The sequence below is a fragment of the Leptidea sinapis genome, chromosome 36 (assembly GCF_905404315.1).
Source record: "Leptidea sinapis chromosome 36, ilLepSina1.1, whole genome shotgun sequence".
Taxonomy (NCBI): Eukaryota; Metazoa; Arthropoda; class Insecta; order Lepidoptera; family Pieridae; genus Leptidea; species Leptidea sinapis.
The window spans coordinates 3,526,037-3,760,279 of NC_066300.1; the positions used below are offsets into that span (position 1 = coordinate 3,526,037).

Below are 234,243 nucleotides of genomic sequence, written 5' to 3' on the forward strand. Positions count from 1 at the left end.
GACAGCAGATGAGGCAAATGCTTGCCGGCTTAAACGAGACTCCCTTAGAGATTCAAAAATTATATATAAATAAAAATAAATATAAGTCATCGTTAAAAAAGTACTTTTTACAAAATCCTTCATTAATATAATTTTATCTGCGGTAAGCTAACTAGACAACTAATTTGTAATTACTAACATTTAGTTGATAATTATTTGTTATTTTGCATTTTATTGGTTTCTATACTACTTTGTTTAAAATAACATCTTGTAATAACTGTATTAATTGAAAATAATTGTTCTTTTCTTTTTAAATATTATGTAATTTAATTTTAAGCGGCTTCACACACAGATAAGCTTCCTAAAGTTTAAGTGTGTGTTATTATATTGTAAGCTATAACTATATTGTATTTTAAATAAATATTATAAAAAAAAAGTGCTCAGCGTCAAGAAGAGCGCCGGCAAATAACAAACAAAAAAAAATAAAACACACACATAAAAATACCAAAAATTTTACTGAATCTCTAATAACTTGGATATTTGATGTAACTAAACACACATTCTTGCTTGATTTCTTTAGTTGCGGCGCGTTCAATCAATCAGTCAATTATTATTTTTTTGAATAAGGTAAGTAGAGTTAGATAAAAAGAATGCTATTATTAACAATATTTAATTTATATTTTCCATGAATGTTCACAAAATGTCGAGAATCATGTAGGTTAGATGCGGGTGTAGTATTTTTCCTACTTCATAGCGTCCACGCAGACGTCGTTGCGGGTATCAGCTAGTATTTAGATATCTTGGGATACATTTTACGCAGGGATTTCTAATAGAATAGTTAGCTTATACTGCGACTAAGGGCTGCGACATATTAGAGCATACTCCCAATTGTAAAATTTCTAGTGAATTCAGGTTCAAATCGAACAGAAAAAAAATAGAAAATGTTTAAGCAGGATAAAAATAGTTAAAATAGTTCTAGTACAATTTAAATTTAAAGACGGAAGAGAATCACTTTGAAAATAGAACAGGACCGGGCTATATAAGCCGTACTAAGCGTGGCCTACGGCAGTTCTAGTTCAGACTCGAAAGTAAAAAGGGAAAGAATGAAGAGAAGAAGTAGTAGTGAAAAAAAACCGGCAACCTATTGACCCGTCGTGATGCGGATGTCCATTGGCGGTTGCTTCACCTTCTTTCTTGCCCATTTGTCCCCTCTGATATTAAAAAAAACTTTCTATAGGTGGAAGAATTTTTTAAATCGTTTAACTATATTTTTGAGTGTATTTTCCACAAACTTAAAAAGTTAAAATATCTCATTACAATAGTAGTTTACATAAATATTAACTCCCTGATAAAACGGATGTTATTACTGATTTATTTTTTTTATTTCGGGCGTTTAAAAGCCGAATAAAATTAGAAAAGGCTTATTAACGACAAAACTATAAAGCCAAATGTAACCTTCGATCTTTTACATTCGAGGAACTTATGAAAATCAAACGGGATTAATATTATTATATAAGGTGTATATTTCCAACTATACATTAGTAGTAACAGGTAGTTGTCTATTATGTAGACCTCAACGATATTCCTGGAAAAAAGCCCACCAGAACCGACTCTAAAACAATTTTCGCCAACGCGAACAATACAAAATAATACAAAAAATTTGCATAGCTTATTTGATACTTCCTTACAATGGAACGCGTTATAAAATGTAACTTTTACAAAATATCAGAATAAGGCAGTATACCGCATTGTACATTTTGTATAGACGAGGTTCAGTTTTTGCAAAAGATCTGGTTTAGAACAAAAGAGCGGCGAGTGTTACCTGCGCTCAAAATGACGTCTTTGTTGCGCGGGATTAAGTCGATATTGTTATTTGTTATCTGTGGCTCGTTCACCCCCGCGCCCCGCCCCCTGCCCCCCGCTACATAGCAATGGCGGTTGGCGCTCTTCCGAGAAAGCATTGGCGGATCACGGCCAAATCCATAGCGGCGCCGAATAAAAATTATTATAGAACAGCCCCGAAATTGTTATAATATTCATAAACAATCTGACCCATACCATTTGCAGATAAGTTGGGAGAAGATAGAGACCTAGAATCCTGCTAGATTCTGGCCGTGTCTTCGGCCTCTGCGCAGATTCGGTTTTCTGTTTTTGAGGTAAGTAAAATACATTTACGTTTTAAGGCCCTGAAACAGGGCCCATATGTCGGGCCCCAAACGACTAAAAACCTCCCATATGCTGGTAGCTTGAAAGCTTTTCCAACGACATAGGAGATGGGCCATGGAGGCAGTAACTAGGTCTCCTCATGTAGGTACCTAGAAAATACATACCAGCGTATCGACGACCAGACAGCACGATGACCAATTATGATTTGTTGATGTGTGCAGTTAGCTAGTCAATTATAATTGAAAATACTAAGCTAATGCCAAGCGTGGCTGACTATTTACGACTTGTCAATCAAAAATCGAAATCGGTTAAAGTAACGATAGATTCGCTTTCCTTTTCTTCTTGCTGTATCTCCGTAGAGTTTATCCATTAGCTAGTATATTGTCTATGGATCTCCCCAAAGGAATAAAAAAAAAATTGCCCAGACTAGTCATAAGGTCGGGGCAATTTTTTTGAGGGTTTCAATATTTTCATGATTCTTTCTTTATAGTCTAACCCCCTTATTCATAATAGTCTGCTAAGTTAAGGCATTGCTAATTCCCACTCTGTCTTCTTCTATAACCTAAGTCACAATGAGAAAAAACACTCCTTAGCGGCTGTTTAAAGTTAGCGGATCATTATAATAAGGGGTTAATATACATACATTACAGTGAAATGTGTGTCGTTGTGCAAAAATATTTATTAAAATAAATTAACAATAATTTTATACTTGACTTGCTGACCCAGCAAACGTTGCGTTGTTTTGCCATATTAATAGTGGTCGACCGTTTTTTCTCCGACTTTGCAAATCAGACTACCACGAAAAAGTCTTTTCATTCTTCAGGTTAACATATTTAGCCTTTGACACTCAAAAATAACGTGGCTTTCTATTGGTATAAGAATTTTCAAAATCGCTTCAGTAGGTCCAGAGATTACCCGCTACAACCTTACAAACTTTACTTCTTCATAATATTAGTATAGATGTACTCAGGTTACCAAAGCCAAAAAGAATATGGTATTAGAATATAATACTTATATATGTCTGTGTGTTCGTGCACGCCATCTCTAAAACAGCTTTGCCGCTTACTGAATTACATATTTTTAAAACCTTATCTAGTTATAGCTAGGTGTATGTTAGTAATCTTAACTTAATCACTTAATCCTAATATTACATGAATGAAACGTAGAAAATAAGTTTTATATTAGTTAGTTGCTTTTATTAGTTACTAGCTGACCCGGAAGACTTCGTACTGCCTCAATGCCTCAGTAAAAGACTTAAATTTTTGTATAAAATAAACTTAAAACAAACAAAAGGAATCTTTTTTTAAGTGTTATTACCCGTGTTTTATTTTAATTTTTACCTCCTAAGAAAGTTAGAAAGATATAAAAATTCTAATTAGTTATTCATTTTAAACTATTATTTTTATTTCATTTCTGAACGACGCACGGGGGACTCAATAAAGGAAATCAAAATTGTTGTTTTTATTTAATTCCGAGTATTTTCATATTTATTCAACGTTTTAACCCTTCTCTGGACTTCCACAAACAATTCAAGACTAAAATTAGCCAAATCAGTCCAGCCGTTCTCGAGTTTTAGCGAGACTAACGAACAGCAATTCATTTTTATATATATAGATTATCAAAGAGTATGTAAATACTACGTAATGTTATTATTTTGGTTAGGATTATGGGCCCCTCTTTGGGTGACGGCATCCTAATCATTGACATAATATGTCATAGACAACCGTAATTTTGATAGAGTATGTGTCTGTGAATTTTGAATTGCCCGACATGCTTAAAAATAATGCTTTTTTGTTTTTCAATCAAAGTTTTTGTGAATAAACATGTGCGTCTCGGGACGCATCGAAACTAATCTAAGTTGAACTCTTTAATAATGAAATTGTTGTAACTTGAGAAAAAGCTTAGGTTATTACAACTATGATAATGTTAGGAAATGTTATTTATTAATTAAATCTTTTATTGATTATAAAATATATTTTATTCTTAGTTATAATTCTTGTATATGTACACAAAAATTTTGTGTATGTACATAATTAGCATCAAATTTCATTCTATAAAAGTATCAATTAGTAACAGTGGGAGAGGATGAGCCTACCGCTGCGTGAGAGAAAAGGAAGCCAGACAGACTGGCGCCGTAACGCGTTACGTTACGAAGCGGTTTAACCTCCCATAAGAAGTTATCACTTCTAAAAGTGTATATAAGTAGTTATATTTTGTACGTTGTAGATGTCTATTCATGTTTTCGAACGAATAGTTGAACGCAAGCAATATGGTTTCGCAGACGTCGGCTCTGATAAGACTACAGAGAGTGCTGTGTCTGCTAACTCGGTACTCGGAAGCCGGTACCGCTGGCCTGCAAAGTACCGAGCCCGCAGGATGTTTGGTCTAGCGTCACGTGTGGAGTCCGGACCACCGGACAATCTCATTATAAAGTATTTTGATAGTGAAACTGATAAAGAATTGTTTGTGCAAACGTTATATAAATATCTAGTTATATTTGCAAGAGAAAATATTTCACACTTGATCGTGAGTGAGCCTTACATCGTTCCTAGGGCTATACACTGAACTATAACACACACATGCATAATAATATCACACACTAGTGCATAATAGAATCATCCCTACAAAGTTAATTTAGTACCTAACTGCAAATTATTTGAGACATAGCATATTCAATTTAACCGTGTAATATGTAGTTTTTTTTTTGTAAACAATGAGGTTTTATACCGCTGTAAATCCATTTTCATTTTGAAAAAAACTGTGTCTATAATTAAGACGAAAAAACATTCATTATTATCAAATTATTTATAATTTTCGACAATTTGTTACAAAGTATATGCATTTTGTCACTTAAATATAATTTTGAAGTAGACTGTATGTAATTATTGACTTACATTTACACTTACTTACATTTACACACTCATAATTTTCTTTTATATTTGTTTTCTTCTCGTAAGTATGTTGAAAAAGTGCGTATGAAACTCGTGAGCAACTTGAACTTGACATTCGGCTGTTTTACGTCCTACGAATTCGGTTTTCAAATGCACTATACAATATGTCGTAGATTCTATTTTTTACGTTTGAACAAAATGAATCAAACTTCTAATTCCGATATTCTCGCACACATTCGCTTTTTGAATTCGGGTTCCAAGCTCACTATACAATAATATGTTGTAGATTCATGTTCTAGATTCTTTCCGTTTGAAAAAAAAGCGAACCAAATTGTCCAAACGCGATATTCTCGTGCAATTTTTATGTTCCACCGCTCATTCACGAAATCCCTATTCAGTTTTCCAATTTGCAAAATCGTATCAGAAAACGTTCATTGTTGAGATTTGAATTTCAGTTTTAGTTTCATCATTGAACAAGTCATGATATTCAACATAATTATACAAAGATTTACTTAGCTTGTACTTGTATCAATTGAACTTATATTATAACTAGCTGCCCCGACAGTCGTTGTTCTGTAGATAATAAAAAAATAAAATTAATTAAAACAGAAATTGCCAATAATATTTCAAACACCAAGAATTATTTCGTAAAATGCTCCCTGTAACAACATTATAACAATAATGAAATTGTTTCACAGCTGAACTGTCAAACCGTGCGTCACTAAATTCTTTCATAGAAAATATGTCCATACAAAACTAATATTGAAAATAAAATTAATTATGGGTCCCAAATCGAAATAAAAACTATCCTATCTCTCAAGTTGGACCGAACTGCACTCCATGAAGTAATCCCCATTAATATCCGTTCATTAGTTTAGGAGTCCGTCGCGGACAAACAACGTGTCACGTAATTTATATATATTAAGATGTAACACATACCTTGGTACACAACATAGTTCCGTTGTATTTATAATAAAACCACGGGTGTGCATATCATATAGGCAAGTAGGCAGTGTCTACCTCATTACAAACCTAAATAAATATAGCACTAGTGTTAAAGTTAAACGAGCAGGACGTTCAGCTGATGGCAATTGATACGCCCTGTCCATAACAATGCAATGCCGCGCAGGAAAACCCAAAAATTCTGAGCGGCACTACAATTGCGTTCGTCACCTTAAGATATAAGATGTTAAGTCTCATTTGCCCAGTAATTTCACTAGCTTTTCGACACCCTTCAGACCGAAACACAGCAATGCCTAAACATTACTGCTTCAAGGCAGAAATAGGCACCGTTGCGGTACTCCTAATCTTGCCAGCATCCTGTGCAAAGGAGCCTCCCACTGGTAGATTAACTACGACTATTTAGATCCACAGTCCCTAACCTTACTAGAAAACCAATGCACGCCCCTGAATAAAACATAATATAATAGTTGCAATAAATTAAAATTATGAGAATACGAATAATTAACTAACTCTTCAACAATTTTGCCATTGAAAATAAAGTAAGTGATGGAGATCATAATTAAACGCCAGCTCTTGGTATGTACCTAGAAAGTCACTCGCCTACGCCTCGGGCTGCAACCCACAACAATTTATCTCACTTGTATCATAACATACTATTGATTGTTAGTTAGTTACGGATAAAATTTCTAAACAGCAATCAAATCTTTCAATGGACATATATTTTTACTGATAAATAATCATAAATACTTATTACCTAAAAAAACTTACATATTATATAATAATATCTTTATCTTAGTATAATTAAATAGCTATCATAATCTTTAATTAGGTACTTACATGCAGTAAAATCGTAACTAAGTAAAAACTGCACTTCGTAAACCAATACTGAAGCCAAAAACTAGTTTATATTCTATAAACTACTTTTGTCTGGGTGTCTTTATGTTTGTCCGCAGCAGTTTCAAAATTTTGCATACATATTTTTTTTATTTTAAGTTGACTGAAAAACGGCAATTAATTAAGCATAATCAAGTCTACATAATATATAAATATTTGCATATATAATACAAACAGCGTGAATAAATAGACTTACTGTAGGTAAGGTTCCGTTACCCATGACGAAGATGTACTTCACTACCTTTCTCACCAGATCTGATCGATAATAATATTTTCATTCGTTTAATCTATTATTTGTTTGGTTATAGCAAGGTTATAGCTTAACTTTTTATTGGTAAGATTACTTCACGTTCCGAAGGTCATTTGTAGGTAGGTATTTTGTGTTTTCCCCAACAGTTCTACTTTACTAAATGATACTTTCTCTAACAATAAATGCTTCTTTTGCTATTAAGCAGTCCCCTCTATTAAAGAGATTTTTTTTAGGGAAAATCAGGACAAACGAGCGTACGGGTGTTAAGTGATCACCAGAGGAATCACAGGAGCGTTGCCGGCCTTTAAGGAAGGTTTACGCTCTTATTTTGAAGGTACCCATGTCGTATCGTCCCGGAAACACCGCACAAGGATTTTACACACAGCTTTGTAGTAATTGGAAAAAAGCTCCTTGAAAACCGCACTGTGGAGGACCGCCATACGGCCAGAAGGTGGGGATGATATCCTATTATTTATGGCGTGTCGTGCGAAGGTGGAATCCGGCGGCAGGAATCAGGTGAAACAGCTCTTCGGAACACTCCCCGTGATAAATGCGGTAGAAGACTCACAATGAAGCGACGTCTCTACGCAACGCCAAGTGATCCAGCCGTTCACAGAGCACTGGGTCCTCAGAGATTTTAAGTAGGTAACTCTTATATTTTCTGCGTAAAAAAATCATAGCCCAACCTTTTAGGGACTCAAGGCGGCTTCTATCATTTCAAAGACCGAGTAAGACGTGGAGAAAATTTTCATTTTATTATTCACGATTACTAGGCTCTCTACCATCTGCTTGCGTAGGGTCCTAGAATACTTCGGTCACATCGCCAGAAGGGATGAAGACAACCTGGAGAGACTGATGGTAACAGGGAAGGTGGAGGGAAGAAGACCAAGAGGAAGGAGCCCCATGCGATGGACCGATCAGATTCGCACTGCTCTTGAAACCACTGTCCACGACGCTTTACACTCTGCTTCCGACAGGGGCAGATGGCGGCAAATAATACGCAAAAAAGTACTCTGTCGAGATATTCACGACCCTCAGCACTGAGGAAACCGACGCGAGGAGGAGATTCACGATTAAAATTGTGTTAAAATAGTAGGACAAATAGTCATCATCACCATTGGGTGATGATGACTTGATTGCACTAAGAGTGATTGCACTCTTGGAACACCACAGAAATCACAGAACCGGAGCCATAGTGACGGCACCCCGGTCATAGCAGTTTAAAAAAACCAGAATGATAATTCGATGCTGCGATTGTTTCTCCGTGGAAAAAAGTTATTCATGAGATGAATTTTACTCCTGCGGGATCATACCCGGACTTACCACCAGCAACAACACTGTAGATAGAGTGTGAGAGTAAAACACTTGGTAGTACGTAGTGTGGTTTATTTAGCTCAATAAAATGATTTTTTGTGTTGTTTTTCTTGGTGTCCCGTAACGTAGGCTTTCAAGGTTAAATGATGCTCAGTAATTGTATGTGATAATCTGTAGTCTGGCAACTGGCGACCGACACTCGACAGCAGATGTCCTGCGCAGCTGCGCACGAGCCAACATGGCGGACACCTTTCGCGCCTTTTTTACTCTTTGTTCAAACGTCAAAGATTGATTCGTTCAGAAAGTGGCCCACATCTGCGACGACGCAAATTTTCCTTTTGTATACCTGAACCAATATTATTATCAATCAATAATTATGTCACATTATCAATAATCGCTTCTGGTAATCAAGAAGGAAGATGTATAGGTACATTATACAACTTTGTAATCTAATAAATAATCAGTTATCGAACATAGATGCATTCATAAAAGAATTGATAACCTCTGTATTTTTTAATATCTTAGCTTAATATACAAACAACCTATTTTGATCATAGCAAATAGCCAGGTTTTCCCAGTTTCCTGGATTTCCCTCCCCACAAACCTCATGTATTTGTTTTTAAGCATAATAAAGTTTTATCCCCCAACACGTAGATAGGGTTGTAGAAATAAGTTTTCTGATACCTACATATATAAGACTTTATTGTAAATTGCTTTAATAAGTAGATTTAAGTAATTTTGTATATATATTTTAATATCAAATATAGAAATTTGGAATTTGATTTTTTTTTAAACAACCTATTTGTAATAATTATTGTTAATAATTTAATTTACTCAGATAGGATGTATAACTTCTGTTACACCTGTAACAAATATCTGTGGATTTTTAAAGAAAATTCTTGATGAAATCAAAGAAAAATTTTAACGTTAACTAATTTTGCTATCGTTAAAATTGGAATGTATTAATTCATTTAGTACTGATTTCTAGGTTCTTAGACTACAATAATTTTGAATAGCGACCGATACGACAGTATGGAGTTGAACATAACGTTAACGTTAATGTGACCTAGTTACACCATAGAAATCTTAATAATAAGGTTTATTATTAAGATTTCTATGGGTTACACAGTGTAGGTAACCCTGCTCGATTCCAGGCTGTATGAAATTCATCATACTTAATTCCGGTTTGTGAGCTTCCTCTAACAAAATTTAAAGTACTTATTATGATAAAACTTCTGACCAAAGGTGACCCTAAAGCTCATAAAAAAAACTGATTTTAACTAATTACCGTAATAATACAATTTCTATTAAATTTTACGTAAATTATGCACCAGCCCCAGATTTTAAATCCAGCTTGACCTCTCTGGCCACAACCTCCTTTAAAATCTAGCATATAAACTGTGTGGAGGAATTTATGTGCCTCCAAGTAATCGTCCTCCTCTACAAGTACTTATGTTCTTGTACTGTTATATATTCTTTGGTGGAGGCTCCATAACACTAAATAAAAAAAAAGTGTGTGTGTGTGTACTTATTACTGCACGCAAGAAGTTATAATTCTTTGGCCTATAGACCAGGGTTGATAATATTTGAAACCAAAAAAAATAATAGTAGGATGAAACCCATTGGTAAAGGACGAGAATATAACAAAAAAATATAAAACCAAAAACTTGGTTTATTGAATTTTTCACATAAACTTTGAGGTTATGTGAAAAAAGTGTAAATACACAAGTTGTAGATCTCTTTATTACCTACAACTTTGCCAATTAACTTTTTGGCATAGAATCGAGATAAACCTAAAACACCCCCCCTTTTCCACTTCCCGACCTCAGATCACCCGTAATTTATTTTTCCCTTAATTTTTGTTATATTCTCGTCCTTTTCCAATGGGTTTCATCCTACTATTATTTTGTTTCACTTTTTATCATTTTCAAAGGCTTCGGCACTGGTCTACAACAAAGCAAGAATCTTTAAAATTATTTATTCCTCGTGCTTATTCTACGTTTGTAGAAAATATTGTAAAAATCTTGTAACAAAGGCTTGATAATTAATTATTAAATAACGAATACGGCTGTATGGGCTTGAACCCTTTGCCTATCCTAATAATGGACGAAGAACCAAAAAAAGAATAACGAATGTCGCAAACGTCACAAACATTTGGTAACCAATTTCAATGCACGCGCATCTTAAAATTTCCCTCTCATAATTTTTTCATATCGCGCCTAAAGAAGTATATCTTTAAAATATATTTCTTCATTTTTGCTAATAGCTTGACGAGACCTAATTTATTTAAATTGTTTACAAGTAGGTTAGCTTTAATAAGAATATGTAGGTGCGAGGTACAGGGTGACCACTCCCCAGTGACCAGCTGGCGTACATCTGCCGTGCACCTCACCGCCCTGCAAGACTGCACCAGATTGAACGACATCTGATCGCCGCACTTTTTTGTTCATACATTATCATGTATACGTTAAAACAACTTTGAAGTAATCAATAACAATATTAAGAGGAAACATTTGTCACTGAGGCCTTTTTAGGGTTCCGTAGCCAAACGGCAAAAAACGGGACCCTTATAGATTCGTCATGTTTGTCTGTCTGTCCGTCTATACTGTTGAAACTTGATAATTCTGTGAACCGCATTAAGATTTTTACACAAAAATAGAAAACAAAAACAGTAAAGTTTGGCGGATCCCCATATGAAACTCTTAGAACTTACTACAAAGCGGTGACATGTGTGTGTCCCCCCCCCCTTGATCTTCTAAAATAAGAGAATGATAAAACTTAAACTAAAAACTAAAAATATGTTGTACATTACCATGCAAACTTCCACCGAAAATTGGTTTGAACGAAATCTAGTAAGTAAGTAGTTTTTTAAATATGTCATAAATCCTTATAACGAACTACAAGAACTTTTATATTATGTTACTTGCTGCTACGGAACCCTTCATGGGCTAGTCCGACTTGCTCTTGGCCGCTTTTTTTTTTTCTAGAATAGTTAATTCTAAACAACACACCGTCGCGCTAACACGAGCGAGAAAAGCATCAGTGCTTTAATAGACTGCAGCGCAGACTAAAAATTGTGAGTTAAATAGACAAATAAAACGGAAAACAAAATTTTAACACTTTAAAACATAACAAATTGTTTAGATATTTTGCAAGAGCGACATCTCAGTTCAATTTCCTAATATGCAATTATTGGGGTTGAGCAGGTTATCAACTGTAAAGTAGATCCTGTAGATGAAGCCACAACCTGAGAGTTGAACAAAGCATACAAGATTTCAACGATACGTCACTCAAACGGTTGACTCATTTGGAAAAAGCGCTAGCACGGAACGCGAGAGGTCGCGGGTTCGAGTCCCGTATCATTCATAGAAAATTGTTTTCAGTATTATTTGTGTAATTAATAATAATAATCCCAGAAGTGAGGGTTATCACTTTAAAACATTCCTTACAAATTGTGAGTAAAATACTCAAAAATAAGGGATTTGTTCTTAACACTTTCAATGAAAGGAAATATTTGGTAGCGCATTCTTTTAATTATTTATTAGTACTTTTTTTTGTTGCAGGATTTGTATGCTAGACCTCTGTTTGCGGTTTGTGTCACTAAGCATTTTAGAAGTACTCTAGCACTTACAAAACCAAGCAAAATCAAAACAGAGAGATATATTTTTTTTTCGAGAGGTCCACCTCCATTTTCCAAAATACATTTACGTATTGAAGAATGTCGGGCTCGGGTGTAAACACCTCCTACCGACTAAAAACCTCCTCTGTGCTGATAGCGCAAAAGGCTTTTGCAGCGAAGCCGGGCGGGGTCCTTGGAGGCCGAAAATGTAGCTCACAGGCGCGGGGCGTCTCGGAAGGAGACTCGAACCTCGGACCGCCTGCTCACTAGGCTGGATGGAGAGAAGATCGCTAACGATCTAATAAAACTGCTAGTTCAATGGACTCTAGGTTTGAAGAGACTTCGATATTCGAGAGAGATACAGATAATTATTATATAGATCAAAAAGAATGTAAATACTACGTAATAAGAGGCGGGATTGCCTAAGTATGTTTAAACTATGAAACTATGAAGTAATTGAAATTATGAAACGTGAAAAGATTTGACATAAGTTTGAAATAGTAGTAATATTCCTAGCAGGGGCGTGCATTCGTTTTCTAGCAAAGTAGGCACTGTGGTGCTAACTAGTCGTAGTTGAGCTTTGGAATAAGTACAAATATATACAATAAGTACAATAAGTAAAAAAATAACGACATAAGCAAACAATGATTACCCTAGGACTCTAGTATCTAGCCTAAGGAAAAATTTTATGAGTGGGTGTTCAATAGAAGTTTGGTTATAAAATAACTGAACCAAATTAAACTAAAGTAACTTTAACACAAGTGCCATAATTATTTCGTTTCATAACGTGGTAGGCACTGCCCAATTGCCTATATGATATGCACGCCCCTGATTCCTAGATGCCACCGCTCGATTCTGCATTCTGCATTTAATACAAAATTGAAGTTTTATATTTACTTTTCAATCATCATTATCATTTCATCCGGAAGACGCCCACTGATGAACAAAGGCCTTCCGCAAAGATCGCCATGACAATCGGTCCTGCGCTTACTTTAGTTATTAATATCAGTTATTACTTACTTTGCAATACAAATTGGTATTTATTGATACCTATACTTTGAAGTTAGAGTTTGTTTTTATTAAAAAAATGCCATGTTTATGTGTAAGTACATATTTAAAAAAATACATTTTAAAAGATTAAAAAGCGTGTAATTTGTAACTGTAAATTTACATAGCGATCTGGAATCTTGACCGGATGTCTTCACTGCCCTAACGGCCCTCTGTCCGTCGAGCTATGTGCAGTGGACAGGAGTCAGGACTGCCACTTCAGTTTCACAACAACCAACCGGCTTTGCCCGATGAGTTTCGTTCTCCAACGAATCTCCTTTGATGCAATCGCGCAGTGAAACTCTGAGAACGCGCTAGCCCTCTCCATTGCCCTCAGAGCGACCTTGGGCTTACTTATAAGGCCCAAAGTAAGCGAACCCGTCTGCATTCATATATTTATCAGCTTGGTTGTAGATAGTCTCTCAAAGAAAAATTTAAAGAAATAAATATTTAGACTGTTCATTGTCAGCACATTTATAAAATTTTAATATACGTTCACAAAAATCGTAACCTTTTTGCTCTTAATGGTGATTTTCATTATTATAACACTAGAAATAAGGGATTGCATGTAACCAATTCTTATATATTATGACAAACATAATAGCTTTAAGGGTAAATGTGTACACTTTGTGCTATAAAAAATGGCTCTGTCGTAAATCCTACTACTCGACAACCGAATATCTAAGTGATCCGACAGCCTGGGACTAAATTATGATTATTTTATAGCAATAGCTGTGGAATGAATTTCCTTGTGCGGTGTTTCCGGGATGATACGACGTGGGTACCTTCAAAAAAACCGAGTACACCTTCCTTAAAGGCTGGCAACGCTCCTGTTATTCCTCAGGTGTTGCAAGAGAAAGTGGGCGGCGGTGATCTCTTAACACCAGGTGACCCGTACGCTAGTTTGTCCTCCTTTTCCATAAAAAAATTGCAATGACAGTTCAATATTGTATATTTTATTAAAAGACCCCAAAATATTAATGCTGGGAGAGTTTCTTGCGCCGCTTCTTCTCTCGCAGAGCGCCATTTGTTTCCGAAGCGATAGTTGCATATAGTATATTAGAAATGACGTCAAAAATAATTCAAAAGAAAAATAAATTCATGAAGCGTCGTTAGCGTAAGAGGTAGCATCGTAGACTCTCACCACGGGCCCCCGGTTCAATTCTCACCAGCCACATTCCAATGTGTTTTTGGTTTTTAAATCCATATGTATGGTATGGTATGGTATAGGGGCTCCTGTTTCCGCTATAAAACCACTAGCATGGGTCCATTTTGCGTGCAGTTATGGCCAGTTACTCCAACCAGCCCAGCTCCTTCCTCAGTTCAGAACATTCCTGGGGTGTTCGCAGACTTCCTGGAGGGACATCGTATTGGTTAAGGTTTTTGCCCGTTGGTTGGCCACCCCCGCACATACCAGGACTTCAAATTTAGCCAACGATTGATAAAATTAAAAAGTCTTTATCGCTACGATCATTAAACAACGACGTAGCTTATTTCATAACGAACTCGCGTTTTATTCAAATAATTTATAAATACTGATAAGTTTAAGTCTGTTTTATATAATTGTGAAATGATGCATGTTTTAATTATAATATAATATTATTGATTTCTTACGTTTAATTCAATTTGTAGATATTCTGATAATGTTTGCATTCATTTTAATTAAATATGTTTCTGTCTATGTTTTTGAAATGTGTGTAACACCTATAATTAAGCCAACACTTAGAATTATTTTTTTATTATAATAATATTATTATACTTTTGTTAGTGTTTGTCTTGTTAAATAAATAAATAAATAAACTTTTCAACACAATTTGTGAGTTTACAGCGATCTCAAGCCGAAATTAAAGCAAAAACAGATTCATTTATTTTACTGATTCTATAAACAATATATTTTTGAGTACTTGGTATTGTCACATCAATATTTTCTTCATTCAAGTCTAAAGTTAGGGGTCGAAGTACTTTTAAAGTGACGGTCTTTAAGTATAAGTACTTTGTTGACATGGCCGTGTATCTACTCAAGTAACAAAGTCATACCGACGTGCATTCGATACTTGCTTGTTATCAGTCTTAAGTTGTTAAGTTATAACTTAACAGGCGTTGAGTTACGAATAGAAGTGCTAAGGCCCTGTGACATTTTCGGCCTTACAAATAAACTTGGTATAAAGTTATAACTGATGATAAACAAAGAAAATGCAAAATGTTTACAATATCTTTGACAACACTGTCAATACAATGATAATTCTGAAGTTTTCCGAATGACAAGCTGCCTTGCAAATAAACGCGGGAAACGTTATACGTCCGAACAAACCATTCGTAAGCAAAATGTCTATTTGTAAATTTTTTACATATTCTTGGTTTTAAATACGTAGTTATAACTTTATGCCAATTTTATTTGTGAGTATTGTTTGTGTTGTATGAAGAAAGTAAGCCTATTTGATAAAGTAACTGGAACACAATATGCTAATAACCGTTAAACATTTAATAAGAAAATCATAATATAATGTAGCCTATTTATAAATCCTATTTAATTTATAAATAAATGATGATTAACGCTCATAGCTGTTCTCAAAAACTTATTTTTAACCGACTTCAAAATGGAGGAAGTTATCAATTCGATCGGTATTTTTTATGTATGTACACCGATTACTCTGAGATTTATGATCCAATTTACGATTTTTTTAGTTCGATGCAGAATAGATGCCATTTGGTCACATAAAAATTTGACATAGTTTGGCCCAGTAGTTTTCATTTAATGAACATTTTTTATGAAATTTTTTGTTTACCTCGATGATATAATTGTTTTTTGTGTACGTTTTCTAAAAATATATATTATAATTATTAACTGACACTAAAAAGTAAAAAAAAACTACGCTTAAAAAAACCGTCTTCAAATACTGAAAACTATCAAATAACGAAAAATTTTATTTAATACACCTTTACCTTTAATATTAATGAAATACTATTATTTGTATGTGAAACATATTGATAGCTTGAAGTCGGTGCCAAGACAAATGTAATAGTAAGTAGGTACCTTCACTCGCCACGCGTGACTTTGAGCGAGATAGCTTCGTCTAGAACAAAACGACCAAAGCGGACAGACAAGCGTGGCTAGACAACCTTAATAATTACAGTAAGTAAGCTGATTATATTATTAAGATTTATTTTGTTTAGGGCTTGGCACCGACTTAAAACCTATCACTAGGTAGCACATATAAATAATAGCATAAGCGAAAAATTCAATGGCTGACCCCACGTCAAACGCCGTAACAGCGTCCTAAAGCAAAGCTTACCAATAAAAAAGTAATGGTAAATGTTTGATGGTCTCAGCATGGTGTTATTCATATATAATATAGATTTCTCCGATCTAGTCAAGCAATAACGGCAGATGTCTACTGTGCGGAACTCTGAACAATGACAGCAACACTAGTAGTGAAACAGCCCCGACTCATGAATCGATCTTCACCATTATTGCTCTATGATAACGCAAGACCTCATACAGCACGAGAAACTATTTTAACTCTATAGGTACTGCAATTATAAACCATTCGTCACCCTCCGTTTTCGCCAAACCTTGCTTTGACTTGATTTGGACAATTATTTACGTGATAAAAGGCAGTACAAAATGCTTTCACACAGTTTGTCCAACCTAAATCACCTCAGTACTATCACAAAGGCATAAATAACCTTCCTATCATCCATCTAGGCTGCAATGTATGGCAATTATTCTGATTAAATAAATATGTTAAATAAAAAAAGGGATTTAAATTTTTCAATACATCTCGGCAATTTCGTACTTATCTGGTACAATAATATAATTATCAAAACGTTAAATCCACTTAAGATCCTGCAGGGACGATCTTATTGTGTTCGCCAAGAGTGAGATAATCGCGTAGAGGTGGTAAGTAGCGGAAACCGGTCGACGTGCGCGGTGGTGAGTGGTGATGGTAGGTTGTGGGTGGTAGTAGTAGCCGTGCAGTGCAGACCGGTCTCGAAGAGGAGCGACCGTTACTCGACCGCGCCGACTTGCTACAGAGTACGTACAAACGGACTGGCTGACATCTCGGCTCTGTACTTCGTTGTGTTCAACTGTTCACAGACTCACAAGCCACAGTTCACTGTAGTGTCCCGTAACATCGAAAGCCGTTCGCAGTGTGACAAACGTTAAATCTGATTTACAACAAGTTCAAATTCAAATATTTTTATTCATAATCACTTATTGAACGCCAAAAACTAGCACCCATTCAAAATAGCCTGCCTGAGACAGGCGCAAGAAACTCAGAGGGCTTTTTTTATGAGGGTTTTCATTCCCAGTCTGTGGTATCATTAAGAAAATCGTTTATGGTTTAACCTTTCCCACACAAGTGTTTTCTAACAATTGTTTTAAATTTCGTAACACATTTGTTATGTACATTTTCTGGGATCATATTGTAGAATCATATACATCGCCCAATAAACACTTACTAACTCGACTTAACCGAGTAGTAGTAGGCATAATAAGTTTATCTTCCTCGTGTTAACATTATTCGACATTATTAGTGCAAAGTGCACGACCACATTGACTATGGGACCAAGCTGTGAAACACTTTATATAATCTTACGACCGATTTATATTTCTATATCAATATTTCTATCTATACGAAATCCTTAGTTATCAATTCACGATTAAACTTTTAATCGATTTCCCGGTAACGGCATAAATAACGGACCGGAATGTTTTATGCTTTCTTCTTTCATTCCAGCAATGGAATGACGCTTTGGTATTTGCATGAATATGACAGAAAGGCCTAAGTAAGACGTTTTTGTGTTATGAATTTAATAATGAAGATTTTTTTTAAAATTAGAAACTGGTAGGCGATATCCCACAAGCACACAGCCAGCCCGAGTATATCCTACATAGTATTATGAGTCCCGTTCCAGGGTCTTCAATACGTAAATGTTTTTCCTCCGCCCCAAAAGAAAAATTGTCGGAATGTAACGTAACCCGTAACTATCAACTATAAAAGTTCAAATTGTAAATTCAATAAGAAATTTTTTTTTTTTGGACATTGATAATTGTCATTTCCGTGACCTACGTGATAAAACTGATTTTGATTTGATTTGATCAACTTTTGTTGTTCGTTGATGTTAATACTAGTAACGACCTGCTCGATCTTCATGTGTCTCCTGTCCGTGTTCGTATGCCTGGTCAAAAAACAAGCGTGCAATTCACACGTGTTAGAAATGAAACATTCAAAAATTTTGGCTTCAAGATAATGAGACGAATGTAAAATTTCGGGGATAGGGAGAGGAGGAGTAATTATTGTCTCACTCTCACTCTCTCGCCGGCTGAATCCTATAAATTAATTGTTTGTGTCTCTATCGCCTTGCTTTTTCGTTTCATAGAATTTCAAATCACAGCGATTCTAAAGAAGTTTCACGTCAATAAAAACATTCATTTTCACACAACTATGATCCATCGATCGTACCAACCTAACTAGGTTATCATATGCAATGGTAGTTGAAACTAATTTAAAGTAAGCTCGTTTGTCCTCCTATTCCAAAAAAAAAACTTAGAAAAAATGCTCCAATTACTTAGTTCTAAGCCGATATTTTTAGACCTAGGGGATATATTTACCAGTGGGAGGCTCCTTTGCACAGGATGCTGGCTAGATTATGGGTACCACAACGGCGCCTATTTCTGCCTTGAAGCAGTAATGATTAAGCATTATTGTGTTTCGATCGGAAGGGCGCCGTAGCTAGTGAAATTACTGGGCAAATGAGACTTAACATCTTATGTCTCAAGGTGACGGGCGCACTAGTAGTGCTACTCTGAATTTTTGGGTTTCTCAAGAACCCTGAGCGGCATTATATTGTAATGGGCAGGACGTATTAATTACCATCAGCTAAATTTCGTCTGCTCGTCTCATCCCTTACTGTCATAAAAAAAAAGTAAACAAACCAATTTGTTCAAAATGACCATTTTTGACACGTTCTAGTGAACCTTATTTACAATACTCACAATACATGTTCAGTATTATGAGTTTCAATGTAACTATGAGAAATGTTTGAACTAGAACTCATTGATTTTAAGCTTTTCTCATCAAGACTTTCCTACGATATATTATGAGGGTGTATCTATACCGGCTTAAAGTACTCATGAAATTAAAATATTGATTGTAATAGTTGCATGAACTCCGGTGCTAGAGTACGCGATAAAACTTAAAAGTTTAATTTATGTTAACTATCGACCACTATTTACAATATCTTTATTAGAGTTAACACATAATAATTATAAATTAAGATTTTATGGGCAGAACCGCAGACCTAACAAGCAAAACAGACGGAGCATGTCTTATACTTACGCGCTTAATATGATCACGCGCTTAGGCGCGGCGCTGTGCTTCACATTCATTCATATTCAAAATCAAATCCGCTTAGTAAGTATATTTTTTTATTTGAATTAAGTCAAAGGTATAAAATTATCATAATGAAAAACAATACTTACTTAATCTGTGTAAAATATATTTTATAAAATGTTGCATACAAAAATGATTATCTTCTATTACATTTGATCTTTTTACTTTAATGTGGTTGATTTTATTGATTTATTAATAATTTTTTGACCTTTGTAATTTGAAATAAACAAAATTTTCGAAGTAGGTGTTACTTTGCGGAAATCCATAATTATCCAAATGATTTGAGTTTTCTTTAGTGTTAATTCCGCCAATATTGTCTTCAAACAATAATGACTTATGACTCTGACTGACTGACGAGACTGTCTCGTGCCAGATTTCTGCGAGTCAACACGTCCTGAGGATGCCTCGTGTAGAGGCGAAACACGTGTCGAATTGTTTAAAGACAATTATTGGCGGAATTAACACTAAAGAAAACTCAAATCATTTGGATTGAAATAAACAAACAATAAGTAAAAACTAAATTAATAAACGTTATTATCGCAGTTGTCTGTAATATTTTATTGTATACACACTTTCTTTTGCATTCCTTTAAATTTGTCTATGAGTGAAGATCTAGTAAATACGTACTAAATAAAGCCTTACAATCATGTATGTTGTCATGTTTTCAAAGGAGATCATTCAAAACGAATCAAATTTTGAAAGCGCCGGCCAAAAAAAGATAACTAATTATTTCCACAGAGGGTAGTATTCTAAACATTTTTTACTGTGCCAACAAAGTTCTACGACTGTTACTTGCGCTGATATTAAAGTTCGAAACTATGGATTTTTTTCTTGGTAAAACGTCACCAAAAAATGGAAAACTGTATTAATAATTCTGCTGGAGGTCTTGTAGCTTCTTCTTCATTTTGGGCAAAACACATATACCTACCATAATATGCACATGGTATGTGTGCGTATATAAATACATTGTCGTACCTGACATTATATAATTATATTATTTAAAATTGATATAATAATTGTAACTAGTTCTATAGATTGATGAGGTATGTTTGTGGCCTTAATTCGTTCATGTATTACGTAAATAATTAGTCTATTAATATTGTATTTTGTATTAAATATAATTAATAAAAAAGAATCTATCGGCCAAGTTACAAAAAAAAACATTCATTTGTTAATAAACTCTTCTTGTAATTTTTTTAATATTATGCCTGTATTAACAGTAACTAACAAGAAATATATGCCTGTGTCACTTCGATAACTTGGCAAGCTCCGTCTAAGATATCCAAGTCCTCGAAGTTGCGGCACAAAGTTCTAATAAATCATATTTGAAAGCAAACGTATCCAACAATAAGTCAGCTCTGTACTTTCACGAAATCAATAACAGAGTATTATATCATAAACGTAACAGAGAAGCTCATTGTTACAGCCTGCTCTGTGTACCTGACTAGGACGGCTTCGAAGCTTCTCGGAATTATACTCTTTGTGTTGTTTCCGGCGCACTATTGTGCCCTGTACTTTCCCTAAAGACAATTTTGTGAATAGAAAAATAACTAAGCATTTGTATTGGTAATTATTGTTAATATTTAACGCCAGCCCCTCATATTATCTATGTGGGTTTTTTGAAACTTCCTTAGAAATACTTTGAGCTTTATCTATTTTTTAAAGAACATTATTTACTTACAATACATTATTTAAGTACCTATAGGTAAATGTATGTTTTTACAATCAAGTCTCGGATTATATTCAGATACTAGCTGACCCGGCAAACGTTGTTTTGCCATATAAAGTATAATTCACGCGATAGTTTTATAAGTAATAAAATATTGCCTATATTATGGCCTGTACATCATTTTGTTCTATTGTCAATAGTTTTTGCAGCGCACGCAAAAATAGGTTTTCGATTTTACACCTTGTGTTACAAAATAGCAATTTTATTACGGATCACTAATTTTGAAAAAAAAAACATAGCCTATAGCCTTCCTCGATAAATGGACTACCCAACACTGAAAGAATCATTCAAATCGGACCAGTAGTACCAGAGATTAGCGCGTTCAAACAAACAAACAAACAAACAAACACTGCAGCTTTATAATAATATATTAGTATATAGATTATTACTAATAGCCTGAACATGTGAACTGATTTGATACCTGGGTGAAACTGAAAATTTTTAGAAAATGAAAAACGGAATAATGCAGAATAATAAGTAATATCTGTTCCTCTCTACACATCGTCGCATTCGATGGAACCACTGAGAAAAGCAGTGGGCCCATTCTTCCTCAGGAGTCTCTTCTATGGTATTTTCATACAGTTTCACCTTACTCTTACTCACTTATTTGCTTTAATTTTATTTTATGGTTGAGGTTAAATAGTTCTACCCGTGTATTTATCTAATGTCGCCATTTTAGGTCCACGTTGTATTTTAAAAGAGTGCAAAAACAATTATATTTCTTTTGCCGTTCCTTACCTAAGACCGCTGAAAGTTTGAACACTGATCAATGGTTTCGGAACGCATACGGAACAAAGATGCAAACATTGATTTACGGCCGTTTTCAATAACCTATCTATCCTTAGTTTAACTTACGGATACATGGCTGTCATCGTTTAATGACAAGATCTTATCTATCTATAGTTATTTCCAATAAAGTTATAGTCCAATGCTATCTGTCAATAGATTATTGAAATGTAAGTAAGCGTAAAAGGATAGATTTGTCTACCTCTAGTAAATTAGGTTATTGAAAACGGCCGTATGTCAAACAGAGCAAAAATTAAGACTGTATTACTATTTAAAGATATATATTTTATAATTATATATAAAAATAGTTTATCATATAAACATCTGATTACTGAACTTGTTTACTATCTTATTAATTTACGAGAATAGATTAGTATCTATTTAACATTCAAAAGGAATCGATTAAGAAATCTAAATGATTTTAATGATTTGAAATTTGTTTTCGTCATGGCTTCCCATAAAATATATGTTGTGGGTAATTTATTAAAAGTACATCAAAGCTTAGATCAGTTATACATCTAGATAGACTGTGACAGCTGTGAAATGTCGAAAACAATTGAGGTTGACAGTTAACCTCTATTTTGAACAATGCATGCACACTAGGACAATGTAATATACAGAACTACGTAAGACGTAGATTGTCAAGCACACTAAAGTAATAAAAATGGCCTGTTTTCATCGGTTGTCTAGCAGGAAGAGGCTCTATCGAGACGTACGTATTATCTAACCATTAAAGATTAAATTAAATCATATAGACGTGTAATATGAGTGTAACGCTGAAGCAACAATGAGAACGGGGCTCACTTGATAGCACGGTAGTTCTGGGTATGTTTCAACTCCTACTTATAAGTATAAATAGTCTAGCTCAACTCAATCTATTTACATAAATATGAATCTAAATTCTAAACGATATTAATAGTCCATTGAGTTAAAAGAAAAACCTACGGATAGAAAATAGGCAGGTTTTCCCAATTTCCAGGATTTCCCCCACAAACCTCATGTATTAGTTTTTTAAGCATAATAAAGTTTTATCCCTCAACACGTAGATAAAGTTGTAGAAATAAGTTTTCTGATACCTACATATATAAGGCTTAATTGTAAATTGCTTTAATAAGTAGATTATTAGTAATTTTGTATATATTATTATAGAATAAAAAATTTTTTTTAAGAAAAACCTACTGTGTGGTCTAACAATACTGAAGCCAAAAAAGTAATTTTTAGAATTTTTCTGTTCGTCTGTATGTATGTTTGTGCAAAACGTAAAAAACAACTGAATAAATTTAATAAAATTTTGCATGTTATTTAACAAGAGTTTTGAACTTTGTTGTATTTTTAATGCTAATACTAATAATAAAACCGAAAGAACAGCTGATTCGAGTTTGTAGTCGAACTGTGTAGTAACAGTAATATAGTAACTAAATACATTAAACGAAAATATTCGATGCTTGAAAACATTCAAAAGAATTTGTGAATCAAGTACAAACTGAGATATAATTGAGGTAAGGGGATCCTTTTGAAAGCGCACCTGGATATAACAGGAAACGTAAAAAATATATCTTTTATTCCACACGGTTATGGTCGGGTTATTTAAGTATTTTATAGTTTTTTAAATAAGTATAACGTACTTTTAACGATGGTAAGAATGTATTTTCATAGACTTGTGTTATTTAAAAATTATCTATCTGATAAAACATTTAATTTTGTAAATCTATTCACAATAATTTTGGAAGAAGACGTGTTTATAAGTACTTTTGAATTCGTAACATTTTTTATAAAATTTTACCAGTGGGAGGCTCCTTTGCACGGGCTGCCGGCTAGATTATGGGTACCACAACGGCGCCTATTTCTGCCGTGAGTGTAAGCATTGCTGTGTTTCGGTCTGAAGGGAGCTGTAGCTAGTGAAATTACTGGGCAAATGAGACTTAACATGTTATGACACAAGGTGACGAGCGCAGCTATAGTGCCGCTCATAATTTGTGGGGATTTTCAAGAATCCTGAGCGGCACTGCATTGTAATGGGCAGGGTGTATCAATTACCATCAGCTGAACGTCCTGCTCGTCTCGTCCCTTATTTGCATATAAAAATGAAAAAATTGTACTTATTAGTAAATTAGTAATTGTATTCAAAGTAAACAATAATATTTTATTCTGTTTAACTTCATACCTTTCATACATTATGTAATGTAAAAGGATGAAATTGGTGTTAATAAATAGCTTATATTCAAAAAGCATTCTCATTGTGAATCAGGGTCAATAAAATAGTAGAGTCGTGAGTTGATCGTACAAGAAACTTAACACACTTTCTTTTAAATCAAATAGAGTATTTTACAGTGACGTATAATTATACATAAAAAAAATTGTTTGTAAGGTGCTGCATCGAATATATAAATTGTGTTCAAAGATTTAAATATTTCATGAATTAAAAAAAAGCACAAACTGTGTACATATAAATTATCGAATATTGGATGCATCAACCCTTACACCTTGAATTTTTTGTTAGTGTAAGGATCAGTCATCGTCCACTCCGCACATATATTATGTGGAAAGGAGACGACCCGGCACACGACGCCTTCGCCAACCCGGTTGAGAGAGTTTGGTTTCCCCGATGTAAGACAGGCCATAGTCACAATACAGCTTATAATAGTTGAGACTAGTTAAGTAAGAAGACAACCGGGTCTCTAAAAAATGGGTGTCTTATTATTTAACTAGTCTCAAGAATTGTTATATGTTCTTGTGTGGATTGTAAATAGTATTGACTAGTTGCTGCCCGCAACGTTGTTCGCGTGGACGCTATAGAGAAGCAAAAATATATATGCCTGCATCTAGCATGACAATATGCATCTGTTATGTTTTGTTGTTCCGACCTTTGGTTAAAGTTGCAAAAATTTAATTTTATTCAGCAGTTCGCCCGCCGCCGGACCGCACCATAGTATCGGATAGGGATTGCTTATACCTAACTAATTCTAGTAGGCTTTATATAAGATACATAATAGCTTTAAGGGTAAATTAATTGAGTAATCAATATATTGACTTGAGACATAAGATTTTAAGTCTCGTTTGCCCAGTAATTTCACTAGCTACGGCGCCCTTCACCCCGAAACTCAATAATGTTTACACATTACTGCTTTACGGCAGAAATAGTATATAATAAAATAAATCGTGTCCTAAATATATATCCTATGACATTACATCTATGCAGAAAAGCTTTAAATAATTGGCTAACTTGTCTTGCTTATGATGAAGTGGAAAATCTTCTCATCAGACTGACATGATAAACACACGCATTGCATAGATGGACCCAATCAAAGGTCCAATTCAAACCCACACACACACACATACACACACACACAATTAATTGTAAATTGTAAAATTTGGTTTTTAATCATTTCTGTTTATTTATATATTGTTTACTAAATAAAATGTATCTGCTAAGGAAGTTGCGAGATATTCCCAATACAAGTGTCCTAAGACAACTTACTGGGAAGTCTCAACCACTAAAAATGTGTATGTAATCTTTGAAATAAACGAAATTTATTATTTTATTATTTATTTATTAAATAGGCGCCGTTGTGGTACCAATAGTCTAGCCGGCATCCTGTGCAAACTGGTAAAACGTTGATCAAAGAAAAGAAAATATGATAATTCTAATGTTAATGAAATATCCATTGGTCCGAAGGTCACACCACAAGACCTTCAGCTTCCCTACTCCCTAGCCCTATTGTGTGTTCCTGGTCACAATATGTTATAACGAGCTATGTATATAGGTACTATGAAGTATAAACACAGCGCCCCCTTCGCGTGCCAGACACATTGGAAATTGAACTTTCATAGACAATATTAATTTATCGGGTATTTTGTTTACATTTTACTGATACTTAACAATTAATTACTGCTAAATGTGACGTTGCTCATATTTATACTTATCTATTAATTTAAATTAAACAATACTTTAATTTAAAATCACAAGCTTAATTCTAAGGTTGCGATAGATCATATTAAGTGGGTATGATTTCATTTTCATCGGATTCAATTTAAGAAATTTCAATTTCGTTACAATTTTGCATATTGAATATTAGTATTACTATAATGTTTACACTGCTATAATACTTAATTACTAAGTATATATAAAATCTTAATCTTTATATATATAATTCTTGTGTGCGTGTGTATGTCACTGAACTCCTCCTAGACGGCTGGACCGATTTTATTGAAACTTTCTGTGTGTCTTCAGGTGGATTCGAGAATGGTTTAGATTTACAATTGAACTACCTCCTGAACGGCTGGACCGATTTTGATGGGATCTTTTGTGTGTTCCAGTGAATTTGAGATTGATGTGTGTCTTCGGGTGGATTCAAGAATGGTTTAGATTCCCAATTAAACTACCTCCTATACGGCTGGATCGATTTTGATGACTTTTTGTTTGTTTCAGTGAATTTGAGATTGGTTTAGATTCTCAATTACGTCCATATAATATAATTCTCCTGCTCATGTGTATGTTAGTGAACTCCTCCTAACGGCTGGACAGATTTTTCAAATTTAAGACGTGTGTACAGGACAACGTCTGTTGGGTCCACTAGTAACATATAACATATGTTGATGTCGTTTTGTTAAGAAATTTTTATCTACCTTCATTTTTTGTAATTGTCCACTTTGTTTGTTTTGCATGCTTAGTCATAGAAACCTAAAGTAATATTACCTATATTGTATATTTATGTAAAATTCTCATGTAAGTGATTTTATGTTGAATCTTATGAGAATAAAAATGTCTTTAAACCACCACACCATCATAAACACCCACACCAGTATGTTTTATGTACAATGTAATCACGTCAGTTTTTTTATTTTAACTTTTAGCCCTAGACTACTCAACGGAACTATCTGTATTAAGTTTTTAGAAGTCATTTTCAAAGTGTATATACTCTATAGGATGTAATAATACCAAAAAATTAAAGAGAAATAACTGTGATACGCGATTCTATCGCATTATATTTATGCAGACGAAGTGGCGGACTAAAGCTAGTATTATTTTCGATAATTTGAAGCTACCGCCGCTTAGAGGCTTCTATTTCAAATCAAATCAAAATCACTTTATTCATGTAGCGGAAATACCAGTTATGGATGTTTTCTTTTGTTTTTATATTTACCGTCAATTCGAAAACGTTTGAGCTATAATGAGAAGAAGTGGCAAGAAACTCAGTGCCACTCTTTGATATCAACACTTACAGCTTCATCTTTTTACAAATCATTTCAATTAAATTATATGTAAATTAAATATATGTAATAAATAAATTATAAATTTCGGTCAACGGATCAGCCTTGCTATCCAACGCGGTAATGCTGCCAGTATTCTTGGTACGCTTCCCCGTAATGATAGTTTTAATTTTAATGTAATCATAGTATTGTAAAGATAGTTATAAGATTTGTTTTTAATGTAAAGTGATGCAACAAAAATACTCAAACGTCAAATACTCAATGTCAAGTAATAAAAAGGTAAATGTTTAAAATGAATACGTTAATATTTAATTAACACTTCGCAGATTGCCTGTCAACACGTGTGATAATTGATACGCCCTGCCCATTACAATGCAGTGCCGTTCAGGATTCTTGAAAAAACCAAAAATTCTGAGCGGCACTATAATTCAAATTCAAAAACACTTTATTCATGTAGGTCACGGAAATGACATTTATGAATGTCAAAAAATAAATAAAAATATTGTTTCTTATTGAATTTACCGCTACTTCGTAAAGGGTTGAGCTAATGAGAAGAAGTAGCAAGAAACTCATTGCCACTCTTTTAAGTCAAGATGTACATTTTAATTGTCTTACAAATCATTTCAATTACAACATATGCAAATTGACGCAACAAAAATACTCAAATGTCAAAAACTGAAAGGCCCACACGAGTAAGTCAAAAAAAGAAAATTAATACTTATAAACACAAGAGTTATTGAGTATAGTAGATGCATCAATCCACACATACCGTAAATAAATAGAGGCATTATGTGAGCATTTCATAAAATAAAATATATGATAACTTTAACTTTAAAGGAAATAATAATAATAAAAAACACATCAAGCAGACCTCCCGGTAACAAGATGATCCAGCTACCAATTACGCTCGTCACCTTGAGACATAAGATGTTAAGTCTCATTTGGCCAGTAATTTCTCTAGCTACGGCGCCCTTCAGACCGAAACACAATAATGCTTACACATAATGTGTTAACTGTATTTAGTATTATTCCAATGGAGTACATAAACATTAGAGAAATTAATCAAATCGACAGACATATTTGATCACAATATGCGTTAAATGGTAACATTCTTCGTAATATTAGCGTGAAGCTGTAGCAATGGTAAAGGTACGGGATTGGTAAATAGATCTCGTCTGCGGGATCAAAGCGTCAAGGACAGATGTGTTCAGTACTCGGTGTATGTGTAATTGTGTAGTTCGGGGTATGTAGTGTGCGTAGAGGAAATCTCATTGAATCTGCGACTGGAAGATGTCGGATTGTGTGGGGCGCACCTGGCACCTGGCCTATTGTACCGAGGCACGCACACAGGCAGACACACAAACCGATCAATCATGTATCACATGCAGACAGAGCGTGATAACTCGTTCAACATATTTTGTAGTAATTCTTGTGAAAACATTATAATAGCCGGATCAGTGGGAGGCTCCTTTGCACAGAATGCCGGCTAGATTATGGGTACTACAACGGCGCCTATTTCTGCCGAGTGTTTTGGCCTGAAGGGTGCCGTAGCTAGTGAAATTACTGGGCAAATGAGACTTAATGCCGCTCAGAATTTTTAGGTTTTTCAAGAATCCTGAACGTCCGGTTCGTCTCGTCCCTTATATTCATAAAAAAAAGTACGAGTGGATGAGCATGACAAATTATTATTAGTACTGTGGTTAAGTGGGCAGAAAAAAATTAGGTCATTACATTTTAAAGATTACGTCCAAAAAAATAAAAAATAAATTTAGGGCCCAGCCTTAACATTTAAGGGGATGAAAAATACATAGTAGCCGATTCTCAGACCTACTGAATACGCATATAAAATTTGGTAAAAATCAGTAAAGCCGTTTCGGAGGAGTAAGGTAACTAACATTGTGACACGAGAATTTTATATAGGGGAATGTGGGGGGAAACCGGATAGCGGGTAAACCCGGACAGTTGGTATTTTAATACTCCACGTAAAGCTGTCACATTTTGGCTTGTGGAACAATACTTGCGATCGCTTACTCAGTGCGGTTGCAAATGGCGGCGATGGTAAAGCTGCAACGCATGCGTCTATGAATTAAAATTTAAAATGAAGGTAATTCATCTATTTTTTCCATTTCTTTTACGAATAATCATTTTGTTCAGCCATGTACTATATTATGCAGCAATTTTTTTAAAGAACTTATGCTCAATAGGCTTTAAAAAATCGTAACTATTATTGGTGTAAATAAAAACGTAAAGTGATAGTTATTAAAATTTCAAACATGATACCTGTGGGGTACAAGCGGACGGGGTGATTTCGGCTATCCGGTTTCACCCTGCTCGACTTACACATAAGTATTGTGTACCTACATTTTATTTTCCATTACTTTTAATATTCTTTTTCTTTTTAGAGAGCCTCAACATCCAAGTGGTTGGATGCCTCAACATATTTTCTCAAAATGGATGCGTCACTTTATTGGTTCTGTTAAGCCAACTAAAGATGATCCTGTGTTTCTAGTCTTAGATGGACACGTTACTTACACTAAGAACATGGGAGCTATTGAGTTAGCTCGTGCTGATGGTGTTATAATGCTGTGCTTGCCACCTCACTGCACGCATCGTTTATGTTACATCGCCGATGTTGGTTTTATCATGCCTTTGAGCACGTTTTACAGTTGTGACTCAATTTCAAATAGCAAATTTCTTTGAAACAGCTTATAAACGTGCTGGCACGATGCAAAATGCAGCTTCTGCGTTTTCCAAAAACGTAATATGCCCCACATTTTCACGGATGCAGATTTTGCACCATCACAGTCAACAGAAATACCACTAAGATCAACCACAGATAAAACTACCCAGGATCCACTGCCTCGAGAAAGAACGCTGTCCCCGTCAACAGGAACATCTACAGATGGACAAACACTTTCAGCTACCACAGGTCTCTTACTTTTTCTAGGGATATTATGCCAATTCCTCACATTACAAAAAGCAAAAGGCTATCGACGTGACGAGGGGAAACCGCTGTTTTCACTGAATCGCCATATATAAATCAATTGGTGGAAAAGGCGACGCCATCGATTAATAAGATATCAGCTAAAGGTAAAGCTTGCGGTAAGTAGTCGGGTGAGGAAAACTGCCAAGAAGATTCCCAGTGTATAGTGTGCGGCGAAAACTACAGCATAACTAAGTCCAGAGATGAATGGTACCAATGTACAGCCTGTCTTAAATGGGCTCACGAAGGTTGTATTAATTGTTCTCAGCAGGAATTATTATTTTTTGTTTTCAGGAATTGCGAATAATTTGAATATTTTATATTATTGATGGTATCTGTATTCGCCCCTTTAATATAAATGACCTATCCGGTTTGGCCCATAGGTATGGGGTGTAATTGGAAATATTTTTTTTTTATAAATCTGTTGTATTTCCTATCCATTAAGATTGATGTCAATTTTTTGTATATTTAAGTATTGTTAACTATATACTTAAAGACTTATGATGTTAAAAAAATAAATAAATAATATAGATACAAATTTATGGCGTCTTTGTCTTAACTATCCGGTGTCCCCCCACATTCCCCTATAAAATTTACTATATTCATTAGTTATTTTCTTCGAAAATTATGGAAAGGGGGGAAAGTGCGATTCCACAATTCGGTTGTAATGAAGCCCTCGACTTGTACTATCTTACTTACATATTACACTCTCATACCTACAAATTGAATCCTTTTTTTTCCCATTTATTTCATAAAACACATTTATTACAGACATAAATGAACCTTAAAGATTCTTCTTGATGTTAATACCATCAATTAATAATTTAATTAAAATGTTAAATATTTTGCCTCACAGGTGGCTCCAAATTTATTTTTCATATTTGTAAAGCTTTTACTGTCTTAGAAAACTTCGATCATTTCCTGCCATTTCCCTTTTTATTACAATAATTAAATGCTATGATAAGACAATGGTAGATTATAGGTAGATAAAAATAGATGTACATATTTAGATATAGACACCAACACATCCTGTGTGGTAGACCATAAAAGATCGGGGCGGCCGCATGCTGTTAATGCTAGTAAAACCAGAATTCCGAATACCTTTATAGAAAGTATTGGAAACAAAAAATTTTCACGCGAGAAATCAAAAACAAAAAAAAAAAAACATCTTCAAAGTGTAATCTCGTAGCTTAAGTTTTGCAAGTAGTCGGGAATGCGCAACATGGTCACTATCCTGCGTCAGTCACGGCTTGGTAGGGGACTGACAGTATCTTGTTAAGGAGTCTCAAAAATTTATATTAATGAAAAAAAAAAAGTGAAGACTTTAGCCAAAGTGTATCAAGAGACTGACTTGACTCTTAGTAAAACGCTTCTTAACAATGTAAGTACCTTTTGACTTTCCAGCAAGACTCTTTGACGAAACACGAAGGTTCTCCCTAATTGTATTGTAATTCTATCCTAAGGTTGGCTAAAATCAATCTTCCAGAGTTTTATTACATTACGTCATAATACAATAAATGTTTTATATTTATTATAGAAATTATGACAGACTAGGAATAAGTAACAATCATCTTATAACATTTCTTGTACTCGTTTATTTAGATTTCTATGACTAAATCACTACCACGGTACCACCGCTTCGGTAACAAAATATGGTCCTTTGGCAGACCCTCAACGTGTAATATTACCTATTATTGAGAGAACAATAATTTTTAAACTTACGGACCTGCGCATTGTAATTTGACCGCGGCTGATTTTAAGCAGGTCTGTAAGTTACTTTAAGGCCCATTTTGCATCGTTTCCCGGAGATTATACGGCTATTCTCCCATAGTTTCAAGATCTAGTCTTTTTGTTCGTATTTTATTAAATTGAAACTTATATTCCTTTCCTCAAATTTTTTCGCATGTCGCATTACAGCTGGCCACGGAGTATAATTTCGTCTACTGTTTTCACGCCAGATTTAAACTCCCATAAAGGCGCGTGGGTTTGTACACTTCGAACCCCAAACACACTTGGTGACCTGAAAAGGGTTTTTTTATAAGGTGCATTATTACTACACAATTGCTTTTTTTTGTTTCCTCGAATTAAACCGAAAAATACCTTACTATTCATAAATTTAAGAATATCTTTTTATTTTCGTACTTAATATTTATGGTGTAAACATTATCCGTCGCGGCTCCGTCTAAGCATTAGTGGTGTTGCCGGAACCAGTATGTTCGCAGTTCGAGTACCAGATTCAGTGAGAGCCGTCAGCCGACAATACAAGGGCAGGATAAAGATTTAGCCGGAGTCGGGCATTATACCTGCGAACAAATACTGCCAGATTAAGCAAGCATCGCTGTGTGTGTTATGCCTGCCTGGTACCTACCGTCAACGTATATCTACCTTATGTTATACGAGTAGGTACCCAGCTAACAACTTCGGCGGTACTTCTGAGTGATTGAAATCTTTTGTGAATCAAATGTATTTTACGCATCAGTACATTTTCTTTGAATATATAATCGTGTGCACTCATGCTACAACACTAATATTATGCACGGACTAGTAAAAAAATAAGGACTCCGCGCCGTGATTTTAGCAAGTGAAGCACCTTTATGCTAGTGTGTGTGTATACGGGTGTACCACAATTTTTTCTCCCTTAAATAATCATATATCCACAAATAGTTTTATTGCATTGTTTTTACACTTGTTCACACCGCATTTTTAAAATATTTTATTGCGACGCAAACTGATCTGTCACATACGATGGCAAATCTCATAATGGCGGCCGATCGGCTTGTATTAGTGAAGGTGTATGCATGGGGCTATGTATTTAGACGTTTACCGGCTTGTTTTGGTGCCTCACTGTTATGTAAGGTTACACGGAGTCCTTCTTATTTTCCTCGTCCGTGATATTATGTATATGCTTTGACAACATGATCCCAGAAAATGTACAAAACAAATGTGTTAACAAATTCAAAAGAATTTTCAAAAACGTTTGTGTGGTGAATGTAACTAGTGGGAGGCTCCTTTGCACAGTATGCCGGCTAGTTTATAGGTACCACAACGGCGCATATTTCTGTCGTGAAGCAGAAATGTATAAACATTACTGTGTGACGGCCTGAAGGGCGCCGTAGTTAGTGAAATTATTGGGCAAATGAGACTTGACATCTTATATCTCAAGGTGATGAGCGCAATTATTGTAGTGCCGCTCAGAATTTTTGGGTTTTTCAAGAATCCTGAGCGGCACTGCATTGTAATGGGCAATGCGTATCAATTACTACCTGCTGAACGTCCTGCTCGTCTCGTCCCTTATTTTCATAAAAAAAACATAAATGACTATCTTAATGATACCACAGATTGAAAATTAAGCAACAACCATCAGGCTATTAAATAATAAATTTTATTGTAGGAACCTTATTATATTGTAACAAGACTTAATTTAAAAACAAAACTAGCCCGCTGTGTTCCTTGCACCCGTTCTTCTCAGGTCTGAGGCTATTCCGAATGAGTGGTACTTTTTCACGTTTAATTGGCTTTAAATCCTATTTCGAATAAAAAAAATTGAATAAGAACTAAAGCAATGGATAGGTGCAGGTTCTGTTTGGAATGCATTGGCACGGCTGTATCGATGTTAAGCTAAATCCTTTATGACTTATGTAAGTATATTAAAGTATCATAATAAAGTAATAGAAATGTATTAACAGCTAAATCTTAGCGGATTAACTGTCGCCAGGAAATAGGGTCTATCCCAAGAATCTATATTGTAGTAATAAATGTATGGCCGGTTTTTTCCTTCGTTTATGCTGCGAAAACTACTCAGCCGATCAGAATAATTCTTAAAAAAAACTCTTCTTCTTTTAAAAGTACCATTAGATGCAGCGTGTTTCGGAGAAGATTTAAGTATATAATATGTTGGTGGTTACTTATTTAGAACCTATTTCTTTTTACCTAGAAATGCCTATAAATTCGCAATACAACTAATTCAATCCATGACATTTTATAACATATAACTAGCTGACCCGACAGACGTTGTTCTGTATACTTAAAATTAATAATAAAATACTATTTTTTTATGAATTTGACAGTAATATCTCAAAACATCAAGAATTATTTCATATAATATACTCCCTGTTGTAATAATGAAATTGTTTCACAGCAGAACTGTCAAACGTACGTCAATAAATTCTCTCATAGAAAACAAATACTGGAAATAAAAATAATTACGGGTCCCAAATCGAAATAAAAACTATCACATCTCTCAAGTTGGACTAAACTGCACTCCATGAAGTAATCCCCATTTAAATCCGTTCATTAGTTTAAGAGTCCATGGCGGACAAACAACGTGTCACGTAATTTATATATAATATTAATTAATGATGATAATTCATACAATGAGCGGGCGCGGGGTATTGTCGGGTCAGCACTTGTCTTGTGAAAACAAATTTGTAACAATACTGGTGAAATGTATTAAATTTAATTATATTTTGTGATTTAAAAAATAATTGACCAAAGCCAAAAACTTACTTAAAAGTATTTTCTGGTGCCAAAGATACTTCGAAAAGTGTACTAGATAAAGTAAGATTTCAACGCATAGCTGCTCGAATTATCGGGGACGCAGTGTTCTGTGAATCGCTAGATTACTAGGCGTTGCGTAGGGACGTCGCTTCATTGTGTGTTTTCGACCGCATTTATCACGGGGAGTATTCTGAAGAGCTGTTTGATTGTGGCGTTCCTCCACAGTTGTCAAGGAACTTTCGTGGAGCTGTGGAATGAGCTTCCTTCTGCGGTGTTTCCAGGACGATAGGACATGGGTACCTTCAAAAAAAACGCGTACATTTTTTTTAAAGGGTCGGCAACACTCTTGCGAATCCTCTGGTATTGCAGGACTTCTTACAATAATAATTTAATGATTTCTTAGTTACAATTGTCCATTTTGGTAAAACCAGGATGGTCTAAAAGTGATTAATTAAATTAAATTAAAAAAATATATATCTTTAAGGCATTCCTGGGTCTGCCAAAATGATCAAAATCAACAGCTAGAAATAATAAACATAATATTGTAAAAATCTTAAATCAATATCTTAAGAAGGAACAGGCATCGCTGGTTCATTTTTTAGCTCAGAACAACCTAAGTACTCGTCACCATCTAAGCGCGAGTGTTTTATTTCAAGGTTGTTAGCTTGAGTATGATTATTGATCACGAGAGGAGGGTGATCGTTGGACGTTACATAAGAGGCAGCACCTGACTGCAGTGATCGGTGACCCTGAGGGCTGCTCCCGCGGCCTTGGAGCCGCCTCCCGCCGCGCACCCCGGCTCCTGCACCCCGCGAGTACAAAGCGCGCTCGATCCGTTAAACCCGTCCTCGCTCAGTCCGGAAACGCTCCCCTCAATTCTCCCTGAGAGCTCTGCGTCTCTGCGTCACAGTTCATACATAAGCAGTTTGTAGCCCATTACTCTACCGCTATGAATATCTATCAGTAGTAGCCCTTTTTTGTTTTAGTTCAAGTCACTTACTTGAGTGATTTTGCGGAAGTTCCATGCCCTTTTTTATGCGGTGTCCCATGTCATATTAATTGTCTTTCAGTAGAAAAGGCAAATGTCGCACACAATGTCGTGATCATTATACTCATATCCCAACTAGGTTACAATATATATTGTTTTTTAAATAGTTTTAACATAGTGTACCTATTGTGAAAAGAGTATTACACTTATAGTTTCAATTATCTTAGATAACTCTCTACAATCAATTAAGAAAATATACTAATCGTGTATCGATGCTATATCTTAGACAGAGGCCATCACCGACCAAAATCGATGGGAACTCTACAACCAATTTCTCATATTAGTAAAATCTCCGTTGATTGAGTTTTCATAGTTCGTATCATGATACGTTAAGTTTACACCTTAATTTGATTAAACAATTGGATTTTCGAGGCATTATAGCCATTTACGTTACTTTAAGTTTTTACAGATATGCTGAACATAATAGTAATGTATGAGTCACCATATTCTATTACAAGGATGTTAAGCGACATAATATTAAATATATTTAGAATAACATATTATTTTTATTTCTAAAGATTACATATGTTTATTATTGACTAAATCACTCTAAACTCAGACCCTTCGCAAGGAGAATAATAAAAAGAGTGTGTATACTCATGTACACGTGTTAGAAGTTATACTTCATTGGCGTATGGAAAAATAAATCAAATTTTAACAAATAGTTAAGATCAAACATAGTATAAACACTCGGCATTTAAGGTTAATATAGACAAGTATAGATTTTTTTTATTTATACATAAAATTTGTTAATGAAACAAAACGAAAAACATATATTTTTTTGATCATAATGTAATAATTTTTAATTAACGATGTAAATAAATTATACATACCGACTTAACCTCAAATCTATAAATGCACTCAAAACAGTTTATTCAAATCGGTTTTATCACTAATATTCAATATATATAGATGTACCTACTAATAAATTATTAGTAAATACTATCGCCGTCGTAAATGAAATTGATTAAATAAAACACCAAAATAAATTTTATTTATTTACACTGTTTAATTAATGTACTGTTACGAAACACGTGTTCTAAACATAAAAATAGTAGAATAATGTACAATTTGAACGTAGTTATCGATTTTCATGCCACCTAGAACTAACTCCACGATGTAGAATTCAGGTGTCGGTGTGCGCGCGCATCGTAAAAATTCACTCTCATCATTTTTCTCCATCGTGCCAAAAGAAGTATAACTTCAAAAAATAAAATTATTTAACATTATTGTTAGTCAATGACATAATAGTTAAGTTGTATGACCATATAAACCAGCCGAGTACACGTGTTCATTGAGCTGCTGTTATCTCTGCACTGTGACCAACCGACACATCGCACAGCGCGTCTTGTGCGAACATCGACGGTTACCAAATCCTTTATAGGTTTCTGATTGAGCTCGCATTTACCAGTTACCATTTAGCAGACTATTGTAATACTTTGGCAACTTGGGGTCCCGCTGATTGTCTGTGTCTGGTTTGTATTTGTGGGTTTCTTATTGATTCGTTACATATTTTAAGAGTTATTGTTCGGAATCAGTTGTGAACGCGACTGCCCTCGTATTTGAATATTGCCAAAGTTAAGTGATCTCGTCGGTAGAACTTCTGGCTCAAGGACGATGATATCGCTAAAAATATACGATTGACTGATCCAAAACTACAAAAAGTATGAAAACGGCTGAAAGGCGTAAAGGCATCTCTGCAACTTCCCGCTAATTCAATATCTATACGCTTCAAATTGTATTTATGACGATTTTGAGCTCTTTAAGCTCAATACGTCTTTCTACTCAATACTCTTACGCTCTCCGTACGTCTGTATAAATGCTTGACCAAACTTAGATTTTGAATACAATTCGGACCGATTCAGACGAGTAGATTTTGAGAAATCTCAAAACAATTCCTCAAAATAAGACTATTTTTATTACTGTGACTTAAAACTTTTTTTAGTATTATACGACGACCTGTATAGCCGAGTGGTTAGCAATCCTACCTACTGAACTAGAGGTCCCGGGTTCGAATACCGGTAGGTGCAAGCATTTGTATGTTGAATATGGATGTTTGTTTCCGGTCTTGTTGATTGTATTTATGTATGTTTAAGTAAGTCAATTGTATTAAATACATCGTTGTCTTGCAACCCATAACACAGGCTATATATGCTTAATTTGGGGCAAGATAATTTGTGTAAAAAGTGTGTCAATATTATCAATATTATTATTATTAAAATGCCCCAGTCAATTAGGTAATTAAGTACAATGATCTGACCTGGGTGACCCCTACGTTCGTTTGTCCTTCTTTTCCATAAAAAAAAATATTATAACCGTCCAAAACGTACCGAGTACGTCGCCGGACCAATTGATGCCAGGCGCCCGACCGGACCGTCCGATGGTCTGGCTGTAGTAAAGTAATAATAATAATGTTAAGTGATCACCGCCGCCCACTTTCTCTTGCAACACCAAAGGAATCACGGTAATAATAACCATTGCACAATGCATCATACTATGGTCAGACTATGGTCCGTTATCAGACCACGTCCGATGGTTTCTAATCCGATTATGTGTTTAGATTATCACACTTGATGGTTCGTGGTATAGTCCGGTGATGTGGTGCGAGGCGCCCACCGAAAGTCAAAGTTTTTATTTACATAAACATGTTATATTGATGTTACATAAATATTATAACGTACATGTTTGCCACATTTATGACGTGCAAATTTTATAAAATACATTTCAAAATCATTAGTAACAATAATATCAATTTAACAAAGATTATTAGCAGTATTATAATACTCCGAATAATCTTATCATCATATGTCTCAAAGTTAATTACTCTCTATAATTTGAGACATCTTATGTCTTGAGCAATTACTGCGATGCCGTTTAGAATTCTGGGTTCATTCAAGAATCCAGAATTTAGCAAAATAATACTGTTACCTTTGTAACTTACATAGTTAGCTAGTACTTACCAATCTATATTTATTATTTTATTGCAAAATACAAGAACTTTAAAGTTTTCCTAGTTTAGACATAAAAGTGCGTTGTCTCATTTTTAGTAACAATGGTGATTAGTAATTTACTAGAAACTGATAAGAACAATTTAATCTTTCATGTACGCACTGTGAAATAGTTAATCCTCTGAGATTTATTGTGTGCTTATTTTCTCGCTCAGCATTCGCTTATCGATTATTATAAACAAAACAAAATTCACAGAATGCTTGTCGGTTTAAATATTTGTGTTCAGGTTGGTAATAGTAGGTACCTACACGAAGCTATTGGGGCGGCATTCAAAGCGCACATAGCCGCGCCACATTGTGAGGACAGCTTTTGTGAGTTGAGTAATGCTAGAAGTATGTGGGTACTGGCCACTGTCGGTGGTAGATCTGTATTTACACTATTTCACTTGTAGGTACACATTATGAGGAGTCTTCTAGACACAAAATAAGCGGGAAGAGTAGTTAGTACCATGAAAATATATAATCCAGGTAAGAGCAGACTATTATGTCTACATTATTAGGTAACCAACTACCTATAATGGCTTTAATTGATGACTTGATGAGATATTATTATCTTAACTACTAAATACTTACTTAGGAAATATATATAAATATATAATATATTTTGATGACCTGTATAGCCGAGTGGTTAGCGATCCTACCTACTAAGCTAGAGGTCCCGGGTTCGAATCGCGGTAGGTGCAAGCATTTATATGATGGATATGGATGTTTGTTTCCGTGTCATGGATGTTTAAATGTTTTTATGTATGTTTATATGAATTTATGTATGTTTAAGTAAGTATATTGTATTAAATATGTTATCATTGTCTTGTAACCCATAACACAGGCTATATATGCTCAACTTGGGGCAAGATAATTTGTGTAATAAGTATGTCAATATTATTATTATATTATAAGGCTGGAAACGCATCTTTGGAGTTTTGCGTTACGGATATCCGATATATTATATTACCTAGGCGAGCCTCTTGCCGGTTTTCCCCCTCTTATATAAAAAAAAATATAGAAGCTGATATTGGTACAAAAATACAAATTCTATGTATTAATATTTATCGGTATGCTTACTTAATACTTTTATGGTTGAGAAATAGTGTTTACCGGTGACGATACAAGATTGACAGGTACCTATTTTAAGCAAAATGTACGTAGCTCATTATACGATACGATCACTGACCTGTATAAATACCACTGGTGGGTCTTCCGCATAGGTCCTTACGGGCCTCGGGGTAACTGTTCGGGGCGATGGCCCCTTTCAGTAGTATAAACGCCGCCTGCAACTACAGACGGGGCACTGGGTGGGACCGGTTGGTCCGTGGTGTCATGTCCGGTGGTATCTTGCTACAGTGCGATCAAGCCCGCGTAGTGTCGCGAGCGATCTGCGGACTGCAGCCGATTTGTAGGTCCGTGGTTAGCTTGCGCCCGCCGCTCAGCGAGGTCGAGCCCGCCGGTAGTGTACCGGTGAGCGCCCATCAGCCAGCGGCGAGGAAGCAGTCGTGTCCTAGGAGACTAGGTCACGTGGTAGTCCTCTTCTGTCCGGCGGTCGTCGATGGTATGGCGCGATGCCACGCAAATGCGGGGATCGCGCTACATCGGCGCGCGCGAACATCGAGGTGCTCAGGCGACGAACGAAGTCGTCCAGGCTCTCCATGCGCAGGTCTCTGGAGATGACCTGATTTCGTACGAAGCGTGGTGCTCCGGAGATGGTGCGGAGCGTCAGCGACTGCTGCACTCGCAGCGACTTGCGACCCGTCTCGCTTGTCAGCGCAAACCAGGCGGGGGCAGCGTAGGTGAGTCGCGTGCGAACGTACGCCTTGTATACGCACAACTTCGTACGGAGAGGCAGGTGGGACGCCAGCACGGGTCGGAGAACGTTCCGTGCGGCGCGCGTCTGGGCAACCACGTTCTTAACATGGGGCCGCATCGAGAGTGTCCTGTCGATGGTCACGCCGAGGTATTTGGCCTTCGGGGACCATACGACGGTCTCGCCCATGAGTGACACCGGGGGCGGCAATAGGCGCGCCCGCCCGATGGAAATCGCCTGAGTCTTCGCCACATTGACCTTGAGTCTCCAGTCCTTCAGCCAGGTGGGAATCGCGTCCAGTGCTCGCTGCATCTTCAGCGCTGCATGCGGGGCATTCAGCGAGGTGGTAATGAACGCCGCGTCGTCAGCATACAGCGCTAAAATGACGCCGTCGGCGACTGGAATGTCGTCCGTGTATCTGCTGTAGCAGACGGGCGACAGGCAGCTTCCCTGGGGCACACCAGCTCGGATGGGGCGCTCCGTGGACAGAGCGTCTTCAACCGCCACTTGAAAACGTCTGTCTTCCAAAAAGGTGGCCACAGACTTAACTACTCGGCGGGGAGTAGTAGACGTGGACAGCTTGTACACGAGGCCGGCGTGCCAGATGCGATCGAACGCCTTCTCCATATCGAGGAATACTGCAACAGACTGCTCTCGCTTGTTGTAAGCGGTAGCGAGATGGTGCAGTACTCTCGTCACTTGTAAAGTGGTGGAGTGTTCGGCACGGAAACCGAACTGTTCGTCGCGTGGCTGAAGATGCGGCGTGATGTGCAGCAACAGTAGCTTCTCGAAGACTTTCGAGGTGGTGGATAGAAGAGTGATGGGACGGTAACTCCCAGGCAGCATGATGTTCTTGCCTTGCTTGTGAATCAGGATGACTCGGCCGAGCTTCCACGATGATGGAAAGTGCCCGGTACGGAGGATTCCGTTGAAGAGCCACGTCAGCGTCGCGATTGCTCGCGGAGGTAGGTGACGCAGGGCTTCGTTGGTGACTCGATCAGGGCCGGGTGCTTTGCGCAGTCTAGTTCGCCGAATCATGCTTTGGACTTGTCCGGGGGAGAACACGACGGGGTCTTCTGTCGGTACTATCGGCGACTCGAAGTAGTTCTTCACATGTCGCTCGATGGTCTCTACGTGCTGCACATCTGCGGTCGGGTTGGGTGTAAACTGCGTCTCCAGGTAGTCCGCAAATATCTCCGCTCGATCCTCAGCTCGGTAACGTGGGGTTCCGTCACTGGCCATGAGGGGTCTAATCGGGGAGGGCTTCCCGGAGAGTTGGCGGCAGAGGCGGTGCATGCCAGACCAGTCGTCACCGGCTCGCTCAATGGCGGAGTGCCAGGATTCGTCTGCAACTGTCTCCAGTGCGTCTGAGATCTTGGCAGCCAGAGCGTTCAGCCGCGTCTTCATGGTCGGGCACCGCAGGTTTTGCCATTGCCTTCGCAGCTTCCTCTTCTCCTCGATCATCGCTTGTATGTAGGCAGGGAGCTGGGGTTGTCTACGAGTAGATGCAGCGTCGAGTCTGGACTCTCGAAGTGCATTGGACGCTGTTGCGCTGAGGTCCGTGGCGAGTCGATCAACGTCTGCAGGGCTCTCTACTCTAAAGGATGGCGAATGTTCGGCCATGTGTTCGGCGAAGATTCGCCAGTCCTGGCGATGCTTCGGAGAAGGCAGCGATGTCGTCATCGGGGTTGTCTTCAGCGTCAAGAGGACTGCACCGCACTGCAGCCTACCGAGCGCAGTACGAAATCGTCCAAGCCCACCGTGGTCGCCGCCCCCGCAGGGGGGACGAAGGCGAAGCGAATGACGCCGCTGGACCCGCGACTCACCAAAGTTATCAGCACATTGAATAATGTGCTGATGGCCATCCAGGAGCAGCGTGACCCTATTCCGCTGATCCTGGGTTGCATCACGGAGCTCTGCACCTTTTATGGCTGAGCTCCGCATCGTGTTTTGGAACGCCGACGGGCTTTCATCACAAAAAGCCCGTCTCTTCAAGACTTTGCTTTCTCAGCGTCGAGTGGACATCGGCCTGATCAGCGAGACTCACCTCAGACCGGTAGACAAGTTGAAGGTCTCCGGATACTACGTCTACCGGGAGGACCACGCCTCGCCGATCGGGACTGCTTACAGGGGATTAGCAGTCTTGGTCCGTCGGAACGTCATTCACCAACTGCTGCCAGTACCTCAACTGCAGACGTCGTACGCCCTAGGCGTGGAGATCTGCATCGAACATCAGCCCACCCGTGTGTTCGCTTTCTATAAGCCGCCGCAGAACCGACTCGCAGTGGCTGATGTCCACACCTTGTTGGACTCGCTGCTGCCCACGATTGTCGCGGGCGACTTCAACGCGAAACACACGGCGTGGAACTCCAATATCGTGAGCCCAGATGGCAGACGCCTCCTGGACGACGCAGATCGCCACGGTTACCAGGTGCTAGGACCAGAGGTCCCGACGCACTACCCGTACTGTGCAGCCCACATGCCAGACGTCCTTGACATAGCCGTCACGTGCGGCCTAGCTGCCGCACCGTCGTTAGACGTTCTGGATGACCACCTCATCTCCGACCACCAAATACCACTCGACAGGCTGTTCCATATATTTGACAGCAATTTTTTTGCCTATTTGAAGCGCCACTCGCGAGCGTCCAGAGAACTAATTTTGACGTATAATACAAATGCCTGCGGAGGACCGTACAATACCCTCAACTATTTTTGCATTTTGAATTAATTTCGTTCGTTTTCCGTGTTCAATATATCAATACTTCAAGAATCAAGGTAATAAAGTCAAAATTTTATTTTGGAAATAGTTTCCCACAATCTATAAATCGATGTTTGCCATCACTAGTTTTAGTGCCGCAGACTCTCGCTACATGGCCAACAGCGCCAAAATGGCGAATATCAAACAGGCAAAACAGGATACGATACATAGCTCTTGCTAATGTGCCAAGGTTCGAACACTACATACCTTTTCCTAATATTTAAATAAAACTGAATACATAGTATAAATACATTTTGCGTACTCAGGGGGAGGTTGCTTATTCACCTGTATGTACCTAATAACTATGTTGAAAGGTCGTATCTAGATTTTAATATAATTAGGATAATATTTATCATTTTCTCGTTTGGAAGTTGGTCGAATCAGTTCTTATGTGTTGGAGTTTAAGCCGTATACACGTCTCACAACTATTAGGCCTAGCACGCATTGCGAATTCAAATCCGCGCAGGTTTAAATCAGTTTGTACTCAGTTCTCACTTCTCAGCCGAGACGCATGTGAGTGGACAAATGACGACACTAATACTGGTGTACGAAAAAATTTAAAAAGTACTTTTTTACTAAAAATGCGGACGGAAATGAAGACGGTTAAATACCAATTTTTATTTTAAACTGTCAGATTTTGTTACGCCCATACTACTTATACGACTTGTGTCGACGACAAAATAATGTAATGAAATTAAATTAGGAAGATTAATAGTAATGTATCAATCTATCTAAATAATATATTCTGTATAACTTTATAAATTTTGTCAGACTTTTAAGGACGCGTTTACGAATCCGACAAAATTAAGATATTTTTCGGTAGAGTTTGTGATGAAATGAAACTAAATCTAACAAAACTAAAAATTGCCACACACAGATTACTTCTTTATCTCCAATTAGCGGGAAATATTTGCTTTAAAATTTTGATATTTTATGTCGTAAAAACGATTATCCGTTACCTCTTCACACAAAATTGACGAAATGGGGCTTCATTCAGGATCAGTTTTCTGCTACTATTTACATAATTTTGTCTTTTAAAAATTACGTAAGGATAACAGATATAATAATTTCAAAAAAACGGGAAATAAATTAATGAATATGTTATAAATAATCTCGGGAAAAAATAAACATGAATCGTCTAAAATCATATATTTTTCTAATAAGCATGAGCTTTAAAGTGTGGTATTAAGGGTCATTTTATATTGTCCCTCCGTACGCATTGCACAGAGAGATCTATCGAAACAACGTCAGTCCGCGCTCGGCCGCCGTCGTGGGTAGACACTGTGTCGGTTGTAAGCAGCAGCTCGTACTCGGAAAGATCGCTGTACTAACATGAATATTTTTTATAAGCTCTACAATACTGTCTTTGATACTTTACATATTTTGAACGGAGTCAGATTTTCAAAAAATTATGTTTCTGTATTTTTTTTAAGAATTAGTGATTTATTTTCATCTCTAAATATAAGGTCTATATTAAATCGAAATCCAAGATGGCGCCTATGAAATATACCAACTTCTCTTCATGGGTGTCATTTTCATGGTTTGCGGGGTCAACAATAAAGAATATCGGGTCAAAATCGAAATCCAAGATGGCGCCTATGAATTTTACCAACTTCTCTTCATGGGTGTCATTTTTATCGTTTTCGGGGTCAACAATAACGAATACCGGGTCAAAATCGAAATCCAAGATGGCGCCTATGAATTTTACCAACTTCTCTTCATGGGTGTCATTTTCATGGTTTGCGGGGTCAACAATAACGAATATCGGGTCAAAATCGAAATCCAAGATGGCGCCTATGAAATGTACCAACTTCTCTTCATGGGTGTCATTTTCATGGTTTTCGGGGTCAACAATAACGAATACCGGGTCAATATCGATATCCAAGATGGCGCCTATGAAATTCACCAACTTCTCTTCATGGGTGTCATTTTCATGGTTTTCGGGGTCAAAATCTAATTTCAAGATGGCGCCTACGAAATTCACCAACTTCTCATCATGGGTGTCATTTTCATGGTTTTTTTGGTCAACAATAACGAATATCGGGTCAAAATCGAAATCCATGATGGCGCCTATGAAATCTACAAAATTTTCTTCATGGGTGTCATTTATTTATTTTTTTGCGCGGCGGCCATCTTGTATTTCAAAAATGATCCCAAAATCGTTCTCTGCACCCTCGAGAACCTCGGATACGATACCCATATTGTGGAATCAATTTTTTTGCGCAGCGGCCATCTTGTATTTCAAAAATGACAAAATCGTTCTCTGCACCCTCGAGAACCTCGGATACGATACCCATATTGTTGAAATCATAATTTTGTGCGGCAGCCATCTTGGATTTCAAAAATGATCCCAAAATCGTTCTCTGCACCCTCGAGAACCTCGGATACGATACCCATATTGTTGAAATCATAATTTTGTGCGGCAGCCATCTTGGAAATAAAAAAAACTGCGTTTACTACACACGACGTTATGCGACCGAATTGCCATCTAGTTCTAATATTTAACTACTAAACGAATACATCAAACAATTATCAAAAATACATAGGTATCAAAAAAAACAAAATTCAAACTTGCTAAAGTATCAAATTCATTTCATTCCCGCAACTAACTTTAAGTACGTGTATGTGTTTGAGCGGTGTCAGTGTAGTGGTACGATTCGATACCTCTCCGTTTTGAGAACGCGTCCTTAAGACTCAATTACGGTTTGACCGATTTTGATGAGAACTGGTATATATATATATATATTTAGAATATGTGATCTAGCAAATAATAGGCAATATATTTTGACCTTAGTACGTCTATATGTTATATTTTTTGCGGTCTACCAACACTTGGTAAAAGCAAAGCCTTTAAGAAGTAGCTGCAAAAAATATGGTTACTCTATTCAACAGCCTTATGTTCTTAATATGTATAGTTTTACGGCCTTACAAATAAAATTGGCATATAGTTATAACTAAGCATAAACCAAGAATATGTAAAATGTTTACAAATAGACATTTTGCTTACGAATAGTTTGTTCAGATGTATAACGTTTCTCGAATTTTTTTGCAAGGCAGCTTGTCATTAGGAAAACTTCAGAATTATCATTGCATTGACAGTGTTGTCAACAATAATGTAAGCATTTTGCATTTTCTTTGTTTATCGTCAGTTATAACTTTATACCAAGTTTATTTGTAAGGCCGTTCGAATTTTAAAGTATACTTTTACGTAAATAAAATAAAATTTATTCATTTGCATAGATTGTGGTTACTAAGTTACTCTAACGACTAAGCTAGAAGTTAGCCTCAAAAGAGTGATGATTGTAGTACCTAGCTGCATCAATCCACATACACTGTATGTAAAGGTATGCAAGCATTTTATCGATTACCTGTTGACATAAAAATAAAATAACTATACAAATATAATTTGAAGATGTGGGATGAGGACCGACACTTCTAGGGTTACGTCCCAGCGCTCTTCCAGCTGAGCCAATCGTACATGTCAATTGTCATAATTTTAAAATCTATTTCCAAGGGGGTCACCCCTTGATCCCATACAGTATATATGTATAACTATAATGAAATATTTTAAATTTTGGAATGGATTCTTTCAAAATTAAATATGTGCATGTGTGTCTTCTCATCATCAAGTCATTTATATAATCATTAGTTTGAAGACAGAAGGCGAAGGGCACGCCAACCTTTTATAAGCGATACTGTCAAGCCCATGTAAAAAAAACCGCACCGCGGATTGTTTGCGGAAAAATATTCGCGCGGATTTTTTTCCGCAAGTGCGTGCAGCTTCATACAATTTCATGTCACAGAATTTTGCGGTAGAAATCGCGCGAATTAAATTCGCAGTGTGTGCTAACAGCTACCTAGGTGGGTACCTAACTACCTATTTGAAGTTTTAATTCGACTTTTATTGTGAAGTGTCATTCAATCAATATGAGAACTCCATCCAGTTTTTAGGATATTGTAGATTTGCTTGGCCTTCATAAAATACATATATTAATAGGAAGGTACACTTATGCACCTTTTGTAGGTTTGGTACAATTATTCTCCTAAAAACTAACCTGTTTTTTTGCATTTAAATAAACTATTATTTAACTCATGGAATGGAGAGGCACCAGTGCAGGTTACGTGACGTGCTATCAGAAAATTAGAATATCATCCCCACCATCTGGATGTGTTGTTCCTCCACAGACCGCAGTATCTAAAGTGCAGTTTTTAATGAACTTTCCTTGTACGTGGAAGTACAACCAAGCTGTGCTTCCTTGTTCAGTTTCCGGGAAGATACGGCATGGGTTGGTATCTACAAGCACGTACACAGTCTAAAATGCTGGCAACGCTCCTGTGATTCCACTGGTGTTGCAAGAGAATGTGGGCAGCGGTGATCACTTAACATCAAGTGATCCGTACGCTCGTTTGTCCTCCTCTTTCCTTTCATATAAAAATTGGCCTTTAAGTAAATAAGTAATATTACCATAAAAATCAATATATATTTATCCCTAAGTGCACCTCTTTTCAGTGGTGACAACCCTGTCCTTGTTGACCCGTAGTACGGTGACCAGGCGGTCACCATGCATTGTTATGCAGGTATCTCTTGGCAAAACGCCGACCAATGTCGAATAAAGTGACTTCTATAGTTCTCTTGAGAAGTTTGCAGAAAGGGGGAAAAAATGAACCATATTCAAAATTCCCAAAAAAAAAATATATCGACAATTTTGAACCACACAACATCCGTATGTATGAGCAGCAACTTCAGTAGTGTTTCATAAAATGTATTTCCAAATTCATGTTGAACAAAAACGTTACAAAATGTCGCTAAGAATCATGTTATTAGAAATTGGGAAGTGTGAAATAATACAAGCACAGATGTGTCGCCACATTTATTATAATTTTACTAGAAAAATTGAATAAAAAATATTGTTATTTCATCAACATGTTACTTTAGAAATGAATAATATACAATATGGTAGCAAATGAGCCCGAGGCCTTACATTTACTTTATGCTTATTATTACAATATTATGTCGTTTCTGCTGTCGTGTCGTGCGGAAACCGAACGCGACTGCATTGCTATTTATTTATTAATTGATAATTAAGTGAATTATTAATGACACATTCCCAGAACATTTTAACTCTATTGTAAAACAACAATAATTTCGTAATCAATGTGTTAAGGGTTCAATACAAAACAAAATTGCGATTGAAACCTTTTAAGATTAAAATTTAGTAGAATCACAAGTCATCATTACAAACACAAATTGGGAATGATACATACACCTTTAGACAGTGTGCTAAGTAAATACCAAAATATATAACTGAACGCAGTCGTTCAGTCGCGACCAGTTTGTGAACGACACTATTGCGTGTTTATTATTGATGAATGCGGCGCCGTCCACGAGGGTCGTGACGTCATTTCTGATGAGGTATTTCGCATATTACGACTGTACAGATTGCTACATTACTTCATGTGTATTGTGTCCAAGATGATTTCGAAACACAATTACTTGCACACTGAGCTTAGAAAAAGATTTAGAAAAAGTCATTGACAAAATGTACCAAACTCCATCTCTACAATTAACATTAGGCTCTCAGTCACCACCACTAAACTACTCCAGTAACATTTTCAACGAGGCGAAACATGACTTATTTGAAACAAATTCCACCGCGGTCCCTCGGTGCGTGTGTTCTGTATGCTGGCATGACGTGGACGTGAACGTGAACGGCGCGCGTCAGTCTCACTGCTGTACTTAATCTAATCTTCTTCCTCCCCACTCTCAGACTCTGCAATACAATGTGCCTACGTATATTATCTGATGTATACAAAAAATCACTATATTGGTATTTAAACAAACGAATCGAAGTCCTTAGTTAATGTTAAAAATTAAAAAGTGAAATATCATTAACAATTCAAATGTTTCAACACATTTTGAGCTTACATGTTTGTTATTGCTAAAGTTAGTTGATGCAAACCAGCCTAAAATGCCATTCCCTACAGGGGATGGGGTAATATTTTTAGATTATCACCAACTGTGAGCAAAATCTGGACTACATTTCTACATTTGATAATTGATATTACTGTTTGTACGAGTTTTGGACGATGCGGGAATCCGCGCAGGTTAGATTTTAACAATATGTAATTCGTTCGTGCTCAACGAGTCAGCTAGTCATTCAAAAATTTTGGTTACTAATTTAACTAGTATAATTATTGATGCCAGAAGTAAGGGATATCACGTTAAAAATAGCAAATTGTTTTAATATGTAATTCAATAGGTTGGCTACGTACCCTCCTCGGCGCTCTGCAGCCACTCGACAAACTTCTTCATCTGCTCGAGGAACATCAGCTTCCCCTTAGAGGAGTTGGGGTCGCGGTACCAACGCAAGATCACCTCCTCCGAGAGAACGTTGCTCTTGTACAGCATCACCACCAGCTTGCTAAACGCGCGCATGAAGTTCATGTTCTCGTAGCAGTACTCCTGGACCTACAAACACAATAATGGGCTAGTTGCGTGCTTTTGAGACACTGGTAAAACATGTGTATATATATATGCATGGTTGTTGATATTCACTTTATCTTTTTACATTTTCTAAAAGCTTTTAGTTTATGTAAAAATACGTCACTGTCATGGCGTTTCAACCTAACGCCGGCCGTGAAAAACGATCAGTGTCCGTGTTAATAGAGAATAAAATATAGAAAAAATACATAACATTTTTATCAGATAAGTACCACGAAAATCTCACGGGTTTATCTCGGTACAGAGAGCCATTTATTTCAAGTAACTTATTGTTTTTCAGGAAGTGTCCTTTGTGACCCATAATTATTTTTATTGTCAATATTTGTTTTGTTTGGACATATTTTCTATGAGAGAATTTAGTGACGCACGGTTTGACAGATCCGCTGTGAAACAATTTCATTAGAACAACAGGGAGCATTTCTACGAAACAATTCTGTTTTGAAATATTAGTGGCAATTTCTTATAAAACAGTATTTTTTTATTATCTGCGGAACAACGTCTGTCGGGGCAGCTAGTACAACTATAAAAAACGCCAACCAAATTATATATGTTCCAAATAATAACCAAAAAGCAGACAAAAACATAATATTTTAGACACCAAGAAATTCAGAACATAAATATGAGTATCGATGTCAGAGATGAACGACGAAAGCAGTGTATTAAATGAAATTAAATTCTAGAAAGATGTTCTTGACATATTTTCTATGATACGGGATTCAGTGTGCCGCGAAAAATCCACCCAGCATTTTAAACATGTTAAATGTTTGGAAATTTAAGACTATTTGCTTTGTTAAGTTCTGACTATTAGGCTAAATTTTAAGCTAATTTTACTATACTACTTCACATTCGGAGTTCAAAAGTGAATATTCAACAACTATGATTTTTGTAGGACTCATTTGTAAGTGAAAGATGTTTAGCGAAAGTATGGGCTCTTCCATAAATCAGCATTCACATTAACTATCACTGTGTACTGTGGCACTGTTTCCACACAGAAGTGAGTGTGTTGTATTCACTCCTGTTCTACTTGAGTGCATGTCACAAGCTGGTGTTCACCAAGAACCATTCTGTCTAATGCAATATACATTGTTAATATCAAACATTGCACAATTATCTATACAGGGTGTTAAAAAAATCCTGTACTATATCTTTAGGCGTGCGTTGGTATTAAGTATTGAGTACATATAAATATCGATTTTCAGGAAATAATCTCATTAAAAAAGAAGAATATAACATATACGTAGTTATAAAAGTTTGGACTAATTTATCCCCACACACCCATTTCATTCATAAACCTGCGAAGGCCGCGCGGGTGGCGACAAACAACCATGGACTGACTTTAGGACGATGATCTTAGTTTACTGGTAGATTAAATAAGTCAGGGGTTTTCAAGATATTTTAAAACATTTAAAATAAAATGTGTATTTAATTTGAAATTATTTTTAGTCGTGTCTACTCGCATTCTACTTCATATCTATGTCAATTATCATACAGAATAAGGTTAAGAAATATTAATCCTCACTCATAAACAAAATCATGCAGCCGCCTAATATATAATATTAATAAGGGCTGAATATTCAGTGAATAGAATTCAATATGTATCAATAACTCACTTTAGTGAGCAGCGCGATCTCGGCCTTGGCGGTCTGCGTGAAGGCGGCCAGCAGCGGAGTGTATTGCCGCAGGTGTTTGGCCGCCTGCTCCGCCAGGAGCTCCTCCTTCTTGTTCCACTCGCCGCGCGCCATCACGCACTGCCATATCTGTAAGCACACGCGACTGTATCCACTCCTGCCCCGTCTCACCATCTCACTGCAGACCAGTACTGCATTCATCAGATTGCCACATCGTCAACGCGAGCGCACGAGCCGGTGCCAGTCCGCCGCCGCTCGAAATACTCTCGCAGCGGGGACGTAGCGTCAGCCGCGCGGGCACTACGACTCGTCATCGAGTATCATCATGTGCGAGTGCGAGTGGTGTGTGTGTGAGGAGTACGCGACACTCACGATGGCCACCACCTCGTAGTCGGGGATGTCGTGGCGCGCCGCCATGTCGCGCAGGTCGGGCACGATGTCCCGCGCGGGCCGCTCCGCCAGCTCGTCGGTGAGCGCGCGCGTGAGGTCGCGGCGCGCCTCCTGCGAGGCCTGCGCGCGGTGCAGCCGCACCACCTCGCCAAGCCCGCGCGCGCCGAACATGGCCGCCAGCGACTCCTCGCTGCGCCGGTTCAGCGGCAGGAATTCCAGCAGCCTGCGTCGCGACAAAACAAAACTACATCACTCAATGAGACAAACACTATAATAGTTATTTATGCAACTGTTGTATAATAAGGGGTATTAAAACACGAATGTGGATTTATCACACGAGGCGAGAGTGATAATAGTATCACATGAGTGTTTTAATACCTAATTATCAACAGTTGCATACAAGACTTTATTTACACACAGAATATGAATCCTCGAAAAGATTCTGAAACATTTAGCTCACTGCTAACATTAAAACACTAGTCCTAGTAGTAACCTAATATAGAATGAAACAATTTTTTATTTTTTCATTCTATATTAGGTTACTACTAGGACTAGTTTAATTAAACTTCACTCGAATATAATGTTCTTTTGCAGCGTTTAAAATGAATCGCTCATTATTTGTAAACTAAACAATAAAAATATCGAAGAAAAATGGCGGGGATTCGAATAACCTACTTTTTTTTACGGCGCGCGACGTTCTGGTTGAGTGGAACGCGCCTAACTAAAATGTTCTTTTTTTGAAATTCATACAGATACCACGCATCGAGCTATAAGAATGTGGCTGTCTGTTGAAACTCTTTGCGCATGAAGGGATTGAAAAAAAACATAGGGAGTGTTTTTATGAAATTCAGTACAAAATTACAACATTCGTTTGGATGATGTAATGGTTATTAGAACATTGGGTGTTTTAATGTTGGCAATAAGCTCACTGTTTCAGAATCTTTAATAGAGGATTTAAAGCATGGGTGTAGATAAAGTTCTTAAACTACTTTTGCTTATAAAATTAATTACATTTATTTTGTATTTCTTCTATTTATTTATTAAAGGTATTTCTCGAATAATAGGTAATAATTTAATTACAACACAATAATTAAATAAATACAATTGTACTTTGCAATAATAAGAGTTCATTCCTTATTGTAGCAACAAAATGTAGCAATATTTATGACTGCGCCACCAATAAAGTGGCGAGGCAGTACACATCGCGCTCTCTGTACCCCAAACAGTCTGACATCATTCGCTGCACAAAATAATATCACATCATTTGTTGTTTGGGTATGTAGGATTCTTAATTATTGTAAATAAGTGGGCTTAATAATGTAATAACTGGTGTATTAGTCACCTGCCCTCCAGTTGTCCTTTCTTAAGCGCGGTGACGAGCGAGGCGACGCCGCGTTCCTGCTTGATGGTCACAAACACCTCCAGCACAAACTCCAGTGCCACGTTCTCCTTCAGCAAGTGCTCATTGACCAGCACCAGCAGTACAGACGGCGGCACACATCCGTTGCCTGCACCACAACCACTATACTTAATTTATAAATACAAATCAATTCCCTATGTAATATATTCCTTCATTTGACACATTACTGATGTAAGATGTTTATAGCTGGATAGTTTTCTATACAATAATAGCTAACCTTTCTTTTAATAATAATTGTGATAAATTAATGGCAAACAAATAAGTTTTTACGTTATTTCTACTGTTCAATGGTTAAATACTGACTGACATTGCAAAAAATAATTTGCATCACTGAAGAAACAATTATTATAAATAATATATTCCTCTCATAAATTTAAAAAAAATCATATTGCATATGAAGTACAAAAAAAAAACTAAAAAGAATGTCGCCACAGATGCCACATCCATGACTGGAGTGCACCAACCATGAAGCCAGACACCTGTGGCACATGCTGTAGCAACACTTCGACACCAAAACGATTAAGAATCATCAGTTTTGGCTCTAATGTGTGCAGTGCAATAAACATGATAAACAATATTATCATTTTGGTATACCATCACTATGACAAAAAGAAAGATTTTAATCAATTTAATAGAAAATAAACATTAGTGAAGAAAATAAGGAGAGTATGGAATTATTTATTGTAGTAATAATAATTAACTTAAGGTAGTGACTAAAATTCGGGACCAACTTTGTCAGGACAGGTGCATGGAATAATTAATTATTCCAGAGAGCTAATTTTATTTGAAAGGTGTTTTTCAACAGACTTATATTCCATTTTGTAGGTAAATATGTTGTTTACTTTACCATAGCTACAAATTTGGATTTAATTGGATTTTTTTTTAATTTAAATAGCATGGCTTTGCGATTTTATGCAATTTTAAATAAAATACTTTTACACAAGAGCAAGCTGGTGAGGTGGTGACTAAACAAGCAAAATTAAATAAAGCTTTGCAGACACCTATTATTACCAAGGAAAGCCCAATTTAGCTTTCAGTTGGCTTTTGAAACCTTTCCTTACTCAAATTTAATGTTATTTGCAGACCAGCCCATCAGATCAAATGCTTATGAAAATGGAGGGTGATAATCCACACACTTGAAAGGGATTCCAACCATATAGATTATAGACTGAGGCATGCCCATGTCTGGAACCTCCATGAAAAATTCAATACCTAGTTGTTAAAAGCTACCTATCAGTGGAATGTCATTTGAGTCCTGGAGTGACTGCATGAAGTGAAGTGAAACATTGATCTTATTTGACAGCAGAAATACTTACAGATCCAAAGTGCAGTCATTCTCGCCAATTTGATGCGTTGTTCTGGGTCAAAACCTTTTATGTACACCAGCACCTGCAACACCACACATTTTACCAATAATAATGTCTCTCATGACATGTAACTTAAGTACATGTCATAAATATTAAGGTCCACAATATTTCTAGTATATTATGATTTTTTCATATTAGTTGTACCTATTATTATTATGATTTGGAGATTTAGATGCACTTAAATCCTAGGATTGATTGTGCTCCCTTCTTGCGCTAGCACGCCTGGCCTCAACCAGAAAGTTAAGGAGGAGATTGTTGTACCTATGTACATATGTTTATTAGACTATAAAGATGTTGCACTCACTATTGTGTTCCTCTGGTATTACAAGAGTTTGTGCTGTGGTGATCACATACCATAAGCTGACCTGTATGTTTGTTTGTCCTCAATTACAAAAATAAGCCAATGCTTAATGCTTTTTTTTTCATACTTGGTTAAGTTTAAGGGCTCTAATACATGTTTCAACACAATCTCCTTGACTTTTACAATTTTTATTGACACTGTCCTAATATTGAGGCACAAAAATAATTATATCTGATGATAGTAAAACATGTTATTTTGTTACAATTACCTTTTTCATTTCCTCCTCAAACATTTTTTCAAGATATTTGTATCGGCGCATCAACTTCACGAATACCTGTAGAATGAACCTTTAATATTTAAGACTGTTTTAATCAGATATTGAAAAAATCACTGTAATAATCTAATAGACACCATATACAAGAGAAGCTCCCCAACCAAATCCTCATATCATTTAAAGTTTTATTATTAGTACAATTATCATTCAAAAAACAAGGAAAATATTCATCAATTATAATGAAATAATAAATACTAGTTGGTTAAAAAACAAGGGGATAAAATTTACCTGCTCAAAGTTTCGCATGGAGTCCATATCCTCACTGGCATTGAATATGCATGTATTGGTTTTAGGTGATTCCCCATCCATCGACACGGAACCGCCGGGAACTGCACACATACACAAATGTCAAATACAAACATAGACAGACAAATATGTAGTAATGGCTGTATTATAGATCAGTATAAAAACGAACGAGATGGAGTTCTCATCAGAGGTCAGGACTCTAGCCAGTTGTTTCATCATGTTTTTTTATAATTGGATTAATGTGAGCTATTTATATCACCATGAGATGTGAGTTTGATTTTTTGGAGTAGTTTTTCAAATTTCATAACTACGACCTGCTTGCAGGAAATTGCAATTTCTCTGGTACATAATAAGTTAAGATTTGCCACACCTAAGTCGGCGACATTTTCTGCCGTGAAGCAGTAATGTGTAAGTATTATTGTGTTTCGGTCTGAAGGGCAAATGAGACTTAGAGCGGAACTGAATTGTAGCGGGCAGGCTGTATCAAGTACCATCAGCTGAACATCCTGCTAGTCTTGTCCCTAATTGTTATTAAAAAAAGATCTTTTCGCGTTAGGACCACAGCAGTTCTAACAGAACCTGCAACCTATTAAAGTTTTCTTCTTGTTTCTCTTATATCAGTCTGGTTGTGTGTGTGTTGTTGTGTGGTTGAGTACGTACGTAGCAGCCCCCCGGCGATAAGCACGTCGAAGATGACCTCGCCATAGCGGCGATAGTCAAGCTTGGAGCCGGCCGCGTCTAGGAACTTGTAGGCCGCGTCCAGGTCTCCTGCGGCGCGCTCCAGCCCCTGGACCAGTGCGTCGCGGAACCCGTTAGGGTCGTACTTCTCTTTCTCATCTGAAACAAACATAACAATATGACATCATAGCTCTCTGTTGAAATAATACGAGACAATAATTTAAAATTGTAGCATCTAGTAGATATTTTATTAAGCCCATCTTTTTAGTATCCACTTTAGTATAATTTTAATTAATTTTCATCAAAAATTTGAAAGAGAAATATTTAATATAATACAATATAAAGATATAAAGGAAAATAATAGTAATAAAACAAAAATATACTATATGAATCCTATAAAAGCAAAAGCAGCAATATCCATTAATTTTTAAATTTGACATTTTGCTGCCGCTTAACTGTTTATTTAATTGTTACCTAGATTTCTAAGTCACGTCGCTTCAAAAGTAGCAACATCCCATATTAAAATAGCCACGAAAAACACTGTTGATTGCAAACCAAGCAAAATCCACGTTTGTCAAATGCATACATAGCAATATCCTAATTGGCCAATCACAGCCCCTCATGTATCACGAATTAGTATGGCGTCTATTGTTTTGGAAGCTAGAGACCTCTCCGTGTTATCTTGTATTTTTAAATATTTTTTTAAGTTCTAGTGGAAAATTCGTGGAAAACTTTAATCATGGATTGTTCTCCTGTAGCTGTAGATAATCGTATAGCTCGAAAACGTATTGCACATCCCGAAAATTGGAAAAGGAATGTGGCCAAAGTTGAAAGGTTTGTATACATGTCATTAGTATGATCACATCATTTTGATACATTTATTTTGTTGGTATTTATTTAGAGTTATTTGGTTGCTTGTATGTTTATTTAAATTACGTTTCTTTTTTCTCTAAATGTGCTAAAGAAATTTAAGCTGCTTTTTTACAACTGCGGTAATAAAGCTGTTTTATGATTATAAGATAAAAAGATTTTTTTTTGTAAGTTTCTTTGTTAATGTGTGTTTCCAAAGCGGCTCAAAAGCTTTTAAGCCAGTTGTCTATAGTTGTTTTACATCGATGAAACTTTTATATCAACTTTGACTCCCTTTCAACTATTGCTTTGTTTTAGGTATTCACCGAAAACATTTGCTGTCAGACCGTTATGTAATCATAATAAAAAATTTGAGTGCAAAAATCTAAAAATGTTCGATGTTAAATCATTTTTTGAAGGATTTTATAAATTTAAGGATAAAACTAATCAAGATGCTTTCTTATTGAAACACTGCTCAGTAAAGTCGATTCAACGTCATCGTCCAAAAAATAACAAGCACAAGCCAAAATCTTTTCAAATTAGCTACTTCATGTACAGCCTCTCTTCAAAGAAGCGAGTGCCTGTTTGTCAAACATTCTTTTTGAAAGTGCTACAAATTACTAAGTACCGGGTCCAAACGGTAATGAAAGAATATTTTGAAAATGGAGTTTTACTCACTGAAAAAAGGGGTGGAGATCGCGTTTCCCAGAAAAATGCTCGAAAGAAACAGAAAATTCTTTCCCTAAAGCGTCAAACCAAATTGCATCAGCTATTTATCATAGACTACAAAATACTGATTTAATTGGTATCAAGACAGTTCGCTTGATAGCCGATGGTTGCGCTGGACAGAACAAAAATACAACAGTTGTGGGAATGTGTGCGAAGTGGCTTTCTGAAGCCCCCTCCCATATAAAAAGTGTGGAGCTTATATTTCCTGTAGTGGGTCACTCATTTATACCCCCTGACAGGGTGTTTGCTAGGATTGAAAAATAAATTAGAAAAAGGGAGATAATCGCTAATCCAGAAGAATATCACGAAATAATTAAAGAATGCGCAACACTTATAACTTTAGGAAATCACTGTAAAGTATTTGATTGGAAAGATGCAGCTGCGGATGTTTTTAAGCCTGTAGGCAAATGGCATTTCAAATTTAAAAGCTACAAACGTTATGAACTAAAACGTTCAAAGAAGGAAGGAAATATTTTGATTAAAGGAAACATACATTACAAACATGACGATAGTACTTTCAAAAATGTAAACCTGCCAGGTGTGCTTACATCTAGTCTCAATCCGAGGGAAATTTTTGCAACCAATAGTGTCAGCGTAGCAAAAGCAACAGATGTCCGCAAATTATTAACTAATCACTATGGCAACAATTGGGAATCTATTGAGCGCTTGAGTTTTTATGTTAATTTGGTGTCTCATAATCAGTCCAGTGAAGAAAGTGACACCCAAGGAGGCACACACAATATGTCTGACATGATTTGTGAACCGCAAGAAACATTCACAGATTTGTATGTTTAATAATTATTATCTATAGGTACAATTCCATAAATATTGTGGCTAAAGTTACCTTAATTTGATTAAATACAAATAGTATTCTGATTTATTATTTTTATTTATTTGAAACATCTTTTTCAACTTCTTTCAACTAGGCATGAAAAATGTTAGTTAGTAAACTACTTCATGCAAACATGGTAAGTACAGGATTCCGCAAAAAGTATCAAAAATGTTTGTTCCTCAATATCTGTATTCAATATGGCGTCATAATTTAGAAGTTAGGAACAAACACAGCAACATCCGTTGAAGTGAGATTCAAATACAGCAATTATCAAATGTCAAATTCAAATACAGCAAAATCCATTTATGTTTTGCTTTTTTTTAATTAATCGTTTTAATTATTTGTTGTTTTGAATTGTATTAACAAAATATTAACATCTATTAATCATAATGTAAATTTGTTTCCATGAAAATGCAACTGTACGTGTCTTAATAAAGTTTTTTTCGATTTACCAGTAACTGTCAAAAAAGGATATTGCTTGTTTTGCTTTTATATGATTCATATCTCACTTTTTCTAGACAACTTTAATTAAAGTTTGGTTCAAATTTCCTATTTTTTCCTGGTTAACATTAACATTATATTTATTCAGAATATCAAAATTTTTACCAGCATTTATTTAAATCAGGTCTGTTTAGCTGTTTGACAACCACTTATGTAAACAGACAGTCATTACTATGGCATCAATGACATATTGAATTAATATATGTTCCAGGTGTTGGTTAATAATGTATGTTAAGATATTTGTCATACAGGCGACATTTGCGCGACAAAATATGGCGCTTGTTTTTATCTATACAAGGTCGAGCGGCCGCCGCGCCGTGATTCACAAACTAGCAAAAGCCTCATTCTAAACATGCAGCTTCTGGCTCTGGAACATTCTTAGAACAATAGCAAGATTGGAATATATCACCTACAAGGAGTCCACCTGTTTTGTACTATTGTGTAATGAGAAGTCTTGCTTATAATAATTATACAAACTTAATAAAAAATAATAGTTTAAGTCATTATCAAGGAAATCTCTTAATTTGCATATTTATATCGTAATATATTATCTGCCTTAAAATTGTTACAATGGCTCTGGGAAGAGAATTCATATAAATTGAAAATAATTATGTTATCCACTCTATAAATGGTAGATAAAAAAAGCATCATAACATTTGTATTTAATTAAATTAATATTATAATATTAATTCACTAAAACAATAAATCTAGCTAGATAAAGGAAAATAAATAATTAATGACACCAAAACTATGCTAAGGTCCTATCAAACCTACCCCCAAAACTTATTGCTGCAGTTATAGATGAAATCTGTTGTTAGTTTACGGGCCAAAATTTTGAGGAAACAAAAATAAGTTATTTTAGATTAAATAATTTAATAGTTTTTGCCTCCTCTCATTCGGAACTTACTACATTGAAAAACAAAGTCACCTAATGGGTCTGACTTTGATCTATCAAAAACAGGACAAGACATGTAAATAACAATGAGAAAGAATATCCACATCAATACAATTATCTACAGCAAGTAACATCAGGGAAGATCAAGGCCAAAAAATTATTTTATTAAATATGAAATGCATGAAAAAAATACTGGATAAACTTTAGCTCAAGCCCTCCACCCTAAAACCTCTTATATGGATGGTCCATATTGGAAAGTTTAGACAAATAAATTGGTACTAGTATAAAAAATACTTGGAAAAAAGTACTAGGCACCCAAATACTTTTAAAAAGTGAAGATAACCATAAAAAGTTGGGCTATGTGTGTATTTGATGTATAGTGCCAACGAGCCGGGGTGAGGAGTATGATGAGTATTAATAAAACTGAGAAACAGATAGGAGAAAATAAAAAACTATAATATAATACTAAATATATTACTATGTTGGAATTTATATCATTACAATTACTGTGTGGTTTATATAATATTATGCTATATCCAACAATACAACAGCTTATCTGAAAGATAGGGAGTATTTGAAAATTTAAGTGGAGGGAACCGTTAGGAATGATCTACCTGAGCATACATAATATCATAATCACATTGAGGATGTACTGAAAAAGGTTCGAGGTAAGAGAACAAAGAAGCTGTGTGCCAAATGGGAGTCAGGGAAGTGCATCAGGTCAGTGACCTCACAGGTGCTAAATTATTAACATTAAACTTAATTAAATTACTATCATTAACTTAAATTACTGGGTAGACTTCAAGCAATGGTTTAAAGAAAAGTTCCAATGTATAAAATTGACCTACCTACCAAGTTTGATTACAAGCAGAACTGGACTGAAAGCAGAACTGAATTTCAGCGTCAAATAATGATTCAAATGACAAAAACCACTATAGCCTATTAGGTTTAAACTCAAAACTTTTAAAATGCTTGTATTTAATTTAAATGTATTTGTATAGGCGAGCTATACTTAAGTCTGGAACCACGTGCATAAATCCTAAGCTACTTCACGCTGATAATAATTGACTTACCTCTTTTTCTGGTCTTGATCCGTTGACCCGATAATACTGGTTTTTCTACCTTCTGACTCATACAATATATTGCTGAAACATTACACGTGGCATTAGTGGAGGAGCTTATGGGGTCCGTTAGCTGATAGAATGAGAGCCGCGAGGTCATCGACCCACAATCACCAAACTAACTTTTAACATTACATGATTAATAACATTATTTTAATTGGGTTCATCATGGCGACGCCTTCATAAAAAGAGACAGGCGTCGTCAAATAAAATCACGGCGAAATAATTAGAACCTTCACTAATGACTCGGCAAGGTCTTTTACGATTAACGAAAATATGTTAAATACAAGATACTAACAAATTACTGATATAACAGTTATTAGCTACTTAACTCTATGATACTTACATATTAACAGGTTATGTAGGAGCCTTTTAACTCCTTTTGCGAGTTCTCGTGGACTGCGCCTGTTCAGAAAAGAATGAAACGCCGCGACGTTCTCTGTTCTAGACTAGAGAGTAGAGACGTGTATGGACTATGGAGTCACCGGATATCCGGTATTATATATTAGAACAAGGAATATTGATACAAAAGCAAAAAAAATGCTTTAAATACTTGTTATTTGATTAAAAATTAACGATTTCCAAGAAAACAAAAGTTAAAACAAAGTTTTACCAGAAAATTACATCAAATTTGACATAAATACAATGTTTTGAATTGAAAACAGTGCACAATACAGAATTTCACCAATAAGAAAAAATACGAATACAAAATTTTTTATAAGCAATAATTTAATATTAAAATTTAATGAATAGAACACAACAATTTGATCAGTTCTTTATTAATTATTTAAAATATCACAATTTGAAAGGAGAACATATGACTAAAAATTATCCTAGACTAACATGCCATAGAGCAGTTTAATATTTTTATTGGCCCTCGACTGTAGAGAAAAGCTTATTTGCCCCACATGTTTTTATTAGTAAAACTGTAAAAACCGAACCTGTCTCTCAATATTATATCAAAATTACTAAAAATATATCATTTTTATATATATCTGAAATATAAAAAAATATTATAACAAGTCCACATGCTTTCTTTTCTTATAATTTTATTTAAAGACATGCTTTTTGTTTCAGTCACCTACGAATCTAGGACAATAGGGTGTATGCACGTTACTCAATGACGTTTTATCAACGTTTTAAACACATTAAAACATACGTACGTCATACAAAATCAAAGCCGAAATATGGCACATGCCACAAATGACACCATAATAAGCTTCGTCTGATATATCTACACATTTCTGCGTTTACAACAATGATATTTAAAAGTATCGATAGGTTACCTAGACAACATTCGGTGTTTATAAATGATACACTAACGCACACATGAATAATAATTTAACATTGCAATAGCACACTACATTACAATTACTTGTCAAAGAAGGATAGTAAATGCAATTATCGCAAGCGAAAAAGAGATAAATCTAATTTGCTAATTGCTTCGTATATGAATAGATAAATACAGAATCATCCATCAGATATGATATTTTACCGTACACCGTGATTTATGCCTTAAATACGATTCATTCATGAGTTCATGTAGTATAAGTTTTAAAGTAGTAATACTGCATTGAAATTAGGTCCATAAAGTGTCATTGATTTAAAAAAAAAAATTACAGTATATAGCCACATTGATGATATCAATTATTTGTACATAAAATAATGAAAAACATACAGACATAACAAAACAAAACCGAAATTTATTTACAGTAAGGGTCCTGTAAGGTAATTTTTACAATTTTACTAACGACGGCTCCCAAAAAACAATTTCGTTCATAAAATTTTGTTAGAGCATCGGCACGGAAAGCCGGAGGTCGTTGGTTCGAGTCCCGCATCGTTCATAAAATTTTGTATTTCAAATTTTATTTGTGAATTAATCCTAGAAGTGGGGGTTATCACTTTAAAAGCATAACATATTGTTTAGATTTACAAGAGCGACATCTCAAGTAAATTTCCTAATATGCAAATATTGGGGTTGAGCAGGTTATCAACTGTAAAGTAGATCCTGTAGATGAAGCCACAACCTGAGAGTTGAACAAAGCAATCAAGATTTTATAGCGAGGCGTTACTCGAACGGTTAGCTCAGTTGGTTAGAGCACCGGCACGGAACGCCGGAGGTCGTGGGTTCGAGTCCCGCATCGTTCATAAAATTTTGTTTTTCAAATTTTATTAGTGTATTATCCTAGAAGTGAGGGTTATCGCTTTAAAAACATAACATTATTTAGATATATTGATGTACCTATTTAATTTATATATTTTTTTTTCACAAAGTACTTGTCTGACGTAATGGACTTGTTGTTCTCACTCTTTGCCTCAGGTCGAAATGACGTCAGTCACACACAATTGATTTAATATGAATAACGCTATGCTGGGCCATGTTTTTGTAGCGTTTTCCTTTGCTGAGGTAACCTGTCACTTTTAGGGGATTTTTAAATTTTATAATACTTATAAATTGTTATGTCGGCAATATAAGGTCAACTTGACAAATTTTCCTAAATTAGGTGCATAAATTGTTGTGTACTAAGCTATATAAGAAACTGTAGCTATTATATTTCCCACGCGAACTCGTTAATTTTCCAGGATAAAATTTATCCAAGATGTTGACCGGCAATATCAAAATGCCAAATTTGATTAAATTATCAAAGTTAATGTGCACTGAGCAATATAAGTTATTATTTATTTATTATAAATCTTTAATTATCTTGGATTTAAAGTATTTAAAGTGTTGACCGGCAATTTAAGGTATCAACATGGTAAATTTTACTAAATAAGGGGCATAAGTTGTTGTGTACTACTTTATATAAGTTACAATAGTTTTTAACTTACCAACAGGAACTCTTTAATTTTTTTAGCTTTAAAGTATCTAAGATGTTGACCGGCAATATAAGGTATTCATCTGCCAAATTTTATTGAATAATGTGCATAAGTTGTTGTGTACTAGGTACGCTGTATAAGGAACTAGAGGTTTTTAACTGTCCCACTGGAACTCTTTAATTCTCCGGGATGAAAAGTATTTAAGATGTTGACTAATCATATACAGTATCATCATGCAAAATTTGAATTAAATCGGACCAATAGTTTCAGAGATTAGCCCGTACAAACAGACAAACAGACAGAGAACATAAAAAATCTATATATTTGGTAGGTCTGAGAATGGGTCGTCATCTATTTTTTATACCCCAAAAACTTTAATTATTGATTTTTTTTTATTACTTTATATGGGAATACAACGTTTGCTGGGTCAGCTAATAAAATACTGTTTTTTATGTTATTGTCAATAATTTTTCATAACATCAATAATTATTTCGTAACCTATGCTCCCTGTTGTTATAATGAAATTGTTTCACAGCAGAACTGTCAAATCACTAAATTCTCTCATAGAAAATATGTCAAATATGTAATTACATTTCATTAATTTAATTGTTTCTTTAACAAATAGATATTCCTTAATTTTGCTACCGATGATAGGTAACCTTCTTAATTGTTTTCAGTCGTATTTTATAATTCATTCTGCATACTTTTATGGCGCAAGTCGTCAATTTTAAATGTCTTTTAAATGTCACACCCACTCTTGGTCCGTGTGGCCACTAAGCGGGCGGGGCAAGCTTAACTGCCAACAGTGAGCTGATATTTTCTACAGCATTAGAACGCTCGAACGCTCTATCAAGACAGTTAATTAATCAAAGAATGCAAATAGTCTGGCTTACCAGCTATCGTCAGGGTGTCGATATGCGCATCGGAAAAATTCACTCTGTTAATTTTTCCCTAACGCGCCAAAGGTACTTGTACTATTATATATTCGTTGCCAAGGGTAGCTTTACTTTAGGACAATAATTAACAAAATTGATTCATAACAAATTGTATCCCGTGCTATTTAAATAAACAAAAACGAGAGGCGGACACAATTGCATCCCGTGCTATTTAATAAACAAAAAACATATATTTCTAGTGACATTGACATTTTATTTTATAAAATAACCTAAAATAAACTATAGTATTTTAAAATTAGTAGGTATACAATTAGAAGTTTAGTATACAAATTCATAATTATTGTGTTGATAATTTACCAACTAATAAACAAAATACTATTAGTCTTTGTAATCTTTTACTATTCTAATTATACGTTGTGATTATAAATGAAGACACAATCTTATACATTGTACATAAAAAATAATATATTTAAACAATAATTTATTATTATTGAAACAATGGCAAACTCTATTTTGGCGAAGGTATAACACGTCTTAGTGACAATATCAAAAATTGCTTTAAATCTGAATTATCTAATTGAATATGATAGTATAAATAATCTGAATGTTTTCTGTTTTAATTAAAACTATATTTTATGTGTTGAATTTCAGTTTTCATCAATACGTTTACTGCCTTCTGTTACATATTTGCAATGTAAACGCACAACAACATCTAAACATTGGAATCCCAAATTTAAAAAACTTCGTAAAGAGAAATACTTTAAAATAGATTTACCAGACTTTAATGAGGATCCAAGTAAAATACCAGAAGAAAAAGTACGCCAAAAAATGAAAGAGCGTGGAGTGCTACCCCCACGACCATGGATGGAGCGCCCATTCTACATATCAGCCACAGGTTTGGCAACAAATCTATGTTATGTGAAGCCTCTAGCCCAGATAACTTAGTAATATATGATTTTATTTCACCTAGTATAATTCCATACTCATATTATTATATATATCCACTAAGGTAGGCCCATTGGAGTTGGAATTTTCATTCAAAAGAGCCAGATTCAGTAGAATTTTAGTTTTTAGTAGCTGCCTTCAACTAAATAATTTATAAGTTATTTGAAGCTATTTGTATTAACTTTTATTATATTGTTTTCATAATCTTTCTTGGATTAAAAATATGAGGACTAAATTTTGATTTTTGTGGTTTAATATAATAATATCATTACTAATTAAAATCTGAAACAGTGGATACACACACTTGAGAGCATAGAAATCACACCCCTATATTTTTACTTTTAATGTAAATATTTTTTAACACATTCACTGCCAACAAAATAATAGCTTTCAACCTACCTAAGGCGTATTTTGATTACATTTTTGTAAATAAATAAATATGAATGTTTGTAAATATAGATAAATGTATACTCATTTTCGTAAGTCAACTATATTGCCAGAGATGCCGCAGAAAAAAAATTACTCGACTCAAATGCCGGCAATTTACTGACTACTACAAAATTAAAGGGGACATTGCTCGGAACCGAGTGGGAGGCGCCACTAGTATAGTCCCGTCTTACTGGGATCCGAGTGGTGAGCAAGGAATGTGCGAATATACAAATACAAATATTTTATTTTGTCTCAAAAGAAAACATATTATACAGAAAGCCATGTACAAGTTACTACAAAGTTACATACTGATAATACCTACTACACAACATTATACATCACAACCATTAGGTACATGTGTTAATTAAGTTTTGGTTAGTGTTAAAACAATCAGTCACAAATAATCGGAACTGTAAGTTTCCCATACTATAAGTTATCAAACCAGTGAAGGTTGTATGTCTAATTGAATAATCAAAACTATAAGTCTCACATGGTATAAAAATTATTGTTATTATTATAGTACCTTATTATATATGTGTTTTCACCCAATTTTAATATTGAAGTACAATGTTTTCAGTCATCTATATCATAGTTGTTATTTTTAGGTGCAAATATTTATTGCATAAAATGTGTAACGAAATATCTTGACATGTTTATTTAGATATTTTGATAATTAATATATTTAACCAATAATATAGATGTACTTGATATTAGTATCTTCTCTCTAATATATAAAATTCTCGTGTCACGGTGTGCGGGACCGAACTCCTCCGAAACGGCTTGACCGATTCTCATGAAATTTTGAGTGCATATTGGGTAGGTCTGAGAATCGGACATCATCTATTTTTCATCCCCCTAAATGTTAAGGGTGATCCACACGATTTTTTTTTTAATTTTTTTGATATTATTTTTTAAATTTTTTGATTATGAGTCAGCATTAAAATATACTAGTTTACTATAAATATGATTATGCAATTGATTACAGGAGGAGTGTTTGAGGCTTATGTGCCACCCGAGGGGGATGGGAAAGCTTCCCTCGTATCGACAGCTAGAGCGAAGCAGGCTGTACAGTTACTAGAAAAGAAATCAAAGTCTATGATGGCTATACGAAAAATTAAATCATTTGAAGAAGACTTTGATACAAAAGAATTTGGCAACATTGCAAAGGATATTTATATAAAGGCTCATGAGTGCTTGACAACTAGAGACAATCGTGCTCTCAGGACTTTTGTGACAGAAAAGGCGTATCAGGAGTTCTTGCATAACACACATGGAAAGACAATACGATGGAAGTTCCTGGAGTCATTAGAACCACCTAGAATTGTACATGCCAGGTTTACAGATGTAATTAGCAAAGAGAATATATTTGGTCAGGTAATTATTAAATAAAACCAGGTATTTTTTTAGTATAATAAGTATTTAGTTAACTATAAAAAAATCAATATTATATATGGTACCTGCAATCTGTTTAATTCAGATATTGTATACAATACCTAGGCAATGTATGAAATATAATGAATACACACTTTACCTATATGTAATAAATACAATTATACCTAGGGATTGAATAGATTACCTGCTGTTCCACCAGCAATGTAAATTGATTTTAGTCATATTTATCAATGTAAGCCTACCTATAAAATATTTGGCAAATGAAACATTTCTAATTAATAAAAATCAACTGTATTAAAATGACAAATTAGTGTTCTCCTTAAAAGTATTTATTATGAAAAGTACCTTTGTTTTACTTACAGTAAAATCAGAATAAAATTAATGTGAAACTTAAAATTCTTATAGTTTGAAACATAGTGTAATTTGTTTAAATAAATGATTAGTATAAAAAACTTAAGAAACAAAACAATTCTGTAAAAATAATAAAATATGACATTGACGACATGGGTACCTTCAAAAAAAGCGCGTACATCTTCCTTAAATGCCAGCAACACTCCTGTGATTCCTCTGGTGTTGCAAGAGATTGTGGGCGGCGGTGAACACTTAACAACAGGTGACAAAAAATAAGTAGGTCTACTGCCAAATCAAAATGTTAAATACGTAGAATTATTTATTCTTACATGAGGAACTATTATAACATTATGTGCACTTACATAAGCTTACTTTTAAGATAAGAACACTTTTTACCATCACAGTATTTTTTGCAACTACATTTGACAAATTTTTAACTTGTCCTTGTGGATTGCTAAGTTGCAACTCTATGGTAAGTATATAAGTGTCCTTTCTAGACTAGGGATGTCTAATTTTTTATTGCTTCTGATAAAGGGGTTCCATTTGAACATCAAACACAGGTTTTGAACTCTTGAATTCTAAAATTGCAGCATAGCCTCACTTTCATAACCTGAGTACATAATATTATGATACATTGGCAGGTCATTGAATGTGTTGAAGAATCTATGTAGTTAAGAATATTAATTTGGCACTTTTTCTTACTAATTATTCTTAATGGTTTTTAACTTAAAATTTGTAGCTCATATGTTTAGGTTACTAATTGTATAACCATATTATAGCTTTGCAACCCAGACTATTCCAATAAGTTTTACTTTCAAGAGAACGAAGAAGTAATAATTAAGAACTGCCTGAAAACTACATCTGCACATCAAATGTTGACACATATATGGAAATCAATGGAATATGCCAAATATCCCAGTATCCATTCCATTCAGTAAAAGTCAATTTTTTTAAATGAAAATAAGGGACAAGAGGAGCAGGACGTTTAACTGATGGTAATTGATACACCCTGCTCATTATAATGCAGTGCCGCTCAGGATTATTGAAAAACCCAAAAATTCTGAGTGGAATTCAACTGCGCTCGTCACCTTGAGACATAAGTTATCAAGTCTCATTTGCCTAGTAATTTCACTAGCTACGGCGCCCATCAGACCGAAACACAGTAATGCTTACACATAACTGCTTCACGGCAGAAATAGCCACCGTTGTGGTACCCATAAGGCCTATAGCAGACGACGGACTATCCGTGAGGCACTTTTTGGTCTGTGATAATAAAACATTAGAATTATATGCAGCAATTCAGATGACGGGCAAAAAGTCTGCGCCGCACCGCGCCGTACAAAAAGTGCGCCAAAAACATATAACGGTCGCGTCTATACGCGCTAACGCAGACAACTCACGACGCTCACTTTAGTCTGTCGTCTGCACTTGCTACTAGATTGACGTAACCGAAACTGTACGTTCTGTGCGCCGAGTCTGTGAAATATCTGCCAAAGATATTTTGCGTGCAATGCAGATTTTTATGTGCCGTAGACTCGATAGCACAAAAAGTGTCATCTGCGATAGGCCTAGCCGACAGACAGTGCGAAGGAGCCTCCCACTGGTTAAAAATACTATGAATTATTATGTTTTGTATAATATAATGACAGGTCACAGTGAGGTTCCACTCGCGCCAGCAGCTGGCCGTGTACTCGCGGTTCGGACGGCTCGTTCATGGCAGCGAGATCCTTGCCAAGGATGTGCTGGAGTATGTGGTCTTCGAGAAGCACCTCTCCAACCTTTACGGCACATGGCGCGTTCACGACAAGATAGTGCCCGAGTGGGCGCCTCCCCGCGACCCCTCGCGCCTCACCACGCGCCGACCGGACCCTAGCGACGACGAAGACGTGACCGCTGACGTTACCGCAACCCCGCCCGCTAGCGTGAAACCCGAACTAGCCAATCAGTAAAGTAGGAAATAAATTGTTAGAAGTGTGTTGTGTTTTTATTATATGGCAGTATTGTTCTATTTCTAATAATTACTACTCATTGAAGGAGTATTATTAGAAACTTGCAAGAGTAACACAAAATTATGAGTGCTATTGATATGTGTTCCTGGTCTTTACTTTGGTCGGCTTTTACATCGTTTACTTTGGTCAATTGCTGCTCGAAACTATTCTTTGTATCAGCGCTGTGATTTATAATATTCATGCTGCATCTCCTACTGCAGCAGCAGCACAAGTAATTATGATCAATAGAAGGACTCAGGAGTACCTAATTGCATTATTTATTTAAGTAGGCGTTATTTTTCTTCGGAAATCCGTAATTGTCCAAATGTTGTGAGTTTTCTTCAGTGTTAATTCCGCCAAGACGCCTTTAAACAATGCATCCCCAGGAGAAAAGCTAATGTAATGCCTGAGGCAGTCAAGACAAACAGCTGTTCGACATAAGACCTGTGTTAGATTCGCTACAAGATAACAATTCGACGTCCTAACTGTATTGAAATTACCTAGTCATTTATAATGTCTAATACTTCTTTGGGATACTCCCCGTTATAATAGCTATAGCAGGCACACAATGAATCCTACGCGACGGTCAACTAGCGCCAGGTGTACCAGAGATGACAGAATTAGATATTCCATATGTGGCCGGACCTGCACCAACTAAAGTGCTAGAAGTGGGTCCACTTATGACCACCAGTATCTTCGAAAACACTTTGGGTTTGCCAATTACACCTAGTATTCCTGTACGAGGCAAAAAGTGAAATGTTGAAGAGTGGTGATACGACAGCTGTATTTTTTTGTGGTTAACGCGTAAACTTCTTCTGCTTGTTAATTTGAATATGCATCATTCTCACCGGAGGCAGAAATGTCTAGAAGATATGTGTTTCTTTTGGCATTGGTCAACTGAGGAATATAATTAGAGATGAAATGGATATCTGGTATCCGGCCGGATACCCGATAGTAATTCGGTATCCGGACTCTGGATAGTAAAATTCATAAAAATTTTCACTATTTTACACAAGACAAATCATACCACAATAAGTTATGGACACCGATAAGTGCACGTCATAATGTTTGTTTTATTAATTAGTTTAGTACCTACTCAAAATTATTAAGTGGCAAATTGTGGTAAATGAATACCAAATTAATCGCATTTGTTGGTAAGACGCGACCCCGCTTCACTTCATATACCAGACCAGCTTCTTAAAATAAGCCTTTCGCTGTAAGCACGACTGCCAGGTGCTGAAAGATAAATTTTATCTCATTACTCGAAATTAATATAAATTAATTGCAAACAATTGTAAGGGTCGTGATTGCGATCGATTCGAGATGTATTTAAGAAAAAGTAATTCTCCTGATCTACGGTAGCCGGCCATACCACTTTCCATTTCATCTCTAAATTAATATTATAATAACAAAGTCCAATGCACGACATCCTATAATGATTTATCATAGAGCTAAAAGGAGACTTGTTATCAAAAAGATACTGTAATTCAGTGTCAGTTGCCTTTGCATTCTGACTCATAATGATTATCATTATTTCAGGCGGAAGACGTCCACCGCTGGACTAAGGCCTCTCCCAAAAATCGCCATGACGATCGGTCCTGCGCTGCCCTCATCCAACGTATTCCGGCGATCTTGACTAGATCGTCGGTCCATCTTGTGGGGGGCCTACCAACACTACGTCTTCCGGTACGTGGTCGCGTTTCAAGGATTTTACTGCCCCAACGGCCATCTGTCCATCGAACTATATGCCCTATCCACTGCCACTTCAGTTTCGCTATCATTTGGGCTATGTCGGTAGCGATTCTCCTACGGATCTCCTCATTTCTTAATTATATCAACTAGCAAATATTTAACACTAGTCAGATTATGACACTTTGAAATAAAACAAAACAATTAAATAATTATTAATTTATTTTAAACAATAGTGATTTGGACCACTTCATTTACAAAATATACTCTCAATAGCCAGTACATGCTAGTAGCCATTTACAATGACAACAATATAATAACTAAATGTGCTTTAATACTCCCGCTTGTATCTCTCTAATATCTATCACAATCTCTCAAAAAATATATACCTATTGTATATGTACAGTTACATTCTTATATATTAAAACGAAAAATTCTTGTACATAATATATTATATTTTAGTATCTATCTATAGCGTATAATTAGGACTTATAAAAAAACAATATTCATAGGTATAAATTATTTTGCAAGTTTTCACCGATATTGAACCCAGAGTGAGAATCTAAATAAGAAGTAGAAATAGTGAGAGAAACGCGTTTAAATATGTTGCCTCACAGGTGCCTCATAGATCACCAGTGAATAAATTGCTAATAGGTGAAACAACGTATAATAGGGTGTATTGCAGTATATTTATTATTATTCACCAGTGGGAGGCTCCTTTGCACAGGATGCCGACTATATTATGGGTACCACAACGGCGCCTATTTCTGCCGTGAAGCAGTAATGTGTAAACATTACTGTGTTTCGGTCTGAAGGGCGCGCCGTAGCTAGTGAAATTACTGGGCAAATGAGACTTAACTTTCAAGTTAACTTATGTTTCAAGGTGACGAGCGCAGTTGTAGTGGCGCGCAGAATTTTTGGGTTTTATCAAGAATCCTGAGCGGCACTGCATTGTAATGGGCAGGGCGCATCATTGTTGATAACTGTTTTGTAAACTGCTGTTTATTTTTTAATAAAATAAATGGCAATAACTTTTTGACTATGAGATTCTTTATTTATTCGTATCGCCATTATTTTTAACACCAATAAAAGACCCTCAAGGAGTGTTGAAATAACATGTACCAATGTATGTATTTATAGGCAACAGTGGTCACGCAAGGAATTACAACTTATAACATTTCTATTACATACTTATTTAGAACTTTACTTATAAGATTTAAGGAAATTTAGTTTATAACTCACAAATTACTGTGTATTAACGTTATTCACCGCAACAAGGGCAGATTGTATAGATTTTTTATATGATATAATAATTATGTGTTATACAAGATACTATTTACATCATAACAAAATGTTTTCATACAAGGAAGCCCTTTATTTACACTAATTGTAATTAATTATACAAAACATTTGATGAACATTAAACTGACTTACTTACAAATACAATAAATAACATTTTAAATGCAACTTTACAACAATAATACTATATTATACATGTTTACGGGTCACGGGTACGATAAAACCCCATTGAGCTTTTTTTAGTAATAATATTGTCAAGTGGGGCGAAACATTCGGCCAACTGAAGACTACCTACCTACTACTACCTAGATGTCAATTGGTTGAGGTATTTACATTATATAAAAATAAACTCATCATAAAATACAGCAGTGATTAATGTCAGTTGCCTGATGATTAATTAGAGTAGGTGAGATATTTATGAGGTTGTTAACTGTACTTGATGGAGTCTACAATAACTAGCAACATTTGACATACAGCGAATCGTTGTTCCGGAGTCTATTCAATACTGAATACTGTTCATTATTTTCTTGTTCGGTCATAGATGCTGTCTCGATTGCTGGATGTTCACGGCTGTCCTGGCTGACAGCGCACTCATGACAGTTGACACTGACAGGACGTCTGACAGCTGTCGGCGTGTATATCACAGAGGAGGTCGCGACACGAGCGAGCGGCCGGTGTCGTTCACACGAGTGTGGGTGGCTTGGGCGGCAGCGGGGGAGGCGCACGAGGCGGAGCCCCCAGTCGTTGTCGCTGTGTCTCACGGAGGTTGTCCAGGAAATCTGTATATTACAAATAAAAATAAATTAGATATAAATAAAATAGGCCGCCATTGTTCATAGCCGTTTTATTATATTGTTATGCTTATTTACTCAACTATCTATAATTCGGATGGTGATTTAATTCAAATTCATATGGAATTTGGAAATGTATGGGTTCCGTAGAGTAAATGAGTGACATTAAATATAAGACCTGGCGAGAACAGTTTGTAAAAGAACAGATGTAAATCTGTGTTATTAAATATAAGACCTGGCGAAAACTGTTCTTATATGAGATCAAGGGTATGAATTTGTAGTAAAAATTTATGAACGATACGGGTCTCGAACCCGCGACCTTTTCGGTTTCCTCCGAGCGCTCTTACCAACCGAGCCAACCGTTCGATTACCTCATGGATCGTAAATCGTAAACAAGACGTGTTCAACTGTCACATACTAAGTACTTTATAAATAACAAAAAATTACTTAGACTTTAAAAAATAATGACGAATCCATGGGTGTTCAAATGTATTAATGGTAATGTCGTGAAGGTCTCACAATGACCGTGTGTACCGGCTGGGTGATGGTGCAGGTCAGGTCCCGGTCGTAGCGCGGCCCTCACTCGCCCCGCCCCCGCCCCCGCCCCCGCAGACCCCGCCGAGCTCGCAGACGTTCGGTCCAGGCTCTGACACACGACACACATTGTTATTAAAATATCACTTTTATGCTAGTGTGTGAGCGGTTACGAGGTGGATACCTAACTGGGATCAGTTACACAATTTTTTCTCCCTTAGATAATAATGTTATATCCACAAATAGTTTTATACTATTGTTTTTACACTTTTTCACAACGCACAACGGCATTTTTAAAATATTTTATTGCGACGCAAACTAATCTCTCACAGACGATGGCAAATCTGCTAATGGGAGCCGATCGGCTTGTATTAGTGTGTGTGCGTGGGGCTATATATTTACACGTTTACCGGCTTGTTTTGGTGCCTCTCTGTTATGTAAGGTGACACGGAGTCCTTATTTTTTTACTCGTCCGTGTATTAAGTGAAACTTCTTTAGAATCGTTGTGATTTCAAACTCGATGAAATGAAATAATAAGTCCATAGAGATTTGTATCGTGCAGATTTTTTTTAAATCCAAGATGGTCACCGCGCAAAATTATGATTTCAGCATTATGGATATCGTATCCAAAGTTCTCGAGGGTGCTGAGAACAAATTTGGGATCATTTTTAAAATCCAAGATGGCCGCAGCCCGAATTTATGATTTCATCAATATCGATATTCAATCCGAGATTCTTGAGGGTGCAGACAACGAATTTGGGATCATTTTTTAAATCCAGTGTCTATATGTGACACGAAAAAGTGTCACGAAAATATGGGACATTTTTATCCAAGAAGAAGGAGAGGGAGATAGAGTGAGAAAGGGCGAACGAAGCATGAAGCACATGGCACCGCTAGTAAGTAGAACAACTTCTACTAGAGTTATATTGTACAGGTTCAGCGCGCGAATGCGAAAACGTAGAACATCTTCCACAATAGGTTTGTATCGTTAGCGTGGCCGCAAGTAAGTAGAACATGTAATAATTTCTAATATTGACAAAAAACATTTGGTTTAGAGAACAGATTAGGCTAATTGATATAAAAGAGATTAAAAAATTAGTTTTCCAAAGAGGTTTCAATTCTGACATGTGTACTTTGTATGCACGCCATCTTTTTTTATCAAACTATTAAACTATGATCCACTGACCAGTGCGTCGTCGTCTCCCTCGCTCTCGGCGGCCCCCGCCCCCCCCGCCAGGTCCCCCCCGTCCCCCCCCGGCCCTGGCCCACACAGCACAGCGCGCCACTCTCCTTCCAGCTCCACGATCTGTAGCCGGGCTCCGTCCAGCTCCTGCGCACACATTCATGATCATTCATCACCGATATTTGAACACAGTATCAATTCTTTATACGCTGATGATATGAAACTTTCTATAGAAATACAAAGACGTGCTAAGCACAGCATTGTGTCGCAGTGTGTCGGGGTGCAGCGGGCGCACGGGCCCGGCTGCGGGCGCCGCAGCGGGCTCGTACCGCGTCAGTAGCGGCCGCAGCACGTGCCGCAGATGTCGCTCGGAGCGCGCGTTAAAGACGTGCTAAGCACAGCATCGTACCTGCAGCAGTGTGTCGGGGTGCAGCGGGCGCACGGGCCCGGCTGCGGGCGCCACAGCGGGCTCGTACCGCGTCAGTAGCGGCCGCAGCACGTGCCGCAGATGTCGCTCGGAGCGCGCGTTAAAGACGTGCTAAGCACAGCATCGTACCTGCAGCAGTGTGTCGGGGTGCAGCGGGCGCACGGGCCCGGCTGCGGGCGCCGCAGCGGGCGCGTACCGCGTCAGTAGCGGCCGCAGCACGTGCCGCAGATGTCGCTCGGAGCGCGCGTTAAAGACGTGCTAAGCACAGCATCGTACCTGCAGCAGTGTGTCGGGGTGCAGCGGGCGCACGGGCCCGGCTGCGGGCGCCACAGCGGGCTCGTACCGCGTCAGTAGCGGCCGCAGCACGTGCCGCAGATGTCGCTCGGAGCGCGCGTTAAAGACGTGCTAAGCACAGCATCGTACCTGCAGCAGTGTGTCGGGGTGCAGCGGGCGCACGGGCCCGGCTGCGGGCGCCACAGCGGGCTCGTACCGCGTCAGTAGCGGCCGCAGCACGTGCCGCAGATGTCGCTCGGAGCGCGCGTTAAAGACGTGCTAAGCACAGCATCGTACCTGCAGCAGTGTGTCGGGGTGCAGCGGGCGCACGGGCCCGGCTGCGGGCGCCGCAGCGGGCGCGTACCGCGTCAGTAGCGGCCGCAGCACGTGCCGCAGATGTCGCTCGGAGCGCGCGTTAAAGACGTGCTAAGCACAGCATCGTACCTGCAGCAGTGTGTCGGGGTGCAGCGGGCGCACGGGCCCGGCTGCGGGCGCCGCAGCGGGCGCGTACCGCGTCAGTAGCGGCCGCAGCACGTGCCGCAGATGTCGCTCGGAGCGCGCGTTAAAGACGTGCTAAGCACAGCATCGTACCTGCAGCAGTGTGTCGGGGTGCAGCGGGCGCACGGGCCCGGCTGCGGGCGCCGCAGCGGGCGCGTACCGCGTCAGTAGCGGCCGCAGCACGTGCCGCAGATGTCGCTCGGAGCGCGCGTTAAAGACGTGCTAAGCACAGCATCGTACCTGCAGCAGTGTGTCGGGGTGCAGCGGGCGCACGGGCCCGGCTGCGGGCGCCGCAGCGGGCGCGTACCGCGTCAGTAGCGGCCGCAGCACGTGCCGCAGATGTCGCTCGGAGCGCGCGTTAAAGACGTGCTAAGCACAGCATCGTACCTGCAGCAGTGTGTCGGGGTGCAGCGGGCGCACGGGCCCGGCTGCGGGCGCCGCAGCGGGCGCGTACCGCGTCAGTAGCGGCCGCAGCACGTGCCGCAGATGTCGCTCGGAGCGCGCGTTAAAGACGTGCTAAGCACAGCATCGTACCTGCAGCAGTGTGTCGGGGTGCAGCGGGCGCACGGGCCCGGCTGCGGGCGCCGCAGCGGGCGCGTACCGCGTCAGTAGCGGCCGCAGCACGTGCCGCAGATGTCGCTCGGAGCGCGCGTTAAAGACGTGCTAAGCACAGCATCGTACCTGCAGCAGTGTGTCGGGGTGCAGCGGGCGCACGGGCCCGGCTGCGGGCGCCGCAGCGGGCGCGTACCGCGTCAGTAGCGGCCGCAGCACGTGCCGCAGATGTCGCTCGGAGCGCGCGTTAAAGACGTGCTAAGCACAGCATCGTACCTGCAGCAGTGTGTCGGGGTGCAGCGGGCGCACGGGCCCGGCTGCGGGCGCCGCAGCGGGCGCGTACCGCGTCAGTAGCGGCCGCAGCACGTGCCGCAGCCGTCGCTCGGAGCGCGCGTTAAAGACGTGCTAAGCACAGCATCGTACCTGCAGCAGTGTGTCGGGGTGCAGCGGGCGCACGGGCCCGGCTGCGGGCGCCGCAGCGGGCGCGTACCGCGTCAGTAGCGGCCGCAGCACGTGCCGCAGATGTCGCTCGGAGCGCGCGTTAAAGACGTGCTAAGCACAGCATCGTACCTGCAGCAGTGTGTCGGGGTGCAGCGGGCGCACGGGCCCGGCTGCGGGCGCCGCAGCGGGCGCGTACCGCGTCAGTAGCGGCCGCAGCACGTGCCGCAGCCGTCGCTCGGAGCGCGCGTTAAAGACGTGCTAAGCACAGCATCGTACCTGCAGCAGTGTGTCGGGGTGCAGCGGGCGCACGGGCCCGGCTGCGGGCGCCGCAGCGGGCGCGTACCGCGTCAGTAGCGGCCGCAGCACGTGCCGCACATGTCGCTCGGAGCGCGCGTTAAAGACGTGCTAAGCACAGCATCGTACCTGCAGCAGTGTGTCGGGGTGCAGCGGGCGCACGGGCCCGGCTGCGGGCGCCGCAGCGGGCGCGTACCGCGTCAGTAGCGGCCGCAGCACGTGCCGCAGCCGTCGCTCGGAGCGCGCGTTAAAGACGTGCTAAGCACAGCATCGTACCTGCAGCAGTGTGTCGGGGTGCAGCGGGCGCACGGGCCCGGCTGCGGGCGCCGCAGCGGGCGCGTACCGCGTCAGTAGCGGCCGCAGCACGTGCCGCAGATGTCGCTCGGAGCGCGCGTTAAAGACGTGCTAAGCACAGCATCGTACCTGCAGCAGTGTGTCGGGGTGCAGCGGGCGCACGGGCCCGGCTGCGGGCGCCGCAGCGGGCGCGTACCGCGTCAGTAGCGGCCGCAGCACGTGCCGCACATGTCGCTCGGAGCGCGCGTTAAAGACGTGCTAAGCACAGCATCGTACCTGCAGCAGTGTGTCGGGGTGCAGCGGGCGCACGGGCCCGGCTGCGGGCGCCGCAGCGGGCGCGTACCGCGTCAGTAGCGGCCGCAGCACGTGCCGCAGATGTCGCTCGGAGCGCGCGTTAAAGACGTGCTAAGCACAGCATCGTACCTGCAGCAGTGTGTCGGGGTGCAGCGGGCGCACGGGCCCGGCTGCGGGCGCCGCAGCGGGCGCGTACCGCGTCAGTAGCGGCCGCAGCACGTGCCGCACATGTCGCTCGGAGCGCGCGTTAAAGACGTGCTAAGCACAGCATCGTACCTGCAGCAGTGTGTCGGGGTGCAGCGGGCGCACGGGCCCGGCTGCGGGCGCCGCAGCGGGCGCGTACCGCGTCAGTAGCGGCCGCAGCACGTGCCGCAGATGTCGCTCGGAGCGCGCGTTAAAGACGTGCTAAGCACAGCATCGTACCTGCAGCAGTGTGTCGGGGTGCAGCGGGCGCACGGGCCCGGCTGCGGGCGCCGCAGCGGACGCGTACCGCGTCAGTAGCGGCCGCAGCACGTGCCGCACATGTCGCTCGGAGCGCGCGTTAAAGACGTGCTAAGCACAGCATCGTACCTGCAGCAGTGTGTCGGGGTGCAGCGGGCGCACGGGCCCGGCTGCGGGCGCCGCAGCGGGCGCGTACCGCGTCAGTAGCGGCCGCAGCACGTGCCGCAGATGTCGCTCGGAGCGCGCGTTAAAGACGTGCTAAGCACAGCATCGTACCTGCAGCAGTGTGTCGGGGTGCAGCGGGCGCACGGGCCCGGCTGCGGGCGCCGCAGCGGGCGCGTACCGCGTCAGTAGCGGCCGCAGCACGTGCCGCACATGTCGCTCGGAGCGCGCGTTAAAGACGTGCTAAGCACAGCATCGTACCTGCAGCAGTGTGTCGGGGTGCAGCGGGCGCACGGGCCCGGCTGCGGGCGCCGCAGCGGGCGCGTACCGCGTCAGTAGCGGCCGCAGCACGTGCCGCAGATGTCGCTCGGAGCGCGCGTTAAAGACGTGCTAAGCACAGCATCGTACCTGCAGCAGTGTGTCGGGGTGCAGCGGGCGCACGGGCCCGGCTGCGGGCGCCGCAGCGGACGCGTACCGCGTCAGTAGCGGCCGCAGCACGTGCCGCACATGTCGCTCGGAGCGCGCGTTAAAGACGTGCTAAGCACAGCATCGTACCTGCAGCAGTGTGTCGGGGTGCAGCGGGCGCACGGGCCCGGCTGCGGGCGCCGCAGCGGGCGCGTACCGCGTCAGTAGCGGCCGCAGCACGTGCCGCACATGTCGCTCGGAGCGCGCGTTAAAGACGTGCTAAGCACAGCATCGTACCTGCAGCAGTGTGTCGGGGTGCAGCGGGCGCACGGGCCCGGCTGCGGGCGCCGCAGCGGGCGCGTACCGCGTCAGTAGCGGCCGCAGCACGTGCCGCAGATGTCGCTCGGAGCGCGCGTTAAAGACGTGCTAAGCACAGCATCGTACCTGCAGCAGTGTGTCGGGGTGCAGCGGGCGCACGGGCCCGGCTGCGGGCGCCGCAGCGGGCGCGTACCGCGTCAGTAGCGGCCGCAGCACGTGCCGCAGCCGTCGCTCGGAGCGCGCGTTAAAGACGTGCTAAGCACAGCATCGTACCTGCAGCAGTGTGTCGGGGTGCAGCGGGCGCACGGGCCCGGCTGCGGGCGCCGCAGCGGGCGCGTACCGCGTCAGTAGCGGCCGCAGCACGTGCCGCAGATGTCGCTCGGAGCGCGCGTTAAAGACGTGCTAAGCACAGCATCGTACCTGCAGCAGTGTGTCGGGGTGCAGCGGGCGCACGGGCCCGGCTGCGGGCGCCGCAGCGGGCGCGTACCGCGTCAGTAGCGGCCGCAGCACGTGCCGCAGCCGTCGCTCGGGTCGGGCCCGCACGGCCACACAGCGCGAGCCCAGCGCCACCCTCACGACGCAGCGCCGCTCCACGACGGCGCAGCGCCCGCCCAGCGCCGACGACGGCCCGTCCAGCTGCACCTCGCGGGACTCGCCCTCCTGCACACACAATACTGTTCTTGTAGGGTCTTTGTTTGTGCCATTTTTGCATCAGCTTTCTCAAATTGGTGGGTGATCGACTGGATAATAGTGTTCGAAATAACTAATTGTCTATACACAATTGACATTTTCTCTGTTCGTGACTAACTTTGTTAGAAATATACCTGCTTCCTTTTATTGATATCGATCGACATAATTGGAAGTTGTCTGTCAGTTGTAAATGAAAAGGACATAGCCAATTTCTCTATAGACGTCGTCGGCATAGTTATCGAATTTAATGTACACGAATGATTTTTCGTTTTTTATATTCGTGAATATTGGCTTTTTAAATTGCTATAAATAAAAAACTCAAAGAACTTGTCATTCCAACAGACTAGACGCAAACGATACTTATTGTATACATTTAGTAACACATTAAGATTGTTCAATTAGTATTGTTTTTCGCACTAGAATAATAGATGGCGCTAGGCTCTACTTGGGTCGCGTTGACATTGGTTAATACGTAATATAGGATATGAGCAAGTTTTTCTTTTATTGAGCTATTACAATACTTGGAATTTGGAGTTACATATGCACTGTACTTGAGTGTAAATAAAGTGGTTAGTTACAGTAATGGTGAGTGTTCTTATTTGTGCTTGATCCCGAACAAACGAATTTGTACAAAGATGTTTGTTTTTCAAAACTAGCAAGTTCAGAGAGGTTAAAAATTACGTATTCCCATTATTTATTACAGCATGCATTTACAATGTATGTGTACTTGGAATGTACCATTGAAGATGGGTTGCAATAAGCACAAAAATATAACATAGCTAGTAATATGTAATTATGTACCACGTGTTCACCACCAATTATTACTAAAAAGAATAATAGTTTAAAAAATACGCATTTATAGAAAATCCCACTAAGAAATAGAAAATAAATCTTAATAAATTTGAATTAAAAATAATGTAAAAAAATGATTTTATTGTAAAAAAAAAACGCGGGTGCATGGTATAAATAAATATTTTATGAACAGATATGAGTAGAAGGGTTATTTTGATAATATCCTGAAAATCATCCCACGCTTTTTTTTATAATAAAATCATTTTTGTTACACTATTTTTAATTCAAATTTATTTTCTATTTTTTAGTGGGATTTTCTATAAAAGCGCATTTTTCTAGTTTTTTTTAACTACAATTATTTTTATATTAATTGTCACCAGTCCTTTATAAGTATGCCAAATTTCTGGGTCAAAAGGGGATCAAAATCATGTTCATGTTTCCGTCACATACTAACATACGTATGAAGCTAATAAAAGCGTATTAATAATAAGGCATCTTAAACCTTTTAGTTGTAAGTGAGAGTATTAGAGATGGGTTCTCCTATATTCAGAACTCCTCCTCCTCTCGCCCTTTTCCTCATTTCTGAAGGTCGTGACTCCCCCGCTGCATCAGTTTCTCCCGTACGATTCCCCTCCATCTGCTGCGATCCTTAGCCTTATGAAGGGCATCATGGAAGTTGATGTTTAGAGCAGATCGTATTTGGTCCGACCATCTCGTGGGACTGCGTCCTCTGGGACTCTATATCTATATACTCAGAACTAGTCTGTTTGTTTTTATTGTGTGTGTGCTCCGGGAGAGCCTGCAGTTAGTGATGAGGGAGTGGGTTCAGTCGGCGAGCGGGGCGGGCTCACCTGGTCGGGTAGCAGCACCACGTAGGTGTGGACCGGCAGCTTGCGGCGCTGTAGCAGGCGGTCCACCAGGCGCCGCACTGACACGCCCTGCTCCACGCCCACCACCGACGTGGCGCCGTCCGGCAGCACCACGCGGCACAGGCTGCACCCCGCCGCCACCTGCGGCACCTGCGGGACCTGCGCCTGCACCATACACACACATTAACACAGTCTCATTCGACAATATTTTTATGATACCTAGAGCAGGACAAACGAGCGTTACGAGCCACCTGTTAACCGCCCATACTCATTTACATCACCGGATAAATGACAGGTTGAGCATGTTAGATACTCAAACTAGATTACCAAACATTTTTTTAAGCTAAAGTTTATAGTTTTATAGTGTTTTAGTTTAAGTCCCCCCCCCCCTCCCCCCTTATTCATAATAGACTTCTAACTTAAAGCATTGCTAATTCTCCCTCTGTCCTCTTCTATTGACCTAAGTCAGAATGAAAAATAACACTCTGTAGCAGCTGTTTTAAGTTAGCGGACCATTATGATTAAGGGGGTTAGAATATACTAGCGTATAAAAGGCCTTATCGGGCGGATAATATGTGGCCAAATTTGTACCAAAATTTAAGTACGATGCGAACTCAAACCCGCGCCTCTAGCGTTCCGTTCAAGCGCTTTAATCAACTGAGCCAACCATTCGAGTGACGCATTTACCGTCAATCTTGGTATGTCTCGTTCAACCCTCAGTTTCTGGGATCATTTTATATAGGCATATACATCGTATGTAACTAGCAAATTCTTTTTATTCCTTAAAATATAAAATCACCTCAATCAAAACTACAGGTTTTATCGCGAAAATGCGCTAACAGCGTTCGAAAACGCCGAAAAGAGGAGTCTGTGGAGAACTGGAAACAATATTTGGAAAATTGGTTCAGACGCATGAAGTTTTGGCTGAAGATCGGTGGAGAGCTCTTAGAAAGGATTTAATAATTATATTTGATCCTTCAATCTTAGTTTTAAGCTCTCTTTGTGTACACACTTTCGACGGCTATTGACAAGCAAATAAAAATAACGCAATTTATTTTCTATTTAGACAGAATAAAGCACGCCTCGTGTCTGTATAATTATTTACAATAAACGAGATAGTCATTGTAAGTAAAACATTAAATATTCACTTACGGAATACACTCTGTTTTATCTTACTTCAAACAAAACTTTATAACAGTGTTGTAAAAGTGTCAAATGATTAACAAAAAAAATATTTAGTGCACTATAGATACTGTTCGATTAACAGATTAAAACTCCTTCACATTAATATTATTTCAAAACGAACACCTATCTGTGCCCATTTGTGTGAGTTTGTACTGATAAATTTTTTTGGCACAAAATATAAGTTCAAAAATAAAAAGAAGAACACATTAAATACGATTCAACGTATCCTCGTTTTGTCCAGTTTCCCGGCAGGAAATATGTCACCGACGGCTCGTGTGACCCGGGAAACTGTCCGCGTTTTTCAGTGTTCTGGATGAATATTTAGAGATTTTCTATCGAAGACTCCATAAAAGTGGTAGACCAGGCCCCATGAGAGCCAATAAATAGCTGAATGGTTAGTGACCCTGACTACTAAGCTAGAGATTCCGAGTTCCAATCCCTGTAAGTACAATCATTTATAATATGATTAATATGGATGTTTGTTTCCGAGTTATGGATGTTTAGATGTATTTATGAATATTTAAGTAAGTGTATTGTATTAAATATATCTTTGTCTTGTACCCATAGTACAGGCTATGCCTAGTTTGGGGTAAGATAATTTGTGTAAAAGTGCGTCAATACTATATTATTATTAATACAAGCACACAATTCGAAACAAGTTAAACTCTAACATCACTTGAAGAGAGCAACGAACATTCGATATCTTAATGTGCTCCGCCATGGCAACGAGTTCCAGGTTTCAAAAGCCCAAAACGAATACATACAACTAATCTTCCGACATGTTCAGCGATCTACCCATCGTTTACTTCATTAGCAAACATCACATTTTCAAATGTCAAAAATTTGCAAATCACCTGCAATCGTCATGTACGATATCGAATATGTTGAAAAACAGAAGGAATTAATTGGAGACTGTGTTTGGCGAGCAAGTCTTTTCCTTTGAAATTATTAACAAAAATCAATTCAGAATCTACTGTCTGGAAACTGAGAGGGTCAGGACTTTAAAGGCCGCTCCGTTGATTCCTCTGGTGTTACAAGAGAATGTGTGCGGCGGTGATCACTTAACACCAGGTGACCCGTACGCTTGTTTGTTCTCCTTTTCCATAAAGAAAACAGTCAGATAGAAGAGAAAATGTTGTTGTGTTTCCATTATTACATTAATACTTTGTCAGCCAACCTACATACCTCGATAGATATGTAGGTTGGCTGGCATGCGATCATGAAGCTGAATAATATTAAATCATATGGACAGAAAACGATGTGGCTGGTCAAATTCTAAATTTAAGATGTTGTTCGATAAGTAATATACATACATTAAATGTCTTCGATAATCTCTTATCAGGTCCAAATAGCAAGGATATCATAGAAATAAATAAACTTTATATTAATCACCAAGCGATAACTATAGAAGACTCGAAAAAGAGGAGGGCAAATGCACAATGGCAGCGTTGTCAACTTGAATACCGATTCTAAAATAATGATAAAAAATCTTAAATACCTACACTAAACTGAAACGTGCCGCCGAAAGTCATATCGGCATTCAGTTAAGTATGTCACCATTTCCTGGTTAAAATTAAGTAATCATCGCCGCCTACATTCTCTTGCAACACCAGAGGAATCACAGGAGCCATGTCGGCTTTTAACGAAGGTGTACGCGCTATGTTTTAAGGTACCCATGTCGTATCGTCCCAGAAACACCGTACAAGGAAGCTCATTCACCAGCTTTGTAGTAAGTGGAAGAAAGTTACTTAAAAACCGCACTGTATACATGTAGATCGATGTATTTTGTGTAAACTACAATGTATTGCAATATTGTGAAACGTGCACGTTGTACCAGATAACACTTTATGTACATGTAGCGAATGCAAACCGAACGCTCCGCAAACACAACTCTAATTCGCATATTTATTGTGGGTACAACATGATACAGCACATTTTGATTACAAATATTATTTTAATTTTTTGTTTAACTCATGCATATATTAAAATCTTAAGTTTCTTGAAACTAATTATCTTTCGACAATTCCCTCACCAACAATACTGGTCACATCGAGTCGCCGTGTGCCTGAGCATAAAATTGTTTTTATCATTCTATGCAAATTGAACATATTACTCGGGTTTTTATAGTATTCCTTCGGCAATTACTCGGGTTTTTATAGTATTTCTTGCAAATGCAGACCCTTTTGTTTGTAGTTTTCGGTTGTGCGAGAAGCGGAAATAATATTTAATAATATTGTTATTGTTAACAATATATGTTAACTACATATATATATAAATTTTGTCGGTTGTCAGTACAATACTGAATTAATTATTTTTGAAGAACACTAAAAATAATAGTGAGCTGTTTCTTCTCTTTCAGAACTCCATTTGTTTCCTCCATTTGGTTGGGCTTAAACTGACATTAAAATGAATCCAAAGGAATTAATTGAAACGACCACTGCACATACAGTTCAAAGAGTATGTAAATACTACGTAATAAGAGGCAGGCTGCATATGTTAAAATTTAAATTTAGTGCAATGAGATATGAGATAAGTTTGAAATAGTAATTACAATATGGCGACGAAGTATAATCCGGCTAAGTTTGAAAGCGAACTGTTGCTTAAAACGTAGTGGGGATTGCGGCTATATCCGTTTTTATTATAGTCGTCATCTGTCAATCTATCAATCACTGTACGTTTCATACAATCAAATGAATCGATTTTTTCTTAGAGTTTCGCTAATTGATATAGTTGTAGTACGCTAACCATAGGGGCGTTGTCTGGGGCGGGGCCGGTGTCTCGTTCTCGGGAGGCGGCCCGTAGTCTCCACGGCAGGAGAGAGCCCGCGCCGCTGCGTCGTCGCTCCGACGCGTTCGACATCGACTTTTTTATCTGAAATTGTACATTCTGTTTGTATATAAAAGCAATTGTGTGGTTTTATGAAACCACGACGCAAGTGGAACTTTGTTTCACAAAATAAAATATTAATAAACACATCATAATTGGCGAAAGAAGAAAAACGAATGCTTTAATTCTTTATAAAATGTGATAAAAAAAACAGAGCTTAAATCTACGCCTGCGCATTAGACCGCGCGGCCAAACGGACTTGAAACCAGTAGTTAAAATTAATGATACATCTACACACCTACTAAAATCAGCCGGAGTACCGCGGCCGATTGTAATGCGACATGCGATACATGGGCGGAAAAAAAATTGAGGCGATGTAATAAAAGTTTCAGAAAGTCAGAAATGTGCGTCACGTGGTGAATAACGGAATTAATATAAGCATCCATGGCTGTTGTATGTCGTTGATCACATTGAGCTGACAATGTTCCAGGCGCGAAGCGATAGTTAGAAATAGAGTGGCATGATGCAATCGAGCGTTGGGGAGTGTCAGATTACCTTGGTGCTGTTGTCGGGGGAGACGGGCGCGGGGGCGGCTCCGGGAGCTGCCCCGTAGGGCGGCGGCAGACCACGCAGGTCGGCGCGGGCGCACTCCGCGTGCACGCCGGACCGCAGGAACCGCGGGTAGCTATCGAACTTCATCACGTTGAAGATCTGTTTCTGCGCCTGATAAACAAATTGTTCTTTATGATTTGTTGTTGAAATTATTGTTGATATTTTCCCTAAACAAATTATATATGTAAATTTCAAAATTGAAAATAAAGAAAACAGTCTGGCCACACCTGGTTGAACAGGTCTGCGGGCAGCGGCACCTGGTTGAGCCGCAGCGCGGTGGCTCGCTTGGCGGCCGCGTCGATGTTGACAGGCTCGGGCGCGCCGTCCGCCAGGTGGCGCTGCCAGATCTGGTCTGCGAGCTGCGTGCGAGTGTTGTCCGCGCCCGGGCCCTCGCACGTGCGGTACTGCTCGCACGACCACCAGAATCTACCCGACACCATCGAACATTTGAGACAACATCCGGACAATTAAGTAGTAATAACAAACGGGTTCTTTCTTCCCTAGTTTCATTGATTGAATCGATATTGTATAAGGTTTTCAAAATATTATCTTGTTTTGTAGATGATACCTACTTGTTTAAGCAAAGACCTTCATCACTGACTCCAAAAACAATTATTAGTAGATTGTGGTAGATATGAAGTGCTATATTCATCAGATCACCATATCGTTGCGTGAAGTCCCATCGCCTATCCGCTCGAGGTTTTTATTTCATCACGTGTTTACCTATAAGTACCTACTCATGTCCCGAGTGTGTTGCTGATGTGTGTGAACTTTTTTTACTATCATCCCGACCAGCTCTCACCTGATGTTCTCGGCAGCGAACTCCTTGTCCAGAAAGTGCGCGAAGGCGGCAGCCCCGGCCGTATCCGCCAGTAGATGCTCAAGACCCAGCGACCAGCGCGCCACACCGCCGTTGCTGACTCCGTTGCTTGCGTTCGAGCCTTCGCTCATTTGCTGAACATTAAACATCAAAACATTAGATATCGTAATTAAAACAATAAGCTGTTCAAGATGTCGACTGTATCAGGTTATTAAGACAGAGTAAAACGGTGTATGAACTATTCCCAGACGTAGCAATTTACTAATTCTGTTTGCCATTTCCTTCCACATTACTTCTTTTTTACGATGGATGCAAAAAGGATTAATAATGTATATTTCTTTGAATTAGCAAGTGAATCATATTACAATGGTCCAAATACTGACAGTCAAATAAGTTTGTGAATGAATTCAGTATACCCCACACCCTACACATCAAGGACGTGCGTCGTTTTCGTATTATTGTATAAAAGCAATCCATCCGGATCGCCACGGCAAACATTAATCTTCAATCTTCATGAATTGGACACGTGTTTCGCCTCTATACGAGGCATTCTGAGATGTTGACTCGCCAAACATAAGGCACGAGACTCAACTAAAATCTCGAGCACTTGTCGAATTAATGAAAGACAAATCTTGCGGAATTTACACTCAGAGGTTGGGAGAGTTTCTTGCGCCGCTTCTTCTCTCTCAGAGCACCATTTGTTTCTGAAGCGGTAGTAGTATTTAGTAGTTATTATAAATGACATCAAAAAGAATGCTAAAGGAATCAATTTTGAGAAAATAAATGCCTTTTATGCCTTTTAAGAAAACTCACAACATTTGGATATTTATGGATTTCTGCAAAATAACTTGTTGTTGGTGTTGAATACTGTGTCCTAAATGAATAACCTCTTTCTTTTATAAAAAATAATGGACGAGACGAGCAGGACATTCAGCTGATGGTAATTAATACGCCCTGCCCATTTCAATACAGAGCCGCCGGATTCTTGAAAAACCCAAAAAATTCTGAGAGGCACTACAATTGCGCTTGTCACCTTGAGACATAGGATGTTAAGTCCCATTTGCCCAGTAAATTCTCTAGCTACGGTGCCCTTCATGCCGAAACACAATAATATTTACACATTACTCCTTGACGGCAGAAATAGGCGCCGTTGTGGTACCCATAATCTAGGCATCCTGTGCAAAGGAGCCTCCCACTTACCTTACTGTAGATGCTTCTGTGATCGTGGTGGCGGTACGAGCTGCTGGAGCCGCTGCCCGTGGTCCAGCGACGAAACGGCGAGCCCTGGTCGCTCTGCAACGAACAAAAACACGACTTTATACATATATATAAACTAGGCGACTTCACGACAATAAACTGGCACTTGGCGAGACAGACACTTCAGGCGAATCCTAAACATTAATTGGGACTACTAGCAGAACGGTTGCCTATAGTCGCACACGAAGTTGACATTGGATTATAATAACACTGTATAGGTCATACAATTCGTGCAGAAAATAAAAGTATGAAGGAGTTCATAGGCTCTGGATGGTCCACGGTTATATCAAATATTTCGTATTTTAAATTGCTTTGCGAAGTTTCAATTGTTCGAACAAAAGTGAAATTAGGCCCTAATTGCGCAATAGCTCGCGCACGCCGTAGCTTTCTTTATTTCGCGCGAGTAGATCTTTTAAATCGATATAACGTCGTTGGCATAGACTAATGATAAATAGCTAGAAAGATACTTGACTCAAGATATTGTAGCAATAAGTAATGGAAAGCCAATTTTTTTTATGAAAATAAGCGACGAGACGAGCAGGATGTTCAGCTGATGGTAACTCATACACCCTACCCATTACAATGCAGTGCCAGAAGCTTATCATGGTGTAATTTGTGGCATGTTCCATATTTCTGCTTTGTTTTTATACGACGTGATTTGTCTATATGTATGGAACGTCATTGGTTATAAACTTCAAGGACATGTTCCGACTTGTACATCAGATGTTCTTAATTCAGTGTTGCAGGAATATTTCCATGACAACTCAGTTAAACTTTAAATACACAACTCATGCGGTGTTTACGAGAGTGCGAGGTGTAGAAACAAGCGTACGCTGTCGACTGACATATCACACGACACACTGTTTGCTTGGGAATTCCACGCGCTCCCGACCGAAACACCGACAGATGCACACTAACACAAATTTATCGAGAATATAAAAGCCTTCATTTTTCCATAATGACTGTAAAGTTGCTCCACTTCACATCTGATTTAATATCACACTGACAGTTATCCGTAAGCACTCTCATCCGTTGGTCACTGATCTATCAGTAAAATGTCATTATGGTTGGTGTTTATAGAAACAGTTTTCAGATGCGTCACCTTGTTAATATGACTGGGTGTACCAAAAACTATCCATTTCTTGTTTATAGGAACCGGGCATTTGAAGAGCGTTCCTAACTGATCAAATTAGCCATAGATATCAGTACCTCAGCCTCGGAGTCCGTCACATACCAGACGACCATCTTAACCGACACCGCAACAGTCACATAAACTTTACAACGCACAAACACATCACAAGCTAACTTGTACGACTCCAGCCTCCATCTATGCTAGCTGTGTCAATATTCTCAACGCATTATCGTTGGAAGAGCTGACAGCAGAATCACTAATTTCAAGAATATCATACGATACAATTTTGTAGTTTTAATGCTCAATCCAACAAAAGTTTTCCCTCCCGTGTAAATACTAAGCCAAGGATTCAATGAATTGGTATCTGTTCCTGGCAATGTTCCACGCCGTACTGGCGTCGACCCGTCATCGGGAGTGCGCTAAATTACAATGACAATCGGACGGAGCGAGCGGCGAGGAGCCTCTTCCGGTGGAGTCGGCCCCGATGAGCTCACTGGCCATGCTGAACACATTGCAAATATGTAGGTATATGTAATGATTTCTTTTATTGATTTGAAACATAAAATCATAAATAGCTTGGTCAACCTTCAATTTAGCTTTTGTGTCAAATTTTACTGTGTATATGTAGACTGATTTGTGTTACAGAAATGTTTGATTTCACTTGTAATTGTCACATGTAAGAAATACTTGCAAAAAAATCATGAAGATTTAATTATACCATTTTTAGCTTTCTGCACTTCTTAATGTTTATTTCAACTGTGGCAAAGCTTTTCTACACCTGCGACCGTAAACATTCTTGAAAAGGGATCTAAAGTTTTTGCATTATGTACCTATTAATATATTAAATACTTTTTGGACAGTACAGACACGCATTTCACTACATAAAGAACAATGTCGTCTAACCCAGCTTCAATTAAAATATATAACGGGTACATGATAGTGATACAGATTATTCATAGAGCGACTAGGAACGACATGTGCATGGATATAAATGACTGCAATGCTTTATTGGAAGTTAAAGCATTGGAACATGGGCAAGACGAAGATCATGTCTAATGCCCTAATCGCAACTACTGTCGTAACTGTTGGGAACTGTAATCTTGTTAAGTACGTCTACCTGGGACAAATACTCCAGTTGGGCAGGGCCAATTTCTGGAAGGAGGTCTCTTGTCGAATCCAACTCGGATGCGTTCGGGAAGCTTCGTATAATATTCTCGTTCCAAATACCACAGTGTATGGAGACAATGGTTTTTAGCCAGTAGGTATAGTTGCCAGTGATGACATACGGTTAGTATACGTGGTCCGTAACTATGGCCCTTATGAGGAAGCTCATGGTCGCTCAGAGTGCAATGTAGAGGGCTTTGCTCGGAGTTTCCCGGCGAGATCAGAAATGAAGAGATCCGTAGGAGAACCAAAGTCACCGGCATAGACTGATGATCTCGTCAAGATTGCCGGAATAGGTTGGATGAAGGTAACGTCTTCCGGTTGAAATGAATGAATAAATATTTAAAACCATATGCGTCGGTAGAGTACGAAGTAAAACACAATATCTTGTCAAAATATTACTTCCATAATCGGATATTAAACATCCAAAACAGTCACCAAAAATTGTCCGAAATTAATGAATTATCTTGTACCCTCGTAATTTTTTACTCATTAATCATAAAACATACGCAACAAATAAGGAAATCAAAAATATACAAACAGGAGAATAACTATAACAGGAAGGTGTAGGATAGGATAAACAATATGGTACGCGTAAATTATTGAGGAAATCACACGATCAAAGATTTGCAAATAAAATTGAAATAGGCGAACACGAATATTTGAGATAATCATTTGAACTACGCTTTTGAAACAAGGCCGGCGCTGAAGCAATATAAACCGAGGATAATCTCATGTCCTCGATAAACAAATTTATTGATTTTGCTACGATATGTATATAATATCATTAACAAGCAACGTATACTGTGAAACCGATTATACGTTGTACAATAAGTAAAATATGCACAAAATCACACAGTGAAAAATAATCCAACAACATTGTACTACATTTACTGCTGTTCAATGTAATATACGACCGTTTAGGTGGCATTGACGTTGTTTCTATTAACAGTACATTTAGTAGAGAAAAAAACCACCAGAAAAACGGCCACGTCTGCGCGTCATAGATGCCTTTCTACGTCAAAATTAATATTTCATGTTGCGTACTCCAATAAGTGACGTTTGAGTGAAGATGAGTTTCAATCATGGAAAGTTTTTGGGACCCGGGCACCAACTTGACTCCTATTATAATAGACATAACATTCCATACAACACGCTGTTATTCCGTTAATGAAAGTATTTCAGTAGAATAAACAAAAATAATTAGAAGTGGTAATAAATATAACAATGTACTTCACCGGTACACAGCTGGAAGGGATCCAGTATGCTACTATGAATGAACACTCCATTGTACCACGTATATGGACATACCGAGCATGGACAGTCTCCGCGGAAATACCGAATACCGCGTGACGCAGTAGCGTTGCTAAGCATTTTAAGAGCTACTCACTTGAGTTATGATTGATATTTGGATAACAGACTGACTGAACTATATTTTAGTGTAAGCATAACAATGCAATTGTCCAAAAGCATGACTAAGTTGCAATCCTTGTTACTCTTGATTGGGAAACTCTTATCAAGGGCTGATTCTAGAACTTGACTAGAAAATTTTTGTTTTTTTGTGAAAAATGCAAAAGAACAACATATTTGTTTAAAAGCAAAAAAGAAACTCTCAAATAAATCTGAATGTTAAACAAAAAAAAAAAAATTAACCAATTATGAAAGTAAAACAATAACAAAAATAGAATGGAGTGAATCGGTTTATAATGAAATACAAAAAAAAATGAATAATGAATAAGTGGGATTAGTGGGTATCTATTTATAAAATGATATGTACAATATAAGGCCGTAATCACACGATATTATCATTTAAATAAACAACCGCCGCTTACTATAAATAAACCGGCAAAACAAACGTTTATATATTATGCAAACGCGACGCAACCATTAGCTTATGCTGAAAACTGAAATATCCAATTGAATCAGCGTTCATTGACGGAAATCAATTTAAGGACAGGTTTAGTTAGAAATCAATTTTTGCAGCAATTGTTTGATGAAATCAACCAGTTACAGTTGCTTAAAAATTTTGTTCCTTGAATTATACATTAAAGCTTTTATAAATACATTAAATAATTTTTTTTTATACATACTACGAATATTATAATTACTCTAATAACATTTTTTTGAAATAAATTAAAATTATCTTTCCAAATTACCATTGTAAGCCGTTACAACAATTATAAAAAAATTGCATTTTCACCTATTTCTGACTCAACCTGTGTAATTTATTAAATACTTAACCTTAAGTAAAGTAAATATAATTATAACTTAATATAGTAAACTAAAAATTTACCAATTGAAAATGAATGAATTTTGACGCAAACCACTTAAAGAATTTAATATATTGAATACATTCACATTCCGTTCACGAGATTACAGGTGACATCCTGAAATTTAAATTGTTAAACCATATTTAGTAAGGAAAGAAAAATTGTTTTGACAGATACAGAAAGGAAATGTGAGGTTAGCATTGGAGTTATTAAGTAGAAAAAGAAAATAACGACAGAAGAAATCAGGAGCAGTTATTAGATACTGTCTAAACAGCAGAAATTGATCTAACTAAATAATCAGACGAAGTGAAACGACGTCTAGATAACGAGCCCGAGACATGTGAAAAATCAAGGCATCGAAGTTTTGGGAAAACGATTGCATTACATATCGAAATTAAAATTGCCTTTAAACAAGGATACGAGACCGGATACAATTCCTTTCGAGGCATGAACACGTTTGGATGCTGAGCCAAGTAAAACACCAAGGGCAACAATTGAACCTGTTTAAGTAATGGAAGCTGCAATCCTGCACATAAAACACCAGATTGTACGAATTGTCACATGAAGTTAAGAGTGTACAAGAGCAAGAAACAATTCAAATATATTAAAGCTTCTTTGACAAAACTTATAATTATAGTATAGTAGATTATATAGAGGATAATGATTCATGGTTGTTGTCTGATTTTGCGCAGGCCGTCTAAAATTGTATAATATTATATTTAGGAGGCTTAATCAATATATGATTTAAAAGATGGGCTGGCAGTTTCTTATCAGTTCTTCTCCCCATAGCACCTTTACGAACTGATCTATCAATACGTTTACCAAGTGTTGTTGCAATATGTTATGTTATTGTCATTCCCTATAGTAAATAAATATATTTCTATTCTATTCTAGTTGATCGATGGCTGTAGCTTGGTCGGGCGGCTAATTTGGGTGATACGAATATTGGAAAGTGCGTTAATTGATTCAAACTAAATTCAACTCAAACGGAGATTCTATTCCAATAGTATAAACATAAAAAACGTCACTAGATTACATGGTCTCAGACGTTGAATAATGAACGATTAATCCATTGTAACTTTTATCAGTAAAATTTGATGTAAGTTAAGTATTTAAATTAATATACTCACAATCCATGCTAGCCTTGCGAAAAACTTCTCTGTTAACAACGAAGGCATCTGTACTTAACACTTGATATCGTCAAGTGATATCTTGAACGATCCTTATCAATTAGAAGTATGTAATTACAAATTCTCTAAGTACTTCAAATGCTTATCAACAACACATGATGGGAATGTCACTTATTTACAATAATGAATGATTAAAAAAATTCTTTTTCAATAATAATTTTAGTTAATTGTTGACACGTCCGTCCCCGTCGGCGGCCTATCAACAACTAAATGAGAGTCGAGAGAAGAATCTGTTATCTCTTAACTACCTGGTGATATATGAGGTTGGTTATCTAAGTAATTAGTAGCGGCGAGTGCCGTGCCGCCCACAGCTTCGCTGAATACTGTATCGCAGTGCGTTTAGCTGAAATGAATTACGTACGGCCTTGGAAAGGTCGTTTACTTGTTTGGAGGTTAAACTCATTTATTGCTAATACTGAATGAAAGTGGCGAATCGAGTATTAAGTGCGCGTTCTGGAATGTTATAATGCAAAAAGCTGAAATGGCAGAAGAGTAATGATAATTTCAAATAACAATGATAGCAGATAATTCAGACGCAAATATACACATGACTAAATTCTGGCATTGGAATCTAGAAAAAGAGAAGACATTGTAAGTTTAACGAATTTCAAAACAAAAGGTACACGATACACCCAGGCTATTTCTTTATTTAATCGATTTGAAAGAAATCCATCAATCAATATTCGATTATCAAATCTATCAAAAAAATTAGAAAATTCCGATAGGAAGATAGATTAGAAATTAAACAAGAACATTATATCACAGTTAGAAGATATATCTTAGATAGAAATGTAGAAATAAATCACATGTAAACTTGTTGTAACACACAATCAAACATGCTCGTCAGATAAGGCGTCGGAAATATACCGGTAGCTCTGTTGGTACAGTGATTGGGCAGTATTTACGCCTTGTTGTTGCTTAAATGATAATGAGCTGAATATGACAAATCTTCGGGGAATACGTTCATATACACCCACCCACCAGGGTTGCTTTGCAATCTCATTTCAGAAAAGGATTCAAGTTAAGAGTAAAGCCAGGTTCCCACTACGCCGACTGGAGGTCGTGCTGAGCCTTTTTCAATTGTATTTCTCCTCCAACAAATTGTCATATTGAAGCTAGATATATATTTACGTAACTGATTGTGACTGCGTTCAGAAATGCTCCATTTCTATGGCTTAGAGCATATTTGTATTCAGTTTATGTAAAAAGCGTAAAATTAGTAATAAGTTAAAAAGGAAACATGCACTAAACAGAGTAGTACTTTTAGAGCACGGTTAACTAGGTACTTTCTAGATTCACGAACTCTATTTTTTTTTAAATTAGATTAAGACTTCTATTTTATTATTCAACATTTTACGGTGTAAAAAAGGTTTCAGCCTTTTTTAATATGAAACAATGAACCGGAATCCTGCAAAACAACGGTCCGGCGTAGTGGGAACCCGCCCTAATAGTTAAATATCCTTCCACCGATCGATAACCAACTGCTTGTCGTTTTTGTAAAATGTTATTATATTTTCCGTAGTTATTTATTAATTGAAACGAAATAATACAACACATTTCATCAAAAATTGACGCACCTTCTGAGAAGTTCCGATCAATCCGTATTCCGTACAACGAAGCTCTTAAAAGCAAAGCTGCTAATTCTATTATAAGCAGCAAATTTCTTAGAGAAACAAGATTTCTCATTATATTCAGTAAGCTAAAAATGTAAATTATTAATGATAAACCAATATCGAATCATTTCCTGGAACACTATGCGAGTGGGATAGTGCGTGTGTTTATTTATACATAATCTCAGCACCGACAAGGTCGCCTCTTCTGATAACTCTTTTATCTCTTAGTAGGAATCAAATACGCAATCGTTATGTAGAACGAGCCGAGGAAAGCCCTCTCACACATTGCTATGATACTGTATGACGACAGAGCTGTAAATGAAGCATTCGAAGCCATCGGAGTAAAGAAAACTATTTTACACGTGTATTCATTTTTTAACGACTAAACTGTGCCATTGCCGTTATACTAACATTGTGATATCTACAATGTAATGAAACTCACTATAAAGACGACCTTGGACGAATAAGCCATTGGATACGAAACTCAAGAAAAATATTGCATCGAACCACGATCGACCAATTTTCGCTCGCTTCCAACTCTAGGATTAGGGATCACTCTCTATGTGCTTCATTCTGCGACAGGCGAGTAACAGAATTGCCGTCAGCTTGCGTAATACGAATTCTAGTGACATTTTGCGATCGATCGCGTAGTGGTTGCTGCCACATTGCTACTGCTGTCGCTACTAATCAGCCCGCTGGTCGAGCGGTAATTCGAGCTTAGAAAAAAAAACAGTGACAGTATAAGTCAAGTCTCGCTGTCACAAAGGACCATTTTGCAAACTGTGGTTTTGCTAATATCCGGTTCAAGGCATTTTTTTCGAACATACTTCTTGAATGTATCGATAGAGAGCATTTGTAAGTTTGAAGTATTTTTCGGAACGTTTCAGGAACTCACAACTTTCCTTGATTGGTAACTTCATTCACACCATGAAGTCATATATTCAGACGAAAAGCTCAATATTTCGTGTACACAGTATAACTGGTGACACACTAACTATATTTAGAAAGTACTCGGTATTTTTCCAACATAAATAAATGTAGTGTGATTACACTTCTGCACTACACGACCCTTTCGTCAGTTAGACGCAAGCGCCCGCAGGTTCGGTATGTCCGCCTCCCCGCTTCCTAATTCCGCGCCTTGCTATTTGCGCCTAATCGGAGCGACCGCACGGTGACCATGCACTGCGTAATTAATGAGATAACTTTCGGTTTAGTGTACTGAGTACTCGATTTATTTATTTTTAATGTTATTTTTTCTTCATAATATCGTAGTAATAGTATATTCGTAAGGCAAAAATCGAGTCGGTGTGCTCCGTAGGAACACTGCAAATATAGTTGCCATATTTGCGACGCCACAAACGATACGAAACAGGCTTGACCACGCGCCACGTAACTTTCGTAGAGCACAAGTAATCGATATCAGTATACCTGGGTGACGCAATACTTCACCACTTTCACCGCAACCAGCCTGCCTAGACGAGAGACATTCATGTCACGTATGCGATAACCCACCGCACTGCTGTTGCATACGGGTTACCGCACCAATTTTTACACATATACAAATACACTTCCCAAATTGTTTCCTGCTGTGATATAGCTTTTACCATTATCAATGTTCGTTAAAAGATAGTGAGTAGTTGACAAGTAATCGTAGACGACAAATACAGAAGTGAAAGTAAATCCGCCAGAAATAGCTTTCCTTTTCGACCTAGACGTACAGTCAGTCAGATTGCAAATGCATTATAAGGAAATAATCAAGAGTACAATTAATAAGAGTGAATGTATGAAAGTTAAATGGTAATACAATTTTATAGTTATTATCATAATAGATCACATTAGTCGCAGTGGAACAAGGTTGCCCTGGTCTGTACTAAAGCCGCTTTCACCATATCCATAAGGTTTGGTGGTAGTTAAAGAAGCCAGGTAAATATATCATCATGTGTGATTTGTGCGTTAGCTAGTGGTTTAATAATATTCAAAATACTCAGGAGCTAATGCCATACGTGGCAGACTATTTGCGACTTGTCAATCAAAATCGGTTTCAGTAACATTGTATTCGCTTACCGTCCATCTTGCTGTTTCTGCGTTAGAAACGTTCTTCTCTACCCTACAATATGTCACTTGGGTTTTGGGATTTCAAAATGGTAAACTTAGCAAAATTCGCAATAAAACCACTGAACTGAACGCACCGTTTGTTTATTACTGGGGTTTGCAACAAAGCATTAATTTTAATATTTCAAAGTACCATTCTTAATACTGGCACGAATGTTCGTTTTAGGTACAGTTTGTTGGTGCGACTGTGAAAATCACATTTTGCTGGCAATCGAAATGACATCGGTTCCAATTTTGCGATTTTAATGAAGAGAGAAGCACATATCACAAAATATTAGTCAAATATTAACTCAGAGTTAATTTCCGCTAAAACTTTTTTAGCAGTTTGAATTTTATGGGCACTTTTTTCAGAAGAAGAAACAATGCATTTAAATGACACACTAACTGTTTATAGACCTGTGTGAAGCAAAGCGATATTTAGTACTAAAACTTCAAAAAAGGTAGAAGAACTCTTTTTTTATTTAGCTTGATATTATGTTAATTAAGAAACTGTCACCCCTAACACGGTAAATCTTAACGGTGATACATACTCATACTTAGTTTTGTATTTACTTACAAAAAACAAGGCGTAATTCGCATTACAACATGACATCTCTCGGAAAGTAGTCGAAGGGAGGAACGTATTAATTACTGGTCGTATAACGATCGTGTAATGCTGCTAAATGAAGCAATCGATTTCGATCATAAAACTCCAGCAAGCATTACTATTATGTGGATTTCTTAAGACCGACATACGCAAAAGGAAAATGTTAATAATAGTTGCGAAAACGACGTATAGACAGACGTTTTATATCAATAACTTTAATTTGTAACTAGCTGTAAGTTATGTATTGTTGCAAGAAAAAAAACATTAGACACAGAGTTAAATTTCTACAGTATAATATGCCGTGTGCAAGTCGTATGGACCGAGAAAAAATATAGAACCATATGTTTAAAATACATGTAGGTATGATATTAAAATGTACAATCGTAACGGTTTTAGATATTGTTGAATCTCCAAATCGATCTGATACGGTTTCACGAAGACTTAACTTTACGAGCTTAATTTTTTTGTGTTACGTGTAACGCGCATACCTAGCCCAGATATGACTTATAAATGACAAGGTTGTAGGACTATAATTGCTAAGAATTTACGTATCTAAATAGGCACCTACGGTATTCCCCATGTTGTGGGTTTATAGGTAGTGATCTCGTCGGTGAGTCAGTTCATGACCATGGCACCTGTGAAATATCGGAAGCTCAACAAAGTCTACATTACACAGGATATTTGTGTCCAAATTTGAAAGCTTAAATCAGTGCATATCGTATAATCAATCTATGGTACGTATAAATTAGTCCAAATGATCCGCTGGGTAAGGCGTGATGTATATCTGATGTATAAAAAGGTAATTAAATAAATGAATATTGTAATGATAAATACCAACAGGAGAGCTGACCGCAAGCGCCCCCGCGTAGCCCTGACACTCAATTGACATCAATGAAGGTGTCCCGCCCACTCTCTACCCGCGGCATCACAAGTGCCTCCCGAAGAGGACTGGACAAGTATGTCCGTGTTGATGAACACACACAAACACACCGAGCACTGGGAAGCAACTGAGTCAGTGCTGACTGCTGAGCGTGGATATGCTTCGATGACACTGGTTCCCACACAACAATACCTCTTATTTACACGCCTCGTATGCCTTCCACAAGCTGCAACTAACTCAAACTTTACCTATATCGTCTACGTAGATCATAAATAAAGTTCTGTAATAACAATTAGATTACAGTTTTGCTATTCTGTTTTTTCATTCTTCCTTCCCGGCACCCATTCGAAACGAAGCGTAGTTCGTGCAATGCACTAATAAATAAATTTCAACGGTTTTGCATAATCGTAGCTTAAACGTTAAATATTCATGTATCTCAACACTTACAGTAAACAGTTTTATGATGAGCAATAATTATGCATGAAGTTAAATTTTAAAAGATGAACAATAACAATACGTTAATATTTAACAATATTTTATTGTAAAATATTCATTCAAGTGTGCTCGTTCATTGTTTTGTCTGTCCAATGACGTCCGCAACGAGACAACTCTAGATAACAATATAACATAACACACTGACTCTCATTCAGGTAGGCCAAATTAAATTTTCCTAATGTTGCATTATCGAATAATGCTTTGTCTGCAATGTCTGTGCGTGCGCCGCAGCCTCCGTTATGTCAGAGAGGCTGGAGGGAACAGTTAAGAACAACAAAAACGATGTGAACTCCCGCAGTTCAATCGAGATTGCACGCTGATTCTCATAACAGTATCGGTGCGGCCTGATCGACGCCCGAGACACTATCTTGCGGTATATCATCGTGGGAGTCGCGCCAGGCCGAAGGCCTAACAACGCATTGTATTTCCCAAAACCATATTTTCTCCTAATAATGTTTTTTTTATCTCCGAAATATATTACACATTGACTACTGCTTAGTTATTTTCACCGGTCACTGATCAAAATTAATACGTTTAAATGTTCAAATTACAACCGAAAACCGTAATCCTAGTAACTTAGTTCCTACAAATTAGGTTTCCTTGTCCCCTTGGCTCCTACAAATTAGGAAAGGCTTGTACGCTCCTGTCGGAGAGTTAGTCATATATACATGTAAATATTTATGATAATTCTAATCCTCTGTTAATACAGAGTTCGTGGCGTACTTGCTGCCTTGTATAGACACCCTTTTGTTATAATACTTAAACTATAGTTTGTAAAAATGTATATCCGGTACAGTTATTGTGACAATCTTATAATTTCCAATAAGATGCAATTGCTTGATCATAGATTCAGCATTAAAATTTGCTAGAATTAAATTGGGATGGGCGCGCATGGCGCATGGCGCACGCGTACATGATATTTAGTTCAGAATTAGCTATTAGCGGTCGTTAACCGACGTCGACGCAACAATGCCAGGATATAATACATAAACTTGGCATTACATTGTAAATAGTCTCGTCCAAGGGAACGGTGGACCGCAGACTGTCAACACGAACACGACTAGATATTAACAACACGGCCATACGGGCGAGGGTGTTCAAAAATACACCATGTTACCGATGACAATCTTCGACTTTTTGACGCTTTATACTCATTCACTTTATTTATCTATGGTATCTACGTATGTATGTAACGAATTCTTTGAAGGCGATTTTCACCCAACCTTTCTTTTACATTATTATTTTCATCTCAAACTAATTACTCGTTCAAGTAGATTTTTCTAGGACATCCCTAATTAGTACAACATTTACGATCTCTTCACTATACTCGTCGTACTATTCGAGAACCTAGGGTGGGTGATTTATAGTCCCTCATTTGCCAGGGTTCTAACGTTATTCCCTATAGCGTGTTCCACCTGCATAAACCTTTTCATTCATAATGTCTGCTATTTTTCACTAGCATACTGGTAAACTTTCCACTGGTTTACCACCTGATTTGACAGAGAGGGATGCTAGCTGACTGAGACTTTTAATTGTAGTTCTAGAATATCTATCTATTTTACCAATATTTTCATCCACATTTTCAGCTGAATAACAAGAAACAGTAACTCTATATTACCTACCACTTATTTTTCATTAATTGTTACTACGTCAGTAGCGTCTACGTCTCTTACTATCTGGAGGAAATAATTATAAAGTTTCTTTAAATTTTCTCTGGTTAACGCGAGTTTCCCACATTATAACAGTATTTTGTTATTAATTATTTGTTAAATAAAAACGTTACTTATACGTACTGACATCTTTAATAGTTTATATTCTAGTTGACTTAATAGTAGGTACGAGCTCACGGGGGACAACTATTAATGATGGATAATGTTAATTTGTAACAAGTAATCAATGTGAAACTACAATTGTAATCCTTTAAGAAATATTTAAAACTTATCGGTACTGACTCACCAACACTCCAGATTGCTTGCCAATGTCTACTATCAACAGGTGAGTCTTCAACCTCACTCATAATTATCTATTCTTCATAAACTATAACTTTTCTGTTCTCCGAATCCATTTATTCGGAATCACCATTCTTTGATGAATGATTAAAACCATCACCATTCTGTTAATCATTTTGCTAAACCTGATGAAGAAACACTCTATGTACTCTATGCGACCTTTTAAATATAACTGTTTTGTTTAATATGACAGTATCTTTAATAGTAAATAGCGAAAAGTTAATATTAATTATTAAAACTTTTTCGGTGCAAATACTATTATAATCCACACGATAATTATGACAAAATGTCGAGCACGGCCCTCTCCGAAGAGGTCCGATAACTTAGTTAACACTGACAGCAATAATTGAGAATAGGATATCGTGACAAACAGACGGGTGACGGGGCACCGAGGTTTGTTTCCCGGTATTGTGAGTCACAATTAATTATAACAAGTTAAATACTGGCGTCACATGACATGATCACTGCTAATGTTTTATTTACAACCACAACAAGTTCGCTACATCGCCGAATCTGGAAGCTGTCTAGTAACTAGACAATATAAACACGCGACGCGATTTTAAATGTATTTATTGTTTGTATTTCTTTATTATGATATATGTTTACCTATTTAATCTTATGTAAGTATTAAAAATAGAACTTCAGATTTGTCTATCCCAGATCTGAACCCCTTTGACTACAAGTTATGGTCAGCTTAGAAAACATGACCTAAACGATACGCCGACATCGAGCCAAACCAATAAAAAGGCAAGTCAGACAGGAAATTGAGTTGATGGTAAATTGATACGCCCTACCCAGGATTCTTGAATAACCCAAACATTCTGAGCGACACTACAATTGCGTTGGTCACCTTGAGACATAAGATGTTAAGTATCATTTGCCCAGTAATTTCACTAGCTTCAGCGCCCTTCAGACCGAAACACAATAAGGCAGAAATAGGCGCCGTTGGTACCCATAATCTAGCCGGCATCCTGTGCAAAGGTGTCTCCCACTGGTAAAGGTTGTCACTTATTATGAGTAGTTAGTATGTTATTATCTACGCCAAAAAAAATGCATTTTTATTAGTTACAGAACCTCTGACTAGACTAGGTAGAGTGTATTAAATGTATCGATATTCGGCACCCACAAAGTACAGGCTGTGCCTAGTTCGTGGCAAGGTAATTTATGTAGTATGTCCAGCCAGTCCAGTGGTATAAAGTAAACGAAATGAATTCAAAATGCACAAAAATACTTCAGAGTATTGTACGTTCCTTCGCAGCCATTTGTATTATAAGTAAAAATTAGTTTTCTGGACGCTCGCGAGTGGCGCTTCAAATAGGCACAAAAAATTTGCTGTCAAACATATGGAACAGCCTGTCGTGTCAGTGCAGGTAAGTGGCTAGCATATTCTCAGTCCATGGCTGAGGCGTACACCCACGAAATACCTCATCTAAATATGGGCGTTCCACGGCTTTATATAAATTAAAAAAAAAACAGTCTTCTTTCAGTAAAATGCTACATCTACAATATTTAAGGTACTTCCCCTCCCACATAGCCGTGGGACGCCCTGTATATATAATATTAGAACAAGATTAGGAATGTTTAAATACAATTACGTTAGTGTAATGAAAAATATTGATTGCATGCCCGATAAGAGATAATACAGCGGGTAACAATCCGAGCGCTAATCCTTGTTGATCATTATCTGACTGTAAAGTAATGCAGTCTTTTGTCAATGTTTATCAAAGAACAGATTGCCTTTGAAATATATGTATACTAGCTGACCCGACAGACGTTGTTCTGTAGATAATAAAAAAAATACTGTTTTATAGGAATTTGCAAATAATATTTCAATATAACATCAAAAATTATTTCGTAAAAAATGCTCCCTGTTGTTATAATGAAATTTGTAGTGTAGGTTTGTGTCATCAACAGCGGAATACAAGAGCGACCGACTACCAATGGGAGGCTCCTTTGCAGAGAATGCCGACTACATTATGCGTACCACAACGGCGCCTATTTCTGCCGCTAAGCAGTAATGTATAAAGATTATTGTGTTTCGGTCTTAACGGCGCCGTAGCTAGTGAAATTAGGCGAATAAGACTTAACATCTTATGTCTTAAGGTAACGAGCACAATTGTTGTGCCGCTCAGAATGTTACTGTTTTTCAAGAATCCTGAACGGCACTACATTGTAATAGGAAGTAATCGCTTATTGTTTAAAAAAACCTCAAACAGACGTACCTTTCAAATACCGAAAAGACATTGGTAGTGGCGGGCGAGAATCGAACCGGGGGCAATGTGGTGAGAGTCAAAGTTTCAACCTATTGCGCCACTGACGTTTTTAAAATTGCTTTATTAATAACAAAAGCACCTACCAGTGCATTTTTCGCCAGGATGAATATAAGAACGTTATAACAAAAGGCGCCTAGTAGCCATTGTTAAATGGAGGTGACCGATTTGAATTATTCTCAACAAAGAACAATTAGAAAATTACAGTTTTAGTAATAAAAGAATCACAAACACATAATTACAGTCAATATTTGGCAAATACTCATAAAACATTATCAGCCAAACAAATAATAAATTATGACCGGAATAATTTTACGACAGCTGTAACTTTTATTGCTAGTTATAATTCAACATATATTTTCGCTTCAGCCATTTTGAAATTTATTTACGACTACAAAGACTTTATCGAGGTTTAATCGCATATCTATGACCCCATCAATCGATATCTATGAACTACTGACCCTATCAATCGATCAATATATAAAAACTCTAAAACATAGGTATACAAAGTCATAGATCAATCTGTAATAGGTACTTTCCTAAGGCATCTTCCACAAAACCACTATATACCGCTAGACACTAAAAACTAAAAAAAAAACTACTTTTAAAAAAACCGACTCCAAAAATTCATAAGTAAAATATTAACTTAATAGAGATTTAATATAAGAGATTTTTATAATAAAACAGTACTATTATTTGTACCACTACGTTTAAAAAAAATGTATAATTAAAAAAAAACAGTTGCTAACCTGTTTAGTAGGCAACAACAGTTTCTGCGGATACAACTCCTGGAGCCTCTGACAGAGCTGGACTGCGCTCGACGCTAATCTGGCCATGACAAGGCTCAACTTCAGCCGGTTGAATAAATCACACATCAAACTGTACCACTAATTCACACCCACGTTACACACGAGAGTTTCAGCAAACATTTTCCTTTCCTGAGGCTGTACATTATGTCCAACGCTAACCGCAATAAAGTTCGTGGAACCGTATCGGTCGCGTATCGTGAAATGTTTCATCGAATATTATCGCAGACCCGACGCACGCAACACTATCGATGGCTGTCGCCGCACTAACCGTTGCCCGTTGGCCGCTAGTCGCTACGCTAATCTATAACTTTCAGCCAGGGGATCCGGAGACACGTCTAGTCTAGTGCGCCTGCGACCGCGGTCGACCACCGTCTGGCTCGCGGCTCATACATCTTAGTTAACATTTCAACAATTCGTGTACGTGATCGCTGATCGATACATCGCACCGACTTACAAAATCTATTTTGTAATCTATTTCACAGTTTACTTATTTTCCAAGCGACATTTTACTTTAAGTGATTTCTATATGATTGACACTGGGGGTTTTTCGATTCGAGTGATATCGTTAAGCCAAGCGCCTGATAGCGTTCTGTTCATAAATGTTTTTATACTTGATCAACATCAACTGACCAGTAGCTCTATCTTCAGATCCTACTTTACAGTTAAAAGCCAGCTCAATCCCAGTAATTGCATATCGTCCAGAATTTTTGGCACAAACATGGAAATCAGATCTCTTTGGAAAAATGATATTATGAGAAAATGTCTAAATTACATTATTAGTCTTTCCTTAAGTGAAAATCATAAAATACGAATTATTAGTTACAACACCAGATAATAATTTAGTAACTGGGTGGTAGATAAACTGATGTGTTTGTATGAAGGTACTTTCAGGTATCTTTAAGTAGTTGCTTGTTGACTACTGCGATAGCTATTATGATTATAGTACGAGCATTATCATCTTCATCTAGTTCTGCACTTATACCATAATGTGTAATTTTATTGCAACTCTTGCTTAGTAATGTTGGTGCTCAACCTTTTGACTAAATAACTGTTTTACATGGCAACTAGCATAGCTCGCTAGTTTTTAATTGCATCTAAGATGGTTTCATTGTTATAATCGAAGTATTGCTGACAAACCTGATGACAAAAACGATACATTGTACACTTCTTCTTCTTTAATTAAAAATTATTCCTTGTACCAATCTATTTAAGCTAATAAATAGGTACATTCAATTACATTAGATATTACTGTGAGACCCAAGGGGAAGACCGCAAATTCGTTAGAAAAATAATATATTGAACTGTTTACGAAGGTAAACTACGGTAGAACTACCTACATGTCGCCAGCTAAAAGAAACATAAAAGAAACAAATGTGCATAGGTATGAAACCTTTAAAAAAGCGCGAACACCTATCCAAAGGCAATGACTCCGTGGCCCCTCTGGTGTTGCAAGAGAGGGCTGCATTGGCCACTTACCATGGGGTGACCATTCCATAAAAACAAATATGGAACAAAAAGGTTAAAAATCTAGGAAGACAGTAATTCAGATTCTTCGGGTGCTTCGCTGAAACTGATTTCAGCGAAGCACACGAAGAATCAGTTGGAGCGAGTTATCCCACGGTTATGATGACGTAAAAAATTAAAAATAGAATGTCAACAATTGCTACGATAGAATTTGTGTAAGGATAAATTTCGGAAAATTCTACAGCAACATTGAAAACGAGCATCAAATTAGTGAGCGCGTGCGAATTATATTAAGTGGCGTGTCCGGTGGTCACGAGCGACCTGAGCAGCCAGTTATCACCTAAAGCCCCGACACAAAACTGTCGCACAGTCAACAAAGCACAATGATGTGGTGCTTATTATGTTTGCAGAGCGAATAACTCGATTCGTCCGACTAAGACCGGATCATCCTTGAAACTGATAAAATGACAACAATTTTTTGCCAATTGTACTTTAAATCAAAACACTTTTTATTCTTTTTTACGCACCGACGGCCGTGTTACTAATTTCGATTGAATTCCATGCATCATTGCTATACAAATCGGAGCCAGGTTGTCTACGTGACCTGCACCTGCTACAGGCTCCCAGTTGGAGCTCAACAATTCATTGACGTCAATGGGTGCCCTAAAGCGGCTCGCCAATCACGACACATATGGACACAATGACGGTGTTACTGTGATTGTTCTAGGGAGTACAGCTGAAACAATGAGCCGAGCGATTCAAAATGAGTTGCTTACGAGTCGCCTAATCAGGCGGCACTATACCAATGAAAACAGGAATGACACGGTACAGTGAATCAGTTTAAATATGGCTTGCTCGCTATTGATTTGATAGAACTTTGTTCTTATGAAAAGGAGCTAACTCGCCAAGTGTCAAACAACGAATCGAAACGAAACACCGTAACGGATGGATATATTAGTTGATTTAGTTTTTGTTACTAGAAGAAAAAATGAAATCTATCACGTGTTCTCTTTCTCATTTGTCTGGCTGGCAAACCTATAATATTCTATGCAAGGGTTAACCATCCTCAGACGAACACAGTAAATATCAGTTGCTCTATCTATATCGCTCAATCGATAAATCAATGTATATACAAATGCTACTTATATGTTTTTATTTTCATTTACATATACATGTTTATTAATTCTATAAAGTCAGCGACACAGCGATATGGAGAAGAATCGTTATTGGCGCTAATACCCACAAAAGGTTACAGGGATGAATTAATTAAGCAATAATACAAGCAATATGAAGCAAAAAATAAAGGATAAACCATTCATCGAGTAATTAATAGACGGAAATTCTGCATTACATAGAGCACTGTTCTCAAACTCTGGGTAGGGAGCCTTCACATAACTAGATTTTTCAATTCGACCGCATAAAACAATGAGAGCCCCGAATCATCGATCGGCTTATTTAGCGTTGGGTACGGGATGGCGGGTGTGTCGTCTCCTTCCCTCAGATATGTGCGAAGGGTACGACGGCTGGTCCATGTGTCAACTCGTGAACGAGTGCTGCTTGTGGTGCCAGGTCGACCTGTTATAGTTAAAAAATCCGTGTATTGGTGGATCCGATTACTAATTACGAGTTATCACGACCACCATGTTCACGAAGCATCCTTACGCAAACAATGAATTCAAGCTCTAAAGGTTGATACATCCAGTATAGGATAATTTATATTTACACAGTTTATTCTTTATTGCTTTTTATGAAATATTTGGTATTTAAAACGCTTTTTACTTACACAATTCATACATTGGATAAACACAGCACCTTAAAACTAACTTGTTTTGTATACTGGCGCACCCCAGTATCAGCTCGATCCATTTGACCGCGTGCAACGCAGAGCAGCTCGAATTGTCGGGGACCCAGTGCTCTGTGAACGGCTGGATCACTTGGCGTTGCGTAGAGCGACGTCTCTCGACGACGATGTGTGTCTTCTACCGCATTTATCACGGGGAGTGTTCCGAAGAGCTGTTTAACCTAATTCCTGCCGCCGAATTCCACCTTCGCACGACTCACCACAAGTTAGGATATCATCCTCACCATCTGGATGTGTGGCGGTCCTCCACAGTGCGGTTTACAAGGAGCTTTTTTCCACGTACTACAAAGCTGTGGAATGAACTTCCTTGTGCGGTGTTTCCGGGGCGAAACGACATGGGTACCTTCAAAAAAAGCGCGTACACCTTCCTTAAAGGCCGGCAACGCTCCTTTGATTCCTCTGGTGTTGCAAGAGATTGTGGGCGGCGGTGATCACTTAACAACAGGTGACCCGTACGCTCGTTTGTCCTCCTGTACCATAAAAAAATAAAATAAGAGCCATTGTAAAATACTCTATTGATTAAAAGAGTGGCCGTTGAGTTTCTTGCATTTTCTTCTCACGAGCTCCACTTTTTCCGAACATATGGTAGATTTAGTAATTTAAAAGAAATATTTATAGTGACGATTCAAAAGTGCTTAATAAGTCTAATTGAATAAAGTTTATTGGAATTTGTCTTTGTCTACCGTATATATACATCATAAGGAGTGTTGACAGGAGTTGTTTAAGTAAATACCAGCGGACATTGATCAATATAAAAAATTCCAACTGCATCACGCTGATGTCAATGGCACTCCAGAACCGGGCGTTTCACTAGAAACTGTGGAATGCACACAGCACTTTCTGTGATAATCTGCTGTCTACTACCCTTAAAGAGCTCAAGGAAACAACTTCAAAATTCAAATTCAAAAAAATCTTTATTCACTAAATAAATAAAAAAAACTTTATAAATTATTTAGTGCAAGTCAGGATGAAGTACAAAAGGTACAATAGCATTCAAATGAGTGTAACAATATTCATAAACAATAAATTTAGAAACATTAATTAAAACTATCTATATCATTCAAATAATCTTTCACATTATAATAGGCTTTAGATGTTAATTTATTTTTTACGATACATTAAAAATTTTTATTGGGTAACATTTTAATATCATTTGGGAGTTTATTATAAAATATAACACACTCCACTTTAAAATATTTAGCAATTTTAGGGTAGGCTCCGTAGATGGAATTACGAGTTTATGTTTGTTTCGAGTATATTATGTAGATCACTATTCTTTAAATTGGCTAACTAATGTTCATGAGAGTAAAGGAGGTTCTCGTATATGTACTGGCAGTGTTGAACTGAACATTGTGTTGCTCTCACCCGAAAACGAGAGGTCCCATAAAACTTACGTAACGGACCTACCACTGCGGATTAGGTTCTGTATCAAAACAAATCACCACTTCACCGAGAAATCAATTACTTACGCGATAAAAGATGGCGAACACAATTGAATTGATGTACAATTACGCCATTATATCGACCATTTGTCCCGGTGAAATTCTCATACATTTCAATCATCATTTACAAGTTTTTATTTCATTTACAATTCACAAAGATCCTGGAAGGCGCTTGAGTGATGTTATTTGGAAACATTTCCTTGTTGTAAGTACTTAATCCTTAATACCATTATTTGAGAAAATTTTATGAATTAGGCGCTAATTTAACGAAATCCATAATTATCTTGATGTTGTGTTTTCCAACCGTTCACAGAGAACCCGACGAAGAAGGTCCCCGAGAATTCGAGCTGCTCTGCGTTGCACGCGCCAGACCAGAGATGACAGCAATACTCCATATGTGGCTGGACCTGCACCTTGTAGAGCGCTAGAATGTGGGCCATTTTAAAGTATTGCCGTGCTCTATTTATTACGCCCAGCTTATTCGAAGCCAATTTGGCTTTCCCACCATATGACCACGGAAGTGGCAATCAGCTTCGGGTTCGAGAAATAACCATCGACAACGACTTGTATTCTGCGCCCAGTGAGGAAGCTGGAGGTCCACTTGCATATGCTCTCGGGAAGCCCAAATGATGGAAGTTTGGAGAGAAGCGCCATGTGCCATACACATTCAAAGGCCTCCACTATATCCAGGCTAACTGCCAGGCCTTTCCCTTGCTTTCGATAGCCGCCGCCCATCTGTGTTCGGTATACCAGAAGATCGCCTGCCGACCGACCATGGCGAAACCCGTACCCGTACGGTCGTTGATCAACTGGTGACCTTCTAGGTATACCAAGAGCTGCGTATGCTCCTCATGATTTTGGAGAGCAGGGAGGTAATAGCAATAGGCCTGTAGTTTGCCGGATCCGAACTGCCTCCTTTTTTTGGATAGGATGGACAAGGGCTAACTTCTATGAGTTAGGGATTACCTCTTTTTAATATGAGTGCCGGAATAAACGCTTTAGCACCGGCGTCAACTCACACTGAGCTAACTAACTGAGCTTGAGCACGATTGGAGAAATGCCACTCGGCCCGCTCGAAGTCCAACGAAAACAGAGCTCGCCCAACAGTTTTCTGTCTGAACTGTACTTCAGACATGGAGCTCTGACTCCCTTGGGCCTGGGACTTCCCTATTATTTTTACGCCCCGGGGAAGCACAGGGCAAGTTAAACACCCATTGTTACATGTTTTCTCGCAAAATAAAGTATTTTTGATTTCTCTCGGAACAGCGATTTAACACCAAAAACAATTCTTAAAGAAAATTTAATCCGGAAAGAATTTACGTCCGGAATAATCCGGATAGGCGTTAGGGTCATAGAAATTTAAATTAAGAAGGTAACATAACTGACTTAGCTTATAGGTCTAGAACGAGTAAGTATTGATTTAGCGTTGTTCGGAACTGCCGAAATGATACAACATGTAAATTGTATTGCAGTGTATCTAATTACAAAAAATCTTTCACAACCGGCAACTACACCAATCATAATATTACATAGTAAAATGTATGGCAGTAGTATTTCAGCATGTGATCTTTAATTTTTTCGTAATACCGTCATATTACTTATAAAATCAGCATAATCAAGTTCAGGACGTTTGGTATGTGAAGTGGCGAGGTTATAAACAAAACATTATAACGTCACTGCACATCACACCGCGTAAATAATCTCCAAGCTTATCACCGGATAAAGGCTGCAACTTTTCTTAGCGTAATCTAGATGTGATGACGAAACTCAGATTATACAATAAGTCACCGGTCGCGGCGGCACTGCATGTTGTAAATAAATTTTTGTGACGATAATGATTTAGTTTCTACTCAAAATAATAATACTTAGTTCTATGATTAGTGCAATACGCATGATTTAAGCCATGCTTTTGTGAATACTATAAGCACAATGATGAAAATTATTGAGATGGTTTTATGTATCTATGCATTTTGGAACAAACTGAGTAATTATTTTTACAATATATTTGTTCGGCTTTAAACTTCATTTTAACCTAGCTGACGGAAGAAGGCGAAGACTAAAAAACAGAGATGTTTTAGGAAAATAGAGAATGGCCATCGTAAAGATGCCAATTAATAATAATGGTAATAACAAGATTTTAACAATGATCAACGATACGTCACTCCAACGGTTGGCTCAGTAGGTAAGAGCGCTCCCACGGAAGGTGAGAGGTCGCGGGTTCGAGTCCCATATTGTTCATAAAATGTTGTATTCAGATTTTATTTGTGTAATTAATCCCAGAAGTTAAAACATCACAAATTGTTTAGACTTGCAAGAGCGACATCTCAAGTCAATGTTTTATTACTCTACGATCCCATGTGTTTCAACTAGACCTATACGTTCTACTCTCTAAAATTCGGACTATAAAAGATAATACGGATTCTTTAAAAGCCCCCAAAATTCTGAGCGGCACTACAATTGCGCTCGTCATCTTGAGATATAAGATGTTAAGACTCGTTTGCCCAGTAATTTCGAAACCGAAACAGAATAATGCTTACATAGTACCGCTTCACGGCAGAAATAGGCGCCGTTGTGGTACCCATAATCTAGCCGGCATCCTGTGCAAAGGAGCACTGGTAAACGGAACAATCAACAATGTAATCAGGAAATCCACAAATAAATATATAAAATAATAATAAATGGAGGAACAGAACGCTAACAGGAGGTTCGTTCAATCGGCTCACGTGAATGTACCAATGGAATCTATTGTTATGTTTTACAATAACTCCGGTTCATTTGCATTGCTAATTCACCATTATGTTTCAACACGTTATCGACAGCATAACGTTCATCACGATCTTACTTTACTATATACTATTATTTTACTATTCATTTATTATTATAGCAATTGTATGTATGTATTTTTTTCTGATGCAACGGTCTGTGTTAGTTTGCCTTAAGTCGGGTCTATAGAAGAAATAAAACAAGAAAATAGAAAAGACATAAAAAGCAACGGAGAGAAGCATAATGCGGATCAGGAAACTACAAAAAGTACGCGAAGACATAAGAAGGAACATAAAGCTTACCGATGCACTAAGACACGCGCTAACATTGAAGTGGCAATGGGCTGGCCACATTGCACGCTACACAGACATAAGGTGGACAATAGAGACCACCAAATGGAAAGGGCTATCAGGTAAAAGAAGCACCGGCAGACCAAAGCAGCGATGGGCAGGCGGTGGGGAGAAACTGGATCGATAAGGGCTATGGTAGGGAAAAATGGAAAAAGTTGGGGGAGGCATGTACCCAAAATGGGGTCCATAACCAAAATTATATAAGAATAAATAATTAAATTGGCCACTTTAAATAAAACTAACACTAGATTTTAAGAACTTAAATAACTAACATTTGATTGTAAAATAAGGGTTATGCAATAATTGGTTTATTATAATTATTATTAGAACGGGTCTACACACAACACACGTCAGCAAAAGAAAGCTAATGATCGAAAGAGAGTGTGTTTGGCGACGCGAGTAATAGAGAAGGTGACCATCACTGGTTTTCATTTCAACAACATCGTTCGATTACAAATAAAAACGTAGTATCTGAATCTGGACAACGCAGTACCCTATGGTACCAACCAATATTCATGTACTATTGTAGGCATCGAAATCCAATCGCGGTCCTCCGATGTTTAAGAAACTAGGATGAATTATATACCTGGATGTGACAAGGAAATATTAAGAATAATAGTGACAATAAACAACTTTAATACAGCAAGTAAAAGGTCGGCAACGTTGCCAGAACGCTTCCCATCAGTTGAGGCACTAGACCGTTTTATCCCTCCCTCTTTTATAAATATAATAAATAATTAATATTGTGCATGAACGAGATCATAACATCAAAGGTGTAAACATTTTAGAAGGTACACTTAATGTATCTTTCTAGAAAAAAATACAGTTTTGTTAGTAATATAATATTTGTTATCAATATAACATTAATATAACTTATAACTTTATACATTTCATTATGTATACTTATTCATAACTATTTGCTTTATCTATTACTAGTTAATTTTATAAAGTTTCTTATTATAAGATAGGTATACTTTAAAGTCAGATAAATATTATTTTAGTTGTCAGTTCAGTTCTATTTCATTCATTATTAACATTAAATAAAATTACATAGCAGACGGTAATCACTGGTTGGCTCTGCACAGGGTTTTCTAGTGAGCCATCCAGATGAATTTAATGCATTAAAGGTGCCTCTTTAATTCTGTTTTTAGACTGAGCCTGTAAATTTATATTAGGCGTGAAGAACAATGTATGTACTTATAATTAATAATTAATAAAAGGAATAAAAAGGACGAAAACAATATTTTCTGTCTTTGTCAGTGTTTCTGTTTTAATTGTTGGTTGTGATTACCCGTGATAAAGATTTCCACGACATTAGAAATAATCAACAAAACTGTTTTTTATTATCACCCATAATCAATGTATTATTCAATCAAATCAGAAGTAGGTACTTACCTAAGTTCAAATAATCATTCTCGGAATAAAGGCCAATATTGTTCAATATATTCTAATCTTTGCGGGTAATAGAATTGTTTGTCCCTTTTGGATGTATATGGCAAATCCAGTTTATACTTCATCCAAGCTAAGAAAAAACAACCCCAATAAAAATTTTCTTGAATTTAAACGAGCACATGTGTATAATACTAGTTGTACAAAAACGTGTATTTATCGAAGAACTATTGAAGCGTGGATAATGAATACAAAAGACGCATTCATTACGCCGCGCCCCGCGCCCGCTACCACCCGCTCGTATCAATCAAATGTGCTGAGATTGAGCTACGTTCATTCAACACGCGCTTGAGGCTTTATGTGATAAAAAAGGCATTTATTTTCTCAATATTCATTCTTTTAGAATTCTTATTGATGTCATTTCAAAAATACTAGCTATACTACCGCTTCGGAAACAAATGGCGCTCTGAGAGAGGAGAAGCGGCGCAAGAAACTCTCCCAGCATTTTTTTTGCGCTTTTTTTTCATCAAATATAACATCAATACTGTCAATGCTAGTCCCAGGCTGTCGGATCACTTAGATATTCAGCTGTGGAGTAGTAGGATTTACGACAGAGCCATTTTTTGATAAAACATTTAAATTTATTTATAGATAATGCCTGAACAGTGGCTGTGACTTTATAAGTGTATACATTTACCTTTAAAGCTATTATGTATCTTATGAAGCCTACTAGAATTAGTTACAAGCAATGCCTTATTTCTAGTGTTATAATAATGAAAATCACTATCAAGAGCAAAAAGGTGACGATTTATGTGAACGTATATAAAATTATCATAAATGTACGTAATAATATTTAAATGTATGCAGTAGTTATAATGTTTACACGATCATACACCTAACCTCATTTTTTCGACTTAGAGCAGGTCAGAAAATAATGAAACCGGAAGTTAAAAATGCAATTCAAAACACCAACACACACACACACACACATTAGAAAGCCCGGTACCTACGCCTTGTCGACTACAGCTGAGTACCTTGTGATAATTGTTTTGGAGTTGTAGAGTACAATACATTATAGTATAAAATATGTTGCTTGGAAACAAAGTCTAAAAAATCTGTTTGTAGAGTGGAACATATTGGATGAAGAAGAGAAATATGCAGATAAGTTCATAATACGCCATTACGATTTATTACGTACTAACGCGGAGTTACACTAATATATTATGTCTCTCGTTAAGCGCTAGATCACGACGGAACGCCACTTAAGAAATTCTGGTGACCGGTGTGAGTGTGAAGATGATCGCGATTTCCATTCTGTTCTGATCTGTTCTAGTTACAAAAGTACCGGTAGGTATGTGACCGTGCTTAGGAAGTCCTCGATTGAAGAACAATAGACTTATAGAAAGTATTAGACGGAGTCTACAAGCCGACGAATACACTGGAAACACCGCACAAGGAAGCTCATTCCACAGCTTTGTTGTACTTGGAAGTAAGTTCCTTGAAAACCGCACTGTAGACGAAAGCCAGATGGTGGAGATTATATCCTAATTTATTGCGTGTCGTGCGATGGTGGAATTCGGCGGCAGGAATCAGGTTAAACAAGAAGCGAGGTCTTCGCAACAACACGCGGTCTAACCGTTCATAGAGCACTCATTGAAGTTAGTCTAAAATCACTCTATGAAGCGATCGATAAATTGTCTTTGAATTGTAATAATAAATTTAACTATAATTCAATCAGCTTTACTATGGTCACAGAGTCTACACGTAACAAGGACAAATAATCCTTGGAGGGGACACACGAGCAATGGCACAATATTATATGAACGCTAATAACAACTACATACGAGAGACTCACGACCAGCTAAATATAAGCTGTACAATAGAGTGACGTACCGCGTGTGTTCACTATGTACCTATACGGGACAGGGTTTAGCAATTAGAAATCCCATGTAAGGTAGAAGTGCTTTTTTCCTATCAAAACAGTGTATTTAGCAGACAGATATTTTTGTGAGGTCTAAGAAAATCATTCACAATTTAATCTAATGATTTCATAGTGTAATACAATTTTAGGTGGCCTGCGGGTTGCACAAGAACCATACATCAATATCCTCTAAATCATAGTTTCTCAACCTTATTTTGCTCACCGCCCACTTTGAGAATATGTTTTTTTCTAGAGTATTTTAGTGTATTTTTTTGCCTTTTTAGACTATATTTTTTAATCCACCTACGCCCCATCTGCGCCATCTCAATGCCCCCTAATTTTCTCTGGGTCTTCTACAGCCCCCCGAAAGTCTCAAACGCCCACAAGGGGGCGTTATCGCCCACGTTGAGAACCTATGCTCTATATTATAATCTACTTATAGTTAGCCGTAAGAATTTCTCCAATTTGTGCTCAGTGAGTCCTAGTATATCTAAATATACATTTAGAAAGAATTCCATTGGAATGCTTTAGGGGAAAATGGATGGCTTTAATGTGAGTTCATTGTGCGTTTCTTGTTTTGTCTATGCGATTGTAACGTCTGTGTTCAATATTGAGTCAGTCAGGGGTATACGGCACTGATAGAGGGGTGACCACCTGCCGTGACGTGGCAGGTGCTCACTACAACCTCCACCCCTCCACCCTCAACACCTGACCTCGAATAACGGCCCTTTACATCACACAGTTAAACTTCCCGTACCTACGTACCGGCAACAAACGCAAATATATCGGCGGTACATGCATATCAATCAATATTGTCTTTGATACTAATTTTAAGTTTAAAAAGTTTCTTGTAATTGTTATAAATTTCTAGTTCTATATCTACTACCTACAACTGCAGTTAATACACGTCCTTGATACAAGTCAAAGTCAAAAAAATCTTTATTCACTGTAAAACTTTATAAGTTATTTAGTGCAAGTCAGGATGAAGTACAAAAGTTACAATAACATTTAAATGAGTATAACAATATTCATTAACAAAATTTAGAACATTAATTCCAACTATGTTTATCATTCAAATAATCTGACACATTATAATAGGCCTTAGATGTTAATTTATTTTTTATGGTACATTTAAATTTTTTTATAAGGTAATATTTTAATATCATTTGGGAGTTTATTATAAAATATAACACACACTTTAAAAGATTTAGCAATTTTACGGAGCCTAGTAGATGGAATTGTTCAAGTTCAAAGATCTCTGCCTATTTTGTAATAGGTGCGGTAATTTGTATCAAAAAGTAGCTAATAATTTTATAGGCTGCTGTGTGAAATATTCCAGCGCCAAGATAAAAATATAACAATTAGACAAGACGGATGACTGATGGTGTGTGTCGAGTCCGTGTAGACATAACGACGTACGCAAGTGTACTGCCACGAGCACTCAGAAAATTATTGTCTATGGAAATAAAAATGATGTAAAACTATTTAAGAAAACTAAACAGTTTGTTATTCTAGTGATAGTCACTTCTGGGGTTAAATTTACAGATTAAATTGGTACCAAAATTTATGGACGATGCGGGGCTCGAAACCGCGCCTCCCGGTTTCCATCCGAGCGCTCTTTCTACATAATGTAAACAGTTTGTTAGAGTTAGATATGAACGAGAGAGATCTCTACTCGGCGAAAGGAATATTTCTACCAAATTTCAAGTCTCTACGCCTTATGGTTCCAGAGATATCGTGATGAGTGACTATATACGTGGAAATCTCTTATATATATAGATTATTGGGATTGAGCAGGTCAACTGTAAGATGTAGATGGAGACACAACCTGACAGTTGAACAAGACATACCAACATTTACTGTCGAAGCGTCACTTGGATGGTTGGCTAACATGGTCGCATCGTCCATACATTTTGGTACAAGTTAATTAAAAAAACTTATTGATTTAGGCGTTATATTGCGGAAATCCATAATTAATCAAATGCTATGAAATTTCTTGAGTGTTAACTCCGCTTCTGGAAGAAGACTCAACTTAGTCGCGTTTTTGATTCGATTAGGTTTTATGGACTGAACGTAGAAGCAGCCTATAAGTTGTAATCCGTGCACGGAACACGCGCTGAGAAATATTTAGTTTAACAACACAAGGAACGTCTAGCAGTCACGGGCGTAATTTGTTGGCGTAAAAATAGACCAAGGGATCAGAATAAGGCACAGGCACTGTGTTACATTAGGCTTAGAATGTACTAGCGCGTACACCTTCCTTAAAGGCCGGCAACGCTCTTGTGATTCCTCTGGTGTTGCAGGAGAGTGTGGGCGGCGGTGATCACTTAACACCAGGTGACCCGTACGCTCGTTTGTCCTCCTATTCCATAAAAAAAAAAGTACTAGCGTACAGACGACAATGCATGACCTGATAATGACACTTTTTTGGAAATGTGTGCGTTAGCTCTTTACGACTTGTCAATGGACATCGGCTACAGTACCAATCACTGACCTGTATAAATACCACTGGACAGGCTGCTTCATATGTTTGACAGCAAAATATTTGTGCCTATTTAAAGCGCCACTTGCGAGCGTCTAGAGAACTAATTTTGACGTATAATACAAATGGCTGCGAGAGTATCGAACAATACTCTGAAGTATTTTTGCATTTTGCATTAATTTCGTTCATTTTCGGTGTTATTTATACTTCAGGAATCAATGTTATAAAGCACACAATTTTTTTTGTAAATAGTTTTCCCACCATCTAAGTTTCGCTGAGGTTGTCATCACTAGTTTCAGTAACGTTAGACTCTCGCTATGGCCAACAGCGCCAAAATGGCAAATATCAAACAGGCATTAAAGCACTTTCACAGCCGCCAGTCGAGTGGTAAATAGTAGACGTCAGTGGTATAGATTCGATTTTCCATTTCTATCTAGCTGTATCTCCGATGCATTCTTACTTTCTTCGGGCATGTATCGCGACGTGGAAGCGACTCCATAGAACGCTTAATAGTGCAGGGTAAAGTCGAGGGCACTAGACCACGAGGCAGGTCCCCGATGAGGTGGACGGACCAAGTGAGGCAAGCTGTCGACGGTACTCTGCATGAATGCACGAGAAGAGCGGCAGTTCGCGACGAGTGGCGTCGCATTGTGAAACACATTGGGCCACTAACCTCGACGTGACGACCACGACCTCTCTGACAAGAGTGTAACGCCGAAGAAGAAGTATCTCCGCTAGAGATGTTCTCCTGTCTCGTACGCTTTGTCTATAAGCTAGTTAGTCTATGGTGGCAAACTTCGCAGCAGTCATAAACGCGCTCGTTAAACGTTGTCGTAACTTGTCCGTCCGTAACAGCCGGATATTGAACAGCAACACCGAACATTGCTGCACACCACGTTATAAATCAATCAGTTACAATCCTCAAACATAATCGCTGCCCACAACGTATGTATATCGAGTAGGTTTGTATATAAGATATCAAATAGGAAGAAAAAGTGTTTTACAACATAAGTATGTGATTTCTTTGTTAAAATCGAATGGTAACATTGTCAAAAACGATGTTTCTTATTTTTGTGATGGACTCGCAAATATCAAAGCCTACATATTCACCAAAGGGAGTAAGACGATAACATATGCACCAACACTTGGTCAAAGTCTTGAAGGAAGATCAGTACGCAAAGCGGCTTTGACACGGGGAGAAGAACTGATAAGAAACCGACAGCCCTGTTTTAAATCATATAATTAAAAATTGCTTAGCCTGCTTAAAAAATAACTATACAATTATTTAAGGCGGCCTGCGCAGAACAAGACATGAAGCATGCATCGTTATCTTCTCAAAGAAGCTTTTATATATTTCTTCAATTTGTGCTCAGCGAGTCCTAGTTTATACAATCAATTTAAATAAGAGAGCATTATGTGAGGTGGGATCGTGGGAGTCGTCGCCATTCACAGGAACTATTAATTATGCTCTCTGAACCGTGGAAGCCGCTTAGACGATAACTTCAACTGTTTCATAATTCGTACTGGTGAGCAGGTTTTATAGGCGTTCCGGATATCCGGGATATATCTATATAAAAGAGAATGAACTATGTGAACATTTCACCTAAAACTCGAGGTCGAGAATCATTAGCCCGATAATTGAAAAAGCGACATGCCAATAGAAACATAGTCAGAGAGGTGGCGCTGGTGTTGAGGTAGATAGGCGAAGCGTACCAAGCACCTGCAGCTAGTAAGTTTAATTTAAAAGATATTAACACTCTCACACAAATTATCTTGCCCCAAACTAGGCATAGCCTGTGCTATGAATGCAAAACAATGGATATATTTAATACAATACACAAATATATTTAAAATAATAATAATAAACAATGATGAATAGGTATTTTACAAGCATGACTCGGAGACAAACACCCATATTTGTCATATAAATGTATCCGCCGGTATTCAAACCCGGGACCTCTAGCAGGTAGCCAGTAGCTAGGGTCACTAACCACTGGGCTATATGCCAGATATGCACTTTCAGTACTGTGGACCAGTATCGCTCACCTCTCAAGATCTGTAATTTTGTCACTTATTATGAAAGGAGGTAATAACTATTGATCACAGCTACTAAAACTAGTGGTATTATTATTACAGGAGCGTTATCGATGTACACGGACATAAAAATCTACCTATATCTAAAAAAAAAGCAAATAAAACTTGTGCAGGACTTAACTGTCTCGTGAGCATCTGTACTAAAATCTTATTTCATTAATGTATGAGATTGTTTAGTCGTTGCCTTAGGAAGCTCTACTAATTAATGTTAATGTTGCTCTGAACCGTTTTATAAAATATCATAACATTTAGAATAAAATGCGTAAAGATTGGTTAAAATAAAAGCAGCGGATTCCAATTATAGCAGCTTCAGCATAAATACAAAATCAGTAAATATTGTCAGAATACAGTCGGTGACGACCAAATTAATTATTGATACCTGACACAGTTCTTTATTCAAATAACCCACAAACGCTACGATATGCTTACATTGACATAAGCGTATAATTTGCAAAATAATACATTATTTATAACGCACGGCGTCACACCCACCTTGTTATGAAACTGAAATAAACCAATGACCTGAGTTCACACAAACACACACGCGTCGATAAATGACAGAGCGTCTTCGCGATAAATGGGCGACACAAGTGGAAAAGTGGTGATGCGTTGATGCAAAGGACGCTTGTCGACGAACATTTCGCGAGTGCCGGCTGAGTCAAGGTATGCACTTCCGAGTTATTAAATCATATTGTATTTCAATCTGCCTTTAATTAATTATCAAGTTTGTAAGGTGTAATTTTCATCGACTTTAAAAAAAAAAGGTATTAAAAAGTCACTGAGGTTTACGTGTGTGTGTGTAAAGCATTGATGTTAACGAAGCTACGAAAAAAATATTGATCGTAGATGTGATGTCGTCATCCTTACACGCGTCTGTGAATCAATACTAGAAGGAAAGATGTTTACTTTCGTAGTAGTTACTGCTCTTACTGCTCGATTCTGCAGCTATTTTTTTTTTATTTAATCAATCTTTGATATGGAAGTATCAGATGGTCGTTGGGTAGTTAACTTACATACCGCAGATATTTGAGCAAATAGCTCACTCTATTTGAATTTAACTGAATGCAACAATTGCTCACAAAATACTATTAATTTTATAATTAAAAAAATACATACTATGTTTGCAGCACGTAACAATCACTCACACACGGCTTGTAGCAATTTTTTAAACAGGCAACGATGGATTATCGTAAACAGTAAATATAAATTTTGTATTAAAATTTGTAACTAAACAGGTGACTGTAAAAATGCACCTTTTTACACCTGGTTTACACATGGCGGCTGACTGAGAGCTGGCACAATCAATTATTTATATAATCGATTTAAAACTTACAATTTGTTTCAGCAAATTAATTATACTAAAATTAATAACAGGTATTTGATAACAATTTTTAATGGCAAACTATCGCTAATACAATGCATTAAATCCCACATTATTCATTTAAAATAAGTTTTATCAAAAAAACAGATAGATTCAGAATCGAGCAGTGGAATCTTACGCTATAGGTTGTAGTATGAAAAATGCCGGAATACGATTCTCCTTCAACATTAATAATAGTTCGAAAACATTAATAGACGACCTGTATAGCCGAGTGGTTAGCGATCCTAACTACTAAGCTAGAGGTCCCGGGTTCGAATCCCGATAGGTGCAAGCATTTATATGATGAATATGGATGTTTGTTTCCGAGTCATGGATGTTTAAATGTATTTATGTATGTTTATATGAATTTATGTATGTTTAAGTAAGTATATTCTATTAAATATATCATTGTCTTGTAACCCATAATACAGGCTATATACGCTTAACTTGGGGCAAGATAATTTGTGTAAAAAGTGTGTCAATATTATTATTATTAATATAATAAAGTTACTCATGTTTATGTAGTACCATAGGCATCATAAATACTTTATTTTGCTTATTGTTACAGGTACATTGATAACTGTATAATATGCATAGTAGATTCTTTATCTATATGTGTTATAATAGTTAAAATATGCACCTGCTTCTGGACTCCTGTTCTGCGATACCTCGCAGGCGCACCCCACACTTGTGTGTTGTGTCGGCGGATTATTTTAAAGCTAGTTTACACAATTGAACAAATTTTACACATCCTTTTCCTCATTTAACAGGTAAATCTATGGAATTAAATATATTTTCAGAAAGGGAAAACATATAAATTATACAAAATACCGCATGTTTTGTATGCAATGTGAATTATATCTTGTGATTTCATCATCTACAGTTAGTTATACGTAAAATAATTTATTTTTTATGACACTCATAGTGTATTGTCGCGCGGCCAAGTATTCCATTATTTTCTACATGAAACATATATATAATGGCTTGTGTATAAAATACATTGTGCCATTGTATACTAAAGGCAATATACATATATTTAGGTTCATAAGATTTGACCTTTTTCATTAATTATGTTATCATAAGATACATAATAGCTTTAAGGGTAAATGTATACACTTCTACAATTAAGTCCCAGCCACTGTTCAGGCATTATCTATAAATAAATTTAAATGTTTTATAAAAAAGTGGCTCTGTCGTAAATCCTATTACTCCACTGCTGAATATCTAAATGATCGGACAGCCTGGGACTAGATTGTGATTATTTTATAGCGACTGTACAATATTGTATATTTTTATTGAAAACAGCGCATAAAAAAAGAATGCTGGGAGAGTTTCTTGCGCCGCTTCTTCTCTCTCAGAGCGCCATTTGTTTCCGAAGCGGTAGTAGTATCTAGTAGTATAAGAAATGACATCAAAAAGAATTCTAAAGGAATCAATTTTGAGAAAATAAATGCCTTTTATGCCTTTTATAAACAAAAATATATATTTTTATTTTCATCTCGTAGTTCCGAGGCATTTGCGTGTTTACACAAACAAAAAGCTTTGAGGCTTTATAATATTAAGTATATGATAGATTATAAGACCTACTACGAACCCAACATAGAATGATGACGGGCCATCGGTATGAAAAGCATGATCTTGGAATTGACTAACTCACCGTGGTGCTGGATTGAGGCTTGCGAGCCCGCAGAGACATGTACGCCCGGTCCATCGCAGCCACGGCGCCGTTCGTCGCGCACAGCATGGCGCAAACAGACAAACAAACACCACAACTGATCCAACTTACATACAATACACGGTCCAACAGGCTAACAACTCACGACCGAAGCTATTACTAATTTACAATCGGATTGCATCCAGCGTATGAATGGTTGCGGTTATAAGGCTCGATCATTAATTATTGTAATCAACGTTAGTTAAAACTATCGGCACGTCCGTGTCACATGATGGGTTTACGACGACTGAACGCGAGTCGTGAATACTTTAATACTGAACACTGAACAGAAACAGCTGCTCCCGGTCCTCGCGTCTCGCGAGTCGTGACGCCCCCGTGTATTTTCGGAGCCCTCTATGGAGTGCGCTCCTTACCTATTAATTAAAAAAGGGGAGCGCCGCTTTTTATTGTGGCAATCAGTTCGTTGCGAACCAGGAAGTAGGTGCTACCATCATCAGCTAATTATTACTAAAGATCAAGTATCTTGGGATATTTCATAGCCTAAACACATGATCGGTTTTGGTACGGTCGAACCATTGGACACGGTCTGGTAGCGTACCATATTCAATAATAATAATAATAATAATATTGACACACTTTTTACACAAATTATCTTGCCCCATGTTAAGCATATATAGCCTGTGTTATGGGTTACAAGACAATGATATATTTAATACAATATACTTACTTAAACATACATAAATTCATATAAACATACATAAATACATTTAAACATCCATGACTCGGAAACAAACATCCATATTCATCATATAAATGCTTGCACCTACCGGGATTCGAATCCGGGACCTCTAGCTTAGTAGGTAGGATCGCTAACCACTCGGCTATACAGGTCGTCGATGGTTTGTCGGATTGTCCATCGCACTAAATTATTATTTTTACCGTCCGGATCCTATCGAAAACGACGCTGCCAGACCAATTGGTGCAAGTCGCCCACCGGACCGTCCGTACCAAATACGACCATGTGTTTAGGCTATCAGAATCATACATATTGAATTAATCGAGGTGTTTATATTATATATTTAGACGTAATATAAAATTATGTAAAGGCTGTGAAATTTTGAGTGTTAAAAGCGTCGTTGGAACAGTAGATATAACCGTTGAGCCACATACGGAGTCCCCGGTTCGATCCTCGCCCGCAACGATCCAATGTGTTTTCTGTTATCATTTTATGTAAGTTTATTCGACGCTTTCAGTGCGATGTAATTAGGAGTCCATTCCACTACAGCCAGCAGAACAAATACGCGTATTGTCCAAGATTTTAGTGTCAGCCGCAAGGATGTTGCGTGACTCAAAGCAATTGACATACAGGCTTAACGAGCTACATCCTCTCCGCGACTTGTCTCCGCGATGCAACATTCCTTCACTCCAGCCAATTGTTTCTCTCGCTTTTAAGATTAATGACATGTTTAACTAGACAGAACTTGTTGTTAGAATTAGTTTTGTCAAATTGTTCCAAATAAAATTTCATTTATTATTACTTATAAGTACTTTGTATACATATTTGTAATGGCAAACAGAAAATAAAGACTCATCCAGCTTGCAACAAATAAGATTTGTCTGTATAAGAGGCAAACGGGCAAGAGACTCACGTGATAGGAAGTGGTGGGGAGACCGCCCATGGACATCCGCAAAACTAGGAGTTAAGAGATGAGTTTCCGGCCTAGAAAAAGGGAGTAGACTCTAATCTTGAAGCACAGACGAGTAAAAAAAGAACGACTCCATGTCACCTTAAATAACACTGAACACCAAAACAAGCCGATCGGCCGCGATTATGAGATTTGCCATGGTCTGTAACAGATCAATTTGCGTCGCAATAAAATATTTTAAAAATGCCGTCGTGCGTTGTCAAAAAGTGTAAAAACAATACTATAAAAGTATTTGTGGATATATCATTATTAAAGAGAGAAAAAATTGTGTCTAGTATCCTCCGTAACCACACACACTAGCATAAAGGTGCTTCACTTGCTAATATCTGGCGCGGAGTCCTTCTTTTTTTATTGTCCGTGTCCTGACGGTGAGTCGTGTCGGTTCGGGAAAACTGCAGTAATTGATTTCATAAAGTGGCTGTGCGAGGCAAGAAGTTCCTCGCTAAACGCGCGTTTGTATAATGCCAGACGTGAACATGATGCGCACTTTAACGTTATGTTCGAGAATTACTGAATTCATACAGACTTAATTCCTGTCCAGCTCACAATGTAGTTCTCGCAAAAGACGTTTTCGACGAGAAAAACTGACGAGACGAACAAGACGTTGACGTTCATATTATAGAAAGTGATAGACCTAGAAATAACAATGTAATACCTCGAGATTCTTACTAGAAAGCCTATACTGTTTCCTCATGAATGTGGCTACCATATACAAAAACATATTTTTTATTGATCCGGATATTAGTACAAGTTGAAGCTTAAGGCGAAGAGTAAGCAGAAAACACGCATACATGGTGTTTTTGGATATGTTTTGTGGTGAAAGTATAGCATTTCGAGCTATGAACACTACTTAATCCTGTTACACATATCCTTAAGTCTTATTTGTAGGTCGCTAATGCTTGCTGTTGGTTAGTAGTGTAATAGTTAACAACTGCCGAGCCTTTTTGAACTACCACTTTTCTTTGAAGTTAAACAAGTTTTTTGGCATGGCGTGACGCATTTTTTTGGTACTTCTCTCAGAAAAGTTATTCTTATTGCTTGTACTTTTTTGTGTAGGTTCATTTATTCAGATTAGTAGTGAATAACGAGGATTGTAAGCATATAAACTGTTTTCCACCCAAGAATTTTGAAAATATTGGCTTTGTTACGTAGATGGCGGGCCGGCAGCCGTGAACTCATATCGCTCAAGGTCGCTGGCATTTAGTGTCGCCTTAAAGATTCGCGCGAGTATACGAATAATCGACCGTAAATAAACAGGCATAGAGTCCAGGTTGCATGTGATTGTTGTGACGGATTGATGTTAATATCACCAAAGACAACAGCAAAGGTATCATCTGTCGGTAACACATCATTGACGCCCCAGTCAGTCATCACAAGTCAGTAAGATGTCAGTAGATGCAAAGTTTCTTGTCAAACGCGCGGTTTCGGAATGTGAGATATCGGGTGAAATTGACTTGATATACACGACGCATACAGAAAAAGTTTACCCGTTTTCTGATGCACAAATATCACTAGCCTGAACTTGACTATCCGAATCGATGTAACAAATTCCATCTAATTCAATTGCACCTTCGCCGACATCTCGTTCACATCAGCTTATTAATAAAAATTGCTCAAGGATTTGTCGACAGCCCTCAATTGTTAAATTTAATTCACCTTAGTGTACTCCACACGTCTAGGAAACCGTCTCTGCTTCAAATCCCTTACCGCACTCTCGTTCAAATAGCTTTTTATTTAGAAGCTCCAATTTATGCAATACTTTGTATAATAGTGACAATATTAAATTTGATTTATTTGCTAGTAACATAAAAAGTAATAGATGTGCACTTAGTAAATATTATATGTTGGCTCTAGATTAGGCTATAGAAAATTTGAAGTTGTATGTATTTTTTAATGCTGACTCATAATGAAACAAATTTAAAAAAAAATGTCAAATAAATAAAAAATAAATTTGGCGTGGACCACCCCTAACATTTAGGGGGATGAAAAATAGATGTTGTCCCATTCTCAGACCTATTGGGTAGGTAGGCACTCAAAATTTCATGAGAATCGGTCAAGCCGTTTCGAAGGATTTTAACTACAAACACCGCGACATGAGATTTTTATATATTAGATAGCATTTCATGGTAAATCGTATCTCAGCGCTATTAGTTCGGGGAAATAGAAATATCTCGACGAACCCATGACGAATTAGAAATGCAAGTGATAATGTGTTTACTGCGACACATTACGCTGAAACCATGTCCAAACATCTGTTTCGTACTGAGAATTTTCTCAATAAAGTACCGCTGCGGCACTAATTGTTGGACAAACAGGCTAAATAATTATTATAACATTATATATTTATGAGAGTGAAGGAAGAATGGACCCAGTGTTGAGTCGGTGGCTGTATTTTCAATTAAATCTATATTTTTTTAAAAGTTTAATATAGTTTCTTAGTAACCACTCGATAATTTGTCTTTTCACCCACTTTTTGTCGCCCAGAGTTAATAGATCCTCACCCATGATCATCATCCGTCGAATGGTAATTTGTAGTTTGTGGGCGCGTCACTCCGCACTTGTGATCGACGAGAGATGGTAAACAATATATAATATAAATATCTCAAAATTTTAATAACTTAATCTTTGAGTTGCGTTGATATTTCTCGTTATTTAATTTGTATTGTTATACGATATTTCTTACGGCGGCGTCGTGTGCCGGGTCATCTCCTTTGGGTATGGGGGTATGTGACATTTAATTTATTTAACTGTAGAAGACACGACCTTCAATCAAGAAGAACTACATTGAAAATGACCTGTTTCATGAAAATATAATTCCTTTGTATTCAACATGAAACTGAATTTTGTTAGACCTTGGGGTAGACATTATGATTCTTGTACACTTTTCACTAATTTTATTAAGAAAACTATTCACCCCGTCCCACTAAATAAATTTCGTGTAACTCTTACTTGTGGCGCAGTGCACACCATGAAAAGTAGGTAGGTACTAATCACATTACTCAAGACGAAGACAAATTGATTGTACTGTTATAGATTTTAGACATGGGTCGACCGACATAAACAATAACCCACTGCATACCAGGTGACCCACCCGTACGCTCGTTTGTCCTCCTATTCCATAAAAAAAAGAAGAACTGCAGCTAAGCCCACTGAAAATCGTGAGTACAAAACATAACAAATTGTTTATAAAAATCAGGGTTTCGTTCTCAAATCGTAACGAATTTTTGGAAATCGAATGGGAAGGAAATATTCTGTGTTTTAATTATTCAGTTTAAATTATTACCACAACCGGAGATAGTCTGGATATTGGGAACGGCCGTTAATTTTGTCGGATTTGCACACTAGGCCACAGTTTGCGTCCAATATAATTAAGCTGTTTTAAACATCTTTTGAAGTACTCGCTTACAAAAACAACAGTTTCAAAAAAAGCAAAACAGAGAAACACAGATAATGTTGATATTGACCAAGGAGAAAGTAGTATTGAACGTTTGTATAGAATAATGGTCACTATTGTTTAAGTTAACTCTTAAGTTAATGTTGACAGTCGCATTGTATACAACATACAAAAATATAAATATGAGTGAGGAATGTTGTCCAAAATTAGACATCGACCGATTTTATTTATAGAGTAGCCCTGAGTGTGTAGGCTGGCCGTACTCCGTGCCCGGTGCCCCAACTATATTTAAAAATACAAAAAGTTTCTATACAGATAGCTGGAATTTGTTAGGTGATTCAACAGTGAGTCAGGAGTTCCGAGTGAGTGAGGATTGGCTTAAAGCAATGGGTGTGGTCGGTGGCGCCAGGTTCGCACCGTTACGGTAGACATTGCTCTTGTAAAAACAATGAACCCACGCTATACTAATATATTTCGTGTTTTTTTTACTACTGTCGATTGTACATTAAGTTGATGTATGACTGTTTGGCCCGTATTGTTGAATCATCTGCCAGTTGCAGTATTTCCGAGCTTATATAACTTAGTGACATTGAAGTAAAGAGTGTACTCCTATCTCAAAAGCACGGCAACGCATCTCAGAACCTCTGGTATTACAATTTGGGAGAAATGCCATCGACCCTTATAAAATAGAGCTCTTTTATGTCTGCACTAAGGCGCAGAACTCTGAAACCGGAATGGTCAGCTGTGTCTTTCCATTGCTATTAAAGAGTCTAATTACAGGCATAACATAGTGCCGAAAATATCGGCATCCCTCTTGCCGTAAAGGCTTGGGTGTCATTCCCCATGTTGAGCACTCATGAGCAGCTTTCAACAACAGAACTTACTCCCGGTAGTTGTTCCTGTTGATACACGCGTAAGTGCAGACTTGGTCGTCAAGATCTACGAATGGATCGCAGCTTACGGAATACGGCGATAGCAAATATCTTCCGTAGTATGCACTGCATGCGGTATAAAGTAATTATGATCAATGTTAAAGGCTGCGTTAAGTTGAGATCGTGCTCAATAGCGTTAAAGCCAGAATGGAGTCCCCTGTTGATACAGAAGTCCGCGATAAGTGTTGAGTGGAGTACCACGATTATGTTGAATGGTTTCTTTCTCAGTCTTATGCCAAGCTGTGGGAAGAATTTCAGGCAGCTTGGTATACTCTTGGAGCCTTATTAATGGTGGTTGTGACTGTTTCGTGACCCTCTCACATCAAAAAGTCCCTTAGTCGACACATGTGTCTTGGGATGTCTCTATTCTTTTAGCACCGGGGATCCACAGAGCAAAGCTGTCGCTTTTATACCAAATTCATATACACAAGTAATCATTTTATTATAATCTTAAAGATCAGACAATATGTGATTCATTAGTAGGACTTTATGTATCTGGGTGACTGTCATCTATATATTACTCGTCAACAATATGTGACTTCATTTTGTTGACCTGCGGACTTTTATGTAATTTTATATCTGCACCATCGGATCTCACATCTTCAATTTAAAATTCAAGAATCTTTCCAACATTACATCACGCCGAATTATAAACGGCTTTGTTTACTTCGACCTAAATATTTGAACACGAACGGCAGGGCTAATTTTGAGATCAATTTTCCTCATACACATGAAAATAATCAGTTAATAGGAATTAGCAGCAACAAGGAGGGAAACGAGATATTTATTTCGGACCATGAAGTAGGCGTCCTCGGGAATTCTAAAAAATTCCAAGATAATAAAAGCGTAAGAAAGAAACACACACATATTCGTATTTGTGGTATTACAAATGTGAGCTTCGTATTTATTTAATAGTTTAGAAAGTTTAACTGTTAAGGTTTAAGAAGGTGTCAATAGATAACAAAACCATTCTCGGTTATTGACACCGCAGGTAAACAAACTCATTATTTTATATAATTATACAGTTATTTCATTGTCAGTTCTATTCACAAATATTCACATTTTTCCTCACCAAGGTGGTATTATAATAATTAACGAGGCTACATAATAGTTGATACTACACCAAGGGGGTAAAGAACTGTATTACGTCATAAGCATCATATTGTATCGCGTGCTATTAAGGACAATAAAAGTTTAATATGTATTAACTCCTGAATGGAGATAGGTATAGAAGCCGCAAGTAAATGACAGGCTTTATATCAAAAGTTAATTTTAAAATAACTCTACTTTTCACTTTTCTTTTTTTAGAAGAAGCATTGTCTTTTATTGTCTGCCAGCAGTCGTCAGGCGAGCTTCACGTCCACTTCTTAATTCACTGAACCATAAATACACAGATGAAGATTCATCACCAATACCAATTATTGAAGTCTCGAGCAACTTTCTGGCGTCCACAGCAAAAATTCCTCGAGTTAAATTCACTGAACTGGGGGCCTACCATGAACTCTTATTGCGATTTAATTGACAACCTAAAATGATCTGCATTGCTATTTCGTACCACGACATGATTAGAGCTATCTAATTTAGGTTGACGTCAAATCAACTGATAAAATCGCAATGATGTCAATTAGACCAGGGTCGATAATTTTTGAAACCAAAAAAAATTACAATAGGATGAAACCCATTGGAAAAGGACGAGAATATAACAAAAATTAAGGGAAAAATAAATTACGGGCGATCTGAGGTCGGGAAGTGGAAAAAAAAAAGGGGGGGGGGGGGTGTTTTAGGGGTAAAAAACGGTTTATCTCGATTTCCGGCAAAACTACAAGTCCTATGGCAAAAAGTTAAAGTTTGGCAAAGTTGTAGGTAATAAAGAGATCTTCAACTTTTGTAATTACACTTTTTAAACATAACCTCAAAATTTAGGTGAAAAATTCAAAAAACTAAGTTTTTGGTTTTTTATTTATATCTTTTTCAAAAAAAAAAAATTTTCTACAAAATTTGGTGAAAACTAACCTTATTATGTCCCAAATACACTGTAATTTATTTGCTTTAAAATATTTATTTTTTCGCCTTATTTTAACTTAATATCAAAAAAGCACCCTAATTTTCAATCGAAAATTCTGACGTCAAAATATCAGCTTTTTTCAAAAAGTTTGGGGGCTTTTTGTTCGTTGAAATATCTACTTTCTGATGGTGTAAAAAAAATATAAATTACAATTGTAAATGTTCGGAAAATTTAAGTCCAACAAAAGGCATTTCATAAAGAATTCACACCTGTTATTAAGTAGCAGCTAACTAAATCTAACTTTTTTTTTATATGAGAGGGGGCAAACTGGCAAGAGGCTCACGGGATGGGACTGGAACTAAAATAACTACAAAATTCACAGTATAACTGCGCTCAATTGTTCAATGCGGCTCGTTCATCTATAATCTATATGAAACGAAATTGCATTTTTGTTTTGCCATATGAGTCCTCTTAAGTAGATGGTGTTTGTAAACACTATACAGTATACCGTATCGTTTCATAGTTGTGCCGTTTCCCCGTGGCCCAGTTCTCGAGGGCGGCCGGTTGAATGCCCGGCAACGTAGCCTGGTTACGTACATTTAAATTATAAATGTGATCGATACAAATATGTGCCGTCGCTCTATTGAGGACGGTTGAATTATTTTCGTTGTCTGTACTGTCCCAGTCTACATACGATTCCTTGAGACCTCATTCATATGAGAAAAACAAACGAAAATTTGTTTACTGTAAGAGGAGTGCATAAGCGTACATATAAATTCGCAAATCCGAAAACACATTGGTACTAGGCGGTCGGGAATCGAAACCTTCCGGTTTTACGGAGTCCCCATAAGCGGTGTGTTAAAACAAAGCAGAAAGAAATACCACTGAGCTTGATGACCATTGGAGTAATGAAAAGAGTCGCTGATATATCTAATATTAATTGATTGCAGATATGCTCCATCTAAAACGCTCTTCTAACCGACGTTCGGTGCTGTTTCTATATAGACATGATAAGAGAACTTTAAAAATCATCCGAATTATAAAATGCTTGCTTGTAATAATATTCCACCTCACAATTTAAAGCTGCATTCATGAATGATAACAAAGATATCTGTGAGGAGTAGTACTTTTATTTCTGACCATTTCCAAGTCATATATATTTATCATTAGGAATAACATAAATGATTTTCTTAATGATACCACTGACTGGGAATGGATCGAACACCCTCAGGCTATTGAATTATAAATGTTTATTGTACGACATTACACTGTAATCCATATTTTTATTTATAAAAAAAAAACCCGCTGAGTTTCTTGCGCGCGTTCTTCTCAGGTCTGAGGCACAGTATTTCGAATAGGTGGTAGTTATTGACGTTCATAAGTGATTTTAGATCCTATTTTGAATAAAAACATTTCAATAAATAGGATGCCTGGACGGAAGATGGCAGAGAGCGTCAAGACTAACAATAATTAGAGTAATGAGCAGGTAAATCACCTACGGCCAGCGGATATTACACAATGGGTGTGCGCGTGCGCACGCCGCAGGATGTCCTCGACGTTAATCAACAAACGGCCACGTGACCGACATCACCAATCACCATCGTCCATGCTTATTGGTAATTATTGTTGATGGTCCGCACCTAAAGTTTGAATTAAATGAAATACAGCGGGATTTCCACACCACAATAGTTTTACATTATTAATTATGATACTCAAACAAAATAAGTATACCAGTGGGAGGCTCCTTTGCACAGAAAGCCGGCTAGATTATGGGTACCACAACGGCGCCTATTTCTGCCGTGAAGCAGTAATGTGTAAACATCACTGTGTTTCAGTCTGAAGGGCGCCGTAGCTAGTGAAATTACTGGGCAAACGAGACTTAACATCTTATGTCTCAAGGTGACGAGCGTAATTGTAGGGCCGCTCAGATTTTTTGGGTTTTTCAAGAATCCTGAGAGGCACTGCATTGTAATGGGTAGGGCGTATCAATTACCATCAGCTGAACGTCCTGCTCGTCTCGTCAGTTATTTTCATAAAAAAAAGACCTAACCTGCTCAGGTAATTTTGTATGAAGGCTTACTTGGAGCTATTAAAATTTTTTTGAAATAATTTCAAAATTATAAACAGAATACAATAATTAAGATGCTTCAGAATTATTAACTTTGCACAATAAAAGGTCTCAAACTTTTGGAAGACAATATCGTTGCAAGAAATCATCGCTTCACGCTTTTACGCGCATAACGAGTGTGTTATTAAAATAATCACCGAAAATTCAAAGCCATTCCCTGAAATCGCTTATAACGGATTAATTCTCAAGAACTAACATATAATTAACAACGTTTCCCTATTTCTTTATTTTGTGTAATAGGTTGAATAGTTTATACTTTTTTATTTAATACTAGCTGACCCAGCAAACGTTGTATTGCCATATAAAAATAAGAAAAATTCAATAATTAAAATGTTTTTTTTTTATGGCATAGGAGGACAAACGAACGTACGGGTCACCTGTTGTTAAGTGATCACCGCCACCCACAATCTCTTGCAACACCAGAGGAATCACAGGAGCGTTGCCGGCCTTTAAGGTACGCGCTTTTTTTTAAGGTACCCTGATGTTACCATTACCCATTTTTCAGTTTGGGGTATAAAAAATAGATGACGACCGATTCTCAGACCTACCAAATATTATCAAATCGTACATAAAATGTATCGTACTTAAATAATTATTATATTCGATTGCCATTTTGCATACTATTCTGTTCCATCCACAGAAATAGGGTTTCTGAATAATAAAAAAATTGGAATATCAAAATCGTTGTTTTTATTTAATTTAGCAGCATTTTCCTATTTATTCACCTTTAAAACCTTCTCTGGACTTCCAAAAATAATGCAAGACCAAAATTAGCCAAATCGGTACAGCCGTTCTCGAGTTTTAGCGAGTCATTAATCATCAATTCATTTTTATATATATAGATGTACAGAGCAACGTGTGTCGGGTCAGCTAGTAATAATATACTTAATATTTTTTTTTGATAGTGTAAAACGTCAGAAGCACCTCCATAGGTAATTACCAAATACAGTTGACATATTTGACTAGTAGTAGGAAAGAAGTTCTGCATAAAATCAACAAATAGCAAAAGCGTCCTTTATTTCGACTTACTTCTGCTTTATGTCAAAAGTGCGCAATGGAATTTTTACTGATTGAGCGCAGATTACATATTGTGACTTGTTATTATGACTTTGGACTAGGACGAGCTAGGGTTGCCAACTGTTTCTAGAATAAATAGAGTATGACAGATTTCAGAGAGGATAAATAAAGACTATAAATTAATAATATAATAGCGTATGATTAATTTGTTTCACTTACAACTCGTCAATTTCACATTATATTTTGATGTGACTGATTTTAGCTAAGTTCAGAAACACCCGAATATAATATGGTTTTGGATACCAAATAGTTCAGTTTAGTTCATTAGTAGATAAATTATATATGGCTGAAATAATATGCTAACAATTAAGAATAGGACTCAGGCGTACCAGCTATTCGTTTTATAGATTATGTATGGCGCTACAACAGCGAAATTAAATGAACACACCGGTAGAACTACTTAATAATAATCATAAAAAAAAGGGAAATAAAAAAATGTGTGTATGTACTTATGTATGCACGCAAGAAGTTATACTTCTTTGGCCTAACGAAGCAAAAATCATTAAAATGATTTATTCCTCGTGCTAGTCTACGTTTTTAGAAAAAACAATTTTGAAAAAATCTTGCTAAAATGGGTTTGACAATTAATTGTTAAATAATGAATACGGCTGTATGTATAATATATTTAAACAAATCAATAACTAAAGTGACTAATTTGGGCGCCCCTTACCTACGAGTTCTAAACGGCTACGGCGGAACGTGCAGCTACTAGATTACTTACAGCTTGTTCGAAATGATGTTATAGAAAATTGATTTATTTAGATGAATTATGAATTTTTTTATCATAACGGTTAAGTATTGCAATTATAACTCCACGCTGTTTTTTATGTAGAATAAACATACCTGCAAAAAAGTATAATACCCTATTTTTGAAAACGATTGCCAACCCTAGGACGAGCACTGCTGACAAATGACAAGTAACATCTCAGCGGGACCCAAGTGTTAACCAGCACCGCTAAGCAACTGTACTGCGCAATATGGCCGCATCAACAGTGAGAGACGGCGCGCTAGAACAAGCCTCGCGCCCGAGCGGGATGCTATTGTTTACGTAGACTGTCACCACTCACCACTCAGCGAGCCACGCTATTATCGCTGTTATGGTTTTGCTAACAAAAACAACAGCTACTCCTTACACACCAGGGGCGTGCATTGCTTTTCTAGCAAGGTAGGCACTGTAGATACAAGTACCTGCCTTTATAATGTATTTTTTATATATTGCACACCACGGACGAGTAAAAAAATAAAGACTCCGTGTCACCTTACATAACAGTGAGGCGCCAAAACAAGCCGGTAAACGTGTAAATACATAGCCCCACGCATACACTTACACTAATACAAGCCGATCGGCCGCCATTATGACATTTGCCATCGTCTGTGACAGATCAGTTTGCGTCGCAATAAAATATTTTAAAAATGCCGTCTTGCGTTGTGAAAGTGTCAAAACAATAATATAAAAGTATTTGTGGATATATGATTATTTAAGGGAGAAAAAATTGTGTAACTGGTATACCCCGTAACCGCACACGCACTAGCATAAAGGTGCTTCACTTGCTAATATCACGGCGCGGAGTCCTACTTTTTTTACTAGTCCGTGATTGCACACATATCGCGCGAGGTTGACGTTGTGATTCTGACTCTCGACATGTCAATTTTGTGTTTTTACAAGTAATCTAAAACTAAGTGGATGGGTGTACGATAGAAATTTGATTATAGATTAACGGAACTAAATTAACTTTAACACTAGTGGTATTTTCATTTACGTTCTTATTAAGGTAGGCACTGCCTACATGCCTATATGGAATGAACGCCTTTGCTACACATAGAAACAAAATAAATCACACTGGATGCGCCGCAATTATTATTTTTATTGTTATTTGGTTGTGGCCAATTTATAGCCGACGGTTTCCTGTAGACAGAGACATACCATAGACAACAGACGCATTGTCGTATGTGAGGTTAACATAATGACAGCTATCCCTTGCGCCGTAAAATAATATAAAAAAATCATCACCGAGCAATTTAGATCGCACGCAAATCGAAGAACGCAATACGCATATTATAATTTGATACTAATAACTAAATCAGTGGTCAACGATCTGATCGTTATGTTCTCGGTGTACCGCAAAGCAAAACACGCCGAGAGGAAGTAACACGCACCTTGCCACCAGGAGTTCCTAGAGGACTATCGGGGGCCTCCGGCTGCAAACCATCGCGCCTAGGATCTCAGGTACGTCGGCATATTATTTTAGCCATCACTGATTTCGCAATTTTAACAATATAAACCCTTTTCCAACACACGCGCACATACACCAGGAGGGTACCGGCTCTACCAGAGCCGGAGAATCCCTCCCCGAGCACTCTATCTCGGGCTGCCCTTTGTATTCTGGGGTGGGCACAGACAAAATATGAGAGCGGTCCATAAAGAGATATTAACCTGATTCCTGCCGCCGAATTCCACCTTCGCACGACACGCCACAAGTTAGGATTTCATCCCCACCATCTGGATGTGTGGCGGTCCTCCACAGTGCGGTTTTCAAGGAGCTTTCTCCCTCGTACTACAAAGCTATGGAATGAGCTTCCTTGTGCGGTGTTTCCGGGACAATACGACATGGGTACCTTCAAAAAAAGCGCGTACACCTTCTTTAAAGGCCGGCAACGCTCTTGTGATTCCTCTGGTGTTGCAAGAGAATGTGGGCGGCGGTGATCACTTAACACCAGGTGACCCGTACGCTCGTTTGTCCTCCTATGTCATAAAAAAAAACGAAGTTACCTCCAAATCAACAAATAAGAACATATGAAGTAGGTACATCATAAATTATTTATGCGCAATATACTTTCGTGCCGCATTGCTTATTATTGTAAAATTTAATATACCGATCCTGATATACAATTATGTTTAATTGCATTTAATGAACAATTAATGAATGAGGTAACTTTTTTAAATACTGTGTTTTTATACGATCATTTATCATTATGAGGTTTTTTAATAGTTATTCGTATTGCTGTTATTTTGTACACCATCGGTGCACTTGACCCTCGATATCCGGAGCGTATCATACGTAGGGAGCAATGTAATATAATATGTAAATATATAGAGGCGTCCGGTGTCCCGCAAGGAACACAATAACGCATAATGTTAATACAAATGCTAAGTGCACTTGAAACATATATATTACCTGCTTATTTAGATTACTATGATTAGGGTAATTGGTGTGTGTACTGTGTAATGTAAGTTAACTAGATAAGTAGGTATATATTGGTAATATTGATATATATGTTTATCAGTGGGAGCCTCTTTTGCACAGGAAGCTGGCTAGATTATGGGTACCACAACGGCGCCTATTTCTGCCGTAAAGCAGTAATATGTAAGCATTATTGTGTTTCCATCGGAAGGGCGCCCGTAGCTAGTGAAATTACTGGGCAAACGAGACTTAACACCTTAATGTCTCAAGGTGACGAGCGCAATTGTAGTGCTGCTCAGAATTTTTTCAATAATACTGAGCGGCACTGCATAGTAATGGGTAGGACGTATCAATACCATTAGCTGAACGTCCAGCTCGTCTCGTCCCTAATTTAGATTTAAAAAAAAAATATTGTTCATGTCAGTTATTATTACGGTTGCCATCTTTTTCTAAAAGAAATAGAGTATGTTTGATTTCAGATTGGATGTATAAAGAGCACAGATTAATAAAAGGGTAATATGTATCAAAATATTGTCACATTCACATTTTATTTTTGGACTGATATATTATTTTTTTCTGCGAATAAGTTGTCTTTTTTATGTAATGTTAATGAGTATCGCTGGCATGTGACAAAAAGTCAATATCTTAATAATATATAAAAATTACGTGACACGTTGTTTGTCCGCGATGGACTCCCTAAACTAATAAACGGGTTTTAATGGGGATTACTTCATGGAGTGCAGTTTGGTCCAACTTGAGAGATAGGATAGTTTTTATTTCGATTTGAGACCCATAATTATTTTTATTTTCAATATTTGTTTTGAATGGACATATTTTCTATGAGAGAATTTAGTGACGCACGGATTGACAGTTCCGCTGTGAAACAATTTCATTATGTTATAATACATTTTTTACGAAATATTTCTTGATATTTTGAAATATTATTGGCAAATAATATTTATACATATATATAGGCCTATAAAACAGTATGTTTTTTTATAATCTACAGAACAACGTCTGTCGGGTCAGCTAGTATTATATAAAGCGAGTATTTGAGCGTACTCTAGTAGTATTATTACTTGAAATAGAGTACAATACTCTATTTTAGAGCACGGTTGGCAACTCTAGTAATTATGTTTAATGTTTTGTAATTGAAAATCTAGATGTAAGTAGATTTTATTTAAGAAATAAGAGTTAATTTGTTTTTGTAATCGGAATCGTGTCGGATTTTCCGTTGAATGCACACCCGCAGCATCCACCCACATCGTACACACAACAGCTGATCGCTATCAACTGAGAGGAGGCGCCAACACGAGTGCTCTGCATTCAATGTAATCGTCTCGGCATTCGACGCCGATGATTTGATAAGACCCGGTTGGAATTGTGTTTCGTGAAGTTTGGGTGGGCTAAGTTACAAAGAACCAATATTTTAATTAATTAATTCAATAGAGTTGTAAACAAACGTTTCTTTGCTAAATGTTACTATAGCTTAATGACTCTCTATGTATGTATGCACGCAAGAAGTTATACTTGTTTGGCCTAGCAAAGCTACTTAAAATTATTTACCCCTCGTGCTATTCTACGTTTGTACAAAGAACAATGTTGTAAAAATCTTGCAACGATTGCTTTGACAATTAATAATTAAATAACGAATACGGCTGTACGGGCTTGAACCCTTTGCCTATTTTAATAATGGACGAAAAAACCAAAAAAAAAATAACGAATGTCGCAAACGTCAGAAAAGTTTTGTGTTATGGAGATGCGCGCGCATCTTAAAATTTCACTCTCATCGTTCTTTCATAAGGCGCCTAAACAATCAATATAACTTCAAAAAGAAGGCCCGTTGAATTAATTGCGCGCGATCGTCTGACGCCTGTGGCCTGTTGTTTCGAATGGGTGTTAATGATTGGTTAACTGATATGAATTTACTATTTTATATATATATGAAATGAACTGCTGTTCGTTAGTCTCGCTAAAACTCGAGAACCGCTGGATCGATTTGGCTAATTTTGGTCTTGAATTATTTGTGGAAGTCCAGGGAAGGTTTAAACGGTGAATAAATATGAAAATGCTCAGAATTAAATAAAAACAACAATTTTGTTTTTCCTTTAATGTGAACGACGGGGGTCGTTCAGAAATCAAATTGTAAGAATAGTTTAAAATGAATAACTAATAAGAATTTCTCTATCTTTCTAACTTTCTCAGGAGGTAAAAAATTAACCAAACTAAACTTCTGAACGCAAACAATTTTATTTGACAACAAACTTTAAGTAGATTGATAAATGTTAAGTTTTATCAAAAAATAAAATTTCTGTACCTAACCGCACCACAAAACAAAAATATTGTTTATCAGAAAGCTTTTAATTGATAAACATACCGTATCAAAATTGTGTATGTCTGTCAATATCAAATTGAAACCTTATAAATAGCAAGTATTTTAGGAAAACTCTGTTTTGTAAGTAACCAACATCATGTGTAATTCAAAATCAAAAATAGTAATAAAATTTCATTGATACCGAGCATTTCTTTTTATTTGTTTTAATAAAAAAAGGATTCCTTTTGTTTGTTTTAAGTTTATTTTATACAAAAGTTTAGGTCTTTTATTTATCCATTGAGGCAGTACGAAGTCTGCCGGGTCAGCTAGTCTTGTTTTAAATAAAAACAGACAATTACAAGTATTTTGGATAAAAGTACCTATTATCGTATCGGTACGGTACGTATTACATTATAAATGCTACGAACCACTGTATACAAACGTAAAAGCCGTGAAGTCAGAACGGCAATGGTGTTTCAAACTTATTGTTAAGGCGAAGAGTAAGCAGAATACACGCAAACATGGTGTTTTTAGACAAGTTTTGTGGTGAAAGTATAGAATTTCAAGCTATGAACACTACTTAATCCTGTTACACATATCCTCTAGTCTTATTTGTAGGTTGCTAATGCTTGCTGTTGGTTATAGTTAACACTGCCGAGCGTTTTTGAACTACCACTTTTCTTTGAAGTTCAAACAAGTTTTTTGGCATGGCGCGACGCATTTTTTGGTACTTCTCTCAAAAAAGTTATTCTTATAGCTTGTACTTTTTTGTGTAGGTCCATATATTCAGATTAGTAGTGAATAACGAGGACTGTAAGCATATAAACTGTTTTCCCCCAAGAATTATGAAAATATTGGCTTTGTTGAATAGATGGCGGGTTGGCAGCCGTGAACTCATATCGCTCAAGTTAGCTGGCATTTAGTGTCGCCTTAATCTTGTGCGTGACGCGTGATGTACTAACAAGTGAGCCCTGCGACGTGTGCCGGTGCTGTTTCCAAATAATGTAATGTGGACTTGTGAATTGTGAAACACTTGTTTCATGATTAACTATAATTACGTATATAACTTAAGTAATATAGAACTTGTGAGTGTGTCATATAGAGTGTTATTGAATTTGTTTTCATAATACTAATAGGCATTCAATATAAGAGACAGAACACGGTTTATCCACATCGGGCTGGGCTACTATTAAGTAATAATAATAACTTATTACCCAAATATTACAATAAACAATAGTATTACAAGTTAAAAATCTAAATTACATTATTAGTTATTTAGAGGCAGCAAAGACAGCAAAACTAGTATGAATTTAGTAATGTAATTTTTAACACTCGACACAGATAAAAAAATAATACTATTGTATATAAAAATAAAATACAGAAAAAATTTCTATTATAGAAATAGACATAATAAACGGTGTATAAATAAACAAACTAGGCAGCTCAATACGCTTTTGCAGTGCTTCGGCAATGTTCGCGGATGCGAGGGTGGACGGCTTCCATGCCATCCAACGCAAAAGAACCGCGTCATTGCCGAGGAGGTTTGGGGTAGCCCTAACATCATACTGCCCACCATTGCTAGTCATTATGATGCGCCAATTATAAAGGCATTTATGCGGCTTCATGTGCCTGTTTAGTTAAAATTATACTAACATAATTTAGGACATTTTACTAACAATTATTATGGATTTTTTTTCCGAATTAAAATTATTAATTACTTTCTTTTTAATTGTAATTATGACATAATATCTTAAATTTTAAACTGTAATTTAATTAATATCAAATTAAACTCGACAGTATTATGTAATTTAATTTAAGTTAAGATTGTTTGTATATCTATGGGTAATGCCTGAAAATAAATGATTTATTATTATTATTATTATAATACTACAGAAAGGTTCGCGAATATAACCTAGTGGTATACACATAGTGGTATCTGGTACAGCCGGTCATCGGACGGTCCGGTGGTAATAATAATTTTGTGCGTTGGACCATGCGATATACCATTGAATAAGGTCCGCTACCAGACCGCGTACGATGGTGCGGCCGTACCATCATGTGTTTAGGTTATAAAGTTTGAGTTGACCACAAGATAGACGTCCCCTCCAGGGGCGTATCTACCGCCGTATACCGTATCAATTATACAGAGCCCCCGGGCTACGGGAGTCCCGACGTGCATAAGCAAAAAATAATAAAAACTTTTTACTGCTTGCCGATTGGATTGTTTGTAAAAAAAATTGGAAAAAGTGACAATAATTATCATGATAAATAAATATATTTCACATTAAATTGTATAACATTTCAAGTACCTCAACGTAATACTCGAAATAAAACAATTTTTTTCTATTTACCGGTTACGAGAACGAATATTGAATGCACCTATCTATAGGATTGTTCCACATATAACTCTATAATTTTAAATTATGCTGATTTTGATCTCTTCAACGACAATTTATCGGATCTCAAACGATAATTACTTGCAATTGCTTGATATTGTCATAAGATTTTCTTGTATATATTCATAAATTTAATTTAATTTACTAGTATTTTGTTTTAATTTTTAATTCTTGTTTTTGCCTATTGTAAATATCTATTATGAAATGTTGTGAATGCCTTTCAGTAATAGATATACTCGACTATATTGAGTCTTAATAATGTGTAAGCAATTAATGTCATGTATACCTATTGTTGGTGTTCCAATAAATAAATAAATATCTTTACCATTTATAAGGGCTCCCAAGCAAATTTTTATATGAGGCCCCGCCAAGGCACGCTAGACTCGTCCAAACCGTCGCGTCGGTAATTACACAGTCTAAATATAGCACATGTAGGTCGTGGCATGGTGCGCCACCAGTGTACCACATCACTAGATACATCGTTATAACACAGTAGTGTGCCGGACATTGTTGTCGTGTGAATCATTGCGTAGTTTATCTACGACTAATTCAATATTCTATTGTATCTATGATGGCACATGAGACGGGCCTAGCCCTATACACCAACATTACCCTTTTCAATGTTTTCTAAGTTAAACAAACTGAACTGACGTGTCAATGCAACGTCCCCGTAGAACAGTAGGTAAATTTATGTTTTTAAAGTGTTAACCTTCACTTCTGGGATAAATTACACATATAAAACGAAAAACAAAATTTTATCAACGATGCGGGACTCGACCCCGCGACCTCTCGCGTTCCGTGCGAGCGCTCTTTCCAACTGGGCTAACCGTTCGAGTGACGTATCGTTTATAAAATCTTGTATGCTTTGTTCATATCTAAGTTGTGGCTTCATTTACAGGATCTACTTTACAATTGATAACCTACATTTACAGTTGAATCCCGCATCATTCATAAGATTTTGTTTTCAGTTTTATTTGTATACTTTTTGCTATCAAATCATATATATTTATGCCTTCAGCATTTCACATTGTTTAAATTTTATACAAAGTATGCAATGTGATGAAAAAAAATACTCAAGCGTTACGACTTACTTGAACAAGTTAAATTAAATAAAGATAGTTTACAACATTTTGTATATTATGTTAGTTATTACGACGTACACGATCTTGTTTGGTTATAGAGAGCAATAGCTATATATACTTAGATATTTAAAGTAATGAAACCGGATTACGAACTGACTCTAAAATTATGTAAATCATTATCATACTATCTGACCTGGCTAACGTTGTTTTGCTATATAAATTATATATGTAAACCTTACTTGAGCTTCAACGAATCTATTACAAAAGATTTCATTGAGATCGGTCGAATAGTTTAGGAGTTATTAGGGAACATATATGTATAGATTAGTTCAGCCGATGTTTGAAGAAAACAAACATACGACGCTTATCATTGTAAAAAGGTCATGAATATAAAATATTCTCATTCTTTTTTTATGAAAATGAGGGACGAGACGAGCAGGCTGGTCAGCTGATACGCCTAAAATTTCAGAGCGGCACTACAATTGCGCTCGTCACCTTGAGGCGTAAGATGTTAAGTCTCATTTGACCAGTAATTTCACTAGCTACGGCGCCCTTCCGATCGAAACACAATAATGCTTACACATAACTGCTTTACGGCAGAATTAGGTGCCGTTGTGGTACCCATAATAATTATTAATAAAGCCTCCCACTGGTTCATTGATGTCACAACAAACGTTGAAGAAGGGAAAAATAATAGTGATGTATATATACAGGATCAGGTCGAGGTCTGAACAGTTAAATATCAAAAAAAAATTTGAACGTTTTCGTACAGATCAAAAAATCGAAGGTCACAATGATAGCGAGGGAATGACCGGTGTGTATATTCCGGAGATTATGCAATTTTAAAAATATTCTTACATCAAAATATCGATATAATCTGGAAGTAAAATCGATATGACGAATATCGATATTTTGCAATTCAATTTATCAGGTTTCGTTAAGTTATTTCATAGTATAAATGTATCAATTCAACAGCTATGAAGAAATTGCTCTCTAAGTCTGAGATCTATAGAACGTACTTAGACTTTACTTAAGTAAAACTTCGCTGAGTGTGATAAAACGCGAACTTGACTTTTGCATCGGACTCAGCTCAAACTCGGCATAATCTCAGCTCTCAAATGACTATAATAACGAAATTAAAGATTATGGCTAAGCTAAAACTCAGCTAAGTTTTAGGTAAGTTAAATCTGAGCATAGTCTTAGTACGCTTTATAGATCTCAGGCTAAGATTAGAAAATACTTCACTTCAGTTCACGAACAAGAAGCAGGACAAAATGCAAATGACTCTTCTATCTGTTCAAGACATAAGAAACTATTAACCCTAAACACAGTTCTGACAGAGTCCAGAGTTTCTAACTTTGACTCTGTTTCCAATGAGGTTAAGCGATATCTGGAAAAAGAAAATCCGTTGAATGTTTGGGTGGATTGTCGACATTTCACAGCGGTCTTCCGGAAATAAAGTACTAGGAAATCATAAAGAATGAACCATAAAGATTCTCCTAAACAGTGAGTGATCTTGTTCATTTTTCGACGCACCTTTAATGGAAAGCGTAGATGGTCTGTAAATTCAGTAACAACCTGTATAGCCGAGTGGTTAGCGATCCTACCTACTAAGCTAGAGGTCCCGGGTTCGAATCCCGGTAGGTGCAAGCATTTATATGATGAATATGGATGTTTGTTTCCGAGTCATGGATGTTTAAATGTATTTATGTATGTTTATATGAACTTATGTATGTTTAAGTAAGTATATTGTATTAAATATATCGTTGTCTTGTAACACAGGCTATAAATGCTTAACTTGGGGCAAGATAATTTGTGTAAAAAGTGTGTCATTATTATTATTATTATATTGTCCGAAGTTTCGGTGTAACAAAATACAAACAAAACAAAGTAACCGCCAATCGTAATACAAATCGTCTATCATTGAACTACGTCTGGAGGCTGGTTCTGTGTAAACCGCGGCGACGTAATTGAAAAACTATGCGGGTCCGTGTTCCATTAATGAAACCAATAAAATATTAATTAAAGTCGGCTGCTCGTCCCGTCCCAACCGTCCCCCCGTGCTTCCGTTCTACTCCATTACTTTTCAGATCAACATCAAACAACACACTATACGAGTCTTCATAGAAAAAAAAGCCCTCTGATTTTGTTGCGCCCGTTCTTCCGTTCTGAGGCATAATGTGGAATGAGCTTCCTTGTGCGGTGTTTCAGGGACGATACGACATGGGTACCATCAAAAAAAGCGCGTCATCCTTAAAGGCCGGCAACGCTCTTGTGATTCCTCTGGTGTAGAGAATGTGGGCGGCGGTGATCACTTAACAACAGGTGACCCGTACGCTAGTTTTTCCTCCTATTCCATAAAAAAAAACATTTTGGAATGCGTGGTAGTTTTTGACGTTTAATAAATAATCCTATCTATATATATAAAAATGAATTGCTGTTCGTTAGTCTCGCTAAAACTCGAGAACGGCAGGACCGATTTGGCTAATTTTGATCTTGAATTATTTGTGGAAGTCCAGGGAAGGTTTAAAAGGTTTGAATAAACATGAAAATCCTCGGATTTAAATAAAAACAACAATTTTGATTTTCCTTTGACGTGTCCCCCGTCGTTCAGGAATCAAATAAAAATAAAAGTTTAAAATGAATAACTAATTAGAATTTTTATATTTTTCTAACTTTCTAAGGAGGTAAAATATAAATTCCTTAAAACACGGGTAATATATCATTTAAAAAAAGGATTCCTTTTGTTTGTTTTATGTTTATTTTATACAAAAGTTTAGGTCTTTTATTTATCGATTAAGGTAGTATGAAGTCTGCCGGGTCAACTAGTTTTGAATAAAAATATTTGAGTCACTACAAAAATTATGTTCAGCATTGAATTTTTCAACTAAATGAACATATCGCAAGACGTCTACCTTGCTTGCGTCTCCCTCTATTCTATTCTATATTATTCATTTCAGATGTACTTCCCCTACTCATTCTCTTATTAACTTTAATTTAAATTTTGTTTATTAAGTCGTTTATTATTTACTAGCTGACACGACAGACGTTGTTCTATTCATAATAAAAAAAACTTGGAATTTCGTAAAATCCGTTCTTAGCTGACCTCTAATCGGTGATAAGAATATTCCTACCAAATTTCAAATCTTTAGCTCTAATGGTTCCAGAGATATCGTGATGAGTGACTATATACGTGAAAATCTCTTTTATACATATAGATTTCCGTTTTAATCCTAAATTGCAAATTGCAATACATGTGTCAATTCATATCATCCAACACAAACGATGATACAATGCGTGTTTATCTTTATCTAAAATGAAACAGTCATTTATTTTGGTTCATGAGTAAAACTATCTATGCTAGTGTAAATATTGTGACAGTTAATATTATCTTATAATAATTTATTAACCCATTAAATGTTAACAATATTTTAGTGGACATTTTTGGCGGTAAGTATAATTAAATTTTAAATTTTAAGTATCCTGCTTGTACTCACCATTAAGTTATCCACGGAGCTATATCCACAGATCACGTATCCCATCATTTTATTAGCCATATCTACAAGCTACAAGCACGACACTTCACAAAATAACATTAAAACAACCATTAAATTCCTGTCCAAGGCATCCCGGATCACGAATCACAAATCATAAAAGAAAAAGTATGACACTGACAACTTCTTTCGACACTATCAATAATATCATTAAAATGTAAAAAGCGCGCGCTTGTCCAGAAAACGATGTATAATATATACTTCTACCAATTTTATTTTAAGTTCAAGGTAGGAAAGCATCATGTAATTAAATTAAAAATAAAACCGCGTGTATCAATTCGCGTTATCGAGATTGTTCTCACATTCGAAACAATAACATTAAACACGTCACTGTCATGTATTATAATTCTAAATTTAAAAGTGCGGTCCATTTACTTTTTCTTAATAATAGCTCCTGCTTCTTGGTAAGCTCATTGGTACACGACGCTGCGCGAACGGAGGTCGGAAAACAACTGATTAGGCAGTAGGCAGTGCGGCTACGGGCCGTAACTTATGGTTATATCGTAACAATTAGAAGAATTATTGTATCATCCATCTGTTGCCGGCCGTCTGGTTCTCATAAGTCACTACTCAGTGTTCTGTTCTCCTCAATTAGTGCTCAACTACTCATTGACCAACGCAATGGAGTGCGTGCTTCAAACATACGATGCTTTTACAAAATTGTACTATATATTATGAAAAAGCGAAAATTTAGTTAACATTGTAATAATGATCATATTTAGACACGAATTTACATATTTAATGGAAGCACGTAAATAGTGTAAATTGTGAAAAGTTTCAAATTTATCTATGTAATGTGTTATTATAATGTTCTTTAAATAAGGCTAATTAAACATACAAAAAAACTATTGAAAGTCGAAATGGCCATTTCCTAATTGCACCATATGTGATATTTGATGTGAACGTTACTTATTTTATATTCTTGGCTCCGGTGCCATTGCTCATGCGCTGAAGACAGAAATAGGGTCTCATTGGAGGATTGCGCAGGGGGGTGGGGCGAGACCCGTATAGATTGACTTAGCGTTTAAAGACACATCGCTTAATGCTTATTGTAAAAAGCGTTCCTGCGTCAGTGAATACTGAATTTGTCAGTATGAACGACGACAGAAACGGTGCGTAATTAATTATACAGCTATTAAATTAGTACGCTGCTAGTTTTATTTTAAAAATTGATCACTACAAATATAAAAATATATTACCACGTTAGAAATAATTTTGAGACAGTCCATCACACTTAATAAATAAATAATTCATTACAAATAAACGTAACGTGAATAGAATATTATGTTCAATGAATAACAAGAGGCAACATATCATCTTCATCATCAATGTAACAGGCAGGGCTAGTCACAGACGGTGAGTTATCTCCATAAATAGGTGATAAGTAATAACATAATGAAACACACAGCGTAAACAGGCATCGACACATGCTAATTACTAGACGCAATAAATACCTAACTAACTATTCCAACATGGCGTATATCAGCAGATATTGAACTACCCGCAGTCAACTTTTCATAAGTAAAGGTGATGTTCCTCTCCCTTCGCCGTTCCGTTTATCGAAACCCTTCCAATATTCGGTTTATATAAGTCCTGCGGTGAATGTCGTTCGCGTTGTAAAATCGTCGCGAATGTAAAAATTAAAACGTCCCAATACTATTAGCGAATCAGCGATTAATTTGTTTTCACTGTCAATTCATATTGCGATATAATATATTCGGTTTAACGCCAATTATGCTTATGATAACAAATGGATTGGTCGTGTGAAAGTTTATCAATGAAACCCAAAATAAGAGGAATTAAGATGGGTTATCAGAGGTTTATCGTTATGTCGTAAATATTGTGGTGACGCGGTCGCCTCCCTTCCCAATCACCGCACACTTCAATGAAATTAAATCGCTGAGGACGTATCAAATGACTATTGCGATGTCAAACGAGAGAGCCGAGTCTCACGTGACGACCTATTTTATTTCTGCCCAATAGCACGACGTTCACACAACGCTAGTTAGTAGGATCCGTTACTTTACATATAAAATATGACGCTCATTCAGAATGTGGTGCATTAGCTTTAATACAATACTTTAAGGCGACACTAAATGCCAGCGACCTTGAGCGATATGAGTTCACGGCTGCCGGCCCGCCATCTATGTAACAAAGCCAATATTTTCTAAATTCTTGCGTGGAATACAGTTTATATGCTTACAATCCTCGTTATTCACTACTAATCTGAATAAATGAACCTACACAAAAAAGTACAAGCTATAAGAATAACTTTTCTGAGGGAAGTACCAAAAAATACGTCACGCCATGCCAAAAAACTTGTTGTACAAATAAGACTTAAGGATATGTGTAACAGGATTAAGTAGTGTTCATAGCTCGAAATGCTATACTTTCACCACAAAACTTGTCTAAAAACATCATGTTTGCGTGTTTTCTGCTTACTCTTCGCCTTAAACGTGAAAGTCATCAATGGAAAAACGATATACTTTCTCCATGGGAAAAATCTTCACTGCCAAAATTATTGATTGTTAACAAAACTGACCATAAATCATTGTCCAGTAGATAAAGATTAGGACTAGATGATGTACAGTCATCATGTCTTCTGTCAGAAACTTTCGCTTTCGAAGCGAAAGGGTAGTGATCGCGTTGCTATGTTTTTCTGAAAGGATCAAACTTGGTTATGGAAGAAGATGGTGCTGTTAAATTTAAACACTTTCTAAAGATATATATTATCTTGATACCGATATTTTGACACCGTTTTAAAAAATATGTTTCAGTCACTCCTTGATATATAACACTATCCATCAATTTTAGGATTTTAGTTACACAAAATACGCCACAATCACCATATATATCGGCAACTTGCTCACTCAGTGTGACAATGATTTATTTGCGGATAAATTTCAAACGATTGTTAATGACATGCATATTATATTAGATAGTACTTGAATTATATATTAACAACTTTTTTATTTAATTTAATTATTGACTTAAAACTTTGGACTTATTTTATTTGATTATTTGGCGCTATGGACATTATTTGATTTTATATAACTTGACATTTTTTGTATTACTTTATCATTAACTTATTTTATCTTATTTATTCATAAAGGCTTACCAACTAAATACAATTTATTAACTTATGCACTATGAATTAAACAAATATAATAAAATAGTTGAAATGTACTTAAATTATAGGTAGGCACAACATTACTATAAGAAATACATGTGATATTTTAAAATCTAAAATCTATAAATTTTGGAGAGCAATATAAATTTGTTTTTTAAAATTAAGAAAGTTTGAAAAGAAGATATCAGTGTTAAAATCTAATTTTATTATATTAATTGTATTTTTGGGACTAGCTTGTAAACGCTTTGGGTAAAACTGTAAGTTTACAGGTTTATATAATAAATAAATAAAAAAACCACACATAATTATTCCACTTTATATTGAATCACATACTGCTAGTACCTACTGATACAATGTATTGACCTGAGCATGTTAGTTATTGTGATTATTAGAGCTTTGTTTTAAGGAAAACTACTGGTTATATCTGTAGTAAACAACCATACCTACCTACAGAGCAAATAAGGCCGCGATGCCGGCAATAACATAATACAACAGACGGAGCCGCAGGTAAATCTTATCTCTGAGGCACCTGTGTTTACAGGGAAACAACAAGACAACTGTTGCTGTTCTGGCAAACAAATATGTGCAAGCATAGTTTTTTTTTTATTGAACAGGAGGAGAAATAAGGGCAACCACCAGTGGATCTTAGGGAAATGCTACTTTGAACTTTCTTTAGATATTAAATATAGGATAGGCTATTAAATAATAAGTTTAATAATTGTACAATTTTATTTTGTAAACATATTTTGTGATGAAAAAAAAAGCCTGAGCTGAGTTTATTGCGTCCATTTTTCTCAGGTCTGAGGCATTCGTTTTGGAATGGGTGGTGTATTTTTTGTGTGCGTGTAATCTTTACGCGCGATTGAAGTAAAAAATTAATTATAATTAACTTTAGGAATAATTAACAGATACATATATATACTTTTTTTGCTTATCTGAAAGCTCATAGACAAAATATGTTATTTTTTTGTCCTTGTTTGTCCCACCTATTCTAGGACATCCAGTATATAACAAATAAACAATAATTGAATAAAAATAATTAAATTATTAATATCACACATATCAATATAACGTTGTTATTGAATATTAACGAATATGGCTCTATGGGCTACGACCTTTTGCCTGTCCGATGGACGAACAAAAATTAACGAATGTCGCAAACGTTAGACTGAGAACTTTTATTTATTATTTATTATAAAGAAGTCATAAATGAACAAATACACTTGGAGATTTTCAGAAAATATTACTGAGACTTTGAAGCAATTTTTAAAACATTAAATTATGATGGTTAAAAAATGTTTCAATTGACTTTTTTCTTCCGGAAGTACTAACGTTACTTCCGTCAGAAAAATATTCTCGGTTTCAAGCCACGCCTAAAGAAGTTTTACTTCAAAAATATTTGAATTTGAATTTTAAAACATTAATACTCTCCGTATAGATGTAAAATTCCACTCAAATAAAATAAACATACAATGAAAACGCTCATATTCAACAGAAATAAAAGTTCTTTTAGTTTTTATAAGTTAAATATTATATTACTTGTGTTTTCTACCGCTCCATCGATGCAATACATTGTGATAGGACAATCGGTGCGGGTGGGGCCCTACTACACACGTGTTGACAGTTCGTGATGGACAAATGAACGGCGTCTCGCAAAATATTTACCTGCTACAATATAAGCAAACTATTTTTTAATATGTCTGAATGGCCATGACGGAAAATTTCTTGTCAATTTAAAAATAGATATTTTAATGTATTATTGAGTATGACATTATATTTAAAAATAATGAATTCTATTTCTTTTGAGTTCAATTTATTAATTTTAAGTCTTAAGTCTTGTTAGTAGGTCAGCCTTGCGAAACTCTCGAAGAATAAAAACGAATGTATGAAACGTGCAGTGATTGATAGATTGACAGATGAGGGCTATAATCTTGTAAAAAACGGAGATAGCCGACATCCACTACGTTTTAAGCAACTGTTCGCTTTTAAACTTAGCCGGATTATACTTTGTCGCCGTAATATTTCAAACTTTATCTTAACAAGTCACTGCACGTTTCATACTAAACTAACTTTCAAAATTTTTATTTTTACTTTAACCGTCCCGTCTCTTATTACGTAGTATTTACATCCTCTTTGTTGTAGGTTGCAAATGCATGCTGTTAGTTATAGTTAACACTGCAAGAGCTATTTTGAACTACCATTTTCTCTTTAGAGTTAAACAAGCTTTTTCTCGGAACGACTTATGTATTTGTTTATTACGAAACTCGGACACTTAATCATATAGCTTGTACTTTTTTGTGTAGGAACATTTATTCAGATTAGTAATCAATAACAAGGATTGTTAACATATAAACTGTTTGTGTAAGTAAAAATTTTACGTTTTCCCGCAAGAATTTTGCTCGAAAACGCCAGAGCTCACACTTGCACATACAGAGTGTCTGCCTACCTTCACCTATTAGCGTGCGTGTAGTTATTACCTATAAGTTTTCACCTATCTTGATGTCTAGTACCGAGAAGTCACTGACAGCTGAAACACAGTTCATACTAGTTTAGCTGTCTTTGCTCCCTGTTTTGTATGTAAATAATTAATAATATAATTTAGAACTATTTGTAACTTGTAACTACTAACTATTATTAATTACTGTAATGTTTGAGAAATAAAGTTATTATTATTATCTATATTAAGTCCAAGCGTTTGTATTTTACTACTTTGTTACAAAGATCACGCAAGCTCGCTTGTGTTTATTGCCGCTTCAACTCATAACTCAAGACCCCTCCGGCGGGCGGGCGGTTGATGTATCCTGTAATGTACTAACTAACTAACTGACTAACAAACTAACTTAGCGCAATTATTTCTAAAGATATTAAAAGGAAATGAAATTGGCCCAAATGTAATAAGTTGAGATATTATCTAGAAAATTTGACATTTTTTTTATCATAGAATATAAATGATCGTTTTGTAAGACTATAGATTAATTGAGTATTCGATTACACAAATAACAAAAATAAAATAGTTGGACAAAGTGATTAAGTAGAAATAATTAAATGCACAACATGTATAAAGTGCATATCATTACAGTTATATCGATACATAAAATTATAATAAAATTACTGAAAAACCACTAATATAATGAGTATCGATTTAATATTGAGTATTTTATATAAAGTCTCATAGGTTGTCAATGCTGTACATAATATTGTATGATCGAAAGTTATCTGGCTTTCGTTCTTTATATGTAGGTACTAGACAAGGTCTGAGCGGTATAGAATTGCGTACGTATGAGTATCGAGTCCTTAAAAAAAAATCAGTTTTGCTCTACTAAAAAAGCAACTTGCTGCTGAGAAATTGAACCACTGGAAATATCTTTCTCTAAAAGATTTTTTCTGTGTACGGACATAAACACACGCTCACACTCACGCACATACGCAAACACACGTTCACGTACACACACACACATATATACACATACACACTTACATACACTTGCAAGGGTAATCAGAACACTTTTTTTTCTAATATTACATTTTATAAAAAAAAAGATAGCTCAAGTAGGTAATCGGGGAGCCACAATACATCCACTCCCGCTCAACACCTTAGGGAGGAGGGGATGGCTGAAAAACAGTGCTGCATGGAAACATAAATCCATGATTCCATGTCAGGTGAAGCTGAGCCTTTTCCTTTTGCCTTTTGTTTCATCGCGTATCCTAATTGTTCATTTTATATTTGTAATGATTTGTATGGCAATAAAGAATTTATTTATTTATTACATCCTAAAGTCAAAGTCAAATAAACTTTATTCAATTAGGCTAAGCGAACAGTTTGCCGGTGACGCTTAAACCACTCTTGCATTCCAGTATTTCTAGCCAAACTTAGAAAGACCTTTCTCTGTGTGTCTGTGGACTAGATGAGGGAAATCTATACCATTTGTTCTTTAATGAAGTCTTCCTTGAACATTTATACCTCCATGAAATTAATGCCTCCTCTGCCTAGTTTTCACTCCTTTTGCTTCTCCCCTTCCCTTGATTCTTCGTAAATATATCAAACAAAATAATATTAAGTTTTAACCAACACAATAAATATTTTATATAAGTAATATTATCTGTTTGTCCATTTAAATCTAACAGCATATATATTTGTTTCAGGTATATTAGAAAAATAAAACTGTGTTAATAGTGGGCAGCCATCATTACCATAAACACTTGTAAATTCGTTAACACCGATCAAAGAACACACTCTAAGCTTGGTGGTCTAATGAAACGTAACATTGACTGAGTTGTGGTGCCACTTCCACAGAAGCCACACTAGAAACAATAGAATAGGCTAAGTGATTTTGAATCGTCTCTATAAACATTTCTTTTAAATTACTGAATCCTACTAATATTATAAATGTGAAAGTTTGTATGTCTGGATGTATGTTTGAACTTCTTTAAATCAAAATCTACTGAATAGATTTTGATGAAACTTTACAATAATATAGCTAACACACCAGAATAACAAATAGGCTATAATTTATAAAACTATAGTGTGAATTATACAAAATATAAAAGAAGTGTGATTGTTACTAATGATTACAACTAGCGCCATCTCTTATCAACTAGCAAGCACAAGATCAATACAATTTATATGGCAAAACAACGTTTACCGGGTCAGCTAGTCTACCATATGTTCGAACCAAGAACATACACGAAACTCAACGGCCACTCTTTTCGATCAATAGAGTATTGTACTGTAAATACACAAAATAAGGTAGTTAGTAAGGAAGCTGCATCCAATATATGAATAGTGTTCAAAGTTAAATATCAAATTTTTCATAAAACGTAAAAAAGAATAAACTGTATAAATATAAATTATCGTATATTTGATGCATTAACCTATAGGGCTTGAATCCATTGATTGTGTAAGGATTCTTCGTGATCATGATGGTCGTGATGATTGTCATAATTAGTGATCGTATCCAACAAATACAATGATTGATTAACATGATTTTAAAACAGTTGACCTGGCCACAAGTAGCACCCGTTCACAAGTTGACGCGAGGGAAGGAGACGATCCCTAAGATCGCATTTAGGTCAGAGAAGCGACCTCGCCGGCCACAGTGCAAACTGATCTAGAAGTAGCGCCCGCATCCACAATCACGTAACCTCGCTATCAATAATTACAATACGACCCAATTCCACATATCAGCACCGACAGTAAGACACAGCTGATGTATAGACAAATTATAATGATCATTATTAGATCATCGATAGTCGCCAGATTTGATATAGCTAATATTAAAGATTTATTTATTTTTTGTTTTTGAAAGATTCTCTAAATAATAGGGGTTAGTATGAAATTGCCGTTTTATTTGTAATAGGTACTTCGAATTGATATAGAACCTTCATGGTTTGAGATTTTTGAGTGAAACTTTTTTCACATGGTACCCATGTAGTTCTTCTTTTAAAAAATGTGCAACATTATCGACTTTTGGAAAACATGAAAAATGGGTGACTCTTGATTTGACTGATGTGCAGAACGAAACGCGTGTTAAAACTGGTGTTGCCTAGGTTGAATCGATACAGAAATGAAGGAATATTGGATCGAATTGTGACATGCGATGAAAAGTGGGTTCTTTACGATAACCGTTACCGAAAAATGCAATGGCTGATCCCAGGTCAAACGCCGCAACAGTAAAAAACCAATAAAAAGATAATGATAATGGTGTTATTCACTATAACTTTCTCCAATCTGTTCAAGCAATAACGGCAGATGTCTATTGTGCCGAACTCCGAACAATTAAAGCAAAATTAGCAATGAAACAGTCCCAACTCATGAATCAATCTTCAACATTACTGCTCTATGATAACGCAAGACCACATACAGCACGAGAAACCGTTTTAACTCTACAGGAACTGCAATTAGAAACCATTTGTCACCCTCCGTATTTGCCAGACCTTGCTCCAACGGACTACCATTTTTTTCGTGATTTGGACAATCTTCTACGCGATAAAAATTTTTCTTCTTATGAGCTCATAAATGACCTTCTTATTAGATGGCAGCAATATATAGTTAATAATGTTAATTTTATTTGGATTAAATAAACATGTTAAATTAAAAAAAAATAATTTCAATTTTTCAGTACAAATCGGCAATTTTATACTTTAACCCCTAATATTATGTCTTTCTTTCCACGTTACATCTTTATTCATTTTTAAAAGTATATAAAAACCATAGTAAGAATGCGAAATTTTATGTTGTGAAGAACACGAACAAAGAAAACCAGACGATTTCATAATTAACATACAGGTATTTAATTCACACAAATCACGGCATTGCTATTTAACAAAAAATAAAAAATTTCAACTATTAACCATATATAAATAAATTAGATACGCTTAGATAAATATTAGAAAAGTTTAAAGAACTTAAGAACCTACTCTATATAGTATCAGTTCGTAAAGGTGCTTTCACATGGGGGGAAGAACAGTTATGAAAGTCCTAACCCATCTTTTCTCTCTTAAATTATATGACAACTAAGCCTACTTAATATATATTTTAGGTGGCCTACGCAGAAACAGACAAAAACCATGCATCATTATCCTCTTGTAGTCTCTACAGATTTTAACTCCCCAAAAATTTCAATGTTATAATTTTAAAATTTATTTTTATTGTTTTGATAAATTGACACAGCGTACAAAATTATACTGAATTAGTTCCAATTAATCCCGCGGGACTTCTTTCGGGAGATGGGCTCTACTCGAAATATGATTCATGTGAAGTTGACTACCAGTATTGGACACGCCATACTTCCACATTATGTGAGGGTACACATAATTGAACCATATGAGACATCGATGGTGCGGAGATCGTTATCAGTGTGTTATCAGTGAAGCGCCGCGGTCAAGGGCCGCTATATATAGCAAGGAGGTCGTATGCCCTTGTTTGTTTACCCAAATATTTCTAGCTAACTGTGATATCTCTAATATTTGTTAACTTGTTTAACTTTTTATTGATAAATGTGTGTCTATTTTTTTATTTATTTACGATGTTTGTTATTTTTAAGTGATAGCACTCACTTCTGGGATTAAATACACAAATTTAATATCTACTAAAGTACGAAGCGGGACTCGAACCCGCGGCTCTCGGTTCCCGTCCGAGCACTCTTACTTACTGAGCTAACCGACACTGTATGACTATGACTTACTGACACCAATTCTACAATTTCTGTCTATCTGTTCTTCTATAACTAGACAACAGCATGCAAAATCTTGATGAAAATTTGTGTGTAGTTTAGGCATGTGACTGGCTAATGGATAGGCTACGATCACTATATTCAGCCTTCGAGTCTGTCCGCATGTACGACATTAATCCGTCATTCTCTTGGAGATAAGCTGCCATATTGTGGTCAAGAAGTGGGTGCGTGCCAGTTTTCGATACTAACCTTAGTGAAATACGACCTTTGTGGCTAGTTCACGTGCTTTCCTTGCGCTTGTGGATTGTAATCTAGTCTGGCCCGTTAATGCTCTTGTTTTCGATGTTAATACTTGTAACGCATGGTAAAACACACTTTGTTAAGTCATCTAATAAACAAAACATGTCCCATGTTTGTCACTTGACAATTCAGTATTGAAACTACAATAAATCGTCTATATTGATTTCATTTACTTTGTCAGATATGACGCTCAGACGAAATGAAATGTGACGGTAGGTTATCCAAAACTGATTTTGAACAGATATGACTACACAGTATTTATATATATTATATACCTATAGATTAAATTCTAGGTATAAGTTGATTAATAAACATTTTTTACCCGAATACGCGTTGCAATGGAAGGGATTTTGTACTATACTATGTAAGTGTTTGTTCCTTTGTAGGGCATAAGAAATCAGACGATTTTAAGACAACAAAAATAATATTTATTACAAAAATCTAACCTGATTGTCTCGGAGGTCCGGCTCGCTGGCCGCGGCTGGCAGCAGACTGTCCCCCTCCTCCTCCACTGCCCCCTCTCCCACGCTCAGCGACCGCCGCCGCGTCTCCCCTGCCGACACGTGCTTGTCGCTTCGCCCACTCAACATATGTTTCGTCCTGGATATTAAACTCGACGCCTTCATTGACTTGAGCACCTACGACACAGTCATAATTTAGCTACACATAATATTTTATTCTATTTTCTATTCCTAGAGGAGAAGAGATAAAAGTAGACTTTTATCACTATATTTATACAACCCCGATCACTAATATATGTATATAATTTGTGTCTTTGAAAAAGGCTAGTACTTCTAATTCTATACTCTATGGCCTAAAAAAGCATAGTTTATCGTACATACTTTAATGTCGCCCAAAGAGCACAGTTTTTTGATGCCACAGACAACTTAATCAAAGTTGGAGATGGTAGGTTCATATATATATTAAATAATACCTAGTACAAACTATATATCATTCCGCTTAAATCCTCAATTCATGTTTAAATTATTAAACTAGATATTTTAATGACAACTTAAGAAAAGCCAATTTAAGTGGCAACTGGAAACTTGTAGTATTTGTTTGTTTAATTTAAAATTACCTAGTCGTAGAAAAATTATGAGCTCTTGTGGCGTTATTCATTGCGATGTTCGCCTATGGCGCATATCGCAAACCACACAACTCATTTTTTTCCACCCTTCTTATACAACTGTTGCATTAAATACTATTCACAAACTGTGAAATTTTCCTGAGTAATGGCTGATTCGTCAAGTCGTGCAGGATTTATATTATGTAAGGAAATTTCGAGTCGTACTTATGATATCATATGATACTCGGAGCACGCAACGCCATTGTATTTTTTTAAATTTTTGATAGTTAAAACGTAGCAACTTGATTTAAAAACTCTCCTAGATTTAGATATATATGCACAACATTATTACTACACGTGACACACACCTTGCACTTAACACTCGATGGATGCAAGAACTTGCTGTCATCACTGTCGAGCTCATCCCGTAGGCCGAGCACCAGCATGTCATCGAGCGACGCCTGCAGATGCTTGCGGCGGGAGGGGCGAACCTCCTCGTGACTCCGCGTCGAGTACACCGACACCGAGTCTCCGCTCGCCTTGCTCGTCGCAGACACCACCGTCACATTCTCCACAGACTCGTTGGACTGAAAGTCCGCAGTCCTCGCGCGCTCCTCGTAGATCTCCACAGAGTTAAATGTCTCAGCCACGCGGTTCACTTCATCCATTTCCAAGTTGGCAGGTATGAACTCGTAGTGCCCCTCGTTCTCCGTGTACACTTGGTCGTACACTGCCCCGTTCACCCGCGAACTCGAGGGCACGTTGCCGTATATATTGTTGTAGTTGTAATTGTCGTCCTCACTTCGCGAACTGATATGGCGCGCCAGATCATTTGCGTTCAATATTACATCATCTAAATTCAGAGGCCTACCCTGGCCCGCGAAACCGTCAACGACAGGTGTTGTGTTGGAAAGGAATGATCCATCCGCCTCGAAGCAGCCAGCCAGGCCTAACGGACGCCGGAGTACTTCCTGGCGGTATCTATTTGGCTGATGTCCACCGAAGTCGACGACTAAAATCCTGTCGGCGATGTTTCGACAATCGTTATTGAAACCGATACCGGAGTCGCTGTTACTAGAGGTGGTTGTTATTTCACTGTGGTTGCTCGGCTGAGGAGAGTTGGAGATCAATTCCGGCTCCATTCTAACTTCTTCGTTGCGACAAGCCCTTCGCTCTCTTAGCTGTCTGAATACTGGACGACTTTGCCTCGAAAAGTTTCCAAATGTAGGACTGTCGCCTTTTATTGCTAGTTTTGAAATCTGCTGCAATGGGCTTGCGCGATCTTCCGCCGGTAAGGAATACATTCCTCGAATTACGCCAACCACATATTCGGAGGATGGCGGAAATTCTAAGCATCGTTCTGCGACTGGATCTCTAGTGCAGGTGATTTGAAATTCTTTTGCTCTTGTCATGTGATCTGTGTGTTCTGCGAGTCGAGGATCGACGGCAAAAACGTGGCAACTGTGAGATTCTTCTGCCTCTACATCAGTTAGTTCAGCTGCAGTAACTAGTCCAAAGAAACGTCGATCCGCTTCAGAGCCGCAGCCCGCATACACTATTCTCTCCCTTTGGTACTGGGCTAGCACTTGACCGCTCGGTCGACGCAACAAAAGTATGGTTGGGAGTACAGATAGTAGAACAGGAGTGGCGGCTCTTCTTTCCTGTCGGAGTTTCCGGACAGCATTGCGGACGTTTTCTGGTGCTGTGCCCGCTGATGCTTGTGGTGTCTCTATCGTGCCCAGATAGCCGACAACTGCTCGACATTCAAGACGAGCAGTTTGGTTTGGCGCTAGTTGTGCGCGACTCAGATTGTTCAATATTTCACTTATACCGGATGTGCTAGGGGCGGCATGGCAACCTGTAACATATAACCACTCGTGTCAGCTATATTCGATGTAATTGATGATATAAATAATTTACTCAAATCGAACATTGAATCGAAAACACGGAAATTTTAAAAGATAAGCTGATTAGGTATTTAAGTTTTCTGATTGAGCTACAGGTAGTAGGTACTACAGGAATAGAGTTCAGATATTATGATACGGCCAACAGTGTCTTTCCATATTCGTTAAGAATCGGGTCGGTCTTTTGCCATATTATGGACAGGCACATACCCAGTGCACAGTGGCGGCTGGGCAACTGGCAGAAGTTACCAAGAGCAACTTCGAAAATGGGCAGAACTAGTGTATTCTAAGAGAGTTACTGCTGAAAACTAAAAGCTGCTCAAAAACGTGCTTAAATTACAAAGCGGCGATTTTTCAACCAGGTCTTTGATCTGCTGCTGAACAGTGCTATAGAGTATGGTATGGAAATATCAAGTTTCCTGTAGTAGTTGCTGATGTGAGGAACTGACTGGGATCACTCTAAGGATGGGATGCAAAAAAGAATCCAATCCCAATTTGCTAACTTGTAGTGTGAAATGCAGTGTGTCTCTGTTGTTCCACAAAGTGGGCATCAGATAGGTAATACACTCCTGGCAAGGCAATGGCTGGATGTGTGGAGTGGGGTGTCAACAAAGACCTCCTAAAGACCTGGATGTGTAGTTAGCAGAATATTCAATAAAGATTTTTTGTGGCTATTTATATATTTTTGTGGCTATGCCTGATGGGTGTCCTGAGCAAGAATGTTTGGGAAGGGATTACCCTTCCAGAGAAAATAAATTATCTTTGAGGCCAACTGTCATATTGTGGTGGAGTGGTGGGTACACCTGTTTCTGATACTAAGCATGCAAAAAGCTCTTATTCTCCTCTAATCTCTATTCAGGCCCGCAGTTATTATATGGCTATACAAAAAAATACTATGTAGGTAAGCAAACATACTTCTATATGATTATTATAACATATGGTTATTCAAACTAAAGACAAAACATTATTTAGGCAAGAAAATTTCTAAAATCAAATACAATTATAGGTATTAGTTGACAAACTAAAGACTAACCCCCTTATTCATAATAGTCTGCTAACTTAAAGCATTGCTAATTCTCACTCTGTCTTCTTCTATTGACCTAAGTCACAATGAGAAAAAACACTCCTTAGCGGCTGTTTAAAGTTAGCGGACCATTATGAATATGGGGGTTAAGGTAGTTATTATATTTTTGAACTGTTATCAAATGCATTCATGCAGTTAAGTAACTTTATATATATCTATAAGTGCATTTAAAGTAAGGTGAAAGGTTAGATTGCTCACAAGAGGCGGGTTTCTCTCACTCCCATTTTTGTCAATGTCTAATGCCTATATGCCTAGGACTCAAGCAATGTTTTATTGATATAATATGATATTTTAATGAAAAAACAATTATTTTTAGTAAAAAATAGCATTAATCCAGTCATGTGCTAAAAGGACTTAGCACAAAATAGATATAGAAGAATTGACACAGATAATAAAGAAAATCTAAGAATATGACAATCAAAAAGTTATAAAATAAAAATGTTATATTTCCACTAGTTATTTAGAAAGTATACAGTTATAAAAATAATATTGCTATGTTTATTTATACTTCAAATATAACGAAGCATTGTAGGTATATGTGACATTTTTTAAAACAATTACCATTATTATGTTGACTGACTTCCAATTATTAATTAAATTTAAAGATTGTTCATAGTCTGACATATAACTTGAAGTGTTGAGAAGCCCCAACAGAAAAGGATTCTGCCAAAACATATAGAAAACAGATTAAATTGAGAGACCTCAAATTTTACTTTAAGTTACAATAAATTATATTATGGGGTATGCAGCAATGATAATTAACACACATTTGATGGTGGTGAAAGTGTTGCAACAATGAAGGGTGACAAACACAACATAAAATACATTGGTGCAGTGCTTACATGTCTTGTAACACACTCACATTGATGTGAACAGGATTTGTAAAATATCTGAAAAATAATAACATATTGTTTATAATAAATATCATAATTTGATAGACAAAAAAGGTAAATAATATATTGATACTTTAATCTATTGTTCGACTGTTACTCATTTATACCCAAGAAAATTAAAAATGTTAAATATTGCATAAATTAAAATAAACCTATATAATAATAATTATTATTAAAAGCACCAAAACATCTCTACACAATACCCAAACAAAAATTAAAAAATATTATAATGACCAATAATAATACAAATGATTAGTTTATTTTTATGCCTAGTTGCCCCAATTATCTGTATAGGTAAGCTCTACATAGTGTCTACGTAATATAATAATAAGGTACTTACCAGGATGGTGTATGACAGTATGCTGAGGTCTTCTCCGTGGTGGTGGATATCTCCTACGAGTCCTCGCTCGTTCTTCAGGCTCTGTGTCCTCAGTGTCCGTCGGCGGGGACTCTCTGGGTGCAACACTAAGTGCGATGGGCCCGTCGGCCGCCGCGATCATCCGAGCCACGGTGGTGTGTGGTGTGCGAGCCACACTGGTTCCGTCCACAGCTAGGAGGGCATCACCGGTCCGTAGACCTGCTCGTTCGGCAGGCCCGCTAATCGCAACGGCGGACACTACACAGGGTCGCTGCCCAGCTATTGTGAAACCGAACCCTCCCGGTCCTCTCGTTACCACCACTCGTCGCTCAGCATTCCGGGACACTACGGCACGTCGCCGCCTACGTCTTTGCTGCTGAGGCACCATCACTTTTTTACGATACCTATTATCGTTGAGCACTAGCTGTCTACTTCTTACACATTATCAACAAAAAATTTACTCCAGGTGTACAGTGGGAAACTCTGTCCTTACTCCTTATGTATTTAATATTAATTTTTATTAGGAAAATATTTTTAATAAAATCGAAAGTTTTTGCTTCAACTTCAGGAAGTTTCAAACTTGTTGACAACTTTTAGAAAGTTTGAAAATGAAACTGTCAAGCTTCAAGCTTCAAATTATTTTTTCTGGACTCTGACTAGGATACGTTACAGAATCTATGGACTCAGGACCAAGTCTATACTTTCATCTTAGCTTTGAGAGAAATATTTCATAATAATTCAAATAATTCACAAAAAAAAACAATTAGATTGTATCTGTAGATGTACAGAGCCCTATGTATTAACCTCATCCATATATATTTTCCTCATTTCTAAATTATTATAAAAATAATTACAACTTTATGGAATAGCTAGTTATATATCCTATCCCATAGTGCAACAGAGCCTTAAGCTCTCACGCTGCGGTAGAGCCTAACGCAGCACTTCTCTTATCGTTCGGCTCTTCCGGGCGACTTGTTATTGTAACAGTAGTTGGTAAGATAGTTTTAAGTTACATTCTGCATTTATATTTTAGTTATTAAGATCAGTCTTGCATCAAACTCTGTAAGCTCGGGTCGTAAATAATAGTCTTATTTCGATTCTATAATATTAATTTTAATTTCTATTTTTAAAAACCCAATCGCTCGCTCCCGAAATCTAACTGGCGCAGCCGGTAGGATTGCTGATTGCCTTCGCGAAAGTTACGCGTGTGAAACCTGTGAAAAGTGGAAAGCTCGTGTAGAATAGTGTTTCGCGAGTGGTAACTATATATAGAGTTGTTGTTACTTAACATCAGTACGGCGCTCTATCAAAGCAATCCTCGAACCAAATAAATTAGTTTAGATATCGCGTAAAATAACGCAAGTGAGCAGAGATGGTGCTAGTTTATAAGGCGGCTGGACAGTGAGTACCCTTCTACTTCCTTCCCCATTTCCCCTACACATTTTTGTTAATAGAATTTTAACTCGTGTGTTCTTGTTTAATATTTAAGATTAAAGTGAATAGCATCTTTACTTTATTAAGTTAGTAACATTCTACATTTTCTTATAAGTTTTTCATATGATTAGTATTTAACCTTGGAATTTTATATTATTTTTAGATTGAAATTTTAATTAATTAATTACATTATTAATAATTAACTTTAACGTGCTTTTATATTTTATTTTAATATAAATTAAAAAAAAATGAGTCAAGGTCGTACTACGGTGGCGGCGGCAGCTGTGCCTGTTTACTCCCCCTCACTAATGTCTCAGGCGGAGACATTAGATTCCTGATTACAGCGGTGAAACTAATTTACTAAGCTTATTCTTACGAAAGTGCAAATATGTTATCGAACGATATCAAGGAACCGTAGAGCGGAATGAATTTTTAATGCAAATAATTACGAGTAAATCAAAAGGAAAAGCGGCAGCCCTTATAAGTGAAAGAGGCGACTTTGATACTTATAACGAATTAAAATCCTTGTTGATTCACCATTTCGGAGATCCCAGGAGTGAGGAGTGCGTGGCGATAGAATTGGAAACCTTAAAAATTAAACAAAATGAGTCATACTTAGAATTTTGCAGTCGCATACAGGATATTCGTGCGATATTAATGTCGAAAGTTAATCAGAATAGTTCCACGACATTAAGAAAAGCTAAACATGTTATTTATAATAATACTTCACTAAATGTTTTCATGTACAATTTACCAGAACACATGGTACGGCTTGTTCGAATTAAAAACCCAGATACATTGGAGGAGGCGCTAAAATATGTCCTTGAAGAGGTTAATTTTCAGGAACAATATAATTTACGCAGTAAGATGTTGCAACACCGTTCACAAAGTACGTTATTGCCATCACGCGATAAAGACTTTGCTTTTAATTCATCGAATCCGAAACCTATTTTAACACAGCCTTCATTGCAATACAATAATAATTTCAGGCCTCTCGCAAATCAACCTCAATTTAAATTCGGCATACCTAATCAAAACTTTGTGCCCCCAACTATTGTTCCAAATCAGCAGAATGGTTTCCGACCTCAGTTGAATTAATTTGGATACAGGCCTCCGGTTCAATTCGAGTATAGACACCCCCAACAACCTCAACAATTTGGTTTTAGACCCCAGGTAGGACAGTTTGGATACAGACACCCCCAACAACCTCAACAATTTGGTTTTAGACCCCAGGTAGGACAGTTTGGTTACAGACACCCTCAACAACCTCAACAATTTGGCTTTAGACCCCAGGTAGGACAGTTTGGTTACAGACACCCTCAACCTTCAGGTTACCAGCCACAAAATCCTGTTTTGAACGATCGCGACGAGACCTTGAGAACTGCCCCAGCACCGGCAAAGCCACAACAAGGATTCCCTGTAAACGAGCTTTATTTAAATGATGGGCAACAATATTATTATCCATACAATGCTTACAATGACAATATTTTTTATAATATGACGACCGACTATGACTACGATTATGATTATACGAACATGTATTCTAGCGATGGTTGTGCAGATCAGTGCCCCGACGCAGAATACAGCGAAAAGGTAGATGTTCCACAATCTACTGAAAATAAAGAGGATTCAAATGATGTACAAAATTTTCAAATAAATTCGATCCAAATACCAGAGATGATAGAGCTTAATTATGACGCTAACTTCAGACATCCTTATATATATGTCCCTGATATAAATGGTAAATTTATGCTAGATACAGGAAGCACAAGGTCTTTCATAAGCCCCGAAAAAGCGGAAGCATATTTCGCTGATGCAAAACAATATGAACCATTTACAGTCACAAGTACACATGCTTCTAGTGTTCACCATGAAGTGGCTAATATTCCTCTTTTTTCAATTTTTAACGATAGTGGCTATCATAAATTTTATATATACAACGTTGACCATAGGTATGACGGACTGATTGGAATGGACCTTTAGTCTCGACTTAGCGCTGACATATGTTTGAAGGATAAGACACTAAAAACTAACAGCGCAAACATTCCCATAGTTTACAATACTGACCATGAACTTCTATTAGATCCACGTACGGAACAACGAGTGAGACTTCCTGTAAATCAAAAAGATGGCCTTGCAACATTAGATAACAAGCAGTTTCGAGATAGGGTCCGAATGCCAACTGCAATAGTTAAATGCGAAAACGATTTTGCACCCACTGTCATACAGAACACAACTTTCAAATGAAGTTGACCATTACAGCCCCTTTTATGGTTACTGAATTCTATAACGACGAGTGTTTCGTAAATACTACAACTAACTTGACAGACGTTGAGATTGACTCACTATTGACAGATAACTTATCAAAATTACGACTAAAACATTTAAACCACGAGGAACGTGATACCCTACAAAAATTGTGTATAGAATACAAAGACATATTTTATTGTGAAGAGTTACCTTGACCTTTACAAATCAGGTAAAACATCATATTAGAACCACAAACGATGACCCAATTTATATTAACCCATATAGACAACAATTAATTAAAGATCATAAGAAAAGAACTCAAACACTTTACAAATATCTTTCAGATAAACTAAAAACCCAAAAAGAAAACATTAAAAACAAGCGAGGTGACGAATCTGGACCATCGTTAGTATCAGGACAAACTATTTTGCTAAAGTCATTAACAAAAGACAAGCTAAATATAAACCTAGGTAAGCTGGTAAGGTAAGCTGTCGTAACTGGTCAGATAGATCGCAATTTTGTTCCAATAAAACTAAGAGATAGAATCACAAAAGTTCCAATTAAAAATATAAAACGTCCTTCACAGGTGGTGTCTACTCCTGGCGATATGGATAACGACGAATCAGGCCCTTTCAAACCAGCATCCCCCAAACCAGGCCCTTCAAGCAGTAAAGATTAATCAAAACCCTGGTATTCACGATAAATGGTCAATAGTTAAAATAATCAACCTTACAGGCATTTGTACCGATCTTTCTTTCAATGTCCAAAAATATTCTGAATTTAGTAAAAAGATACACCCGAATAAATCATATGCAGATGAGTTCATGAGCCTTAAAACACAGGTAGAATATATTCAAAATGAGTCTCTAGAAAAATTACGAGAATTAGTCCCGTCCAATAGATACAAACGTGGGTTAGTTAATCCCTTAGGCTCTATAATCAAAGTTATTACCGGAAACCTTGATCACGAAGATGCAGTTAGGTACGACGACATAATTTGTAATATTCAAACCAGAGAACAATCAATCTCTAACAAATTTACAGTGATATCTGAAATGTTGGATCACTTTCTGAACTCTACCAAGACAATTGATGAAATCACTAAGAAAATGAATGCACGCATAAAACTAATTGAAAATCTCGTAAAAAATCTTACAGGCAAGGACAATCATTCCATTTATATGTCTCTTGTATCTGGACTACTTAATCAGTTTATAGTAAACTTTAGAACCATCTATGTAAAACTTAGTGAAATAGAAACAGCCTTAGCATTCAGTAAAGTGTCTGTTTTACACAAGTCTGTTATTAATTCTGCTGAATTATTAGAACTGTTGAAACATATTAGCAAATATGATAACTTGATGTATTCTGTAAATGAACAAAATTTAATGAATATAGAGGAATCATTGTCTGTAAAATCTTACTTTAAGCATAACGAAACAACGTTTATTATTGAAGTTCCACTTGTTGATAATGTTACTTATAATTATTATAAATTGTACTCCCTCCCTATGTCCAACGATTCCAATAACCACACCTTTATTGTTATTCCTGAATTTCCATACATATTAGTAGAAGGTGTTCGATACCGCCCAATAGAACAACCGTGCCAGGAGATCACAGCTAAAAAATACCTCTGCTCTGAAAATAAACTCGTTCAATATGCGGACGAAACCTGTATCGAGCAACTCATGAAGTACCACCATAAACTATCACGCTGTTCATCACGCCAGGTAGAGTCTGAAAACCTGAAAATCGAAAGAATCACCCCAAATAGTTGGATAGTATACTCCAAATGTTACAAACTCATATCTCAAACTTGTGACAATGAAGATTCAAAGGAGCGTATACGGGGAACATACATCATAACCATAGGAGAACAATGCGATGTCTCCATAGACTGTATCCAAATCCAAAACCGGCGATCTCACTCTCTACAAAGGAGTTATATACCTTTACCCATTATTAACTTACCTGATTTACGGGAACAAATCTCAAATGCCGCAGATATGGAACCTGTAGACCTAAAAGGCATCAGATTAGATGATATTCAACATTTGAACTATATACTGAAGAAAAGTGTAACCAGTGTAAAAAGTGAAATAAGTGAATCAAATAGTGTCGCTATTTACTCGTTTTCGTCATCTTATTGTCACTAATTTTAATTATGTATAAGTATTCCTCTGTAATAAAAACGAAGCTTTGTAGGAAGCAGGATTGTCATTCGAAAGAAACTGAAAACAATCCGGCACATCAGGAGGAAAATAGAGTCAATCAGAGGCCCTTATTATAAATAGGTTAACTCCATTATTCTCAATAATTATAGTATATTTGGTATGTAACATTTCGTTAAAAGAACTTTCTGAAGTTCTCGAAAAGCTGCATTTCCGATAACTTCGGTCCAAGGGGGGAGGAGTTGTATATCCTATCCCATAGTGCAACAGAGCCTTAAGCTCTCACGCTGCGGTAGAGCCTAACGCAGCACTTCTCTTATCGTTCGGCCCTTCCGGGCGACTTGTTATTGTAACAGTAGTTGGTAAGATAGTTTTAAGTTACATTCTGCATTTATATTTTAGTTATTAAGATCAGTCTTGCATCAAACTCAGTAAGCTCGGGTCGTAAATAATAAAATCTTATTTCGATTCTATAATAGTAATTTTAATTCCTATTTTTAAAAACCCAATCGCTCGCTCCCGAAATCTAACTAGCTACATAGTATTGACAGTAAGCAAAACAGTAACCATACCCATAGTTTATATAATCATTGCTAACTGTGTCTATTGTTACTGTAGCCTTGTTCAAAATTTACCAACCAGTACCTACCTACCTACTCTTTAGCTAGGTACCTATCATTGTTGTCAAAACAAGAGACTTGGCTACGGCTTGACTTGTATAAGTAAAAAAAAAGCATTTTAAACGATGAAGAAATGGCTGTATGGGCTTAAACCCTTTGCCTGTCCTAATATTGGACGAAAACAATAAAAAAAAAAACTATCATTGCTGTGTTGACATTATCATTGCCTGTCCAGTTTTTTTTTGGCGGGAACGAGTGAACGAAGGAAGGCGCGCTTATACAAAAAAAAATTGTTTAAATTATTGTTCATTGTGCATATATTTTTCATACTTGTAAATTGTTTATCCTGGTTTATAAATATTCGATTTTTGTATATATAAATTGTTAAGTGCGCTTCCCCATCGCCATGGGGAAGCGTACAGGTAAAAGGCCGAAGAACGGCCAGAGCGACGCAGAACCAGCAGACGAACTTCCCCTATCCGAATCCTCGGTATCTGACGCGGAGGTGACTGAACGTCTCATTGTAAGAAGAAAGGATAAAGAGAAGTATACCCCTTATAGAGCGACAAATTATTATAGGTTGTACGACGAAAATTCAAATAAGAAGGAATTTATTGTATTTCTCAATCGCAAGCAGGGTGAAGTCAAAATATCAGACAAGGACAGGTTGGGTCTGTCAAATGGAATCAGGAGGCATTGCGTATCGGGTGTGTTGCACCTGAGGTCCGTTAATGCTTTTAAAGTTGGTGTTACCTTTGACCTGCCTAACAATGCGAATGTATTTTTAAAAAATGAAGTTACTTAGCGAATTGGAGATGGTTGCCTCAATTCCGGCTTCTGAAACGGAGGTCACTGGAGTTCTTACTTCTGTTCCCACTGATTACTCCAACAAAAAAATTCATCAATTAATTGCATCGAGTAAAAAAGTTATTGCTGTGAGAAGGTTCATGCGGCGAGTAAAGGACCCACAGGGTGTTGTCTCCTTTGTTCCAACGCAAACTGTTGCAGTCACATTTGCATCAACGTTGTTACCTGAGTATGTAACACTTGATCACTGGAGGCATGAGGTTAATGTATATGTACCCCCTATTAAACAGTGTCTACGCTGTATGAAATTTGGCCATATTGCTAAATTTTGTAGAAACAATGAAGTTTGTTCCATATGTTCTGACAATCACAATTTTAAAATGTGTCCAAAAACTTTAACAAAATGTGCCAACTGTGGTGGAGATCACATAGCTATCTCATCTACCTGTCCTCTGAAAAAACAAAAAATTGAAGAAAACAAAGTGAAGTCCCGTAGTGTTAGATACTCAGATCTCTTCAATGAATCTGCTTTCCCTCAATTAAACTCAAAGTATATTGACACACACCTGAGCAATCTTATAAAATCTGACAAATTTATGAACCTCTTGGTTGAAGCAGTTTTACAAATTTGTACGAATAAAGATAAGTTAACTATAAATTCAAATAGTATTAAGGAAATTCTGAATAACACTTTAAAAAAAGACATCTAGTTAATTGTTATTATGGATACATTGAATATAGTGCAGTGGAACGCTCAAAGTATTATTAGTAATAAGCTTATTTTTACAAGGTTTTTATATGAAAATCATATTCATATTGCTATAATTTCGGAAACTTGGTTAAAACCACATCAGTATTTTTTAATAAAAGGCTATAACACAATAAGGAATGATTGTGGTAATAAACACAATGGTGTAGCAATTTTTATTCATAATAATATCACATTTTCTAACATAAATACATATTTTGATAGTGCTCTACAAAATGTTTGCATTAAAATTAAAATTAATAACAAAGAACTGAGTATTGTAAGTTTTTACAGTCCTTCCAATTCAAATCCTCCATTTAATAAAAACAATTTAAACAGTTTAATTAAGTCCATTCCAGAGCCAATGATATTTGCAGGTGATTTCAATGCTCATCACATGTTGTGGGGATGTGTTGATACATTGCCTCGAGGTAAAGATGTTTTAGAGGTTATAGATGAGAATGGTCTTGTTATTCTGAATAATGGTCAAGCTACCACAATAGGATCTCCATCTTGGCGTCCTAATGCTCTTGACTTGACTTTGGTAACTCCATCATTGGCTCTTTTATGTGACTGGTCAGTTATTGACAGTCCTCTGGGCAGTAGTTATCATCTCCCTGTAATAATAAAAATGGCAGTAAGTAGTGATAGTAGTAGTTTGCAAAACACATTATGTAATAATCTACATTTGCCCACTCACCCTAATTATAAGCAGGTGAATTGGAATATGTATAGTAACTTAGTTGTTTCTTATTTGGATGATGTTAAATTTGACACTTTATCTTCAATAGATGCTTTTAATTCCTTTTGTAATATTTTACTTTCTGCTGCCAAGCAGTCAATCCCTAGCTGTCTGTTTTCCAAAAGTTCTAATAGTAATAATGCTACTAGTTCTTGTTCACAAAAATCTTTTAAATATCCTTGGTCGCCTTGGTGGAATCAGAGGTGTACAGAAGCAGTTTTAAATGCTAAAAATGGTTACATTAATTTTAAAAACAACTCCACTGATGAAAATTATGTGGAGTTTAAGAGATTGCGGGCTTTAAAAAAACTTATCTTAAAAAGTGAAAGAAGAAATAGCTGGATAGGCTTGTGCAATTCATTTAATCGTTGTACTCCTTTTTCTTCAATTTGGAAATACATGCGCAAATTTAACAAAACTTACATTCCTGACAGTGTGTTGAATGATAGTTGGATTCCAGATTTTCTACAAAAGTATACTTCTGACTTTGTATCAAATGAGTTAACTAACTATGTAAATGTTGTTAATGATAGTAATAAATATTTGATAGAGCCTTTTTCTTTACAAGAACTAAAATCCGCTTTATTTACTAGAAGAGATACATCTTTCGGTCTTGATACCATTCCATATATTTTACTCAAAAAACTTAATTGCCACAGTCTCAACATCTTTTTAAATAATCTTAATCGCCTATGGAAGGAGAATACTATTTCTGCAGAATGGAAAACAGACTGTTTAATCCCAGTTTTAAAGCCAGACAAAAATAAAATGTTACCTGACTCTTATAGACCTATAGCTCTCACGTCTTGTGTTGGGAAGATATTTGAGCAGCTTCTAAAACAACGTCTCGAGTTCTTTATACAACAAAATTGTCTTTTGCCTAATAATCAGTTTGGTTTTCGCAAAGGTCGGTCTTCTAGGGAGAGTATAGCGCAGTTACAGCTTGATGCGCATCAATGTTTAGCAAGTAATCAGTATCTTTTGTCTGTATTTTTTGACATCTCAGGTGCCTTCAATAGTGTAAATATTGCCGTGCTTTGTGACGAGTTATCAATGTTAGGGATACCAGGTAAAATAATAAATTGGATGCAATCCTTTTTGACTGACAGAAAAGTATATGTAAAATTTAATAAACATTTGTATGGACCACGACTTTCTTCTCTAGGTGTTTGTCAGGGGGGAATATTGTCTCCTTTAATTTTTATTATGTACATAAGACGATTGAACCTTATTTTGGGGCCAAATATAGTAAACCTACAGTATGCATAAGACTTAGTCGTCTATGTATCGGGAGTTGATCTGATTAATTTAGCCGCTACTATTAATAAAGCACTTGTAAATTTATATCAATACTTTTCTTATCTTAATTTAAATGTAAATCCAACCAAATCAAAAGTCTTTGTGATTGGTCGTAAACGCATCATATTGCCTCCCATTTTATACAATGGCATTCCACTGCCTATTTCATGTGACATAAAATTTCTAGGTGTAACATTTACTCCAAAACTGTCTTGGAAAAAATATACAGATAGTGTTATAATTAAAGCGAATAAAGCTTATAATGTATTAAAATCTTTGTGTGCAACGTCGTGGGGAGCGGACCCTAAAATATTGTTAATTTTGTATAAATCGCTTATTCGTAGTCATTTTGAATATGGCTTTCATTGTTTCGCCGCAGACAGCAAAATTGTTAATAGTCTGGATAAAATACAAAATAAATGTATGCGTACAATATTGGGTGCACTTAAAACTAGCCCAATAGCTGCTATGCAAATCGAGGCCAACCTTCCTCCTTTGTGTATTAGATTTAGTTATCTTAAAGAAAGATTTATTTTAAAGCTCTATAGCTTGCCGACGAACAATCTTCTTAAGAATCTTATTGCTTATCAATCGTCTTCATTTCAGAGACAGTTGTTTATCTTGCAAGATTTTTCTTCATTTTTTAAATTTCTACAAGATTTAAATATTCATCTGAATAATGATATACTTCCCTGCCATGCAGGCTCTTTTCGATGTAAATATTCTGCAATTAATGTTGTAATAGATCCAAATTTAACTTCAAAAGAGGAGGTTCATGTATTATTGTCAGAATGGTCTAATTGTAAATTTGTTTATACGGATGGCGCAAAAAACAATAATAATGTTTCTTTTGCAATCTACCTTCCTGAAATTAGGAAGGGTATTGGCTTTAAGATTAATAGATATGCCAGTATTTTTACTGCTGAAGCCGTCGCTATTCTTTTTGCTTTAAAGCATATTAAGAAACAAAATCAACTTAATAAGAAGTGGGTAATAGTTAGTGATAGTATGAGTGTGTTAAAAAGTTTGTCAAATAACAAAATGAGTGCTAACATCAATTACATCATTTTTGCTATAAAGGAATTGTGGTTCGAACTATGTTTAATCGATATTAAAGTGGATTTCGTTTGTAGCAGGAAACGAAAGCGCTGATTTTCTAGCTAGAACTATCATTAATATATCCGATCTATCCCTATATCCTGATTGCAAAGATCTAGACATTAACATACAGATATAATAAGTAATCTAAAACAGCGTATGACTCTTCTTTGGGGAAGATATTGGTACAATTGTACAGAAGTTGAAAATAAGGCTCATTCGTATACTTTGTTAGATAATCCCGTTAATAGCACACCCTGGTTTTGTAAGTTTAAAAATAACGCTCACAGAAAGTTCTATACTACAATAACACGAATGCGTATTGGTCACTATCGATTGAATTTTCATCTTCATCCCAAAAAAATTGTCTCCTCTCCTTTTTGTGACCATTGTAATAAGCAACAAGATCAGTCTCTGGATCACATCTTTTTTGATTGTTCGTCCTTTGGCATACAGCGCCTTGTGCTGATGGATGAGCTACTGGAAATATATGGTGCACCCAATATAATCCCGCTCTCAGTAATGGATCTATTAAAGGACACATCAACTTATATGTCCTTGTATAAATTTGTATGTAGTACTGTAAATAAATTGTAATTTGTAGATACATACGTTGTAAATTTGTTTATAATTATGTAAATACGTTATAACTCGTACATATACAACTAGTAATAGCATAGCGCAATTCGCGAACTGAACAGATAATGTAAATAGGTAGGTATTATTCTAAAAAGTTATGCAAATTACACTGGATTTGACTTTAAGAAAAGGGGAAAATTATTAGAGACTATATTACTGGATTTGGACTTACTAAAAGGAAAATATGGAAAATATTCTTTAGAGAATTATACATTAACGGAAATGGTAAAATAACTTGGATTGGATTTGATGAAAGAAACTACTATAAATATTCGCTATCGAATATACATAATTGGAAAAGGAAAATGGAAATAATGTAAGATGAAATGAGAAAACTGGATTGGACTTTTTGTAAAACAAAATAGTGAAAATAATAAATACCAAAGAAATGAAAATACTAACGACAAGGCAGTAAGGCCCCTGGCTATAGCCTGTTCGAAAGAACGAATTAATATTAAAAAAAAAAATCATTGCCTGTCCAGATCGACGAACAGAACCAAAAAATGACATTATCACTTGTCATTACATAAAAGACAAAAGTCAAAAACAGCTGAGACAAATTGTCACTTGTCAGTATTTTCATTGTAGAATGCAATTTTGGTGAACCACGTGTGTTTACGTTTAATAACGCATTTTGTATTATAATAACATAGTTAACTTAAGATTGCTGATCAGACATTAAAATGGCGGTAAGTTTTCTTCTCCTAGACTATAATATATAATTCAGTGTATTTAAATTTCTACGTAATAACGATGTCCATGTTTATATTACAGAAAAAGGGTAAAATGAAGATAAGCAAAGTAAAGCGAATAAATCATACTACAAACAAAATGAAAAAACAAGGCAAATTAAAGCTTCAACGACACAAAACTAAAGGACAGCAACAGAAGCAAAATCACCAAATGCAATCGGCTCCAGAATATAGCAGTGAAAGTGAATCGTCGGGCAATGAGTGGGCTGAGATGCTGGACGAAGAAGAACAGAAATATATATTGGATAGACTGGTGAAACAACCACAATTACTCTCTAACATTCCTGAGGAGGATGATTTCAATAAGTAAGTTACCTCATAATTTTTCAACAAAAATTTAGAAGATATCCTACATTCATTACTAATTATATTAAATTAAATTATTTTATAAATACTTATTATCTTTTGAGGGAGATCATATTAATGCAAGGGAGGCCTACTATCCATTAATTGTGTTCAAGTTGATGTATAGTAATGAAAATTATTCTCAATCCAGTCCCCACCCCAACTTGAATAATCTCTTTCAATATATCTGCAAAATCAGTAAAGACTGTGAATTTCAGACCAGGCAAGAAAAGGAAACGAGGAAGAGAAAAAGATAGAAAACCAGTTAAAATTGGGGAACAAGCTATTCAGAGTGATGAAAGTGACTTGGAACAAAAATATGAACAAGATCTTTCTGAGAGACCAGCTAAAAAGACTCGGCCCCTGTTGCCAATTAAAACAAAAGATGGGGTGTTGGAGAGAGCTGAAGAATGTGATGGTACTGATCAATACTGGCTTATATGACTATAATCTACTCAACATTTTCTCGATAAATATATTAAATAAGGGAAACCTAAATAACTAATAATAAATTACTAATTTTAGATTATTAATTAATTTAAAAGTTGAAAATGTTAAAATTTTACCTTTTAATGTACAGTAATATAGAAATATATTCACATGATACGCCACAAGTTAGGATATCATCCGCACCATCTGGATGTGTGGCAGTCCTCCATAGTGAGGTTTTCAAGGAGCTTTCTTCCACATACTACAAAGCTGTGGAATGAGTTTCCTTGTCCGGTGTTTCTGGGATGATACAACATGGGTACATTCAAAAAAAGGGTGTTCACCTTCCTTAAAAGCCGGCAACACTCCTGTGATTCCTCTGGTGTTGCAAGAGATTGTGGGCGGCGGTGATCACTTAACACCAGGTGACCCGTACACTCATTTGTCCTCCTATTCCATAAAAAAAAAGTACTATAGAAGGTGACTCACTAAAAATAATATTTATTAATTCTATAAGAGCTTTTCTCAAAATATTAAAAAAAATATTGTTATCAAATAATACCCTTTTTTTATTATGTTTTTTGCATTCATTGCTTGTTCCTATTTTACTTTGAGCTTTGCTAAATTTTTCGCTACAAGTATATTCAAATTTTTTTATTCAAAATAGCATGTGACATCACTTATTGAAAGTCAAAAACTACCACCCATTCCAAAATGAATGCCTTTGTGTGGACCTTTTTTTTTCATCGAATAAATATGTTAACAAAGTAATATTGTACAGTTATACTTATTATTTAATTGAGGGTGGTCACTCCATTCCCAATCTGTGGTATCATTAAGAAAGTCATTTATGTTATAGTAACCTTTACCACACAAACGTTTTTTAAAAATTCTTTTGAATAACATAATTCTTTCGTTTTGAACATTTTCTGGGATCTTGTTGTAAAAGTATAGTATATGTGTATATGTATAGGTAGTTAATACAGTTACAGTATAGGTGACAAAATTTCAAAAAAAAATTCAGAACAGAGTTCTTAACAATAAATGATTAGTTGTAAACTGGTATTTAAAATATATATAGCTTGTGTGAATAATTAGTATTAAACCAACTAGTGGGACAGATTCAGTTATTTTTTAAATTAAAATCTGTATTACAGAATCTGAGGATGAAGAAAATGAAAATGAGCAGTTGAACTTGGCAATTGACAAAAATGAAGAAGCTGATTCTGACTCTGGTGTGGAACACACAGCAGAAGAGAGTCCCCCAAGAGAAGATGAAGAGGTGGTCACCACAGTGGATCTCATGGCTGCTCGGCGGAACCGCCTGAATAATGACAAATTGAGGATTGGTGCATTGTGCTCTTCATTACTTGAGTGTCCAGAAAAAAAGGTGATTTATTTAGCTGTTATTTTTTTTTATGGAATAGGAGGACAAACGATCGTACGGGTCACTGGGTGTTAAGTGATCACCGCCGCCCACATTATCTTGCAACACCAGAGGAATCACAAGAGTGTTGCCGGCTTTTAAGGAAGGTGAACAAGCTTTTTTTTGAAGGTACCCATGTCGTATCGTTGTTGCCTGTTATCATTCAGTTGTGTTACAACAGAGCTTTGAATTCAATGCCACACAATGTCTAATATAAGTGTCTAATTTTAAATGCCTATTTAAATTAAGAAAATTGTGTAACTAACTCAACATTTATAATAAATTAGTTAAATAATTACATTTCTTCTAATGAGCGTAAACAAAACACTTTGAAAATTACTACCACAAAGTAAGGTGTTAATTTGAATAAAATTTTTAATGATATCTGTGTATGTTAATGTATAACATACTAGCTGACCCAGCAAACGTTGTATTGCCGATATTAAAATCGCGATACAAAAGTAACTGTTGATCGTAGATGGGTGAAAATTGTTGAAATTGTATGTATTTTTTAATCCTGACTCATAATCAAAAAAAATTAAAAATAAATTTGGCGTGGACCACCCTTAACATTTAGGGGGATGAATAATAGTGTTGTCCGATTCTCAGACCTACCCAATATGCACTCAAAATTTCATGAGAATCGGTCAAGCCGTTTCGAAGGAGTTTAACTACAAACACCGTGACATAAGAATTTTATATATTAGAATATACAACGCGGCTCGGACATTTTTTGAGTACCTTATAATAGGTCAATGATATTATGTTATTATTTCAAGAGTTTGTATATGGTGCCAACACAACATCTTCTGGCAGTAAGTGAGTTCCGATTTTGAACCATTTTTTTGCTGTAAGATTGATGGGTAACCAGAGTGCTAGTGGAACTCTTCTATGAGATCACCATAGAAGGGTCTATCCTCAAGAGTAGTGAGATTTAGCACATTAAATATTCAGCATAGAGCCGAGAGTATCTTTGTAGCTTTCCTTTGTACAATTTCTAGCAGGCTTATATCCTTATGTAATTAATGACTCCATGCATAATACTACATTATAAGAGTGGCAAAATAATAGATGTTAACAAAAACTTCAACTAAGATGGTTTGAAAGGATAAGAAAAAGTTTATAGGAATCAAAATACTTGTTTTTTTTATAGCAATGATGAAGTCACAGTATTTATAGATTGTACAAAAAACATTGTAATTCAACAAATACTGCAATAGAATTAATGTTTGTAGCTGAAGAATCTTTATCCTATCCTATACTTGATGGAGGAAAAGCTGCGTGATGGCAGCCTCAACCTGCTGTCAGTCAGGAAACTGGCCACTGTCTCTGCTGCTGAGGTGTTTGTGGATATTCTGCCCGAGTACAGGATAAGGCATCAAGACTACTCCAATGTTAAACGTGAGTTGACACTTAAACTGTAAAACACTTGCTAACTTTTACATGGTATTTTCATCTGTTTTTTATTATGAAAATATGGGACGAGACGAGCAGGACGTTCAGCTGATGGTAATTAATACGCCCTGCCCATTCAAGGATTCAAAGGAGCTCAGGATTCTTGAAAAACCCCAAAAATTCTGAGCGGCAATACAACTGCGCTCGTAACATTGAGACATAAGATGTTATGTCTCATTTGCTCAGTAATTTCACTAGCTACGGCGCCCTTCAGACTGAAACACAGTAGTGCTTACATATTACTGCTTCACGGCGTAAATAATCGCCGTTGTGGTACCCATAATCTATCTGGCATTTTGTGCAAAGGAGTCTCCCACTGGTAGGAAGGTGTTTTGAAGGTATGCCCGTAAAAGAAATGAATAGTATGTTAAATTTAACTATTGGGAAATTACTTGTTGAAGAGTAGGTATGCTTAGTTAATGTTAATAAAATTTAATATACCTAATATTATAATATTGATGCTTAAAAGTACATAGACTTTGTTGTACTATACAATGCAACACATTTATAATATATTTTATTAATAATAACGAAATTAGTCCGCTACTATGTTTGCTTGAAGGAACCCAAACCACTCTTTTGTTGGTTATCCTTTTTTTGAGGTCGAGTACTTATTACCCGGCATCATGTCGCGCTTTCTAGAGAATTCTTAATGTCTGCTCGTGGATTACCGATACCGTTTTTACAACATATACTGCTGAACACTAAGATCGTTGTTAATCAGATAAATAATTATAAATCAGGAATATATAACTCAATGACTCTATTACAGATCACTTTAGTACTAATTCAGTCAAGTGTCCCTTCTGCCTATCTATACTTGTTCTATGCTGTGTGTGTTCGTTAAAAATAAAGATATAAGTGGAATAAATAATAATTATTTATAATTATTAGTGATTAGTATTTAATTGTTTAGCGAAATTGTGTTTTTAAGCAACATTTAAAACCGAAAATCTGATCCCATAAGGAGCAAAGTTAGTGTAACGTCCGATGTAGGTGTGTACGTGTTTGGGTTTGAGTAATAATCATTGTGAAGATACTACATGATTTACTCTGAGAAATAAAGTGCGCCCGAGTTCTCGAAAAAGCTAATTTTAAGCTATTCATTCTGTTATACTTAATACTTCATTGTTTGTATTTGTATGATGAGATTATTAATTATGACAGTAATCACGACCATTATGTTCAGGAAGCACCCTCACACAGACAATAAAATTGATATTTAAAACTCTATTCAACTTTGAACACTATTCATAGATATAATGGATACAATACGTTACATAATCCTTTATGTATTATGGTTATTGTAAAATACTCAAGTGGCTGTTGAGTTTCCTGTGTGTTCTTCTGACGACCTCTACTTCTTCTGAACATATGGTAGATTCAATAATTCAAAAGCAATTTAATTTAAATTTGACTTGGAGCTAATTTGATTCGTGACCGAAAAACTTTTTAAACATTCTATGAATATACTGACACTCGAAGTTATATTAAACTTCTAAATTACAGTGAAAAAAGATACCCTCGCTCTTTACAAATTCGAGAAGGAATTGGTGGAGTTCTACAAGAGGTACCTGCTGCGGCTGGAGAAGGCGGCAGGGGTGTTGCGCAGCAAGAGAGGAGACGTGAGGTAACACCCATTCGACGTGTCATAGTCAACAAATTACAATAGCAGTAAAAACCAAAAACAATCGAAAAACTAACAGTAGATTTTTCTGAACTCTTGTTATGCCCCGAGGCACTACCTCAAACCAAGCACAGACGTCTGCCTAAGTTTGATTCTGTCATCTCTTATGTTTACCTCTGGGTGCTAGTGGGCAAACAAACTAAAAAATTTAATAGAGTAAATAAAGAAGAATAGAGAGAGGTTCAGTTAACAGCTCTATTGGAGCGTGAAGAGTCTTGTAATTGATTGACAGATTCCTTGCAGTGGTAGTAACCACATCTCTGTTTTAATCGGTTTAACTTAAAAATTTTCAAGGAGCTTTCTACCTCGTACTACAAAACTGTGGAATGAGCTTCCTTATGCGGTGTTTTCGGGACGATACGACATGGGTACCTTCAAAAAAAGCGCGTACACCTTCCTTAAAGCCCGGCAACGCTCTTGTGATTCCTATGGTGTTGCAAGAGAATGTGGATGGCGGTGATCACTTATCACCAGGTGAACCGTACGCTCGTTTGTCCTCCTATTCCATAAAAAACAAAAAAAAACTTAAATAGATACTGAGCTCTCGATATTTCGGCCCAGTTGCAACTGCCATAGATGCGGTGGAAGCAAACATTTCTGTCCTGGCCGAGCTAACTATTGAAATTGGAACTCGAATTGAAGTGAACAAGTGTGTTTTTATCAATCTAAAATGACTTTTGTATTGAACGCCGAAATTACCACCCGTTCGAACGGATATGCCTCAGACCTGAGAGAAATAGGCACAAGAAATTCAACGGCATCTTTATTTCAGTAAAATTTAGTCTAATTAATTTATTTTTATCGAATAGCATAGCCCATTCCCGAGGTTTTGTACGATTTAGAATTCATTTATCTTATAGGAACCTTGGGGGAGGCCTTTGTCCAGCAGTGGACGTCTTCCGGCTGATGATGATGATGATAGTAACCTTGTGCCACATAAAGGTCTTTTAACAATTCTGCTGAACACATATGTTTTGAACATTTCGTCTGGTTCGTCAGGAAGGTGGACGCTGCCAGCAAGAGCCTGGCGCTGGTGTCCCTGCGGTGCATGTGCAAGATGCTGGAGGCCAAGCCCAACTTCAACTACGCGCGGAACATCGCGCAGAGCCTGGCGCCCTTCCTGGACGCTGACCCCGCCGCTGGCCAGCTGGTGTCCGCCTGCTTCAGCAACGTGTTCGCGGACGACTCCCGCGGAGACATCACCCTCGATGTGAGTCTAATGCGCTTCTAGTCTGACTTTAAAATTAACCTCTAGTTTGAGCAATCCACGCACACTAACAAAAAATACAAAGCGCAAGTGTAAGACGTAAGCTTGTCACGCACACTAAAGTATTAAACCTGGAATGCTTTTATCGGTTGTCTAACAGGAAGAGACTCTATCCAGATGTTAAATTATGTAAGCTTCATTGATTATATTATTATGTGGTGATTAAAAACTGCTAAATATTCGACGAAGTCTCACATTGTGTGACAAGGGCCCTTCCCTTATTTTGTGGCATCACATTTTTCAAATTATAATATTATTTCAGACACTAAATTAAACCTCCGTTTCGTACACACAAATTAGAAAAAAGGAATATGTTAAAAGGAAAGGGGTACTCACTGAACTCAGCTTCACCTCACTTCTTCACAGGGCGCCCTGATTTCACTAGCGACGATTTCACAGTTTACTAAAGTTTTATGGTAATGAAAAAGGACGGCGACTCGCGGCGTAGCCGCATTATATATGCAATTTTTACACCCCCCGCGCACACCTGTGCGTAGGACAAGGAAGGATATAGGCATTAGGGCTAGGTGAGAAAAGATAGGATGCATTGTGCGTACTCATCGCGCCTCGCTAATAAAACGGCCTAATCACTATGTTTTGGTATTTTCGTGGCTTTGTTTCGTTTAATGTTGATTTTATTGAAAAAGAATTAAAATGAAAAAATATTAATTATGTAAATGTAAAATAATATGTGACATCACACTACGTAGGGAGTATCACAGTATTAATTTAGTATAAATATAATTTTGTCGGAATCGCAATAATATATTTCATATTTGAAACGTCATAACCCATTCAAAATATAGGATATGATATGGGAAATAGGATCAATTAATAAAACAGTAACAAAATCCAATTCCATTCCAAAACATATCACCCTGTACTTTTCCCGGGGCGTAAAAAGAATAGGGGAGTCCCAGGCCCATGGGTGAGAGGCGTCTAAGGGCTTTTTAGAAAGTCACGCTGCCGTCTTTTGACGTCAGCACAATCGGGCCAGGCTCGTCCGGGTTAATTACCACACTCGCACAGAATACCGGCGTGAAGTAGCGGCCTAGTGCCGCTATGTTTCGCATAGGTTAGTGTCGAGGACCGGTGGCCATTCCACAGCGACCCGCCGCGTTTGGCACTACAAGTCAGCAGATTGGGATAGGATGCGATCCTTTTTTGCATCCTACCCTTGGGGCAGGGTTTGTTTCCCTTCGGATGATCCTAGTGCCTGCGCCGTTGCAGTAACCGATGTGATACTACAGGGTATGGATATTTTTATACCAAACTCTGTAGTACATCGGTGGCAGATCACAGCCCTGGTTCGATGCGTCAGTTAAAGCAGCATCTGACTGCAAAAAACAGGCGTATCGAGCTTGGGTTGCGGCGCTGGGCGCAAAGGATCCGAACTGCACAGTTCTTAAGAGGAAATACAACCGTGCCTCCAGATTTTTTAAGCGGCAAATCGCCCGTGCAAAGTCAAAACACGTCGTCAAAATCGGCGAGCAGCTTTCCAGTTACCCGACCGGAACACGCAAGTTCTGGTCGTTGTCGAAAGCTGCTCTTGGTAACTACAGCCAGCCGTCCATGCCGCCGTTGCACATGAGGAATGACACCCTGGCCCATATGGCAAAAGAGAAAGCCGATCTCTTGTGCACTCTTTTCGCCTCCAACTCGACTCTTGACGACAACGGAAAAACACCGCCGACCATCCCGCGATGTCAGAGCTCTATGCCTGAAGTACAGTTCAGACAGAAAACTGTTAGGCGAGCTCTGTTTTCTTTGGACGTCAGGAAGTCGAGCGGGCCGGATGGCATTTCTCCAATCGTGCTTAGAACGTGTGCCTCATGGAAGTCAGCCCTTGTCCATCCGATCCAAAAAAAAGGAGACAGTTCGGATCCGGCAAACTACAGGCCTATTGCTATTACCTCCCTGCTCTCCAAAATAATGGAGAGCATAATTAGCCGTCAGGTCTTAGTATATCTAGAGGGTCACCAGTTGATCAACGATCGACAATACGGGTTTCGCCATGGTCGGTCGGCAGGTGATCTTCTGGTATACCTAACACATAGATTGGCAGCGGTTATTGAAAGCAAGGGGGAAGGCCTGGCAGTTAGCCTGGATATAGCGAAGGCCTTTGATCGTGTATGGCACAAGGCGCTCCTCTCCAAACTTCCATCATTTGGGCTTCTCGAGAGCTTGTGCAAGTGGACCTCCAGCTTCCTCACTGGGCGCAGCATACAGGTCGTTGTCGACGGATATTGCTCGAACCCGAAGCCCGTGAATGCTGGAGTGCCCCAAGGCTGTGTGCTGTCTCCCACGCTGTTTCTTCTGCATATCAATGATATGTTGGACACCTCCAACATTCATTGCTATGCAGACGACAGCACTGGTGATGCCGTATACACTGGCCATAAAGGTCTCTCTCGGGAAATCGTCGACCAGTGCCGGGAGAAACTTGTGTCTTCTATCGAGTCCTCTCTTGAGAAGGTCGCGGAATGGGGAAAATTTAACCTTGTCCAATTTAACCCCCAGAAGACTCAAGTTTGCGCGTTTACCACTAAAAAAACCCCATTTGTCGTATCACCGCTCTTGGACAACACTTCCCTCAAAGCCTCGCCTAGTATCGGAATACTGTGTCTCGAAATCTCGAGCGATTGCCAATTCCGTGGCCATCTGGAGGGCAAAGCCAAATTGGCTTCAAAGAAACTGGGCGTCATTCATAGAGCACGGCAATACTTCAAACCGGCCCACATACTAGCGCTCTACAAAGCGCAGGTCCGGCCACACATGGAGTATTGCTGTCATCTCTGGTCTGGCGCACCCCAGTATCAGCTCGATCCATTTGACCGCGTGCAGCGCAGAGCAGCTAGAATTGTCGGGGACACAGTGCTCTGTGAGCGGCTGGATCACTTGGCGTTGCGTAGAGACGTCGCTTCATTGTGTGTCTTCTACCGCATTTATCACGGGGAGTGTTCCGAAGAGCTCTTTAACCTGATTCCTGCCGCCGAATTCCACCTTCGCACGACACGCCACAAGTTAGGATATCATCCTCACCATCTGTATGTGTGGCGGTCCTCCACAGTGCGCTTTTCAATGAGCTTTCTTCCACGTACTACAAAGCTGTGGAATGAGCTTTCTTGTGCGTTGTTTCCGGGACGATACGACATGGGTACCTTCAAAAAAAGCGCGTACACCTTTAAAGGCCGGCAACGCTCCTGTGATTCCTCTGGTGTTGCAAGAGATTGTGGGCGGCGGTGATCACTTAACGTTCGTTTGACAGCGCTAAGTTTTGAGGTCAAAACATTGTACATTGTATTTTATATAGGTACAAAATAGGATGAAAAATAGATGTTATTCGATTCTCAAACCTACCCAATATGCACACAAAATTTCATGAGAAACGGTCAAGCTGTTTTGTAAAGGAATAGCGAACGAACAAAATTTTCACCATCCCAGATATCTCAAGTAATCTTTATTTGAATCGGCCTACATATTGAAAGAAACCATTTTAATTTTTGTTCGAATACAAATTGTGTTTCACACTCTAATTTCTCTATTATAATTGAATAACCTAAGAGTTTAATAACCTAGGTACCTATTTTTAACCCACATTTTATTTCATTGTACAAACAGTAAACACAAAATCAAAACATTGAGCAATTAAAGTAAAAAACAAAATGGCCTTGCACTTTGCAGCAGAGCGAAACAGGTTATAATCCACTGCACATGGGAGCGAGTGAGACAGATATGGGATCGTTGGTTATTGTTTACCTCGGGAAGCGCGATATAATTCATTAAGCTTTCGGCGATGGGCCAATAATAGGCCAGTCGGCATGCTTACGTTAAGGTGGTAAATTGAGAATTCATGTTTTAGGAACATTTGATATGTAAACAGCGCATTTTCTTCTGTAGTAGTATAACTTTCGACGAACACTATTGCTAAATAGTTTCTATGTAAAGGAGCCGCTTCTAATAGGCGTTTGTGAAACTGCCTACCTAAGGTTTAGCGTAAGGTAAAACCTTGGTAAAACTGACAGGTGGGTGTTTAGTGGAAGTTTGGTTATAGAATAATAGATAATAGAGAATAATAGATAAGATACATAATAGCTTTGAGGGTTAATGTATACACTTCTATAATAAAGTCCCAGCCACTGATCAGGCATTATCTATAAATAAATTTAAATGTTTTATAAAAAAATGGCTCTGTCGTAAATCCTATTACTCCACTGCTGAATATCTAAATGATCGGACAGCCTGGGACTAGATTGTGATTATTTTATAGCGACTGTACAATATTGTATATTTTTATTGAAAAGAGCGCATAAAAAAAGAATGCTGGGAGAGTTTCTTGCGCCGCTTCTTCTCTCTCAGAGCGCCATTTGTTTCCGAAGCGGTAGTAGTATCTAGTATAAGAAATGACATCAAAAAGGAATCAATTTTGAGAAAATAAATGCCTTTTATGCCTTTTAGAACCAACTTAAATTAAATTAACTATAACGTTAGTGCTATAATTTTAATTTAGGTTTTTATTGAGGTAGGATATGCCTATTTGCTTATATTGAATGTACGCCACTGCGCCCACTGGTTGTATGATGATGTTGATATCAGTTGTAGGGAAACTTAATATCTTTTATATTTAGATCGTGCGGCTCATAAACACGCTAGTTAAACGTCGTGGTGCGCGGCTGCGACCGGCAGCGCTTGACTGCCTGCTATCGCTCAACATAGCTAACATCGAGCTGGATGCACAGCCTGACCTCCGCCATGACAAGAAAAAACAGGAGAAGCACAAGAAGAGGATCATCAATCTGTCCAAGAAGGAAAAGAAGGTACGCACGGTCCTCGGTAAAAACGTTCCAAACCACAATCATGTCGAAATTGAGTTATGAAAACAAAACTGGTCACGTGATTCATATTAACGGACTGACAAGAAACGGCAGCCCTACTGTCACTCTTTAAATGACATCATGACTTAGTAGCCCAACCCACATGTATGGAATACACTAATATTTATTAAACTTTAAACACGAATTCCTAATGTGATGTTTGTGGTTTGGAACGTTTTTCAGGAACTATATGCAATTATGGTATGCTATATATATACTATAGTGTATGAAAAGGAGGACAAACGAGCGCACGGGTCTCCTGGTGTTAAATGATTACTGTCGCCCACATTCTCTTGCGACATCAGGGGAATCACAGGAGCGTTGCCGGCCTTTAAAGGAAGGTGTACGCACTTTTTTAAAGGTACCCATGTCGTATCGTCCCGGAAACGCCGTACAAGGAAGCTCATTCCACAGCTTTGTATACGCTGAAGTATGGAAACTACGTTCAAACGTTTGAAAATAAGCACACACAGACGCAGCGGACGTTGACAAAGAGCCAATTAAAGGTCCTCACGGAAAGCAACATATTAGTTTAAAATAGTTACGAACACTCAAGTTAATACTGTCAATGATAGTGGTAGATATACATACTTATAGCATACATATGCTCTATCAATTTAATCAAAGAATTCGTTACTACGTTTGTGTAGAATAGATCTAAGCCTACTTGTTTATCAATTGTATTAAAGTTACTGCTCACCCGCCACAAGTAGGAATTTTGCCTGTATTTGGATTTAACTAATATAGTATGACACCATCCTCTGGCGAATTTTCTCTACTCAACCTGATCGGTGGAACCTCAATAACTGACAAATATTAAAATTAAATTAAAAAAATTGTTTTTCTTATTTAAAAATTAACGCTTATTTAATTTAACTGAAATCTCTTTAATTTAGCTGTACCTAAGAGACAATTAAAACTATTAATTTGAATTCATCGTAGTCTCTCTTGTACACAATTACCACAACCATATTATAACATTTTGCTTACTTACACCCTTATTGCTTGATGCATGGAAAAGAGCAATACTTGAATACAATTTATAAAGATAAAATTATATCTATATGTATATGTATGCACTTTAGTAGTAAGATATGTTTACATAATTTTTTCTAACATAAGTAACATTGATTAAATGTAAAGGTAAATGAACCATTAGTCGTAATATTATGGTTCATTTTTAATTGTATGTTTTGCACAACACATAAAAAATATTACACACACACACACATACTCACGCCTTGTTCCCGTCGGGGTAGGCAGAGACAATAGAATGCCATTTGCTTCTATCCTTACAAACCTCACGCGCTTCCTCTACATTCATTACTATTTTCATACATGCTCGCCGTTTGCGGGTGTTTCGGACCTCTCCTTTTCTCAAAACGTCCCCAATTTGATCGACGAATGTTCTACGAGGTCTCCCGCGACCGGCTTGCCCACACACACTTGCCTTATATATTTGATGCGTCATTCTTTCTTCACTCATTCGCTCCACGTGTCCAAACCATTTAAGCATTCCTTTTTCAGTCCTTGTCACAACATCCTCTTTCAAACCACAGCGCGCTCGTATTACCGCATTCGGAATTCTATCAGTCAGTCTTACCCCACACATACTACGCAGTGATCGCATCTCAACTGCGTTAATTCTGCTTTTATGCTTCTTCTGCCATACCCAACTCTCACTTCCATACATTAACGTGGCGACAAGCACTCCATTATGTACAGCCATCCGCGCTTCTATTGGCACAGTCTTACCGTTTATAAAGGCATGCAGCGCTCCATTCACACAATTTCCCTCAGTCACTCTCCTTTCAATATCACCTTCATATCTTCCGTCTCTTGTAAACATGCTACCCAAATATACGAATTCTGTAACTTGTTCTACCCTTTCATCTTCAATCGTGATAGTACACTCAGTCAACCTTTCATCCTTCTCAAACACCATCACTTTCGTCTTTCTTGCATTTACTTTCAAACCTCTCTCTTTAAAGCTCCCGCTCAAACAGTCAATCATTTGTTGCAACTCATTTACCGATGATGAAAAAATGACTTGATCATCGGCGTACAAGAGGCACTTAACACACAACCCTTCCATATTGATTCCACATTGCATTTCTCTCACATCATTCATGCATCTATCCATGAATAGGTTGAACAACCAAGGCGACGCTACACAACCCTGTCTGACACCTTTGAAGATATCAAACCAGCCAAAAAATATTAATTGTATTTAAATCGGAAAATTATGATTACCGATGATAGGAAATCCCTTCGTTGGACATATTTTTATTGTGGCTATGATTTCTATAGTCCAAAATGGTACATTCAGGCATATTTGTATTTTTTTTAAAGATGGTTTCACTTGAGCCTCGAGTAGGTACATTTGTACACAATAGTGGCGACAGGGTAACGCCCACATGCCACTTCCACTAGTTTTTTAAGTCGCACAGATGTTTTGTGCATAAATTTAATTAAACATTTAAATTATTTTATTTGATCTCACATAAATTTTACCAAACATCAAAATTGAGTGATATATACATCTACATATAATCATGTGTATCAGTCTGTCTTCCTTTATTAAAATTGTTTATCATCGGGTGTTGTTCCAGCGCGCCAAAAAGTTGAAAGAGGTGGAGCGAGAGCTACAAGAAACAGAGGCGCGTGAGAGCGAGACAGCGCGACGCAAGCAGTTGACGGAGGTGACGCGCATTGCCTTCCACATCCTGTTCCGGCTTCTGAAATCGGCGCCGCGGTCGCCGCTGTTGGCCGCCGTGTTGAACGCGCTTGATAAGTAGGGGGCGCTCTGTACACTACACAAATCACCCGTCAAATTTTGAATCATGAATGAAATGACTGAGTCTACCGCATGTTCGACAAAAGTAGGGCTAGTGAGAAGAACATGCAAGAAACTCAACGGTCACTCTTTTAAATCAATGAGTATTTTACATTAGTTATAAGATGTACATAACGAATTAGTTTGTAAAGTTGCATCCAATATAAACCAAACGAAAGGTAATTTTACAGACTATAAAAGTAATAATATTTTAATATAAAACTTCTGTGAAAAATACGACAAGCCTTCAAAATGCCGCTTTAAAAATTGTATATAGCAGTAGATTTAAAAATTCTATGTCGTATTATCTATGGTGTTTTATTAACTATTCTATTACTAATTAGTTACTTTTAAATATTATTTTAGTCATAAAAAATCATTACATTCATTAGTAATAATCGAAATGTATTCTGAAGGTAAAGTTAAAAAAATCATAACAAATTTATGTGACTACTTTAGACGACATTTGTTTAAATTATGCATTATCTATTGTTCATATTATTATCAAAGAGCAAGCTTGTTTCAAAACAAAAGCGCCGACGTACTTTTTTATAAACAAAACCCAAACGCTTGAAGAGCTATAAATTATATTGTAACCCGAGCCGTTGCGTCATGAGGTGACCTTGACGTCGATAAAAACTCGCGCGACGTGGGTTGCCCTGGCAACTGATATGAAAGATTTCATGAAAATATCTTCGTCGACGGAAGATAATGACGGCGGTGTCGCGCAGGTTCGCGCACGTGATCAACCTGGAGTACTACAGCGACCTGGTGGCCATCCTGGCGGCGCTGGTGCGAGACGAGCACGTGGCCGGCCGCCAGCGGCTCCTGTGCGTGCGCACGGCGCTGCGGGCGCTCGCACACAACGACGCGCTCGCACTCGACCCCGCACGCTTCCACACGCACCTCTACGTGAGCATGCTGCCCGTGCACGCCGCGCCAGGTAACCGATATCGGGATTAAAACAAAATTATATCCTAGAATCTATTACGTTCCCTGCTTGCGATACCTAGATTTCACCGTCGAAAGATAAATTACCTCTTATCACACGCGGGGTTCGCAGAATAACATTATAATGCTTTCTGTACTGCCTTTATCCGTTTTCCAAATTATTTACACATATTAACTAAACCATTCTCTAATAAGAGTATCCAGTATTCGTGGTCTAGGTGTGATTTTTGATATAAATTAAATTGTAATTATTATGACGGGATCTCACGATATTTTTTTTATTGATTTATGCCGATATTTCGATCCAATTGCATGAATCGTGGTCACGGCGAGAAATACTTGACACACTGACACTAATAGTACATTAATCTGCCCACTTGGCGCCTAGTTCGTTTTGGTCTTTGATTCACTAATTCACGACACACACTACTGACGATGTTATGAAATTAAATTTTTATCAATATGTATGAATTTAACAATTGTATAAAATGCTGGGGTATGTGTTTCGTATGAAATATTAAAAGCTAAACATTATATCAAGCAATAATAAGATTACAAGTGAATTCGCATCGACAATTTGGAACCCACTATTGAAAGTAATATAGAACCCTAATTGGTACATAAATTCAGTAGAAAGATAAAGAATTACACTATAATGAAACATTGGTGTATACTAATTTGTTTTTTATTATTATTATTTTAAATTGATTATAATTCTGAATTATATTTAATGCACAATTCTTTAAGTTTTTGTTGATTAAGTTTTATGTTATTGTATTATTATATAAACATTGAATGTATTAGTGGATAGTGTGAGGTGGTAGTGTAGTTATTTATTTTTCTATTGTAGAAAATTGTACACAATCCAATTGCAATTGTTTGTCCACCTAAGGCTGGGCGCAAACGTTCGGAAACCGGATTAGATACAGATTCTGAAACCTGAATGCTCTAATTACATACAAAATATTCAACAAGGCGCACATTATTCTTATTGTTTCCGAACGGAAAAAAAATCTAACGTTCGGTTTGTAAGAACGGAAATAACTCAATGACGTAATCCCGAACGCAACTCTCGCTTACATTTCGGCTCAACCGCCGCACACGCACGGACATTTCAATTCAGATTCGCGCGAGCTTTGTAGCGAGTGAACGTCTGTAGACTCGTCGTAGATAACAAAATGTGTGAAGCGAAAAATTTAATAATGGCGGTCGAACAATATCCATGGCATTTTTTTGCATTTATTTATTTCCTCAAAATTGTACCCAGTAACGACGATTCCTCTTTTTCTTGGTTAACGCCAGTATAAGTGCAATAGTAATCAATTAGTCTTCGTCTTCGGAATTCGGAAGTTTGCGCTTGTCTCACTCAATTCCGAATCTGAATTCCTGTTCAAGAAACCTAATCCGGTTTCCGAACGTTTGCGGCCAGCCTAAATAAACAATGGATGTTGCGTCGTGCAGGTGGGTTAGGCGGCGACGGCGCGCAGTGCTCGCGGCTGGTGATCGAGTGTGTGGGCCACGTGCTGGCTCGCGCGCGTCGCGTGTCCTCCGCCGTGGCCGTGGCGCTCGGCAAGCGGCTCGCGACACTGGCTCTGGTCGCGCCGCACCACACGGCGCTTGCGGCGCTCGCGCTACTGCAGCAGCTGCAGCAGGTACGGGTGTGACTCAATACTAGACATATAACTCTAGTATCATTTGTGTACTCAATAATAGTCATTTAACTCAATGGCTAGTATTCTCAATGCTAAATATTAGTCAATGTATAGTATTGCCGAAATAGATTAGATAGACAAAGAGAGAAGGCCTGCGATATCCCACTTCTGATTATAGAAAAAAGGAAAAACCCAACAACACTAGAGTTTTCAGTAGAAAAAGATTTAACGACTGCTTGTAGCTAATTTCATGACGAACAAAAACTTCGGATAAAAACAAGAGAGCTTGTGCTCTCAAAAGAACATACAAAATAATACTATAAGACAATTACAGTTCATGTTCATCACTTTTTACTTTTTATACAGCCAAAACAGCAACAAAACGCAACTTTTTTTTTCTTTCAATTGGGGAACATAATAATATGGTTATTATAATGTTGCCCCACTTGCATTACAATCTAGCCTTAACTTAGACTAAAAAGTAATTCTACTTTAACTTAAACTGCTAGATAGATTAAGCTAAGAATTTGTGCATTAACACATTTCTTAATGTCTCTATTAAGGAGGAAGTCACTTTGTTTATGTCTCTTTTATAATATCACTATATTTATATTGTATTACACTAATTCACTAGCACTACACTAACTCAAAAGGTTTTGTTCGTTTTAGTCTTCTTACTATATCAGTGTTGTCAAGGAGCTGGATTGCCTCGACGTTCACGTGATGGTGAAGTCTATGTTGATGAGCTTCAGCATATTTTTGGATAACTTTGTCAACAAACTCAATGTTAAGATCCCGATGGAGTTCGCTGTTTCGAATGTACCAGGGTGCGTTCACAATTTCCCTCAATACTTTATTCTGGAAGCGTTGTACGATTTGAATATTTGTTTGTTTGATGCAGCCCCACAGCTGGATCCCATAAAACCATACAGGCATAAGGACTTGCTTGTACAATGAAACTTTATTTTGTACTGACACCTTAGAGTGTCTTCCTAGAAGCCTGTACGTATTTTTAAAACGAAGTTATAATTGTTCTCTTTTTTTCTTGACGTGAGCCTTCCAGCGGAACTATGCATCAAGAGTCATGCCCAGATATTTAGCTGAATTTTCGTATGGTACTATTTTCTCTTACTGTAAACTGGCTCGTAATCTGGTTTCTTATTACTAAAGTTTACATGAACAGATTTACTTTCATTAAGTTTAATTCTCCATTTTTTAGTCCACTTAACTACTGTGTTTACCGCTATTTGAACTCTCTCTGCTGCCTCTATTGGTTAAAACCCACGCCCATAAGAGCAGTATCAACGGCAAAGGTCGCAACAGAATTATTTTCTATTTCAGGAATGTCATTTGTGTATAGTAGGTACAAGACCGGACCTAATACACTTCCCTGAGGCACTCCAGCTTTTATTTCCTTAATTTCTGAACAGACATCCTCTTGTCGAATCCTTAAATATCTATTGGTAATATAAGATCAAGAATATTTGCTAATGATTTTGGTAAAGCCATTCTTAGCTTGTAAATAAGGCCTTCATGCCAAACTTTATCGAAAGCCTGCGCCACATCCAGAAATATTGTGGAGCAGACTTCTTTGTTTTCTAAGGCTTTTTCTGTAATATTTGTAATTCTATGCACTTGATCTATGGTTGAGTGTTTTTCGCGGATTGCGAGCGGTTTGGTTCGGTGGTTTTGCAATCATGATGACTTCAGCAACTTTCCACAGATCTGGTACATGTCGTAATCTAATTGCACAATTAATGAGAGTCGTTAATTTAGCGAGACCTTTTTTTGGGAGTTGATGAAGAATTTCCCCGGATATCAAATCATATCCAGGAGCTTTTTTTTTACTTATATTATATTTTATTTCTCTCAAACTGAGCAGAGCTTAATATCCTCCTGTCCTGTTTGGAGATTAAAATAATCTATATTGTCTGGTGTAAACGTCTCGTTAGGGTCACACTCACTTGGGCGAAAAATCTGTTCAAGGTAATCGGCGAATATTTGAGCTTTTTGCTCATTGTTCACAGCCCATTTCCCATCTGTGTCTTTTACAGGAGGTATTTGGGTAATGGGGCGTTTAAGTCTTTTAGTAACCTTCCATAGAGAGTAGACTGTTGAACGGTCGCCTGTCAACTTTTGGAGATATTTGTTGGTGAAAATATCATTGAATATTTGTATTTTGCGTTTCACTTTCTTTGTTAAATTATTTAAAATTGTTTTATCTTTAGGACATCGTGAGTGGTCCCAAATATTTCTTTGCCTTCTTTTCTCTGCAATGAGTTCTCTAATCTCTATAGGATAAGAATTGGTTTTTGTTTTCTTAATTAAATTTGGAGTATTGTCCCAAGTGGTGTGTTGAATCAGTTCAACTTCTTCATTTAGCTCTTCAGGTGTCTTAAGTGGAACATTTAAATTTATACTATTATCTTAATCTATTTTAAAACTATTCAAGTTTGTATATTTATTTACAAGGGCTTAATTATTTTCTTTGAGCAAGATATTGTCACTTATTGATATGTATGTAGGAGAGTGATCTGAACTCATATCATTACTTTGGTACGTTCTTATGTAGCTGGATGCTACATTCTTTATAATAAAAAAAAAAACAATCAGGTCTGGTACTTTGCTCAGATCTTTTGGCCAATATGTTGGCAAAGTTGTGATGTTCATGATTGTTACAGCAAAACAAAGCGTTATCAAGTTTGCTGGAGAGTGACGAGAGGGTCGGGTCGGGCAACTTTGACCCGCTGTGCGAGTCTCCCGAACACTGCCACGCGGGGAGCGCGGCGCTGGGTGAACTACCCGCCCTGGCACGTCACTACCACCCGGCCGTGCGGCGTGTGGCGCGCGCCATGCTCACACGGCGACACGAGCGCTCCGACCGGTACCTACTTCACACTGTCTTAGATCATCGTTAGCCACTGACCTCTACTATAAACCACTGGACTGGCGGCTGTCAAAGTGATTTTGTGCCTATTTGATATTCACCATTTTGGCGCTGTTGGCCAGCGAGAGTCTGCGGTACTAAAACTAGTGATGACAACCTCAGCAAACATCGATAGATGGTGGGAAGCTATATACATATGTAGTTAGTTATACGTACTATAAAATGTGTACTTTATTACGTTGATTCTTGAAGTATAAATAAATAAATTAATTTAAGAAATTAATTCAAAATCGAAAAAAAGCTCAGAGTATTGTACGTTCCTTCGCAGCCATTTGCATTATACGTCAAAATTAGTTCTCTGGACGCTCGCGAGTGGCGCTTCAAATAGGCACATAAAATTTCAAATTCAAATATTTTTATTCAAAATAGGATTTAAAATCACTTATTGAACGTCAAACACTACCACCCATTTAAAAGAGACTGCCTCAGACCTGAGAAGAATGGGCGCAAGAAACTCAACGGGCTTCTTTTTTATATATGGTTACAGTGTAAAATCGTGCAATAAAATTTATTATTTAATAGCCTGTGGACGGTCACTCAATTCCCAATCAGTGGTATCATTAAGAAAGTCATTAATGTTATAGTAACCTTTATCACGCAAACGTTTTTTAACAATTCTTTTGAATTTCTTAATACATTTGTTTTGAACATTGAACATTTTTTTTTAAATAAAATATGGATTACAATGTGATATCGTACAATAAACATTTATAATTAAAGAGCCTGAGGGTGTTCGCTTTATTCCCAGTCCATGGTGTCATTAAGAAAATCGTTTATGCCATAATAACCTTTCCCACACAAACGTTTTTTAACAATTCTTTTAAATTTCGTAACACATTTGTTTTGTACATTTTCTGGGATCATATTGTAGAAGCATATACATCGCCCAACAAAAGACTTACTAACTCGACCCAACCGAGTAGTAGGCATAACAAGTTTATGTTTGTTCCTCGTGTTAACATTATGAATGTCACAATGATGATTTGATGTCAAACATATGGAATAGCCTGTCCAGGGGTATTTATACAGGTCAGTGTCGTTAGCATTGATTAACATAATTAAGAATTCTGAAGTACGCCGTAGGGTATTCGTACCCAGTAGATATAATTAAATTTCTCTGAACATTTTGCACTTACAGTACCACTTTATTATTCCACCCTTTTTAGGAAAAATACTAATAGAAAATGTATTTCTGTTTGTGATACTACAAAAATAATTTTAAAAAAGTGTGTGTGTACTTATGTATGCACGCAAGAAGTTATATTTCTTTGGCGTAACAAAGCATAAAATTCTTATAACTATTTATTCCTCCTGCTATTCTACGTTTGTAGAAACAACAATATTGTAACAAACTTGCAAAGATGGCTTTGACAATTAATTATTTAGTTGTATGGGCTTGAACCCTTTCCCTGTACTAATAATGAACGAATAACGACGAAACAAAAAAAACGAACGTCGCAAACGTCAGAAAATTTAAGGAACCAACTTCACCCTGTTACTTTTGTGTTACAGTGATGCGCGTGTTAGATTATTAAGCTTTTATGTTATTCAGTCCATCCGTTATCCAATCAGATAATAAAAAAAGACGTGTGGCACTCGGGACTGCCGCGGTAAAGCTATTGCATAGCATTTTTTATCAACTTATGCAATTATAATTATTTATTTATGCAGTATTTTTTTTGATAAAATTAATTTTAAGAAATGCAAACGGGAAGTGAGTACAATTTAACTTGCAAGATTTGATTACAGACAGACAACGGGACAGGTGAAACTAAATAAAAATGTTTGTCATAATAATAATAATTAAAAGAACGTGATAAAAAAATAAAGAAATTAAAAAAAATCTTAATGTACCCCAGCCTCGAAGCTGGGACCTTCTGCACAAAAAGCATACGTGATAAGCGCTGTTCCACGGCAACTGTAATGACCGTGGCGAAATATCTAATTATATACATCTAGTAAGTGGGGTGTTAGGTTATTTTCGTTACGGAATTTCTGGATTCGGTCTCCACGCTCAAGGCCCGCGATAGAAGCTATGCAATAGCTTAATAATAATGTTAAAACATAACTCTTTTAAGTTTAGTTATTTAGTACTTTATGATTATTAAATAATAACATTAAAGCTTAATAAACTAACGCGCGCATCTTAAAATTAAACTCTCATCATTTTTTCATAACGCGCCTACAGAAGTATATCTTCAATATAACACTACTGTACTAATGTGAGTGTAATCTGTCAGGTCCCCGCTGCAGCTGTTCGACGAGTACGACGGCTCGCAGATGACATTCAAGCCGGCGGTCGCTCCCCCCGCGCCCGCCGCTCCTCCCCGCCGCCTGCGCTCCTCCCGCGGGTGGGCTCAGCCAGACTTTCACACGTACTGCGACCAGTTGGATGCGTCAGTAGATATGACCGTTTGCGAGTTGACTGTGAGATAATAAATGTTACCCATAAACAATTTGCTTGTTATTATTTTCTGTCCAATTATTTATGATGATACATTAAAATTAATGTATTTTATAAAGTGTTAAGCGTCTCAAAGGGACGATGCCTACCCTCGATAAGTTTGTTGACGTCATTTAAGAACACACGCCTCCGATGCCTTGGTATACACGCTCGACGACGAAGTTTATAAAATCTTCAGTATTTAAAGAGAGTATTTGGTGATTCAACAGCTCCTGAGAATGCCTCGTGTAAAAGTTTTTTAACATATTTCAGTTTTTACTATACCTTAAGAAGGTAAAGTATACTATCATATTATAATATGAGACAGAGCGCACAACACAAACAACATCGTAATTCAAAAATGAGAACATACCTGGTGGATATAAAATATAATATTAATCACTTGTGTGCTATGATTGTGACTGAATGCTGTTTTTTGTCTTGCAACATTGTGAATTTTACTTAACCATTTTTACTTCTTTACACCCGATGTTGCCTAAGTACCACATGGGCGCCTCTTTCTGATGCGAAACAGTATATACAAACATTTTTGTTTCGGTTTGAAGGTCGCTGCAGTAATATCACTAGTCTACTGACACTATCTTGTCTTAAAATGACGAGCGCAAGAGCCCTGCCGCCCAGAATTTGGGTGTTTTAATAATGGCCATTTATGATCTTATAAAACTGTTGCGGTAAAAAACATATCACACAATTTTTCTTACCTTAAATTAAATTTGCTTTTTGTATCTTTAACTTTCTTTGATAGTTATAGAAGATTAGATCTGAAAACATACAAGAAGACTATTCTGCTTATAATGTTTCATTCTTTCTTCCAATGGGTTGCTTTATTTATTCAGTGATGTTGCTTTACTTTATAGCGTCTGTCTTTAACGATCGTTACTTGTTATTTTCGTTTAAAAACACTTCATGGGTAATTATAATGAAAATACTCCAGTTAAAAACAACATTTATTTATTACAGAAATTGCCTTATACTAAAATTTATTTCATAAAAAATATTGTACCTAAACTGAATAATATAGTTGTGACAGGTTTACTCCCGCGAGACAGCGATATCTATATTCTTTATCCACAACAAAGTAAAATATTTTTATCCGAAGTGACATTGTTCCCACCACATTGTTCATCTATAAGCTATAGACTCAACAAAGTTCTTATTGCTATTGGCCCACGGACGAGTAAAAAAAGAAGTCACCTTACATAACAGTGAAGCACCAAAACAAGCCGGTTAACGTATAAATACATAGCCCCACGCACACACTTACACTAATACAAGCAGATCGGCCGCCATTATGAGATTTGCCACGTCTATGACAGATCAGTTTGCGTCGCAATAAAATATTTAAAAAATGCCGTCGTGCGTTGTGAAAAAGTGTAAAAATAATACTATAAAAGTATTTGTGGCCATATAAGATTGTTTAAGGGAAAAAAAATTGTATAACTGGTATCCCCCATAACCGCACACACACTAGCATAAAGGTGCTTCACTTGCTAATATCATGGCGCGGAGTCCTTCTTATTTTACTCGTCCGTGTATTAACCAAGCGGTTTTGAAAATGGTACTCATTTCAATCGCAATTTTTAACATTATTGCAATCGCTTTACAATATAGTTATATAGGCACATATTACCTTACAGATAATTCTTTATTTCATACTATATCAAAATCGAGATTATATTTACGTCACACCGCCGAAATCTCACTGTGGATAACTGTAACAGGTGTATGCAAAACAATTACATATATCACTTTGTCTTATGTCACGGTTAGTTCATCTCCATTCTGCTTATTCGATTGGTCACGTAATTTTAATATTGCAGGCGAAAAGATAAAAACATAATAATTACGTGACCTAATAAATATCTGAACGGGCACATCACATCGCTTTGCATTAAGCCGTAAATTATGTAGGAGACCGAAGTTGCTTTGTTATGCAAATATTGAAGCTTAGATCATTTATACGTCTAGATAGACCACGACAACTGTGAAAAAGTTGAAAATAATTGAGTTTAGAGTTAACCTCTGTTTTGAGGAACGCACGCACACTCACACAGTGACATACAAATCGCGAGTGTAAGTCGTAGAGTCCACCCACACTGAAGCATTAGACCTGGTGTGCGATCCGTTTTCAATAGTTAGCTAGCTAGCTATAGGTTTATGCAAGCGTTGTAATACTTTGTTTTTACAATAGTGTCCAAAACAGCGCTGAACCAACTACACGTCTTTTCTTTAAGTTTTTAAGTCATTCGTCTTTTATTTGATTCAATTTACTGTGTTTAAAATACCTGAAATAAATATGTCATTTATATTATATATTATTATTATTTAAAATCAATCGCCTCAAACAAATCTCGACCTCAACACCCGCAACACCTGGTCTGTTTTTATCGGTTGTGTAAAAGTAAGAGACTGTATCTACTCGTATCCATTACCTAGTCCATCCTCAGCTGGTCGCTCCACGCCCCCAGCGCGGCCCGCACGCGCCGCTCCCTCTCCCCCCGCGCGGCCGCCACCCCCGCCTGCGCCTCCGCGCGTTGCTCCGCCACGTACTCGCCCATCTCACGCGCCATGCTCTCGGACCTGGGACACAAGCGAGCTACTAACTACTACGGCCCGACATCCACGAAAGCGGAGACGAGACAAGCCGCGAACCGTAGGTAAGGTGATTTCCACCAAAGCGGAGAGGAGATGTGAGCTACTGTGACGCGGCATAAAATTCTATAAAAATGACACATCTAGTCTCCGATGAGAGGAGATGGGGGAATAACGAAATCTGATTGGTTATCAATATACATCTCGATCATATCAAAGACCTAAACGAATTAGGCGCCACGTGGACAGATTGATATACTATTAGTGTCAATGTGTCAAGAGTTTCCCGCCGCCACCGCAGTGCCGCCGCGACCACGACTCATGCAAATAATTAAAATATATATCATGAGTACCCGTCATAATAATTACAATGTTAAAGTTCCGCAATGAAAAAACATATAATATACATCTCCTCTCCACTTTGGTGGATACCAGGCCTAAAGCTCAAATCTCAACAGGTGCAAACATCTATGATGAAAATGAATCAGTCATAATGTTTGTATCTCTGTAACACGATAGCTAAGGAATTTTAATTTAAAATATTAAAATAACTTTAACGATATCTTATAATTTCCATAATTAACTAGCATCATTACTTTATTTGAATGAAAAAAAAACCGCTAGAATATGGGCTTGTGAAGTATTCCGTTGCTCTATTGATGAACCCCAGTTTCTTCGAAGCCAATATCCATCTACATGACAACCCAAAAATAGGACGAAGTGTACAACTTTTTTTTTGATTTTTGATGATAATAAAGAACGATTTTCTATATTAAAAGGTAAATAATCACCACTTCCGTCGATCTATTACAAAAAAACAGGTGTCACATCAATTACAATTTCATAAAACCAAAACAAACATATTTTTAAATGGACAGGACAATATTTGTCAGGTCCACTAGTCCCCATATCAATTTACTTTAATTAATGTGAAGTTATTAATTTGGTCATAGTATGTACTGCAAATAATATGCCTATTACTCTTCACGCATAGGTAAAGATCTCACAAGACTTACTTGTTCTTCTGTTTTTTCCAGAAGCTGAGCTCTTCGTCTGCATTGCGATATAGCTCCTGCTTTGACTCCAGCTCCTGGATGTTCTGCCTCAGCTCTGCCTCTTCCAGCCTCCATTCCTCATTCTCAGCGGTTTCCTTGGTAAGCTCGTTGTCGACTGCTTGTTGTTCGCGATCTATCGACAGTTTCAGCTCGGCTAGTTTGGCGCGGTGTTCCTCCTGTAAAAATTAATAAATACATACTGTGTTATTACAAAAAACTTAAACATGTGTTGAACACATGTTTTAAAATAGTTCTATTACAAATCCGCTGTTGTTTAGTGTTCAACAATCAAAAACAAAGTAATTTAGGTTACTCGCTCTAAATAAATTAAATCTGTACCTATACGTTATTTTGGGAAAATCTCCCCCTAAGGGTGGTTAAATAGGGGATGAAATTTTGTATGAGATCATTTAAATTATTGTTAAATTGAAGTTTGGTAGGACTTTTTAGGAAGTAGGTATCAGCTAAGAAAATATTTCTAAGGGGCTGAAATTCGGGTTGAAATGTTGGATGAAAGTCTTATTAAGTTCGGCAGTATTGGTATTTGTTGTAAAGGTACCTATATAATTAAAATACCTTTGACACCTACTACGCCTTTCGATGATATAATTATTAAATAAAAACAAATGTTATCCTTAGTCATTTAGAAAAGAGATGGGATGAGTGTACTAGGACCCATAAGAAAGGCATTGAAGCTCTAAATGGGACTCTCCAAGATATAAGAAAATTGTAGCCGACTTCTGGGCGGAGTCACGGTACTATTGGCTGGTGACTTCAGGGAGACGTTGCCTGTTGTCTCACGAGGGATAAGTGCAGACGTAGTGAAAAGTCAACATTTCATTGACCTAAAGTTAATATTTTGTCCTTAAAATTAAATAGGGGTATCGCTCTTCAACATGATTCAAAGGCGGAGGAGTTCTCCAATTTGTTGCTAGACATTAGTGATGGAAACATTTTTGAGGAGGGATGTAAAATAAACATTTCTAGTAATCTTGGTTAAGTTGTGAGAGATCTGACTAGCTTAACGGACAGAATCTACCTTCAATCTGGCTGAGAGAAGAGCTATTCTTTCTCCAAGAAACGACTTAGCCAACAGTATTAATAATTTTTTAGTTAGTTCAAATAAAATTTGAATCTTTAGACACTGTATAGGAGGTTGATGATGCTGTGCATTATACTGTTGAGTTTTTTCACACTCTTGAGCCACGAGGAATACCACCTCACATCCTATACCTCAAACTTGAAGGTCCAGTTATTTTAATGCGCAATCTAAACCCTCCAAAACTTTACAGTGGAACCAGACTTCAGGTCAAGACGTTGCATAAACATGTGGTCGACGCCACTACTTTTACTAGCGTCAACCAAGGGGAAACAGTCTTTATCCCTAGCGTTCCCTTGAAACCATCGGATTACCAATTTGAATTGAAACGTCTTCAATTTCCGGTTAAACTATGCTACGCGATGACAATTAATAAAGCACAGAGCCAAACTTTGAAACTATCCGATAAAGATCTCAGAAATGATTGTTTCTTGCATGGCCAGTTGTCTGTGGCGTACTCCAGAGTCAGTTCACCCCGAAAGAAGAACCAGAAATGTTGTTTACAGGGAAGTTTAAAAAAAATAGGACTGTCAATTCTTTTTTCCATACCATCAGATTACCAATTGCAATTTAAACATAGCAACAATTTCTGGTTAAGAAATTATGTTAATCGATAATCTTATTATAATAATAAAGCCAGAATCAAACTTTGAAAACAGCCGATGTACATCTCAGAAATTGTTTCTTTTACAACCGAAGTTTTTGAAAAAATAGAACTGTCAGCTCTTTATTCTAAAAAAAATTGTAAATTGCTTTTTAGGTATGAACTATGATGTGCGGTTTTTTGTTGCCGTAGGACTTTTGTCGATAAGTTTCAAAGCCCTTCCAGCAGGGAAGTAATCTCATCGGAAATCAGAACTCAGACCTGCTAGTAATATGTATAAGTGACAGAGCCCCACTCACCAACATCTTGGCCCGCGAGCGTCGCTGCGCGTTCCTCGCCCGCAGCGCCGAGTCCCCGCGCTCCGCCAGCCGCGCGCGCTCAGCGGCCAGGCGCTCCAGGGCCGCACCCACTGGCCCCACGCACTCCCCGCTGCGCAGCTGTCTGACATTAACATTTATTGAATAAGACATTACATATACAGATAACGCGCGGCTTGAATGCAGAGTTCAGGAATACGATAGAGCTGTGACCTAATTATAATCGATAAATAGCCATAATCATGATAAATCATGGGTGTAATGAAAAATTTAAACAAGGTTTTAAGTTTACCATTTTAATCTAATAATTTAATCTCAGATTTTTGTTCTGCCTTTCTTCAACACTCATGTCTAAAACATTTTTCGCCATTTTTCTTGCTTGGCGATGAACAAAAACTCGTTTCTTTTGGAACGGAACCTGATGGATATCCATAATTATGTAAATTTTATGTTAAGTCTCCAACTAATGCGACACGTGTTTCGCCTCTTAACGAGGCATCCTCAAATGTCAACTCGCTGAACTGAAATCTGGCACGAGACAATAAGTTCCAGAGTTCCAAGTCTTAGCTGAATAACATTTGGATAATGTCTGAATTGATAATACTCATTAAAAACAATGTCAAACAATTCGTTTCACAAGACGAGAAGAAGAAGTTCATGACGTCTCTAAAAAACTAAAAAGACTTGATTGTTCCAAAGGTCTGGACAATATCCCTCCACTCTTCTTCAATAGGTGTTCTGAAGTTCTCTCGGTTCCGCTAGCAATCATTTATAATTACTCCTTGAGCACCGGTACTTTTCCAGACAAATGGAAAGAAGCAAAAGTCGTGCCTATATTTAAAAAAGGGTCCAATAACTCGTGTCTAATTATCGACCAATTTCAATTTTAAGCGTAGCATCAAAAGTTTTCGAAAGCCTAGTAGATGAGCATATCACTACAGCTATTAAAAACAACTTTACTCCTCATCAACATGGTTTTATCAAAGGTAAATCAACGAATACTAATTTATTTAGCTTCACCAATGAAGTAATTAATGCACTAGACAACAATCAGCAGGCAGATGAAATATACACAGACTTTTCAAAGGCTTTTGATAAAGTTAACCACAACTTGCTACTAACACAGTTAAATAATTTTGGGATAACAGATACCCTGTTAAAGTGGTGTGAAACTTATCTTTGTAAGCGACCCAACACTGTTGTTATTAATGGATTTAGTTCAAAACCTTACCTTGCAACATCTGGAGTTCCTCAGGGATCAGTGCTCGGACCGTTATTTTTCAATGTCTTTATTAACAGCATAAGTAATATATTTCAATCTTCAAAAGTATATTTATTTGCCGATGATCTCAAAAATTAGTCAATACAGTATCCTAAATGAAAGAATCACTAAAGTCCATAGCATACGCGATTTGGGAGTAACACTTGATTCTAAACTTAATTTTATTGAGCATGTTGACAACATCCTTGCATCAGCCTCTAAGTCTCTAGGATTTGTAATGAGAAACGCCAAAGATTTTAGAAAAATATCCACAATAAGAGTCCTTTTTAATAGCTTTGTGAGATCTAAGTTGGAATACTGTTCCCAAGTATGGTGCCCGGACTATAATATCCACAGTGACAGGATTGAAAGGCTTCAAAAGAAAATAATCCGCTACCTCACCTACCGTACGCCTGACGTACGAGACTTGATCTCGTAAAACGATCATTTGCGTCATTTTCAAACCCTTTCATTAAAATCCCGCCGTTTATACTTAGATATTATTTTTCTGTACAAAATAATTAACAGTAAAATTGAGTGTCCTGCTCTATTGAGTTTGTTTGACATCAATATTCCCCATCGACCTCCTCGTAAGGCAACTGCATTGTTTAAAATCCCACTCCGCAGAACGAGGCTTGGAGCCAATTCAACTTTAGTAAGGCTTTCGCGGTCATACAATTATCTATCTTCAAGGATTGAGGGTGTAGACATTAACCATAATTCTGAAAATGAATTTAGGCGTAGGCTTTGTAATTTTTTAAATAATAATGTAATTTAAATTTGTTATTTAAGTGTACTTTTCTTTTTATTTGTGTAGAAATAGTTATAGAATATGTTTTAGATTTATATTATACGTCATTAGTATCTAGCCGACAACTAACGTCAAAAAAGTATGTGTTTTTTTATTTACAAATTTAATTTAAATTTGTTCTTATGTATTTTTCTTCTTATATGTGTAGAAGTAAATTTAAAATATTTGTTAGATTTATATAATTTGTTATTATTTTATAGCCGACAAACAATCGTCATAAAATTATGTTTCATGCATGTCCGATTGCCTGTAAGTAGAATCGCAATTATCATTTTTTTCAGTATGATAGTGGAATGTATGTTGTAGTTTCTGTAGGTAATCTTAAATAAATAAATAAATGTTTTGAATTACAAAATATAAGATGAAAATATTGTCCGAGTAGAGTTAGATGTAAGTATTCTTTTTATCTGCATATCAAACGATTTTTTATCTAATGCACACAAGACACTTGGCTTTGTACTTCGTTCGAAAAAAACTAAAGAGTTGTACTTTGAAATCGCAGTACTAAATAAAATTAAAATGGTTATCTAGGAGTTTACAAGAACAGTTTGATACTGGGTTAAGCCCAGTATGTGAGTACTCACTTTTCATCCACGACCAGATCAGCCAGGTGCTGGTACTTGGAGGCCACGTAGATGAGCGCCTGGTTATACTGCATGCAGCTGTCCAGCGCTCGCTTCTGGAGCTGCGCTATCTCGTTGTCCTTATCCTGAACCATCTGCGGACAGCATCACGAAAGGCGCTCTTATTATATATGTCGCAGGGATATGATAAGAACAGTGTTTTGATCAAATCTCGGATGTTAAAATAACAACACGGTTTTATCATTTCTCGAAACAAATCTAGTGATTTGACTTTAAGAAAGCATTTGATAGAATCGACTCTTCTATTCTTCATGACAAATTACTACAAATAGGGATTCGAGGCAACTTATATCGATGGTTTTCAGCTTATATCACCAATAGATATCAAGTTGTTGTTCTAAATGGTTTTAAATCTGCTACTATGTGTGTTCCTTCAGGAGTCCCACAAGGATCCATTCTGGGCCCCCTCTTATTTAATATTTTCGTAAAAGACTTATCTTGTAATTTTAAAGATCCCAAAATAATATTATACGCCGAAGATATGAAAATACTTTGACCGGTTAATTGTGTTAGAGATGCTGAACTTTTACAAACTGATCTAGATAAATTTGTTAGTTATTGCGCAGAACACAAATTAGATCTCAATATTTCAAAATGCTTTATTTTCACATATACAAGAAAACAGAATGTCATAAATAAAAATTACTCCATATCTGGAACATCAATAACAAGAGTATCATCCATTAAAGATCACGGAGTTATCTTTGATTCAAAGCTTCTATTTGATATACACATAAGCAATATAATTATTAAGGCTAATAAGACATTAGTGTTTATCATAATATCAGAACACATTCTGAACTAACGTCAATTTAACTGATGAAAATATATACTGTGCTTACGTTCGTATCCATCTAGAATTCGCATCTCATGTATGAAACCCAGTTTATAACATGCACATTAACCGTATTGAAGCAATACAGAAAGGATTCACGCGTTACTTTTATATCCTAAATGTAGCAAACGGTAGAGTTAACTGTGCAGATCTGCTAGAGCACCAGGCTTACGAACCACTGTCAGCTCCCAAAAGCGAGTCAACATACTTGAAATACAATCAGCAAAATGTTATCATAGACAGAACAGTTTTGTTATTAGAACATGCAAACTTCATAATGAAGTTAATAGTGAATACGACCTTGACCTATTCAAGACAACACCACTTCAATTTAGACGTCAGGTAAATAAAAACTTTTAACTAATATAAAGTAAAAGTAGGTTATATAATATTATATTAAATGTAGGTAAGCGACTATACACAATAAAAAGTTATTATTTGTAAATAGTAATAAAAACTTGTAAATAGCTTTCTGTTTTATAATAGATGTACCTAGCTGTAAGTTTTCCAAAGTTGTAAAATAAATAAATAAAAAATAAATACCGATGTCCAAACAAAGTCAATTGCACTACATTTCTATATACATCGAGTAATCAACCCAATAAAGTATGTCATAAATCTTAATATATGTAAGGAAAAATTTGTTGATGATGACCAAGACGAATGGATCATTAGTTGCATTTCAAAATAATAAAAAATTAAAAAATGCAATAAACCGAAAGTAGATGGTATATGATACTGTATATTTAAGGTATTAAATTAAACTATATTGATGGTTCTAATGGTGAATACGCGGATGTTTACTATTTATTGGTTATAATGGGTACTCAGGCCGGCCGTGTATTGGATTAAGGCGAATGGTTACTGGTACCTAGGACCGGCCTGATCAATGGTTTGACGAGTACTGTCTTACGTTATGGTCGTAAGTAATTAATTTTATATAAACTAAGCAATATTGGTAATATAATGCTCTTCGATGGATTTACTTTGAATATATCGCTTCTTATGACTTTTACCACTATACAAGGTATGCAGCGTGGCGACTCTACTCGTGTGTTCATTTAATGTCGCCATTATAGCACTACATTGTATAAACCTGTATTATGTGATAAGAGTGTCAGATTTTGTGAAGTAGCTTATTAAACCTGGAGAAACGGAAGTTGTTGGCGCGACCGTGAGATTGTCACGTGGGAGCCTCACCAGTTACCACAGATGTCAGTGTCTAGTGACATAACCACTAACCAGTGAATAGTTAGAATGTGAAATAGGGAAAGTAAAATTCAGTTGATTGTCACATTATAATAATTGATAGTTATTGATTGACGTGATAAAAAAAAATAAGTTTGTAATGCCCCACGTTTGGTCACGAGTGAAACAACTAATCTTTACTATGTACTGTTGAGCTGTTGGGTTTCCTTAAATAAATCAATAAATAAATGTAGCACTACACCCGGGGACGTCCGCTCGCAAACGATAGCCGATTGGAACTGGCCTTCCGCTGTACTGTGCATTCCTTATATAGCACTCAACATCACGCAGTTACTATCACTGTCGATGTCATGACACTGGTAATGATTGTTAAATCCATTCCAGACTCGTGGTCACACCAGTGTGACTACGAGTATTTTTTTTTCCTCGTCGTCACACCAAGGGTTTTACTACACCCTGTTGGTAAGTGATATAATTAGTGATGTGTCAATTTCTATTCTCATGATCTCGACATTCTCGATAGTTTAGATAACGAATGATTATGGACGGAAAATGATTTTTTTCCTAGTGTCCACACCACGGGTTTTACTATACACCTTTTATATCTTATCGTTAGTGGTGTGATAAGTACAATCTGTCAAAATAGGCAAAGATACCTTTGTACATAGGTATTATAATTAACGTAGAATTTCCATAAAATGACCTTAAGATATATTATAATTTATAAGTTTTTTTTGCGTATTAAATAACCAATTTAACTTTTTAATTTGTCTCTTTTTCCTTGGGATTTTTTCAATGTTTCCATGTCCTCTTTTAAGACAGTTGACAGTGTTATGATTTTAGGTATGTGTAACAATGAATTTTGAGTGAGTACAGGTACCTTGGACACCTGCTGCCACAGCGCCTGGTTGGTGTCGTACACGCGCACCGCGAACGACACCTCATCCAGCATCTCGTTGCGCTGCGTCACCGACATGCTCTGGCGCTCAACTCGCTCCGTCAGCTCACTCAGCTCGGCCCTACCACACAACCGCCGTTAGTACAATCATCACAGTTGCGCTCGTCACGTTGAGTCATAAGATGTGAAGTCTCCTTATCCCAGTTATTTCACTAGGTGGGCTATAACCAGTGAAGCGGAATAGTTATTTATGCAACTGTTGTGTAATAAGGGGTATTAAAACAAGAATGTGGGTTTATCACACGAAGCGAAGTTGAGTGTGATAATAGTATCACATGGGTGTTTTAATACCTAATTATCAACAGTTGCATACAAGACTATCACACCCTAATATGAATCCTCTATAAAAGATTCTGAAACAGCTTAAAGCTAACATTAAAAAAGCTAGTCCTAGTAATCATTACATCATCCAAACGAGTGTTGTAATGTTGTAGCTATATGAAGCTGAGGAAGTTATAAACTCTCTTAAAACATCAGATGAAGGTTCCAAGGCTTCTCAAAACCCAGTGCCTATTTAATGAGTTGGTTGGAACAGCCCCAGATTTAGTCTCACCAGACCAAATACCCAATAGTAAATCAACTAATGTTAGTGTGGGCGCTGTGGCTTTCCACCCAGCTCATTAAGTAAAAATAAATTTAAGAAGTATTTTAGATTACAAAAATTCATTAGAAAAAACAATAACATTGTAAACAAAAACAAAATTTCATGTGCAAAATTTTCTAAACTATACCGGGAAAGAAATCCGCTGTAATTATTACAAACTGAAGAACTCTGTATAGATTTGGAAAATATTAGAAGAGATTATAAGAAAAGTGTGAGCTCTCTTCAGTCTGAGCTATTAACATAAAATTCCATAAAAAAAAAATACAAAAAAATCTGGATCATGTATCTCAACAATATGAGATTTCTCAAAAAGACATAGCAGAACACATAACGGCTATGGTTGAATCGATTGAGCTATGCACCTATAACATAGAGTGTTTTAATTCAATCACTAAAATGTATAATTTCAACTGTCAGTTTTCTCCAGGCCCTTCGGGCAAAAAAAAATAAAATCAATTTCTCAGTCTGTCGGGGCTCACACTTCTCCAGGTATCAAAAATCAACATCCACAAATACTTTCTTCCCATAAGAAACATATAAAGATCTACAGCGATGATCTGGGAAGAAATATGGGGTTGATTTTTCATAAAATAAGTAATGGGCAGTCAGTAACAAATATTTGCATGCCAGGGGCAACTTATTATCAAATTATTAAAAGAATTATTAGTGATACTCACTGCAATAATACTTCTATTATTGTAATGATTGGGAGAAGAGGTACTTTAAATAAAAAAAAAATTACAAAAACTGTACAGTGACTTAATAAAAATAGAAAATCTTATAATATTCACATTTCCATACATGCCTGATTTGCCACAGGAAAACAAAATAAGATATAATTTGAACATTATGTTAACCCTATTGTCTAATTCTAATTATTTGACATGTAATGATAATAAATTATCTAGTAAAATACAGATAATAGACATAAATAATATAATTAATTATAAGAAATGTAATATATTGACATCTGATAGGTTACACCTATCTAATTACTATAAAAGACAGATAGCAAAATCGCTATCATATTATTTATTTTATAACATGGCCAACTATTTGGCAATCCCGTCTCCTGCTTCTTTTGAGCAGGTTAGTTGTAAGTTGATAAGCACTGCTCTCGAGCAGTGTGATAGCTTTTTGGACTCCGCTTCTATTGAGCGGAGTAATGTCGGTTTTGCCGACCCTTAGTAAAATTTTTGAAAAAATAATTTTAAGCCAAATGCTTACTTACTTTAACTCTCATAAGTTACTTCATTTGAAACAATTTGGCTTTAATAGGGGACATTCAACGATGAACGATGCAGGTGTTGAGCTGATCAAGAATATTTTTGATGCCTGGGAGGAATCGCAGAATGCACTTGGTATTTTCTGTGATTTATCTAAGGCTTTTGATTGTGTTCAGCATTCAACGCTGGTCAGGAAGCTATACCACTATGGCATAAAAGGAACTGCGCTCGATCTTCTGACTTCATATCTAAACAATAGAATTCAGAGGGTCGACGTGAATGGCAGATCTCCTGGGACTCCTCTCAGTATGGGGGTACCACAAGGGTCTATTCTTGGACCGTTCCTCTTCCTTATCTATATAAATGATCTTCCTAATCTTATAGAGAAAAAACATAAGGTAGTATTGTTTGTGGACGACACTTCACTGATTTTCAAGGTGAAAAGAAACCAAGCTATGTATGACGAAGTGAACGATATTTTATCTGACATCGTGTACTGGTTTAGCGCTAGTAACCTATTGTTAAATAGCAAGAAAACTAAATACATTAAATTTACCGTACCAAATGTCAAAAATGTAAATGCAAATGTTTTGTTAAACGGAGAGGTGATAGAACCGGTGGAATCTGCTATATTTCTTGGCATAACTCTAGATTCCAAATTACAAATTACAATATTGAAGGATTGGCGAACAGACTTAGTTCTGCAGTATACGCGGTTGAAAAGATTAGACAATTAACTGACATAGATACGGCGCGACTAGTATACTTTAGTTATTTCCATAGTATTATGTCCTATGGTATATTGCTATGGGGCAACGCTGCCGATATTAATACAATATTTGTGCTGCAGAAGAGGGCTATTCGCGCTATTTATAACCTAAGTCCTAGAGAATCCTTGAGAGCAAATTCAAAGAAATTAACATCTTGACTGTTGCTTCTCAATATATTCTTGATAATGTAATGTATGTTCATAGGCACATAAGTGAATTTGCCAGAAACTGTCATAACCATAATGTTAACACCAGGAACAGACGGCTCACGACTCGGCTAAGTCGAGTTAGTAAGTCTTTTGTGGGGCGATGTATATGCTTTTACAACAAGATCCGAGAAAATGTTCAAAACAAAAGTATTACGTTATTCAAAAGAATTGTTAAAAAACGTTTGTGTGGTAAAGGTTACTATAACATAAATGACTTTCTTAATTATCCCACAGATTGGGAATGGAGCGACCGCCCTTAGGCTATTAAATAATAAGTTTAATTGTACGATGTTACTTTAATTGTAAAACATATTCTTGATGAATAAAAAAGCCCGCTGAGTTTGTTGCGCCCATTCTTCTCAGGCCTGAGGCATTCATTTTGGAATGGGTGGTAGTTTTTTTGACTTTCAATAAGTGATTTCACATCCTATTCTGAATAAAAATATTTGAATTTGTACTGAATTTCATTACAACACTTGTTTGGATGATGTAATGTTTATTAGGATATTGGGTGTTTTAATGTTGGCAATAAGATAACTGTTTTAAAATTTTTAATAGAGGATTTAAAGCATGGGTGTACATAAATACAATAATGCGTGTACACTTGCCGGTATACTGTGCAAAGAGGCCTTCCATAATTTACGGTGTTCCAGAACAGGAGTGAAAATCGAGCAGAATAGGTTAACTGATTATATTAAATCACTGCTGCCCACATACTCCTGCAACACCACAGGGAGACATCACAGGATCGTCAAACAGTTTTATTGTTCTGTTTTGATGGGTTTGGGTATTAGTCACATCAGGCATTGCACCTTAAGTGTCAGTGTGGCGTGACATATTGTGATCGTGGTCGTGTTGTGTTGCCATACAGCAGTAGTAGTGTCGGCAGTCGTCACCTGGCCCGCTCGTGGTCGGCCGCCAGCGCCTGCAGTCCGTCGGCCAGCCTCTGCTGCAGGTCGGCCAGCTGCTCGCGCTCGGTCGCCAGCTGGCGCCGCGTGGTCCGCACGCCCCGCAGCTGCGCCACCAAGGCGTCACATTTCTTCGCTGTACGCTGCTCGTCCGCCTGGATGGCCTGTCCGTCCTCCACCTGCGCCTCTAACCCTGTACCAACAATTACTTGATCAACCATACACAACCAATAATTGAAAAAGCTTTTGTTGTTAACAATGAGAGCATTTTTGACTGTGTCATGATATTTTCTGCAATACCAGAAAATGATCTAAGTTAAAGTTTAAGGTCTAAATTATTTGTACCTTGCAATTAGACTTTAAAATTAGGCCTGGTTATGAAATAACGCAAAAGTTATAGTTTAAGTACTATGTCTGTATGTAATATTATATTAGGAGTTAAAGTAGGAAATTGCCAAAAATTGATTTTAGTTTTAGAATTGACATAGAACCATGAAGGTTCCTCGAAGTACCTATTAAATAAAACGGATATTTCAATATTTAACCCCTATTACTAATAAATGGAGAGTTTTTTTTTATTCCATTATTAACATAAAAAGCAGCGTGTTTCGGAGGTTTAAGTATATTATATGTTGGTGATTACCTATCCGGAACCTATATTTTTTTGACTTAGAAATACCTATTATATCGGCAATACAAATAATACAGTCAACGACATTTCATTACATATGACAATTCATACAATGAGCGGGCGCGGTGTACTTAATTTATATAGCAAAACATTGTTTGCCGTTTCAGCACTTGTATTAGAATATATTATGCGGGATAAGCTTTCTACAAATATAAATTTGGTTTGCGAGCCATTGCATTTAAAGTCATTTGAGACCCTAGCCTTTATCCTCTTTTAGAGCCAAGCTCGGAATGACTTCTGCATACAATAGCTAGAAGAATACAGAATGATAAGGAATTTATTATATAATAAAATTTATACCTATAATGACGGTTTGAAGTTTAGAATAGGAGCCATCTACATCCCCAAACAAGTTCTTCACATTCTGCTGGTACTCTTGGTACAGATCATCAAACTGACAGTCGGAGTCCTGAAACCTGATATCATATTTTTTTTGTATTTCAATTGTAAGTAATTAAAAAATACCAACAGTTTATGAGGTTAAAAAGATTATTAATAAAAAACTAATATTTTGTGTTGGAATAGCCATAATTATTGAAAGTTCTAAGGAGAACTTATGTGTGAATTTAATCAATAATTTTAAACTAAACTTATCTTAACGGCATGAGACCACCGTGTATGAAGTTAGCGCACAAGACATTTTAGTTTTTCATGCAGTAATCGAATTTCATTTGGTACTTATGTAATTATTTCGTATATGTAGTGTTTTTCTTTACTGCGATAATTTTCCCAACTTTTGAATTTGGGTTTAATTTTTTTTATTGCCTAAATCATCTTAGTTTTTGTAGTTTTTCGTTTGAATTATTACGGCGAATAAACTGAGAATGCCAGATCTAAGTGCCACTCAAGTTGCTAGGGCAAATCAAAGTAACAACTTTGAAACTGGGCACATCTACAAAAATGTGGCCCAAACCTGTGTCCAAATTTGTGATACACCGAGTTATCGAGAGATATCAGCCGACAGCTTACGAGACTAGAAGAACAGGGACGTAAACGGAAAAACTGTGACCAGATTATCCGTTTTATGGTTAACAACATGCTTAGAAACAGGACCTTGACTTCTTTTGAGATGAGAACGAAGGTGCATGAGTTTGAAGCGTTACAGAAGCACTAAAACTGTGAGAAGAAGATTGAAATCAGCCAGAATAAGCGCACACTGGTAGACAACCAGAGGCCCCCTTCTTACCACTTTCCACATGCCATTCAGTATGTTGAGTTCATTTTGCTCGAAATCACGAAAATTAGAATGACGAAGCCTGAAGTCAAGTTCTTTTCACAAATGAGTCCAGAATTTGCCTAAAACCCGATGATACAATGATTAGCGTATGGATACACATAACGCAACATCATTGCAACAAAGGCATATGGTGAAGGGTCAGTTTTGGTATGGGGAGTATTTGTTTGGGGAAGTGTACGGAACTGTGTCATTGAGAGTGAGACATTAAGGGTGGCACCATATGTAACTGGCATTTTAAGAGAAATTGTAGTATTCCTCAATAGGGGATGGTTTTGTTTATTCATAATGCACGCCTCCAAACTGCGGTCGTAGTTTATGAATACCTTCGAGATGTGGTTATCAATGTTATGTGGTGGCCATTACGCTTGCTTAACTTGAACTCCATAGAGCATGTCTGGGACGAGCTTGGGGAACTAATTTAGAAAAATCCTGCCCCCTCTAGTTTGAGAATACTTAAAAATGTTTTACTAAGGTAAAATGAAATGCAATCCCTCATGATTTTATTGATAAATTGATTAGAAGTAGGCCAAAGATAATAAGATACAGTTCGAAGATCTAGAGAGGGCAATACTAAGTATTGATTATAGCACATGTTAAAAACTTTCCTAAGCTTTTAGAAAAAAAAAAATGCATACATATTTTGAGTGTTTCCTATTGTTTCTTTTTTTTTACCTCAATTTGATTATTTTTTAATTGATCAATAATTTTAAGTTAAACCCAAATTAATTAACTTTTGCGTTCCTTTAGATTTGTCCATGAAAGTAGTTGATGATATTGTACAATGATAAATATTGAACAGATATATGTTAATGCAAATACCTGAGCCAGCATTTGTACAGATAGTCTCTTCGCAGCAGTGACACATCATCTTTCTTAGTATAGAGTGAGTCTTCACACACTGGCGATTCCTAAAAATCAAATGGGTACAGTTGTTAGTGGCATAGGGAGAAGGCAATCAATTCTTCATCGATATCTATCGTCCTTAGCATCACATTAGTGTTTGAGGTAAGGTAAGGTCAGATACTCACCACATAGGCGACAAGGTCGATCAGGTACGCAATGAGGGCCAGCGCCTGAGGGAATGCATGCAGCGTGTTGACAGTGCGGAGCCAAGATGCCGACACCACGCCGGGGTACAGAATTCGCTTCAACAAGTGCGGCAGCTGCGCAACAATAAGGGCATAAAAGGCATTTATTTTCTCAAAATTGATTCCTTTAGAATTATTTTTGATGTCATTTCTTATACTACTAGATACTACTACCGCTTCGGAAACAAATGGCGCTCCGAGAGAGAAGAAGCGGCGCAAGAAACTCTCGCAGCATTCTTTTTTTTGCGCTCTTTTCAATAAAAATATACAATATTGTACAGTCATTTATATCGCTATAAAATAATCACAATCTAGTCCCAGGCTGTCCGATCATTTAGATATTCAGCAGTGGAGTTATAGGATTTACGACAGAGCAATTTTTTTATAAAACATTTAAATTTATTTATAGATAATGCCTGAACAGTGGCTGGGACTATATTGTAGAAGTGTATACATTTACCCTCAAAGCTATTATGTATCTTATGAGATACTCTTATCTCATAAGATACATAATAGCGTTTGTGTGTTCAATTCTGTAATTAATACTGGAGCGGAGAGTATCAAAATAGCCAACAGGACTTCAAAGCTATCAAATCAAGATCACTTTATTCATGTAGGTCACAGAAATGACACTTATGAATGTAAAACAAAAAATTTTTCTTATTGAATCTACCGCTACTTCGTAAAGGGTTGAGCTAATGAGAAGAAGTAGCAAGAAGCTCATTGCCACTCTTTTATATCATGGTTTACTTTTTCTTCGATTTACAAATCATTTCATTTACAATATAATATGTAAAGTGATGCAACAAACATACTCAGACGTCAAATATTCAATGCCTTACAAGAGTAAGCCAAAAAAGTAAATGTAAATTAATACAAAAGTTATTGAGTACAGTAGCTGCATCATCCACACATACCGCAAATAAATATCAAAATAAATAGGTAAAGGTTTGCATTCAATTAATTTTTTATTAAGTTATTTTATACTTTTCAGTTTTTGAAGTCGGTTTTTTTATTTTTTACTTTTTATATATTATCAACCTGAATGAGAACTCCTAAAAAAATAGTACACAAAAAACAATTACATCATCCACGTAAACAAAAAAACTAAAGAAGAATTACGTAATTCGAATCTCAGGGTAATCAGTGTACATACATAAAAAAAATACTGATCGAATTGAGAACCTCCGCCTCCATTTTGAAGTCGGTTAAAAATAAAAACGTAAGTCATTAAATTATATTTAAAAAACCAAAGAATAATCAAAAAACTGTTCTTAGAAATGATTATCAATTTGTTACGAGAAATGCAATGCAAAATACATACAATTGACGACCCATATAGCCGAATGGTTAGTGACCCTGACTACTAAGCTAGAGGCCCCAAGTTCGAATCCCGGTAGGTGCAACCATTTATAATAAGATGAATATGGATACTTGTTTCCGAGTTATGGATGTTTATATGTATGTATGTATGTATAAGTAAGTATTATAACTCAAGGTGCAAGACTTCATAAAATGCTCTCGAAAACACGCCCGAACCAACTGGGACTTCTGAAAAGACCAGATGGGACCTTCACATCCGATGAGAAGGAAACCTTGGAACTTCTAGTCTCAACCCATTTCCCTGGAGCGCTCAATCTTGAGGTTGAAGAACTTAAGGCGAGTACACCATATAGAACTCGTAGGGAGGACTGGTGTATGTCCGCCAAAGTAATAAGACCGGCACAGGTGAAATGGGCAATTAAGTCGTTCCAACCCTATAAAGCAAGTGGGGAGAATGGCATCCTTCCTATATTCCTGCAGAAAGGAATTGACATTCTCCTTCCACATTTACTCAGGATCTACAGAGCAAGTTTTGCATGTGGACACATCCCAGAACAGTGGACTAAGGTCAAGGTACTGTTTATTCCAAAGGCTGGCAGAAAGGACTACTCAATTCCAAAATCCTTCAGACCAATCAGCCTTACCTCATCCTTATTGAAAGGTATGGAGAAGGTGATAGACAGGTACATCAGAGATAAGGTTTTACCTAATAACCCCATCCACCGTACTCAACATGCCTATTGTAGAAGTAGATCTACTGAAACCGCCCTATTACAAGTCGTAGACAGGGTAGAAAGGGCACTTGAGGACAAACAAATTGCGCTTTGCGCCTTCCTAGACATTGAAGGAGCTTTTGATAAAACACCCATAAAGGCCTTAGTTAAGGCTTTAGCCGATAAAATGGCCGACTCTACCACGGTCAAATGGGTTGAGTCGATGCTCTCAAGTAGGATTGTTAGATTGAGGCTACATGGTGTCTCTCTTGATGTAATGACCACAAAAGGATGTCCACAAGGAGGCGTCATTTCGCCTCTACTATGGACCCTTGTCATTGATGGGCTTCTCTATAAGATGGATGAACTTCGAATTGACACTCAAGGTTATGCTGATGACCTAGTGATAATGATTCGAGGCGACAGCCAAAGTACCATCTCGTACCTTATACAAAAAGCGCTTAACATAATATCCAAATGGTGCCAAGAAAATGAACTGGCGGTTAATGCTGACAAAACTGTCCTGGTTCCTTTCACAAGGGAGCGGAAGTTGGAAGGCCTCATATCTCCGCGACTGAATAATAGATCTATACCGTTTTCCGACAAGGTAAATTATCTGGGACTTACTTTAGACCAGAAACTTACCTGGAATAGTCAAGTGGACGGTATTGTGCAAAAGGCAAAATTTGCCTTAAGTAGCTGTAGTCGTCTTGTCGGCCAAAAATGGGGTCTAAAGCCCAACATGGCCCTTTGGCTGTACACAGCCATTGTAAGACCACTTATATCATATGGCTCTGTGGTCTGGTGCAGAAAAATTGCCCAAAAGACCGTTATTGCCAAATTAGGAAGCCTTCAAAGAACTGCATGCGCGATAACAACAGGAGCCATGACGTCCACGCCGGGAGCAGCCCTAAATGCACTTCTGCCGCCCCTAAACCTATATGTACAAAAGGAGGCGAGGGCCAGCATGCATAGAGTAATGACACATATGCGGACTAACTGGCTCTCAAACTCGCTGCGGCTATTTGAGCAATCCTTACTGAGAAGTCCTGTATTAGACATGGTGAGTGACGCCATGCTGCCGAAATTTGACTTCATCAGCAACTTTAGTATTGAATTCCCCACAAGAGAGGACTGGTTAAACAATCGAATTACTTGGAAAAAAGGGAGCCTTAAGTGATATACCGATGGATCCAAGTCGGGTTCTGACGTTGGCTGTGGAATCTTCGGAGAGTGCCCCAAATTTGGCAAATCTGTCAACTTGGGAAATCTTGCCTCCGTTTTCCAGTCGGAGGTATACGCCATAATAGAATGTGCGGACACCATCCTAAATAAAGGCTACGTCGGCAAGTGTATTTATATCCACACAGATAGTCAGGCGGCTCTGTCCGCTATAGATTCCAACAGATCAGTCTCAAAGCTTGTAGACAACTGCCGGACTATACTGAATACTCTGGGAGGAATGAACAGAGTTACACTTCGATGGGTTCCAGGACATGCAGGAATCGAAGGCAATGAATACGCCGACGAACTTGCAAGAATTGGCGCTAAAAGCACTCAATTTGGCCCTGAACCCTTATGTGGTGTCCCAAGGAGTCTTGTTAAATCAACCCTTGATACATCATGTTCACAAGAGTGCATTAAACTCTGGAGCAACACTCCGGGCTTAACCCATTCCAAAACCCTAATCCAAGCCTTCAACAAAAAGGCTGCAAATGAGGCACTAGGGCTAAGTAGAGAAACCCCGCTACACATTCTCTCTGAATGTGGTCCTTTAATGCGTAAACGCAGCATCTCTTTGGGAAGTCCAATCCTTCAACCATTTGAGATAAGTCAGCTCACTGCAAAAGACATAATAAGATTCATGAAAAGAATCAATGTTTGCAGTGAGCTATAGTTTAACAGTGGCTATCACAATATATTGATAGACATTGGTCGCAGTGCAACAGGGCTGAAATGAACTGGATCAAAGCCACTTTACAACCATAACCATATCCATAACCATAAGTAAGTATATTATATTAAATATATCGTTTTCTTGTACCCATAGTACTGGCTATGCCTAGTTTGGGGCAAGAGAATTTGTGTAAAAGTGTGTCAATATTATATTATATTATAATTCATGTCAGAAGCCAGAAGAAGAGCACAGATAGGTAAAATGTTAGCCGGATCTAAGTCGAGTACGAGACATATAGCACACAAGTTTCGCCTTGTCCTTTGCCGTATGGGCCAGGGTATAATAAGAAACAGGTTGAATAAGTTGTTAACAGAAAATTAAGCACCCAGAACTATCGTTTTTCAGACTTGGAAGCATCAGCTGATTTCACGATACGCATGGGCTTTTAATTATCTTTACTATTGCCATAAAAATACTGTAGAAATATATAGACAAATGGAGACTTACTTGTCTCAGGATGAACACGGTAGTGACTCAAATCATCTAATATATAAAATTCTCGTGTCATGGTGTTAAACTTTGAACTCCTCCGAAACGGCTTGACCGATTCTCATGAAATTTTGAGTGCATATTGGGTAGGTCTGACAATCGGACAACATTTATTTTTCATCCCCCTAAATGTTAAGGGTGGTACATGCGAATTTTTTTCTGTAATTTTTTTGACATTGTTTTTTAATTTATTATGAGTCACCATTAAAAAATACATACAACTTCAAATTTTCACCCATCTACGATCAACAGTTACTTTTGTATCGCGATTTTAATATCGGCAATACAACGTTTGCTGGGTCAGCTAGTATTATATAAAACATGCACTCTAGAAAAGGGGGGCATAAGTGAGGTCATTAAGATTTCCAAGAGAAAAGAAAACAATAAACTGGTAAATAAACCAGAGACAGAAAGAGATGATTGGGAGAAGGTTACGAAAAATAGAAATAGACATTTCTATGGAATGTTAGTAGTTATCTGCAGGTTTATGTTGTTCATGGACATTCTTATTAATAGATCTGTTTTACAATTATAATGAAATTCACCTTGCTTTATATAAAAAAAAATGGCTCTGTCGTAAATCCTATTACTCCACTGCTGAATATCTAAATGATCGGACAGCCTGGGACTAGATTGTGATTATTTTATAGCGATAGAAATGACTGTACAATATTGTATATTTTTATTGAAAAGAGCGTAAAAAAAGAATGCTGGGAGAGTTTCTTCTCTCTCAGAGCGCCATTTGTTTCCGAAGCGGTAGTAGTATCTAGTAATTATTAGAAATTACATCAAAAAGAATTCTAAATGAATCAATTTTGAGAAAATAAATGCCTTTTATCTGAAATATATCTTAGGTATATATAATACTAGCTGACCCGGCAAACGTTGTTTTGCCATATAAAGTATAATTCACGCGATAGTTTTATAAGTAATAAAATATTGCCTATATTATAGCCTGTACATCATTTTGTTCTACTGTCAATAGTTTTTGCAACGCACGCAAAATTAGGTTTTCGATTTTACACCTTGTGTTACAAAATAGCAATTTTATAACGGATCCCTAATTTAAAAAAAAAACATAGCCTATAGCCTTCCTCGATAAATGGACTACCCAACACTTAAAGAATCATGCAAATCGGACCAGTAGTACCAGAGATTAGCGCGTTCAAACAAACAAACAAACAAACACTGCAGCTTTATAATATTAGTATAGATGAGCTGATGCAATAATATTAACAGGCACACAATAGTAATAATACCTTGGCAACATATGTGTCATTATTCAATTTATTCCCGTCAAGTTGGAACGTATTCAGCAGTGAGGAGACAATTTCCACAAATCGAGCAATGGTGAGCGGCCGAATGATTGTGCCGGAGCCACCTCGTGCAGTCAGCGCCTCTGATACTCGCGCGCATTCCGAACGCTGCCATGCCAAATTTGAGATTGGTCTGCAACAACAGGAATACATTTGTGGAATTTTGTTGCAGTATATAAGTATTACAAAATGACAATACCTGAAAGGCTAATAATAATTATTAATGGATTAATTATTAAATATTTGCGGATCTAATGTTTGCTATTAATGTTTTATAATTTGCGGCTGTAAAAGCTAAAAAGCAGCAAAATTTTCAACTGAAAGAAAAAATGTTTATTGAAGTCATTATACATTCTGATTATCTTAATTAAAGTTATACTATTCCAATTATTATGATCTAATGACGCCAATGGGCCCCCCAACTGCCCACAGCCCCCAACGCATACTTGTCTGCCTCTAAAAAAGTATTTCTTCCTAAAGAAATAGGTAAAGAAATCAAACTATTGAACCCTAAAAAGGCACCAGTTTTGTTTTGTAACACATAAAGTACTGAAAAACCCGCCGAAGAAATTTGTTACATTAATAACATGCTTGTTCAATTGTATCCTACGAACATCTCATTAACCCAAATCGAAAAAATGGGAACATGTGCAATTGCTGCTAAATCTCAACAGATAACGTTTGCTCTGAAAAGGGCTAACTGCCCATGACTTGGCAACACTATCTTATCACAAACAGATTACATAAAATACCTACCTAGGAATCTATCTAGAAATGCGCCTGAACTGGAAACATCATATAAAAAAAGAGACGAGGTGAACTTTATACCGGAATAAGCAATGCCTCATGGGACGAAACTATGGCTTCCAATCCCGCAATACCGAGATCTCGGATCCCGCACCATTTTCCAATCCCGCGAGATTTGCGGGACTGAAAAAAAGCGTGCATGCCATGCAAAATAGGATAATCTGCAAGAATTATTATTCTTAATAACTCAAGTTATTAACTGTTTCGTAATTTCGTGATGTTTATTGATACATCCTTTAAGAATAGAATAAAAATTTAAGGGTGTGTACGTGAATGAATCTTTCATTAACATTATCATATCAATATCATCAACATCACAAATTAGTATTATACGATTCAATATTGAAACCGATATAGACTTGTGGCATTCAATTTTGGAATGTAGTAACAGCAACATACTCTGTCTTCAACGAGCTCATTACGCCATACCGCAGGCAATAGTCAATGGTTTACAAAATCAACAGATATCCACGAAGATAATACTGTTAAATCAGAGATCGAGCGTTACCGTGCGAAACAGATAGACTGTCTTGGACAACACTCTAACTTATTAATTACAGAGTTGCTACAACTGCAAGTGTTAACCGACTGAAATATGACCACATAATATTATTGGGAGGAGATCCACTCTACCTTTTCAATTTCGCTTATGGTCTTGGTTAAAGTAGGTATCGAAAAACAGTCCAGTTTTAACTAACCGAGATTTTTCAATACTCGCCGGAACTGCGATTTTCGGTAATTTCGGGATTTATTACATCGTCATTGTCTGCGTGAAAATAATTTATATCGCGTTTCGTATTTTATCTCTCAGGAGCAATGTGGATAAAAATATTTCATGTGTAACAAACTATTTCTTGTCTAAATTTAAAAGCCAAATCTGTATATCTGTGAGTGAGTAACCACTAACCATCAAACTAACCATACACATGCAAACATAAATTTCGCAGTATGAAAGGATGATAAAATAAGATATGAATTTAGTATTTATATAAAAAATATAGTTGTATACCTATACTACATGTATAATGAATTTTAACAATTTTAACAAAATAATCAACTATTATTTTTAAAATCACATAATTTTCTTGTAGTCTTTAATAAGACAACATTCCTAATCATTCTGTTATTGAAAAACAATAAGTTATGTAACATATGTATGAAATATTATTATAAGCTTGAAATTTTTTACATTTGACACTAAATTAAAAAAATAAAGTTTGAAGAAATCAAAATTTTAAAATTTTATTGAATTCAATATAGCAGATTCAAACATATTTTTTTTTACTTTAACTCAAATTTCTACCTTCTTTAAAGTAGGAATTAAATAAAAAAAAACCTCAAATCAAAAAAGTATCCATGAAAAAAAAATGTGACAACTATTTGTTTCTTTTTTGAGAGTTTCCTTAAAAATGTCCTTACAACAATATCAAAGCACCCAAAGTGTTGACACCTAAACATGACCATATTTTACTACATAGTAGTTCATCTGAAGAAAATATTCTTTTGGGCTCTACACTGGTACTGGAAGGTGGGATTTTTATCAGGTGTTTGGATAAATAATGCCCATGATCATCTGCATTCTCAAACAGATTGTTTCGAGATCATCAGTTGATCAAACATGTTTCTCCCAAATTTATGGAGTTAAGCCATGCTCGTCCTTTTCAAATATATATTAATTGTTTGACTAATGGATGGAATAGTTTTATTTACCTTTACTTTTGTTATCTTTCGTAACATGTGACACATTTTAATTCCCAAAAGTCCAGAAAATTCTAATTCCTGTGTTTTGTTTCCCAGTTTTTTACCTAGCAAAAAGAACCAGCAAATCCTGGGATTTTCCAGTTTTATCCCCTAGGTGACTGATAGCAGAAACAATCAACCAAAAAAAAAAGCATACAAAATTGTAAATAGCAAACTTAAGGAAAAAATGTTTCAATATACCGTTGATCTTTTATAGTAACACAAGCCTGAGCCCTCTCCAAACACAGTGTCCAATTCCGAACCTCTTGACCTGGGGTTCTCTGAAAAAAATTAAACATTTCGAATTTCATCCAAACCTTTTTTTATATATTATAAACCTTTTAATTTAGCCCAATAGAACAGTATTTTAACTAAAATTTATGTTGAGATTGACAGGTTTATTGCATATGCAAGAAAGTTATAAATTGAAAATTATATATTTTTTTTTGTCATAAATATTTAGCTCCACATGTATTAAACATTGATAATAAATAACATAGTTATATATACCAGTCCTTTATTAAATATCAGTAAATATACATGTAAGTAGTTTATAAATAACTTACTACTGGAGTAGTTGTTATGCGAGATGTATTTCTTGGTGTACTCATGTAGATAGGAGCTGCCACAGTATACCTTCCTTCAGCTGTGTGAGACCGGGATCTCTAAAAATGACAAAATAATGACAAATATTCTGCTCACTAACAATTTACACGCCTGTTACTGAATATACATGAGAGCAAATAACAGAAAAAACAAATCCTAACGTAATATAATTTTAGTACAGTAGGCTCTTGGTAATTTGACACCCAAATTTTCTCAACTATGCCAGACAGCTAGAACTATGGGAATAATGAATTTGTATGGAAAACAAAGCATATGTCTGAAATAAATTCTATCATAGATTTTTACAGTAAACAACACCAAAAGTAAGTAAATAGTCATTTATTCATGAAACACTCTCACTTCTGGCATTAATTACACAAATTAAATTTATAAACTAAATTTATGAATGGTGCCTGACTCGAAATGGAAGGGCTCTTCCACAGAGTCAACTGTTCATGTGACATATTGTTGATAAATCTTGTTTAACTCTCGGTTTGTCGCTTCATCTACAGGATGTTCTTTACAGTTAATAACCTGCTCTCCATTATTTGCATATTAGGAAACTGACTTGACATGTTCTGTTGCAAATCTAAACAATTAGTTATTTTTTTATAATGATATAGTTTCACTCAAACGGTTAGCTCAGTGGAAGAGCACTCGCATGGAACGCGAGAGGTCGCGGGTTTGAGTCACTCGTCGTTCATATATTTTGTTTATAAATTTTGTTTCTGTAATGCTGCACATATTTAAAAACAGTTAAAGCAAGTAAGATAATACTTACACGATTTAAAGAAGTCTTGCTACCTGATGTGTCTCTGCTTAATCTACCGCCGAAGGTTCCACGGTTTGGGTCTTGAGAACTTGAGGAACGCCCTGTATTAGATGGTCTGCGCCCGTCACTGGGTTTTGGTAACATTGAGGGTTTCCCATCGTATCTGTGTGTAACACTACATTTGTTATACGTATTTGTGACACAATACATTTGTTATATTTTTACTTTTACAACAAGAATAAAACGACTTATTGGATAAATTACCTTGACTTTCTTGATGATGAAGATTGGCCCGATACATATCTATTCGGTAACATAATGAAATAAACACTGTATACAGATGTATCACTTTAAAGTTAAAAGTAGTTGGATAGCTTTATTTATTTACGGAAAATTAATATCCAACCGGTACAGTCGCCGTTGAATTTTGAAATTTGAACCAAAGAGGATATAAAACAGTCAAACTCATAATCGTAGAATATTCACACTATAGAAGTAGTCCCCGCGTGCCCCTTTTAGATAGCAATAGTTTTGACAGGAGTAATCTTAGGTGTTGTTGAATTAAATCTATATCATAATGTCACATACTCAACAAACGATTGGCAATGTAAATGAATTAAACATAAATAACATTATAATTTCATAAAATCACTTAACCTAAATATACTACAGTCACAACTAATAATAATCATGAAATATATTGTGTTATTGCTAATAACATGTATTCATTTCATAAATCTAAGTTTTTTAAAATATGTATAAAAGCCTTGTATTATATTATTAGATAGATACAAAAACAAAATATCATAAACTTGTAGTGCCGCCGGCAGCGCAGTCATGCCCAAGGGCTGAGTTATCGGTGGGAGGGCCGCAGACAGAGACATCTGTATTTGATCTTTGAGCCAAACACTTAGCGAGAACATTTTGATTTATCAATAGAGGCTCCTCGCTGTAAGACCGCCGTAAGGACTATCCGGGCTATGATGGATCGAGCCAACGTCTCGTCGGTCATCAAGTAGTCGCTGAACGTGCCTTTTTCAGATTTCATGAGGTAGTCTTCATATGGAATAGTGATTTCGACGAGGACAGCATGGCGCCGGGATCAGTTAACCATGATATTACCATGCTAATACAGGTGACAATAATCCTGCCCGTGATGATAGACCATGCCCAAGAACTAACGCTGGTACGTATTTATAGTACCAATTAATATTATTTCTAACCGCATTATTAACCGACTTCAAAAAGGAGAAGGTTCCCAATTCGACGGTATTACTTGTGGAGCGAAGTTCCTTATGGGACGATGCGAAGGGTAAGTTTGACAACTTTCTTCATGTACTTGCTGATTACTTAATGCCCATTTTAATTTCATCCACGAGAAAACCATATTAGTCCTAAATTTGCATTAAGTATGTGTGCGACAAATAGACGATTAATTAAATATCACCCCAACCAATTTAGATGAGTTTTTTATTGGAAAAGATATACTTTAGGGTAGTTTGACGCGATTTTGTTTCTAATTATGGAATCCATCACAAAGTTATAGATATCCTCAATTCTAAGCGGCAAATTAACGATATTCGGACAATTTTTTTTGTATGCTATCCGGATACGGAAACGTCTTTATGCTCAAGTAATTGTCGTGGTCGAGTATGATGATCAATGGAACCCCTTAACGGCTTGCTTACTTTACTCTTATCTGTGGCAGAATTTCTAACTGTCTGTTATCATATAACAATGAGCTGACGTTCGTATATTTTTGCAGGCCTCGTAAGTCTCTTTTGAAATTGTTCTCGAGTTAGATTTCCTCTATTGAGATAGGCATATCTCCCTGACTTCGTTGGTTTCAATAAAACAGCGCTGTCAAATATGAGTAGTACGTTTAGTAGGTCTTCACATATTATTCAGACAAATTAGTTGATGTACTTCAGATTCACTAAAAAACTAAAAAAAAAAATTCAAGAAAAAACCGATTTCAAAAAAACTTTTCAAAAACAATATAATATGCCCTTAGAAGTAAAAAAATACTTCGACAAATTCTTCTACAAATTAATAATCTTACCTTAAAATTATTTTTAGAGTTCTCCTCAGTAAAATGAAATGATAAGTATTAGTCTACCTAAAAGTCAATCAAATTATTGCGACAATATGATGTAGTTACAATTATTGTTATTTTTGGAGTCGATGTCAGCAAAGGCAGATTTGTTACTACATATTATACTATTAATATATTAAATTATGTGCTTGTGTCATACTTGTGCGACGTAACGAGGCGAGAGTTGAGAGCGGGAAATTTATATACTTATATCAATTACTTTTAACGGCACCTTCAATGAGCTGTTTGTTTATTATTATTATTTTATTTATTTATACTATTAATAATTTACAGAAAGAATCTTAAAAGCGAACATAGTCCCGGAAAACTGTTTGGACAGTTTGTCTGCAGGATCAAGTCTCTTGTTATACATTAATGCTTATTAGAACATTGATTTTATACAAGTGTAATTAACAAATTTATACTCATGTTATTATTTGTGTCGCATCAAACTGGACTAAAATAATTCTTGCATGTTTATATGGTTCCCAAATATCTGTTCGTCTTGTTGCTTTTATCCAATTTTTTTTCCTTAGTATTGGATCTAATGGAAACCTGAACTAGATTATTTTGTTTATTATTTTACTACACATTGTCCAACATCCTAACATCATGTACCTTGTTTTATTATCAATCACAGGAAAACGTACAAATATAGTTCTAATTTCCTTAATCCATACAAATATACCGTTGTAAATTATTAATACTAATTATAAATACCTGCTGTGTGTTGTTTTAATAATATTGAGTAAAAAAAGGTTTAAATTAAATCAATATAACTTGGGTAAAACTATATCTATGTTATGGCAACATTTTGGGTGCCAGTGTTTTATGCTATTTTTATTTTGATTACGACAAATTTACTGAAAATTGGAATTACTTTTGGAATGAATATATTTTGAACTTACGCGTGGAAGCGAACTCCTGAATTTTTTATATTAACTATGGTTTTGACAGCAATACACGATACATTAATTACACTTTGTGTTAGGGTGCGTGAATTGCTCAAAATAGAGGTTAATTCTAAACACTTTTTTTCGACATTTTCCGGCAGCTGTCCTAGTCTATCTAGACGTATAAATGATCTAAGCACAGTACACCCAACCATATTGTTCACTTTTATAACTTTATAGGAATACCTTTTCATAAATCACAAAAATACTAATCGCCAACATGACATGACAGCTTTGTTTATTGGTCCCAAAGTAGTAATGAAATTACCGACTTTACTCTTGTAACGCTAATATTTTATGCTTGTACCATTGACCTCTATGGTGGCATATATTATATAGAGTTCACGGCATACTACACAACATTTTTTTTTTCTAAAAAAAATGCCAAAGCAATATAATCAAAAAAAATATATTAAAAAATCTGTGTTATTTACTTTTTTTCTAACTTCAAAAATGGGTGTAAAAGATCAAAGTACGCATCTATATTCGACATTACTTACATCATAAGGTAAAGCAATCGAAGGCGTGATAAGGTGATGATTTCTCTTCATTCATTTGGTGGCCGCTGCACGCTTGAAGTATAATATTTTAATAACGCACATCTAGTGAGTAGTTTATAATCATCTATATATATAAAAATGAATTTGCTGTTCGTTAATCTCGCTAAAACTCAAGAATGGCTGGACCGATTTGGCTAATTTTGGTCTTGAATTATTTGTGGATTTCCAGAGAAGGTTTAAAAAGTGAATAAATAGGAAAATGCTGATAAATTAAATAAAAACAACAAATTTATTTTTCCTTTGATGTGTCCATACATAATTTCTATGAGATAATTTATTGACGCACGGTTTGACAGTTCTGCTGTGAAACAATTTCATTACGACAGCAGGGTCCATATTTTACGAAGTAATTTTTGATGTTATGATATATTATTGACAAATTCATATAAAAACATTATTTTATTTATTATATACAGAACAACGTCTGTCGGGTCAGCTAGTTTAATAATAAAAAAGAAATACTGCGCCATGCTTCAGTGTTTTAATTTAAGCTTAAGAGGGGACGCCAGCAGCGTTATTCCATACAAACGTATTCCCCTTTTTTCTCCCTGGATAATGCTTCTAAAGAGGAGATTTTTTGTCACAAAATCAAGATATGCTAAAGCTATGTCGGTATGTTTTGTTTTTTTCAATCAACTAACGACAAAAGAAAATATGACTCTTCAAACATCGTAAAAAATACCATTTTAATACAGTCCTGTTCAGACGAATATGTACCTACCGACACAGACTCGTTCTTCCTGAAAATATTGTATCAAAAATTTATTTGGTAGGTTCAATATTCTAGAGGAAAACAGGGAAATACGAAACCTCTATTTAGTCAAAATTTTGTAAGTAAAATCGGTCTAAGCTGCATTTGTCCCTATCGCACTCTTCGAGGGAAGGCTGAAGGTGAGGGGCGTTGGTTGGCCAGTCCGGAGTATAACTTATGAGTTATGGACATAATATAAAGCCCAGATAGTATGGGTTTGCTTGTCGATTTAGTAAAATTTATTTCTGGATAATTTGAATGTGAGATGTATTGTATGTAGTGTGTGACTGATGATTGATCATATTAATTTATATAGAATAAATCAATGCAAGTTACTTACGGATAGACAAGCATGTATAAATTATACATGCAAAATCAAGTGTAAGGGCGCGTTTCTACTGACACGGAGCTGGGCGAAATTGAACTTGAAATTGATTAATCACAGTATATAACGTATACATTTATTTTGATATATAGGTACTGTACACATACCAAAATAAAATACATATGTAAAAAGGGGTACACACAAAAATTAATAGTTATTTTTCAAATAATTAAGTATATTACTATATCGTTATTTCTACTCTTCCCCCTACAGGTAATTTTTTTGGAATACGACTGTCAATCAATTCGGATAGTAGAATTCGCAGAAAGTTTTTCTAGATTTGCTTCCACGTTTCGCATAGATCCGTCATCTTTTTCAATTGTTTCATAAAGTTATTTCCTTAGGGCTCCATAAAATAATTTAATAGAATTTTGACTGTGTTGATGACTGAAATAATAAAACATAAGGCCTTTGTCCAGCAGTGGACGTCTTCTGGCTGATGATGATGATAATGAAACATGATAAAGAATAGTTGTGTTTTTTTTTCAACTTTAACATGTTTTTGTGAAGTGTAAAAAATTTGTTATTTCATTTTCTATCTTTCGTATTAATTTCTTCAATATTATATTGGATTTTACTTCCACAATGGAATCATCATTTATTAGGCAATCAAGAGTAATATTGATAAACAACATTTACGGTTATCCCCGAATATCCCGCTTTTGACATTGTCCAGCCCAGTTTACTACAAACATACAGTAGTACCGTACATAGTACAGTAGTACTGATTTGGGAGTATAACCATTACTTTAATGATTCCACAAAAATTGAGGTATTTTTACATAGCTAACAAAATTTCCAAAATCTTACGCAATAATACGCTTGCGCCTCTCTAAAGCCTACAATTCATGATCACTCTGATCAATTGTAGTGTGTTGAAGCTTTTTACCTATAAATTTAACTTATACAGAGGAGACATATCACTTATCAGGCTCTAATTCAATACGATGGTGGATAAATTCTACAAATCTATTCAGAATATTATAGAAAAGACTGTACCTATGTCGATTCATAAGAATTATAAATTTCCCATCTGGTTCTCTATTCCTATGTTAAAGGAAAAGGAAAAATTAAGAAAACGATTTAAAAAATATAAAAATCCAAGAGATCTGTTTGAATACAAAATTCTTAAAGACCGAGTTGATAAGCTAATGCCTACTTGTTACAAACAATATATTAGGGATATTGAAATAGAGAGATATTGAATACCACATTCATGGTAATCCTCGTAGATTTTGGTCATTTGTCTAAAATCGTAAGAGCTCTTCATCATCGCTTCCCAGCAAAATGAGTTACAATAATATGACGGCTGACACAGGTGAAGATATAGTAAACCTATTCGCTGGTTATTTCTCCTCCCTTTATCAAGGTACCCCTATTAATGTCTCTTATGATTGTGTAAATACAGCTCACGGGCACTCCACTTTGAGTAATATATATATCAATGAACACGTGATTATTAAAATCCTTTTGTCTCTCGATCCTTCGAAAGGGGCTGGCCCTGACGGTATCCCACCAATATTCATAAAAAAATGTGCAAAACAACTAGCCCTTCCACTAAAAATTATATTTTCACATTCCTTATTAACATCTTCTTTTCCCAATAAGTGGAAATTAGCTAATGTCGTACCAATATTTAAGAAAGGAGATAAATCTGATGTTTCTAATTATCGCCCCATTTCTCTATTATCTATATTTCCGAAAGTCTTTGAAAGAATTCTACATAAATTTATGATTTGGCATTTTAAAGAACTTATTTCTAAGACTCAGCATGGTTTTGTTGGTGGCAAATCTATTGTGACAAATCTTATGAGTTTTGTTAATAACCTAGCTGAAAGCGTCGACAGTGGTATTCAAACAGATGTCATTTACACGGATCTCAGTAGTGCGTTTGATAAAGTCGACCATAACCTACTCCTGACTAAGCTTTTCAACTACGGTATCTCTAACCCACTATTATCTTGGTTTAAGTCATACCTAAGTGGTAGGTCTCAAAGTGTCATCACGAATGGTTATACCTCCACGTGTTACACCACATTTTCTGGCGTTCCCCAAGGTCTCTCTTAGGGCCTTTGCTGTTTGTCGTTTTTATTAATGACGTAATATCGGTTGTGAAGCATAGCAAGGCGCTACTGTATGCTGATGATTTAAAGTTGTACAGATTAATTAAGTCGCATAATGATGGAGCGTTGTTACAAGAAGATCTTTACGCTGTAAGTGACTGGGTCAGAAGTAACAACATGATCCTCAACGCTCATAAATGTGTTCATATTAAAATCACGCGGATGAAAAATGTAATATCCACAACATATTTTGTTAATGACCTTGCCATCAATGAAGTAAATACTGCCAGAGATCTAGGAATTTTAATTGACACTAGACTTTCATTCAAACCACATATAGATGAAGTTATTGGAAAGGCGACGAAAATGGTTGGGTTTATTAAGCGTACTTCAAAAGATTTTAAACAGATTAATTCTGTCATGTGTTTATACAATGCATTTGTTCGGTCGCATTTGGAATATGCTTGTGTGATTTGGGACCCCTTTTACAAAATTCATGTTGATAGGTTGGAAAAAATACAACGGTCTTTTACTCGATTTCTGGTATACAAAGACACAAAACATAGCGGTTCATGTTTACCATACAGCCAGAGGCTAAATATTTTTAAATTAAAATCTCTCAAAAATCGTCGTCGTATTCAAGATTTGCTATTTTTATTTAAATTATGTAATGGTATTGTTAGTGCCACAGAAATATTACGACAAAGTTCGTTTTATATTTTTCTTATTTTTGTTTAGTTTAGAATAGCTTGTTGGTGTGTCTATTATAAATAAATAAATAATTCTAACCGGCCT

At 37.0% G+C, this 234,243-nt stretch overlaps 6 protein-coding genes and 1 long non-coding RNA gene across 8 annotated transcripts; 2 read left to right on the forward strand and 5 right to left on the reverse strand.

Annotated features, from left to right (window-relative positions):
- Window positions 1–48,195: 48,195 nt before the first annotated feature.
- LOC126975593 (protein krasavietz) lies at window positions 48,196–61,662 on the reverse strand. Its single transcript, XM_050823546.1, has 11 exons — window positions 61,479–61,662; window positions 61,085–61,156; window positions 56,188–56,364; window positions 55,510–55,610; window positions 55,216–55,281; window positions 54,596–54,668; window positions 53,202–53,367; window positions 51,842–52,082; window positions 51,452–51,598; window positions 49,613–49,808; window positions 48,196–49,110 (listed from the first exon to the last, which is right to left on the reverse strand). The coding sequence occupies exons 2-11, from the start codon at window positions 61,143–61,145 to the stop codon at window positions 49,082–49,084; spliced, it is 1,257 nt and encodes a 418-aa protein (XP_050679503.1). The 5' UTR covers window positions 61,146–61,156; window positions 61,479–61,662; the 3' UTR covers window positions 48,196–49,081.
- A 3,477-nt stretch (window positions 61,663–65,139) lies between these two features.
- On the forward strand, window positions 65,140–69,936 carry LOC126975598 (probable 39S ribosomal protein L45, mitochondrial). Its single transcript, XM_050823560.1, has 4 exons — window positions 65,140–65,367; window positions 65,497–65,740; window positions 67,205–67,593; window positions 69,612–69,936. Exons 1-4 carry the CDS (start codon window positions 65,344–65,346, stop codon window positions 69,909–69,911), a joined length of 957 nt encoding a protein of 318 aa, XP_050679517.1. The 5' UTR covers window positions 65,140–65,343; the 3' UTR covers window positions 69,912–69,936.
- Window positions 69,937–71,843: 1,907 nt separating this feature from the next.
- On the reverse strand, window positions 71,844–74,369 carry LOC126975648 (uncharacterized). Its single transcript, XR_007731767.1, has 2 exons — window positions 74,264–74,369; window positions 71,844–73,717 (listed from the first exon to the last, which is right to left on the reverse strand). It is a non-coding gene; the product is annotated as an uncharacterized LOC126975648 (long non-coding RNA).
- A 1,065-nt stretch (window positions 74,370–75,434) lies between these two features.
- Window positions 75,435–148,452, reverse strand: LOC126975540 (regulator of G-protein signaling loco-like). Its single transcript, XM_050823469.1, has 9 exons — window positions 147,941–148,452; window positions 88,840–88,932; window positions 87,622–87,773; window positions 87,047–87,245; window positions 86,763–86,930; window positions 86,127–86,252; window positions 82,179–82,361; window positions 80,266–80,505; window positions 75,435–75,593 (listed from the first exon to the last, which is right to left on the reverse strand). Exons 1-9 carry the CDS (start codon window positions 147,998–148,000, stop codon window positions 75,435–75,437), a joined length of 1,380 nt encoding a protein of 459 aa, XP_050679426.1. The 5' UTR covers window positions 148,001–148,452.
- Window positions 148,453–149,471: 1,019 nt separating this feature from the next.
- On the reverse strand, window positions 149,472–164,484 carry LOC126975604 (regulator of G-protein signaling loco-like). The gene is made up of 4 exons (XM_050823570.1): window positions 163,887–164,484; window positions 160,034–161,523; window positions 159,046–159,237; window positions 149,472–149,564 (listed from the first exon to the last, which is right to left on the reverse strand). The coding sequence occupies exons 1-4, from the start codon at window positions 164,290–164,292 to the stop codon at window positions 149,505–149,507; spliced, it is 2,148 nt and encodes a 715-aa protein (XP_050679527.1). The 5' UTR covers window positions 164,293–164,484; the 3' UTR covers window positions 149,472–149,504.
- Window positions 164,485–176,235: 11,751 nt separating this feature from the next.
- Window positions 176,236–198,792, forward strand: LOC126975601 (nucleolar complex protein 3 homolog). The gene is made up of 13 exons (XM_050823564.1): window positions 176,236–176,404; window positions 176,490–176,773; window positions 177,031–177,230; window positions 178,399–178,631; window positions 179,903–180,068; window positions 181,632–181,752; window positions 182,809–183,019; window positions 187,705–187,893; window positions 190,563–190,744; window positions 191,518–191,729; window positions 193,199–193,389; window positions 196,071–196,273; window positions 198,577–198,792. The coding sequence occupies exons 1-13, from the start codon at window positions 176,399–176,401 to the stop codon at window positions 198,770–198,772; spliced, it is 2,394 nt and encodes a 797-aa protein (XP_050679521.1). The 5' UTR covers window positions 176,236–176,398; the 3' UTR covers window positions 198,773–198,792.
- Window positions 198,793–199,734: 942 nt separating this feature from the next.
- Window positions 199,735–227,058, reverse strand: LOC126975606 (golgin subfamily A member 4-like). Of its 2 annotated transcripts, XM_050823573.1 has the most exons (15): window positions 226,906–227,058; window positions 226,651–226,804; window positions 225,830–225,928; window positions 225,465–225,544; window positions 222,660–222,849; window positions 216,859–216,993; window positions 216,650–216,738; window positions 214,894–215,009; window positions 213,891–214,095; window positions 210,108–210,246; window positions 207,124–207,257; window positions 204,450–204,591; window positions 202,409–202,623; window positions 201,233–201,380; window positions 199,735–201,085 (listed from the first exon to the last, which is right to left on the reverse strand). In XM_050823573.1, exons 1-14 carry the CDS (start codon window positions 226,956–226,958, stop codon window positions 201,233–201,235), a joined length of 1,899 nt encoding a protein of 632 aa, XP_050679530.1. In that variant the 5' UTR covers window positions 226,959–227,058; the 3' UTR covers window positions 199,735–201,085. The 2 variants fall into 2 exon arrangements, with proteins under 2 accessions (XP_050679530.1, XP_050679529.1); XM_050823572.1 differs by having other exon boundaries at window positions 199,735–201,380.
- Window positions 227,059–234,243: the final 7,185 nt, after the last annotated feature.

What these genes read in the sequence shown, in the direction of transcription:
- LOC126975604 (XM_050823570.1), bottom strand. Translation starts at nt 164,292, where the DNA reads ATGGTGCCTCAGCAGCAAAGACGTAGGCGGCGACGTGCCGTAGTGTCC. An exon ending in CATCGAGTGTTAAGTGCAAG is followed by an intron (nt 159,238 to 160,033) that starts GTGTGTGTCACG and finishes ACTGTGTCGTAG; the next exon opens with GTGCTCAAGTCAATGAAGGC. An exon ending in CGGACCTCCGAGACAATCAG is followed by an intron (nt 149,565 to 159,045) that starts GTTAGATTTTTG and finishes GAATATTGGAAG; the next exon opens with GGTTTCGATAAACGGAACGG.
- LOC126975606 (XM_050823573.1), bottom strand. Translation starts at nt 226,958, where the DNA reads ATGTTACCGAATAGATATGTATCGGGCCAATCTTCATCATCAAGAAAG. An exon ending in ATGACACATATGTTGCCAAG is followed by an intron (nt 216,994 to 222,659) that starts GTATTATTACTA and finishes ATTGTTGCGCAG; the next exon opens with CTGCCGCACTTGTTGAAGCG. An exon ending in CTGTACAAATGCTGGCTCAG is followed by an intron (nt 215,010 to 216,649) that starts GTATTTGCATTA and finishes ATATGATATCAG; the next exon opens with GTTTCAGGACTCCGACTGTC.
- LOC126975540 (XM_050823469.1), bottom strand. Translation starts at nt 148,000, where the DNA reads ATGGCTAATAAAATGATGGGATACGTGATCTGTGGATATAGCTCCGTG. An exon ending in GCTCCGTGGATAACTTAATG is followed by an intron (nt 88,933 to 147,940) that starts GTGAGTACAAGC and finishes TGTTCGTTGCAG; the next exon opens with AGCGACCAGGGCTCGCCGTT. An exon ending in CCCCAGACAACGCCCCTATG is followed by an intron (nt 82,362 to 86,126) that starts GTTAGCGTACTA and finishes TGTATGGTGCAG; the next exon opens with GCGCAGGTCCCGCAGGTGCC.
- LOC126975601 (XM_050823564.1), top strand. An exon ending in GCGGAGACATCACCCTCGAT is followed by an intron (nt 183,020 to 187,704) that starts GTGAGTCTAATG and finishes TTTTATATTTAG; the next exon opens with ATCGTGCGGCTCATAAACAC. An exon ending in GTGTTGAACGCGCTTGATAA is followed by an intron (nt 190,745 to 191,517) that starts GTAGGGGGCGCT and finishes GGTGTCGCGCAG; the next exon opens with GTTCGCGCACGTGATCAACC.
- LOC126975598 (XM_050823560.1), top strand. Translation starts at nt 65,344, where the DNA reads ATGGCAAACTCTATTTTGGCGAAG. An exon ending in ATTCTACATATCAGCCACAG is followed by an intron (nt 65,741 to 67,204) that starts GTTTGGCAACAA and finishes AATTGATTACAG; the next exon opens with GAGGAGTGTTTGAGGCTTAT. An exon ending in AAGAGAATATATTTGGTCAG is followed by an intron (nt 67,594 to 69,611) that starts GTAATTATTAAA and finishes ATATAATGACAG; the next exon opens with GTCACAGTGAGGTTCCACTC.
- LOC126975593 (XM_050823546.1), bottom strand. Translation starts at nt 61,145, where the DNA reads ATGAGTCAGAAGGTAGAAAAACCAGTATTATCGGGTCAACGGATCAAG. An exon ending in AATGACTGCACTTTGGATCT is followed by an intron (nt 53,368 to 54,595) that starts GTAAGTATTTCT and finishes GTTGTGGTGCAG; the next exon opens with GCAACGGATGTGTGCCGCCG. An exon ending in AGATCGCGCTGCTCACTAAA is followed by an intron (nt 49,809 to 51,451) that starts GTGAGTTATTGA and finishes TTGTGTTTGTAG; the next exon opens with GTCCAGGAGTACTGCTACGA.